Source organism: Rhinoderma darwinii, chromosome 3 (genome assembly GCF_050947455.1).
Source record: "Rhinoderma darwinii isolate aRhiDar2 chromosome 3, aRhiDar2.hap1, whole genome shotgun sequence".
NCBI lineage: Eukaryota > Metazoa > Chordata > Amphibia > Anura > Rhinodermatidae > Rhinoderma > Rhinoderma darwinii.
The window spans coordinates 363,548,805-363,837,162 of NC_134689.1; the positions used below are offsets into that span (position 1 = coordinate 363,548,805).

A 288,358-nucleotide genomic window follows, 5' to 3' on the forward strand; every position below is an offset into this window, starting at 1 on the left:
TTTGATTTTGTAATATAAAGATAAACAGACAATCAGGCAAAAATCTTCAGAACCCACACCAACGTGGTATTGACATCGGCCTCAGGCCCGTTACATACATTGCATAAATTCAGTAAGAACAAAAACAAGTGCAACATCTCTCAGAGTGGTTTTGGCCGACCTGCAGCTATGCACCCTGAACCCGCAGTGATGAATAAGACTCTATTGTAAAAGAGAGATATAGTGAAAAAAGTCAGAATATAAGAAGAACAGAGGGAAAAGAAGGGAAGGATAGACATAGGTCTGATATACTTGAACCTAGGGAGGGGAACCCAGAGCCATGATGACCTTGTACTCCTCGGAGGATTGAAACTTGATCCATTCCCGCCACGTTTTGAGGAAGGAAGAATGGGAGCCTTTCATCGATGCTGTGAGGTCCTCCATTCTCATGATCTCCTGGATCTTGTGACACCACATACCAACCGACGGGGGACAGGTCTGTCTCCACAATGCTGGTATACATGCTCTTGCCGCGTTCACCAAGTGGCGAACGACTGAGCGCTTATACATGGACAAAGGCATCTCACACAAATGGAGCAGAAAAAGGTCCGGTGATCTTGGAAGGGAGAAATCAGTAAATTTAGAGGAAATGCGCCACACCTCAGACCAAAAATCAGCCAAGAGTGGACAGTCCCAAAAAATGTGTAAGATCGTACCCATCTGGTCCCCACATCTCCAGCACAGAGGTGAAACCGCTGGAATCATAGCATGCAATCTGGAAGGCACCCTATACCAGCGAGATAGGATTTTAAACCCTGCCTCTTGATATCTACTGGCCATGGAAGACTTGTGTGTCATGGTAAACAGTCGATCCCGCTGTTCAGGAGTGAATGTGAGCCCCAGGTCGCGTTCCCAGCTAAGCAGGTAGGAAGGGATGTGTTGATTAGAGGGCGAGACCAAAAGCCCGTATAGTTTAGACAGGGAATGTCGCACCGTGCCTGCGCCTGTGCATAAAAGTTCAAATGGGGAGCTATTCCGCGCATACGCTGCCGGATTAGGTAAGCTCACCAGGAAATGTCGCAGCTGGATGACCTGCCAAGTAGAAAAGGAAACAGGGTCTGTCAAGGACTGTAGCTGTGCGCCCGACATCTAACTCTCCTCCTGCAAGAAGTGTGTCGCACGTCCCTGACCCGCCCTCAGCCATGACAGGAAGGGACCACCTCCCTGCCCCGGCGGAAAGGCAGGATTACCCAAGATCGGGTACAGGGGAGAGGGGGACGGAGAGATCTCTGCCCTAGAAAATATCCGCGCCGCAACTGCCAAGGTGGGTCTTATTGTCGGGTGTGTCCGTGCGGCCAGGGGAGTATGGTTACCCAGCCATGGTAAGGTCTGCAGGGGGACCGTTAGAAAAGCCTGTTCCATAGACACCCATTCCTTAATCTCAGTATGTCTGAACCAGTCTAGGATTCGTGCCAAGTGGGAGGCGTGGTGATAGGAAATAAAATCTGGAAGACCCACACCCCCTTCCCACTTTGTACGAAAAAGCATGGAACGGGCAATCCGCGCTGCTTTCCCCGCCCAGATAAATTTGTGTAGGAGAGACAACAGAGATTGGAAGAACGGACGTGGGACATGTATCGGGAGAGCCTGGAAGAGGTACAGAATCCGCGGCAGAATATTCATTTTGAAAATTGCGCACCTCCCAAACCAGGTGAAGGTACCAGAAGTCCACGCGCCCAGATCCCTTTTCACCCGTTGAAGCAACGGCGGGAAGTTCACCGCGTAAAGGCGAGACAAGTCTCCAGGAAGCTGCACCCCTAGATATTTAAGGGAGTCTCTTGCCCATTTGAATGGAAAGGCCTCTGACAAGTCGTCGACCAGATTTTGCGGTAGCGAAATGTTGAGAGCTTCGGACTTCTGGTAGTTGACCTTAAAGTTAGACAGTTGCGAATATCTATTTAACTCCGCCATTAGGTTGGGCAAGGAAATCCAGGGTGACGTGAGGAAGAAGAGCAAGTCGTCCGCATAGGCCGCGACCTTATGGACCCGTTCGCCCAGGGTTATGCCCGAAATGTCCGGATTGGATCGAATATGGCACAAAAAGGGTTCCAAACATAAAATGAAAATTAATGGGGACAAAGGGCAGCCCTGTCTTGTGCCATTGGGGATTGCAAATGAGGGGGAGTAATATCCATTGACCTTAACCTGCGCCGACGGGGAAGAGTAGAGACCTGAAATCCAATCTATCATGTGTGTTCCTAAGCCCACGTGTCGCATGGTAGCCTGCATAAAGTCCCAGTTGACTCTGTCGAATGCCTTTTCCGCATCCGTTGACAGAAAGCAAGTGGGCGGGGTAGCAATAGCTGCCTGGTACATTAAATTAATCGCTCGAGTGGTGTTATCCCGTGCCTCACGCGATGGCGTAAAGCCCACTTGGTCTCTATGAATCACGTTATGGAAGAGCGGAGTCAGTCTCTGTGCCAGAATCTTGGCAAATAGTTTCAAGTCCACATTAAGTAGCGAAATGGGACGATAATTCTGGCAAAGGGAGGAGTCCTTCCCTTCCTTCGGTATGACCGTAATGTGGGCCCTCAAGGTGTCTCGGGGAATGCCCCCCCCCCCTCAGTAATAGAATTGTGCTGGTATAGCAGGAAAAGGAGTCACCACGGGCGCTGCTGCACTTCAATGGAACCAAAATGCTTGGAAGGTTCAGATCGTTGGTATTAATGTACGGAGGATTGTAAGAATAAATGGAATTTATTAATAATAGGACTACGCGTTTCAATGCCGTACTGGCATCTTCATCAGGTCATTTGATGCCAGTACGGCATTGAAACGCGTAGTCCTATTATTAATAAATTCCATTTATTCTTACAATCCTCCGTACATTATTACCAACGATCTGAACCTTCCAAGCATTTTGGTTCCATTGAAGTGCAGCAGCGCCCGTGGTGACTCCTTTTCCTGCTATACCAGCATAAACTTCGCGGTCGTTCATTTGAATCACCGGTCCCGAGTCCTGGCAGCAGCTGTACCTTTATCCTTTATTGCCTTCTACCATCCGTTACCAGGTGAGTACCACTCTTCTTGTACACCACTCCATACCTGGGTAACCTGCACTATGTGGCGCCGTGTTTTTTGCTTTTTCTCATCAGTAATAGAATTAAATGCCTGGAGGAAATGGGGCGAGAGTAAGTCCGGATAGGCCCTATAATATTGAAGGGGCAGACCATCTGGGCCCGGTGCCTTCCCAGTGGGTGAGTCCTTCAGTGCCCATGCCAGCTCCTCCGGGGAAATGGGTGCCTCCAGAGCCGCAATCGCCTCAGGGGGGATACATTTCATCCCTGATGACCGCAAGTATTGGTCAATCTTCTCCAGGTGACCACCACCTTCTGAGGAAGAAGGTGCTCTGGGGAGGTTATAAAGAGCGTGATAGTAGGCACGGAAGGCTTCTGAGATGTCCTGTGGAAGCTGGAGGCGGCGATTTTGTGGACCCAGAACATAAGGGACATATGTACGGGCGCGCGTCTTTCTAAGCGCTCTAGCCAAAGTCCTTCCGGGTTTGTTACTATATTCATAAAAGTGACGTCTACATTTAACTATGGAGGCCCTTGCCTTGGCCAGACATAATGAACGCACCTGATCTCTTAGCTGTCCCAGTTCCGCCCCCACCTCCCTATCCTGAGTTGCCTTATGTGACTGCTCTATATCCGGGTCAATAAATCCCTCAAGAATGCCGATCGTTCCTTTTTAAGTTTTGTTCCCACCCGGATGAAAGCCCCGCGCACCACGCATTTGTGTGCTTCCCAGATGCAAAAGGGATCTACTCCTGATGTGGCGTTTAATGCGAAGTACTCCTCTAAGTCCCTACGAATCTCCGAGACCACCGTCTGATCCTGGAGAAGCGACTCATTTAGTCGCCACTGCCTAGAGCGAGAGTGGGCGGCAGGGCGGGATAGAGTGAGGGTAATGAGGGCATGGTCAGAGAGTGTAATGCTGTCAATGGATGCCGAAGCAAGGCTAGGGAGGTGTGTGTGGCGCAGAAAGAAGTAGTCGAGTCTGGAGTAGGAGTTATGGGGCGCCGAGTAAAACGTGTAATCCCTAGCCGATGGATGTAGGGCCCGCCACGTGTCTACCAACTGATGTTCATGCAGTAGCCGACGCAGCCGACGGTGTGCCGCCCAGGATAGGGAGGAATGGCCTCTTGAGGAGTCTAACAAGGGGTCAAGTGTGATATTCAAGTCCCCCCCCCAGTATGAGTGTGCCTTCCAGAAAGCCGTCCAACGCCCCTAGCACCTTTTCTAAGAAGGCTACTTGACCAGTGTTGGGGAGGTAGTAGGCGGCCAGAGTGTACAGTGTGTTGTCCAGCTTACTCTTCACGAAGAGGTACTGGCCTGCTCCATCTGTGCAAGTCTCAACATGCTCCCAATGTAGAGAGCGGGAAATCAAGATAGAGACCCCTTTGGTCTTGGAGTCAGGAGACGTGCTGTGGTACACGTCCGGGTAATTTGAGTCTGTGAGCCTCTGTATACCGTCAGCCCGGAAGTGAGTCTCTTGCAGAAACGCCACGTGTGCTTTCCTTTTCCACAGGAGACGGAGAATGGAGGACCTCTTCTCAGGAATATTCAGCCCCTGTGCGTTCAGAGATAACAGTTATGTCAGACATAGTGACAGACGGTTGTGTGGACAGAAGGGGGAGGAGAGAAGGAAGGAAAAGAAAGGAAAAGAGAAAAGCGAAAAACACAAACACTCTAAGGTTGGAGTGCTAAAACCTCCAGTACTCTACGAGAGCTACGCCTTCCCAGAGGAAGCCTCCCGCCACAGCGCAGCTCTCGGAACCCTAATAGGGAATGCGGAAGGACAGGAGTGCAGAAAACAGCGTCTCACAAACACAGCGATCGACAGTAAAAATTCCCCAATAAATTGTATCGAAGCCCCGAACCCATTAGATCATCTATAAAATGGACCCACCCTCCCTTCAAAACTAAACAGCAGTATTCGCCCCTCCCTTCAAGATAAACCTGCACCCCTGAGCCTCCGTTAGAGCTCTGCCTCTGTATCAACCCCTTTTACGCCAACAGACACCGCTCGATGAGAACCCTGCAGGGGAAAAAGGAGGGACAAAAGGGTTTGCATTTACCTGTCCATATTTAGAGACACAGGGGGGCAATCAGTCCCTTCGTGAAGAGCGGCGTCTTGGGGGCCGGGAATCCATGGGCCCGGATCTGCGGTCTCTGTGCGGGGAATGTCTCTCTGGAGGTCGGGTCACGGGTTGCTCCGCTCCATGACGAGGCGGGAAGCGGGGCACAAACTCTGGGAACGGACCCCTTCTGAGTGCAAACGATGCCGGAGGCTCGGTCCAGTTGGGTAACCGTACCTGTGAGATTTCCAAAACCGGAACGCTTCCTCTAGGTCATCTGGTGACCGGACCGCAAAGGATTGTCCCAACCTGCGGAGAATAATGTGAAAAGGATGTCCCCATCTGTAGGTTGCGCCAGCAGCCTTTGTCGCCTCCAGCAAGGGTCGGACTAATCTGCGCATGGAAAGCGTCAGCCTCGAAACATCTGGCAGGATTGTGATGTCAGCGCCTTCAAAGGGAACAGACCCCTTCTCCCAGGCTCTCCTGGCAATTTCTTCTTTTTGCTTATAAAAGTGTACTCTACAGATCACGTCCCTGGGTTGATTGCCGTCTCTGTTCCGAGGGCCCGCTAATCTGTGGACTCTGTTCATTTCGATGGACATATCCCGCGGTCGGTCAAGGAGGTTGTTAAAAATTTGTGACACAGTGTCATAAAGTCCATCTGGGGGGACAGACTCTGGTATGTCTCGTAATTTCAGATTGTTCCGTCTCCCCCTGTTTTCCACATCATCCAGGTGTAAAGAGAAGTCCCGTATTTGCGTAGCTTGGGTGGCCTGGGACTGTGATAAGACCGAGATGTCTAGTGAGGATATGGAATGCTGTCGCTCCAAAGTTTCAACCCTTGCGGTCAGTGCACGTACCTCCTGTGTGACCGCGCCAATAGCCCGATCGTGTTTCTCTTCCAACCGGGCAAGACGGTGATCAAGGTCGGTTTTGGTGGGGAGTACTTTGACCATCTCCCATAATTCTGCTAGGGTTCGCTCCATGGATAACGGGGGACCCTGGGAAGAGACTGCCTGGGGTTCCCTTGAGCATGTCGGTGTGGCCAGCGACCCCCTAAAGATGGCCGGTATGTCTTGGCTCAGTGGCGGTGGGTGTTGCTGCTGTGCGGCCGCGTGTAATGGCGCCCCTGAAGTCCCCTGACTGGAGGCTGCCTGAGGCAGTATAGGGAGAAGGGCCGAGGGCTGGAGTGGGGAAGCCGATCCGCTGCCACCTGCTGAGCACTGACCTCCTGCTGGGGACGACATCTCTCCTCCAGGAAGGTGCGAGCAGCCGCCGGGCGGATCCCGAACTGTGAGTGGAGGAGGCGGAGAAGCCCCACGCGACGACGGTGGCTGAGTGCGGCCTACAGGCGGTGAAAATGAAGAGCGCGGCGGAGTGCCGTCCAGCGAAGACCGGAGGTATCGGCCTATGGAGGGAGTTCCCGAGGTGTCCGGCGGGTTCCTACGGCTTCTCCCCTTCGTCATACTGCGAAGGGGAACGGTGAGTATGCCCTTAACCGGCGATTTCTGTGGCGTGGGTCTGGAGCTCCGAGGAGACACATCTCTACACCGCCATGTCCAAGCCACGCCCCCCATGATGACATTTATTAAAACTTGTAAGGTATCATTATAAGCCCCTATTTACACCTTCATTTGGCAAGGATTTCTGTGCGGATTCCGACATTTGCCGTAGGCAAGTCCTAAATATCAAAACTGCAAGTAAGGCCTTATTCACACGGACGTATCCGTTTTGCGCGCACAAAAAAAGCTGGGTTTTGCGCGCGCAAAAGGTCCGTGTAGCATCAGCATATGGTGTGTGGCTGTGTGATTTTCGCGCAGCTGGCATCATTATGACACTGTTTTTATGTTTACAAACAGAAAGGCACATGGTGCTTTTCTGTTTGCATTGATTCTTTTTACTACTGTTGCGCGAATCACGCGCTGCACCCGGAAGTGCTTCCATGTGCCGAGCGCGATTTGCACGCACCCATTGACTTCAATGGGTGCGTGCTGCGCGAAACACGGGCATGTATAGGACATGTCGTGAGTTTTACGCAGCGCACATATGCTGCGTGAAATTCACTTACAGTCTGAACGGCCCCATTCAACTTACATAGGTCCGTGCGATGCGCGTGAAAATCACGCGCGTAGCACGGACGTATAACACGTTCGTGTGAATAAGGCCTAATTCTGCAGGTAAAGTGCAGAACTTGCAGAATTACCCGCGGTTTTGATGCAGATTTTCCACATCAAACTCTGCTACGTGTGCATGTAGCCTAGTTGAATCTATTTTCCTGCTTATTGGTGAATCAGCTAAGAGCAATTCTCATATTTTTACAGGGTCAGATTTAAAATGTTCTATTTTCTATTTATCTGTTTTACGTTTAAAATAAAACTTTTATTGCCATATCGCTGTATATACTCTCAAAATCGTAAACATTCATTGAATTTCTTATTGAACTAGTTTTATTGTTAACAAATCCTAATAAAGTTTATAGAAAAAAAATAGGGGGGAAAAAAACAGTGTAACACGACCCGGAAGCGGAAGTTCCGGGCCGGAAGTGTCGTCTACAGCGCGTTGTTTGCTCCGTGTGTGAATTGTAGACCGGGCAGCCTACGTCGCAATGGCGGATGTAACAGCCCGTAGCCTTCAGTACGAGTATAAGGCGGTAAGTACGTCCGATATAGCCGAGGAGCGACAAACTGATTACCATAGTCCTGGGTAGGGAGAGAGGTTGTGTGTTACGGAGGAAAGTAACAGAGACTCAGTCTGAGTGCGGGGACAATAGTTCTCTAGGCAGGCAGCAACGCAACGTCATCCCTCCTCCCGTTTTTGCAGAACTAGCTTATTTTTTACATCTTTGCTGTGACTTGTGGTTCTACAGCTTCCCTCATCCCCCAGGTATTCGCTTCTCCATTCCCTATACTGACCAGTTGTCAAGTAGATCTATGATAAAGTTTTACTGCTGTGCCCATAGATATAGATCTTGCAGACATTACATCCTAATATGTGATCGTCCAGGCACTTCGGTGGTTAATAAATCTAAAAAAAAATCCAATAAATGCAACTATTTGTTGGTTTCTCAGTTATTATTATTACTACATTTAGTGTATATGGTGGAAAAACAACCTATAAAATTCAGTGTGCCAATTATATGCCAAAACCGTGTCCGTCTGGCTGGTAAACATCGGTATATTTTTGTGTTTACGCTGCTTTTCAATGGATTTGGCAAAAATACAAATAAAGCGTTAACGCCTGTTTTTGGAGGAAATTGGACAGGTTAAAAATTGCATCTAAAGTTACACTAGATTTGTGACATTTGTCTTTTTACTCCAAGATAGAAAACTTGTCAAGCTGTAAATGTATATTCTCTAAAGTTTAATAATAAAAAATAAAAGTGCGAATTAGGTCCAGTTTACATCTATGTTGGAGGCTCAGTTAGGGGCCACAGTACGTCCAGTCGAAAATACCGGAAACAATAACGCAGCATGCTGTACTACTGTTTCTGGTAAAACCAGACTTAGTCAACTTAGTCAATGGGATCTGTTTGCCGATGGTGGTATACGTTGTGCAACGGAACCGGCGCTTCCGTTATTCCTGTTCTGCTACTCTGATGGAGCAGAACAAGGGAAAGCCGAACGCAGGTGTGAACCCAGCCTTAGTGGTGCAAATGTGCAGCTACTCATAGCAGGTGTAAAAAGTCATTCAAAGAGTCTGGGTGAGAACACACGGAACCACATGATTTTTCCGGTAGTAAGACCGTTTTACCTGCAAAAGACATTCCCCACCGCATGTGCTTGCGATTTTGTCTGCGCGCGGTTGCCTCTCCGTTTGTTCTCACCCTCAGATAATTTCAAATGCAGCAGATTTATCAGGAGACGTGCACTTTTTTATGAATTAGACGTGTTTCTAACAAAGTAACCAAATGCACTATTATTATAGGGGTTATGCGGGACTATAAAATATTTATTGGGGCAGGCAGAGGATGGTGTAGAATAATAACCCAGCAGATCAATCACCGCCTTAAATGCCAAATTTAAATTTATCAAGAGATGTGCGCCTCTTAATACAATTGTTGCTGCTTACTCCTGCAGGCTTCAGACGAAAAATTTCCAGTCCTAGTAAATCTGCTGCCTGTGTGAATGAGGCCTTTTCTAATTGATTGCTTTTTTTTACCCTAGAACTCTAACCTCGTACTTCAAGCAGATCGTTCCTTGATCGATAGGACCCGCCGAGATGAGCCCACCGGGGAGGTGCTGTCACTGGTGGGGAAGCTGGAAGGGACCCGCATGGGAGACAAGGCTCAAAAAACCAAGCCACAAATGCAGGAAGAGAGAAGAGCAAAGTGAGTGCTGCAGCCAAAGACTCTTCATTTTAGAAATGTCTTACTCCTGCTGAAAGTTTTCAGAGTTAAAAAGGCTAAATGGTGGGACATCTAAGGGTATGTCCACACGCTTGATAGAAAACTTATGTTTTTTAAGCAAGCTCGCGTTTTTCACTGCGTTTTTTCCGGCCGTTTTTAGAGCTGTTTTTCTATAGTCAATGAAAAACTGCTCCATAAAGGTCTCAAGAAGTAACATGCACTTTTTCGCGGCCTTTTTTTAAAAACGACCCGTCGGAACAGAACGTCGTTTCCAATTTTTCGAAAAACTGCCGAAAATAACCCGTGTGAACATACCCTAACTAAAGGATATATCAATGAGTAGGAAATGCCATGAAAAGGTGCTTGTAATTCTTCTTGATGAATATACGTTTATGTAATTAGGAATTGCATAATTGGTGGAGTTCGTCACTCTACATAAGCAGCAGTTCTGATATAAGGCCAGATTTCCCAGACCGAACACACTGCAGGGACCCTGGCTCCTAGCATGATAGTTATCTATGACGCTAGGTGTCACTGCCTCGCTGCAGGACAACTGTCCCGTATTGTAATCATGTTTTCAGTACGGGACAGTTGTCCCGCAGCGAGGCAGTGACACCTAGCGTCATAGATAACTATGATGCTTGGAGCCCGGCTCCCTGCACTGTGTCTGGTCCGGGAAATGCGGTCGACATACGGACCATATATCACGGACTGAAACCGCTCGTATATGGGGCTCCTAACTGCACAGGCAGACAGCGCTGTATTTCAAATTTTTTTCGCATTATTATAGTAATTTAACCAAAAAACTCATGCAAGCTAATATCGTATTCTACATCCGTCCATCACCCAGTCAAAATGCTGTTTTTCTGGAATCTGTAAAATATCCTCCTGATAAGGTCATTAAGGGTGTGGCGGGATCCATTGTGATATATTTTATACCTGTGTCTTTTAAAAATGTATTAAAAAATCATCTGCATTTATTTAGACTAGGAAGTCAGTGCAAATTAATTATTCGCGCTACTATTGCAAATATTGCGACTTGAATTTATTTGTGATAGTGGCAGTGACTGGCCAAATGGAAAAATGGGAGTTGCAACCAGATTCATACCTCTGTGTAGCATTAGCCTTACCTTGTACTGGTCCGGGAGTTACAACATGTTAATATCCCCTTTCTAATCCTCCGCTACATACATTTTACATCTTGTAGATAGAACATTGCATGTAGAAATATTGTTTTCAGACAAAATCGATGTTCTCTCTTGTCACTTTGATGCCCCTCCAAATTTTCTTTTAATAAATATTGTTTCTCTTGTAGGAGGAGAAAGAGAGATGAAGACAGACATGACATAAACAAGATGAAAGGTTTCACCCTCTTGTCAGAAGGGATTGACGAAATGGTGGGGATTATATATAAACCCAAAACCAAAGAAACCCGTGAGACTTATGAAGTCCTGCTCAGCTTTATACAGGCGGCACTGGGAGACCAGGTAGATTTCTCTTGTCGTTTTTTCCTACATTTAGGTTTACATGGTTTACTTGCTCTCAACTCTGTAAGAAAATGTTTACATTAGGAAGCAGTTTCTCAACAACAATGAGAGTTGTGGGAGACGGGTCTCCTAATGCAGTTGTTTGTTTTGTATTCTGTTATGTCAGCCAAGAGACATCCTGTGCGGTGCAGCCGATGAGGTCCTAGCGGTGCTGAAAAATGACAAGTTACGAGACAAGGACAGAAGAAGAGAAGTAGATCAACTCCTGGGACAGACTGATGACACACGCTACCATGTGCTGGTAAACTTGGGAAAGAAGATATCAGATTATGGAGGTGACAAGGAAATTCAGAATATGGGTGAGTATCTGGGTTAATTATTGTACTTCAGGGCTTACTGCGCTGTTTTAAACATGCCATTTATTGGCTTGAGAAAAATACATACAAGCTATTAGGCTGGCAGTGTTTTATTGTCTTAGAAGGTTAGGGCTAGGACACAGAGTTGTCGGCAATTCATGATAAAATCACAGCCTGAGGCCTCATGCACGCAAACGTATTTTTTTTTCCTCCCGTAAATACCGGCGTAAATACGGGTCCTTTGTCACACGTATTCGTGCCCGTAAATACAGTTTTCTCTGCACTAATTGGCAGCCCCTTCTCTCTATTAGTGGTGGAAAGAGAGAAGGGGCAGCCCGTTCGGGCAGAGTTTCCGCAGCGATTGAAAGTAAAAGTTCATACGTACCGTTGTCTTGGTGACGCGTCCCTCTTTTGATATCCAGTCCGACCTCCCTGGATGACGCGGCAGTCCATGTGACCGCTGCAGCCTGTGATTGGCTGCAGCGGTCGCATGGGATAAAACGTCATCCGGGGAGGCCGGACTGGAGGAAGAAGCAGGTAAGTTAACTTTTAATACTATTAACTCCAGCGGTAGTCACTGTCCCGGGTGCTGAAAGAGTTACTGCCGATCAGTTAACTCTTTCAGCACCCTGGACAGTGACTATCCCCTGACATCGCCTAGCAACGCTCCCGTAATTAGGGGTGCACACACGTAGCCACCCATAATTACGGGAGCCCCATAGACTTCTATGGGCCTGCCCGTGCCGTTATTACGTCCTGAAATAGGACATGTTCTGTATTTTTCAACGGCACCGGCACCTTCCTGTAAGCAATCTTGAAGGTACCCATGGCCAATAGAAGTCTATGGGGCTGTAATTACGGGCTGTTTGTCCTTCGTTTGCATGAGGCCTTAATGCTACTTGTGAGAGACTTAATGAAATAATGAGGTTCTGTAAGGGTCGCAATTTTTTGCAACCATTGCACATCCAAGAACCGTTGAGTCTTATAGGGGACTTCCCATACTCATTATTTATTTCCTTCCCACAGGATAGGTGATAAATATTTGATCGGTGGGGCCCTCTCCAATCACGAGAATAAGCTTACATTGCTGTTCCTGGGAGCCCCATAGTAACGGAGCACTAGTGCGTATGCTTGACTACTGCTCCTTTCGTTTTCTTGGGACTGCTGAGCGATTTCTTTGGCAGACCCGTAGAAATGAATAGAGCAGTGGCTGTGCACTACCGTTTCATTCCTATGGGGCTCCCAGGAAGGCGCGCAGAACAAGCGTAATCTCGTTGTAATCTGTAATTTACAGTGTAATCTCGCGAGAGCTTGCTGTAAATGACAGGTTACAACGAGATCACGCTTCCTCTGCTGTAACTACCACAGAAACTGTAACGAAGTGCAGAGATTGTGAATAGACATCTTGTGGAATGTCTATTCACTGTCTAAACACTTCAGTATTGTTAATGTGTTAGTATAAGACAGCACATATTGATCTAGCAGGATCCCTATGCGCTGAAATGAATGGAGAGAAGTGTATGAAGCTGATTGGTCACTGATTGGTCAGCGTCATACACTCCTCTGTACGACGCCCACTTGGTCAATAGTAAATCACGCCCAGTTGTCCATTGAGCAACTCATTAGCATAAATCTAAAATCGCTAATAAAGAGGTGAAAATAGATTGTTTATTTAAATTAAAAGCACCGCTGTCATCTACATTATAGCGCCCATCTCCTTATGTAGGAGATAGGGCACTTATAATGTGGTGACAGAGTCTCTTTAAGTATATTTAAAGTTAATGCAATAATTTTTTATTTTTTTTTATACATCTCCAGATGATAATATAGATGAGACCTATGGGGTCAATGTGCAGTTTGAATCTGATGAAGAGGTGAGTGACTTATGCAGCATGTGTTCTAGACTGTATCTTTCTAGCCTATTGTTAGACGTTATTTATGTATGAATGTTTCCTGTTCTGTAGGTGGGGGATGAAGATGTTTATGGGGAGGTGAGAGATGAAGCCTCCGATGACGATATGGACGGAGATGAAGCCATTGTTCGTGGGACGCTATCTGCAAATGTAAGAATCCAAGGAACTCTCACCATTATTACTTTGCTTCCCTGAAGCTTGAAGATTTCCATGTATCTTCCATACCTGCACGCTAGAGCTTGTTTTATAGAAAGCCTGTGGCTGTGTCAGTCACACTTTGACTGAGTTGAATGTTAACATAAAACTACAAGGAGGGGCATACAGTTTCCAAGCACATAGTGATTTGCTTGGTATCAAACTGGAGACCACTGAACCATTGCAGGATTATTGAAAGAACGTATTCCTTTCTGCCCTCAGCTTGTGACATCTGGAGAGCTCATGAGTTCCAAGAAGAAGGATCTTCACCCTCGAGATATTGATGCTTTCTGGCTGCAGAGGCAGCTGAGCAGATTTTATGATGATGCCATTGTCTCCCAAAAGAAAGCAGATGAGGTTCTGGAAATATTAAAGGTATGTAAATGTCTTGCTCATTCATAATTGATAGAATTTATGTTTTAATGTTCCTATAGATTTGTGGGGCAAACATGCCAAAAGTGTGTCATGAGAGCTCTTAAGTCCTTATAGGCTTTTGTCTTTCCTATTCTTAGCAAATATGGACAAACTCCTAAAACGTGGTGTGCCCTATGTACCCCACTATATCAGCGGTGCCATCTTTGGAAACTGCTATCTTCTTGAGCTGTTTCTGATTACATAACAATTTCACCCAAATTATAAAAGTAAAGCTAAAGTTACCTCAATAAGGTTCTGTTCACATTTATGTTGTGGCTTCTGTTTATAACACATCATTCACACAACATACTCCATCGGCCCGTCGGGTTCCATTGAGGTGTCCGACGTTTTAACGGGACAAATAGCTCTGCATGTGCTTCTTACATCACGTGATTCCTGTATCTATAGCAATTCTTTCTTACGCATACATTTGGAAGCGGCAGCTTCTACCTGTATACGCGTGCACAGGATGCTATGGATAAGGATTCATGATCTATTAATTGACTATCGCTTCCATTACTGCATTAAACCGCATGGCATTAGTAAGTGTCGTATTATTTTATGGCATATGAAAGCCTTTTGTTAAAAACTGGTGAATCCATAAACTTTTTTTGGGACCCTGGGTATTTGCAGTCATTTAGCTTGTATGTTTGAAATGAGTATTCAAGGTCACCCTCTGTCTTCAGACTGCAGGAGATGATCGTGAATGTGAAAACCAGCTGGTCCTGCTGCTAGGATTCAACACATTCGATTTCATTAAAATACTGCGACAGCATCGCATGATGAGTGAGTATTTCATTGCAGTTTTATTCCAGCTATTAAATAATTTGTCATTTAATGGAATTTCTCACTTTTCTACTGTAAAGGAAGATATAAAAAAAATTCACTGAAAATGCATATTTTTCGTTAATTTTATTGTGTACACAGGAAACCATGGGTATAGCCTGCTGTCACTAGGAGGCATGGCACCAAGAAAAAAAGTTGCCTGCTACGCAGACTATACCCCACCTACAAGCACTGATCTAATCCGTTTTAGAAATGGGCTTTTTTTTTTGCCTCTTTCCATTGTAGACTCCTTTAGGCATCGATCCCCTCCAAGTTGGGACCACCTGGTCGGCTGGTGCAGCAAGCGATCGTGTAGGGGGAGGTTGGATTCTCGCTTGGACAGGACTCCTTGTCCCGGGGAGACTATCGGGATGCCATCTGTCTCAGTTCGGAACAGCTAGACAACCAGAGAGTGTACTTTCCACCCCAACATCTTCGCCTAGCTCTGATTATTGGGGAACCCCCGAATGTCCACCTCATAACCTTTCGGCTACACCACTGGTAGCCGGTGCGTCTAGGGTCTGCGACCCTCTAGTAGTCATGATGGACACACTGTTAACCCCATGGGTTCCATCTTAGCTCCCTGCTCCTCGGCTCCTTCCTTAGATGCTCAAGAGAATCTATGCGGGAGGCATTCTTTCTAGTGCCCTTCTTCTGTCCGTAACGTTCCTGGCATACGGATGTTGTCTACTTCATCAGACGCCTCTGCTCTCTCAATTCTGAATTTTTAAGTCCTTAAGAGTTCAGCGTTTTTTTTGACTGAGGTCAGCCAGGCCATTAACTAGGCAAGCTAGCAGGTATCATCCAGTATTTATTGCCGTAACCGGGAGGCCCGCATAAGCATTCTGGTGACAGACAGATTCCCCCCATGGTCTCTTCTCTCTTCCGACCCTCCTAAGTCTGGACTTCACTTGGGGCTAGCTATTAGTCTCCTGAAGGGTCAGTTCTTTGCCCTACCTATTCCTTTTCAGTGATTTTTCTTCCTCTAAATGGTTTCCATGCGGTTCCTCCTTACAGAATGTCATCTCTCCTGCAAGACCTGTACCTGTTTTTGAAGGCTCTCTAGCTTTACCATTTTTTTTCCAACTTTCTCCGCTTACCTCCGTTCTGTGAGTCTCCGACTTGATGACCCTCTCTTATTGGCAGGGTCTCTCTGGTCTTTTATTCATACTCCCTGCATTCTACTAGGTGCACACTTCTGTTTCACTAGAAACTGCGGGCCTTATAGTAAACTGTCCCCTGTGTCGTCCCCCGTCCCCCCCCAGTGGTGATTTAGCCATCCTCCTACACGTTCTTTCTTATCCCACCCTAGGGACTTGTTTGGGACAACCCATTAATTTCTGTGTTGGGGACACAGTACCCACTCATTGTTTTAACCCCTTAATGACCAGCCTATTTTGGACCTTAAAGAGGCTCTGTCACCAGATTTTGCAACCCCTATCTGCTATTGCAGCAGATAGGCGCTGCAATGTAGATTACAGTAACGTTTTTATTTTTAAAAAACGAGCATTTTTGGCCAAGTTATGACCATTTTCGTATTTATGCAAATGAAGCTTGCAAAAATCCAAGTGGGCGTGTTGAAAAGTAAAAGTCCAAGTGGGCGTGTATTATGTGCGTACATCGGGGCGTGTTTACTACTTTTACTATCTGGGTGTTCTGATGCGAAGTATCATCCACTTCTCTTCAGAACGCCCAGCTTCTGGCAGTGCAGACACAGCGTGTTCTCGAGAGATCACGCTGTGTCGTCACTCACAGGTCCTGCATCGTGTCAGACGAGCGAGGACACATCGGCACCAGAGGCTACAGATGATTCTGCAGCAGCATCGGCGTTTGCAGGTAAATCGATGTAGCTACTTACCTGCAAACGCTGATGCTGCTGCAGAATCAACTGTAGCCTCTGGTGCCGATGTGTCCTCGCTCGTCTGACACGATGCAGGACCTGTGAGTGACATCACAGATCTGCACTGCCAGAAGCTGGGCGTTCTGAAGAGAAGTGGATGATACTTCTCATCAGAACGCCCAACTAGTAAAAGTAGTAAACACGCCCCGATGTACGCACATAATACACGCCCAGTTGTACTTTTACTTTTCAACACGCCCAGTTGTACTTTTGCAAGCCTCATTTGCATAAATACAAAAATGGCCATAACTTGGCCAAAAATGCTTGTTTTTTAAAAATAAAAACGTTACTGTAATCTACATTGCAGCGCCGATCTGCTTCAATAGGAGATAGGGGTTGCAAAATCTGGTGACAGAGCCTCTTTAATGACCAAGCTATTTTTTATGTTTTTCAATCGTCGCATTCCAAGAGCTATAACGTTTTTATTTTTGCGTCGACATAGCTGTATAAGGTCTTGTTTTTTGCGGGACGAGTTGTATTTTTTAATAGCACCATTTTGAGGTACATATTATTTATTGATTAACTTTTATTAACTTTTTTTGGGGGGGGGGAATAGAAAAAAACCTGAAATTTCGCCACTCTTTTTTGCGTCCTAAATCTATGCCGTTTACCATGTGGTATAAATAACACAATAACTTTATTCAGCGGTTTGTTACGATTGCAACGATACCAAATTTGTATAGATTTTGTATGTTTTACTACTTTTACACAGTAAAAACCCTTTTTTTTCTAAATTATTTGTTTTTGTGTCTCCATATTTGAAGAGCCGTAACGTTTTTATTTTTTCGCAGATGCGGTCGTATGAGGGCTTTTTTTTTGCGGGACGACTTGTAGTTTTTATTGGTGCCATTTTGGAGTAGATGCGACTTTTTGATCACTTTTTATCACATTTTTTTTAAGTCAGGATTCACAGAAAACAGCAATTTTTCCATAGTTTTTTATGAATTTTTTTACGGCGTTCACCGTGCGGGTTAAATAATGTAATAGATTTATAGTCGGGATCGTTACGGACGCGGCGATACCAAATATGTGTAACTTTTTAACTTTATTTTGTTTTTTTAATAGTAAAGCAGTTTGTAAGGGGAAAAGCTGGGTTTTTCATTTTTTTTCACATTTTTTTTTTTTTTTAATTAACTTTATTAAACTTTTTTTTCACTTTTTTACTAGTCCCATTAGGGGACTATAATATGCGATTCTGCGATCGCATTTATAATACACTGCAATACTTTTGTATTGCAGTGTATTACTGCCTGTCCGTTTAACACGGACAGGCATCTGCTAGGTCATGCCTGCGGCATGATCTAGCAGGCATTCACTCCAGGCAGACCTGGGGGCCTTTATTAGACACCCGGCTGCCATTAGAGACACAGACACTCGGCGATCGTATCGCCAGGTGTCGGTGGGAGAGAGAGGGAGCTCCCTCCCTCTCTCCAAAACCACTCAGATGCGGTGCTCGCTATTGAGCACCGCATCTGAGGGGTTAAACGTGTGAGATCGATACTACTATCGATCTCACACGGCAGAGCAGGGACGCTCCCAGCTCTCAGCTACCTCTAGCAGCTGAGAGCAGGGAGATCTGACAGCTCCCTTATTCCGATCCCGCGACGTAAAAAGTCTATGGCATCGGAAAAAGGCCCGTTAGTGACCGACGTAGAAACACGATGGGCCGGTCACTAACGGGTTAAAGGTAATGTTGCCTCTTGCGGTGTTTCTTCTGTTTTTTTAGTTCTTACGCCTGTTCCTTTGTGCTTCTCCTACTGCTGGGGTACACACTGATTAGCTTAGTGCCTGTAGGCTGGGAATAGCCTGTGTAGGAAAAACTATTTTTCTTAGTGTTGCGCCTCCTAGTGGCCGCAGCCCTTTACCCTTGGCTTCCCAATGTATACTACGAGAAAGATTTTACTGTGACCTCAAAAATAGTCTTTTCTTTGAAAAGCTAATTCACATTTGTTTTTCCTGCTTCAATTCCACCTGTTTTTTTTAGAGGTGTTTTGTATCCTGTTTACAATTTGATTACATCAGATACTTGTAACTTTTATTGGGCTGTATTAACATTATTTCTTTTCGCAGTTCTGTACTGTACACTCTTGGCCAGTGCTCAGAGTGAAGCCGAAAAAGAGAGAATTATGGGTAAAATGGAGTCTGACTCAGAATTATCCAAATATTTGTACCAGCTAGAGGAAACCGAAAAGGAGGATCTGATTCGGGTGAGTGCTTCTGGAATAAGTGGCAGCGAGCATAATGCCATTGTGCAGATGAATAGACCGGCTAAGCCAAATAAGCTCTAACACAAATTGGTCAAAGGAACTCATAAGATGTTTTGGAAGGTTCAATCCTAACAATCCTGTTTGTCCCTTAGCAAGTACCACTGGCTTATTGGCAGGGAATTTTCTTATCCAGGACCTCATCAATGAAAGTCTAGAGGCAAGAGAACTGCAGACTGGATGGAGGGCTGTAACTTGCTTTTAAAGGGGTTGACAGAAATGTATGCCATATCTACAATATAATCCATAAATGTCTAATAGATGCTGGTCTCGCCTCTGGGACCCAGACCTATCTCCTAAACGGGCTCCCCTGGTGAGGGGTAAGGTGGCTGCCGCATCCAAGCAGAAAATCCGTGCAGAGGTGGATGGGAACCTGGAAACAGCTGAGAGTTTCTGTAACTTATGGAAACAGCGTAGCTCAGCGGTTTCCAGAATCCTTTGTTTGGGAACCCCATTCTGGACGGGGTTGATGGACACCCTCACCAGAGTTGGGACCTGTGTCTATCAGACATTTATGGCATAGTCCAACAAAATACTGCCACTGCACCAGTAGATCAAATCACTCTTTTATTCCATTACAATTTGCAAGTAAAGTCAAGGTGACGTTTCTGCCATACAGTGATATTTCTCAAGCCCATATGGGTTTGATCTACTGGTACAGGGGCAATATTTTATTGGACTTTGACTTTTGGGAGGTAGTGAAGTCTGGAGCCATTACATGCATGGTTAAGTCCACGAGTGGTGCCGAGGACTTTCCTTCCTTTTTCCCAGACGTTTGTCATGTCCTGTGGATATGCGAAAAATGTCTGTCATGAGACAACTCCTTTAAGTTAGAGGTTTTCCAGGAGAAAAATATTGATCGCCCATATCCAGGGATAGGACATCCCTGTCTAATTTGTGGAGGTCCAATCATCAGAACTACATTGTTTATCTAAGATCAGTAGCTTATTCATACTTGCTGCTGTGCAGGGCCTTGACTTGAACACCAGGCCCCGTAATTCTGGTGATCACCTCTGTCCTGGAGATTGCAACTCCATTGATCGAACCATTTAAACAGACCTTCCTTTCTGTCCTAGCCGTGTCATTGAAGTAACGCAGTAAAACTGGTTGAGGTTTGACTGCTTTTGGTGGATAAGATCCTGGTTAGACAGCACAGGGGCCTCTTCTTGTTGGTCCACTTAGCTTGAGGGTCATTGTCTCCTTAGTCTCCATCCAGCAAGGCAGCTGTAGCTTATATTCTGTTACCTTCTGTTACGCTATGCTTTCTTTTTTGTTTAGGAGGAGCGCACCCGTAGAGAAAGGGTGAGACAATCCCGTGTGGACACGGACTTGGAAAGCATGGAGATAGAGCAAGGTGGAGAGGTGAGTTCATTTCATTCATGAATTAAACTGGGATGAAAAAGGGTGATGGTGTTTGGTAAATTGAAGCTTTACAGATGCATTATTTTGCTCTGAAATGTTAAATTTGCTTTCTCAGTCTTTCACGCCACGTCAAGTCTTGGACCTTGAGGACTTGGTGTTTGCACAAGGTAGTCACTTCATGGCCAACAAGCGTTGCCAGCTGCCCGATGGCTCTTTCAGGCGGCAAAGAAAAGGTTATGAGGAGGTTCATGTACCTGCACTGAAACCAAAACCATTTGCAGCTGATGAGGTAATTGAAAGCCTATTTAATATGTTTATTTAATTGGGAGAATGCAAGCAGTCATTTACTTTATTTTTATATATATATATATTTTTTTTTTTTCCCCCTAGCAACTTGTGCCCATTGAAAAACTTCCAAAATATGCCCAGGCTGGGTTTGATGGGTTTAAAACTTTAAACAGGATACAGAGTAAACTCTTCAAAGCTGCGCTAGAAACAGATGAGAATCTACTGCTATGTGCCCCCACCGTGAGTATTCCATGTAAAATACATTTGGGATAGTCGTGTTAGTGGAAGATTCTTGACTTCACTCTAATCTTTGTATCCATTAGGGTGCTGGTAAGACAAACGTAGCTCTCATGTGCATGTTGAGGGAGATTGGGAAGCACATCAACGTGGATGGCACTATCAATGTTGACAACTTCAAAATTATTTACATTGCTCCCATGCGGTCTTTGGTACAAGAAATGGTGGGAAATTTCAGCAAGGTAAGAAATAAGTCTGTATAGTTTTTTTTCGTCCCCCATCCTTCATGGATCTTTTTGCAATGGGTTAGCATTTGCGTCCCTCACACTTAGTCTTGTCTGTTCAGAGATTATCCACATATGGCATCACTGTGGCAGAGCTGACAGGTGATCATCAACTGTGCAAAGAGGAGATCAACGCTACCCAGATTATTGTCTGCACACCAGAGAAATGGGATATCATCACCCGTAAAGGAGGCGAGAGAACTTACACTCAGCTTGTCCGTCTGATCATCCTGGTGAGTTTCTAAACATTTAGCAACTCGCTGCGCCTGCACCATTTCCACATCACTTGTAATGTAAAAAATTCGGGTAAACAGCATTCAAGTCCTTCGAAGGGTTGTGAAAGCCAGACGCCTGAAATTGCACTTTTATTTTAATTTAAGGATGAAGTCCACCTTCTTCACGATGACAGAGGTCCTGTGTTGGAGTCTTTAGTTGCCCGAGCAATCCGTAACATAGAGATGACTCAAGAAGATGTGAGGTTGGTGGGCCTTAGTGCTACACTACCCAACTATGAAGATGTGGCTACTTTCCTTCGGGTTGATCCAGCCAAAGGACTCTTCTTTTTTGACAACAGGTACTTCTTGTGTGCTGCGTAATTGAGTTTCATGGTATTTGATCATTTACTGCTTTTATGCCATTGAAATCGAGAAAGTATGTTTATAATCTTTCCTGTGTTTATAGCTTCCGCCCAGTACCTCTGGAGCAAACCTATGTTGGGATCACAGAAAAGAAGGCTATCAAACGTTTCCAGATTATGAATGAGATAGTTTATGAGAAGATTATGGAGCATGCTGGGAAAAACCAGGTGTGTATGCCGACTAGAGTAGAAACAATCTCTTTTGAGATTCGTTCTTTTCACCCAGCTGCATAGTGTTCCTATTATTTATCTATATGTACTATTTATTAAAAATAATGTTTGTGTTTCTGGTTAAATTGCTCATGAAAAATGCCTTAGTGTCGCTAATTTAATAAACGTCTCACATCACTAGTTTTATATATATATAATGTGTGTGTAAAAACTAGTGACGTGCAACGTTTATTAAATGATTTCATTTAATAGAGGCTTTTTTTAAATATCTATTCTCTCTTCCTCCTAGGTACTGGTTTTTGTCCATTCCAGGAAAGAAACTGGTAAAACGTCTCGTGCCATCAGAGATATGTGCTTAGAGAAGGATACATTAGGTCTGTTCCTCCGTGAGGGTTCTGCATCAACTGAGGTGCTGCGTACAGAGGCTGAACAATGCAAGGTGAATTGTCCTTCCTTTTTGTTTTTTGTTTTTTTTTGTCTTTGTCATTTCATATCTTAACAAATTTTGTTTTCTGTAGAACCTGGAATTAAAGGATCTGCTGCCCTATGGATTTGCTATTCATCATGCGGGTATGAGTCGTGTGGACAGGACTCTAGTAGAAGATCTTTTTGCTGATAAGCACATACAGGTGAGCATGTTTCTTATGGCAAGAGCGTATTAAACCACTTCATCGGCAGCAAATATTTTACAATCTGCTTCAGGGTTTGTCCAGTAATAAATTTAATGCTTTTTTAAATCATTCCTAATGCCACATGAATGTTATAATTCACAGTTGAAATAGTCCCGGTATAACTGGTATTGTTGTTTGCAGGTTTTGGTCTCTACAGCCACACTGGCCTGGGGTGTGAATCTTCCAGCTCACACAGTCATCATCAAAGGGACTCAGGTTTACAGTCCAGAAAAAGGCAGATGGACTGAGCTGGGAGCCCTGGATATCTTGCAAGTCAGTATTTTTGGCTGATGACACTTTGACAATTTGCTTTGAATAACTTTTTATGACATAAAATCACAGAATGTGTTTAACTTTAATCTAAGAAAGAACTGCTTTTTCTCCCATTAGATGCTGGGTAGAGCCGGGCGTCCTCAGTATGATACAAAAGGAGAAGGTATCCTCATTACGTCACACGGGGAGCTGCAGTATTATCTCTCACTACTGAATCAGCAACTACCTATTGAGAGTCAGATGGTGGCCAAACTCCCAGACATGCTGAATGCAGAGGTGGTCCTAGGAAATGTCCAAAATGCAAAGGTAAATTTGCTCGCTTTTGTCCTGACAACTCATGGCATCCTTAGACCGTAGTAGACGAGGAAAAGAATGAATGAAAACCGATACAGGATAGAGTATAAGCTCAATAGAAATTAATACTTTATTTCATTTCTCTAAAAATGTATCAACGGCTGTAAAAATGAATCCACACTGATGAACAGATAAGATCACCATACCAGGAAATATCCTATATCAACACTATACTGGGCTATCTATTGTCAGTACATATGATAATTAGTCAGATGTATGTATAGTGGTATAAATAAAAGGAGAAAGACTAGTATATCGTTGGCTAGCCTGTGGGCATACAGATGATAACCGTATAATTCAAGTAACATGGAACTTTACTCGCCACAGTCCCTCCATAGAAGCATAAACACTACTAACCAGTCATGTCTGATTCCCTGGAATGGCGTCCTACTGCGACGCACGTTTCGGCAAGCCTTCGTCTGGGAAGGCACTTGCCGAAACGCGAGTCGGGGTAAGGTGCCATTCCAGGTACTCAGACATGACTGGTTAGTAGTGTTTGTTACTATGGGGGGACTGTGGCGAGTTCGCCATCAGCCTCTGCACTTTGTATGTGGCAACACATTGCCCATTTCTAAATGGGAGTTGAGTAAAGTTCCATGTTACTTGAATTATACGGTTATCATCTGTATGCCCACAGGCTAGCCACCGATATACTAGTCTTTCTCCTTTTATTTATACCACTATACATACATCTGAGTAATTCTCATATGTACTGACAATAGATAGCCCAGTATAGTGTTGATATAGGATATTTCCTGGTATGGTGATCTTATCTGTTCATCAGTGTGGATTCATTTTTACATACTTTATTTCATATCTTTATAAGTTTAACAATGTATTTGTTTTTATTGAGCTTATAGACTCTATCCTGTATCGGTTTTCATATATCCTGTATGAGTACAGTACTGTGATATATTGGGTCACTTATGTCCAAATAATGGAATCACATGCAGTGATTAGAAGTTGGAGGAAAATAATGAGTACGGTGGTTACGTTTCTGAGTTCTTGACAAGATGAGACTATTGCCCTGTATACCAAAGTATATTGAAGGTTAAATAAATCATTTTGGTAATGACGCTATTTTCCATAATTTTTTTAGGATGCTGTAAACTGGCTGGGATACACCTACCTATATATACGTATGCTTCGCTCATCCAATCTTTATGGAATCTCCCATGATGATGTAAAATCTGATTCTTTACTGGAACAAAGACGCTTGGACTTGATTCACACAGCAGCTGTTATGTTGGACAAGAACAATTTGATGAAATATGACAAAAAGACTGGTACATTCCAGGTAAAAATAAGATGCGTGGAGGTCATATTTGTAATAGAATCGGTAGTTGGTAATCGGCTTGTCTTTTATCACTTGTCTTTTATTAACCGTTTTCTTTTTTAGGTCACTGAATTAGGTCGTATTGCTAGCCACTACTACATCACCAATGATTCCATGCAAACTTACAACCAGCTCCTGAAGCCAACCCTGAGTGAAATTGAACTGTTTCGTGTGTTCTCCTTATCTTCAGAGTTCAAGAACATCACTGTCAGAGAGGTGAGTGAATAGGGCACCCATGGGGGTATATCGAATAGAAGTGGGGGTTGGGAGAGTGCCTATAAAATTAATACACTTTATCCAGTGTGTACTGAAAGTTTTTGCATGCCAAATAAGGCAGGTGAGCGGTTGTGTATGGGTATATTTTCAGATTTTGCCATTTGTTTTGTTTTGCAGGAAGAGAAACTAGAATTACAGAAGCTCTTGGAAAGAGTACCAATTCCTGTGAAAGAGAGTATTGAGGAGCCAAGTGCGAAAGTGAGGCTCCTACCACCATTCCCTGTTTGATATGATCGCAAGGCTTCATCTCTAAGCGAACGACTAACTGTTGTATTTTCCATGTTGTATAGATCAATGTCTTACTTCAAGCCTACATCTCGCAGCTGAAACTGGAAGGGTTTGCTCTGATGGCTGACATGGTTTATGTCACACAGGTATGACCATTCGTTTGCAACTTAAAGAGGCTCTGTCACCAGATTTTGCAGCCCCTATCTGCTATTGCAGCAGATAGGCGCTGCAATGTAGATTACAGTAACGTTTTTATTTTTAAAAAACGAGCTTCTGGCAGTGCAGATCTGTGACGTCACTCACAGGTCCTGCATCGTGTCGGCACCAGAGGCTACAGTTGATTCTGCAGCAGCATCAGCGTTTGCAGGTAAGTAGCTACATCGACTTACCTGCAAACGCCGATGCTGCTGCAGAATCATCTGTAGCCTCTGGTGCCGATGTGTCCTCGCTCGTCCGACACGATGCAGGACCTGTGAGTGACGTCACAGATCTGCACTGCCAGAAGCTGGGCGTTGTGAAGAGAAGTGGATGATACTTCTCGTCAGAAAGCCCAGCTAGTAAAAGTAGTAAACACGCCCCGATGTACGCACATAATACACGCCCAGTTGTACTTTTACTTTTCAACACGCCCAGTTGTACTTTTGCAAGCCTCATTTGCATAAATACGAAAATGGTCATAACTTGGCCAAAAATGCTTGTTTTTTAAAAATAAAAACGTTACTGTAATCTACATTGCAGCGCCGATCTGCTGCAATAGCAGATAGGGGTTGCAAAATCTGGTGACAGAGCCTCTTTAAGTTTTAATGTTTATGATCCAAAAATGCAATAACAAAATCTGAACTACATTCACTGATTTTACAGCTTCTTACGATGCTATTCCACCTACCCTAATCCTCCATGCTGATTGTTTTTTTTTTTTTATTTCCTCCTACTAGTCTGCAGGGCGTCTCATGCGGGCAATATTTGAAATCGTTTTGAACAGAGGATGGGCACAGCTCACCGACAAGACTCTTAATCTCTGCAAAATGATAGATAAGAGGATGTAAGTGACCCCTTATGTTTATTTACCGGTTTCTTTTTTTTTTTTTTTTTTTTTAGTTACAGCGCTAAGCTTTTGATCTCTATTTTCAGGTGGCAGTCCATGTGTCCCCTTCGTCAATTTAGGAAGCTCCCAGAGGAAGTTGTTAAGAAGATTGAAAAGAAAAACTTTCCATTTGAACGTCTGTATGACTTGAATCACAATGAGATAGGTGAGGAAATCTTCCCTTTTACAGCTGTGATGTCAACTGGGCGACCCCCTTCTAGAATGCAGCCGACAGGGGTCTCAATGGGGACAGATGCGGGCAGCCACGCATTTGTGTACACTATTTAGTATTACATGGCACCCATTAAGATAAAACGATGACCATGCAATAATACGTGGTCGTGTTGAGGGCGGCTTTGAACTCCACTATTTTCATTTGGATCCGTGTTTTTATAGTTTCTTATTGTAGATATTAAAGGGGTTTTCAGAGTTAGCACTTTTATGTTGCAATGCTTTTAACCTCTGACTCTGATTAAATTTGTAACGCGCTTACTGTGTCTAAACTGGCCGTTTCCTGATGCTGCCACCGGGAATGTGACCGGTGACGTCACGCTCTTTGCCTCCTAATGAGCCGTATATCTATCACGTTGGTCAACCTGGTAAAATGATCTGCCTGGTATCTGGCTCGTCACTAGTGACCTGCTGTGTACGGGCTTTTCTGTTGCACAGCTGGGAACTTGCATGCGCAGTCCCTGCTGGTCTCTCCTGCTTCTACGCATGTACCGTAGCCCTGCACTGCTGTATATCAAAGACCGCAAAGCGCACTGGGATACGATGTCGGGAGAAGAACGAGAGCGGCAGGGAACGGAGCAGCAGATACCGTGTTTGTCTTAGAAGTTATTTGGACAGCAGAGGAAAAGGCAGGGTGAAGAGCTACACCACGATCTTCAGTCTGCAAGGATCATGAGAAATGTTGTAAGAGTGTGTTATGAAATGCTTAACCGCATTCTAAGGCTGTAAACCAACGGCGCACGACGGGATAAGTGAAATCGGTAACAATGTTTTTTGTTGTTTTTTTACATGTAATGGTCACATTTTGAACAGAGCAGTAAGGGAATCACTTTGCCTGTGTGTTTTATTTTTGTTTGTTTTTTAATAACTTGGAAAAAAACCTTTTATTGTAGCTTAATTTTAGATATTGTTAATTTAGCATATTTTAATTTACCAATTCAAATATTTCTGTTTTCATAGGTGAGCTGATTCGTATGCCCAAGATGGGGAAAACCATCCATAAATACGTGCACTTATTTCCAAAGCTGGACCTGTCCGTGCACTTACAGCCAATTACACGTTCCACTTTGAAAGTGGAGCTTACCATTACCCCTGACTTCCAGTGGGATGAGAAGGTAAGGTCTGATTCCCTGCAGCATTAGGTGTCTAGCCTAAAAAATCACTTCTATAAAGTGTGTGCAGCAAAGAATGAATTGTGTCCAAGTAGACTGTTCAACACATAGTTTGCACGGGCAGGAATCTTGCCATCTTGTTTTACACCTACATTAGATATCTCTTATTTTAACTTCCCAGTGAACATTTAGTTCGTTTTTTTTCTAATCTTGATTATATAAATGTTTTTATTATTGTCAGGTCCATGGATCTTCTGAAGCTTTTTGGATATTAGTAGAAGATGTGGACAGTGAAGTGATTTTGCACCATGAATATTTCCTTCTCAAAGCCAAATACGCCCAGGATGAGCATCTTGTCACTTTCTTTGTGCCAGTGTTCGAGCCACTGCCTCCACAATACTTCATTAGGGTTGTGTCAGACCGCTGGCTTTGTAAGTATCTGCACCAATCCTAAAGGGAAAGTGTCGCTAGAAATGTTTGTGTATTTTTTTATTTTTCCGTTAAACCATTATTATTTAAGTGATTACACATTGTTTTAATGTTTTTTTATTTTTTTTCACAAGTCAGGAAATATTATAAATGAGATTCTAATTTATAACATTTCCATGTGCTGGTCACTAGAGGGAGCAATTCCCAAAATTGCCGCATGGTCAATGTGGTAAAGCAACCTCATTGATTTATGCTGCAAATTTGGGGTGGACACACTCTCCTCTAGTGTCCTCACACAATCCCCCTGCCCTTGTTCTGGCTAGTGACATGAGAAGGAAGGGTTTGAATCTTCAAATCTTCTACACTGTGTGCTGCCATTTTCTGAGCGACTGCACAGTGTAGGAGGATTAGATACAGGGCTCAGCAGACAGTATAACAACATACACACATCACATACACAAACATAAATTACCTGCCGTCTACGCTCCTGTTCTTTGCGCCTGAACATATGGCCGGAAGTCGTCATCTGACTGTCCAGCAGCGGCTTCCGGTCCACATGAAAATGGCGCCGGATTTCGCTCTGCGAACGAGCTTAGTTTTGGTCTGTGTGGGAGCGGCGCATGCGCCGTTCCCACACAGACGGCGTACACTTCTGAGAATGGAACGGCTCTCGTGCCGTATTCCATCTCTGTATGTGTCATTAATCGACACACATGAAAAAAAAATGGCAGCCCCCATAGAGAAGTAAGAACACAGTAAAAAGTAGAACATGAGACACAAATAAAATTTATGTTAATATCCTATTAAAAGCAATATGATAAAAAATAAATAAAAATTCATGACATCTTCCCTTTAAATGTCTGTTCATTCCTGTCTTATGTTTCTTTTTTTTAGCAATATAATACATTGTAATACGTTATTAGTAATTTTACATGATCACACATTTTATCTTCATACCATATGCAATTCTACATTTTAATAGTGAGCCTCCCTTGGGCAAGATATCGGACCATTCAGCTATAAGGGGATTATTTCAGATGTCCGTAAAGAGAACCTTTTACCTCCCCAAACATGTGCAGCATGTTATAGGGAGGGCTTCAAAAACCCTGTCTCATGGGAAAAAAAATCCTAACTATCTCCGTTATTTACATACCGGTGCCGTTATATTTGGCACCCGATATGTAAATAAGCCTCTGAACAGTCAATAGCGCGTTTCTAACTAACAGGCAAGGGGGCGTGATGTCTTCTCTCTGACACTGTCCAATCCGCAGCGGACAGTGTCAGGGCGCCTTGCGGTGAGTTCCCTAACGCAAGAACACACAGACTGTATTCGTGCTGTAGAGAGTGTGCGCCCACACGCATGTGCGCACATCGACGTCACCACTCCCGCCGTCACGGAACGAGGAGAAGCAGAGACAGTGAGAAGCAGCAGAAGAGACGAGTAGAAGATCTACTGCGGCGGGAGTGGTGACGTCAAGTGCGCGCAAACGGCCGTGCGCGCATGCGTGTGGGCTCGCGCACGCTGTCTGCAGCACGAACACAGTGTGTGTGTTCTTGCGGGAGGGAACTCACCGCAAGCCGCCCTGACACTGTCCGCAGCTGATTGGACAGTGTCAGAGCGGAGGCATCATGCCCCCTTGCCTTTTAGTTAAAAACGCCCTATTGACTGTTCAGGGGCTTATTTACATATCGGGCGCCAAAAATAACGGCACCCATATGTAAATAACAGAGAGAGTTAGAATTTTTTTTTCGGGAGACAGGGTTTTTGAAGCCCTCGCTATAACATACTGCACATGTTTGGGAAGGTGAAGGGTTCTCTTTAAACGGGTTGTTCTAAGATTAACGTTTTTCACCTATCCACAAAAAAGGCAATAAATGTATGATCACTTTGGGGATCCACCGATAAAATGTTTACCGATCACTAGAACTGGGGTATCGAGCCCTCCGTTCCCCTCACAGCGGTCAGGCAGTAAGGAGGAACTTTGAAAGTACAGCGCTTGGCTATTGCCGTCAGCTCTATAGACATGGAGTGCGACCGAATGCATGCTTGACTGGCGCTTCATTCAAGTTGCTCCTCAATGCCCTGCTGCAGTGAGGAGAAACGAGGGGCTCAGGAACCCAGTGATCGGTGGGGCCCCAGCGATCGGTATGACCTGTCCTGTCGATGGGTGATAAATGTTTATATTGGGACGACCACTTTAAGATTTTTCAGTGTAAAGTCAAACGTTCAATATGGCCTTTTTAGCTGCTAGACATACCAGGTGTATAATTCCCCACTATCCGTCTGAAAATCTGCCAACCAGAAGACCAAAATGGAACAAAAGTAACTATGATCCCATATTCCTTTGCAGCTATACTGTGTAATACTGGTGATACTATTGAACTTATTTAGTATTATTTAGGAACAATACATTTTTGTGTTTACAGCCTGTGAAACCCAACTTCCTGTCTCTTTCCGTCACTTGATACTGCCCGAGAAATACCCACCACCCACAGAACTGCTGGATTTGCAGCCACTGCCTGTTTCTGCTTTGAGAAACAGTGCTTTCGAGTGCCTTTACCAGGACAAGTTTCCGTTCTTTAACCCTATTCAGACCCAAGGTTAGTGTCCTGTGATCGATCAGTCCCAACGTACTTGCTACTTTGTTGTTTGATCAGTTTGTCAAGAATTTTCTGAGTGTTCTTCCTGCAGCTTTAATGTGCACCCTGTGAATATTTGTTGTCTGGATTGTTTACTAATGCCTGCATACTTCTCCCGTAATGGGCATATTTAGCTGTACCCGTGGGTGGTGTTTATCAGCAGATTAGTTTTTGAATTAATGATGTAGGCAAAATTTGTGACTGTTTATTACAGAATAAATGTTCTAAATGTCTTCAATTTAACTGTTGCATTTAATTGTCGCTCTGAATGTTTGTAACAAGCAGCCTCTGGCTCCTGGATTGTTTGTGACTTCATTTATTGAAGGCAGAGTGTTCAACTTCGTGAAGTGCAGCCTTTATAGGGAATCGGTCACCATCTTTATGCTGGACTTTCTGAGGACAGCATAAACTTGTGCCAGAGACTCTGATTCCAATGCTGTATGGGTATGTTCACACAGGGTGGGTACGCTGCGTAAAAGCACACAGCGTATCCACCCTGGTCCCTGCAGGGAATTCCGGACGAAAAAACGGCACCAAATTGTGGTGCAATTTTTCGGGTGGATTGACCGCTTCCGGAAAAAATAAATAAAAGGTTTACACTTGCCCGTAGTCATGGTGACGCGTTGCTCTGACATCCTGCAGACCGGACTCCTGGGATGACGTTTCATCCCATGTAATTGGCTGCAGCAGTCGCATGGGATGAAGCGTCCTTCCTGGTTGACGGGCCGGACACAGAAGCAGAGTGTAAGTATAATCTGTTTTTTTTTTATTTTATTTTTTCTGTAAGTTGCAATTTTTAAGGTGGACTCGCAGCTCTTCCGCTGCAAAAATTGCAACATCTGCTATTTGTTGCAGGTTTTACAGCCCCATTGACTTCAATAAGGAAAACCCACAACAGAAAAACAACGATTCCGCAGCATAAATTGACATGCTGCCGATTAAAAAAACGCACTGCAGGTCAACTTATGAACGTTTTTTCTGCGTTGTTTTTTTTTACGCAGCGTGTGGATGACATTCGTTCAAATCTCATCAGCTTTGCTGCTACTGTAATACGCTGCATATTTTCCACAATGAAATCCATTATGTGAGAACCCGGCCTATTTACTTTTCAACGATCAGTCGTTTTTATAAAGCACATTCTCATGCAGCCAGTATTCATGAGATGCAGCTCGCCCTGCCCACCCGCTGCTGACTGTCTGCTTTCTCCCTTTGATAGTTTTCTCTCCATACTGTGTAATCTGTGGGCTGGGTAAAGCCACAGCTCATTAATACGACTGCATGAGAAAGTGATTTTTATAAAAACTACCAATCATTGACAAGTAATAAAGCTTTGGAGTCAGGGTCTCTGGCACTACTTTATGCTGCCCTTAGATTGTGCAGCATAATCCCGGTGAGAGATTCCCTCTAAATAAATATGAAGTCTACTGCAATTCCAGAGGTTTTTTTAGGAAGTGTTTACCAAAATATTTGATTGTCTGTTGAGCATAAGTCGGTGCAATATTTCTGGGTTGTGTAACATGGGAATGGGATAAGTAGAGTAGTAGAGAAACTTATATTACATGTGTTCCCCTCCTTTTTTTTTTTCCTAGTGTTCAACACTGTGTATAACAGCGATGACAATGTTTTCGTGGGAGCACCCACAGGTAGCGGGAAGACTATCTGTGCAGAGTTTGCCATTCTTCGTATGCTTTTGCAGAACTCAGAAGGTCGTTGTGTTTATATCACTCCCATGGAGGCCCTGGCTGAACAGGTACTCTCTCCAAGCTACGGTGTGATTTCAATTAAAGGGGTTGTCCCAGATTTGACAATCCACAGGATAGGTGATAATCGCTGGGACCCCTGCTCGGCTCTTTCTGTCAGTCCCATAGACTTAGAATGGAGCGACAGGAGTCGAGGAGGGAATAGGGGGTTCAGGAACCCCGTTCTCTCAATTTGTGTGGGGCTCCCAGTGATAGCTGAAAATTTTAGATTCTGCGACAACCCCTTTAAAATTTTACTGCTTTAAAGTGATTGTTATTGGGAAGGTTTCATTTTAAACATGAATTCTTAGACTCTAAAGAGTATAAGGAATGCACTCCGTGCCTGCTAGCTTAGCATTTGGCGTCTCTTAGATGGACGTTTGTCACCAGGGGACCCTGTTGTGTATGTGCCCCAGATGATGGGTGCCTGGCAGAGCACCAATAAGTCACTCTGCCTTTGCCTGGCTCTTTAGATACATGTCTAGGTCAGCAAACTGAAGCTTTGCCCCATATGAAGGGAGCCGAGCCATAACATGGCTTTAACCCCTTCCCGACATTTGCCCTATGGGTACGTCATGGAAAGCCAGTGCTTCTCGCATTTTGCCGTATCCATACGCCGAATGCTTGACACCGGCTCAGAAGCTGAGCTGGTGCCATCATCGCCGGATCTCAGCGGTATCTTACAGCTAACATCCGGCTGTAATGGCGGGGACCGAAATTAGCGTAGATCCCCGCCATTAACCCCTTAAATACAGCGCTCAAGAACGATCGCTGTATTTAAGGTGTTTGCAGCTCATCGGAGCCCCAGCAATGAAATTGCCGTGGTTCCGGTGGCTGCAATGGCAACCAGAGGCCTAATACTGGCCTCTCGGTCTGCCTAGCACGGAAGCCGGTCAAGACCCGCCCGGCGGCGGAGCCTGATCGGCTTCCGTAGCCGCCGGCAAGATGGCTCAGGAGCTGATCCGGCGTCATCAGCGGTGGAAGTCAGCTGTATGTTACAGCTGACATCCACCTGTAACGGCAGGAACCGGAGCTAGCTCCGATCCCTGCCATCAACCCCTTCGATGCAGCAATCGAAAGTGATCGCTGTATCTTAGCGGTTGCTAGCAGATCGCCAGCCCTGACAGTCAATCAGGACTGGGTACTACTGCTATGGCAACAGGAGACACAATGGCCTCCTGCTCTGCCATTACGGAAGCTGATTCGGCCCCGCCGGGAGGCGAAGCCTAATCGGCTTGCTGTCAGTGAATAACTGACAGATCTAATACATTGCACTACGTAGGTAGTGCAATGTATTAGAAAAACAAAAAAATCTGAGAGTTGCACCTTCAAGTCCCCTAGTGGGACTTGGAAAAAGTGAAAAAAAATTAAATTTGAAAACTTAATAAAAGTTTCAAGTAATAAAATACAACACAATCGCCCTGTTCCCTTATCAAGTCCTTTATTATTGAAAAAAATAATAAACTATACGTATTTGGTATCGCAGTGACCGTAACGACCTAAGGTATAAAAATATTACATTATTTATTGCACGCGGTGAACAGCGTAAAAAAACTATACCAGAATTTCTGTTTTTTGGTCACTTTGCCCTAGAAATATTGGAATAAAAAGTGATCAAAAAGTCGCACGTATTCCAAAAATGGTACCTATAAAATTTATAGCTCATCTCGCAAAAAACAAGCCCTCGTACAGCTCCGTCGACAAAAAAATTAAGTTATGGTTCTCACAACTTGGCGACAGAAAAAATACATTCTTTTTACAAAAGTAATTTTATTGTGCAAAATGTTGTAAAACATAAAAAAGTGCCATAAATTAGGTATCGCCGGAATCGGACTGACCCGCAGAATAAAGGTAACATGTAATTTATAACTCGTGGTGAACGCTGTATAAAAAAAACGATGCCAGAATTGCGTTTTTGGTGATCAAAAAGTCGCATGTACCCCAAGATGGTACCAAAAATAACTACAGCTCGTCCCGCAAAAAAAAGCCCTCATACCGCTACGTCTATGACCAAATAAAATTAGTTACGGCTCCAAGTCAGGAAATAAAAAATATGCAGTTGTGGAGCCCGAGGGGAACATTTCTTATGTTCCAAGAGGCGATTTATCAAGGTCCTAAAATTAGGGAACCAGGAAGGGGAGGGCCCAAACATATCTGCTGGAAGCGACGGTGCCCGTATTATACCAGGACAACACTTCCCTGCAAAATTCCCCAAACTGCAAAGGTGCGGAGTGTGGACCTAAAGGGGGATAAGGAAGGACATTTATCAGCGCGACACCGGCCTGTGCAGAAAGGATTGCTTCACAGCGTAACACACATCTATGGATCATTTTATTGTTCTTTTACCCCATTATTATACCCCCTGACTATGCCCCTGATGTACTCTGCCTAGCTTACATGTACCTCCACATTATAAATGGAAACACCAGCAATACTCAAACAAATCTACTACCAAGCAAAATCCGCCCGCCAAATGGCGATCCCTCCCCTCTGAACCGTACAGCGTGCCCAAATAGCAGTTTCCTTCCACATATATGGCATCGCCATACCCGGGAGAACCATTTTAAGAATTTTTGGGGTGTGTGTCTCCAGTGGCATAAGCTGGGCATGACATATTTGCCACTGAAATGGCATATCTAGGGAAAAACAGACATTTTTAATTTGCACCATCGGCAGTGCATTCATTTATGGAAAAGACCTGTGGGGTGAAAATGCTCACTACACCCCTTAATAAATGCCTTGAGGGGTGCAGTTTCCAAATGGGGTCACTTCTCAGCAGTTTCTTTTTATTATTTCACATCTGAGCCTCTGCAGTTGTGAACCAATACTTTGTAAATCGCCAAATTAGGCCTCAATTTCGCATGGTCCTCTTTCACTCCTGAGCCTGGTCGAATGTCCAGGCAAAAGATTAGGGCCACATGTAGGGTGATTCTAAAACCGGGAAACACCGCATAATAATTAGAGAGCTGTCTTGTTATGGTGGCACAAGCCGGGCACCACATATTGGCATATCTATGGAAAAAATCCCATTTTCACTCTGCAACATCGCGTGCACACCAATTTCTGCAAAACACCGGCACGGTTAACATGCTTACTACACCCCTAGGTGAATGCATTGAGGGGCGTAGTTTCCAAAATGGGTTCACTTCTGGTGAGTTTCCACTGTTTTGGTCCCACAGGCGCCCAGAAACCAATCCAGCAAAATCTGCAATCCAAATGGCGCTCCTTCCCTTCCGAGCCCTGCCGTGTGCCCAAGCAGCAGTTTATGACCACATATGGGGTATTGCCGTACTCAAGAGAAATTGCTTTACAAATGTTGGGTTCTTTTTTTCCTTGTTGAGAAAATGAAAAATTTTACGCTAAAGCTACATCTTATTGAAGAAAAAGGGTTGTTTTTATTTTCACTGCCCAATTCTAATAAATTCTATGAAACATCTGTGGGGTCAAAATGCTCACTACACCCCTAGATGAATTCCTCAAGGGGTGTAGTTTCCTAAATGGAGTCACTTTTTAGGCGTTTTCATTGTTTTGTCCCCTCAGGTGCTTTGCAAATGCGACATGGCCTCCGCAAACCATTCCTGCTAAATGTGATCTCCAAAAGCCAAATAGCGCTCTTTCCCTTCTAAGCCCTGCCGTGTGTCCAAACAGCCGTTTATTATCACATGTGAGGTATTGTTTTACTCGGGAGAAATTGCTTTAAAAATTTTGCAGTGCTTTTTCGTGGAAATGAGAAAAAAAAATCGCTAAACCTACATTTTCTTTGAAAAAATTTAGATTTTAATTTTCACGGCCTACTTCCAATAATTTCTGTAAAAAACCTGTGCTGTCAAAATGCTCACTATACCCCTAGATAATTTCCTTGAGGGGTGTAGTTTCCAAAATGGGGTCACTTTTGGGGGATTTCCACTGTTTTGGCACTGCAACAGCCCATCAAACCTGACATGGTGCCTGAAATATATTCTAATAAAAATAAGGCCACAAAATCCACTAGGTGCTCCTTTGCTTCGGAGGCCGATGCTTCAGACCAGTAGCGCACTAGGGCCACATGTGGGATATTTCCTAAAACTGCAGACTCTGGGCAAGAAGTATTGAGTTGCATTTCTCTGGTAAATCTTTCTGTGTTATAAAAAAAAAATTGGATTAAATTTCTGCAATAAAATATGACATTTGTAAATTTCACCTCTACTTTGCTTTAATTCCTGTGAAACATCTAAAGGGTTAATACATTTTCTAAATGCTGATTTGAATACTTTTGAGGGGTGAAGTTTTTAAAATGGGGTGACTTTTTTTGGGGTTTCTAATATATAAGGCCCTCAAAGCCACTTCACAACTGAACTGGCCCCTGTAAAAATAGCCTTTTGAAATTTTCTTAAAGAGGCTCTGTCACCAGATTTTCAAACCCCTATCTCCTATTGCAGCAGATCGGTGCTGCAATGTAGATTACAGTAACGTTTTTTTTTTTTTCAAAAACGAGCATTTTTGGCCAAGTTATGACCATTTTTATAGTTGTGCAAATGAGCCTTTCTTAAGTACAACTGGGCGTGTATTGTGTGTGTACATCTGGGCGTTTTTACTTGTTTTACTAGCTGGGCGTTGTGAATGGAAGTGTATGATGCTGACGAATCAGCATCATCCACTTCTCTTCGTTACCACCCAGCTTCTGGCAGTGCACAGACACACAGCGTGCCCTCGCTCATCCGACGCGATGAAGTTCCTGTGGGAGGAAGTGAGTGACGTCACAGTGTGATCTCGCGAGGACACGCTGTGTGTCTGTGCACTGCCAGAAGCTGGGCGTTGTGAAGAGAAGTGGATGATGCTGATTCGTCAGCATCATACACTTCCATTCACAACGCCCAGCTAGTAAAACAAGTAAAAACGCCCAGATGTAACTAACACAATACACGCCCACTTGGACATAACTTTAAACACGCCCAGTTGTACTTAAGAAAGGCTCATTTGCATAAATATAAAAATGGTCATAACTTGGCCAAAAATGCTTGTTTTTGAAAAAAACCAAAACGTTACTCTTATCTACATTGCAGCGCCGATCTGCTGCAATAGGAGATAGGGGTTGCAAAATCTGGTGACAGCCTCCTTTAAATGTGAGAAATTGCTGCTAAAGTTCTAAGCCTTGTAACGTCCTAGAAAAATAAAAGGATGTTCAAATAACGATGCCAATCTAAAGTAGACATATGGGGGATGTTAGTTAGCAACAATTTTGTGTGATATAACTGCCTGTCTTACAAGCAGATACATATAAATTGAGAAAAATGCTCATGTTTGCAATTTTTCGCTAAATATTCGTGTTTTTCACAATTAAATACTGAAGATATCGAGCAAATTTTGCCAGTAACATAAAGTCCAATGTGTCACGAGAAAACCATCTCAGAATTGCCTGCATAGGTAAAAGCATTCCGAAGTTATTACCACATAAAGTGAAACATATCAGATTTGAAAAATGAGGTCAGGAAGGTCAAAAGTGGCCAAAGAGGGAAGGGGTCATCTCTCCGGATGTGTCTGGTTAAGTAAATATTTGCACGGTCTGACACTGTCCAATCGCACCCTATTGACAAAGGGATTGTTAAAGCCCAGTTGTCATTTCATACCGTTCCAGGAGGAATAACAGAGGAATGGCACTGACTCAATGCTTTCATGATTATTATACTTCCCTTTATAAGACTACATTGGCGGTAACTGATATGGATATATCGGCTTGTCTTTCAGATTTATCTTTCCCGCAGCTCACAGACACTACACGTGCATTTTTGGGTGCAGATATAACAATAGATTAAATCACCCTGGCCATCAGATCTATGGCTAAGGGTAAAGCCCCCGGTCCAGATGGCCTCCCTATAGAGATTTATAGTAAATACAGTGACCATTTAATACCTCAGTAATAGAAGGTCTTTGAGTCGGTCATTGCTTCTGGGGCATTGCCATCTACATTTTATGATGCCACCATAGTGGTTTTGCTTAAACCCGGAAAGGACCCCTTGGACTGTGGTTCTTACCGCCGCATATCGCTGGTAAATGTTGATTATAAGATCCTAACTAAAATCCTTGCTCATAGACTGAATAAGGTCATCCTGGATTTGATGCACCTGGATCAGACCGGCTTCATGCCGGGTAAAAGCACATCCACAAGTATTAGGAGAGTTCAGACGATCGTTCAATGTAGTACATTGCAAGACAACACTTGGGCTTTGGCGTCTTTGGACGCAACAAAGGCTTTTGATTCCATTGAATCGCCTTTTTTATTTGCTTGCCTGGAAAAATTTGGTTTCGGTCCTGTTTTTAGTAAATGGATTAGAATAATATATGCTTCACCCCGGGCTACTGTCCTGGTGAATAATGTACTATCCCCGTCAACCCGTCATTTGCTCTTCTTCAAAGGGGTACACGTCAGGGATGCCCCCTATCGCCCGCTCTATTTAGTTTGGCAATTGAGGCTTTAGCATTGCAGATACGTTCCTCTCCACTTAATTCAGGTATAACCATAGCAGATCGTACGGACACCATTGGTCTCTATGCAGATGATATGGTGCTTTTTATGGATAGAGTGCAGGATACCCTTCCCTCGGTTATTAATATTATTGAACGTTTTGGACAACATTCCGGTCTTTCTATTAATTGGGGTAAATGATCTCTTATATGTCCCTGTCCAGAGTACAGCCCCCTGGCCTATCTGAGCTGTCGCCGTTGCCTCTAGTAGACCATGTAAAATATCTTGGCATATTTATATCTAAACTTCCAGATGTTGACCTTTCCTTAAACATGTTACCGCTATTGGGCTTCCCCCGGTCTAAATTTAACGCATGGGGTAAACTGCCTTTATCGGTATCTGGCCGTATAAACCTGGTTAAAATTATTTTGTTGCCTAAATTTCTATATGCCCTTCAGCACAGTCCGGTTGTCGTACCCAAATCTTTTTTTTTTAAACAGCTTAACTCATTGCTATCACCGTTTATATGGGGGAATTCTAGACATAAACTTAGGTTGTCCACGCTCCAGAGGCATAAGGCACTGGCAGGTACGGCTCTGCCTGATTTCTTTTTATATTATTTAGCGGGCCAGCTGAAAACCTTAAGTTCCTGGATGCCTGAAAAGGACCTTCCCAACTCAGAGCACCATTTGGCTCATGTACTTGGGAGTCCATGTTTGCTCGGCTCCCTTGAAGTAAATTCTCTCCCTGCCCATATTAAACCCTTGCCCTTACACAAGCTGGCCCGTGTGGTTTGGAGACAAGTGAAAAAGCAGTTGGGTTACAATGATATTGTGTCTGAAATGCCTCTATGGAACAATGCTTCTTACTTTCCTTTAAGGCCACCACGGTTATCTCCAGCTATTGGAACTATAGGGGACTTATATGAGGATAATGTCCTACTTTCATTCACTCAGTTGCAGACTAAGTATGACATACCACGCACCCATTTCCATAGGTATCTACAGACCCGACATATTTTACAAACCCAATTCCATCACTTGAGAAATAACTTAACAACAATCTCTTCCTTCCCACTGATAGGGATTCTTAAAGGAACAGTGTCATCACAAATTATTTTTTTATATGTTAAAGATGTTAGTGCTTTATTAAAAACGTTTATATTCATTTGTGTTTGTGTTTTACTTTTTCTTATTTTTACACTTTTTCTTCCCTATGGGGGCTGCCATTTTTTGTTCCATTTCTGTCTGTGTCGATTAACGACACATACAGACATGGAATACGGCAGCCACAGTCCCATAGGGACTGCGAACGGCTCCCGTCCCATTGACTTCAGTGTACGGCGTCTGTGTGGGAACTGCGCATGCGCCGCTCCCACACAGTCCAATTCGAAATTGGCGCCGTCCGGCGCCATTTTCCTGTGGACCGGAAGTCGCGGCCGGACAGTAATATTACTACTTCCGGTCGCGGCTTCCGGATTTGTGCACTTGGACCAGCGGCAGCAAACGGAGCGGACGGGCCGGAGGGAGCCGCGGCGGCAGGAGCAGGTAAGAGATTTCAATGTATGTTCGTGTTTGTGTGTGTTTACTACTGTATGTAAACCTACTACACTGTGTGTTAGCTCAAAAAATGGCGACACACAGCGTAGGAGGTTACACCGTTCAAACCCCTCGTTTATCCCGGCATTAGCCAGGATAAAGGAGGGGGGGATGCTGAGAGCTCACTAGAGCGAGGGCTTTTAACCCATTGTTGCAATGCTGCAATTTTGGGAATAGCTCCATCTAGTGACCAAAAATGGGTAGTATTATAAATTAGAATTAATTTATAATATTTCCTGACTATTTCCTGACTCGTGAAAAAAATAAAAAAAATTTGAACAATGTTTAATCACCCACACACTAAATGTTTATTTTTTTTTAAAAAAACATGTTTTTCTGGCAACACATTCCCTTTAACTCCCAGGGACCACGAGGCCTGATATCCGCTCTATATACCCATTTGTTATCCGTCACGGTGAATTCCACACCACTAGCTATAGAGAGTAGATGGAAACGGTGGATTCCTACAATTCAGACAGATGATTGGAATGATATTTTGGGGTCCCATCTTTGTTTCCCCATCCACAAATAATAAAATGATCCAGTTATATATAATACACCAGGCATATTTAACCCTGGTTAGGATATTCAAAATGGGACGTTTGCCTTCTTCAGACTGTCTGAGATGCCATGTTCCGGAGGCAAATTTTTGGCATATGATGTGGTCATGTACCATCATTAGGGACTCTTGGAATGACATACTATCCCTGTTATCGTCCTTATTACATGTAGGCATCCCTTTATGTCCTAAGATATGTTTGTTTGGTGTACTGGATGGGGAGACATGGAATCACCACACTAGAATTTTTTTGAGAAACTGTTTCTAGCAAGTGAAACTATAGCACAACATTGGATGAATGATCGACTTCCATCCATTGGTCATTGGAAGGGATTGGTAAATTCTGTAATTCCTTTTGAGAAGGTTGTATGTCTGGTTCGTGGTTGTAGTACTAAGTTTTCTAAAGTTTGGGATATTTGGAACAACTCCCCTTTGACAGTCAGCCCCTCTGCTGTTTCACCAGATACTGTGATGTGACATAGGTGACCCGCATTTTTATTGTGTATCTCCTTGAACTTGCTGTGCCTGATTTTATTAGACGCTCATGGGTGACACAAGTCCTAGGCTGTTTGTTTTCTTTTATTTCTGTTCTTGTTTTTTTATTGTAATGGTCATACATACTAATGTAAACCAATATACGGGCCATTGTTTATGGCATCTTGTATTCGGGGAATATACTTTGTGTTCTCATTACTTGACTTTCTGTATGTACTTCCTTGTTCCAATGTGAAGTATTTTACAATCAGAGATGTGTGACTGATTTTATACTTGTTACTGCAACAGTTCTTAATAAAACGAGTTTAAAATAAAACCAGAGGAATGGCGCAGTTCAAAAGATGCTCCAGCGTTGTTGTTTCATAGGGAATAGAAGTACCTACTAAAACAGACCTGTCGAGAGCGGACAGGTGCTCTTTAAAGCATCAGCTTTTCTCCATTCGGGTATGTTCACACGCAGCAGATTTCCGAATGCGGTTTCCAGATTCAGATATATGACACGGAAGTCCATCCAAGAACTTTCTGCAATAAATCTGCCGCATGCGAATTTCTGGAGCTAGTTTTTCTGCTGGAAATTTGTCCCATTTCTACCTATAGATCTTTTTCTAGTGAGTAGCGGAGGAGTTCTGAGCTCTCGTTTATGAACTTTATACGAATACTTTTTTGTTCTAAAAAGATTTTGATTCTCTTAAACTATTTGCCTCTTCCCCTGTATTCCTGCACAGAAGCACCATGGTCATTGGAGTTGTGTTCTGACTTGTGTTTGAGCGGTTTCTCTGAGTACTTTTAGTAATTGTCTGCATGTTCGATCAGGAACTTTTCCATCCACCCACTTCAGTTTCCAGCATAGATTTGCCTCCCAGTAAAGCGCCTCTTACCGTGAGCGTGTTCACACCTGGAGGTTTTAATCTACCTTTAATCCTCTCCTCCCTACAAGAAAATGTCTGCTGTTCCCAAGAGCTCTAAGGATTTTACTTTTGTTTCTACCAGTAATTAGAGTCTTTGTGTCTGTTTGGTGTTCCAGTTCTCCGGTGAAAGCCGTACACATTTAATGTCCTGCGCCCACACACTTTAACGACGCATTATCCCATTACTGCTTTTTGTGCATTCATTAGCTGGATCTGTCTGCTGTTAGATTTCCATAAATGAATCATATCTATGCTAATAACTCATCTCTTCACTTTCACACAGCTACTTTCCGCTCATGCATATGTCCGTATACATTAGACTGATGAATATGTCAACTAGGAATCTAGAGATCTGAGTTTCAATATGGGCATAAACATAAGTCGTCCGGAATGGCTGACTTGGACTATTTTTGGCCGACCAATGGTTAAAAAACATTATAGGCAAACAAGCAGGTTACTGTCCAGTGATGATGGATATTTACCCAAGTCCTGAAGATTGATGTTTTGTTGGAGCTTTATATGTTGACATTGATGGAGCTTTCTTTAGGACATATTAACACATTGTGCTTTTGTTAAATGCACATTTAATTGTTTGAAATTGATCTGAGCGGCATAATGAAAGCTTTAAGTTACTCTTTGGGATGTTCACAGCCGGGCACACCCCTCTGATGTCGATAAGGGCATATGGAAAGGCGCTGGCAAGATGAGACAACCCCTTTAAGCTGTTCGCATTTAGAAATCTGGCAAATGACGTATTCTAATTCACTGGCATAGTGTATGCACATAGTTATTGGGTGTGATTATTTTGGTTGTGAACATATATAGTGCCTTCTCCCTATTAAAATGTAAACGCAAGTAGCCCTTTCTAACTTTTTTTTTTTTTTTTTTTCCTGTCCTGGCCTAGGTGTTTATGGATTGGTTTGAGAAGTTCCAAGACCGGCTGTATAAGAAGGTTGTCTTGCTGACGGGTGAAACCAGCACCGATCTGAAGCTACTTGGAAAAGGAAATATCATCATCAGCACACCAGAGAAGTGGGACATCTTATCTAGACGCTGGAAGCAACGTAAAAATGTGCAGAACGTCAGTCTCTTCATTGTGGATGAGACTCATCTCATTGGTGGATCCAACGGGGTAAATTGATCTCATTGTTAATCTGATAATTCCTGTGGGACTTTACGTTGTCAAGATTACGCTTCTTCCTGTGAATTGACAATGTTTACTATGTTGTATGTCGTATCTTATCAAGAGCTTTGAGCACATTTTACTTTGTGTGATTTGCATTCCGTTTTATTTGGTGAAATGAACACTGTACCTCTGTATTTGCTCACAGCCTGTGTTGGAGGTTATCTGCTCCCGTATGCGCTACATCTCCTCCCAGATTGAAAGGCCAATCCGCATAGTGGCCCTCAGCTCCTCTCTATCCAATGCCAAAGATGTGGCTCACTGGCTTGGATGCAGTGCTACATCAACTTTTAACTTCCATCCTAATGTGAGACCCGTCCCACTGGAGCTACACATACAGGTAAGAGTTTCTATAAGTGGATATAAAATTGTCTATATCTTAATATCATTGGGGGTACACAGCACTATGGCCCTTGCCACTAAAACTGGCACTAGGTAGGAGAAGTCCTGGTTCTGCTCAGGGCTGTGTGTTTCTTTAAGGAGATGTACAGAATTAGGGAAACACGGCTCTTTTCTTCCAAAAACAGCACCACAGCTGTCCACAGTTTTTGAGCTCCTTTCACCTGTTCGCGCACCACGACGTACTATTGCATGGTGGTGCAGGGGTGTTATGAGCGGGCTCATCCGCTGAGCCCGCTCCTTACGCAATGGGTGTCAGGTTTTTTTTTTTTTTTTACAGATGACACACTGGACTAATGGTCAGTAACAGCAAACGCGTGGTTCCTGGCTGTTTAACTTCTTAAATGCTGCGATCAAGCGTTAGAAAGAGGGGGGTGCCCCCCCCACAATGCAATCAGGGGGGTGCCGATGGTTGTCATGGCAGCCCAGGCGTCTAATGAAGGCCCCCAGGGCTGCCTTTCTTCGTCTCCAGTTAAAGCTCTAGCTTTTACAGAAACCTGTAAAAATGACAATATACTGCAATTTGATCTCTGGTATACGTGCCCTAGGGGGACTAATGAAATGTGTAAAAAATAAAAGGTTGAATAAAGCTTTTAGTAGTATTAAAAAAAAAAAAAAACGTTCAAAAAACCCTCCTTTTCTCATTTTTCCTCTGAAGTAATGTAGAAAACAAACACATTATTTAACGAGCACGGTGAACGCCGGAAAAAGAAAACCTATAAACCGCCAGTTGTTTTTTGGTCACTTCATATCTCACAAAAAATTTAATAAAAAGTGATCAAAAAGTCTCATGTAGCCCAGTACCAATAGAAACTACAGCTCGTCCCGCAAAACATAAGCCCTCGCACCGCTCAATCGACGGTAAAATAAAGTTATGGCTCTCAGAATATGGCGACAAGACACATTTTATTTTTAACAATTAGTTTCTTCCTTGTAAAAGTAGTAAAACAAAAAAAACATAAATTTGGTATCGCCGGAATCATATTGAACGGTAGAATAACGTTAACATGTCATTTTTACTGTACGGTGAAAGCCGTAAAAACTAAACCCCTCAAAAGATTAAGGAATTGTTTTTTTCCTATTCCATCCCACAAATAATTTACCCCAGTTTATATGACACAATAAATGGTGCTGTAAAACTACAACTCGTCCCGCGAAAAACAAGCCATCGTATGGCTTTATCGACGGAAAAATAATAAAAATTATGGATTTTGGAAGGTGGGAAGGAAAAATTTTAAACTAAAATCCCAAAAATGGCGGCGTCCTGAAAGATTTAATGGAGCTGAACTGCAAAAGCAGTCACAACCCGTGGACAGATGTGGTGCTCTGTTTGGTAAAAAGCAGCTATGTTTTTCTAATCCCTTAGACACCTCACTGCAAGTTCACTTTGATTCTGCCCGTCTAACACCTTAAATGCTGCGGTCAATCGCGACCGCGGCATTTAAAGTGTTTGAATCAGGGGGGCGCCCCCTCAAACACGCCATCGCCCCCCCCCCCCCACGGCGTTATTGGCCGGTAACAACGGTTGCCATGGCAGCCTGGGGCCTAACAAAGTCCCCCAGGTCTGCCATCTTTGTACTCCTCTGAAGCTCTGCCTCCAGCAGGGCTTCAAAGTAGACTGTCAGAATCACGATATACTGCAATACATTAGTCTTGCAGTATATCATGCAAGCGATCCAACGATCGCTACTTCAAGTCTCCTAAGGGGCCTAATAAAAAAAATAGTAAAAAAACTTTATTTTTTTTGTTATCTTCCAAATTTAAATAAAGTAATAAGTTAAAAAAAAAACCTTTTCACATTTTTTTCCCCCTAAATCAATGTTAAAAATAAAATAAAAGTTAACATAACTGGTATCGGCGCGTATTTAAAAGTCTGAACTATCACAATATAGCGTTTAACCCGCACAGTGAACGCTGTAAAAAAATATATATATATTAAACATGCAAATTGCTGGTTTTTGGTCACCTTAGCGCTCCAAGAAAGCAAAATAAAAAGTTATGAAAGTCGCATATACCCCAAAATGGTATCCGGGAAAACTACAGTTCGCCCCGCAAAATGTAAGCCCTCACATCACTAAATTGATGGAAAAATGAACAAGTTATGGCTCTCAGAATACGGCGACACAAAATAGTTTTTTCATTTAGCAAATCATTTTATTTTTTTAAAAGTGGTAAAACATAAAACAAAACATAAATTTGCTATCGCTGTAATCGTATCAACCTGTAGAATAAGGTGAATGTCGTTTTTACCGCCTGATGGATGCCGTAAAAACAAAACCCCCGAAAAATTGCGTAATCGCTTTTTTTTGCTCATTTCACCCCACAAATTATTTTTTTTACAGCTTCCCAGTACATTATGCGGTAGAATAAATGGTGCCATGAAAAACTACAACTTGTCCCGCAAAAAATAAGCCCATGTATTGCTGTATAGACGGAAAAATAAAAAATGTAGAGCTTTTGGAAGGTGGGGAGGAAAAAACTAAAGTGAAAATCCAAAAAGAGGAGGGAAGGGGTTAAAGGAATATAGAAAATACTCAAAATATCGGGGGGGAAAAAACACCTTGTGAAATCCCTCCCCTGCTTTGATCCCACTATGTCTCCTATTGCAGTCAAAACTGTGAGAAATAAGGCATTCTTCTGTGTCCCAGGAATTTTACCCTCCCCCCCATTCCACCCTCACAAACCTATGTCTGACTGTAAGGCAACTGGCTGTAGAAGGAGCCCTCCTCCACTGCTCTGGCTGCTATAGGAGGCTAGGAGTGCTAAGCCGACCCTTAGGCCACTTTCACACGGCAGTACTTCGGTCAGTATTTTGCATCCGTATATGGAAGCCAAAATCAGGAGTGTGGCCCCATGCACATGACCGTAGATTATGATCCATTCATTTCTGTGGCCGACTGACACCTTCCCGTATATTTACGGGAAGGTGTCCGTGCCGTAGAAACCAATCCTTAAAAAAACAGGACATGTCGTATGTTTTTATTTTACGGACTGTGCTCCCATGGGAGAATGGCCTGCAAATACGGACGGCTGTCCGCGGCCGTGACCCGTAATAACTGACGCGACCGTGTGCATGGGGCCTTAAACATGACCCGAGAAAAGTATAATGGACAAATAATCAGATCTAGATCTATAGTCTATCATATAACAGTAGTGGTAACAGTTTGCATACGTAATACATGGAAATGTGTGCACCTATAGCCTGGGAACCAGCAGTAGTATTTTAGCTGCCTTCCCTAAATGTGGACTAAATATGAAATGAAAGTTGTGGTTCAAGAATAAATTACATTTCAAGCTATAATAAAAGTACGTGATTCCAGACCTGGCGTGCCATTGGAGTTGGTCGTGTTTTTAATAATGATCCCACTTTCTGCCTCCTAGGGTTTTAACATCAGTCACACACAAACCAGATTGCTTTCCATGGCCAAGCCAGTTTACCACGCCATTGTGAAGCACTCGCCCAAAAAGCCCATCATTGTCTTTGTTCCATCTCGGAAGCAGACGCGGCTCACCGCCATTGACATTCTCACCACATGCGCCTCTGATGTCCAGCGACAAAGGTACGGTTATTGTAAAGTGTCTTTGCTTGGAAGATACTTCAAATAAAAGCCACGTCACTAATGTTGCCCCTTATTTTCTGTAGGTTCCTTCATTGTACAGAAAAGGATCTGGCCCCGTACCTGGAGAAACTCGGTGACAGCACATTGAAAGAGACTTTGCTGAATGGTGTGGGCTATCTGCATGAGGGGCTCTCCTCTTTAGAGAGGCGCATTGTGGAACAGCTCTTTAATTCCGGTAATATATCTGTTTCTCTTTAATAACGGTTTTGCTAATATTCCTTTTCTTTCTTTCTTTCCGCTTCTCCATTTATAGTTTCTACGTCCTAAAGTGGATATAACTGCAAATAACATTTATTCATTGCATAATGAAAAGTTATACAATTTTCCAATATACTTCCTATATCTATTGCGCACAGTTTTCAAGATCACTGCTTGCTGTCATTTTAATAAGAGCCTTCATTGTTTACTTCCAGTGTATAAATATCTGTCCTGGTCATGTGATGGACATACAGGTGCACAGCTCGTTACAGTACAGTTACCAGAGCCGTGACCAGGACAGATATTCATCCTCTGGAAGTAAACAATGCATGTTCATAATGAGCTACAGCAAAGCAGAGATCTTGAAAGAAATGTGAGGAATTTAATGCAGAAAGTATATTGGAAAATAAATTGTGTAACTTTTCTTTAACCTCTTTGCGCACCCAGACGGGCTATTATGTCCGGGTGTGGGGTGTGATGTTTGGAACGCACTTCATATGCTGCGGGTGTCGGCTGTATTTTACAGCGGACACCTGGGACTAATGGTCAGGAGCAGCATCGTGCTGTTCCTGGCTGTTTAACCCCTCAAGTGCTGCGGTCAATTGCGACCAGAGCATCGGAGGCGTTAAAAAGAGGGAGGGCGACCCCCTTCGACAGCTCCCCCCCCTCCCCCTGCAGTGAGATTGGGAGGTGAGGACGGTTGTTATGGCAGCCGTGGGGCCTAATCAAGGCCCCCAGGGCTGCCTTCACTCTGCCTCTGTTAAGCCCTGCGGCCTGCAAAAATTACGATATACTGCAATACATTAGTATATTGAACTAACAATCGCTGGTTCAAGTCCCCTAGGAAAGCTAATAAAGTGTGTATAAAAAAAATAAGACGTTTTTAGCAGTGGAGAAAAAAAAAAAAATATTAAAAGTAAATAAAATTTATAATTTTTTTTTTTTTTTTAAATCCTTTTCCCATTTTCCCCCTAAGGTAATGTAAAAAATAAAAAGAAAGTTAACAAAATTGGTATCGCTGCATTCGTAAAAGTCTGAACTATTACAATATATCATTATTTAATGCACCTCGTGAAAAATTTAACCTGCCAAATTCGCTGTTTTAGTCAAGTTAGCCCTCAAAAAAAGTAAACAAGTTCTACGTACCAAAAAAACTACAGCTCGTCTCGCAAAAAATAAGCCCTCACACCGCTCAATCTGTGAAAAAATAAAGTTATGGCTCAATGTGGCGACACAAAACATTTTTATTTTTTTAACATAGTTTATTATCAATAAAAGTAGTAAAATCTACAACAACCTATATAAATTTGGTATCACCGTAATCGTATTGAGCCACAGAATAAAGATAAGTTGTCGTTTTTACGGCACGGTGAAAGCCATAAAGCAAACCCCAAAAAACAATTGAGTAATCGCAGTTTTTTCCAACTTCAGCCCGCAAAGAATTTTTTTTCAGTTTCCCAGTACATTATATGGAACTATAAATGATACCAAAGGAAAGTATAACTCCTCCCGCAAAAAATAAGCCCTCACACCGCTCTATTGACGGAAAAATAAAAAAGTTATGGCTCTTGGAATACGGGGAGTGAAAAACGAAAATGAAAAAAAATGGCTTCGTCAGAAAAGGGTTAAGCAATATTGTTTGTTTAAACCATAATATCCCTTTTAAAGCAATCGGTGTTACTGGCTGCTTTTTCTTCATGATTTTGCATTCATTTCCCCTGTGCCAGATGCAGTTGATGTTTTCTGTGTCTCTTGGATAACTCCTCTTCTTGTCCACACAGGGGCAGTGCAGGTGATTGTAGCTTCTCGCAGCCTGTGCTGGGGTCTGAACATTTCTGCTCATCTGGTTATCATCATGGATAGTCAATATTACAATGGAAAGATTCATTCGTACGTATGGTTTATCCTGTAAATGACCAGGTTTATTCCTTTTATTATTTGTTGCCCTCTAATATTTCTCCATTTATCAGGTATGTGGACTATCCGATCTATGATGTGCTTCAAATGGTGGGATATGCAAACCGACCTCTGCAAGATGATGAAGGACGATGTGTTATTATGTGTCAGGGATCAAAAAAGGTGAGAAAACGGACATTTCCACGTCATGAAAAATGTCACTTCTATATTGTGTTTTAGCGCCTTATCCTTTTCAAGACCTCTGCTTGTCAGTGAATTCGGAACATTCTTGTTTATATCCAAAGGCTGAAAACCTGTCCTGACCGTATCCAACTGGCACAGGGGCAGGGCTCATTTGAAGAGGGAACTCTGATGCATTGTTACGAGCCCACCACCTGTGTGGGCAGATTTATGCCTGGACAGTTGTCAGCACGTGGGTGTAAACCAAATGTTTCCATTCACGGACGGTAGTGTAAATCTTTTTAAAAATGATGAGGAATTGAAAATCAAAGCATATTACAAAGTTGCAGAACGTAAACGGGGGGTATTCCCATCTCAGACTTTTATGGCATATCCACACCTAGCTCGAGATTGGGGGTGCCACATCCAGGCTTACAGAAATGGCATTGCTCCCTGTGCTACTCCTTTTTTTTCGTAACTCCCGTAGAAGTGAATGGGTAGTTACATAAACATCATAACGTTACTAGAAACCGTGTAGCTCGCTGTGCTACGCAATATCTGTAACTCCTATTCACTTCTATGGGAGTTTCAGAAAAAGCGTAGCACAGCGAGCAATACCGTTTCAGTAAGCCTGGTCACCTCTCCTCACAGCGTTTGCCTGGATGCAAGGGGGCCGAGGGACCCCTGATCTCGAGATAGGTGCCATCCCAGATTTGTGGAGCTGTGGATATGCCATAAATGTCTGAGATGGGAAATACCCCTTTAAAGCTCAAACATTAGACCATTTCATATCCGACAACACATGCAAAACCGTATTCATTAATGCGTTTTAAAGACCCTCTGATTGATAATTCTAATGAAAAACTCCAACTTTTGCCAAAGTTTCTTATCCGTATATATTATCTTTTATGGATAATGGTATACTCACCCCTTTTTTTTCTTTTTAACTTCTCCCAGGACTTTTTCAAAAAATTCCTCTATGAGCCTCTGCCAGTTGAATCTCACTTGGATCACTGCTTACATGACCATTTCAATGCCGAGATTGTAACCAAGACCATAGAAAACAAGCAAGACGCAGTGGACTACCTCACCTGGACGTTCCTGTACAGGCGAATGACACAGAATCCTAATTACTACAACCTGCAGGGTGAGGACAGGAGATACATTGCTGCCGGTTCTTTCATATCGGTCATCTCTATCCTTTTGTTTCATCCTGATGTGACGTGCCTCGGTTCGTGAATAACTTTTGTCCTTTGTGGGTACGTTTCAGGTGTGTCTCACAGACATCTATCGGATCATTTGTCAGAACTTGTTGAACAGACGCTCAGCGACCTGGAACAGTCCAAATGTATCAGTGTTGAAGATGAAATGGATGTTGCGCCACTTAATCTGGGCATGATAGCAGCTTATTATTACATCAACTACACCACCATAGGTGGGTAAAACAGCCTGGCGCTCCTTTATCTTGTTAGTGAATTTGCGGTCAGTCTGAAACTCATTATTTTTTCACTTTTCTTTCATAGAACTGTTTAGCATGTCCTTGAATGCCAAGACCAAGGTGAGGGGATTGATTGAAATCATCTCGAATGCAGCAGAGTACGAAAGCATACCTATCCGCCATCGTGAAGATAACCTTCTGCGCCAGGTGAGCAAGGGGCTTATTCATGTTATAGTTGTGCAGGATAAACAAATGTAACTCATTGGTAAAAGTTTGAAGCATACGACCTGTTAATATATTCGGTTTCAAGGAGTTTTCTGCTTTGGACAAACATACTTGTTAAAAGAGTCCCTTGACAATAAGCTGATAACAATGTGTCCCCCTGCTGGGAATTCCTAGCAATCCGCTGTTCGCTGTGGGGAGACCGGTCAGTAAGGGTCCTCTTACACTGCCTGGCGTGGGCCGTGTAAACTAGCGCTGATCGACTAGACGGCTCATTTGCTCCTTTCACAAGGAACTATGTATGGGAAGGAGCACTCGTTACTACGATCACTCGTCCCCATAAATTTCTATCATGTCGGCAGCTTACAGTTTACACAGGGAGATATTAGGCCAACAGCGATAAGATTTCGGCTGCATAAACGATAAAAAAATGTTTGGTCGTTCATCAGCTGATAGTTACCGTGTTTACTCCGGGCAATGATCCAGAGCGAGTGTTCTGTGGACACTCATTTGCCCGATAATTGGCCCAGGTAAAAGGGTCTTAAGTGCTAAATTTCTCTACAGCACCACCTCGGGGTAATAAACATTACACAGAACCTTATCATATCATTGAATTGTCAGTGTAATACAGGACTGGTCCTCCAGAGCGAGAGATGCTCTCTGTAACCGCTCTTAACTCTGGCCAAGAGAAAAAGATCCTAAATAGGAGACCTGTATAAATGAACACTAACTTTTGAAACCACTTTTGGTAATCTAATAGTATACCTGATTTAAATCCACTTTCTAATTTAGGCCTCATGCACACGACCGTAGCCGTGTGCACGGCCGTGATTTTCGGGTCGGCCGGCTGCGGACTGTCAGCCGCCCGCACATGCACATGGCCGCGGCCATTGTTTTCAATGAGCCCGGACCGCAGAACCGGGCCGTAATAAGACATGCCCGTTCTTTCTGCGGTCCGGGCTCCCGGGCCGTGCACGGACCGCAAAAACTACGGTCGTGTGCACGGCCCCATAGAAAAGAATGGGGCCGCAATTCTCCCGTGGATTTTCGGGGGAATTGCGGCCGCAAAAACACGGTCGTGTGCATGAGGCCTTAGGCCCCATGCACACGACCGTGTTTTTGCGTCCGCAATTCCCCCGCAAATCCACGGGAGAATTGCGGGCCCATACACACTATCCGTGTTTTCACGGGTCTCCGCATGTCCGCAAATCCGTGCCGCAGAAACTCAGGACATGTCTTATTACGGCCCGCAAATTCGATGCGGACATGCCAATAGAAGTCAATGGGCCCGTGGAAATTGCGGATACACCTCCGTGTGTCATCCGCAGATTTGCGGAAGTGTTGCTAGGCGACGACCGGGAATGAGTTCTGTCGTCATCCTGTTTTACCTAGGCTTTTTTTTTTTCATCCGCATTTTGCGGATTACATACGGATGAACTGCGGAGGACATACGGATGAACTGCGGATGACATTTCACGGAACACGGTCCTGGAATTTGCGGACCAGAAAAACACTACGGTCGTGTGCATGAGGCCTTAGTTTTAAAATGTAGTTGTTTTTTATCGGTTCAAATTCTGTATGAAGTTACTGCCACTAGGTGTCTCCCCTTCTGTAATCTGCTATGCACCCCATGTTGTCAAGCAAAATGCGTAAAAATCTGTCTTTAGTTACAGAGCAGAGGAGAGGGACTGCAGGAAGTGGGGATACGTCTCTTCACTGCCTACCATACAAGTTTATGATGAGGGGAGGGGGAAACAGGAGGAGAGAGACATGGACACAGATTCTGCCCAGAGAAGGCTATGGAGAGGGAAGGAGGGCGCAGGAGAAAAGACAGACATGCTGCCCATAGAAGTCTATGGAGGGAGGAGAGGGGCGCAGGAACATAGTAAGAGTTGCATGTCGACCTAATGCTGGATTCACAGCTACACTTCTCCATTACTGCTGTATATTCTCCTCCGTGCTGTTGCAGCTTCTATATATGCGTGATAGGAGAGCAGGAGTCTCCTCTCCTATGTGTGCAGTGTATAAAAGACCTGATAGCAGTTAGGCTTCGCCCACTAGCTCAGAGAAGTAGAGCGAGATCCTGCAGAGGCGAAAACAGCTAAATAATGCAGAATAAAGCTATAGTGTTATTCTGAAAAGTCACCTGAAAACTTCTGTACACTTTAAGCAATAGTTAGAAAATAATTTGTTGACTGAAATTTATTTTTGATCCGGTAATGATCTGCAGTGATGAAATTATTCTTTTACCTTCTCTACATCCAGCTGGCACAGAAAGTCCCTCATAAACTTACTAATCCTAAGTTTAATGACCCACATGTGAAGACCAACCTGCTACTCCAGGCCCACCTCTCCAGAATGCAGCTGAGTGCAGAACTCCAGTCCGACACAGAAGAAATCCTTAGCAAGGTGAGAGATGAAGAACAATGACATGTCTAGTAAGTCATCCCAGAATGACACCATTTGAATGTTTTCCCTGTCTCTTCTCCAGGCAATCCGGCTCATCCAGGCATGTGTGGATGTGCTCTCCAGTAATGGTTGGCTCAGCCCAGCTCTCGCTGCTATGGAATTGGCACAAATGGTCACACAAGCAATGTGGTCCAAGGACTCCTATCTGAAACAGCTGCCGTACTTCACTTCTGAGCATATCAAGAGATGTACGGATAAGGTAAGATGGCGCTTGTAGCACGGTTAGGCTTCTAGTACAACGTCCTCGTATTATGACCGTGCACAACTTTCTAGAAAAAATACTGACTGCTTATTTCTCTTGCTATGCAGGGAGTGGAGAGTGTGTTTGATATCATGGAGATGGAGGATGAGGATCGTACAGAGCTTCTGGATCTCTCTGATGGCCAGATGGCCGATGTGGCCAGGTTCTGTAACCGGTATCCCAATATTGAACTCTCGTATGAGGTGGCAGAGAAGGAATTGATTAGGAGGTGAGTGCTGGTAATGCAGCAGTTCTATGGAAATGCAGTCCTAGGATGTTCGCTATGACATTGGCTTCCAGTATGGTAATTGGAAAGGTAAAATCTTGTAATGCTGCCCATAAACATGAGGTTTCTCTTACAATCCCATGTCTTTGGGGACAGCCCAATTGTCCCTTGAAATATCCTGTCTGGGGAAACTGTGATCAGACTGGTTGGATTTCACTTTAGTGATCCTGTTGTTTTCACCAAGACACTAATCCCATTGAACAGGATTTTATTTCTTCTATGTAATTGTGGTTTTCTTTCCTTTCAGTGGGGGCGCTGTTGTGGTACTTGTGCAGCTGGAAAGAGAAGAGGAAGTTACAGGACCGGTCATCGCCCCGCTCTTCCCTCAGGTATTTCACACAGTCAGAAATCAGCCCGCATATCATAATTAATCTTTATATAGATCTAACAAATTCCACATTTGTCAAGTTCAATGACAAATGAACAAATTATGAGACAAAAGGAGAGAGATCTTTGCTTATCATGTATATTGTTGAACAGCCATTGATAGGCTTTTGGCAAAAATCGTAGCGAATTTAATATCTGTTATACAGTTGTATCTATTCACTACATAAAAATGGTGGTTTTCTTTGGCTTCTGTTTCCAGCACATTCTAGCATTCTCCATACTTTTTTTTTCTTTTGCTATATGATGTAGATTTAATTATGTTCGTGGTGTTTGATGAATCTCTTTACAGAAACGTGAAGAGGGCTGGTGGGTTGTCATCGGAGATGCTAAATCAAACAGCCTGATTTCCATCAAGAGACTGACACTCCAACAGAAAGCCAAGGTGAGTAAAGGAGGGGATCCACATATTGTAAAAGAAACCCAAATGGCTGTTGTACAACTACTCCCACCAGGTTTATTGGATAAGCGTATGCATTATCCATATATCTAGTTTTGTTTTATTAAACAGAGTATGGGTTATAATTTCTGCATCGGCACATTTATTTTTTTTAAACTACATACAGGAATACAGAGCACTGCCAAAGCCTACACATAGTAGGCTTCAATAAGCGGTTATCAAACACGTGGCACACGGGCCGCATGCAGCCCTTGAGGCTGTTATCTGCAGCCCGCGGGAAACCGTTGCTCCCTAGGGAGAGGACAGAGCAGACCCAAGGAACGCTAGTATAGGATCTGCTCCGATGTGAGGGGATTCCACGGAGTCCCGGAGCAGAGCCTATAATAGTATACCGTGTAAGATTCCGGTCTGCTGGGGTCCTGTATCGAAGCCTACATTGTGTTAGGCTTAGATACTTAGATACAGGGTCTAACAGTGTCACACATGGACCCTGTATCTAAGCCTAACACAATGTCATTACAGCCTGCAATGCATGCAGGGAAAAGAACGGTTATCAGAAGGAAACCTCAACAAACCGGACTATATTATAAAAAATATATATATTTCTTTATGTATGTTGTCTGTATAAGGGGAAATGTATGAAACCCTTTTTGAAAATATGATGGTATCTCGGACAACCTCTTTAAGGCATCGCTATAGGGCCCCCCCCCCCCCACCTATCAGGCATATCCTGTGGATGTGACAAAGGCTTGAGATGAGGATTCTCCCTTTTTTTTTTTTTTTTTTTGGTTTCCATTTATAAGCACAGGTGTAAACAAAAATATAAAGTTCACTGGTAAACCCAAATTGTAATAACTTAAATGGGAGGTACAATGCAAATACAGATAGGGAAAATTTAGACCTTCATTTTACTAATCTTTTTTTCTTTTTATGTCCTTAGGTGAAGTTGGACTTTGTAGCTCCAGCCACAGGGACACACAATTACACCCTTTACTTCATGAGCGACGCTTACATGGGCTGTGACCAGGAGTACAAGTTCAGTGTGGACGTAAAGGAGGCCGAAAGTGACAGCGACTCCGATTAGGACTTTTACCATGTCAGGAGGGTTGATATCCGTCTTCTCATTTACTCAGCAATTGAAGTGAAACGACTTCTTGTAGACGATGTTTTTGTAAATAGGAGCTTTTAAATGTGATACACGGGAACAGTGTGACACGAGTGATATGTTATGAGTAGCACAGCAAGGAAGCCGTTCATGACGGAGGAGAAGCTGGTCACGTTCTTGTTCTGTTTCTTTACTAGTTCATAAAATAAACTTTGGTTTTGTAAGTTGTGTTCATGTTTTGTAAAGTATTTCTCGAAGATCTGATTTCACTAAGGGAACGTCCTATGCCAAGAAGGAGGCAGAGAAAAATGGAATCTGTATTTCACCCGGAGGTAGATGTAATTCGGAGAAACATTTACTAAACTGTAATTACGGGCTAAAGCAAGTGGCATGCTGGGAATTTTGAGTTTTACTAAATTTGGCAAGCCACGGGTTCCAGACCACTGGTCAACACTATAGGAAATCTACAGTAAAAGAACGTTTCTAAATGTAAACTAATGCACTTGTGGAGGGAATTTCTTCACTAAATATAGTCTTAGGGGTAGCGTTTCAGCCAGAGCTACTAAAGATAGAGACTTGGGGTGATTATTTCAGAGATGCACAATGTTCTAAGGCTGCGGAAAGGCTATTATTGATATTAATTCACTGTACATTTTTTAACTTTCCCCGTGGTTCAAGTCTAGGCGGCTCTGCCAGGCTCTAGGTAGAGCGGATTTAGGATGTTGTGTTCAGTTCTGGGGACCTCGCATAAAAAAAGTTTTTGATAAAATAGAGCGGACTCCTAGGTGAGTAATTCAAACTAAATATGTTAAGGGATTTGAATAATATTGAGTTGGGCACTTTACAAACTTAAACTTCTGCTCACAGCTCTGACATGAGGAAGATCGCTGCTGGTACCATGAGGGGGAGAAAAAGTTGCAAGTGGGTGCTGCCATTTTGAAAATATAAAAACTAAAGAGGCTCTGCAGAAAAAGGATTTGGCTTGCTGAGTTTCTACTCTGGTGCGCTCCCTGTTTCCCGGACTCCCAGCCTCATTTCAAGGCCTATCATTTTTAGATCGGTTCTGCTGATCGGGTCTTCTGTGTATCTTACGAAATGACAACGTTTCCTAAAATACATGGATACAAATCAAAGATTTGCTTTTAAGCTCTTTTTAAGAATGTGGCCTATTCTGGACCAAGTTTTTTTGGCGGCTGGGATGATCGAAAAACAGCAATTTTGGCATTGTTTTTTATTTACAGCGTTCACCGTGTGGGATAAATATTGTTTGTTTTATCATACAGGTCTTTATGAATGCAACAATACCAAATGTGTGTTTTTTTTTTTTACTTTTATGGTGTTAACAGCGAACCATAACTTACCATTGCTGCACAGAGTAGGAAGGGGTTAAAGCGGATGTGCCAAAAGGAGTCTGATTGCTGAGACACCCACTGACCACTAGAACGCAAGACAACAGTGAGGAGAACTTTGAATGGAGCGGTGGTTGAACGTGCACGGTACCGCTCTATTTAAAGTCTATAGGACTTACTGAGACAGCCGTGTACAGCGCTCGGCTGTTTTCAGTCAGCCCTGTAGACATTGAATGGAGTGGGAGGGTGCATGATCATCTTTTGCTCCATTCCAGCTCCTCTGCAGTGTAAGGGGAGCGGGGGGCTCGGGACCCTCATTCTAGTGATTAGTGGTGGGACCCCGAGCGATCAGACCTTTTTATCCCATATCTTGGGACAACCCCTTTTAATTCATTGTTCACATTTGGCAAGTCAGTGCGACTATATACAGACCAAGGCATGCTGGAATTATGAACATTGGCAGAAGGACCAAACCAGCAGACCATATATATGAAATGAAGCATAGCAGCTTAAAAGAACACTAAAAATAGAACATTTAGGATACTGTCCCATGTAGCAGCGGTTGAATTCCTGACTTGCAGTGGTCAATGGCTGCACAATTGTGCCGGGTATTACCGACACAATCGTGTCGCCATTAGTGACCGCATGCGAGAGTCGATATGTCAGACTTTACAAAGGGAGGTGAACACTGAAAAAATGATTTGGTGTAATCTGCAGGACCCCCCCCCCCCCCCCCATTTAAAATGGAGGAGGTGGAAGGTCCGCTATATAAACAGATGGAGTGGGCTGCACAGGGGGGTACTTTAGTGATGTGAGATTTTAATTACAGGGATATTAATTGGTGTCATGGATCGGCTTCAAATGCCAAGGGGGGAGGGGGAGACATTTCCTCAACCTGTTGCAGGAAAATTTTATGGGCCAGTTTGTGGAAGACCCGACTAGAGGTGAAGCTCTTTTGGATCTGGTCATTTCTAATAATGCAGAGCTTGTTGGGAATGTCAATGTTTGTGAAAACCTCGGTAAGGGTGTGTTCACACGTCTTAACAAAATACGTCTGAAATTACGGAGCTGTTTTCAGGCGAAAGCAGCTCCTGAATTTCAGACGTTTTTGCAAGTGCATGCGTTTTTCGCGGCGTACATTATGGACATAATTGGAGCTGTTTTTCAATGGAGTCAATGAAAAACTGCTCCAATTAAGTCCCAAGAAGTGACATGCACTTCTTTGAGGCGGCCGTCTTTTGACAGCGACGTGTAAAATTACACCTGGTCTGAACAGAACATCGTGAGACCCTTTGCAAGCAATGGCCAGATGTTTGCAGACTTATTGGAGCCGTCTTTTCAGGCGTAATTCAAGGCGTGAAACGCCCGAATTACGTCTGAAAGTAGGCCGTGTGAACATACCCTAACAGTGATCACAATATAGTTATATTTCACCTATACTGTAAAAAACAATCACAGGCTGGGAGGGCAAAAACACTTAATTTTAAGAAGGCCAATTTCCCCAGGATGCAATTCAGGATATAGACTGGGAACAACTAATTTCAAATAATGGTATAAGTGGGAGATCTAAAAATTGACTTGGTATAATTATAGTGCAAAATTTATTCCTATAGGTAATAAATGCGCCAAGGATAGCAAGACAAATCCCAAAAAATAAATAAATGCAAAAAAGCCAAGGTCTGTCTATGTAGGGCCCCTAAAAAGTGGTAATGGAGAGTTGGTCACAGGGGATCAAGAGAAGGCAGAGTTACAAAATGGGTTCTTTCGCTCTGTATATACAACAGAAGAAAGAGCAGCTGATATAGCTGTTGCCAGTGCTGTTAATATATCAGTTGATCTACTGAATTGGATGAATGTAGATATGATCCAAGCGAAGTTAAATAAAATAAATGTACAGTACATAAGGCCCTGGGACCAGATGGGTTACACCCAAGAGTTCTCAAAGAACTTAGTTCAGTTATTTCTGTCCCCCTTTTCATAATATTCAGAATCGGGTATATTCTCTAGTGACTGGTATAGTGCCAAGGGACTGGCTTGGGGCAAATGTGGTGCCTATTTTCAAAAAGGGCTCTAGGTCTTTCCCGGGTAATTATAGACCAGTAAGCTTAACATCCATTGTGGGGAAAATGTTTGAGGGGATATTGAGAGACTATATACAGGAGTATGTGACAAAAAATTATATATGTGACAGCCAGCACAGTTTTACTAAGGAGAGAAGTTGTCAAACCAACCGGATTACTTTTTATGAAGAGGTGAGCAGAAGCCTAGACAGAGGGGCCGCTGTGGATATAGTGTTTTTGGACTTTGCAAAGGCATTTGACGCTGTCCCTCATAGACGTCTAATGGGTAAATTAAGGACTATAGGTTTTGATGGTATAGCTTGTAATTGGATACGGTCCTTGATCCAACTTTCAATCCAGAGTTGTGGTCAATGATTCCTACTCTGAATGGTCACTGGTTATACAGGTCCTCCTTAAAGGACCAGTGTCACGAAAAAAAAAATGTTACATCAATTTTCTTTTAGTGTTTTATATTAAAAAAATGTATTTGTTTGTGTTTTACTTTTTTTTATTTTTTCACTTTTTCTTGTCCATGGGGGCTGCCATTTGTTTTTTCCATCTCCTGTGTGTGTCGATTAACGACACATACAGACATGGAATACGGCACATACAGTCCCATAGTGAATGCGAACGGGGCCCGTTCCATCCACTATGCTGTACGCCGTCTGTGGGAACTGCGCATGCGCCGCTCCCACACAGTCCAAATTGAACTGTGCGTCGTCCGGCGCCATTTTCTTGTGGACCTGAAGTCGCGGCCGGACAGTAAGATTACTACTTCCGGTCGCGGCTTCCGGACTTGTGCACTTGGAGCGGAGGTAGCAGACGGAGCGGACGGACCGGAGGGAGCGGCGGCAGGAGCAGGTAAGTTAGGTCTGTGTATGTACGTGTTTTACTGTGTTTACTACTGTATGTAAACCTACTACACTGTGTGTTCGCTCAAAAAATGGCGACACACAGTGTAGGAGGTTTGACCGTTCAATCCCCTCGTTTCTCCCGGCACTAGCCAGGATAAAGGAGGGGGGATTCTGAGAGCTCACTAGAGCGAGTGAGTTTTCTCAAATTTTGCAGCATAAAGCAATGTGGTTGCTTTACCACATTGCCAATGCTGCAATTTTGGGAATTGCTCCATCTAGTGACCAGCGCTGGGAAATGTTATAAATTAGAAACTAATTTATAATATTTCCTGACTCGTGAAAAAATTAGAACAATGTTTAATCACCTATACACTAACTGTTTAACTAAAAAAAAATAAAAAAAAGTTTTAAAGTTTTTTTTACAAAAATGTGAAAAAAAAATGAAAAACACACTTTTTCCCCTTACAAACTGCTTTACTATTAAAAAAACAAAATAAAGTAAAAGTTACACATATTTGGTATCGCTGCGTCCGTAACGACCCTGACTATAAAGCTATTATATTTAACCCGCACAGTGAACGCCATAAAAAATAATGGAAAAATTGCTGTTTTCTGTGAATCCTGACTTAAAAATAATGTCATAAAAAGTGATCAAAAAGTCGCATCTACTCCAAAATGGTACCAATAAAAACTACAAGTCGTCCCGCAAAAAAAAAAAGCCCTCATACAACTGCATTGGCGGAACAATAAAAAAGTTACGGCTCTTCAAAAATGGAGACACAAAAACAAATAATTTTGAAAAAAAAGTGTTTTTACTGTGTAAAAAGTAAAACATACAAAATCTATACAAATTTGGTATCGTTGCAATCGTAACAACCCGCTGAATAAAGTTATTGTGTTATTTATACCACACAGTAAATGGCGTAGATTTAGGATGCAAAAAAGAGTGATGAAATTTCAGGATTTTTTCTATTCCCCCCCCAAAGAAAAAGTTAATCAATAAATATGTACCTCTAAATGGTGCTATTAAAAAATAAAATTTGTCCCGCATAAGAAAAGACCTTATACAGCTATGTCGATGCAAAAATAAAAAAAAGTTCTAGCTCTTGGAATGCGATGATGGAAAAACTTAAAAAATACCTTGGTCATTAAGGTTTAAAATAGGCTGGTCATTAAGGGGTTAAAAGAGGCATGAACTTACGGGACAGGGATGTAATATTACCACTTTACAAAGCATTAGTGAGGCCTCATCTAGAATATGCAGTTCAGTTCTGGGCTCCAGTTCATAGAAAGGATGCCCTGGAATTGGAAAAAAATACAAAGAAGAGCAACAAAGCTAATAAGGGGCATGGAGAATCTAAGTTATGAGGAAAGATTAAAAGAATTAAACCTATTCAGCCTTGAAAAAAGACGACTAAGGGGGGACATGATAAATTTATATAAATACATTAATGGCCCATACAAAAAATATAGTGAAATCCTGTTCCATGTAAAACTCCCTCAAATGACAAGGCGGCACTCCCTCCGTCTGGAGAAAAAAGGTTCAATCTGCAGAGGCGACAAGCCTTCTTAAAGAGGCTCTGTCACCAGATTTTCAAACCCCTATTTCGTATTGCAGCAGATCGGCGCTGCAATGTAGATTACAGTAACGTCTCGAGAGATCACGCTGTGACGTCACTTCCTGCCCCAGGTCCTGCATCGTGTCGGACGAGCGAGGACACATCGGCACCAGGCGACAGAGGCTACATCGACTTACCTGCAAACGCCGATGCTGCTGCAGAATCAACTGTAGCCTCTGTCGCCTGGTGCCGATGTGTCCTCGCTCGTCCGACACGATGCAGGACCTGGGGCAGGAAGTGAGTGAGACACAGCGTGATCTCTCGAGAACACGCTGTGTCTGTGCACTGCCAGAAGCTGGGTGTTGACGAAGAGAATTGGATGATGCTGATTCGTCAGCATCATACACTTCCATTCACAACGCCCAGCTAGTAAAAGAAGTAAAAACGCCCAGATGTACACACACAATACACGCCCAGTTGTACTTAACTTTAAATACGCCCAGTTGTACTTAAGGAAGGCTCATTTGCATAAATATAAAAATGCTCATAACTTGGCCAAAAATGCTCGTTTTTGAAAAAAAACAAAAGTTACTGTTATCTACATTGCAGCGCCGATCTGCTGCAATACGAGATAGGGGTTTGAAAATCTTTAAGGGGAATCTGTCACATTGAATGTTGTCTTATCCGCAGCAATATTCTAGCAGTTAAATTTGTTTCTTCCTAGCTCAGATGCATCCATTAATTTGAATTCATTTCATTGTGTCATCCGGTCAGTCTGACCACCAGTCCAGAGCTTGTTTTTCTTTGACTAGAAGTCACTCTCCCGTGTTGAGAAGTTCTTCCTGTGAATTAGAGGACTACATCAGCATCCATCAAAACCATTCTGGGAGCTCGGACACCTCCCCTCTCCTCCAAACTCTGCCGTCATTCCTCAGTATGTCCCCCTACGCATACTGAAAAGATCATTTTTACCTTATCTAAGGGACCAAGAGTGCAGTGACGTAGTAGTTTGTCGCTAGATTGGTTAGCTACAGAGTTCTAAAACTCCCCCGCCTCACTATACTATCCTGCCTATACTCCCCTGTCACTGCTATATGCAGTCCAGTGTATTCTATGAGATGCTGCTTCACACTGCTCTGCCTTCTGCTTGTAAGAGCTGACAGAGAAACCTTTCAATCACAAGCAGGAGAGCAACATGAAGCTGCATCTCATAGGATACACTGGAGACTGCAGTGTGTTAGTGGACTTTTATTCCTGACAAACAATATTTCCGTCACAGAGCTCTCATACTCAGATAGTACAGGGTAGAGCAAGTGTAGTGTAATGAAACACAGCCGCCTCTCTAAAGCCAGAAGCATTATAGGAAATGTAGGCTGCAGGACTGCACATGAGACTGTTAGGGTCAGTTCACACATTGTGTAAATTCTGAGGATTTTTTGCAGCATAATACAGTACAGCAATGAGAGAACAAATCTCATTCACACGCTGCGTAAATACGGAGTGGAAATACCGCCCAGAAATTGACATGCAGGTGAATTATATTTGTGTAAACGCTGCTTATTTTTTGCAGGTTTTCCCCATTGAATTCAATGAGGAGGTAAAAGCCGCGACAAATAGCAGCTGTTGCGTTTTTTTGCGGGGGAATCATAGCGATTCCGCTGCAAAAAAAAAAGCAACTAAAAAAAAAAAAAAAATCGTACTTATCCAGAAGTCTGGGTTTCTTCCCTCAGGCCGGCCTCCTGTCATGACATTTCATCCCATGTGACTGCGGCAACCAATCACAGGCTGAAGCACTCTCCTGGGATGAAACGTCATCCCAGGAGGCCAGACTGCTAGCAGGCCGGCTAAGTGCTGCAGTTATCAACAGCGGACATTCCAGGCAAAAAACTGCACCACGGTTTGGTGTGTTTTTTTGCCTGGAATTCCCTGCGTATTCGCAGCGTAACTTTACGCAGCAGATCCGCCCCATATGAACTCAGCCTTAGGTTGGATTCACGCATCACGTACTTGTTGCAAAATTTCAGTTGCGGAAGCTGCACTGAAACTTCACAACAAAGTACAGTACAATATTAGTCAATAGTTTTAAAAAACCTCATTTACTCACAGCGTAAGAAATCCGCCACACGCCCTATCTGTTGTGGAAATGCACGTGGACTTTTGGTACAGATTTTTAGCTTAGTTCCACAGCGCGAACACTGCCTGAGGTACAGTACATTAGAGGGGAAGGAGTCAAGATGGCGGACGGCCCATACATGGCACATCAACTAGAACAGGTACACGCAAGAGCCTCTACATTATTCTTTAATAATAACCTATGCTGCACTAAATAAGCAAAAAATAAACAGATGAAGTGTTTCCTAATAAAAGCTTTTGCAGTCTTGGCTGCGCTTTCAAAAACGTGGGGCATTTTAATTAATTTGAATGTTTCTAATCTACAACCACCTGCACACAACCGTAGATTTCATCCGCAATTATGGACCCATTAATTTCTATGGCTGACTGACACCTGTCCATGTATTTACGGGAAGGTGTGTGCGCCGTAAAAAGGCTCCGCAAAAGATGGGACACGTCCTATATTTTGCTTTTTACGGACTGTGCTCCCGTACTCTATATGAGAGCACGGTCTGCAAATGCGGATGGCTGTCAGCTGCCGGCCGTGCCAGTAATCACAGACATGTGTATGGGGCCTTATAAGGTAAATTAAAGGGGTTGTCTCAGGAAGACAATCTCTGCCCAGAGCCCTATTCGGGCATATGGCTGCCATGGAGGGGTGGTACCCCCATCTATGAACCAGAACAGAGACTCATGAATGTAAGTACTACAAATGTGATAATACAGTTCCCCTGCAGGGGAAATGCCTCGCTGTCCATGAGTCCCCCCAGCAAAAACGACTGTGCTGGGAGCCGAACCCGCAATGATGGGCTGATCGCCGCAGTCGTTTGTTTCTGATGTGGGCTCTCGGATTTTCCTTTTTTTTTTGTTTAACTATTTGGAAATGTTCATTCATTCATTGCGACAACCAGTGCAGGGAAATGTAACTTCTGACTGACTAATCTGTTCCATTAGTCAGACATATTTTGAACATTCTTATCGGTCACTGTGAATTTAGCGTGTAACGGGTATTAGTAGAGAAGCATTCATAGGGGTTTATACTAGATCGTGCACAGACTGGGATAAAGATACTGTAAAACACATTTGTATATGTGGTGCGAGTGCTTAATGTGACTCCACGATCCAAAGTTCAATAGCGATTGCAGCAGCTGAGTGGTCAGAGAAGTAGGCTCCCGCTGTCACCCCATCGGTGCCCCCGCTGTCACCCCATCGGTGCCCCCGCGACATAATTGCCGAGTGCCGATGAGTTGCCATGGTGGCTGGGAGCCTAAAGAAGGTCCTGCTGGAAGAGAATTGCAGTGTATTAAATATTACATACCATAGTAGGACAAAAATAAAAATAATTAAAAATCTTTAGGGAAAAGAAAAAAAAATATTATTTTTTTTTTTTTTTTAAAGTACACATAATTGGTTTGGCGCAACTGTAATGAACAGTGCTATAAAATAAACACGTTATTTATCCCGCATGGTAAACGCCATAAAAAATTAATTGTGAATTATGTTTTTTTGTTAATCTACATCCCAAAAAAAGGCTTAATAGTTAATCAATAAATTACATGTACCCCAAAATGGTACCAATGAAAATTACAACTTGTCCTATAAAAAAAAACATTCATAAATTCACCTAAATCAATACAAAAATTCAAAAGTTATGGCTCTTGTCATGCAGCGTTGAAAAAACAAAACAAATTGCTGTCCAAGGCGTTAAATTATACCAAAATCTCTCTAACCCTACTCATTTATTAGAAGAATTTGTTTAACCTCGTGCCGCGCTGCGCCGCAATAGTACGTCCTGCAGAGGGGTTAGTTCCCGCATCCAGACGTACTATTGCGGAGTAGTTCCCGGAGCCCACTGTCCTAACGGACAGTGTCCGGGAACCGGGAAGTCAGCTGTCCCTGACAGCTGACACTCCAGCTTTGCCGGTCAGCGGACCATCGCCGCTGATTTCGGCAATTAACCCCATAAATGCGGCGACGGATTGGCGTCGCCGCATTTAAGTGGTTTGAAGCACATCGGCAGCCCCCACGAAGTGATCGTGGGGGCTACCGATGCTTGTCGTGGCAATCGGAGGTCAGACAATGACCTCCGGGTTGCCATGTATGGAAGCCTCGGAGGAGCAGCCTCCGGCCGGTCCTCCGAGGCTTCCTGTCAGTGTAACTGTTACGTCACAATGACAGTTGGAGTGCATTACACTACGTGTGTAGTGTAATGTACTCTAGCAGCGATCAGAGCTGCAAGTCTAAGTGTCCCCTAGTGGGACAAGTGAAAAAAGTAAAAAAAAGATAATAAAAATGTTTTAAAAAAGTGTAAAAATAAAAGTTAAGTTATATAAACAAAAACTTCATTTTTTTCCTATAAGTCTTTCATTATAGGAAAAAAATGAACACGTTAAAAAAAGTACACATATTTGGTATCACCGCGTTCGTAACGACCCCAACTATAAAACTATAATGTTGTTTTTCCCCGCACAATGAACGCCCCAAAAAAAAAATCAATAAAAGACGCCACCAGAATCGCTATTTTTTGGTCACCACCCCTCCCAAAATAGAGAATAAAAAGTGATCAAAAAGTCGCATGTACCCGAAAAAACAGATAAAAACTAAAACCCGTCCCGCAAAAAACAAGCCCTTACACCGCTTTTTTGACTGAAAAATAAAAAAGTTACGGCTCTCAGAATATGGTGACACAAAAAATAAATTATTTGATAAAAAAGAGATTTTATTGCGCAAACGCTGCAAAACATAAAAAAAAACATATACATATGGTATCGCCGTAACCGTACCGACCCGCAGAATAAAATATAATGGTCATTTATAGCCCACGGTGAACACCGCAAAAAATAAACTAAAAAAACGTTGTCAGAATTGCTTGTTTTTGGTCACCCGGCTTGCAAAAAACTTTAATAAAAAGTGATCAAAAAAAATCGCATGTACCCCAAACTGGTACCAATGAAAAGTACAGATTGTGCCGCAACAAATAAGCCCTCACACGGCTCCGGTGGTGAAAAAATAAAGAAGTTCTGGCTCTCAGAATATGGCAATGCAAAATGTGCAGTGTTTTCTAAAAGCGGGTAACATCCGACACCATTTATCAGTGCGACACCGGCCACACATCTATGCATTATTATTTATATACCGCATTATTGTACCCTCTTATTATACCCTGATGTTCTCCGCACAGATTACATACGCCCCCACATTATAAACTGAAATACCAGCAAAACCCAAAACAGAAAAACTACCAAGCAAAATCTGCGCTCCAAAAGCCAAATGGCGCTCCCTCCCTTCTGAGCCTTGCAGCGTCCCCAAACAGCAGTTTGCGCCCACATATATGGCATCCCCATACCCGGGAGAACCCGCGTAACGCTTTATGAGGTATTTGTCTTCAGTGGCACAAACTGGGCACAACATATTATGCACTAAAATGGCACATCAGTAGAAAATTGCAATATTCACACCATCCTCTGTGCATTAACCCCTTTGAGCACTATGACTTAATAGCACGTCATGGTGCGGGGGTGATGTATGGAGCGGGCTCACGTGCTGAGCCCGCTCCATACGCTGCGGGTGTCGGCTGTGTATTACAGCTGACACCCAGGACTAACAAACAGGAACAGCGATCGTGCGGTTACAGAAGCCTGTAAAAATAACAATATACGGCAATACATTAGTATTGCAGCATATTGTACCAGCGGATCCAATGATCGCTGGTACAAGTCCCCTAAGGGGACTAATAAAATGTGTAGAAGAATTAAAGTTATTAGTAGTGAGAAAGAAAAAAAAGTTAAAAAAAAAACCTTTTCCCATTTTTCTTCAAAAGTAATGTAAAAAAATAAACAGAATTGGTATCGCTACGTCCGTAAAAGGCCGAACTGTTACAATATACAATTATTTAACTCGCACGGTGAACACCGTAAAAAACTTAAATAATTTAAACTGCCAAAATCGCTATCGTTTTTACCGCACGGCGAAAGCTGTAAAAACGAAAACCCCAAAAATGGAATAAGATTTTTTTCCTATATTCCGATATTTTCCTATTTTTTTTCAGCTTCCCAGTACTTTTTATGGCACTTTAAATGGTATCAATAGAAACTACAATTCCTCCCGCAAGAAATAAGCCGTCACACCGCTCTACTGACGGAAAAATAAAAAAGTTATGGCTCTTGGAAAGCGGATAGTGAAAAACGAAAAGAAAGCAAAAAATGGATCAGTCCTGAAAGGGTTAATTCATTTCTAATGAAAAAAATGTATGACCACATGTGGGGTATTTCCGTACCCGGGAGAAATTGCTTTATAAAAATTGGTTGTTTATTTCTCCTTTATCCCTTGGGAAAATGAGAAAATTCAACATTTTAGTTGAAAAAAATTGTGATATTAATTTTCTCCGCCTAATTCTAATAAATTCTGCAAAAGACCCGTGGAGTCTAAATGCTCACTATACCCCTAGAAAAATTCCTTGAGGGGGGTTTCCAAAATGGGGTAACTTGGGGGGCTTCCACTGTTTTGGTCTCTCCAGGGCGTTGCAAAGGCGGCACCGAAAAACAATCCATCAAAATCCGTGCTCCAAAATCCAAATGGCACTCCTTCCCTTCTGAGCGCTGCCATGGGTCCAATCAGCAGTTTATTACCACATATGGGGTATTGCCGTAATCAGGAGAAAATGCTTTACAAATGTTGTGGTTCTTTTTTTCCTTTATTCCTTGTAAAAATGTAACATTTCTATGCTTTTTCAGAAAAAAAGTTGATTTTCATTTTCACTGCCTAATTCCACTAAATTCTGCAAAAAACCTGTGTGGTCAAAATGCTAACTATACCCCTAGATTAATTCCTTGAGAGGTGTCGTTTCCAAAATGGGGTCACTTTTGGAGCGTTTCCCCTGTTTTGGTCCCTTCAGGGCGTTGCAAACGTGACATGGGACCGAAAACAAATCCAGCAAAATCCATGCTCCAAAATCAAAATGGCGCTCCTTCCCTTCTGAGCCTTGCTGTGGGTCCAATCAGCAGTTTATTACCACATATGGGATATTACCGTAATCGGGAGACATTGCTTTAAATATGTTGGGGTGCATTTTCTTTTTTATTTCTTGTAAATATAAAAAATTTCTATGTTTTTTCAGAAAAAAGTAGATTTTCATTTTTACAGACTAATTCTAATAAATTTAGCGAAAAACCTGTGCGGTCAAAATGCTAACTATACACCTAGATAAATTCCTTGAGGGGTGGTTTCCAAAATGGGGTAACTTTTGGGGTGTTTCCACTGTTTTGGCACCACAAGACCTCTTCAAACCTGACAAGGTGCCTAAAATATATTCTAAAAAAAAGGAGGCCCAAAATCCACTAGGTGCTCCTTTGCTTCTGAGGCCGGTGCTTCAGTCCCTTATCACACTAGGGCCACATGTGGGATATTTCTAAAAACTGCAGAATCTGGGCAATAAATATTGAGTTGCATTTCTCTGGTAAAACCTTCTGTGTTACAAAAAAAATTTTATTATAAATTAATTTCGGCAAAAAAAAACAACATTTGTACATTTCACCTCTACTTTGCTTTAATTCCTGTGAAACGCCTAAAGGGTTAAAACACTTTGTGAATGCTGATTCGAATACCTTGAGGGGTGCAGTTTTCAAAATGGGGTGACTTCTGGGGATTTTCTAATATATAAGGCCCTCAAAGCCACCTCAGACTGAACTGGTCCCTGAAAAAATAGCCTTTTGAAATTTTCTTTAAAATAAGAGAAATTCCAGCTAAAGTTCTAAGCCTTGTAACGTCCTAGAAAAATAAAAGGACGTTCAAAAAACGATGCAAACATAAAGTAGACATATGGGGGATGGTAACTAGTAACTATTTTGTGTGGTATTACTATCTGTTTTACAAGCAGATACGTTTAAATTTAGAAAAATGCTAATTTTTGCTAATTTTTTCTAAATTGTGGTGTTTTTCAGAAATAAATACCAAAATTATCGACAAAATTTTGTCACTAACATAAAGTACAACATGTCACGAGAAAACAATCTCAGAATCGCTTGGATAGGTAAAAGCATTCCAACGTTATTATCACATAAAGTAACACGTCAGATTTGAAAAAAATCGGCTGGGTCCTGAAGGCCAAAACAGGCTGGGTCCTGAAGGGGTTAAAGAATGGACATAGCGCATACATCCTTGACAGGGAAAGGATGAATCCCCAGCCATAACTTTCTAAGATGTACCTGGACTCCATATCTTTCAGCAATCCTTTATTTTAGAATCGCACATTGATAAAATAAACTATTCGACATGAATATTAGTAAGGACACAATGGCGAGCAGACATCTCAGTAATACAGAGCAGTAAGTGGTGACCACGTTCAGCAATCACTTCATTACAATTTACATCTGATACTGCAGAGTATTTCAAGTCATCAACTTGATAAGTAAATAAAGGGTGAGCAGAGCGTTGATACGAGGGAGACATGAAGTGACCTGCAGTCTATGGTTCTTCAGATTAGGAGTAATTCAAAAGTCAGAAAATGGATTTTTAAAGCAATCCGAAATCTGTTTCCAAGTTATTCTGGGCGTTGGTAACGCCAAAAAGCCATTTCTCCATCATCACCGCAAGAAGCCAGAAGACCTGATTCTTTAGGGTGCCATGTCACGCAGTTGACATCCTGGGAATGGGCTCGGGGCATGTGGGCGGTCAGCGAAAACGTTGGCTGTATAGCATCCGACCCAGTGTCTTCTTCAAAAATCCTGATGGCATCGTCTCCACAGGCTGTCGCAATGGCACCTGTCAGATGGCTCCTATGGATAAAAGGTAAATGATATCCAGAAAGTATGTTAGAGCCACAATCCTATCAAAATCAATGAAGTACTTATATCCCTCACAAAGCCTACTATTATGTAAGGGAGAGAGCGTCTCAATAACGCCACCCTGTTTACCTCCCCCATCTAGTTTGTTTTTTTATTCACTCGACCACCCACATGTTTAAAAGATAAAACAATTTCTTTTTTTATTGCTCCAATGCATCCACAATATAAAACTAAGCAACTAACTAATCTGGATTAAAGATCAATGACTCAAAACGGCAAATTATGGTATCACCAGGAACATTCTCATATGCTTACCAGTTAACGTCATAGATAGTCCTGGCGTGGTATCCTGTCAGAGTACATACACACTTCCAAGTGGGATCTTTTTTACCTAAATAAATATAAAATGATGAATAACAGGAAATTGGAGAAGGACAGAGGAGAGGATCCCTTAATAAACGCTCATGTAGCTCTACAAAATTCATTGTTGGGGGGCGGGTTTGCCTATGAAAGTGTTAGTGTTTAGCCTACTAACCCCAACAAAAACCCCATCCATCTATAGCCTTGGCAACACCATAAGGTTAAAAACATCCTAGTAACCCAGAGCATAAGAACAGAATTTGACCAGAAAAAAAAAAAAAAAAAAGGAGTTCATTAGATTAATTAACCCTTTTTTGCTGCCGCAACAATTTTCACCCTTGACATATACATACAGGGTGGGCCATTTATATGGATACACCTAAATAAAATGGGAATGGTTGGTGATATTAACTTCCTGTTTGTGGCACATTAGTATATGGGAGGGGGGAAACTTTTCAAGCTGGGTGTTGACCATGGCGGCCATTTTGAAGTCGGCCATTTTGTATCCAACTTTAGTTTTTTCAATGGGAAGAGGGTCATGTGACATCAAACTTATCGAGAATTTCACAAGAAAAACAATGGTGTGCTTGGTTTTAACGTTACTTTATTCTTTCATGAGTTATTTACAAGCTTCTCTGTTTACAGCCATTGACATGTCGCAGAGGTTAACACGTGAGGAGCGGATAGAAATTGTGTTGATGTCTGGTGAACGCAGTACCCGGGTCATTGCAACAGATTTCAATGCAAGACACCCTACGAGATCACCCATCTCCCATGCTACAGTTTACAAACTGCTTGCCAAGTTTCGTGAAACTGGTTCAGTGTTGGATTTGCCCAAATGTGGACGCATGAAAACTGTCACTAATGAAGAAACATCAGTGGCTGTCCTAGCTTCCTTCAGCAAGAGCCCACAGCGTAGCACTCGCCGCATGTCACTGGAGAGTGGCATCAGTCGAACATCCCTTCGGCGGATATTAGCTACTCACAAATGGCACCCTTACAAACTCCAGCTGCTGCAGCATCTCAACGAGGGTGACCCAGATCGGCGCACTGAATTTGCAGAATGGGCAAAACAAAAATTGGAACAAGACCCTCAGTTTACACAGAACATTTTGTTCAGTGATGAGGCAAACTTTTATGTGAATGGTGAAGTTAACAAACAAAACCACCGCTATTGGTCTGACACTAACCCACATTGGATAGATCCCTCCAAGACTGTTGGAACACAAAAATTGATGGTATGGTGTGGTATATGGGGTACAAAGATAGTGGGGCCATTCTTCATCAATGGAAACCTCAAGGCCACGGGATATGTGAAATTGCTACATGATGATGTGTTTCCCTCTTTATGCACTGAAGCTGGCACGTTCCCTGAGTTTTTCCAGCAAGATGGTGCACCACCACATTATGGGTGTCAGGTCCGAGCATTCCTAGATGAACAGTTTCCTGCAAAGTGGAATGGTCGTCGTGGGCCAGTTGAATGGCCCCCTAGGTCTCCCGATCTGACCCCCTTAGACTTTTATCTTTGGGGTCATCTGAAGGCAATTGTCTATGCTGTGAAGATACGAGATGTGCAGCAACTGAAACTACGGATACTGGAAGCCTGTGCTAGCATTTCTTCTGCGGTGTTGCTATCAGTGTGTGAAGAGTGGGAGAAGAGGGTTGCATTGACAATCCAACACAGTGGGCAGCACTTTGAACACATTTTATAAGTGGTCAGAAACTTGTAAATAACTCATGAAAGAATAAAGTAACGTTAAAACCAAGCACAACATTGTTTTTCTTGTGAAATTCTCGATAAGTTTGATGTGTCACATGACCCTCTTCCCATTGAAAAAAAACTAAAGTTGGATACAAAATGGCCGACTTCAAAATGGCCGCCATGGTCAACACCCAGCTTGAAAAGCTTCCCCCCTCCCATATACTAATGTGCCACAAAAAGGAAGTTAATATCACCAACCATTCCCATTTTATTTAGGTGTATCCATATAAATGGCCCACCCTGTATAAAAAACGTACTATAAAATTAAAATAAAATCATTATACCCCCCATACCCATATATTTTCTGGAAGTAGACACTTGGTACATTGTGAAAATGCCACCCAGCACTTTACAATCAGTGGTACCTTCATGCAATTTTGCATAAAAACAGAGCCTAAGACACACACGACACCGGCTAAAAATAGAGTTCATACATGCCACTTAAAGAAGATCTGTCACTAGTTTAGTAATGCCCTCTCTCCTAGCTAATCTAATAGGCGCTGTCACAGTGATAAAGCTAGTGAAAATTGTGTCCCAAAACGTTTATTATTTTAAAAGTTATGAGCTTTTTTCTAAATATGTAAGTGAGCCTATACTAGCCAAGTGGGTGTCAACACAGCGATTCTCCTGAGGTGGAGCCTTCTCACAGCCTCTGACGCTGACCTATCAGCATGAAGCGGCTTCACACAGTGTGAGAGACTGAGGCTGAAGGGAAGGGGGATCACTTAAAATACCTATATCTCCAGCTGTGGACCACCTAGAACAGTGGTACTGGTGGCATATGAAAGATGAGATTCTAATCGCAGTTCTAGCTGTGAAACAACCGAAGATATCGCCAGTTGAAAACAGAGTCTGGAATGGAAGCTGTATACTATATGATCATGCTGTGTTGCTGGGCAGGGAAGAGGAGAACTGTATGACGCTGATTGGACAGAGTCATACAGAAAACATTACACCACCCAGAGTGAAAAGAAAGTTACCTCCTATTTGGCAAGTATTGCCAAATAAGCATATTTAGAAAAATGCACATAACTTTGCAAAGAAAAATAATTTTTGAAAAAAAAAATCACATTGTAGTTATCAGCATCATAGCGCCCATTAGATTAGTTAGGAGATAGGGCATTAATAAACTAGTGACAGATCCTTTTTTAAGCCTATATCTACATGCACAGATCTTCACATAGACACTAGAACTGAATAGAACAAAAAACTCGGATATCCAGATACCTGTAAACATCCGAGTCACAGAGTTGACAAAAATATCCTGACTAGGTGCAGAGGGCGATTAGAAGTACAACTGTTTACTTGCTCGTTTAGTAGGAAAAAAAACAACTAAATATGACACATCCTCCTTTATTGGTAAAGGGTGTTGCTAACATAATAGAAATGTTTCTGTATCAGACCCCTCTGTATCCATAAGCAAGGGGGGAAACTGCAAGCAACAGCAGGAAGACAGGTCACAGCTTGATAGGGTGGATTCACACACTGCAGATTTTGTTGCAGAAATTTGAAGAAAATCACTTCCATTCATCTTGTACAATTGTGGCGACACCATATATCAATTATTATTGTTATTTACAATTTTCTAAAATGTTAAATATTATTTGGGGGGGGGATTTATTTTGTTAAAGAGGCTCTGTCACCAGATTTTGCAACCCCTATCTGCTATTGCAGCAGATCGGCGCTGCAATGTAGATTACAGTAACGTTTTTATTTTTAAAAAACGAGCATTTTTGGCCAAGTTATGACCATTTTCGTATTTATGCAAATGAGGCTTGCAAAAGTACAACTGGGCGTGTTGAAAAGTAAAAGTACAACTGGGCGTGTATTATGTGCGTACATCGGGGCGTGTTTACTACTTTTACTAGCTGGGCTTTCTGATGAGAAGTATCATCCACTTCTCTTCAGAACGCCCAGCTTCTGGCAGTGCAGATCTGTGACGTCACTCACAGGTCCTGCATCGTGTCGGCACCAGAGGCTACAGTTGATTCTGCATCAGCATCAGCATTTGCAGGTAAGTCGATGTAGCTACTTACCTGCAAACGCCGATGCTGCTGCAGAATCATCTGTAGCCTCTGGTGCCGACACGATGCAGGACCTGTGAGTGACGTCACAGATCTGCACTGCCAGAAGCTGGGCGTTCTGAAGAGAAGTGGATGATACTTCTATACACAACGCCCAGCTAGTAAAAGTAGTAAACACGCCCCGATGTAACACACATAATACACGCCCAGTTGTACTTTTACTTTTCAACACGTCCAGTTGTACTTTTGCAAGCCTCATTTGCATAAATACGAAAATGGTCATAACTTGGCCAAAAATGCTCGTTTTTTAAAAATAAAAACGTTACTGTAATCTACATTGCAGCGCCTATCTGCTGCAATAGCAGATAGGGGCTGCAAAATCTGGTGACAGAGCCTCTTTAATTATTATTGAAATTAATGCAACTTTTTTTTTGTCTAGAGAAACCGATCCATTGATCGCTTAAATAATGCTTTGGATTGCTTAGTATACTAAAGCATTATTGCCTGTGTGTGTCAAACTGACAGGCAAAGTATTATGCCATGCCTCTGGCTGCCATTGAAAGTCATCGGCATCCAGACACCCACGTTGCAGGGTGCCTATTGACTGAAAAAAGGGAGTCCCCTCCCGCTGTCATAATCCCGCGTTTTCTGTTGACTATCTAAGGGATAAACTGAAGCACTTGAGAGAGAGAGGAATCCCCTTAACCGATTTACGTGGGGGCACCAGTGGACGTTAATTCACATCCTATCGGAAAAGGCAGCGCCTTGACAGAATGCAGTTAAGGAAGGATTATCAGACAGGTTTCCTCTAACTCCTTAGTCCACTGACTCTCTGGTTTGGGTCATTGGTTCTGATGTGGATGGATTTTTCTTTCCTTTTTCACCAACAAAATTTGTCAAAGCGGATAAAGAGAAGTTATGGAAATAAGTCATAAAGAAGGCTCTTAAGTCAACAAAGAAAGTCTGTTTTAACCCCCCCCCCCACCAAAAAAAAAAAAGCTAAAATACTCCCTAGCCATAAGGCTCTTAAAGAAATTCTAATTCTTCAGAAGGAATGAAAATATCCAGAATAAAGATTAGATTTATCCAAAAGAAACTAGAGACTTGGAAGTGGTACCAAAAGTAGATCTGTCTATGGTTAAGCTGCCAGAAACAGTTTTCAACTGAGGACTCCTCTCCGCTGTGCGATTCTCTAGATAGGGAACTTGATCTTACGCTAAAAAACATGACCATCACGGTCATGTTTAAAACATCTTTTGATTCAGTGCCTGTTGCCAGGGCTTTTATGTATCTGGGTAAGACAAGTAATCCGGGGCGGTAGTCAGAAAGAAGATATTCCTTATTTCCTCCAAGACCAAGGCTTTATCCAACACTGCCAAGTGAGCCACCTGGCTTAAGCCAAGGGCTGGTAATACCTCATCTAAACAAAATTTCTGCTCCTTGTCCTTTGAGTCGGGCATTTAAAGAAGACCTCCAGTGCACAGACACACAGCATGTCCTCGCTCATCCGACGCGATGAAGTTCCTGTGGGAGGAAGTGAGTGACGTCACAGCGTGATCTCGCGAGGACACGCTGTGTGTCTGAACTGCCAGAAGCTGGGTGGTAACGAAGAGAAGTGGATGATGCTGATTCGTCAGCATCATACACTTCCATTCACAACGCCCAGCTAGTAAAACAAGTAAAAACGCCCAGATGTACACACACAATACACGCCCACTTGGACATAACTTTAAACACGCCCAGTTGTACTTAAGAAAGGCTCATTTGCATAAATATAAAAATGGTCATAACTTGGCCAAAAATGCTCGTTTTTAAAAAAAAAAAAAACATGTTACTGTAATCTACATTGCAGCGCCGATCTGCTGCAAGAGGAGATAGGGGTTTGAAAATCTAGTGACAGAGCCTCTTTAAGTCAAGAGGGTTTGTCAAGTTTGTAATGTTCCCTCTCATGATCCTAAAAACAGACCCAACAGCCAGTGAGTGGATGGGGAGAAACAGCTTGGAGAACATCTTTGGTACAAGCTAAATGGACCTCGACTCACAGGTTACAGCCCTCCAACTTTAAAGAAATAAAAGCAGTTTCCTTAGCCCTGTGTTATTTTCTTCCATAAGTCAGAGGTTACAACATCAAGATACAGTCGGACAATCTCACCACTTTTTTTCCATGTAAACAAGCACAGGAGCACTCGATCTCAGTTCGTAGCCACTCTTTGCAAGAAGGATTTTGCGGAGGACCATCTGCTGGACGTAAATCTGCCGTTCACATAAGTGGGCCGCTAAATATTCAAGTGGACATACTCCCCATCAAATTCTCACCCGGCAGAATGGGATCTACACGTCGAAGTAATCACATAAATTGTTTGCAAATGGATCTCCCCAAAAAAGATCTCATGTCTACCCAGCAGAACAAAAAACTCCAGATCTTCTGATCATTAAAATATGCAGACCATCTTTAAAGTCTAGAACTAGGGTCATCAACTAGGCTATGCTTTTCCTTTGCTATTTTTGATCCACAGAAAATAGGAGCAGACAAGGTGATAGTCATCGCAGTCATTCCCTTCTGATACAGAACGAACGGCATGGTTTCCAGACTTATTGGAGTATTCGAAGGGCCAATACTGGAAACCGCCCCTCAGACCTGATCTCCTAATTCAGAAAGGGTACTTTCTTTAAGAACTGGGAAAATTAAATTTGACAGCTTGGAAATGGACAGGATGATTCTTGGGGATAAAGACATTGCAGAGAAGGTGGCGTCTACACTATTGGCTTGCAGAAGACCTTCCACGATACGCGTATTTAAGATTCTGGAAGATATTCTCTTCGTGGTGTATGGAAAACTATATGGTGCCCAGTTATGTTAATATTCCTGTTTTCTCTCGTTCCTTCAGAACGGTTTTGCTCAGATTAGATGTCCATAGTGGTAAGGACACATCCTTTGGTACTAGAGTACTGTCCCAAGTGGTGGGTGCTTCTTCCCCACCCTTTTTGTCGACTTAGATCCCTATGGTGCTGCCAATGACGCAGAGAATGTGTAAAATGTGGATTTCCTCATGTCCAAAGGCAGCACCCTCTCTAAACAAAAATTATTTGGGCAGTATTTTGGCTTATTACCCAGTGGTTGTGGTATATTATTTGGTACTTGGTGGTGTGCTTGTGTTTCTGTAGTTGGACTTGAGGAAATACAAAATTCCGGTAAGCATATTTTACACTTTATGTCCCATCAGACTGTGAATTGTATGTTTGCATGCAATGGAAAGAAAATATTGTAGCAATCATTTTGCCTCCACCGCAATGAAATGGTTCATCTCAGCTGGCAATTTTCACTGGTCACTGATGGTATTGATACGGGTGAACTGTCATGATGAGCACTTGGGCCAACATTTAGCAAAACTAGCTTCATTTTAGCCAATGTCGAAGTTAAAGCTTGGCTACTTTATGGACATATAATATATTTTGCCACAAATTTATGACTGCACTATTTATTACATGTGTCCCAACTATCATCACTGCCATTAACTGTCACGCTAGCTGAAACGTCTCCATTTTTTTCTACGCCACGGTCCGTGTGGAGTACACATGCCACTTTTTTCCCTTACTTGCAGCTTTTTTTTAAAAACAAGTTGCGTTTCATAAATTTGTCTAAATCCTGGCCCAGCAGTAAGTCACTCACGCTTTTCACTCCACTTTTAGTAAACTGATGTGCATGGCGCAAATGGTTAATAAATATGTCGCACAGCAGATGAGCCACTGTTTTGGATTATAATGCACAAAACATACGTGCAAATACAGTGATAAAAGTGGTCCATGGTCCTGATTTCTGCCAACTATGAATCTGCCCTGAGATACAAGTCTCTAAATATGCTTCTGTGAACAAGCTTTTAAAGTGGGCTTACAGGTTCAGCAAACAAAAAATATTTATCCATTTTTCTAATATACTTTCTGTATCAACTCTTCATGGATTTCAATATTTCTGCTTGCAGTCATTGAATGAGAACGAACATCAGGGTCCATAGTTTTTCCATAATGTACCGAAATCAGCACCTGAATCATGCCTTCATCCCTGTTTGAAGACACTGATATCATCAGTCTTACATCTTGCCAGCATTATGATCACTGCTCTGGGGTTTTTCAACCTGTTGGAATAACTCCTTGTGTGATATCGAGCACTTCGTAGCAATGGAAATATTTACATTGGGTGATAAGTTACTGTATATATTCAGCATAATGTCTGTCCTGTCACACAAAACCCTATGGTAACAATCGATGAGTTGGATAATTTTCTCATAGTTGCTGAAAGGTGCTTCCCCAGTGATGACTACATCACAACAAGACTAAAGTTATTTTTTTCTGTATCCCTTTACCTACCGCTTAATACGCGGTACTTGCTCTTTAAAAATATTCCTTATGCAATGTGCCCTAATGTATTCCATTACCTTGTTCTTCTCCAGTTCTTATGTGTCTCCAGATCCGCAGGGTTTTATCATCACTGCAGGTAGCCAGCTGTTCCCCGCTCTGATCAAAACATAGACTCCACACAGTGGATGTGTGACCCTCCAGAGTGGCACAACACACCCAGTCATCCTCTTCTTCATGGTACAACTTCACTGTGTCATCGTAGCTGGCTGATGCCAATAACTATACAAGAGGCAAATTCTCACAATTACAGCAAATCAATATATAGTGATATAGACTGAGAGCACCATGTCAGTAAAGTGCTCACTTGTATGCATTGCTCTTCTGTGAGATTGCTTTACAGTGTACCTCCAGGATCCATAAAACACTGCAGAGCACCGTGATACCACAGGTCCATTCAGATGAGGTGAAAACAAGCCATAGACTTCCATTATATTCTATAGCATAGTCTTTCATTGCTCCCAAATAAAGCCATATTAAAGAGATAATAAATAAATATATACAGCACACAAGAGAATGGCGACAGCACTCTGCAAACACCAATGTAACCGAAACCACTAAATAGAAATAAATATGCATTACATGCTAAATCTACTTATAATAGGGAGGTTCTTGGCGCACATTTTGGTCAAAATGTGTGGGCTAAACTGCCATGACAAGGCGTCCCCTATAGGTGGGAACCTACGCTGCACATACACCCACAACTGGGACAAAGCCTACATATATATATAAAAAAATTGGATAGCACTCCTGGTAGAGATGTTGAGGTGCTGTGAGGGTTCGGGTTTGGCAAACCCACAATAGTCATTCAGCAAATAACCCAAGCACTCAAACGTATGAATGAATAAGATTCGTTTAATTCTTGTATTATTTAATTTTCAGTTTATTCATCACTGAAATAAATCTTCACAAAATGTCAGTAATTGCTGACAAGCGATTGTAATCCTCAGTAATTGCTGACAAGCGATTGTAATCTTCAGTAATTGCTGACAAGCGATTGTAATCTTCAGTAATTGCTGACAAGCGATTGTAATCTTCAGTAAGTGCTGACAAGCGATTGTAATCTTCAGTAATTGCTGACAAGCGATTGTAAATTTTCAGTAATTGCTGACAAGCGATTGTAATCTTCAGTAATTGCTGACAAGCGATTGTAATCTTCAGTAAGTGCTGACAAGCGATTGTAATCTTCAGTAATTGCTGACAAGCGATTGTAAATTTTCAGTAATTGCTGACAAGCGATTGTAATCTTCAGTAATTGCTGACAAGCGATTGTAAATTTGACGTTTCGGCCGACTCTGGCCTTTTTCAAAATCGCTTAAACTGAATGGAGCTGTGGAACGAGGCGTCTACCAGACGCTCTGCATGTGCGTCTGCTCGTGTCTCAGCCTACATATATATCTGGGGATTGTAGAAACCAGTACTAAACAAAATTAAATCACTCCTTGATCTTGCACTCCTCCCATTCTGCCCTGGGGGATTTTAATTAGTTTAGTACTGGTTCCTACCATCCCCAGGTATATATGTAGGCTTAGTCCCAGTTGTGGGTGTATGTGCAGAGCAGGTTCCCACCTATAGGGGACGCCTTGTCGTGGCAGGTGGGCAAACACATTTTGACCAAAATGTGCGACAAGAACCTCCCTATTGTAAGTAGATTTAGCATGTAATGCATATTTATTTATATTTAGCGGCTTAGGTAACATTGGTGTTCGCAGTGTGCGGTCACCATTTTCTTGTGTGCTGTATTCATTTGCAGTCAGAGGCGTTCTTGCACCTGCGTACAAGTCTTGTTTCATTTCATACACACTCCGGAATGAATTAGTATAATGTGAAACTCCATTTCTCCAGAGTTTCCCTTCAATGGGCAGTGCAATCCTCATTGCTCACCTCCTGGTTAGGATGCCACACTACATGCTTCACGTCCTGTGTGTGTGAGTTAAGTACACTGACGCACTCATATTCCTCCTCTTCATCAACTGCAGGAAACACAGAGAAGATACAAGTAGACAGATGACAACAGTAGCATTGCCCATGTGCTTCCCAGAGTAAGGCTGGATTCACACGGGCTTTTCGCATCTCGATCGTGAAAAACTGGCTTTTTTCGCGTCCGAGGTGCATCCGTGCTCTGCGCTGCGGGACGCGATATCACGCATCCCCCATAGACTAGAGTCTATGGAGGGATGCGTGAAGCGTGAAAAGATAGGACATGTCCTATTTTCACACGGACTCTTCACACGGTCCGTTGAAACAACGGTTGTGTGAACGGCCACATTGAATTATATAGGTCCGTGTGAATAAGGCCTAAGGGTATGTTCACACGGGTCAGATTTGCTGCAGAAAACTCTGCAGCGAATACAACCCAGATCCCACAGGGAATACCCGACGAAAGTCTACACCAAATCCTGGTTGATTTGGTGCAGACATTCGGACACATTTGCCGCTGCGGACACCAGATGAGGGGATATAAAAATAAAAATAAAGTCCATAGCCACTTCCCCCTGGTCTCCCATAGGGACGATCACTCCTCCCAGGGCTGGTGTCTGTGCTGCCGGCCACCTGAGATGACCTTTTGATTAGCTGCAGCGGTCACATGGGATGAAATGTGAGAGGGGGAAGGAGTGCCGTGTCGCTATGGGAACGCCAGCGGAGGAGAGAATAGACTTTTTATTTTAAAGTGGAAATAGTTTTTTTTTTCTCTACTTGTGATTTTGGCTGCAAATGTGCAGCTTTTCCACGGCAAATATCGCAACATTTCCTATTTGTTTGCGGAATTTAACTCTATACAAAACACATATACAACCATTCCGCAGCATAAATTGACGTGCTGCGGATTAAAAAAATCTGTTCTGCTGGTCAATTTATGCACGGACATTTTCTGCAGCGTGTGGATGAGATTTTTAAAATCTCACACACTTTGCTGCTACTGTAATACCCTGCGTATTTTATACAATCCTGACAAGAAAGCTGCAGCAATTATGCAACATGTGAACATACCCTAAGGGCTGACATAATTGGCCATGTGATACAATGTAACTAAAGAAAAGATTAATCTATTAGGGTCAGTTCACACGACGGCTTTTGCATGGCGGCTCCCCCCACGGAATTATTCCTACGATCCCTCTCATTGACTTCAATGGGAGGTTCGGGCGGAAGATTGAGCAGGACGCTTTTTCCCACAATCTGAAAGAATCAGCTGGCGAGAAAAAGAAGCATCCGACTCCCATTGAAATGATGGCGCCGCTGCTAAAATTCTGCCGTGTGAACAGGACCTAATATAGGAAATGTACTTTAAGAAATTTCCTACAGCTCCACTTTAAAGGGTCTGTAATTGGCACATCCAACATTAAAACTGCATCGAGCCCATTGATTACCTCCTGGAAGGCACAATTAAGCCGTGAAAGCTTTGGTTTTAGGGCAATGACATGCCCTACCATTTTGCAGATCTTTGTATCATGGTTACAGACTACAAATAAACCCGGTGTCGTCTGATCCTGAAGTCACCTGTGCCCTACTTCTTGCTCACGTATCAAACGTGTGTTAGTAAGCAGTAGGGCAGGGGTCAGCAACCTTTGGCAATCCAGCCGTAGTAAAACTACAACTACCAGAATGCATTGACAGCCAAAGGCTTTTTTATTCCAGCCAAAGTCTGTCAGGGTATGCTGGGAATTGTAGTTTTACAACAGTTGGGAGTTCTGAAGATTGCTGACCCCTGGGGATAGATGGAAGGGAGTATAACTACAGGATCAGACAACTCCTTTAGTTGTTAAAATAAACTCACCTTCCCAAACCCACACACTCTTGTCACGGCTACACGTTGCCAGGAGACTCCCAGAAGGTGCCCAGGCCACAGACTTCACCTCATTCTCATGTCCCTCGAGGGTGGTAACGCACTGAAAGCAGAAGTGTGCATTTACAAGTAAGAAAACGAGCACTAGTACTTTTAATGTATCCTAATATTATGTTATCTTTATGCTCAATGTATATGTACCTCAAAGTCATTGCTCTTCTTCATCCAGATGCAAGTGGTGGCATCAAAACTGGCAGAGGCTAAGTAATTACCACATGGGGACCAGGCTACTTTCCGAACTGTGCGCTGGTGACCTTCTCCAAGAACTGACTTGCATACCCAGTTATCCCCTGCAGAGGAAAGAAACAGTGAGAATGTGCGATCAGTCAGACACCCATCTACCGACTGTATATCAATGGAGAGTGGTTATTTGTGTGTACAATGATATCTCAATAATTAACCCTTTATTCAAGGGTGTACATTCATATAGAGATGACATTGTGCTAACTCCCTGACAAGGAGAGAAAATCTCCAGTGACCACATTGTTCCCACCATGTCACAGACAGTTTGAGGACCCCACCATACAGATCCTCATACCTCAGCTTCCCGAAAACGATAATAAATCCGACGTGGAGTTAGGTTTTAATCAAATCTGTGCTGCATTTCAACCACATTGTTTTAAAGGGGTTGTACGGGATTAGAATGTGGTGCTGTTTTAGGAAGAAAGCAGCCATGTTTTTCTAATCCTGGACAACAAAGCTTTAAAGGAACAATGTCACGAAAAAAAAATGTTTTACATCAGTTTGATTTTAGTGTTTTATTAAAAACTTTTATATTTATTTGTGTGTTTGTGTTTTACTTTTTTATTTTTGAACTTTTTCTTCCCTATGGGGGCTGCCATTTTTTTTCCAATTTCTGTATGTGTCGATTAACGACACATACAGACATGGAATACGGCACATACAGTCCCATAGTGAATGCGAACGGGGCCCGTTCCATCCACTATGCTGTACGCCGTCTGTGTGGGAACTGTGCGACGTCCGGCGCCATTTTCCTGTGGACCGGAAGTCGCGGCCGGACAGTAAGATTACTACTTCCGGTCGCGGCTTCCGGACTTGTGCACTTGGAGCTGGAGGTAGCAGACGGAGCGGACGGACCGGAGGGAGCGGCGGCGGCAGGAGCAGGTAAGTTAGGTCTGTGTATGTACGTGTTTTACTGTGTGTTTACTACTGTATGTTAACCTACTACACTGTGTGTTAGCTCAAAAAATGGCGACACACAGTGTAGGAGGTTTGACAGTTCAATCCCCTCGTTTCTCCCGGAACTAGCCAGGATAAAGGAGGGGGGATTCTGAGAGCTCACTAGAGCGAGTGAGTTTTCTCAAATTTTGCAGCATAAAGCAATGTGGTTGCTTTACCACATGCAATGCTGAAATTTTGGGAATTGCTCCATCTAGTGACCAGCACTGGCAAATATTATAAATTAGAATCTAATTTATAATATTTCCTAAAAAAATTAGAACAATGTTTAATCACTAATTAAAAAAATAAATTTTTTTCTAGCGTCACATTCCCTTTAAGGGCTTGTAGAAGATTAGAAGGGTATGCTATTTTTTCCCAGAAACAGCGCCACTCTTGTCCATAGTCTGTGTCTGGTATTGCAGCTAATCGATATTCACTTGTTTAAAGCGGAGCTGCAATACCAGACACAACCCATGGACAAGGACCACGCGGTTTCTAGGGGAAAAAAAAAAGTAGACCCTTTTGGACTATCCATCTTATCTATTTTGACTATGATTTATTCTATATTCAGATACTTCCAAATAGAAGGCAAATATGGACAACAATGTGAACGAGGTCTGACTGATTTATGGCATGTATTTTTGTATATGTGGCATAGCATGCAGTCTCAAGTAAAACAACACAGACGTACGCACCCTCCTTGCCCCAGATGCGGATGGTTTTATCTCCTCCGCAAGATGCTAAGAGAGTGCCGGTAGGGTTCCATGCCACGAACCAGCAGCGAGAGTCCGGGTGAGCGCTTACTCTATTCAGCAGGGTCAGCGAATCCTTCATACTGGATTTATTCTGTAAAGTAAAGTGTATTCTGAAGGTGTTGATGTTGAGATTTTAAGTTAAACCCACTATTCACCGCCTGTACTAATAGAAAGGAAAAGGAGCACCTATGGGGACCACACAAGATCTCTACCATCAGAGCGACCACTTACAGGACCTACTACAATATTTTATGGCAACAAATGAGGATTAATGAGGTGTCGAAATGCCAACATTTAATGGTGATCGCTTACTATCAGATTCATTTCTATTAGTAAATCATTTAGATCAATGTTTCTAAGCCATGTGCCCACTAACTCAAATAAATGGCATCAAAGTACCACCAAGGCTATGATCAAACCCTATATGCTGGCCCTAATAAAATAATAATAATCTTTACATAGCACTTTACAATTCAGAGGGAAGTACACACATATGACCGCTTATTCTAAAAAGTCATCTAAAAAACAATTATAGAAAAATAAAATACATTTGAATTAGATTTTATTTTTTTTAAATATTAAAAGTTAAAACAAACAAAACCTCTTTTTCCCATTTTTCCACAAAAGCTATGTAGGGAAAAAAAACCTATTAACAGAACTGGTATCGCCACATCCATAAAAGCTTGAACTATTACAATATAACATGATGGTGAACGCAGTAATAAAGAACAATTAAAATGACAGAAACACTATTTGTTGGTCACCTTATCTCCCACAAAAAATGGAATAGAAAGTGATCGAAGCGCCCCAAATTGCACCCCAAATTGATACCAATAAAAACTACAGTTCGCCCCGCAATAAATAAAGCTCTCAAACCGCGCATTCGATGGAAAAATGAAAAAGTTATGGCTCTCAGAATATGGCGACGCAAATTTTATTTTTGACACTTCGTTTTTCCTTGTAAAAGCAGTAAAACAAACACTAAATAAATTTGGTATCGCCGTAATGGTATTTACCCGCAGAATAAAGGTAACATATCGTTTTTACCGCACAGTGAATGCCGTAAAAACGAAACCCAAAAAATAATGGAGGAATCACTTTTTTTTCCCCCATTCTAATCCACACATCATTTTTTTCCAACTTCCCAAAACATTATATGGTACAATAAATGCTGTCGTAAAAACTACAACTCGTTCCGCAAAAATCAAGCCCTCATATGGCTTTATCGACAGAAAAATAAAAGTTATAGCTTTTGGAACGTGGGAAGGAAAGAGTGAAAATAAAAAACCTAAAAATGGCTGCAGAGGGAAGGAGTGAGTGACTTGATGGCTACTAATCTGCATGACTCCCAGCCAGGGTTGCCAACTGTCCTTAAATTTACGGACAGTCCTTAAAAAAGGGTGTTTTTTTTCTGCCGTCTGTAGCGTCCGGCAGAAAAAAGCACCATCCGGGATTTTTTTCTCATTTTCCCGGAACGTTGCACTGCGCATACGCCAAAATGTACATGTGCTGTACAAATACCAGAGTAGGCCACAGGAATATTTTCAGATTCCGCTTGGCTTCTGCGAAATCTAAAAAAATATGCAGACCGCCGCCAAGTGAATGAGGTCAGTGCCGGGAGTGGACCGGTCCAGTCACCTGCCCTGTCACTTGACATCACGTCAGTGACGTAAGGTCACGTGACTAGACTGGTCCACTCCCGGGCTGGCACCGACCTCACTCAGACGACCACCACCACCGCCACTGCATGACCTGCCCCTAATGGTGAGTCACGTCAGGCAGAGCGTAGAGTGGTAGCAGTAGGCTACCGCTCTGTGTGCTGTGTGGCACTATCTACAAGAGGGGGTCTGTGTGGCACTATCTACAAGAGGGGATCTGTGTGGCACTATCTACAAGAGGGGATCTGTGTGGCACGATCCACAAGAGGGGATCTGTGTGGCACGATCCACAAGAGGGGGGCGTGTGGCACGATCCACAAGAGGGGGGCGTGTGGCACGATCCACAAGAGGGGGGCGTGTGGCACGATCCACAAGAGGGGGGCGTGTGGCACGATCCACAAGAGGGGGGCGTGTGGCACGATCCACAAGAGGGGGGCGTGTGGCACGATCCACAAGAGGGGGGCGTGTGGCACGATCCACAAGAGGGGGGCGTGTGGCACGATCCACAAGAGGGGGGCGTGTGGCACGATCCACAAGAGGGGGGCGTGTGGCACGATCCACAAGAGGGGGGCGTGTGGCACGATCCACAAGAGGGGGGCGTGTGGCACGATCCACAAGAGGGGGGCGTGTGGCACGATCCACAAGAGGGGGGCGTGTGGCACTATCCACAAGAGGGGGGCGTGTGGCACTATCCACAAGAGGGGGGCGTGTGGCACTATCCACAAGAGGGGGGCGTGTGGCACTATCCACAAGAGGGGGGCGTGTGGCACTATCCACAAGAGGGGGCGTGTGGCACTATCCACAAGAGGGGGCGTGTGGCACTATCCACAAGAGGGGGGCGTGTGGCACTATCCACAAGAGGGGGCGTGTGGCAATATCCACAAGAGGGAGGCGTGTGGCACTATCCACAAGAGGGGGGCGTGTGGCACGATCCACAAGAGGGGGCGTGTGGCACGATCCACAAGAGGGGGGCGTGTGGCACGATCCACAAGAGGGGGGCGTGTGGCACGATCCACAAGAGGGGGGCGTGTGGCACGATCCACAAGAGGGGGGCGTGTGGCACGATCCACAAGAGGGGGGCGTGTGGCACGATCCACAAGAGGGGGGCGTGTGGCACGATCCACAAGAGGGGGCGTGTGGCACCATCCACAAGAGGGGGGCGTGTGGCACCATCCACAAGAGGGGGGCGTGTGGCACCATCCACAAGAGGGGGGCGTGTGGCACCATCCACAAGAGGGGGGCGTGTGGCACTATCCACAAGAGGGGGGCGTGTGGCACTATCCACAAGAGGGGGGCGTGTGGCACTATCCACAAGAGGGGGCGTGTGGCACTATCCACAAGAGGGGGCGTGTGGCACTATCCACAAGAGGGGGGCGTGTGGCACTATCCACAAGAGGGGGCGTGTGGCAATATCCACAAGAGGGAGGCGTGTGGCACTATCCACAAGAGGGGGGCGTGTGGCACGATCCACAAGAGGGGGGCGTGTGGCACGATCCACAAGAGGGGGGCGTGTGGCACGATCCACAAGAGGGGGGGCGTGTGGCACGATCCACAAGAGGGGGGCGTGTGGCACGATCCACAAGAGGGGGGCGTGTGGCACGATCCACAAGAGGGGGGCGTGTGGCACGATCCACAAGAGGGGGGCGTGTGGCACGATCCACAAGAGGGGGGCGTGTGGCACGATCCACAAGAGGGGGGCGTGTGACACGATCCACAAGAGGGGGGCGTGTGGCACGATCCACAAGAGGGGGGCGTGTGGCACTATCCACAAAAGGGGGGCGTGTGGCATATGACCATAAGCCATGACTAAGGACCTAGAGAAGGTCTGAAACGCGTAGGCTACCGCCTATCTTTCTTTTTCCCTCTGTATTTGGACGATACCCTCTTGTCACTTCAACTGCTATGCGTAGCCCACATGCTACGATTTTAATCAAGATAAAATAAAACTTGGGAACAGATTCCCGTTTTAACAGACATCGCATCACAGCGCTGGATCCAACCCCCTTGTTCCTGAAGTATTTCTAGCGTGTGCCGACACGAGGATCCGTGTGCTGACTTTCTTGTGACAAGGTGAGCTGAAGGATTTTTTTCTGCATTTTTTCTATTATTCAGTAACATTATGGGGGTATTATCCAGTCAGTATGTGGTTATGGTGTGGCTGTATTATTCAGTAACAGTATGGGGGTATTATTCAGTCACTATGTGGTTATGGTGTGGAGCTATTATTTAGTAACTGTATGGGGGTGTTATTCAGTCATTGTGTTTATGTGGCGGTATTATTCAGTCATTGTGTTTATGTGGCGGTATTAGTCAGTCACTATGTGGTTATGGTGTGCGATATTATTCAGTAACAGTATGGGGTTATTATTCAGTCACTATGTGGTTATGGTGTGGAGGTATTATTCAGTAACGGTATGGGGGTATTATTCAGTCACTATGTGGTTATGGTGTGGCAGTATTATTCAGTAACAGTATGGGGGTATTATTCAGTCACTATGTGGTTATGGTGTGGAGGTATTATTCAGTAACAGTATGGGGGTATTATTCAGTCACTATGTGGTTATGGTGTGGTGGTATTATTCAGTAACAGTATGGGGGTATTATTCAGTCACTATGTGGTTATGGTGTGGAGGTATTATTCAGTAACAGTATGGTGGTATTATTCAGTCACTATGTGGTTATGGTGTGGAGGTATTATTCAGTAACAGTATGGTGGTATTATTCAGTCACTATGTGGTTATGGTGTGGTGGTATTATTCAGTAACAGTATGGTGGTATTATTCAGTCACTATGTGGTTATGGTGTGGTGGTATTATTCAGTAACAGTATGGGGGTATTATTCAGTCACTATGTGGTTATGGTGTGGAGGTATTATTCAGTAACAGTATGGTGGTATTATTCAGTCACTGTGGTTATGGTGTGCGATATTATTCAGTAACAGTATGGGGGTATTATTCAGTCACTATGTGGTTATGGTGTGGAGGTATTATTCAGTAACAGTATGGTGGTATTATTCAGTCACTGTGGTTATGGTGTGCGATATTATTCAGTAACAGTATGGGGGTATTATCCAGTCAGTATGTGGTTATGGTGTGGTGGTATTATTCAGTAACTATGTGGTTATGGTGTGGCTGTATTACTTGGACCTTAGATTGTGTTATTATTGGTAATATTGGTCTTCTAATGAGTTGTGTTCAGTAACAGTATGAAGGTAATATTTCATCTGGTATAGTGGTATGACTTAATAACTATATGTAGATAGTTGTTTTTTGTGCGAGAGGGGGGGGGGGCATATGCTTTGGGGCTTACAACAATCCTGGACGCGCTAGAAATTAGCGATGCTGTTCTCTGCACACCACCTTCTGAATTGACTGCAAAAGGCCTCGTGCACACTTCCTTCACCGTTTTAGCGACCGTTTTTGACGGATCCGTGTGCCCGTTTTGTTGTCCGTGTGGTTTCCGTGTGCACTCCGTGTTTCCGAGCGCCGAGCATGGTATTGTCCAGGATGCTGAAAGAGCATGGTTGTTCAGCGCTTGTCACTGTACAGGGTGCTGAAAGAGTTAATGGACTGCACTGATCGGCGGTAACTCTTTCAGCACCTTGGACAGTACCATGCTCGGCGCTCGGAAACACGGAGTGCACACGGAATGACCATGCTCGGCGCTCGCAAAATACAATTTTAATGAAATAAAAAAAATCAGTTCATACTTACCCAGAACTGCTTTTTCCTCCTGTCCGGCCTCCTGGGATGACGTTTCATCCCATGTCACCGCTGCAGCCAATCACAGGCTGTAGTGGCAGTCACGCCGGACTGGATGACGTCACAAGGCCGGCCTCCTGGGACGACGCTTCATCCCACGTAACCGCCTCTGCAGTCAATCACAGGCTGCAGCGGCCACATGGACTGCCGCGTCATACAGGAAGGTCGGACTGGAGGAAGAAGAGGGGCTCGTCACCAAGACAACGACCGGGGTACGTATGAACTGCTTTTTATTTTATTTTTATCAGCAGCCTCTTCTCTTTATCAGTGCTGGTAGAGAGAAGTGGCTGCTGATTAGTGTAATATCTCTAATGTACTTCTGCCCGGCCATTGCTAGGCAACGGCTCCGTCGAACACGGATGCCTTCCGTGTGCCTTCAGTTTTTTTGACGGCCCCATTGACTTGCATGGACCTCACGGTCATGGAATCTCGGACCAAAGTAGGACATGCTCTACTTTTGGAACGGAGCAACGGGACTGTCAAAAAAAATGAAGTGTGCATGGCCCCAGAATGGGTCAGGGTGCTAGCCGTCAGAAAAACGGCTAGCACTCTGAAGAAAAAAACTGAAGTGGGCATGAAGCCTTATTGATACAGTAATTCAGCATTTAGGGCCCCACTTTTAACTTTGCCCAGGGCCCACTTTGTCTAAAACAGGCCGTGGCGGTAGCGGGGGAGGAGTGAGTGGTGAGTGAGTCGGACTCACCAATCACAGCCCCGCTTGCAGCTTTCCCACTACGTTACGTTAGTGTGGGAAAGCTACAAGCAGGGCTGTGATTGGTGAGTCACTCCTAAAAATCACGGACAGACCAAAATTTTTACGGACACATTACAAAATCATTGCCTGTGCAGTGTGCACAGGCAATGATTTTGTAATGTGTCCATAAAAATTTTGGTCTGTCCATGATATTTAGCTGTTATCCAGAAATGACTGAAGTGGAGGTTGGCAACCCTGCACAAGAAAGACAATGCAATTTGAAAGTGATTTCTATTTATTTCAATTGATGGAAAGAGCTGCTGCCACAGCTGCCCCCTCCCTTTTCTACTACATTGCAGACCCGTCAGGCCAAAATAAACGGCTTTTTACACCTGCCAATATTCGGCCGGTGACATCGTTGATCGGCGCTCGTTTGATGTCGTCACACGGAGCTATGGATGGGGACAAGCGGTGGTTACTCCGGTCTCTCGTCCCCATACGTTATCATGTCGGCAGCGCGTCTCCCTATTTACACAGGGAGCCGTGCTGCCGACAACAATATTTCACTTTTTGAAAACTATACGATCAGCAGATGATCGAGCGTTTGCTCGTTCATCTGCTGATCGCTGCTCTGTTTACACAGGGAAATTATCGGGAACGAGCGTTCTATGAACGCCTGTCTGCCCGATAATCGCCCAGTGTAAAAGGGCCTTAAAGAGGCTCTGTCACCCGACTATAAGTGCCCTATCTCCTACATAATCTGATCGGCGCTGTAATGTAGATACGTTTTTTTATTTTGAAAAATGATCAATTTTGAGCAAGTTATGCACTATTTTAGATTTATGCTAATTCGTTTCTTAATAGACAACAGGGCGTGTTTTTACTTTGTTACCAACTGGGCATTGTAAAGAGAAGTGTATGACGCTGACCAATCAGCGTCATACACTTCTCTCCATTCATTTTTAGCAGTACTTTCAACACAGCGTGATCTCGCGAGATCACGCTGTACTGTCACATACTTCCACATTAACTTTACGAAGTGTCTTGAGAGTGAATAGACATAGCCTCCAGCCGGGATGCGATGTCTATTCACACTCCCGACGCTTCGGTAAAGTTTCTGTGAATGACAGCACGCGAGATCACGCCGTGTTGTGTGAGTAAGTCCCCAAGAAACTTTACCAAAGTGTCGGAAGTGTGAATCGACATCGCATCCCGGCTGGAGGCTATGTCTATTCACTCTCAAGACACTTCGTAAAGTTAATGTGGAAGTATGTGACAGTACAGCGTGATCTCGCGAGATCACGCTGTGTTGAAAGTACTGCTAAAAATGAATGGAGAGAACTGTTTGACGCTGATTGGTCCGCGTCATACACTCCTCTGTACAACGCCCAGTTGGTAAAAAAGTAAAAACACGCCCAGTTGTCTATTAAGAAAGTAATTAGCATAAATCTAAAATTGTGCATAACTTGCACAAAAATTATTGTTTTTCAAAATAAAAAATACTGTTATCTACATTACAGCGCCAATGACATTATGTAGGAGATAAAGAACTTATAATCTGGTGACAGAGCCTCTTTAAGTGTTTTGTGGTGTATTGTCTATTTTCCCAGCTTCAGCATTTTTAATTTTTGCCTACACAAAGGTTGTGTATAACTTATATCTATGTATCATGCGCTGTGCTCCTTATCACTGACAGTGCAGCAGTCTCACCCCTCACCCGTCTGCAGTCTCAAAGCACCAAAATAACAAAGTACAGTGAAGCATCTCCATAAATGTAGCACTAGGCCTAGGCAATTAATTACCAAATTTCAACGCAATTAATTGACGTAATCTGGTGCATTTTGGTTTTGTAATCCCCCCCCCCCCCCCCCCGGTTTCAATCTGCATCCTCGGGACGCTGATACAGTTGAATCTTATGGTAAAGCAGGGAGCCGTAAGGTCAGGGGGTATATTATATACAGTGATATACAGCAGGCTCAGGGGATAAATAACAATTCAAGGATTTAGGTCATAATCACCCAGCCCTATGTAGCAGCCACTGCAGCATTCACGGAGGCCACACATACCATGGTGGTGGGTCAGTGGTCAGCCAGGCAACACCTGCACAGCGTTTGTATGTTCACCTCGTGTTTACAAGGGTTTCCGCCCACTTTTAAAAAACATACGGAATGGCGTCACAGGTTCCGTTAGAAGCCTCCATCGCAGATCCGGTCAAAATGCCGGACACCATGATGGAAACCCGACAGAACATATTAAAGTCAATGGGTTCCGTCGGACGCGGTTAGCGTGCATCACACGACGGATCAGGCGCTTCTGGTACTTTCGCTGTTCTGCTCTTTAGACGGAGCAGAAAGACAGAACGGAGATGTGAACTAGGCCTAATATTACATTTGCTGGCAGATGCATATCACATCAAAATCAGCTGCTTGCCGCCAGACCCACAGCGTTCAGCTGATCGCCACGCCAGCTGCCATATGAAGGAGGTTGTCTGTGAGTAGACAACCCCTTTAATAATTTCACTATAGATCTTTATAGGGGTTGAAGCTGCATTTCTGGTCCAGACCTCCGTTATTCTCTTCACACAGTCAAAGACTTACATGATAAAATTCTGGCTGTCTACAGCTGTCACAGGGGGGTGCTCCGTACACACAAATATTAAAGTTTTCATTGAAGCCAGTAGCAGCAATATAAATACCTGTACAAGCTTCCCCTAGTGGCGGCTGCGGTGGACGACTACTCTGCCAGGAGAGATGTCCCCCATTCCTGGAGAGTGGGCGAGTATGAATTATTCCCAGTGTCACTCTATATACCGCCATATATACTGTGCTTCACTCTTCGACCCAGGGGCATCGCTAGCACTGGGCCTTCGGGGCCCAAGCCCCGTATCCTTGGCCTGGTGCCCCGGCGACTGGCACATTCGTGTTGCAGCAGTTGCAACCGGGCCGCGCCCGCCCGCACCTGTAAAAGTTACTATAGTAACTGGGGCCTATGTAATCAAATACATGGGCCCGTTACTATAGTAACGACACATACTTACCCATCGTCCTTCCCAAATGCAGCAGAAGTCCTGACGTCTTCTGTGTGCTGCGGATGACGTCACGACGCTAGATGGTGTTTGGTAGGCTTAGATACAGGGTCTAACAGACGGTATCACACATGGACCTTGTATCTAAGCCTTCCATGTTAGGCTTAGATACGGGGCCCAGCAGACAGTAATCTTATACGGTATGGCTAAGCCTGCCTTGTGGTGAGCTTAGATACAGGGTCTAACAGACCGTGTCACACATGGACTCGGTATCTAAGCCTAGCATATGGTATTCTTAGATACATGGCCCATGTCTGATGGGCCATGTATCTAAGCTTACCACACGGGTTACGGGTTGTTGTTTTTTTACAGGTTCGGTCGTTGGACTACGTCGGATTCGAGGACTACTTCGATGACGGCTTTTTTATTTTCAATAAAATGGTTAATGAGGGTTGTGTGGGGGGGTTTATTTCAATATAATTTTTTTTATGTTTTTTGCATTTTCTTTTAAACTTTATTACTACCGCTTTAGGAATAGCTGCTGGCTGATTGACAGCGTCCATTACTAAGGCGGGGCTTAGTGTTAGCCGATGCAGAGGCTAGCACTAACCACCCATTATTACCCCGGTATCCACCGCCACCAGGGGTAATGGGAAGCCGCAGGCTGGTATTATTAGGCTGGGAAAGGCCAAAACCAGTGACCCTGGTAATGCTAGGCTGCTGCTATGTTGTATCTGGCTAGCTATGAAAATTGGGGGGGGGACCCCACATCATTTTTTAAATAATTGGAAAAAAAATAATTTTTCATAACCAGCCAGCTACAGCACAGCAGCAGGCTAGCATTACAAGGGTGGGGAGGGCCACTGTTCCTGGCCTTTCCCAGTCTAATAATACTAGAATGCGGCCACCCCAGTACCCAACCATCTCTACAGATGGTCGGGTACCCGGCTCTTCCCAGTACCCCTGCTGGCGGTGGGTACCAGGGTAGTAATGGGGATTAGCGTTAGCCTCTGCAGCGGCTAACACTGAGCCCCGCCTTAGTAATGAAACACTGTTAATCAGCCAGCGGCTATTAATAAGGTGATAGTAATAAAGTTGACAAAAAATACAAAGGACATAAAAACATTTTTTTTATTGAAATAAAAAAAAAAACACACACAACCCTCATTAGCCATTTTATTGAGAATAAAAAAATCTGACATCGAAGTAGTCCTCAAATCCGACATAGTCCAACGACTGAGCCTGTAAAAAAAAAACACACCAAAATTTTTTTGTAAAACATCAAAAAGCAAAACAATTATTATTCTTACCTTTCTTCGGTCCAGCGCTGGAGGCGAAATGTCAGCTGGGCCTTATATCGAATCCCATCATGTGTGGTACTGTCTGCTGGGCCATGTATCTAAGCCTATCATGTATGATACTGTCTGCTGAGACAAGGTGGGTATGTTGGACTACCTACAGGGTACTGCATGGCACAGTCCCTAAGGGGGATGTATGGCAGGGGGACTGTGTGTGGAACCATACAGGGGGTTGTTACACTATATAAAGGGGGCATTGTGGGGAACGCTCTACAGGTGTCTTTGATTAGAGTCCCGGTAACTTTGTTTGGGGTCCCAGAAATGCCAAATTTGCACGTGAGGGTTAATACAAGGATACTTACTGCTGGGGTCCTATATCTAAGGCTACATTCACACGAGTGAGCATGACAGATTTATGCGCGTAAAGAATGCGTGTAAACCTGTCGGTGTGCGTTTTGCATCCGTATGCTTCGCGTGTGGCGTGTTTTTTACACACTTGCAAGACCTTTATTTTTTTCCAGTGTAATTGATGCGTGAGACACGGACAGCACACGGATGTTGCTCATGTGCTGTCCGTGGTTTTCACGCACCCATTGACTTCAGTGGGCGACTAGATGCGTGAACACACACCAATATAGGACATGTAGTGAGTTTCACGCAACGCACACTCGCTGCATGAAAACTCACGCATGTGTAAATAGCCCCCATTGAAATCAATGGGTCCGTGTGCTGTGCGTTATTTCAACACAACGCACAACACATGGACGAGATTCACACTCGTCTGAATGAGCCCTAAGCCTATCAGGCGTGATACTGTCTCCTGGGTCCCTGTATCTAAGCCTATCATGTGTGATACTGTCTTCTGGGTCCATGTATCTAAGCCGATCATGTGTGATACGTTCTGCTGGGGCCCTGTTCCCGTTCTCCTGCAAAGTTATCCTATCAGCCTGATTTATCCCCCCTCCATCTGAATATAACCTCCCTGTCACACTCACCCTCTCGGTCCTCCCCGTTTTCCCACGTTACTTCTTCACGTACTTCCTCACTCAGCCGCAGTGCATGCCGGTATACACACTGCTCCCTCTCCCGGTCACTCCCAGAACTACACTTTCAAAATTACACAGCTTTCTATTCACTAGAGGCAACATAGAAAATGTTATTACTGTCTCTCCTAGGACGCCATTTTGGATGAGATATTTTGGTATTCATGTATACGCCAAAAGCTCCGGCAATATGGCTTACGACCGTGATTACTGCAGACGAGGTTTTGTTAAAATTTTCTACTGTTGTTTCCTGCAGGGTACGGGGCCGATGACGCAGGGAGGAGGCGGAAGTCAGCTGTGGTTATTACCGAGCTACGGGAGAAGAGGACCGGTTGCTGCGGTTAGTTACATCGGGGTGATTGGGGGGAGGGGCTGGTGGATAGAGGCGGAGGAATGGTTATAAGTGTGCTAGGGTTAGGTGTGAATATATTGTGGGGGCTGGGTTTGGCATTTCGATGGATTGGGGGGGGACCCAGGAAGACCCTATAAGCAACAATGATGTGTTATTCACATAATTGATCAGTTAATCATTCACTGATAATAGGATTATTATATGTAGGATTAGTTCATTATATGATATATATAAACTTCCTACTCCCAGAAAGACTCGAACACATATGTATGCAGCGTTCAACCGCGTCTCTTGTTATAAGTGGATATAGTCATGTGACAATTCAGCCGATATTACGATAATCAGCGCCGATAATAGGTGTATCTGTGGTGACATAACGATAGATTCCGACAACAGAAAATTCATCGTATCGCCTTCATTGCTGCTGTCGTGACTATAAACCTGGGGTTTCTCATGTACGGCGTGGCAGACATACGCATGCATGCTGATTATTGGTACAAATTTCCGTTGTAATATATTATCTATCATGGAAAAATATCCGAACGTTCGTCTGAGGTCTTTAGTGGTTGTCTACCGTCAAGTTACCACAAATTCTATTCGGCCATTTCTTTGTTAGATCTGGAAAAGATGGGTGACCACCAACAAGACCACCGTTACACTGATGTTCATCCAGCTTTCCGTGAGTCCTGATTAGCAAATCGGCATGACAACCCCTGTACGGACGCAGGCTCAGTTCACACATCACGTAAAAATTACGTTGTGGAATTTGACTAAAAATCTGCACCGTAATCCACCATGAAATAGTATTTGAAGTATTTTGTTGTTGATTTTGGTGTGGAGTTTAGCCGAACATTTTTATTCCTTGCATTGCAGTAAATGAAATCCACCGTACAACAAATACGTGATGTGTGAACATAGTCTAAGGGTACAGGGCTTTCCTAGAAACCGATAAAACGACTAAACAACTTAATAGAATTTGTGTAAAATTGACAGAAGATGACGAATCTACTAATATTTACTGTGGATTTATTGTATTTTATAGGGAAAGGCTCTTCAAGTTGGTTTCATATGGGCGTAATATGGGCGTATAAGAGCCACAACTCCCAGCCTGGCCGCAGGCCTAATAACCGCCACTAACACCATCGTAGATCTCTATGATGCTGGTAATTCGGATTATTGGACCCGCCGCTAGTATTGTCGGTTGTAATATAGGCACCCGTATTATGCTCATATGAAACTGGAACAGAATTTTTCTGGCATTGTAACCTGTGTCATAACACGCTTCTAAAAACGCTAGCGCTATTGAAATGTAACATGCGTTTTTCATGATTCTTTTTCTCTGCCTGAACGCCTGAATAGAACGCTATACCCTGAGCATGCTGTGTTTGGTAAAAAACGTCACTGGCCACAATATTGCCTCAAAAACGCCACAAACCAGAAACGCAGTTGTGTGTAGTGCATTTTATATTATACTATAGACTTTAATGTAACGCCTGGTCACGCTTAAAAACGCAGCAAAAAACACCATTAAAACCCCACGAAAAACGCTGTGTATAAATACACTAAGTCCGGGTTCCCACGTAGCGTAAACGCTGCAGAATTTCTGCAATGGAATTCTGTAGCAGCAAAGTAGATGAGATTTAGAAAATCTCATGCCCATGCTGCGGAAAAAAACCTCAGCGTAAACGTTAATAAATTGACCTGCGGTGCGGAATTCAAATCTGCAGTTATGTTAATTTATGCTGCATTTTCTTGATTTGCTGTTTCGGGTTTTCCCGATTGAATTCAATGGGGATACAAAACCCGTAATAGAAAGCCATGTATTGCGACTTTTGCTCTGCAGACTGCACTTTTGCTTGCATGAAAAAAAAACGGAAACCTAGCAAACGGCGACAAACGGAAAGCAACTGAAACAAAAGAATTACCATTGAAATCAATGGTAATTCTAACGGAACCGTTGCTTTCCGTTTAATCTTTCGATCCTCTCTTCCTCTGAAGGAAGAGAAGTAAACGTATACTAACACTAGTGTGAATGAAGCCTAAGTATGAACGGCTTCTCTTTTTTTTCACTGGAAATTCTGTTTGAAAAATCCCACCACAATGTGATGCGGTTTTTCAGACGGAAGGTGCTGCGGTTTCCAGGTCGGATACACTGCACAGATTTTACGCAGTGTATCCGACGTGTGGGAACCCGGCCTAAGGCTTAGTTTACATCTTCGTTGGGGGCATCCGTCACAGATCCAGTCAAAAATCCAGAACAGAATAGCGCAGCGTTCTCCAATAAAACGACGGACACCTTGAAGGAATGGGTTCCGGCAGACGCCGATGGTGTCCATCATGCAATGGATCCTGCGCTCCCAATATTGTCGTTGTTCTGCTCCTATGACAGCGCAATGGGAATCCAGAACGAAGCCTAGGACTGTTTCGCTCTTCTGAATATACTGTCAGAGGTTCCTGGTTGTTTGGCCCCTGCTCATTCCTGACATTGTTGTCGTCTTTACTTTGGTCTCAAGTCTCCTCCCCGTGGTTGAAAGCGAAGCTCATGTAAATAAGAATCACAATGGGGCTGTTTAACCCCTTCCCCCTGCTGGCATTCTGGGCCCTAATGTCCAAGCCATTTTTTAGATTTTTCCATTGTCACATTCGAAGAGCTGTAACTTTTTTATTTTTGCGTCGGCATAGCTGTATAAGGTCTTGTTTTCTGCGGGACGACTTGCAGTTTTTATTGGTACCATTTGAGAGTAGATGCGACTTTTTGATCACTTTCTATCACATTTTTTTTAAGTCAGGATTAACAGAAAACAGCAATTTTTCCATTGTTTTTTATTTTATTTTTTACGGCGTTCACAGTGCGGGTTAAATAATGTAACAGCTTTATAGTCGGGGTCGTTACGGACGCGGCGATACCAAATATGTGTAACTTTTTTGCTTTATTGTAGTTTTTTTTAATAGTAAAGCATTTTGTAAGGGGAAAAGCTGGGTTTTTCATTTTTTTTTTTTCACTTTTTTTTTTAATTAACTTTATTAAACTTTTTTTACTTTTTTACTAGTCTCACTAGGGGACTTCACTATCATCCGATCGCTATTATAATACACTGCAATACTTTTGTATTGCAGTGTATTACTGCCTGTCCGTTTAAAACGGACAGGCATCTGCTAGGTCATGCCTGCGGCATGATCTAGCAGGCATTCGCTGCAGGCAGACCTGGGGGTCTTTATTAGACCCCCGGCTGCCATAGAAGACACAGACACTCGGCGATTTTATCGCCGGGTGTCAGTGAGATGAGAGGGAGCTCCCTCCCTCTCTGCAAAACCATTCAGATGCGGTGCTCGCTATTGTGCACCGCATCTGAAGGGTTAAACAGGTGAGATCGATACTAATATCGATCTCACCCGGCAGAGCAGGGACGCTCCCAGCCCTCAGCTGCTTCTGGCAGCTGAGAGCAGGGAGATTTCACGGCTCCCTGCTCTGTTTACTTTATTCTAATGCAGCGACGTAGTTTGGCGGCGCTCTAGAATAAAGCCCACTAATGACCGCCGTAAAAAGACGTATCGGCGGTCATTAAGGGGTTAATGGGGGTTAAAGGAGCATGTGGTGCAGTGCAGGACAGCGGCAGGCTATGTATGTGATGGTCGCCATATGCGTGCCATAGATGTAACGGTTAATTTACGTTACAATAGCAGTAGCAGACAAAGATGTTGCGACCATAAGCTCCCATACATGACTCCATGAGATGGCTCATTGATGGGCGCTTGTTTGCTTCTATCACACTGAGCAATGATTGCTTATGTATAGGGACCAGCGCTTACACAGGGGGATGTGCTCCCGACAACGATGATTTTTAATGCTGCCTAAAAGAGCAGATCAGCCAATGAACAAGTGTTTGCTCGTTCATCGTCTGATCGTTGCCCTGATTGCATCGGGCAATGATCGGGAAGGAGCTTTCATATCAATGCTTGTTTGCCCAATCATTGGCCACGGTAATATGGTCTTTTTGCTATCTTGCCGAACTCCATTATAAACCTGCTCATGTTATTTTTATGTTGAGAGGGAGATATGCGGCTGCCAGGCTTCTCTGACTGGGGGGGGGGGGGGGACAATAGAATCGCATGGATTGAAATCTCAGATATTTCAACAATGGCAGACCCAAGGCCAGCAGTGCCAGTCACCGTAAATATGAAGCTCTGCTAACAATAATAACCAGTAAAAATGTTTTCACATCCATTGATTGTTTTGAAATGGTTCAAAGTACAGTGAAGTCCAGAGTCAGCGCAGCGTCTAGCAGGATATTCTCCAGCACTTCATGCTTCCCTCTGCTGATGAGCTTTATGGAGATGCTGATTTCATTTTCCAGCAGGACTTGGCACCTGCCCACACTGGCAAAATTACCAATACCTGGTGTAATAACCATATTATCAATGCGCTTGATTGGCCAGCAAACTCGCCTGACCTTAACCCCATAGAGAATCTATGGGATATTGTCAAGAGGAAGATGAGAGACCCCAGACCCAACAATGCAGACGAGCTGAAGGTCACTATCAAAGCAACCTGGGCTTCCATAACACCTCAGCAGTGCCACATGCTGATCGCCTCCATGCCACGCTGCATCGATAACACCTCAGCAGTGCCACAGGCTGATCACCCCCATGCCACGCCGCATTGATAACACCTCAGCAGTGCCACAGGCTGATCGCCTCCATGCCACGCCGCATTCATAACACCTCAGCAGTGCCACAGGCTGATCGCCTCCATGCCATGCCGCATTGATAACACCTCAGCAGTCCCACAGGCTGATCTCCCCCAATGCCACGCCGCATTGATAACACCTCAGCAGTGCCACAGGTTGATCGCCTCCATGCCACGCCGCATTGATAACACCTCAGCAGTGCCACAGGTTGATCGCCTCCATGCCACGCCGCATAGATAACACCTCAGCAGTGCCACAGGCTGATCGCCTCCATGCCATGCCGCATTGATAACACCTCAGCAGTGCCACAGGTTGATCGCCTCCATGCCACGCCGCATTGATAACACCTCAGCAGTGCCACAGGTTGATCGCCTCCATGCCACGCCGCATAGATAACACCTCAGCAGTGCCACAGGCTGATCGCCTCCATGCCATGCCGCATTGATAACACCTCAGCAGTCCCACAGGCTGATCTCCCCCAATGCCACGCCGCATTGATAACACCTCAGCAGTGCCACAGGTTGATCGCCTCCATGCCACGCCGCATTGATAACACCTCAGCAGTGCCACAGGCTGATCGCCTCCATGCCACGCCGCATTCATAACACCTCAGCAGTGCCACAGGCTGATCGCCTCCATGCCATGCCGCATTGATAACACCTCAGCAGTCCCACAGGCTGATCTCCCCCAATGCCACGCCGCATTGATAACACCTCAGCAGTGCCACAGGTTGATCGCCTCCATGCCACGCCGCATAGATAACACCTCAGCAGTGCCACAGGCTGATCGCCTCCATGCCATGCCGCATTGATAACACCTCAGCAGTGCCACAGGTTGATCGCCTCCATGCCACGCCGCATTGATAACACCTCAGCAGTGCCACAGGTTGATCGCCTCCATGCCACGCCGCATTGATAACACCTCAGCAGTGCCACAGGTTGATCGCCTCCATGCCACGCCGCATAGATAACACCTCAGCAGTGCCACAGGCTGATCGCCTCCATGCCACGCCACATTCATAACACCTCAGCAGTGCCACAGGCTGATCGCCTCCATGCCATGCCGCATTGATAACACCTCAGCAGTCCCACAGGCTGATCTCCCCCAATGCCACGCCGCATTGATAACACCTCAGCAGTGCCACAGGTTGATCGCCTCCATGCCACGCCGCATTGATAACACTTCAGCAGTGCCACAGGTTGATCGCTTCCATGCCACGCCGCATAGATAACACCTCAGCAGTGCCACAGGCTGATCGCCTCCATGCCATGCCGCATTGATAACACCTCAGCAGTGCCATAGGTTGATCGCCTCCATGCCACACCGCATAGATAACACCTCAGCAGTGCCACAGGCTGATTGTCTCCATGCCACGGCGCATTGATGCAGTAATTCATGCAAAAAGAGCCCTGACCAAGTATTGAGGGCATATACTGGACGTACTTTTCAGTAGGCCAACATTTCGGTATTAAAAATATTTTTTTAAATTGGGCTTATATAATATTCTCATTTTCTGAGACACTAAATTTTGGGTTTTCTTTAACTCTTACCATAATCATCAACATTCCAAGAAAAAATTGCTGGAAATAGATCACCCTGTGTGTAATGAATCTATATAATATATGAGCTTCACTTTTTGAATTGAATTAGTGAAATAAATAAACTTTTTGATGATATTCTAATTTATTGAGAAGGACTAGTATTTGGTGCCGGCCTATTTTGTTTGTTGCGTATCTCTGCCACGTGACCATGTCAGCAATCCCTGGCCACAGCAGTGATGTCACTTTAAAACAACACGTCACCATTCTGTCACGCAGTGGAAAAAAAGTAATACGTCATATTACAATTTCTACTTTTTTTTTTTCGAAAATTACAACCAGCATAGCTTTCGACACAGCCATGACTAAGAGCACAGCCTAGTGCTTGAAACGCGTAGGCTATTCTATTGCCGCATCACCACCTTGTTTTTTCCTCCTGGTGTTCTATTTCAAGCTCTGATAGCTTGTATTCAATAAAGTGGAAACTTAGTTTTTCCTATTTTTGACATCACTATCGCTGGATCCTCTCTGGTTTTTTCTGCTGTTGCTGCCGTGTGCCGTCGCGGCTGACCCGGGCGATTACCAACACAGGAGTATCGGATCGGTGAGCTGGAGGTTTCCTCCCATTTCCCTCTTCCTTCTATACTATTACTCTATAAGAACTACTATAGGCATCAATAGAAAATTCTTAAAAACAGGATTTGCTCAGTTTTGGGTGAACAGACACTTGAAAGAAAGCTGTGCTTGTGTGTCAATGGGCTTCTACATGTGCCCTATACAAAGCTCTGGACCTTTCTACCCTCCCTCTATTTTGATTTGTCAGCTGACAGATGTTGAATCTCTTCCTGTATTTGCTCTTTTTTGTCCTGACTTTAGACTGAAACCAGCACCTGAGATGTTTGCTCCCGGCGGGTCCGGTGGTTCTTCTATGCCGAGGAGACGAGGTCACGGGGCTCATGCCCTTCCTAAGCAGCCGGAAAGAAGCCTGGCATCAGCCCTGCCTGGTGCATTGTCCATCACAGCCCTGTGTACTGCTCTGGCGGAACCAGCCTGGCTACATATCCATGGAGGAACTTGCAAGCGTCAGGAGTTGGGGGTGGCAGATGTACTTGGTACTGAGGATCCTGAGCTACTGACAAGTGAGTTTATGCTTGAAGGAACAATACGTTAGTGGTTTTAAAGTGGGATTCTATTTTAAAATAAACCCAGATCCCTGGTGAAATTAGGTTTAATATTTGCAAAATCCCAGGGGTCTTTATAAAGCATAAGATAAACAATTCTGAAATTATCGGAGCAGTTTTCTAGTTAGTTACTATTGGCAATTGCAAATGTGGTGCTTAAAGAGGACCAATCTCCTCGTCTGACATGTTTATTTTAGCAAATAATTGTATTCCCCATGAAATAGCAATTCTGGAGCATCTTTTCTTAGAACTCTATGTTGTACCGTCCCTCTGTTATTCCTCCTAGAAAGTTATGAATAAATTGACAACTGGTTGTTACCAGTTGGGGGTGTGTCCCTACACAGACTGTCAATGTCCAATCAGTGCTGCCCGGGTCAGATTGTATAAGGACACATCCCTTTAACAAGAGGAATAATAACTCCTAGTTTTCAGTTTATTCATACATTTTTAGGAGGAATAGCAGAGGAACGGTACAATACAGAGTTCTAAGAAAAGGCGCTCCAGAATTGTTATTTTATGGGGAATAAAACGATTTACTAAAATAGACATGTCAGGAGAGGTGAAAGCTCCTCTTTAAATTCAATCCTGGGAAAGTGACAGGAGCCCTTTCAATATTCGATCCAGTCAGAGGATTCCACTCCCTTTAAAGGGCCACAAATACAAGAGGTTACAAGTAGAACGGTTACTCGCCTAGCCTCCGCTTCGTGCAGCGTCCGCAACATCCCCTTTAACTTGTGAATTGCCTAAATAACTGGAGCTCATTTATACATAACAATGCATGTTGTATGTATTTTCAGAGTTCTGTATGAACCATCAGACTATACTTCTCCTCCGTGTCATCGCTGGCTTCTGCTTCCTGGGTATCGCCTGCAGTATGACCGCCTTCTTGCTTGATGTCTTCGGCCCCAAACATCCTGCTCTCAAAATTACAAGGCGCTACGCTTTTGCCCACATCCTCACAGGTATTGATCATAAATGTCTAGCTTCTTGAGAGCATGTTTGTTTGTTGTCTGTTACCATGGAGAAACATAGGTTTGCATAGGAGCTGTAGAAACCAAACAATATATATATATATATCAACCTGCAATAACATTAGCTAGAAGAGGCCAGAAAGGGAATCTCTCATGGAGACAGTTCTCTTTAAATTAAGGGCATGTATCCAATACATCCACTAAACGCCCCCCGAATATGAGATCGAAAGAAACAAGCTCTGTATATAAAATAGTACGTCCCTCTAGGACGATTGGCTGACATTGATCAGCTGACTATCTCCAGTCATGGTGCCGGTTTGGTGATCACTCTTGTTCAATCCACCCAGAGGAATGTGCTGTTTTAAATACTGAAAAGGCTTCCCTATGGCTGAACATCCGCCATGTCAATCTTCTGATCAGGAGGTTGCAACGAAGCGAGCGCTACACCTTAAACAGTGCACCCCCTGCGGAATAAGTGAAATGGATCACCTGACCAGCTCCATGGTAGTGGTCAGGTGATATATCTCAGCCAATCAGCCTATTGCAACCAGCCTTATTAGGACATCTACTTAAAGACGTCTTCCTCCATGACATATTCTCTTTATTTATAAAAAAGAGTCATTTCTGAATATTAAATCAAATTCACACTTTTTTTTTGTCGCACCAATTGAGTATTATGTTTAACCTGTTCCTTTCTTTGCTCCTGTGGGCTCTATTGGCTCCCTAGTAATATTCCACCCTCTACCCTCCTTGATTTCCGTGTTTTACAGTTTTGCAATGTGCAACAGTCATTGGTTTCTGTTACTGGGCCTCGGAGCTCATACTGGCACTCCAGCAGCAACACAAACAATACCACGGCTCCCAAGTCTACGTCACCTTTGCTGTTAGTTTCTACTTGGTGGCTGGGGCAGGGGGAGCATCAATCCTCGCCACCGCTGCCAACCTCCTGCGGCATTACCCATCAGAAGAAGAAGAACAGGCTCTGGAGTTGCTGTCAGAAATGGAAGCCGACTCTTACCCTGCCGAGTATGACGTCATGAATCCTTTCCAACCACCCCCTGCTTACACGCCATAACCGGGCTCCTAGGGAGAGGGCCACAATCAACCATAAGACTGTCTCCCTACAACAGATAGAGAACCTGCTGCTTGCATCACGCAAAGGACTTTTTGGCCAAACTGGCATATGTGTATGGAAACGGGCTGTTCCGTACCTTCCTGCAGCTAGGTCATTCACACAGATTTCACATCCGCTTCATTTGCCGTTTGTTATATTTTTGTGATTGTTCACAACCTCCAGAATGCTTTCCCTGTCTATAACAGCTTCACCCCTGCCTTGATACAAGTTTTAATTTAGCACTCTCACAGGTTGACTTTCTTAGAATTGGCTGCTGCCCTGTGTCACTGGCACAAATGTGGGCATTCTATAATGCTTACAATTGTAAGCTATATATTTCCTATCAATTTTTGAGGATAATGAAAGGCTAACGCCACTCAAAACCTAAAAATTCAGGCTACAGGTAATCCAAGTATTCCCCTGATGTCACACTCAAAGGGGTCTAGGAACCTCGGATATGTGGAGTTGTTTGAAGGGTAATTACACCAAAGAGCTGCTTGAGACAGGTCATCAATGTATGATCAGGGGGTCCAACCCCACCAATGAGAAGAGTGAAGGAGTCGCAGCACTCCAGTGCTCTTCCACTGTTTATCCAGGCACACCTAAACTGATCGTACATTGATAGCCTAGCCTAAGTCTTAGAGAGTCCCTTTAAGAAGTAATGCCCTGTGAGGACCTCATCAAACATCTCCACATATCTCAGCTTCCTGGACATTTGTGGTTGTGATATGTGTACAGGAGGGATATGGGAGTTTACTACAGTCATACTGAACTTTTAGGTTTTGGATGGACTTCGCCTTTAACATGCGTACCAAAGTGAAGCTTGCGATGGGATTTGATAGCACCTCGGGAAACGGTGGTCTCGATAGGTTCTGATATTCCGTTATAGTTCTGTTGTATGATGAGGACAAATGGTTCTAAGAGACCAGACTGTTCGTCCTATGAACGCAATTGTGACAATGGAGTGTGTTTTAAAAGAACTTTGTGTTTTATTATTTTGGTTTTCTCCACCATGACTTTAAGGGTGCCTGTCCCTAAAGCACACAAGCAGGCCGCCATTTTGTGGTCCCAATTGTTACCCGTTTTACTGATTCACTACTTCAGAGGCATTGATTGACTCCACACATAAAATGGCGGCCTCCTATGTGAATGGCCGGCACACGCGGTTTAATGCATGGGTGATATTTATATACCTTTGGTGTATATAGTCTTTTTAATTGAGTCTAAAAATATATATTTTCTTCTGGATTCCAGGGGCACAATAAGCATTTACCAGGCAGGCACTTGGCAAAAAAATAATAATGACCAGAGCGTTATATAATATTATTTAATCATTTACCCCAGACGTTATAGAGAATTTACATATTTAAACAGTACAAAATGGATATATTTTCCATTGCTTCCCCATGTCGGCAGATACATTTTTAGGAAAAAATGGGCATTGCTTTTAATTGTTTATATTATTGCCTATACATCTCATTTTACACATATTTGGTATATTAGGAGTTAAAGTACATTTTCACCTAAAATGAAAAAAAATCACCAATGAATAGAAGTCCTGGAGTTTTAGCTTTTTTTTGGGTCCCAAATGGCAAATTTGCTTAGTCATGGAATGATATGTTTTGAGCATAGCTAGACAGATTTGCCATTGTAGAGTCAGGAAAATCTGGGTGACACCCATGTGGTCCATTAAAGTGAATCTCCAGCTTGTCAGTTTTAGGTCTAACATTGTGCTCTGATTAATTTTTGAATATATATTGATAGGGGTTGGAGCTCCGTTTTTCTGACTCCAAATCCTGTGCAGAGACAGAGTTAGATGATAAAATTCTGGCTGCCTCTAGCAGCCACTAGGGGGCGCTTAGGACCTTACTGCATACTTTATTATTATTGAGTGCAATAGAGTCAGGATTAGGGCTTTTCCACACATTACGAAATTGCTGCAGAAAAAACGCACCATTTCCTGCAGTTATAACTGCAGAAAATGGTGCGGAATTTGCTGCGTTTTTCACAATGCTTGGAGATGGTGACATCTCTGAAAAACGCAATTCAGTCCACTTTCCACTGCAGGAATTGACATGCTGCGGGATGAAAAATACGCACCGCAGCTCAATTTCTGGTAGGAAATTTTACGGAGCGTGTGGATGGGATTTGTTAAATCTCATACACTTTTTCCGCTACGTGTGGACAAGCCCTTAAAGTGTATGCACAGAACTCCTAAGCTCCCCCTAGTGGTTCCTGCAGGCAGGCAGAATTTACCACTATTTCTATACAGGGGATTTGGAGCTCTGTATCAGAAAAGTGGACCTCTGACCGCTAATATGATATATTACAAAATTAATCAGCACAGAATTGTGGAAATTTGTATAATGGTGTTCAGGGGTTAACATTCACTTTAAGCAATATTAGCTAAGAAAAAAATAGAATTACGGAGTGGATATTTAGAGATCGACTCAAGGACTTATATTTACTGGGAACTTTTTACAATTTTAGAGGGGGAGGTTCTATTTTAATCTGGCATAAAATCAAAATTCTAGCGGTAACTATAGAAAAGATGAGCAATAATGATTTTAAATCTGTTCCCCGATATCCCATGGAATGAATAAATAAACCTGGCACCTGGAGAATTGAAAGATAATCTGTCACCAGAGGGCCTAATAACGGTAAGGTGTGGGATGTGGTATTACACCCAGTGAAGTGCCCCCCAAACAGGATCAAGGGGATTTTTCTAAACGTGCTTCCCTCCAGGCTGATTGGCTTAGAGGGATCATGTGACCACTAGTGACAGGTTATCTTTCTTACTGCTTGACTGTAACCTTGGTTTATGTTTTTACTTTTACAAGTAATTTATAAGTTCTTCTATTGACTGTTGGTGTTTGTAATTGTGATATCAGTCCACACTGGTATATAGATGAGGCTTTGACGTTACTGGTTTAATATCATAGCTGTCCCTGATACGTAAGGCAGGGTTATGCCTTGTATAGCTTTGCACATTAATATGGATAATCTTCAGCTCGTTTCTAATAATGACCTATGGCCTTTCAGTATACATGAATATTCCCCTTCTTAATTTATTCTGCTACAGTATCGCCTATCTGCTAAGGAGCATTCCCCCTGTAATTATATGTACATACATATGTGTGTGTATTCACTAGTAACTATAAGTTCCCAAGTCGGCCTCTGCTGTCAAGTTTCTTAGTTATATCTGTTTTTGGGTAACCACCATCTTAGCGGCCACCCAGCTTTTCCAGACTGCTGAACAATACGTTTTGCAGCAGTAAGTGGATGCATAACTAAGACTGTTCACATCACGTTTTGCCATACGATTAGCGTGTATATTGGGAAAGCTCCCGACGTACAACCTAAACGTTTCCATAGGCTCCATTAGCCCGACGGAGCCAAAAAGTGTACATCAGTATACAAGGGAGCCTATGGTATAGTATACGTCATGTGCTTAGCAATTGTTTTTCATGACTTATATGTACGTTAAATGGATCCCATTATAGTCCCTGGGCAAATAATGTGTTAAACTAATGCTTAATAGTGGCATAGACTATAATAGTATCAGTCTAACGAATACGTCATGAACTCTTATGACCACAGCTCATGGCGTATCCGTTTAACGGTTACCATTAAAGTCTACGGTGACGGTTTGCACCGTTAGGCATACGTCACACCCTATATGTTAGCTTTTTCCGGGCATATATGTCAAACATAGGCAAAAACACGTGATGTGAATAAAAACCGGTTAAAGCGAAGTGACCGCCTCTGTGGAAGCTGTAATGGCAGTCATGTTTATTGTCACTCAAAGAAACATTTAGTTATGCAGTCAGTCTGGGAAAGTTGGGTGACGGTCCCTGGGGAAGCTATAATGGAGTTTGGGAAAGCTGGGGGAAAATCCCTGTGGAAGAGATACTAGTTGCCATATTGGCATATAGAGACCCATTGGAGGTGCAAGGATTCAGGGCTGGGTTATATCTGGAGAAGAGACAAAGCGGGACGTACTATGTTGGCTGGCACCCAGCTTTCCGCCAAATAGTTAGAACACTTGAATCGATTTTTTTTATGAACTTGACGGAGGTACTTATGTCTACTGGTGTGGTTTTTTTGTTTTCTGGGGGGGGGGGGGTGCTCTTTTACTCAGAACTTTTAATTGGTTACCCAGTTTACATCCGTCAAGTAGAGCATTTCATTGTACTGCACCTTATACATACTTGAATAGGGGGTACACCATGAATTACAGGGTGCATACAGAATAAAAGTCTCCCACTTTGAATTACCATGTGTTTTTGGTATGAACATATTTGTATGTGTTACAGAATGTCTTTAATGTAGAATTGGCTTCTATTTTAGATTTAGCTTCTATTTGTGATGTTTATAATGCAGAACCAACACCACAAAATCAGCAATGAATATTATGTGGATGTTTTTCATTTTAGTCTCCAGTTTGAGGACATTTCCCATACAGATCTGTTGAATGATACAAATGCTATTGATTTTTTTATATTCATTTCGTTCAGACTGCTCTGTGTGTTTTTTATTTTATAGGAAAATAAAAAAAAAATCCGATACTAACTTGTCATTTGGATATTTGGATTTCTGTATAAAAAGAAATGGAGGGCAAGAATAAATATATATCTCTACACTGAATGAATAGTACCAGGGAGACAGCAGTGCATTAAATTATATAGCACAGACTGAAAATATATTTGGAACGACCACCTAAATATTTACTCCTCTGCACAGTATTTTACTTCTTAGATCAGCAGTTTGTGCTCCAGAGCTGCATTTCCTCCTCTTCGTATGGACAGGAAATGCATTTGTAGTCAGAAATTTTGGCTTATGGTGCTGAGTCTGGTCACCCAGTAAAATATCTATATCCTTCCTGGTCCTCCCCCCTCTCTTTTTCTGTAAAATTTGTGTATGTTACTCAGTCACCAATCTATGTCGATAGATTATAAGGCATTATGGTGAAAACCCCTCTAATATTGGACACGCCACAGCAATTAGCTGATCGCCATGGATCTGGCTCTTAAAGAGGCTCTGTCACCAGATTTTGCAGCCCCTATCTGCTATTGCAGCAGATAGGCGCTGCAATGTAGATTACAGTAACGTTTTTATTTTTAAAAAAACTAGCATTTTTGGCCAAGTTATGACCATTTTTGTATTTATGCAAATGAGGCTTGCAAAAGTCCAAGTGGGCGTGTTTAAAAGTAAAAGTCCAACTGGGCGTGTATTATGTGCGTACATCGGGGCGTTTTTACTACTTTTACTAGCTGGGCGTTCTGACGAGAAGTATCATCCACTTCTCTTCACAACGCCCAGCTTCTGGCAGTGCAGACACAGCGTGTTCTCAAGAGATCACGCTGTGACGTCACTTCCCCAGGTCCTGCATCGTGTCAGACGAGCGGGGACACATCGGCACCAGAGGCTACAGATGATTCTGCAGCAGCATCGGCATTTGCAGGTAAATCGATGTAGCTACTTACCTGCAAACGCTGATGCTGCTGCAGAATCAACTGTAGCCTCTGGTGCCGATGTGGCCGACACGATGCAGGACCTGTGAGTGACGTCACAGATCTGCACTGCCAGAAGCTGGGCGTTCTGAAGAGAAGTGGATGATACTTCTCGTCAGAACGCCCAGCTAGTAAAAGTAGTAAACACGCCCCGATGTACGCACCTAATACACGCCCAGTTGGACTTTTACTTTTCAACACGCCCAGTTGTACTTTTGCAAGCCTCATTTGCATAACTACAAAAATGGTCATAACTTGGCCAAAAATGCTCGTTTTTAAAAAATAAAAACGTTACTGTAATCTACATTGCAGCGCCGATCTGCTGCAATAGCAGATAGGGGTTGCAAGATCTGGTGACAGAGCCTCTTTAAGACCCTCGGCAAACAACTGATCTTGCCAGGGTTAGCTGTGGCCTCTGCAGGGGAAATGTAGTATTACATAGTGACCATTCAGATGCCTGCCAGAGAAAAAGTGATTGCTTGGCTCAGAGAGATTGTCGTAAGTGTGGGACCACCTCTATAATGTACATATATCCTATTACGGCATGTGGACAGGGGCTTAGGTAATTTCTGAAGCCATGAGCAGGCTAGAACTACATCACAACCTGTCATAGCCAAATCAATCAGAAAACCAGCTGTAACATGATGGAACATTGGAGCCCTACTTCAATGCCCCATTTTATCAAGGGCCATTTAAAAACGGTCCTTTTCCCAAGGTGATAGCTGTTCTGGAACTTTGGACCATGTTTGCTAATGACAATTTTCAGTGTTTTTGTGTAAAGGCCTGCACCCCCCCCCCCCCCCCATAGATATGGCCCTCAGTTGTGTTGGCTCCCTCTATGCTAATTTGCTGTAGTTAGCCAACGGGGTGGAGCTAGCTTCCCTGCCTCTGATGTGAACCAATGAGCACGAGGCAGCTTGAGGGTAGTTCAAGCCCTATTGGCAAACTACAGTAAATTAGCATATGGGGAGCCGACATAACAGTGAGCCATATCTCTGGAGTGGGGGGTTACAGGAAAAAAAAACAACGCTGGAATCGGAGACAGCACTATTCAGGTCAGTCAACCAGTAATATGGTTGTCCGGTTGATTTATGCAACTTAGGAACAAATGCCCCCCTATTAGGGGAGTCTCCTGCTAGGAGATCCAGACCGCAAACACTCTCCATGTTATTTTACAGTCCGGATTTGCGGAGTCACCAATACTGGTGAATTGTTGTGGATCTGTAAGTCCTGATGACACGCGGATGCACAAGAAGGGTTTTTTTTGCGGTACAAGGAGCTGCTCTTCCTCTGAAGGACCCCACATGGAAGTCGGGACCTGTGAAGAGGAGGGTGATTGTCAACGCTGATCTAAGATGTGGGAAGTTTGTTCTGAACTGAATTTGGTATTGGAGGTGGGAGAAGGAGCTCACGAGTCATGAGGTAAAACACCTTCACATTAATGTATGTATCATAAAAACTTTCAAAGTTCATTAAATAAAAATAAAATAATTTCTTTGTCATTTCACGCCTCTGCATTGACAATATTGTACTTTGTGGGTGCATTTGGAAATGATTCATGCTGCATCTTCGTACATCGTGATTGTTTATCTTTCAAAGTTTACATCGTAAGCAAGTAAATAAAATCCAGCCCTCCAGTCACGATCGTGCTTCATAACAGTTTATAGGGCATGTTCACCCCCTCTCCCTAAGGAAACACCCTATATACTAAATTGACAGGATCCAATCATTTAAGAAAATACATTTTTTAGTGTGTCGGTATTCCTTATTTTTTTGCGGTATGGAATAGAATTGCACGCTATGGCATACAAAAGTATACAGTAAAAAAAATCTATACTGCGCTCCCATTTTTTATTTACAATGGGAGCTTACTAGTGATGTATTCCACTGTATGTCTAAACAAAATTACAGCCCTGTTTCTAAGCCATTTGTCAAAATTTTGTGTCGTCAAAAAATACGCAAATTATTGCACACTAGAATTTGCACACTTCCTCTCTTAAATTAGGTGGATCAGGAGGGGCTGAATTTCTTACTAATCTTTATTGTCATGTCACAAATACAGTTGCAAGAAAATGTAAGTGAACCATTTGGTATTACCTGTATTTCTGCATTGATTGCTAATAAAATGTGTTCTGATTGTTATCTAAGTCACCAATATAGACAAACACAAAACTAAATAACACAACCTAAACTAAGAACACCAACTGAGCACAAGGGACTGGACCGCTGAACTTATGGGCACCAGAAACCGGGACACTAAACCACTGGGCTCTAGGGACAAAACAACAACCAAATTAATGATAACCCAGGGATGGGACACTAAACCACCAGGAGCTGGGCCGCAAAATTAATGGGCATCAGGGACTGGGACGCGAAGCCACTAAGTGCTTATACACTAGGCCACCAAGCCACTGCAGCCCTTGGACTGGGACACTAAATCCATGACTTCAGATATTGTAGCAGTAAATGGGACACCAGATCACTGGGAAACAGGGACTAGGGTGGTAAGTGCCATGAAACACTGCACAAGAGGACTGGGGGCACTAACCCAATCAACATAAAGTGTATGGGACGTGTTCACTTGTAGAGGAATAAAGTATTTTCACTGCAGAAATGTCCTAAGTTTGCATGCGTTAGATATGAAATTCCCGGCAAACGTGGGAAAAATCTGTGACGGATATTACAGGCTGGAGAACTGAAAATTCTCACCATGTGCCGCATGATCTGCCACTTATGGGGGAACTTTGGCTGACACTTATGGGGACCCTACTGTTTACGTTTGTAGGGGCACTTTAGGGGAACTATGGTCAGTACTTACGAGGATAGTCAATGACACTTATCAGGGCTCAAGCTGCTTCTTATGGGAACTCTTCAGATGGGGCACCTTGACTGGCACAGTGGGGCACTGGCTGTTTAAGGGGTGCACTGTGGCTGGCTCGCTTATGAGGGTACTGTGGGGGGTAATAAAAAGGGGAGAACGTGTGTATGTAGTGGGGGCTGTAATGCTTTGTAGTTCAGGATGTTGGAGGACATTGGCACCTTGTGCGTTTTGCCAGCTATTCTTGGGCACTACACTGACTTTTCCCGTTGACCCGCAGCAGGTTATTAATAGCAGCTATGATTATAATGGCGCTGTTACACCCGTCCAGGTTACATGTGGAGCTGTCTTAAAAGTCCTTGGTCACATGGCCGGGTCACGTTATCCGCTCATCTCCGTTGCCCTTGAACAGGGTTGTGCTTGATGCCGGGGGGAAAGTCACCCTACGATTGACGTTAGTCCTGTCCAATCAGCGAACCAGTCTGGGAACCGACTACCAATCGCCGTACAGGCAGGTCTGGCCCGGGCCTCCGTGTGTCTGGTGTGCTGCAGGCTGGCGCTGAGCGCTCGGGATGTGGCAGCAGGTAGTTCGCGGTGTCTCGGCGGGTATCGTGGGATGGCTCCGCTCCCGCCTGCCTCCACTGTGCCACTATGGGAGGTCTCAGCAGCGCTATGGAGAACGGAAAGCTAGGGCTCTTATCCGGGGCCTCCGCTACAAGAACAGGCCGGGGAGGACGGGCAGGCTGCTGGCTGCGCTCACAGGGGCCTTTCTATGGGAAGAGGAACGTGTGAGGGAGGAAGAGATTCTCAGGTGAGACCAGGCAGAGGAGCATAGCCATTAATTGTGAACTGCTCTGACAGTCATTACTGTACATTGTGGCGGAACTACAAGTCCCAGCATGCTCTGACAGCTACAGTATAAGAGGGTATGCTGGTAGTTGTAGTTCACTTTACTGTTCTCAAGGTCATGCAATGAAGGGGTGATAATCGTGAGGTTCAATTTAGGGAAGATTGTTAAAAATCGCATCAGCCATGTGGGCTTTTATACTGCAGGCTCCAGAGCTGATATCTCCCAGCATTCCCTGCTAGTTCAATGTCTGCACAGAGCTTGCTGTGGTGATTTGTATTCTGGAAAGTATGGCCATAAAGGTAATGCCTGTCATCACGTATATAACCCCTAAACCACCGCCATAGTGGTAATCGGTTTCTAAAGCTGTCACTCTCTGAAATGTCATGGGGGTGGTCCCGGTCTCCTCAGGAGTCATGCAGTCCCACAGGCTAGGATATGTCACTACAACTCGGCTCTTGTGGCACCCGACTTATGCCAAGTTGAATCCGAGGCCAGTACACCTTGCATTTCTGCACCGGATGCCGCCAGAGAGGAGTTGTAGTGACCCATCCTGGCCTGTGGAACGTGAAGAAAGTCAGAACTAAATGACTCCTGAGGAAACTGGGACCGCCCCCGTGACTCTTCACCGGTAGCAAGCTCAACTTAAAGAGGCTCTGTCACCAGATTTTGCAACCCCTATCTGCTATTGCAGCAGATCGGCGCTGTAATGTAGATTACAGTAACGTTTTTATTTTTAAAAAACGAGCATTTTTGGCCAAGTTATGACCATTTTTGTATTTATGCAAATGAGGCTTGCAAAAGTCCAAGTGGGCGTGTTTAAAAGTAAAAGTACAACTGGGCGTGTATTATGTGCGTACATCGGGGCGTGTTTACTACTTTTACTAGCTGGGCGTTCTGACGAGAAGTATCATCCACTTCTCTTCAGAACGCCCAGCTTCTGGCAGTGCAGACACAGCCGTGTTCTCGAGAGATCACGCTGTGACGTCACTCACTTCCTGCCCCAGGTCCTGCATCGTGTCGTCCACATCGGCACCAGAGGCTACAGTTGATTCTGCAGCAGCATCAGCGTTTGCAGGTAAGTAGCTACATCGACTTACCTGCAAACGCTGATGCTGCTGCAGAATCAACTGTAGCCTCTGGTGCCGGTGTCCTCGCTCGTCTGACACGATGCAGGACCTGGGGAAGTGACGACACAGCGTGATCTCTCGAGAACACGGCTGTGTCTGCACTGCCAGAAGCTGGGCGTTCTGAAGAGAAGTGGATGATACTTCTCATCAGAGCGCCCAGCTAGTAAAAGTAGTAAAAACGCCCTGATGTACGCACATAATACACGCCCACTTGGACTTTTACTTTTAAACACGCCCACTTGGACTTCTGCAAGCCTCATTTGCATAAATACAAAAATGGTCATAACTTGGCCAAAAATGCTCGTTTTTTAAAAATAAAAACGTTACTGTAATCTACATTGCAGCGCCGATCTGCTGCAATAGCAGATAGGGGTTGCAAAATCTGGTGACAGTATAGTAAGTAACCTGATCTAGGAAAAACTGGCACAGCGCATTAATGGAGCTTGGCCAAACTTGTGGAGGTGTGGCTGTTAGCAGGCTTGTTGACAATTTTCAATGATAATTGACAGAATAGTGACTGCAGCTCTGGACGACTGCTTGATTAGATGTATTTACTGTATTCAAGGTACGTAAATTATGTGGGACCCTCATTTATCTCCAGAACTGAGGTCACTCAACCTCCTTTCCCCTGGGTGCTGTGGCTGGTGACCCCCATTCTGGAGATAGGTGGAAGCTGCATCTGTCAGATCTTTATAGCTTGTCCTTAGAAGTGAATAGGACTGAGCTGCCATACCTGGCACTGTCACTCGTACAATGAGCTGCTGAGTCAATGTAAACAATGAGCGACCCCTATATTGAGCTGATCGCCAGGGGTCACGGGACCAATTATATGTTGGTGGCCTATCCTAAATAAAGACATCAAGATTTAAGTCCTGGAAAATCTCTTTAGGGTTATTGCACTCCTCGGAGAAAAACGCTATATAGACACCCACATTGTGCATATGTTTGACTGTAATTTAATGTCCCAATTCAATATCCAGACTAGACGTAGAGCGTGAGTCCGATCTCTCGACCTCCTCATTGATATTGATTCTCTTCTCTGCAGGCCGGCTGAGGAGATGAAACGCATGCAGGTCGCAAGTCGCGTAACTCAGGGGCAGACTCCAGGATCAGATGACAGTAATGATGGCTGGGAGCTGGTTATGAATAAAAAGGATTTCCGTCTGTGGAGGCGACCGATCGAGGGGATGCACTTGTACCAGTACAGAGGTGAGGGGCATTTGTCCGCTTATCACTGCAGGTTTGCAGTCCTCACATGACCCTGGAAAGCCGTAATGTATCTGCCTACTTGTCCTTGCCAGTGATGTTTACTGAGCTGGGAAACTAATGTAAGGTGAACTTGTATACTGCCGGTGTCCGAACATCCATATGTGATGTCCATTATGAGACTAAGGTACTGTAAGCAAGGGCACCTACATTGTGTGAGACCTTTATGGGCACCTACATTGTGTGAGACCTTTATGGGCACCTACATTGTGTGAGACCTTTATGGGCACCTACATTGTGTGAGACCTTTATGGGCATCTACATTGTGTGAGACCTTTATGGGCATCTACATTGTGTGAGACCTTCATGGGCATCTACATTGTGTGAGACCTTTATGGGCACCTACATTGTGTGAGACCTTTATGGGCATCTACGTTGTGTGAGACCTTTACGGGCATCTACGTTGTGTGAGACCTTTACGGGCATCTACGTTGTGTGAGACCTTTACGGGCATCTACGTTGTGTGAGACCTTTACGGGCATCTACGTTGTGTGAGACCTTTACGGGCATCTACAAGATTTTACCAGATACCTATGTATTTACAAAGAAGTCTATGTGCTCAGCACATTTTGATCCTACTGGTCTTGGCGACTGCATGCAGAAGAATCCCAGTGTCCAGCCATGATTAACCACTGAGTTACTGCAGACGCCCTGGTGGATGAAGATTGATGGGATCGTTGGCTGACTGCTCTTCTGTACATGTCCTGTGGTGCCCATAACACTGAGCTGTGCAGTTCATGCTGGTACATTAAGGCTATATTCACACATCGCAATTTGGTGCAGATTTTTTACCGCCAAATCCTAAAGTGCTTTCAAAAGGAATGGGAAATATTAAGCAAGAATTTATACTATTCCTTCCTGCTGGATCCACTTTTGTTTTTGGCTCAAAAATCTGCACCAAAATAGGAAACAAATCGCGATGTGTGAGTCTAGCCTCAGAGTGCATCACTAGTGCTGATCTACATTTAGTCCACTTCAGGCTACTTGTCAACTGGACATTCAGCGTTGCCAATGGACTGCACTATGCTGTAATGTTGCATTGCTGATCCCTCACAACCCACTGTGCATTAGCAATAATCCTAGGGCCTCATACACACCGCAGTATTCAGTTCAGTATTTTGCATCTATATATGGAAGCCAAAACCAGGATTGGAACATAATCCGATAAAATGTTACATAGTTACATAGTTAGTACGGCTGAAAAAAAGACACATGTCCATCAAGTTCAACCAAGGGAAGGGAAAAGGGAAGGAAAAATTTCTACACATAGGAGCTAATACTTTTTTGTTCTAGGAAATTATCTAACCCTTTTTTATAGCCATCTACTGTCCCTGCTGTGACCAGCTCCTGCGGTAGGCTATTCCATAAATTCACAGTTCTCACAGTAAAGAAGGCTTGTCGCCTCTGCAGGTTGAACCTTTTTTTGTCCAGACGGAGGGAGTGCCCCCTTGTTTTTTGAGGGGGTTTTACATGGAACAGGATTTCCCCATATTTTTTGTATGTGCCATTAATATATTTATATAAATTAATCATGTCCCCCCTTAGTCGTCTTTTTTCAAGGCTAAATAGGTTTAATTCTTTCAATCTTTCCCCATAACTTAGATTCTCCATGCCCCTAATTAGCTTCGTTGCTCTTCTTTGTATTTTTTCCAACTCCAGGGCATCCTTTCTATGAACTGGAGCCCAGAACTGAACTGCATATTCTAGATGAGGCCTTACTAATGCTTTGTAAAGTGATATTACATCCCTGTCTCGCGAGTCCATGCCTCTTTTAATACACGACAATATCCTGCTGGCCTTTGAAGCAGCTGATTGACACTGCATGCTGTTATTGAGTTTATGATTTACAAGTACACCCAGATCCTTCTCAACAAGTGAATCCGCCAGTGTAGCGCCCCCTAGGACATATGATGCATGCAGGTTGTTGGTACCCAGATGCATAACTTTACATTTATCTACATTAAACTTCATCTGCCAAGTGGACGCCCAAACACTCAGTTTGTTTAAATCCGCCTGCAATTCATGAACATCTTCCATAGACTGAACTATATTACATAGCTTGGTGTCATCTGCAAAAATAGAAATACTGCTATTAATCCCATCCTCTATATCATTAATAAATAAGTTGAATAATAGGGGTCCCAGCACTGAACCCTGGGGTACACCACTTATAACTGGGGACCATTCAGAGTAGGAATCATTGACCACAACTCTCTGGATACAGTCCTTGAGCCAATTCTCAATCCAATTACAAACTATATTTTCTAAACCTATAGTCCTTAATTTACCCATTAGGCGTCTATGGGGGACAGTGTCAAATGCCTTTGCAAAGTCCAAAAACACTAAATCCACAGCGGCCCCTCTGTCTAGGCTTCTGCTTACCTCTTCATAAAAACAGATTAGGTTAGTTTGACAACTTCTGTCCTTAGTAAAACCGTGCTGGCTGTCACTTATAATACCATTTTTTGTCACATAATCCTGTATATAGTCCCTCAATAGCCCCTCAAACATTTTCCCCACGATGGATGTATAATGGAAAGATATGTAGCTTTTCCATATTATGGATCCCCTCCTAGTTTTTGGCTTCCAAATGCTGATGCAAAGTACTGAGAAAAATACTGCAGTGTGAATGAGGCCTAATACTAATTATTCCTCTACTTAAAGGAGTATTCCGGTTAGAACAAGTTGCCCCCTTTCTGTAGGATAGGTGGTAACTTGCTGACCAGTGGGTGTCCGACAGCCGGGACCCCCACACCCTACATGCCCCGTTTGAACAGAGCGGCAGGTCGCTCATGTGTCCTGCCGCTGCATTCATTCTCTATGGGAGATTGCAGGGTACATCGTTTGGCTATTTCTGGCGCTCTCATAGGGAATGAATGGAGCGGCAGTGTTATTGTTTCTCTGATCGGTCCACTGGTTCTGGTCCTGTTAAGATTATCTCTGTCTGTGTCTATCACACAGAAAATGCAATTCTAAATTTTCCTTACCATGACCTACAAAGCTCTATCCAATTTCTGCTCCGGGCCTATATTTCTTCTCTTGTTCCTAGATACCACCTCACGTGAACCTCCGCCCTGCCAATGCCCACCTTCTCTCTACCACTCTAGTCACCTCCTCACACTCTTGTATACAAGACTTCTCCTGTGCTTCCCCTCTCTTCTGGATCTTCATCTCTCGTTCCATCCAACACATTTTTTTTCAACCTTCCAAAGCAAACTGAAAACTCACCCCTTCTGACAAATGTGTAACGTGGCCTAAAAAGATCCCTCAACATCAACACCGCCTCCACCTGGCTTGTCTAGAGCTGCTTTCTACTTTCCCTGGCCTCCAGTATCTATTCCCTTTTTCTTATAGGGTCTTGAGCTTATCTGGGCTCCTATCTTTAAGTATATTGTTTCATTTATTACCCCAATATTATGCAATGTGAAGTGCTACAGACGTCGATGACATTATATAAATTAATGATTGCTTATAAAGAAGTGGGAGCTATATATATTATTTTAATAGCATTGATTCCCAGCCGATAAGGAAGATCTCGCTCTGTGGTTACTAAATGTTTCTTAGGCTTCGGTCACATCTGCGTCGGGGCTGCGTTCACGGGTTCCGTCTGTGCTTTCCATCAGGGGAACCCTTGAACGGCATCCAAACAGAAACCAGAGGTTTCTGTTTGCATCACCATTGATTTCAATGGTGACGGATCCGGTGCAAATGGTTTCGGTTTGTCTCCGTTGTGTAAGGGTTCCGTCGTTTTGACGTAATCAATACTGTAGTCTACTGCTCTAGTCATTCCGTCAAAACGACTGAACCCTTGCACAACGGTGGCAAACGGAAACCATTTGGACCGGATCCGTCACCATTGAAATCAATGGTTTCTGTTTGCTTCAGTTTGAATTCCATTCGTGAGTTTCCCTGATGGAAAGCACCGACGGAACCCATGAACAGAGTCCCGGCGCAGATGTGAACGAAGCCTAATTTGTGGTTTGTGACCTTATTTTATTGCGATCTCTGATTTCTGCCCACAGTATTTGGCTCATACAAGGATGTGACGCCTCGTCAGTTCTTCAATGTCCAGGTACGTTTTTTTCTCTCTTCATATATGTTGTGTATGATCTCTGTCTGTGTCCTTTAGCTCAGTGTTCTGTATTTTGCCTGCAGTTGGACACAGAGTATCGTAAGAAATGGGACGCACTGGTCATTAAACTGGAAGTAGTTGAGAGAGATGTGGTCTCTGGAACCGAAGTTATTCACTGGGTCACTCATTTCCCTGTAAGTCTTATTAGTCTTTTATTTAAAAAAAAATAAAATAAATATCACTTCTTTAAAGGTTGAGTAAAATGTAATTTTTTTTTTTACATATCATAGTGACCAGAAGTTTTGATCGGGGGAGGTTTGAGCACGGAGACCCTCACCAATGGCTAAAACAAAGCGGCAGAAGCGCCTGGGTGATCGCTGTGCCGCTTAGTTTCTGATCGAAATTTCTTTACTTTCCTCGGAGTGGTGTACGGGCTCAATAGAGATTCTATACGCTCGTACAATTGTTGCTCAGCTTTTCGTGGAAAGCCAATGAGAAATGAAGCGGCACTGCGCTCACCAGAGCGTTTCTGCTGCTTTGTTTTAGCGATGGCTGGGTGTCTCGGTGCTTGGACCCCCACTGACCAAAAGTTTTGACATGTCTCTCTGACATATCAAAAGTTTTTTGAAAGTTTAGTTACCCTTTAATCCCCTCTGGCGGCCACCTGCTGGTCTTTGCTTACAAGCTGCCAGCTATGACGTGCATTTCTGGCATATGACCACTGCAGCCAATCCGTGGCCTCTGCGGTCCCGAGCCATACTTACTTAAATCACATTAAATTGGATTAAGATTCCCATAATCCTGTTAGCAGTTGTTGAAATGTCTTCACTATGTAATGAAAGCTTCTCTTGCCATCTGGCTCCAACGCCTAACAGCTGAAGACCTTCAGATCACTATATATAGAGAGACATGGAAGGGCTTCAGCAGTTGAGCCAATGGAAGCCACGAGATTTCACCACGCCACGCACCGTGGTTATGTATGTGAACATGTTCTTCTGGTTTATTTCCCTCTGCCACTACTGAGCAGTTTCTATTAACCTCTTTATTTTCGCCCTCTTCACAGTATCCAATGTATTCCCGGGATTATGTCTACGTCAGGAAGTATCATGTTGACCAGGAGAACAACCTCATGGTTTTAGTGTCTCGGTAATGATATTGTTACTATTGCATGTGCAAAAATTTATCAGAATTCGCCGCCGCAGCCAGAACTTTTGTTTATTTTTCCTTCGACATGTTCAGAAGCCGTATGGCTTGTTTTTTGCGAGACAAGTTGACGTTTTTAATTTCACCATTTAATGTATAATGTACTGGGAAATTTAAAAAGAAAATCTTTGTGGGGTGGAATGGAAAAAAGAAAACCGCAATTCCTTTGTTTTCTGTTTTTTATACAGCATTCACCGTATAGTAAAAATGACACGTACCTGTACACTGCGGGTGAATACGGATACAGCTATACCAAATTTATACTTGTTTTTTTCCTTTTTGATTTTACTTACTTTTTCAAAATAAAAACAATTTTTAAAGAAAATGAATTTGTCACCGTATTCTAAAACCCATAACTTTTTAAAAATTTTCCGATGGAGTTGTGTGAGGGCTTGATTTTTGCGTGTCCAGCAGTAGTTTTTATCGGTATAATTTTGGGGTGTTTTTGTTTAATGAGGCGATTTTTGTATTTTTTTTTTTTATTTTTTACAGCATTCGCCGTGCAGAATAAGTGATATATTGTAATAGTTTGGACTTTTATGCACACAGTAATACCAATTCTGTTTTATTTTTCACATTATTTTATAGAAAAGGGTATTTTTTTTTTTATTTTTTTTTACTTTTAATATTTTTTTTCCCTGTTTAACTCCTATTTGAATTATTATTTTTTTTGCCCTGAACTTGAGCAGGCAATTATTTGATCCCTTGTACGATACACTGCAAAACTTACAGTATGTATTGCAGTTTATAGTACTTTTACCACTCTCCTGCTAATAGTAGGGCAATGACGGCAGACCTGGGCCCCATCATTAGGCCCCAGGCTGTCCTGGCAATCTCGTCAGGGGGGCCAGGTACGATGAGATGATGAAGGCACCTTCACTCTTTCTAACTATTGACCTCTGCCACTAAGTGGTAAAAGTCTGGAATCGGAGTTCTCTCTGATCCCGGTCATTACAGTGAAGTGCCGGCTGTAATATACAGATGTGGCCAAGTTTATCTTTACTCTGATAATGTACTGCAGCGTGATATGACACAATAAAAGCCATTGAAAAAGACAAGAAAGTTTCTTGGCACTGTGTATGTAATGCGTTAAGTCAAGATAAAGACGGCTACATCTGTAAAGCTGACACCTGCTGAGTATGGAGCAGGCTCAGCCTGTGAGCCCACATCATACTCTATTCCCAACCATGACGTACAGTAATGTCAAATGTCGGGAAGGGGTTAAAGGATTAAATGGTGGTTAAAAACATCTCGCTACAAAATAACGTTTGCCATGTACTTTCCTATGCATTTCCATATCCATTCCCTGTTTACACGGGAGCATGGTGTTTTGTCTATACTTACCTTATGGCAGCATATGGGTGTCCTATTCTGATATGTATATACGGTGGCTTATGTCGAAGGCTTTCGTTTGAAGTATAGGCCAGGAAATCCTCTGGAAGTACCGTATACCTCCAACCTACGCTGCAAAGTGTGAATAGACCCTCAATTGTGTTACATGTCCTTTCATTTATTTCTACCTTTTGGGCACATATTACACGATAACACTTTAGTCATATTCGCTTACATTGTTACGCTAGTATTGTGTCCTTTACTGGTCTGATGGGGTGTGTATTGGATACACAGGGTTATTTATTAGACAATTAAACAATAGTTTGCAGCAGTTGGCTGGTCACATTGACTGGTTATGAACCTTGCTACCTTGGCAAGCGGGTACTGCTATGTTATCTGATGCTTGAGATGGGACGCCTGCAGCAAACTTTTGCAGTGTTAAAGCCGCCCACCCCCCCCCCCCCCCCCAGCCCATTTTACACCTACAGAAGAAATCTCACTGGGCTTTCCTTTCCCCTCCTTTCTCTATTAATTTAGTTTTGGTTTTTATTATCTATGCAACCCTTTACTTTTTATGCAGTGCATAGAAAAAGAGAAGCTTCTTAAATGGCTGCACATTCCAATGTTAGTGATACAATTGGGGGTGGGGGGTATAGCTTGGCCTCTCCACCATATTTGTAGTATTCACTCTCCAAATTATTTTTTGTTCTTGCAAAAATAAATTTTAGTTTTTCCAGTTGACTCTTCAGGATAATAACATGGTTGTGGATTTATTTTTTCACTGTCTGCATGATTGTATATATATATATATATATATGAGAGAGAGAGAAAAAGCAGCACCGTTCCTTCTGTGTGGGGTGCAAAAAATTCCCGTTCGGACACTCGACCAGTGTCCCAAATACCAATACGCTCCAAAATACGAGACAGCACTCCAGAATTTGTGAAAAAATAGGATCACCTTTATATGTGTGTATATATATATATATATATATATATATATGTGTGTGTGTTTATATTATTTTTTGCCTAATTGGGACAATTGGACCATTATCAAAATTGGCAGAATTGCTCCTACCGCTTTTTTTGTATAGGGAAGTGAAGGATCAGAACATAGCGGTGTGATACTTTTAACGCAAGATCACATCCTCCAACTAGTAATAAGCAGCTTTTGCCATGAACAACAGGTTAAATTAGGTAACCTGAGGCTTTACTGGCTTCCTTTTGGATTTGCTATAAAAAGCTGCTATTACTCCAGGACAGATTTTCCTTTAGAGGAGAGTCCTGCATGTTACAGATCTGGGGGACACGAATAATCGCAGCTGATCTGACCACCTAGTGTGTGTTTGTAGGAATAATATAACATTATATTGGGGAGGTTTTTTTTATGTGTATATTAAAGAAGGTATATGAGGTCTAGTTGGGTTTTATTGCTCAGAAATAGCGCCACTCTTGTCCACGGGCTGTGTCTGGTATTGCAGCTGAGCCCCATCGAGTAGTTCTATTTCTTGGGGGCTAAAAAGCAGCCTTTTATTCTCATACATCTCCTTTTTAAGATCAAGTTTCTATTGAATCCCATAGAGCGGTGGAACATCCCGAGGTGCCAGAATCTCCTAACTTTGTACGAGTCCGTAACTACCAGTCCCAGATGGTGATCCGGCCACACACGTCATTTGATGAGGTAACTGTAATGCATTCACTCTATAGGTGAACTACATTCCTGTGAATTACTTTGGTTTTAAACATTACAATTGGCCAACTTTATCTCAAGCCTTAAAAATGTATTCCCATCTCAGAAATATTTGACATATCCACAGGATATGCTCTAAATTTCTGATAGATACGGGTCTTCTCTGGGACCCGCACCTATATCGAGAATGGGGATCACCTGACGCCAGTCCCGCGCGGGGAGGAGGCCGAGGGCTGCTAATTCCAGTCGGAAACTCTGTGGAGATGTGGCCACGAGTGCACGAAGCTCTCTCCTTTATGTTCTATGGAAGTTACGGAAACAGCTGAGCAAGCTCTGCTGGGCTGTTTCCTGTAACTTAAATGTGTGTGTATCTATACAGGTGTGAGTCCCTTAGCTGGGACGAGTATCTATAATGGCATATTCTGTGGATACGCCATAAATGTCCGAGATGAGAATACCCCTTTAATAATTTCCTCAGTATTCATGTAAATGCTACATGCTTTAAACTACATTATAAAATAATTCTTGACTGAAAGTTGTCAGCTAGCAGTTAAAACGATTGACCTTGGTCAATTTTCATGGAAAGTTTGGGAAACAGATGGTTATGGGGGTAATGTAAGATAAGTCGCTAATAACACATTTCTCGTCATTTTGCCACCTCATGGCTGGTGTGCGTGTATAGCAATAATTTGCACCGCATAGCGCCATGATTAATAAATGTGGTGCAAATGTAAATATAGTGGCTACCTGCAGCTAGTATAATTTTTTTTTTGTGGAGCTTAAACTTGCAGCTTCCTGATCATTAGAAAAGTCTTACTCAATATCGGCTAAATGAACACCCCCCCTAAATAGTAGAGGTGAGCCTTGGCATTATTGATGTCGACTTGGTGCTAACTGTTCTCCCCTCCTTAGAATGGCTTTGATTACATGCTGATCTACAGTGACAACCCGCAGACCGTGTTTCCTCGCTACTGTGTAAATTGGATGGTGTCCAGCGGTAAGTGCATTTGCATGGCATGATCTATGTTAAAAATAACGTCCTTTTGAGATGGGAATTCACGTGGAAAACTTGTACAATTTTATATTCCTGCCATTTCATTACACTTATGTAGTTAAAGGGGCATAGTATTTTCTAAAATAGCAGATGATCACAAGTTGTCCTGAACTTTACTGAAAATGGATAGTGGGATATGGTTATTCAGGACATAGGAGGGGGATCATAGCTCTCAAAATCTAGATGTTGAATGGAAATAAGCTGCAATACCAGACACAGCCCGTGCACAAGGGCGGCGTTGTTTCTTAGGGGGAAACCTTTTTTCCTAATTCTAGGCAACCCTTTTAAATATGTAGGCATTGAATAATTTATGCAGGATGTTTGATGAAAATAATTAATTCTCCCTCACCTTCCACAGGGATGCCAGATTTCTTAGAGAAGCTACACCTAGCAACACTCCACGCCAGAAACCTGGAGATCAAAGTGAGGGATTACATATCCTCCCGACCTCAGGACTGCAGCAGTGAAACTAGAGCCAGTCCTGAACGACAACCTGCCGCAGCTCACAACACACCGCAGATGGACTATGCGTAATAGGGGTAATAATGCCCTGCCTTACCTCCACAAGCCACAATTTAGAGACCACCGCTGTCGGACAATATGAGGCTTCTAAGCAGCAGCATCTCAAATGAAACCAGGTACTGCCAAGCAAAAATGTAACTATACAAAATCCTTGCCAGGCCATTTGTGCCTTGTTCAACATCTCCGGATGCTCTGCTTGTGCCAGGTGCTGCCGCCACAGCGGCAGAATAATGCGTTGTGGATACCTGCAAGGAATCATGAATGTGGGCATCACCAAAAGGAATGCAAACTCCGTTTTATGTCTTCTATTGTCTGTTCTGTGAGGTGTCTTGTCCATCAACTGTTACCGATACTTCCTTCTAAGAACGTTGGTGAATTTCTGCATTATTAGTTAGGAAACCGTTGCATGGCAGAGGGAAGCATCTTGGCCTTCAACATTTATTGATTTTCTCTGTTTTTTTTTATTTGAACAAGAACGGGTTACTGGATCACAAGAATCTCGTCGATGGATTTTGATGTCTATTTGCAGTGATATGGAGAAGTCCCATTTTCTATGAGCAGGTAGACATCTGACTTGGCTTTGTGCCTTAAGGGACTGTCTGTTTGCCCATCTCTCGTTCACATGAAGGAATCTTCCTGAGTGCTTGTCGATCTGCAATCTATTGTCTTGCTTCAACTTGCATGTTCGGTATAATAATGCAGAGATGGGATTCCGGACTTTGACCACATAATGTGTAAAGTGCTGTAGACCAGTTTTTCTCAACTCCAGTCCTCAAGTTCCTCTACCAGGTCAAGATTTGAGGATGACCCATTGAGAGAACACCCGTGACCATTCCTTATGAGCTGGCCATAGTTCTATTACCTGTTCCATACGAAGATGATCCTAAAAACATGTATTGTTGGGGGAACTTGAGGAATTGAGTTAAGAATCATTTCTGTAGATTACCCAAACAGCAAAGTTTCTTATCAGTGCGCAGTTACACAACAACTCCCAAGTATTTTTTTTTAAAATGTTTTCTTAAAACAGATTTATGTGTACTAGAGATTATTTTCTTTCGATACTCTGCTCTGCGTAGAGCTACCCTTAGGTCTGCACATGTGCAATGATGACCTATTGGTGCCTAAAGAAGTTTGGGCAGAACAAAATCTAGAATGTAAAATCGTATTTGTGTTATTTTAAGGGACGTTAAATCCAAGGTTATCTTGTCTACATTTCCAATGCCAGTTTAGTGCTGTCTATGGTTATCAGCCAATGCATTAGGGAGTCGGGCTACCTGAAATGTTTTCTAATAAAATTACTGATGGGGAGTCCAGAAAAGCTTTTATGTTCCATGTCTCAAGTTCCAAGGACCTCCGTAACTATTACATTACGTGTGTGTCAATGATGGTCGCAGCTCTGTTCCTAAGCTGCAGGCTTTAGGTTTAGTGGTCCTTTAGCATGAATCGGTGCATCCGTTGATTACAGTAGAAACAATGCAAGACGCATGGCTCACGGTCCTTTAGCATTGAGAATAGGTGGCGTGGACCGATTTTCTGCCGAAGATCTGTTGCTTTCCAGATGTATCTGGGCAGTTCAGGTTCCCAGACCCAGTGCTTTAATCACATGGGCTGCCAAGGAGCTTATGGGTTAAGGCTATATACATCCGTATGGTAGCAGCTGCTGCCTCATCAGGGGAATGTTAATATCCTTAAGGAATTGACCTTTGGAGCATAGCCAGCTCCGTCAAGGTCAAGAGTCTATTCTATCCAGTGAGAAGATAGGCTGGTTTTATTTGGTCATAATATGTCCATATTCTGTAAGGAACACACGGTAGATCCGTGTGGTTACGGTAAAATGCGCTTAAATTACAGCCGAAAGAAACTGACTTTACTCTTGAAATCTGAACCATAGTGCCCACCAGATCGCTGCTCTGCATAGATGTAAACGATGGCCGTGATCAAGGGTCATCTTCCTCTGGAAGGATATAGAAAGCGCAGAGGTGGAAGCGGTTACTACTGTAATCTTTGTCATCAGGTATCACAACGTGATTTATTGATAGATGAGGCTGCCATACAAAAGGGCTTTTTTTTCTAACCTCGTAAACTTGTGGGTGGAGGCACTTAGATTTCATACATATAACTAATCCTGCAAAAGGGGGGGATGTTTACCCCTTCAAGCTCTGAACAGCACTTTGCAAACTTTTATAATAGCATCGTTCGTTGCAGAGGAGGTGGCGCTCCCTACGGAAAAACCTGCCTAGCTGTAAAATCACTCCAAGACTGAAGAATCTCTAATGAAGCGCTCCTGAAACTTGGCACATTTAACAAGCAAATTTGCAGGAAGTAGGAGGACATCACTTTCATGCAATGAATAAAACAATTTTTGCTTTTTTCCTCCCCCCCAAAAAAAGCATTTTGCAAGAACATAATAACAAACAACCGTGGGAAAGCGCAGCACTTAAAACCAGGCTTTTAGCTGTAACTCTTCTAGTTCAGCATTGTTAAATAATCATTATCAAGACAGGTAAACAATTACTTTCTGCGCAGCCAGTAATAAATTCTAATGGACCAACCTACTGGAAAATACAAATGTGTGAGCGGTGGAAAAATTAAAGTTTTCTCCGTCACGGGCTACTTCTGCTGCCTCTCTCCAGCTGGGACTTTTTTTTTAGTTCCACAGGCTTACATACCTTGAGGGTTAATACACGTGTTGTTGAGTCTCCTAAAGCGTTATTTTATCTCCAGTTCCGACCATTAAGGGAACCGCATATGAAGAATAATCCCCTTTACGTGTAAGCGTTTGCACTGCTCCGCCAAGCTGGGAGCTCCGACTGATGTGATGTTACATTTTTATTTTTATTTTTTTTTATTACTAAATGTGTGTAATTAAAAGTACAAGTTGGTACTAATTATTTTCTGTGACATTTTTGTGTTTGTCAGCCACATGCAAGTGAAAAAATAAAAACCATGTGCTGTTTGATCCTCATTTACAGTACCTTTTTTGTGAATATATAAAAAGCTTAGTTATTTGTACCGCAGATCTTTAACCCCTACCCGCTCGAGTCAGTAACTATACGTCATCACGGGAGGTTACTTCCTGCACAAGGATGTATAATTACTGAGTCGTTCCCGGTGCACGCTGTCGGCGACGGTGTGCGCCGGGAACCGGGTGGTCAACTATCTCCGACAGCTGACACTCCACTCTTGCCGGCCAGCCGTCCTTTGCCGCTGATTTAATCAATTAACCCCTTAAATGTGGCGATCGGTTGTGCATGTCACTTCTTGAGCTGTTTTTCATTGACTCTATATAAAAACAGCTGCAAAAAGATGCAGCGAAAAACGCGAATTGCTAAAAAAACGGCTGAAAATCAGGAGTTGTTTTCCCTTGAAAACCGCTCCGTATTTTCAGATGTTTTTTTAGTAAACATGTACGCATACCCTAAGAATCCACTTTCTAAAGCTAGAAACAAAAGTGGCAGCTGCAACCTTCCAGGGGCACATTCTGTAAGCTGGTTCATAGGTTCCTGAAGATTAGACCCATCATCTGTAAGTACCACCATACATCGGGACAGCTTGGCTTAAAGCCATATCAACTTTCGGAGGAGGTCCCCAGTCTTTTGAACTTGTTCCTTGTCAATAGGGAACAAATAATTAAATCTCTTAGGAAGGATAGGCCCCTTCTCTGGCAGCCTCAGTCAACCCACCATAACCTTTAAGGCTTCATACACTTTTAAATGCCCTAGGCCACGCTAGAAGTGGATTCTGGAGCTTTCCCCTCGGTCAACATCCTGGTCCTCTCGCTAGAAGGACTACAATAACTTCCGTGGGGCTGTTATATGCAAAAATATGTTTTCCCTATGTCATCCTTCTTTAAAAATGCTATAAGCTTCTTTCACCACTGGACCTCTTCATCCAACCGATGAATCAATCGGCGGTGTTGCTGGACGCAATTATTATATTTATCTGACAAAAAGAGATCGAATCCTTTTCTTTTTTTTTGTTCTCAAAGGCTCCTGGACGTAGTCCTTGTCACCCAGCAGGGTGATAATTCTGACATCGGAAGCGTTCACGGTTGTCTGGAAGTGGAATGTAGCCGTCCCTCTAGCAGATTTTCTATCTCCAGATCCTCTCTTGCTGGATACTGCAGAAAACATGCTGGATACTGCAGAGAACATCTAAAAAAAATATATATTTTTGCAGCTACAAGACGAGGAAAAAAAAAAAAAACAGCCACAAGAAAGGCTACGCTCAACCAGGCAGTGGTGGGAGACTGACCTATTTAAAAGGACCCGGAGAGGATGCGGCTCCACCCACAACTCACCTCAAATTAGAAACGTCCTTAATCCCCCAAAATTCACAATTTCTAATTAAATCACCTCTTTGAGAATACCACCCTTTTATGCAGACCAGGTTTCCAGTGACAGATTTTAAGTTCCATCATGTACTATACATACTAGCCATTCTTGAGAAAACCGCCCCTCTAGTAAACCATTTTTCAATGCAATTTTGGTTGTGTTGTCTCAAGAAGGTTTTACCGTATATCTTCAATAAGGAGTCAGTCTGAAAAGGGAAATAGTAAAATGGAACCAGTTCCAGCACAGGAAACCACAGAAGATCAGGACAGAAGTGGCACACTTCTACCAAACCTAAGAGGCGGTAATGTGGGGGAGGGTGGAAGTTCTACCACCCACCGAAGCCAGGAAAAGAGCTCCAACAAATTCACCCTTACTACCCCCCTTCCCGCAGCACGTGGTATAGAAGGCCCTAATCAGGCAGGACATAAGGGGGATAGTAAGACCACGGTGCAGAGGATATATCTTATTATTGTGGCGCTGGTAAAACGTGAGGAAAGGTACATACACACGTGTCGGCGCAACACAAAGCTGCACCACTACCACACAAGAGAAGCCATAGCAAAAACAGCATATACAGTACACTGCATACCTAAATATACTTATTACGCAGCACTTAGTGATTCAGAGGGAAAATGTACAGACAATATCAGACCTTACATAGTGACAAACTAAATAACAATTCAAATGAGGACCCTGCTCGCAAGAGGAAATACGAGTGACACAAAATGTTAAAAGTGCTTTATCTGCCTCTAATTTAGTGCCACTGGTGCCACTCTACAGCAGGTACATATAATGTTGTGTACCAAAAATCCCACTGATGGCACGGCATTACAGAAAGTTGCTACCTAGGTCTAATTGCTGGGGCGCCAGGGGGCATCACTGGTTAGCACTGTTGTCTTGCAGCACTGAGGGTCTTGAATTTCAAACCAACCTGGGGCAACATCGGCATGGACTTTATATATGCAGTGCAGTGAAAAAGTATTTTTCTTGATTCTTACTATTTCTACATATTTGGCACACAGATCTTTAACTGTATGTCCGATTTGCAAACGCATTGCCTAAAATGTACATAAAGCTATGTGGTGGCAAGAAACGGTTAGACTAATCTATATGCGGGGCAATTCTTTTACATATCCCAGCATCATGTTATGAAAAAGGGCAAAATTGAATCCCCAAAAATGGAATACAGTTTTGCAAATTTTGAGTTCTATTGCTAAAAATGGGCCTAATAAAAAAGCCCAAAATCAAGAACTACTGCTCCATTGAAGTTCTATACAATGACTCCCTGTATGCCATCAGGGTCTGATCACCCACACGTGCCCTAAAGACACCCATAGTGACCAGTGACCCTACATCCTGTTGATCATTTTACCTGATTTCGATTTTATTTTTAGCCTGTCATGTACATAGTAATTTGGCCAAGAGATTTTATTCTGTGCAGGAGGCATGCACCATGATATTCTGCGATACGGAGTCTGATAGTGAAGATGAATTACAATTTTTCATTTCATCTTCATCTAGTGAGTATGACAAACTCCCCCGCACAGCGCAGAAGAGTTACTGGTCCTGCACTGTCTGACTCCAATGAGCAAATGTGGAAACCCGCTGTCCCCTATACCCCCCTGATTCTGCATTTCACTGCCTCTCCAAGAATCAAGGAAGAGACAGCTGAATTCAGTGGAATAGATTTTTTTTATCTATTTTTTCACTGATTAACTTATTAATATTATGGTCCAGCAGACCAATCTATATGTGGGGCAAATCGTCAGGCACAATCTCGCATCATATTATGCAAATGGCCAAATTTGGATCCCCACAAATGCAACAGAGCGCTGCAAATTTTGGGGCCTATTGCTAAATATAGGCCTAATAAAAAAGACAAAAATCAGAGATTACTGGTCCACTGAAAGTTTTATACAATAACCCCCTTTATGCCACCATCATAAGCAGGACACGTTTTTGGCCCTCCTGAAATGTAGATACAATAGGGATAATTTCCTCTCTCCACCCCCCAAGACCCCCAACTATGACGGGCTGTAGGAAATCAGGCCTGTCACCGACCACTATATTTCTAAATTCTCTAAAATGTACACCTTGAAAAAATATAGCGGTCAGTGAATCCGTTCTAAACTTTAAAGATAAGCTCAACTTCTGGCAGTACCGCCAAAACAAAAGGGCCCGGGGGGCGTGGCTAGCAACGGACCAGGACAGACGCATCTGGGGTGAGCTCCTGAGTCTCACAACACATTCAGGAGCATCCAACCCTTCACACAGCAGATTCCCCAGTGTTGCAGACATTTCTGCACTGTCATCAGAGGCCGTTCGCCACAGCTGGAGACACTTTGGAGCAGCCTTGGACCGCTTTGATGCAGGTTACAGCCTGCGGCCTACTAACACCACCGGAGCCGCGGCCTCAATTTTAAAGGGCCGACCGGAGTGCACTGGACATCGAAACGCAGGTGAGGGACAAGCCACACATATAGCTTGCTGAACATACCTTCTCCCTGCTTTCCACCCTCAGGCCATTCAGAGCAACCCAGCAGAGGTATTGATTGTATGGCTGTGACATCATGGTGTGTGCATCAGGCTGTCCCCGTAAGGGAGAAGTAAAGTGAAGGGCCCAGGGTTGCTAAAGAAATCTCTGGCAGAGATTAAAACCCTATATAACAGAAAAGGCACTATATAAAGTAAACCAGCTTAATCACATTTACAAGATTACAGCATTGTGATTAATTTTCATATAAAGCATTTCAGACCCATTTTAAGCAGAAGCAGTTCATACAATATAACTTCTTAAAGGAGAACACGCACCGTTTTTATGCATAACACCAAGCTACCCGGTTAAAGGGCACAGCCCATGTTATTTAAGACTGCCAATCGTTTACTATGAATATTTCTTTCAATACTAAGACAGAGTACTGCTCCAATTTCTTAATGTCGTGGTAACTTCCTTCTCCCTGTTATTTCACACCGAATAGCCACCTCTGTAAATTGGAGACTGAGGGCATGCGTGGAAGAGATATACCAGGCAGACAAGTTGGTAGACATCCTCCCTCAGTGAAGCAGGAAGTACAATTGAGCTTTATTGAACAAAGAATTTACAAATCTCCTCCCTAGAGATGTGGGACGTGCTTAAGCCCTATTGGCTCTATTCAGCTGTAAGTTCATCTGTACACTCCTCTTGAATTCCAGGGGCGGTGTCTCCATAGGTGTGTTCCTGATGCAGGCTCCATCTTGTAACATACATTCAAGTTCTATGTGTAATATACTAATATATATATATATATATATAAATATGTATGTAAGGATATTTTTGCAAACAATATACAGGCTAATGATCCCTGACAGTCCCCCCTAAAAATATTATCACTCTATCTCTGAGTCTTGCCCAGCAAACTACTACTGACCACTCGAACCAGGCGGGTAGGGGTTCTGGATTTCTTCACCAGTTTGAGACGAGCTACTCCTTGAGTAACCCCCCTTTGTACCTGGACTTCCAAGGTTTCAGAATGGTCCTAACTTTCCCTGTTCTCAGGATACAGGATGGTTGTCTTTAAAGGGACTGTCGGTGTCACCTCGTCTATTTGCGTAAACATAGTGGGCACAGTTGAGGTGGGCCTTAATTGGTCGGCTAACCCTTGTAAAGCATCTCGGGTATAATTTACAAACCGCTGCTGGTTGCAATATATATAATTATTCCAGTCTACATTTTTATTAACGGTAATAATTGTCGCACTGTCACTTACTGTCCTAATGGGACTTTTACCCCTGCAGATATAACAGGTCATGGGCAGCATATTCCCCAAACCTAAAGACACCCGGGTAACATAACCTCCGGGCTGTCATTGCTGCCATGTACTTCTTACATATGAGTGACAACAACCAGTGACCTTCACCTCACACCTCCACATAAAACTCCTCAGATTGTAATTTGCAGTACCGTGGCATATTTACATACATTATAATTATAAACCTCAGACAATATAAACAATAGGGCTTCAACTAATAATATAATGCTATCACCAATATCATGCTATCACCCTCAGGTTTTGGGTCCCATCAGTTCATTGCAAGTCCTGTACATCATCGTCGTCTTCTTCTTCTGTCTGCTGCTCTTCACTGACTGCCGCCCTCAGGGTAACCCACACAATTGTGGAGTCAGACTGCACAGTGGTGTCCAATGAGGGATTTACTATTACCCCCCCCCCCCCCCCCCTGGTCACTTACTTGTTAAAACACTTGATACTGCTGACGGATTTACTCAGGTCTTTGGTCTTTACTTCACTTTGCTGATGTCATCAGGACTTGGTTTGGTCCTTTTCATCTTTCATACACCGTCTTTTTTGGTATACGTCACCGGGCTGTACATAGCACCTCATGCTGTGAGCCTGGGGTGAGATCCCACGTAGACGGAGTAGTGGAGTTTTATTGTGACTACCACAAACCCTCCGCATCTGTCCTCTTCCTCTGGCAAGTTACTTGTCTGCACGGCTGCTTAGAATTGTGACACTGCCGTCAGTTCATGATAAACGTGTTGTATTGCCTCAGGCTGCGCCTGCCGCATCTCAGTGATGGAGTTCATCATATTAAAAGTCTTCTAGTTCATATTTACTGGCACTTGCCGGGGACCCAACCCTTGTTAATTGTTAAAATAAATTCTAATCTGGTGATAATATCATCCGCATACACTATAAACATTGTTCTAAGTGCATACAATAATAATGACAGGCCCTTAAACTACATCAAACACCTTTATGTAAGAAAAACTAATCTGTTCCCCTGGACAGGGCACCTAGAAGATGTGTAATTACTGGGTACATTGTATTTGCACTTGGTGTTACACTTTTCAGCAGGATTTGTACCTTGATCTCAGCTGATTACCTGGAACATCTCCTATTCACAGAAATATACACAGATTCCACATGTTTATCTCCAACCAATTTTTCTCCCCTACTCTGGTTCGTTTTACCTGGGAAGGCCTCTCAAGGTCTGTTCTCTTCGTGGGAGGCGGGTATGATAAAGTTGGAACCGGTCTGCCAGGACTGTTCTGTAGGCAAATCAAACAGCTCTAACAGAATTTAGCAGCATCAGCTGTAAAACCTGGGACATACCAATTAGATCTTACCAAATCGATCCTTGCAGTCTTGGGGCATATGTGAGGTCACGCCATCAATGCAAGGGCCATCAAGAGTGCCTTGGGTGCTACCGGTTTACCTTCCTTTATCGGTCCACATTCTGTCAGAATCTGGTTCCCACGCCTTCCCCTCCCAGTTGGACTCTTAATTTGAAGAAAAACATTAACAAATAATATCTTTACATTAAACGTTCACATTGAGCAATAAATAAAAGTGATACATGCAAACTCATTTTTCTTCTTTATTTTTATATATATATATATATATATATATATACTGCACAGAATTCTCTGCTCTAAAAATTTCCTTTCACAACAAAAGTATTTTCAAATGGGAATCTACTTGCACCAAGGAGTTATCATCCACACAAACATAATACTGACGCATGCCTCCAATAGTCCAATGCTGAGGCTGGTCCAGAACTTTACATAAAACTTAACCTCAGTATTTAATATTCCCACAACACTTTTTGAATATCGTTATTAAACAAACTAACTTTGGAATAACATCTGGAGAACTGCTGACATCTTATCATTGTACAAGCACCAGTTCAATACTGGGGATAAGCACTGTCCCCCTGTCACTACACAACTTCTGCAGTGGGGAAGATACTGGCCGGGCTTCAGGCCACCCTGAGAACAGGTCTACACACACGAGCACATTGTCATACACTTCTACCTCAGGTAGTTGCATGTTCTGCAGTCGCTGGGACGGGTAATCTGGCCGGGCTGCACTTTTCATAGGTACCTTTGCTGTTTTACCTATGTCATTCAGTGCGCACATCATACAGGCTGCTACAAACCTAGTGGTGGTGTTATTTTATCCAGGGACAAGCCAATTTACTGATACCTGGCTGCACATACCCTAGTTGCCAGGTCTGTCTTCTCTTACGCTCTCAATTGGCTTACCCGATGATCCAATAAAGTTCTTACTACCAATGGGCCCATACTTGTGGGTGATGCCAAAAGCGTACCTAGAGTCAGTGTAAATGTCGGCCGGCTTACCTTCTGCCAGGTTACAAGCCTCAGCGAGCACCTCCAGCTCTGCTCTTTGAGATGAATGAGAAGGTGAGAGTGGTTTCTGGATAATTTACCTTGTGTCTCGTATCCTGTCTTGTACATACTGTATGAAGTATTTCTACATTACAAATTTACATTAAAAACCCATGTCACATATAGATAGAACATTTCAAAGGGGTGGCATCTGCATTCTCTAAAATAAAAACAAATGTTATACACTTCTCCACACTCCTCTGATAATCCAGAACACTTTGAGAATCTCACTTTTATCAGGGTCTGTAAATACTTGATTAATACAAAAACAAATAAAAATTACAAACATCTTTACAGAAAATTAACAATGTTCAGATAATTTTCACCTCCTTCCCTACTAAATCTGTAAAGACTCATCTGTGATTGACCTCGGCCTCTTGTGTAAATTTGCTGGAGGGGGATGGTCTCTTACACAATACCTCATATTGGGTGGAGACTACAGCACAGCATACCCAGTGCCATATTTACTGTTCTGGAAGGATCTACACAGAAAAATCTCAAGATTTAGGTTACTCTCATACACATTTAATGTGGATTACTCATTGGGGTCTCTTTTTGGACACAGCGAAAGTAATGTAGCAGGGTTCAAAACTACATCTCAACATAATAAGGTTGGGCACTCTATCTGGGGGGGCACTAGTTTAACCCCCTGTAATACACAACAGCCTGGAACAAAAATGACTTTCTCCTGACAAAAATTCCTATATATACTTATATACACTAGAAGAGAAACAGGAGCATGGGAGCCATAAGTAAAAATAAATAGCTTTATTGAACACATAAATACATACACAAAAAGTATTAAAAAGGTACAACGCAGGACAGGAGGACTGTATATAGTTCCAGTATATACACGACTGAAAGACTCCCTATGGCGTGTAAGGGAAAGTATAGGACAATCAAGGAGATAGGTATAGGGTATGAGTGGAGGACATAGTAATGAGCACTAAGGACCATACCGTGACAATGTACAAACAGTACGTATGAATATACAAGTATAGGGTCAAGTGCTAATAACAAACAGGTAATAAGTCTGAGACCTAAGTAAACCACCCTTCCCCTCTACTCCTGAAGAAACTTACCCATGTCTTAAAGTATGTAGGAGAGTCTGACTGGCGTGACATTAGCCCCAACGCGCGATTCGCGGTATGCTTCCTCAAGGGGTGTATAGTGTCTAAAGAAGTGATAGCTTTAAATAGGAAGAACCACAGGTAAGTTGAGTGTTTATTGGTGCAAAGAGATCACGGCGCACGTCTCATGCCGAGACCGGAAGTGAGGCATGCCCCACTTCCAGCCCCCAGCGCCGGAGCGCACATCGAGGATCCCCGACGCGTACAAGGATCCTGGACATGCGCAGTGCGCTGAAGGGGGCGGGAACGGGGCCGGCCACACACCGGCGTCATACAGAAAAGGTACGCACCTCATTGGACAAGAAACACAGGGGAAGGAAAAAGGTATGTGTTAGTATCCCAATAGTACTGTAGATTGTAGACCACAGTAGATGCCAATGGCCAGAATTAACCCCGTAATTCAAGAAAGAATATAAAGAACAAAGTTGTAAACATACAGTGATTAGTAGTGAATCATATTGTATATAGCAAAATTATGTAAATACAAAGGTATAAATAAACAAACAGTGACTTATTATAAGTAGTAGTATAAACTACAGTGTGTTTAAAACTGATAACACAGTAATATCCCAACCGGGATTAAGTACGAGGGAGAAAGAATTCTCCCATAAGAAGTTAAAAGTAAATAGTGTGTACAAACGAAAAGTGCACTCATATTAAAACCATATAGTGGAAATATAGGTTAGAATGAAATATATATAAGAAGTAATATATGATACCCATGAAACAGGGACAGAAAACAGCCCACATATAGCAGCAAAAAATGCTAACAAAGATAATAGTAAAGATAAAAAGGAGGGGACATTAATGAAGGCTAGTGATCCATGGGGATGCATAATACAGGTAAATCCACAGATAGCGTATGCGTCTTCTCCATCTGTATTTCAAAAAAAGGTCCAACTCAAAGTATGAGGTTATTATCAAGAGAAGCTGTCAGGGAGGGTAATACATCAGGTACCTGTATAACATGATAAAAGACACAGAATTAAAATACAAGTTAAAAGCATATGGTGATAGGGAATTTAAAGAAACGGGGCGAAATTTAGTTGTTCATTGAGGCCACCAGGCGTCATGGATCCCTATTTGACAATCCACATACATTCTTTTTGGGCCAGAACCTTCCTTAGATTACCCCCTCTGATGCCAAAGTGTATGCGGTCAATTCCGCGAATCATGAGAGAGTTTGGATTGCAGTTGTGATGTTGTTTAAAATGTCTTGGCAGTGTTTTGAGTTGTCTATAATCACTTATTGTCTTTGCTCCGGAAATATCACATACATGTTCTCTAGTACGTATCCTCAACTGTCTAGATGTCAAACCTACATAGATCTTGGGACACCCGCAGAGTGCATAATACACTACATGTGTGGTGCTGCAGGAAATGTAATCTCTGATTTTAAAAGTTCTTGTTCCATCTGCTGTTGTAAAATCATTTGCTCTGCTGATATTAGAGCATGCGATGCACTCGCCACATGGATATCATCCAACTTTGGGTTCTCGTGAACTAAAAGGATTAACATATTTTGGCACATAGTGGCTTTTGGTTAAAAGATCCTTCAGGTTTTTACTCCTCTTAGCCGTCATCATAGGTTTTAAAGACAAGCATTGTGCTAAGGCTGGTTCTGATCTTAGGATCGACCAGTGTTGCCCAAGAATTGACCTCATTTTGTCCCATTGGTTATTGTATGTTGTGATAAACCGAACATTGTTATCTGCAGATCGATGTGTTTTGGTTTGCAAAAGGTCACAGCGTGGTGTTCTCCTGGCCCTATTGTAGCCTGATTTTATGAGGCGTGTGCTGTACCCTCTGTCCACGAATCTGGATTTGAGTTCATCTGACTGTTGTTCAAACAGTCTTTCAGTGGAGCAGATCCACTTCATCCTAAGGAACTGCCCAACCGGGATGGCTTTGACAGTTGGACGCGTATGGAAAGATGTTGCATGCAACAGTGAATTTACTGATGTGGATTTACGAAAGACATCAGTCTGAAGAAATCCATCACAATCAGCAAAAATTTGTATATCCAAAAAGTCTATTTTTTGTCTATGTGATTTGTACGTTAACTTGATGTTACAGGAGTTCGAATTCAACTGCTGCATGAACTCTGCCAATTCACTTTCAGACCCCTGCCAAATAAATAGAACATCATCAATGTACCGAAACCAGCACTGCACATGTTCAGCGGCCCGAGCGCCATCCCCAAGGAAAACCTGCCTCTCCCAGAGACCGAGAAACAGGTTTGCATAGGATGGCGCGCATGGCAGTGCCCCTGGTCTGCAGGTAAAAATGGTCTCTAAACACAAAGAAGTTGTGGGTCAGAATATATTGGAGCAATTCCAAAATAAAATCACACATTTCACCATCCCGGTTGCTGGTCCCCAGGAAGAAGCGGACCGCCTCCATTCCATCACAGTGTCGTATACAGGTGTACAGTGACTCTACGTCTGCTGTAACCAATAGCATATCTGGCTCAATTTGAATACCATCTAACCAACCAAGGACTTCCGTCGTGTCTTTAACGTATGAAGGTAGCTCAGTGACCAAAGGTTTTAAATAATAATCAACAAATTTACAGATTGGGTCACAAAGACCACCCATACCTGACACGATCGGACGTCCTGGGGTGTCCACAAGACTCTTATGCACCTTAGATAGAAAGTAGAGCGTGGGGATCTTAGGCTCCTCAATTAGAAGTCCCTCATGTATTTTCTTTGGAATAAGTCCCTTATCCAGGGCTCTGTTGAGAATCTTAACTAATTCTGAGGAGAAAGTAGACAAAGGGATGTGTGTTAATTTGACGTAGGTCTGTTTGTCACATAGTTGTCTTAGAGCTTCTTTTTCATATTTAGCTGCTGGCCAGACCACGATGTTCCCCCCCTTGTCTGCTGGTTTAATTACAACATCATCCAACAGTTGCAATTCACTCAACGCTTTCCTCTGACTGGTAGTCAGATAGTCACCTCCTCTCGTGATGGATAGTTGTTTAACCCCTTCCCGCTCCTTGACGTACTATTACGTCATGGCAGCTGTATCGTTCGCGCTCCATGCCGTAATAGTACGTCTCGGGAGTAACGGCCGTTTCGGCCGTCCTCCCGACACATACAGGAGCTGTGACGCTGCTGTCTTGTTCAGCAGCTGTCACAGCTCCTACAGCGGGGACCGATCGCTGTGTCCCCGCTGATTAACCCCTTAAAAGCCGCGTTCTATAGAGATCGCGGCTTTTTAGGGGTTAAGCTGCCATCGCCGGCCTGCTACGCGACAGCGGCCGGCGATGGTGACTATGGCAACCGGACACCAAACAATGGCGTCCGGCTATGCCATAGACGGAAGCCTAGTGGGTCCTGACAACGTCAGGACCCACTATGCTTGCTGTCAGTGAGTAGCTGACAGTTCTAATACACTGCACTACGCATGTAGTGCAGTGTATTAGAATAGCGATCAGAGCCTCCTGCCCTCATGTCCCCTAGTGGGACAAAGTAATAAAGTGAAAAAAAAGTTAAAAAAAGATATGTAAAAATAAGTAAATAAAAGATTTAAAAGTAATAAAAGTAAAAATCCCCCCTTTTCCCTTATCAGTCCTTTATTATTAATAAAAATATATAAACAAACAAATAAACTATACATAATTGGTATCGCCGCGTCCGTAACGGCCTGAACTACAAAACGATGTCGTTATTTATCCCGCACGGTGAACGCCGTAAAATAAAATAATAATAAACCGAACCACAATCACAATTCTTTGGTCACTTCACCTCCCAAAAAATGGAATAAAAAGAGATCAAAAAGTCACATGTACCTAAAAATGGTATTGATCAAAACTACAGTTCGTTACGCAAAAAATAAGTCCTCGCACGGCTTTATTGATTGAAAAATAAAAAAGTTCTTGCTCTTAGAATAAGGTAACACAAAAAGTGAATGATTGTTTACAAAACGTATTTTATTGTGCAAACGCCATAAGACATAAAAAACTATAAACATCTGGTATCGCCGTAATCGTATCGCCCCGCAGAATAAAGTGAATATGTCATTTATAGCGCACGGTGAACGCTGTAAAAAAAAACGACAAAAAAAACAATAGTAGAATTGCTGTTTTTTAGTCACCACGCCACCTAAAAATAGAATAAAAACTGATCAAAAAGCCGCATGCACCCCAAGAAAACTACAATGGATTCCTCAAGGGGTCTAGTTTCCAAATTGGGGTCACTTTTGGGGGGATCCCAATGTTTTGGCACCACAAGACCTCTTCAAACCGGACATGGTGCCTAATAAAAAAGAGGCCTCAAAATCCACTAGGTGCTCCTTTGCTTCTGAGGCCGGTGCTTCAGTCCATTACGGCCCGAGGGCCACATGTGGGATATTTCTCTAAACTGCAGAATCTGGGCAATACGTATTAAGTTGCGTTTCTCTGATAAATCCTTTTGTGTTATAAAAAAAATGGTATAAAGAGGATTTTCTGACAAAAAATAAATGTAAATTTCACCTCTACTTTGCTCTAAATTTTTGTGAAATACCTAAAGGGTTCATAAACTTTCTATATGCTGTTGTGAATACTTTGAGGGGTCTAGTTTCTAAAATGGGGTATTTGATAGGGGTTTCTAATATATGGGCCCCTCAAAGCAACTTCAGAACTGAACTGGAACCTAAAAAAATAAATAAATGAGGCAATACTTCGCTTCTTACATTATAATGATAATGAGCCGTGCCCACCCCGAGATGGCCCCAGTTTTGACCGTTTGTATAAACGGAGACCCCTATTAGACCGTTTCAGTGCCCGGTTTTCCCAAGCATACACCCCGAGAAGTGTATTTCTATTGATGAGTCCCTGGTACATTTTAAAGGGAGGGTTCAATTCCGCGAGTACCTGCCGGGTAAGAGGGCAAGGTATGGCGTGAAGATGTATAAGCTGTGAGAGTGCATCAGGGTATACCTACAGGTTTAGGCTATATGAAGGAAAGGCCACCCCCAAACCAGACTGCATCCTGGACTACAATAGGTACATGGGAGGGATGGACTTGTAAGATCAAGCCCTGAAGCCCTACAGCGCCATGCGGTGTGGTATAAGAAGCTGGCCATGCACATCATACAGATGGCTTTGTACAATGTGTACGTGCTACGTCAATGTGCAGGCCAGACGGGAACTTTCCTGGAATTTCAAGAGGTGATTATCAAGAACCTAATCTTTAGGGACCAAGAAGGGGGGGCACCCAGTACTTCTGGAAGCGAGCCCACACGCATCGTACCAGGGCAACACTTTCCAGGGGAAGTTCCCCAAACTGGCAAGAAGGGAAAAAGTCAAAAGAGGTGCAAAGTCTGCTATAAGAGGGGGATAAGGGAGGACACAATATATCAATGTGACACGTGTCCCGAATAACCAGAGCTCTGTATAAAAGTGTTTTAAAATTTATCATACATCCCTTGGTTTATAATTTACCCCAATTTTACTTACCCTGATGCACTCCGCACAGCTTATCCCCCCTCGTCTTTCCCCTCTGGGCCCTGCTGTGTGTCCAGGCAGCTGATAACAGCCACATGTAGGGTATTGCCATACCCGGGAGAACCCACATTACAGTTTATGGGGTGTAGGTCTCCGGTCAAAATGGTCACTACACCTCTAGATGAAGGCCTTAAGGGTGTAGTTTTTAAAACAGGGTCACTTCTTGCGGGTTTCAACTGTACTGGTACCTCAGGGGCTTCTGCATACATGACTTCGCACTAGAAAATCCTGAGTAGGCCAAATGGTGGTCCTTTCCTTCTGAGCCCTCCCATGGGCCCAAACGGCAGTTTATCACAACAAATGGGGTATTGCGGCACTCAGAACAAATTGCGCAACAGAATGGGGTATTTTGTTTCTTGTGAAAATAAGAAATTTTCAGCCAAAACTACATATTATTTGACAAAAATAATTTTGTTTTCATTCCCAGCCCAATTCAAATAAGTTCTGTGAAGAAACTATGGGGTCTAAATTGTCACATTACCCATAAATGAATTCCTTGAGGGGTGTAGTTTCCAAAATGGGGTCACTTCTGGTGGGTTTCCATTGCTTTGATACCTCTGGGGCTCTGCAAATGTGACATGGCACCCGAAAACCAATCCAACAAAATCTGTACTCCAAAGAACACACAGCGCTCCTTCCCTTCTGAGGCCTCCCATGGGCCCAAACGGCAGTTTATCACCACAAATGGGGTATTGCCGCACTCAGGACAAATTGGGCAACAAAATTGAGTATTTTATTTCTTGTTAAAATAAGAATTTTTGAGCAAAAATGACATATTATTTGAAAAAATATATTTTTTTTAAATTCCCAGCCCAATTCAAATAAGTTCTGTGAAGAAACTATGGGGTCTAAATGGTCACATTACCCATAAATGAATTCCTTGAGGGGTGTAGTTTCCAAAATGGGGTCACTTCTGGTGGGTTTCCATTGCTTTGATACCTCTGGGGCTCTGCAAATGTGACATGGCACACGAAAACCAAACCAGCAAAATCTGTACTCCAAAGAACACACAGCGCTCCTTCCCTTCTGAGGCCTCCCATGGGCCCAAACGGCAGTTTATTGCCACAAATGGGGTATTGATGCACTCAGGAGAAATTGGGCAACAAAATTGAATATTTTGTTCCCTGTGAAAATAGGAAATTTTGGTAAAAAATTACATCTTATTGGAAAAAATGTCATTTTTTTAATGTCACAGCCCAATTGAAATAGGTGCTGTGAAAAAACTGTGCGGTCAAAATGCTAACAACAACCATAAATGAATTCCTTGAGGGGTGTAGTTTCCAAAATGGGGTCACTTTTGGTGGGTTTCCATTGCTTTGATACCTCTGAGGCTCTGCAAATGCGACATGGCACCCGAAAACCAATCCAACAAAATCTGGACTCCTACAAACATATAGCGCTCCTTTCCTTCTGAGCCCTCCCATGGGCCCAAACGGCAGTTTATTGCCACAAATGGGGTACTGCCACACTAAGGACAAATTGGGCAACAAAATGGGGTATTTTGTTCCCTGTGAAAATAAGAAATTTTGATCACAAATTACATTTTATTGGAAAAAATGACATTTTTTTCATTTCAGAGCCCAATTCAAATACGTGCTGTGAAAAAAATGTGCGGTCAAAATGGTAACAACAACCCTAAATGAATTCCTTGAGGGGTGTAGTTTCCAAAATGGGGTCACTATTGGGGGATTCCTACTGTTTTGACACCTCAACACCTCTTCAAACCTGGCATGCTGCCTAAAATATATTCTAATAAAAAAGAGGACTCAAAATGCACTAGGTGCTTCTTTGCTTCTAGGGCTTGTCTTTTAGTCCACGAGCGCAGTAGGGCCACATGTGGGACATTTCTAAAAACTGCAGAATCTGGACAATACATATTTAGTAGTGTTTCTCTGGTAAAACCTTCTGTGTTACAGAAAAAAAAATGAATAAAATTGAAATTCAGCAAGAAAAATGAAATTTGCAAATTTCACCTCCACTTTGCTTTAATTCCTGTGAAATGCCTGAAGGGTTAAAAAACTTTATAACTGCTGTTTTGAATACTTTGAGGGGTCTAGTTTTTAAAATGGGGTGTTTTATCAGGGTTTCTAATACATAGGCCCCACAAAGCGACTTCAGAACTCAAGAGGTACCTTAAAAAAAAGGCTTTTGAAATTTTCTTAAAAATATGAGAAATTGCTGTTTATGTTCTAAGCCTTGTAACGTCCAAGAAAAATAAAAGAATGTTCAAAAAACGATGCCAATCTAAAGTAGACATATGGGAAATGTGAACTAGTAACTATTTTGGGTGGTATAACCGTCTGTTTTACAAGCAGATGCATTTAAATTCTGAAAAATGCAATTTTTTCAAAATTTTCTCTAAATTTTGCAATTTTTCACCAATAAACACTGAATATATCGACCAAATTTTACCACGAACATGAAGCCCAATGTGTCACGAGAAAACAATCTCAGAATCGCTTGGGTAGGTTTAAGCATTCCGACGTTATTACCACATAAAGTGAAATATGTCAGATTTGAAAAATGGGCTCTGAGCCTTAAGGCCAAAACTAGGCTGCGTCCTTAAGGGGTTAAACTCATCCATGACTAATCTGGTGAATATTTCTACTTGGGGGCACAGAGACAAGGGGGGAAACCTCGTGGATCTAGGCAAAACAGATGTGGGAAAAGAACCTGTTACCTCAGCAGTCTGTTCGCGCAACAGTTCCTCAAGAGCCTGTAGGGCCTCTCTTTCCATCTCGCTGGTAATCGCTAAAGTATCAGTGCTCCTACTATAAAGTTTTTTTAAAACCAATTTGCGCGAAAATAAATGGAGATCCTTTAACGCTGTGAAAAAAATCAAGAGTTAGTAGGTGAAAAAGTCAGCCCCTTACTCAGGACCTCACATTGGGCATCAGAGAGGGCATGTGAGGATAGTTTTATTACCTCTAGCTTATTGGCTGGGTTCTTATCCTGCTGAGAGTTTCGTATGTTCTTGTGCTTTGCATTTCTATCATAATGCCGTCTTGAGCCAGAAGGTCCCTGATTAGTCCCAGTGGTACTATTGGTGTTAATATCCCTAACTCTATTAATTTCATCACCCGAGGTTCGAGATGAGACTGATGAAGATCTCGACTGGGAAAAAGATCTTGATCTAGAGCGGCCACGCCTCATGCGCCACCTATACACTTTATTGGATAGGTAGTCTTGTAAATCCCTTTGAAATTTCACTGACTTGGTCGCACAAATGTCTTTCTCCCACTTCAAGTATTCTTTATCTAGATCATCTTGTATCTTACTAAGGATCTCATTGGAAAAATCTTTTTTAAGAGCGGCCTGTATGTCTTCTATCTCTTTTTCTAATTCAATTAGTGTATTAGAATTTGATTGAACCAAAAGGTCCATAAAGCCCTTAGAGCATGTATCAGCCAAGCTCTCCCACTTCTGTTTAAATTCGTCATTTTCTATGTCAAAAGAATGGAACACTTGAACCCTCAATCCTCTGGGGATAAGGCCTCTAGAGATATATTTAGCAAGAAAAGCTTTATTCCACCAGATTCTAGTTCTTTTGTTTAAAAGGAGCTTCAGTTTGTTGCTGAGCTCCCTACTGTCCCTACCACCACTGACAAACTAAAACAGGGTCCTCATTGAATATTTGGTCCAGTTGTACGAGCCATGATTCGTCACGGGCTCTAAAGTTCATGTTTTGCTGGGAGCCGGTCGCTGTGAGAAACACAGAATACAAGATTATGAATACACAAAAAGACTCCTATAGCAGGTACGGGGCTAGATGCTTTTAAGGTGAAGCATACTACCTAGGTAACAGGAAAAGGCAACTCCTATATATACTTATATACACTAGAAGAGAAACAGGAGCATGGGAGCCATAAGTAAAAATAAATAGTTTTATTGAACACATAAAAAGTATTAAAAAGGTACAACGCAGGACAGGAGGACTCTATATAGTTCCAGTATATACACGACTGAAAGACTCCCTATGGCGTGTAAGGGAAAGTATAGGACAATCAAGGAGATAGGTATAGGGTATGAGTGGAGGACATAGTAATGAGCACTAAGGACCATACCGTGACAATGTACAAACAGTACGTATGATTATACAAGTATAGGGTCAAGTGCTAATAACAAACAGGTAATAAGTCTGAGACCTAAGTAAACCACCCTTCCCCTCTACTCCTGAAGAAACTTACTCATGTGTTAAAGTAGGTAGGAGAGTCTGACTGGCGTGACACGAACCCCAACGCGCGTTTCGCGGTATGCTTCCTCAAGGGGTGTATAGTGTCTAAAGAAGTGACAGCTTTAAATAGGAAGAACCACAGGTAAGTTGAGTGTTTATTGGTGCAAAGAGATCACGGCGCACGTCTCATGCCGAGACCGGAAGTGAGGCATGCCCCACTTCCAGCCCCCAGCGCCGGAGCGCACATCGAGGATCCCCGACGCGTACAAGGATCCCGGACATGCGCAGTGCGCTGAAGGGGGCGGGAACGGGGCCGGCCACACACCGGCGTCATACAGAAAAGGTGCGCAACTCATTGGACAAGAAACACAGGGGAAGGAAAAAGGTATGTGTTAGTATCCCAATAGTAGATTGTAGACCACAGTAGATGCCAATGGCCAGAATTAACCCCGTAATTCAAGAAAGAATATAAAGAACAAAGTTGTAAACATACAGTGATTAGTAGTGAATCATATTGTATATAGCAAAATTATGTAAATACAAAGGTATAAATAAACAAACAGTGACTTATTATAAGTAGTAGTATAAACTACAGTGTGTTTAAAACTGATAACACAGTAATATCCCAACCGGGATTAAGTACGAGGGAGAAAGAATTCTCCCATAAGAAGTTAAAAGTAAATAGTGTGTACAAACGAAAAGTGCACTCATATTAAAACCATATAGTGGAAATATAGGTTATAATGAAATATATATAAGAAGTAATATATGATACCCATGATACAGGGACAGAAAACAGCCCACGTATAGCAGCAAAAAATGATAACAAAGATAATGGTAAAGATAAAAAGGAGGGGACATTAATGGAGGCTAGTTACATCAAATTCTACAGGAGGGGGGGTCACACACTCCTCACAGCTTCTGTTCTCACAATCTTAACAATTTCAATGCCGGCAAAAATTCTCCCATATAATGAACCTCCAAGAGTCACACATCTGTACAACAAGTCAAGATACCGTACGTATACTACCGTTCGAAAGTTTAGGGTCACTTAGAAATTTCCTGATTTTTGAAAGAAAAGCACAGTTTTTTTCAATGAAGATAACATTAAATTAATCAGAAACACACTCAATACATTGTTAATGTGCTAAATGAATATTCTAGCTGCAAACGTCTGGTTTTTAATGCAATATCTACATAGGTGTATAGAGGCCCCTTTCCAGCAACCATCACTACAGTGTTCTAATGGTACATTGTGTTTGCTAACTGTGTTAGAAGGCTAATGGATGATTAGAAAACACTTGAAAACCCTTGTACAATTATGTTCGCACCGCTGTAAACAGTTTTGCTGTTTAGAGGAGCTATAAAACTGACCTTCCTTTGAGCTAGTTGAGAATCTGAAGCATTACATTTGTGGGTTCGATTAAACTCTCAAAATGGCTAGAAAAAGAGAGCTTTCATGTGAAACTCGACAGTCTATTCTTGTTCTTAGAAATGAAGGCTATTCCATGCGAGAAATTGCCAAGAAACTGAAGATTTCCTACAACGGTGTGTACTACTCCCTTCAGAGGACAGCACACACAGGCTCTAACCAGAGTAGAAAGAGAAGTGGGGGGCCCCGCTGCACAACTGAGCAACAATTCAAGTACATTAGAGTCTCTAGTTTTAGAAATAGACGCCTCACAGATCCTCAACTGGCAGCTTCATTAAATAGTACCCGCAAAACGCCAGTGTCAACGTCTACAGTGGAGAGGCGACTCCGGGATGCTGGCTTTCAGGGCAGAGTGGCAAAGAAAAAGCCATATCTGAGACTGGCTAATAAAAGGAAAAGATTAATATGGGCAAAAGCACACAGACATTGGACAGAGGAAGATTGGAAAAAAGTGTTATGGACAGACGAATCTAAGTTTGAGGTGTTTGGATCACACAGAACAACATTTCTGAGACGCAGGACAACTGAAAAGATGCTGGAAGAGTGCCTGACGCCATCTGTCAAGCATGGTGGATGTAATGTGATGGTCTGGGGTTGCTTTGGTGCTGGTAAAGTGGGAGATTTGTACAAGATAAAAGGGATTTTGAATAAGGAAGGCTATCACTCCATTTTGCAATGCCATGCCATACCCTGTGGACAGCGCTTGATTGGAGCCAATTTCATCCTACAACACGAGAATGACCCAAAGCACACCTCCAGATTATGGAAGAAGCAGGCAGCTGGTATTCTATCTGTAATGGAGTGGCCAGCGCAGTCACCAGATCTCAACCCCATTGTAAAGGATTTGCCAGACACAGCTTCTGTGTCGACGCCCGTGGACAAACAGTCTGCACCTGCTCCTATGTATGTGAGACTGACTCCATCTTCCACCGCTCAGGATGGCAGGCTTAGGAGTGGGAGAGCCTATCACAGGCTGGCCAGACGGTGCTAGCTCCCGCCCACTGTCTATTTATACCTGCCTTTCCTGTTCCTCCTTTGCCTGTGATTCTTCTATGCTTGTTTGCTGGCTTGCTGCTGCTGCTTGTACTACTCATCCTCTGCTTGTTATTGACCTTGGCTTTCTGACCACTCTCCTGCTCAGCGTTTTGTACTTCGTTCTCTCCTGGTTTCACTCGGCTCATTCACTACTCTTGTTGCTCACGGTGTCTCCGTGGGCAGCTGCCCCGTTTCCCTAGCTTCTGTGTACCCTTGTCTGTTTGTCTGTCTTGCACTTACTGAGCGTAGGGACCGTCGCCCAGTTATACCCCGTCGCTTAGGGCGGGTTCACACATGGCGGAATTGCACTTAAATTCCGCTGCGGACACTCCGCAGCGTTAATCCGCAGCGGAGCCGTTTCTACATTGACTTTCACTTTAATTTAGCAGTGTTCGTTTACACGATGCGTACAATTCCGCTGCGGAGCATAGGCTGCGGAGCGGAATTTGGTGTCCGCAGCATGCTCTGTCTGTTGCGGAGCAGTGGCGGACTCATGGCGGAATTTCTCCATTGACTTCAATGGAGATTCAAAGTTCCGCAATGAAGTCCGCAGCTGTCATGCACATGTCATGTGTGCTGCGGATGCGTCTTGCTTTTTTTACTTGACATTTCTTCATTCTGGCTGGACCTATGTATTTCTAGGTCTACAGCCAGACTGAGGAAGTCAATGGGGCTCCCGTAATGACGGGAGCGTTGCTAGGAGACGTCAGTAAATAGTCACTGTCCAGGGTGCTGAAAGAGTTAAGCGATCGGCAGTAACTGTTTCTGCACCCGGGACAGTGACTACCGATCCCAATATACATGTATCTGTAAAAAAAAATGAAGTTCGTACTTACCGAGAACTCCCTGTTTCTGTCTCCAGTCCGGCCTCCCAGGATGACGTTTCAGTGTAAGTGACGGCTGCAGCCAATCACAGGCCAAGCACAGGCTGCAGCGGTCACATGGACTGGCGCGTCATCCAGGGAGGTCGGGCTGGATGCCGAAGGAGGGACGCGTCATAAAGACAACGGGCGGTAAGTATGAATTTCTTTTACTTTCACTAGGGAAAGTGCTGTCCCTTCTCTCTATCCTGCACTGATAGGGAGAAGGGAAGCACTTTTCCCGCAGTCCGCAGCAGCTAGTCCGCATCAATTTTCTGCACATTTTGTGCAGATCCGCAGCCGTAATCCGCAACCCGGATTAGGTGCGGCATTGATGCGGACAGTTGCGGAGGAATTCCGCCATGTGTGGTCATGCCCTTAGGACGGGTCGTTGCAAGTAGGCAGGGACTGAGTGGCGGGTAGATTAGGGCTCACCTGTCTGTCTCCCTACCCTGTCATTACACCCATAGAACTGATGTGGGAGCAGCTTGACCGTATGGTACGCAAGAAGTGCCCATCAAGCAAATCCAACTTGTGGGAGGGGCTTCTGGAAGCATGGGGTGAAATTTCTCCCGATTACCTCAGCAAATTAACAGCTAGAATTCCAAAGGTCTGCAATGCTTTAATTGCTGCAAATGTAGCATTCTTTGACGAAAGCAAAGTTTGAAAAAGAAAATTATTATTTCAAATAAAAATCATATCATTTCTAACCTTGTCAATGTCTTGACTATATTTTCTAGTCATTTTGCAACTCATTTGATAAATATAAGTGTGAGTTTTCATGGAAAACACAAAATTGTCTGGGTGACCCCAAACTTTTGAACGGTAGTGTATCTGCAATCATTCATCACACTATTGTATAGGAATTATCTACGTTCAAAACATCAAACACATAATCTGTAACAGTGTCCAATCTGTCGGCCACTATCTCTATATGATGACGACGTGTCTTTTCACCAGTACACAGCGTCCCGCACCCCTGGGACGAAATCTAGAATAGAAGAAAACACTGCAGCATGTGTTACTGGCAACTCTTTACTGAGGGAAATGACAAAATTAACAAGGCTATCATTTCATACTGATTTGGTTGGGCCGGGCGTGACCTCATCAGGGGGTGGGGGGCAGCCTCTCCCACAGGAAACACATTGCTCAGCTGTGAGGGGGTTTTGCTGCCCACAATGAGGACACACCCAACATGAGGGACTGCCACCATTATAGGGCGGTGGCTGGTCCTGTGGTTTCTAATACATATAACATAATACAATGCCTTTCTTATTTCCAACTTCCCTTTGTTCTCTCGAATACCTTTTGCCCAGTCTCCGGCTTGTAGCCGCCCTCCCCTATGCATCCCGCACACTTCCATCAATTTCTTCGTTTTACTCACAACTTATCCCACAACTTATCAGTGTTTATACACCCCACGTGCAACTGTCCCACGACTTATCACACGACTTATCACACATCGTATCGTGCCCGCGGTTATAATGCTACCCATGACTTATCACACATTTATTGTGCCCGCGTGCTCCTGTATAAGACAGGTTATAATACTACCCACGACTTATCACACATTTATTTTGCCCGCGTGCACCTGTTTAAGACAGGTTATATTTTCTATCTAGTCCCTAATTACCCAGAGGATGGTTAGTCGGGCGCGACTAATTTCGTATGGGTTCGTGACCACACAGCGGGGATGTCGCTCCTGTCGCCTGAGTTAATCCAGCCAACCGACAAGGGTTATACAGATTCCCACAAGACCGTCCACTAACACAAATAAGTCGAAGATTTATAAAATCAACTGACTTACCGTGTTATTGTGGAGGTGATCAGGCTCCTTCAGTGGGCAGTCCCGGGTCATCTGTTTCACCCTGTGATTGTCGGTTGTCCGGATTCCGAGATCCCCTCGAGTGTAGCCCCACATTGGGCGCCAATTGTCAGGGTAACTTCCTTCTCCCTGTTATTTCACACCGAATAGCCACCTCTGTAAATTGGAAACTGAGGGCATGCGTGGAAGAGATATACCAGGCAGACAAGTTGGTAGACATCCTCCCTCAGTGAAGCAGGAAGTACAATTGAGCTTTATTGAACAAAGAATTTACAAATCTCCTCCCTAGAGATGAGGGACGTGCTTAAGCCCTATTGGCTCTATTCAGCTGTAAGTTCATCTGTACACTCCTCTTGCATTCCAGGGGTGGTGTCTCCATAGGCGTGTTCCTGATGCAGGCTCCATCTTGTTACATACATTCAAGTTCTATGTGTAATATACTGATATATATATAAATATGTATGTAAGGATAATATTTTTGCAAACAATATACGGGCTAATGATCCCTGACATTAAGACCACCAGCAGTCCACTATAAACACTGCTTCCATTACTAATATAAAAGAAACTGCTTCCTTCACGATCTACGCAGAATGCATTTATTTCATTAGCTCCTAGCCAGTGCCGCACCTGCCATGAGGCGAGGTGAGCCGACAGTATCAGGCGGCGCCACCTAGCCAAAAATGGGGGGCGGCATTTTGAACCAGGGACGGACTGGACCGGGGGTAAGGGGTATGCCTTATTTTATTTACCTGACGTGCCGCATGATGTGCACGTCTGTAAGAACACTCCTCCTCCTCTCTGACGCTGTACCCAGCACGCAGCACGTGCCGCCAGAGAGGAGCAAGTCTGCAGAAGGAGCGGTCGAGAAGACGAGATGCACGAGGTGAGTGGTGTATTAAAAACTGAGCGCCACTTACAGCGCTCATGCCTTCACTAATTCAAAAGGTGTCGGTCGGCCGTAGCTGGGCGACCAGGACCCGGGAGTATACTGCAAGGGAGGTCTGGGCATTTTACTGGCAGCCAAGGGCTCTATGGGGGGGGGAATAATCCACCCCATAGAGCCCTCACGTTACTATAATGGAAGGATAGGGGGATGCAGGGGTGGGGGGTCTGACTTACTGCAGAGGGCTCTATAGGGGGGGCTTAGACCCCCTAACCTTTCAGTATAGTAACTAATGAGAGCTCTATGGGGGGATTATTCCGCCATATAGAGCCCTCTGCTGTTAGTAAAACGGCCAGACCCCCCCCCCCTTGCAGTATACTCCTGGCCCCCCAGTATCGGCCGACCCCTTTTAAATTAGTAGGGGCAGGATCGAGCTGTTACATAACTTAGATGTGATCGATAATAGGTGACCTAATGGATTCATGTCTCCGCACTAGATACAGCTGCTCTGTATACAGGATACAAAGCCGCTGCATTTCAAAAAGTTAAAATAATTTTCAATAAAAGGTAATTAAAACTTGCACCAATCACATTGATAGATATCTTCATATATATTTATATTTATATATACACACATATATATATATATAGTAGGTAGAAAAAAGCAGCACTTCAGAGAATTCAAGTATCACGGTGCTATGCGTCCTTAACCGTCATCCACACGGTCCTGAATTGGATACACCAACGAGGGAACAGACGCAGCACTCCAAAAGTAGTTGCAAAGATAGTGGTTTATTCACCCATGTACAGAAATAGCTACGTTTCAGTCCTCTCAGCAGGGCTTTTGTCAAGCAATGGTGATATGTGTCAATCAGGGTTTTATACCCTCCACTTGTGAATACATCATTAGTGATCATTACATCAGAATTGTAAAAGGCATACAAAAAAATGCATTTAAAGTACATTCAAATTGTGCATATGTTACATACATATATTGTACAGATATCAAATAAAGTGCACAGTGAAAATACATCATATCAAACTTAAAAAGTCGTCAATTGTCAGAAAAGCTCATGAATATTCATAAGGAGGAGGAAACAGGAGCCACTCACCAATCACGTAATCCTGGACACATATTGGGAATAATATCCCTAATCACAGACTAATTGAAAGGCATCTATCAGAGGCAGCAGCGCTAACCAATGGAATCAAAGCATCAACTGTTGTCATGGCATCCATGTTACTCAGCCAATGCTCGCTTAGCATGAGCCGGTGCCTAGGCAACGCTGTCAAAACACTATGTGTTATATACGCAAAGTGCGCAAACCTCCAATAGAGACAAGAACCACAATTTATTTGTTTTTTTCATTTATTCAAGTCCAGCGATAATTAAGACCGGGTCATTGCCATCTTGTCCACGTATATCGTGGTACATCAAGCAAACTCCATGAGAGCTACAGGTATATATTCTCCACCTCCGTGCAGAAGCCACCTTGAGCAAACATAACGGTCTATTATACATCATATAAAGGACATTTTTTCATATATTTATAACCAAGTGGGATGTCAGTATGGGAGTCACAACTATTCGACACTATCGTTCTATTCAGGAACAACGCTGCTGTTGTCAACGGTAGATACCCGACAATTTCATTATAAAAAACAAATGTTATTATATATATATATATATATATATATATATATATATAAATATAAACTGGATTGTCCAATTATCTTGAATGGTGGATGGCTCATCCTGTATTTATTCATATTTCAATTCTGTATGCAGAAATGACAAAATGACGAAATATTAAAATTGATTATCAATCATATCACATCCTATACGAGAAAAAGAAATGGCACAATTAAGGGGGAATACAAGGCAAGCTAACCTCATTACAATGTATAAATCCTGAAATATATCATTAAAGTATATGTCTGGATATGTGGAAATCTACATTGAGTCCCTTAGGTCTCAATGTGTCCAAATTAAAAATCCATTGCAATTCACGTTTTTTTAGCATCATGAATCTATCACCACCTCGTTTTGGCAATGGAACATGGTCCAGGATCATAAATCGTAGATCACGTTCATTATGACCTTTTTCCACAAAATGTTTTGAAAAAGGCAGATCCAGTTTTCCCTTTCGAATTGTATACCTGTGATTATTCAGGCGTTTCTTCATATCACATATTGTTTCACCAACATATAATACATTGCATGGACACCAAAGGACATAAACTACCCAATCGGTATTACAAGTTAATTAATATCGAATTTTATATTTAGATTTAGTATGGGGATGTATAAATTCCTCTCCTTTCTTCATTAGAGAGCAATTGATACATCCCAAACATGGAAAACTACCCATCTTTGGAGGCTTTAAAAATGTCTGTCGAGTTTTACAGTGGTAGATTTAATGTCAGTTTTTACTAATCTATCTTTAAGATTAGTTGGATGTCTGTATGACAAGAGGACTTACATCAAATTCTCCAATACCTCTATGTCCATCTCTGACTATAGACCAATATTTCCTAATAATGTTCCCTATCTGAGTGCTTAAATCATTGTATGTCGACACAAATGGAATTCTTTCAAGATTCTTTTTTGTACGATTACCAAATAGGGCATCATGCCTTGTGTATTTTTGAATCCTGGACATTTGTTTATTAACCATACTCTGTGGATAAACACAAAAAATGGTTATAAACCATACCTAATAGAAATCCCAAAATATGCAATCCATATATAGCACGGTGCCGTTTCGGAGAGCAATAATTCAAAAAGAAAAAAACAAAAAATATTTTCCAAAACATACCAGGCACTCTTTGGGATATTACCTTGTAATAAGATCTACATAGGAATGACTTCAAGGGATTTAAAAATACGGATAATGGAACACATCAGGGACATTAAGGGCATTCAATATAGACAGGTTGGATTTGATGAGGCCGTTTTTGGTGACAGGAGTAAGCCTCTTGCAAGGCACTTTAAGGAGTTCCATGATAGTAACTGGAGATTATTGAAAGTTAAGGGCATTGACCGGATTTATGCTGGGAACCGCGGGGGGGATATTGGGAAGGACTTAATGAGAAAGGAATTGAAATGGATTGTTACCTTGGATACCATGTCCCCTAGGGGTTTGAACGAATCACAGAGTTTTGCATCCTTTTTGTAAAATACTATGCGTAAGACTAATGCTATTTTTAATTTTGCTGTTAGTGTCGATATTTTGGAATGCTGTCGAGAGTGATATCGAGAAAAGAAATTGATGAGTACTGATGAACATATCGGGAAGATGCGAAGATTTTAAAATATTAATACTATTATTAATACTACTTATATAATACATGGCTGTATCTGTGGGAATTGTAGGTGTACGGCTTTATACATGTATGAGTGGTTATATGGACTATATATTTATATGTGTGTATGATATGTATGCATATTGTTCTATTATTATTAATTTTGGTCACTGCTTTTGTATATTTACACTGATTATTTATTGATATTTATTATATATAAATTTATGGATATATTGATATTATGAATTTTGAGTTGATTTTGATACATACATGGATATGATTGATTGTATTTATGTATAAATAGGTTTGTACTATACCACTTATTTAATTTTATACAATATTTAGTTTGATTTATTTTTATATCATTTTTTGTATATATTATATAGTTATTAATTTATGTGTTTGTAATGTAGTGTTATCTTATTTCACCTTATTTTTGGATCCGTGCTGCTCATCCTGATCGGTATCCGTGATTTATTGTTATGGGTTTCGTCTGGGATCAGCATCTATGAATCCAATTACCTACTACTGTGCACTTTATATTATTATATAAATTTGGGTCTGGTCCTTTTTCTGGTCCTCTTATTTTATTAGATATTATTTGTAATGGGATTTACATACACATAACTGGTTAGGTTGGATTTATACGCTGTGTTTAATTATATTTTATTATTATATGTATGGGGTATTTGTGGTCAGTCATTTGTACTTATATTTATATAAATATATGGCTATTTGTTTAGTAATTTAAACTTAACTAATGTTATGTTTATTATGATACCTTCGCTATTTTTTTTCCGATATGTATATATATATTACTGATAGCTTCTGACAGTTGTTAAGACTAGATATAGGACACCTTCCTCTTATGAGTGCGCCTCCTGCTTCACCTGTTGGGTACTTGATGGGTGCGCATACGGGTCGTGTGATCTCTCAGGCGTCAGACCGGAAGTTGTCTCCAGGTCTGAGAACGAGTCCTGGTTTCCAGGTACGGTCTTCCGGCCTTGACGCGGATGGTCTGACGCGTGGAGATGGGCGTGACCTTTCATGCGCCGCTTTACATCACCTCATTTGGAGGTGTACTTAAGAGGGGAATCATCAGGCATACCTCACCTCCTGACGAAGGAAGCGAAACGCGCGTCGAGGTGGTCCTTGGATCGGAGTGTGTTTCCTATCATGTCCACTTTGGGTAAATGACTATCTACTTAGATACCTAGATTGTTTGTAGAACTTGATACATTGCATTATTTTGAGTCATATTTTGCCATTATTTTAGACATTGGATCCTGTGGCTACTTACTCATATGTCTCATGCTATTATCCTGCTACATTATATGGTCATTTCCATAGGACGTGATACACATTCCTTTCTGGGGTGTTTTTAGTTTTTTGTATTTTAGATGTATGTTTTTTGTGGGTAACTTCTCCCGTATGGGGTAATAAAGATTTACATATTTTATTTTTGCCTACGTGGTGTTATTTGTTACATCAGGTATATTTTTGGTTTTCTGATATACTATGTCATACCTGATGGTTTGACTTATGCTTCAAGTACAATTTCTGTTGATAGACTCTTTGGGATAAGAATAATTTTGTATACATTTTTATTAAATTCCATATAAAAATATATTTTAAAGATTTTTCATATATAAATATATCTCTTTCCTCTTTTATCCATAATACAAAGATTTTTTTATAGGAAAAGAAAAGGGTTTGAGAAAACACATTTGTTTCAAACTAGATGTACATAATTTAAAAAAATGTCTCCTGGCCAGGATACCAACACAGACTTTTATAACATTACTTCCATTAATTTATCCCCCTCTAAACACAATGACATGTCATGATGAGATATCTATGTAATAGGTGTTCTATACATAAGCCATAATCAGACCCATATAAGAGATTAGCTATAAGAACCGGTTCTGAAGATTTTTTATCCAGACACCATTGGTCTCCGTTCACACTTGCGCTTTTTTCTTTTTACTCCTTTTCTAATTTTGATCCGAAACCAACAGAGACAGTTCCTCTTGTATGATAGCAATGCAATTGTATATAAGGGGTTAAATATTCATCTTTAAATCTTCCTATACTCGGGGGCAGCCGAGATGTCACCCAAAGGTGAGCAAATTTAAGCAATCAGGATACCAACTCAGACTTTTATAACATTACTTCCATTAATGTATCCCCCTCTAAACACAATGACATGTCATGATGAGAAATCTAGGGAATATGTGTTCTATACACAAGCCATAATCAGACCCATACAAGAAATTAGCTATAAGAACCGGTTCTAAAGATTTTTTTATCCAGACACCATTGGTCTCCGTTCACACTTGCGTTTTTTTATTTTTTTTCTTCTTTCTTTTTCCTCCTTCTCTTCTAATTTTGATCCCAAACCAACAGAAACAGTTCCTCTTGTATGATAACAATGCAATTATATATAGGGAGTTAAATATTCATCTTTAAATCTTCCTATACTCGGGGGCAGCCGAGATTTCACCCAAAGGTGAGCAAATTTTTGCAATGGAGCACGCTCCTACATTTAAGAGTCGGAATCCTGCTATGCTGGTATCCACGTTAAGTTTTTATTCACACACCATTGGTCTCAGTTCACACTTGCATTTTTTGCTTTTTCCTCCTTTTAGAATTTTGGTCCGAAACCAACAGGAGCAATTCCTCTTATATAATAGCCATGCAAATATAGATAAAGAGTTGAATACTCATCTTTATGTTGATCTCGCAACTCAAGGTGGACTGAAAGTTCACTCTTTTTCACTATGTTCCTCCTCCTGGAGCAATTGTAGGGTTAAGGCAGATTTTAGAAATATATCAATCGGGTTTTTCACCCCTTCAATCTCATCATTGGCAGATCACAATTCCCACATGGAAGGTTCTCCTTATATCCACTCCATCCACGGTCAATCCTTATGTTGAATAGCTTGGATCTTCCTATACTCGGGGGTAGCCGAGGTTTCACCCAAGGTGAGCAAATTATAGCAATGAAACACACTCCTCATTGGAGAGTCGGTATCGTAATATGCTGGTATCCACGTTGGTTTTTTCTGGCAACACTGGAGACTGCAAGACGAGGCAAGGTTGACGTCACTACCTGCCAGGTGTAGACTAATTGATCAGCTGACATGTTTTATCAGAGCCATTTCGTGAGTTCAGTAAAGTCTGGCATCTTTATAGTGCCAAATTTAAAGGGAACTGGACCCATATGTAAAAATATTACATTAAGTACTCATAGAATCCAATGATTCAAATCCAAAACGTCCAATTATACACATGTTTTATCCATATTTATAGATTCCCCTCAGTATTTCATCATACATTTCTATCCGGGAATATATATATATATATATATATATATATATATATAAAATACCAAACCATATACACACAGTACATTACAAGTAAATTCCCATTTTTTTGAATTAAGAAAAATTCATTTATCCATAACAAACCCATTAGTGATCAGCAGTGTCTATAATAAATAAAATATAACAGAAAATTATATTAAAAAAAATAAAAAAAAACAATTTAAATAAAAAATCCAAAATATTAAATAAATGAAATAATTATGAGAGATCCATGTTGCATTTCAGATGGTATAACACTAATTTGACGCTGCACCTGTCAACGGACTGTCCATAAAGCATTAAGCCCATAAAGTACCTATTTATTACAGTAATATGATAGTGTCCCGTTAATTTTTATCTGCCGAAAATCAGGCAAGGCATCCTCTGTACCCGGGTGACAGGGAGTGGGTCCAACCCCGAGAATATTTCCGGAGGGACCGAGTCCCCATCACCCAGGGACAGAGAACATCCATAGGACCTATCAATTTATCCCGAGAAAAAAAGTATTTATAAAACAAAAATTAGCATTGTGAGAAACTAGACATGGACCGCACAATCCACAGTATATACGTTGATCTGAGCCGCTAGGCATAATTTAGAAACATGAACATGAGGTTCTTTGTAAACATTTTGATCAAACTGTATAAGCCCACTTGCCACTTCACGGCGACCTCTTTAAAGTGGGTCCCTACTCTAGCGGTTGCAGCACCGCATGGCGGCTACCACCACCGCAGCACCGCTCCTGCAGAGGGAGCAACCCAGCGGCCCAAAAGCACCCATGCCTTCAGACCGTGCCAAGCCTCCTTGGCTCTGGGCCACGTCCCCCCACAAGTGCAGCACTACAGCAACAGACACCACCATACAGCACCACAACATGTGAACAGATGGAATGAGCTCACCTTGCCATGCGCCCCCAGTGGCCAACTGAGAGCACAAGCAAGAGCAGGAACACTTATGAGGTCATTCTGGAATTAAAATCAGCTGGGTATTTTTTCAAATGCGTGGAGTGCTGGTACCAAGTAAAACAAAGGAAATGAGGAGGATAGACTATACAATATCAGCATTGTGAGAAACTAGACATGGACCGCACAATCCACAGTATATACGTTGATCTGAGCCGCTAGGCATAATTTAGAAACATGAACATGAGGTTCTTTGTAAACATTTTGATCAAACTGTATAAGCCCACTTGCCACTTCACGGCGACCTCTTTAAAGTGGGTCCCTACTCTAGCGGTTGCAGCACCGCATGGTGGCTACCACCACCGCAGCACCGCTCCTGCAGAGGGAGCAACCCAGCGGCCCAAAAGCACCCATGCCTTCAGACCGTGCCAAGCCTCCTTGGCTCTGGGCCACGTCCCCCCACAAGTGCAGCACTACAGCAACAGACACCACCATACAGCACCACAACATGTGAACAGATGGAATGAGCTCACCTTGCCATGCGCCCCCAGTGGCCAACTGAGAGCACAAGCAAGAGCAGGAACACTTATGAGGTCATTCTGGAATTAAAATCAGCTGGGTATTTTTTCAAATGCGTGGAGTGCTGGTACCAAGTAAAACAAAGGAAATGAGGAGGATAGACTATACAATATCATGTTTCTAAATTATGCCTAGCGGCTCAGATCAACGTATATACTGTGGATTGTGCGGTCCATGTCTAGTTTCTCACAATGCTGATAAAAGGAAAATTAGTTCGCTGGTTGGTGCGTGGAAAAATCACGGGACGCTGTTACCCAGCAGGCCCATAAGGATCCACGCAACTCCCACCCAAATGCCAAACCGACAAGATCACTTCCAAAACATAAAGGGATATAAAACAGGCTTTCCCAAATTAGGGCAAAAACGTTTCCGGAATCCAAGGATTTTAATGTCTGTCTCCGAAGGGCAGGGAGCCGGTCCACAACAGATAAAAATCTGTAGGGACCCAGTCCCCACCACTCGGAGGCAGAAAATCATAACAGTTAGTTCTTTATTCATCCCATAAGTCTATTCCCTCCTATTTTCAAGGAGTGAAAAAATATATTTACTTAGATTGGGTCGAATCAAACCATTTGAGAATAGGTCACAAGGTAATCAATCCATTAGAGGTATCCAAAAGACGGGCAATCATATTACACCACAAAGACGCAACCACCAATAAATAGAAGGGGATTATTAATTCAGCATGTCATAAAAACATATTACATTTTATTTCATTGTTAAGGCCTCTAGGGTTGAGGGTTCCCAATGTATAAATCCACATCGTTTCTTTCTGTAAAAGAATACGGTTACGATCCCCACCCCTTCTATCCTCAAAAAGTTGGTAGATTCCCATAAATTTTAAGCCCTTGGTTGATTGTCCATGATGTAATTTAAAATGTGCTGCCAATGGGCTTTTCATTTCGCCCTTTGTGATGTCTGAAAGATGTTCCCTAATTCTTATCTGTAACTCCTGTTTCGTTTTTCCAATATACTGCTTACCACATGGACAAATAATTGAATACACCACCATAGTTGAACGACAGTTGATAAAATTATAAACCTTAAATTCTCTTTTATGTTCGCTGTCAAAAAAGGTATCGGATTTCAAAACATATTTGCAACAATTGCAAGAGCCACACATATACATCCCCTTTGGCCGTTTATTCAACCATGTTTCGTTATCTATGGTCTTTCTTTTAAATTCAGAACTGACTAGAATATCTTTTAAAGTAGGGGCTTTTCTTGGGACCATACTTGGTATCTCACCTACTATTGAACCAATCCTTTTATCCAAAGTTAGGTGAGGCCAATTTTTAGTCATTAAATTACGTAGTAAATTCCAATGGGAACCATACCTTGAGATGAACCGTACTCTATTATCATGTTTTTCTTTTTTAACCCTTTCAAGAATTTCCCTCCTATCTTGTCTTATGGCTCTGTTATACCCTTTTTTTAATAATTTTTTTAGGATATCCCCTATTTAAAAAGCGCGATGTTAAGTCTTGAGCCTCTCCTTTGAAGTCTTCAAATCTAGAGCAGTTACGTCTGATTCGAAGAAATTCACTTATTGGGATTCCCTTAATTTGGGAAGGTAGGTGATGGCTACTTGCTGCCAAAAGGCTATTTCCTGACGTTGGTTTACTGAAAGTCGTAGTCATAAGCTGATTTCCTTCCCTGTGAATATTTAAATCTAGAAAACTGATATTAGTCTCACTTGAAGTAAATGTCAAGAAAAGATTCAAACTATTCGTATTGAGATCTTTAATAAACTCTTCCAGGGTTTCCACCGATCCCTTCCAACATAGGAGCACATCATCCATGTATCTGAGCCAGGTAGCCGCGCATCTCCTAAAGAGAGGGTGGGGATATACAATAAATTCTTCCCACCATCCCAGATGTAAATATGCATATGAAGGTGCACAAGAGGACCTCATGGCAGCCCCTGTACTTGGCGATAATATTTGCCATCAAATGAGAAGCAATTGTGGTTCAGGACAAATTCCAACATCTCTATAATGAATTCATTTTGATGGGCCCATTCCCCACCTCGTCTCTCCAGGAAATGCGCAGCGGCCCTTAATCCAGCCTCATGGGGGATGGAGGTATACAACGATTCTACATCCAATCCCACAAGCAGAAAATCACCCTCAATCGTAAGTTTTTCAAATTTACTTAGGAGATCTCCTGTGTCTAAGACAAAAGAGGGGAGCGCACCCACAAATGGTTTAAGTTTTTCATCTATGTATTTCCCAAGGTGATCAGTTGGGCCATCACACCCTGAGATAATTTGCCTGCCAGGTGGGGTATCTCTATTTTTGTGTACCTTGGGAAGCACATACATGGTAGGTATACGTGGCTCCTTTATCTCCAAGTAATGGAGTTCTTGTTTACTTATCAAACCCTCATCCACAGCAAACATCAGTTTTCTATTTAGTGTGTGTGTCAAATCTGGAATCGGGTTACCAGTTAGGGTAACATAAGAATTAGTATTTAATTGCCTCTTGATCTCACCGACATAGTATTCCTCCCTGAGGAGGACCACATTCCCACCTTTATCACTTGGTTTGATTATAACATCTTTTACATTTTTCAACTCTTTTAATGCTTTCCGTTCTTTTTTGGTCAAATTGTCCTCACTCAGGAAGGAAGACCAGTCAATGAGGTCAATGTCCCTGTGCATGGCCTCCAAAAGGGCCTGAGTACATCTATTAGAGCAGACACTGGGCATTACGCTACTCTTTTTTCGCAATCCCGTAAGCTCCGGGATAAGATCCTCCGTAAACATCTCTCCATCTCCCATGTCTCCAGACACGTGACTCTCCTTCCATAACTCATCTAGATCTATTAGTGCATTCATATCTGTCAATCCAAGATTGGACAGTAAGTTGCATCCCATTCTCTCATCCGTGGGGGATATCTCTATATGGCTATCTGGGTTCTTCTCTATTTTTTCTCTTTTATAGCGTATGTAAAAAACGGATCAAGAAAGGTCGGGGTAAGCAGGTAGGGTTGTGTAAAGGATCTGCCAGGCACAACTTCTGTGTATGGCCCATAGGTAATCAGTCTGCACCTGAGTCTATGTCTCTGAGACTGACTCCATCTTCCACCACTCAGGATGGCAGGCTTAGGAGCGGGAGAGCCTATCGCAGCCTGGCCAGACGGAGCTAGCTCCCGCCCTCTGTCTATTTATACCTGCCTTTCCTGTTCCTCCTTTGCTTGTGATTCTTCTCGTGTGGTTTCCTGGCCCAGCTACAGCTTCTAACTATTTGATCCTGCTCCATACTGACCCTGGCTTACTGACTACTCTCCTGCTCTGGTGGTAGTGGTAGTTTGCCTGGTGCGTTGTATGCGCGACTTTAGGATCGGGCAGCTTATCGGACTTGCCATTGATACGTCATGTGGACGGGTCTTTTTTTTTTCTAGATTCCAGTTTTGTGCCAGGCAGGAGAGGAAACTACCACCTCTGGAAGAGCAAACACCTGTAATGATGGGGGTAGGGAAACGGACAAATGAGCCCTAATCTACCCGCCACTCTGTCCCTGCCTACTTGCAACGACCCGCCCTAGGCGACGGGGTACAACTGGGCAGCGGTCCCTACACTCAGTAAGTGCACGAGACAAACAGACAAGGGTACACAAAGCTAAGGAAAATGGGGCAGTTGCCCACGGCAACACCGTGAGCAACAAGAGTGGTGAACGAGCCGAGTCAAACCAGGAGTGAACGAGGTACCAAACGCAGAGCAGGAGAGTAGTCAGTAAGCCAGGGTCAGTATGGAGCAGGATCAAATAGTTAGAAGCTGTAGCTGGGCCAGGAAACCACACGAGAAGAATCACAAGCAAAGGAGGAACAGGAAAGGCAGGTATAAATAGATATAGGGCGGGAGCTAGCTCCGTCTGGTCAGGCTGCGATAGGCTCTCCCGCTCCTAAGCCTGCCATCCTGAGTGGTGGAAGATGGAGTCAGTCTCAGAGACATAGACTCAGGTGCAGACTGATTACCTATGGGCGTATACACAGAAGTTGTGCCTGGCAGATACTTTACACAACCCTACCTGCTTACCCCGACCTTTCTTGATCCGTTTTTTACATACGCTATAAAAGTTCCAGTCTATCCTCATATAATTCCACATCGTCCTGTCTAAGACCACCTGCGCGAGATGTACTTGGAGAGACCAGCTCACCCAGCCTGAGAGCTCCGAAAAACGCCAGAGAAAAAGCGAGACAGAACAACTTGACCTTTAAAAAGCGAACAGCACACTGCGTCTACCACCGTCCCGTGCGAGGAAAGGAGGGTAAATGAAACGGGCCGTCTACAATCAAACTCCACCATGCCTCATCGCAAACCGTTTAATGCCTGCCTCACCAGAAATTCCTTGGTAACATCTGTTAAATCCCACAATTTAAAACCAAAAGCTAACGCCGAGACAAAACTATTAACTGTAGTCGCAGAATAACCCGCGTCATAAGCATCCCCCAACCAATATAAAAGAGAGACCAACCTGTCACAATCTGTACTGACACTGCCCAAACATCTTACCCAATCTTCCCACTGGCGCCAACTGGTGGAATAAGCGCTCCATGTCGACCTTGCCAAAGACCTCTCAATAAATCTGCCTGCTGAACGGAAACCAGCTCCCAAAGATAATCCGGGCAGGCCATGCCGATTGGTTCCGCACACAGTACCAGCTGTAGATGTAGATGTAAACGAGAAAGGGTGTCAGAAAATAAAATTTTCCACACCAGGTACATGAGCTGCCACCACCCAAGCATTCAATGACAAACAAACCAGTACTAAATGCCTGAGCAATTGCAAAATAGGTGGAGAGTTTGCAGTGATGTTATTAATCGCCAACAGTACCCACGAGATTGTCGCAGTGGAAGCGAACCTTCTTGTCCCTGAGCTTATCCCTCCAAATGGTCGCGGCAACCACGATGGGGAACAACTTGAGCAGGGCCAGGTTCTTCATAAGCCCGCTTACCACCCAGCTCCCACCAACAGTAAGAACCAAACCCCCCTGCCGCATCCGTAAAAAGGTCCAAATCACACATCGAGCACCAGCGACATCCAAAGGGACCGGCCATTATATTGCCGGAGAAAATCGTCCCACACCCGCAAGTCGACCCGATGTTTGGCTCCCAATCGCACAAAATGATGTGGTCCCCGCATGCCCGACATGCAAAATGTAACTTCTCCAACAGCGACTACAGACTATGCAAGGTAATTTTTCGTAAGAGACACGCCCACTGCACCTCGTCACCGAGGGCCCGCAACTTATCCTCAGTAAGTCTACATTCCATTGCAACGGAATCTCAATTCCTAAAAAACAGATGGCTGTGACAGGGCCTTCAGTCTTTTCAGGTGCCAAGGGAATGCTAAAGTCCCTCGTGACCTTTTGTAAAACATACAAAAGGTCATCGCAAACAATGGAGCCCCCGGAGCCAACGCACAAAAAGTCATCAAGATAGTGAATCAATGACCCCGGATACCACCCTAGTGACCCAGTCGATGAAGGAACTAAACGCCTCAAAATACACGCACGACAGGGAGCAACCCATGGGAAGACACTGATCAACATAAAACCGCCCATCCCAAAAACATCCTAACAGCCATTGGCTGTCAGGGTGCACCTTCAAAAGCCGATACGCCGCTTCAATATCATTTTTCGCCGGCAGAGCCCCGCAACCAGCCTACCTAACCAAAGCAACAGCCTTATTAAATTAGGTATACGCTACGGAACACAGCTCAGCATCAATGCCGTCGTTCACCGACGACCCTTTCGGGATAGAGAGATGTTGGATCAAGAAAAATGTGTTGGGCTCCTGATTAGGCACGACGCCCAAAGCGGAAACTACTAGATCCAGCGTATGAGGAAATAAGCACTAGTTCATACAGTAATGTCAAAAAGTAGAAAATTGTGTTTTATATTTTTTCAATGTCAATTGACAGAAAACAAATGCAATAAAGTTGCCAAATGTGAATCAAATATATCACCCAACTGGAACGTCCGGCAGGTATGCTTGAGAAAGGGGGCGGTCCCCCGAAACTTCGCACTGTGTTGTTAGATGCCAAGCCTCCCTGCGTGTTGTCCCTGCTATCGGCTAAGGGCCTGGATCTAACTAAGAAGACTATGAAGGAACTCTAACCAGGACATTACCAGGACTCTAACCTTCAGATGGGTGATATATTTGATTCACATTTGACAATTTTATTGCATTTGCTTTCTGTCAATTGAAATTGAAAAAGTATAAAACACAATTTTCTACTGTTTGACATTACTGTCTGAACCAGTGCTTATTTCCTCATACGCTATATATCTCTTGTTGCACTACATCACCCACAGGTTAGTTCACTATTAAGGTCAGAAACTTCATACCCGAAACTACTAGAGCCCCCACTGGGGGGGGGGGGGGGGGCAAGGAAGGGGCCCGCCTTACGACCCAACAATACCTTTTTTGTAAGTTTAGAAGAAACCACGTCGGAAAGCTGGTAAGCAGACCGAAGGTACCGCCTTGTAACTGAGACTACTTGCGGAGGAAACGAAACCCAAACAAAACCCCTCATAAATCAGCTTAGCCGCGGCCCTATCGGGATAATCATTTAGATAGGGGACCATCCTTGCCAACCTCAATGGCATCGCTCCCTTGACTAGCAGAGCCGGGTTGGTTGCCCGATCGTTTTACATTACGCAAACACTTTGAAGCGCCATGAGAGGGGTCGTTGCAGTGTGGTCAAACGTGCTTAAATTTGCAAGTGGAACCGAACCTGCACTGGCTGTCATTAAATTGCCAGCAAAAAACAAGTTTGGAACCTGAACCGTTGACTGGACGAACCGCTGCTCCCAGGAAAGGACTGACCCTGCTTCACCGGAGCAGTCACCCGTAACCACAAGACTATATCTTTATACTGTAACATATACACACACATACTGTATGAGAACCAAAATAATACCCACTGAGGGATTTAATTCATTAGTAATGGTACAATATCTCACATTCAAGTTATTAGTGTAATGTATCCATATGGATTAATGATACTAATGAAAAACAATCCGTAGTAATGACCAAGTAACCTTGGTGCGTTGATCAAATACGACTATAGAAACACTCGAGAGAGGAAAAATGATCAACTTCAGCACAACGATTGAAATATAAAAATATAAACTTTATTACATTTAGACATAACAGAATAAAAAAGATGAGTCACACAATGAAAAAGGCGTCAGCCAATGCTAGACCACAGTGATGAATAAATATCGTAGGCATATATATATAAAAATGTAGAAATATGTAAGCAAATACATATACACACACACACACACACACACACACACACACACACACACACACACACACACACACACACACACACACACACATATACTGTAACATACACACACACACATATACTCTAACATATATTGTAACATATACACACACATATACTGTAACATATACACAAACATATATTGTAACATATAGACACACAGACATATACTGTAACATATACACACACATATACTGTAACATATACACACATATACTGTAATTTATACACACACATATACTGTAACATATACACACATATACTGTAACATACACACACATACACAGTAACATAGACACACATATACTGTAACATATACACACACACACACACACACACACACACACACACACACACATATACTGTAACATATACACACATATACTGTAACATATACACACACATATACTGTAACATATACACACACACATATACTGTAACATATACACACACACATATACTGTAACATATACACACATATACTGTACATATACACACACATATACTGTAACATACACACACATACACTGTAACATAGACACACATATACTGTAACATACACACACACACACACATATACTGTAACATATACACACACACACACATATACTGTAACATATACACACACACACACACACACACACACACACACACACACACACACACACACACACACATATACTGTAACATACACACACATATACTGTAACATATACACACATATACTGTACATACACACACACATATACTGTAACGTATACACACCCACATATACTGTAACATATACACACATATACTGTAACATATACACACAGACATATTTTGTAACATATACACACATATACTGTAACATACACACACATATACTGTAACATATACACACATATACTGTACATACACACACACATATACTGTAACGTATACACACCCACATATACTGTAACATATACACACATATACTGTAACATATACACACAAACATATTTTGTAACATATACAAACATATACTGTACATATACACACACACATATACTGCAACATATACACACACATATACTGTAACATACACACACATATACTGTAACATATACACACATATACTGTACATATACACACACATATACTGTAACATATACACACACATATACTCTAACATATACACACACATATACTGTAACATATACACACACATACTGTAACATATACACACACACATATACTGTAACATACACACACACATAATGTAACATATACACAGACATACTGTAACAAATACACACACACACACATATACCGTAACATATAAACAGATATAGTGTAACATATACACACATATACTGTAACATACACACACACACACACACACACACACACACACACGCACACACATGCACGCGCGCGCACACACACACACACAGAGATATACTGTAACATATACACACATATACTGTACATATGCACACACATATACTGTAACATGTACACACATATACTGTAACATACACACACATATAATGTAACATATACACACACACATACTGTAACATATACACACACATATACTGTAACATATACACACACATATACTGTAACATATAAACACATATACTGTAACATATACACACATATACAGTAACATACACATACACACACACACACACACACACACACACACACACACACATACTGTAACATACACACCCACACACATATACTGTAACATATACACACACATATACTGTAACATCACACACAACGCTCCCAATGTACCCCCTCCTCACATACTGCTCCACTTTACCCCCTTCTCACACACTTCTCCCCATGTACCCCTCCTCACACACTGCTCCCATGTCTTCTCCTTCTCACACACTGCTCCCCATGTACCCCCTCCTCACACACTGCTCCCCATGTACCCCCTCCTCACACAATGCTCCCATGTACTCCCCTTCTCACACACTGCTCCCCATGTACCCCCCTTCTTGCACACTGCTCCCCTTTACCCCCTTCTCACGCACTTCTCCCCATGTACCCCCTCCTCACGCACTGCTCCCCTGTACCCCCTCCTCACACCTTCTACCTCTCACTGCAACATCCTTGTATCTTTTCTCCATAGAGATGCATTAGAAGTAAGACCCTCCCTTTCCTGTGGTCAGCTGACTTCCACTTTATCTTCTATTAATTTTCTCCTCAGCGGTTTAGGACCTTTGTGATGTGACTATGATGTCATCAAAGGTCCTGCTCCTCTCTTAGTTGCTGTTTTGGCACAATTTGCACAAAATCAGGGCAAAAGCTCAGCATTTTTTCTGGCAATTGCGTAGAACCGATTTAGAAACAGTGCGGTAATGCACAAATCATGCTAAATTTGCAGCAGTTGTGAAGTAAAGATGCAAAGATATGCAAGGGGCCCCCCCTAAGCCAATCAGAGAGTGGGGCCTGGAGTAGGAGCTTCAGGAGCATCAATGAGAATACGACCCTGCTAGGGCCATACATCTGTATTATGGCTCTGTATAACCTCTGAGCTGTAATATGGCACCCATAGACATACATGAGGCCCTACTGTACTTCTATACGCCTTTTTCTGTTTGAACTGTATCAATTTGATAGATATTTATCGGTTGATCAGCGCTCGTATAAAGACCCTTTACACAGGTCAATGTAAACTGTAAGGAGACGAAGGATTGCTAATATGATTGATCAGTTCCCATATAGTTTACATACGTACTGTCAGCTGTTTACACGGGGAGATGTGCTGCCGACAACGATGATTTTCAGGGCAGCATAAAAGATTAAACAGCCAAGGAACAAGTGTTTGTTGGTTTGTCGTCTGATCGCTGCCCTGTTCACACACGGCAATGATTGGGAATGAGCGATTGTATGAACCAATATTTGCCTCGTGTAAATGGACCTTTTGACTTGATATGAAAATCCGTCTGACCTCCACAAATGGTACAAATGTTACCTGATCAGTGCAGTCACTTGGTTAACTGTGTAGAGAAGTTGCTGCTGACACTTATTGAGGTCTGGAGGAGGGTATAGGAAACAAATCCCAGGTTACTATTTGTTAACCATTACCCTTCATGCTGTGGTAGTAAAATAAACAGGCCAGGCTGTACTGACCTGGCGATGACCATAGTATACAGTTTGGAGAACAATTATTATGCCTCCAAATATTTTCCTACATTTTGTAGGATACTAAGGAAAGGGAAGATAGTAGATAGTGAAGAGTAAGAACAAAACAAGAACCTATTTCTGAATTAATTACAATTTATAGGCGTGTATAACACCCTAATAACTGAGAAGGGAAAGACTGGCTATACAAAAACTAAAATAAAAATTGATAATCTGCAAGCAAGAAAAAAACAAACAGTGCCATGAAGTGGTTAAATTGCAAATTTGATAAATAGCAAAAAATATTTGGGATATCAAAGAATTCATAGTAGATACTAATGTCTGAATAACATTTAGAATAAAATAACAAAGAATTATTACAGTATTAATAAAAATGCCACATTATAACCTTTAAGAGGATTAAACATACATTTACATTAGTAAATAACACATTAGTTAGGTATCTTGTATAAATGAAGAAACATAAAATAAAATGCACTGTATTCAATAAGAGGATCATGTCCCTTTAAAAATACTGCTGCTTCTGTCGCCATGGTAACTGAACTAATCAACAGCCAATAGGATTGCTGGATTTGAATTTGAAACAAAAAAAAAATTGAGTTGTCTTCAGTCTGTTATATCTCAGGTGAGAGTGAAGACGGACGACTGCGACTACTGCGATTTCTCAGGTAAGATCCCGGAATATAATATAAATGACGGCTGATTTATCTCATTACACATATTCATACATGTTATTAACATTTCATAATAACAGATTCTCCAAAATATTTATTATTTACCTAAAACTTGACATGATAAGATAAATGTTTGTGGGTGAAGCTGCGGCTGTTACTCAATGACTTCTCCACTTGTCACATCTTGTATTTGGATGGATGTTGTGTTAGAAGTTTTGTGTAGTTGCAGTAGTGCTGCCATTCTCCACCTCACCCCCATCACTGGTGAGAATCAGGGGTGTAGCTATGGTGGGTGTGGAGGGGGCAGTCACACCCGGGGCGTCCAATGTTCCCTCTGAGGGCCTCGTATGGAGACACCAGTATTATTAATGGCACTTGGCAGGTGAGGGGCTGTTAGAGATTTGGCACTGGGGCCCAGGCGCTGATTCATTGAGACACTTTGGAGCTCATGAGATGCACAAAAAGGTCCTGGCATTTTAGCACGGGCAGGGACTGCCATTGTTTGGGAGAAAAGTGGGAATGAGGAGTGAGTCCCCAGCAGTTGTTATAATAGGGGACAAGGAAATCCTAATAATTCGCTGAGTGTACAATTCCCCTTTACACCAGTGGACTCATTGGTAAAGAGCTATGATAGCAATATAGAAGAATAACTCTATGGATGGCGGCTTGGGTCGCACATTGTATTCAGTAAAGTGTGCAGCATACAGGTTACCTTTTCACTTCATGGTTTCTCTATATGTTGACTGTTTTATAGGATTTGGACGACATTTAGTTGGAGCGACGACTGCACCGGAGACCATGTGGACCGGCCATTCAGCCAGCATTGGATCAGGTATAATTCTTTACACTGGGATGACTGACCATTCTCCGTAATGTCTGTTGTCAGATTGGCCTCTACTGCTTTGCTGGTAACAGGTGACCCCCAGCTCAGATCCATATTAGGGGCGATTATGGATTCAGGAAATAAAGGTCATTCATGTATAATGAAAAGTTATACAAATTTCCAATAAACTTTCTTTAAAGGGAATGTGTTGCCAGAAAAACATGTTGTTTTTTTTTAATTAAACATTTAGTGTGTGGGTGATTAAACATTGTTCAAATTTTTTTAATTTTTTTCACGAGTCAGGAAATATTATAAATTAATTCTAATTTATAATACTACCCATTTTTGGTCACTAGATGGAGCTATTCCCAAAATTGCAGCTTTGCAAAATTGGGTAAAAAGCCCTCGCTCTAGTGAGCTCTCAGCATCCCCCCCTCCTTTATCCTGGCTAGTGCCGGGATAAACGAGGGGTTTGAACGGTGTAACCTCCTACACTGTGTGTCGCCATTTTTTGAGCTAACACACAGTGTAGTAGGTTTACATACAGTAGTAAACACACACAAACACGAACATACATTGAAATCTCTTACCTGCTCCTGCCGCCGCGGCTCCCTCCGGCCCGTCCGCTCCGTTTGCTGCCGCTGGTCCAAGTGCACAAATCCGGAAGCCGTGACTGGAAGTAGTAATATTACTGTCCGGCCGCGACTTCCGGTCCACAGGAAAATGGCGCCGGACGGCGCCAATTTCGAATTGGACTGTGTGGGAGCGGCGCATGCGCAGTTCCCACACAGACGCCGTACACTGAAGCCAATGGGACGGGAGCCGTTCGCAGTCCCTACGGGACTGTGGCTGCCGTATTCCATGTCTGTATGTGTCGTTAATCGACACACACAGAAATGGAACAAAAAATGGCAGCCCCCATAGGGAAGAAAAAGTGTAAAAATAAGAAAAAGTAAAACACAAACACACAAATGAATATAAACGTTTTTAATAAAGCACTAACATCTTTAACATATTAAAAAATAATTTGTGATGACACTGTTCCTTTAACAATTCCTGTGAGGATATGGGCACAACTTCAGGGGCTGCTGTGATTATAATAAAAAGAAATAATGTTAAGGTTGTATTCTTTTCAGCTTATATGAACATCACCCCAGAGGAACATCTAAGAAGACTGGGCTATTGTATCAAGCTTCTGCCTTCACCCCTCTACAAGATGGAAGTTAGTGAGAATATTGGCGATTTTGCTGCCTTTATGAAAGATTCGTTGAAGTTACATCCGTATAGAAGGGTTTCTGAGAATGTCTGAATACACAAGTAACTTAATCTATTGTTTTATTAGCGCCTCATGCCGACCAACCCAGAAGCCCAGAAATTTTTTTTAATACAAGAGGAAGAACAGCCAAGACCATCGATGGAGAAAACAGAGCGGCAAGAAAGATCTATGATGATGAGAGAACTGTGCAAATACCTGGAAGAAGAAGAAAAGGAAAGCACTGAAGAAAACAGCAAGATAAGAAGAAAGAAGATACAGAGAGTGAAGACCATCAAAATCAAGAACTCCACAAGAAGAAGCCGGATAAGGCAGAACACCATCCGTCAGTACGTGGACCAGCACATGAGAGGAAAGAGGAACATCTTGTGGACGATCCTGCTGAATCCTCTCTGCCGCTGAAATAATATTAATATTAAAACTCTAAAAGTATGAAATAGTATAATATGAATAATTAGGTGTAATAGTATATATGATATAGTGTAATAGTAATAAAATTATAATATTAATCAGATACTAGCAGTAATTAGATAAATATGATCATATTAATAATAATGCATTAGATAGATGTTAATAAAAGTAGGGTGTTTGATCCAGGGTTCTAGGACTGATCGCCTTTTCTCGGGGTCAAGAAGGAATTTTCCCCCTGTGACACAAATTGACTGAAAGTGTCCAGGGTTTTTTGCCTTCTTCTGGATCAACAGTATAGGCATAGGGACAACATAATATAGTATAATAGTAATAGTAGTGATATAATAGTAATAGTATTAATAATAGTGATATTAATAATAGTTGCAATGGTAGAATAGTTATAGTCTAATAATATTAGTAACCAAACGATAAAAAAAATAAAAAATAGCAATTCAATTATTAAGAATTGAAGTAGTAATTAAATTAGTACTGTAATATTAGTTAGATAACTGTTAGGTTTGATCCAGGGTTTGACTGATCGCCTTTTCCAGGGGTCAAGAAGGAATTTTCCCCTGCGTCACAAATTGGCTGAAAGTGACCAGGGGTTTTGCCTTCTTCTGGATCAACAACTTTAGGTTTAGGGATCTAATAGCAATAATAACAGTAGCAGTATTAATAATAATAATAATAATAATAATAATAATAATAATAAGGATAAGGATACTAGTAATAATAACAGTAGTAGTAATAATAATAAGGATAATAATAATAATAATAATAATAATAATAATAATAATAATAAGGATAATAGTAATAATAGCATTAGTAGTAGTAATAATAAAAATAATAATAATAATAATAGTATTAAAAGCATTAGTACTAGTAATAATAATAAGGATAATAGTAATAATAGCATTAGTAGTAGTAATAATAATAATAATAAAAATAATAAGTATAATAATAATAACATTAGTAGTAATAATAATAATAATAATAAGGATAATAGTAATAAAAACATTAGTGGTAATAATAATAATAATAGTAATAATAATAAGGATAATAGTAATAAAACATTATTAGTAGTAATAATAATAAGGATAATAGTAATAATAACATTAGTAGTAATAATAATAAGGACAATAGTAATAATAGCATTAGTAGTAATAATAATAAGGATAATAGTAATAATAGTAGGGTTTGATCCAGGGTTTGACTGATCGCCTTTTCCCAGGGTCAAGAAGGAATTTCCCCCTGTGACATGGATTGGCTGAAAGTGTCCAGGGGTTTTGCCTTCTTCTGGATCAACAACTTTAGGTTTAGGGATCTAATAGCAATAATAACAGTAGCAGTATTAATAATAATAATAATAATAATAATAATAATAATAATAAGGATAAGGATACTAGTAATAATAACAGTAGTAGTAATAATAATAATAAGGATAATAATAATAATAATAATAATAAGGATAATAGTAATAATAGCATTAGTAGTAGTAATAATAAAAATAATAATAATAATAATAATAGTATTAAAAGCATTAGTACTAGTAATAATAATAAGGATAATAGTAATAATAGCATTAGTAGTAGTAATAATAATAATAATAAAAATAATAAGGATAATAATAATAACATTAGTAGTAATAATAATAATAATAATAAGGATAATAGTAATAAAAACATTAGTGGTAATAATAATAATAATAGTAATAATAATAAGGATAATAGTAATAAAAACATTAGTGGTAATAATAATAATAATAGTAATAATAATAAGGATAATAGTAATAAAACATTATTAGTAGTAATAATAATAAGGATAATAGTAATAATAACATTAGTAATAATAATAAGGATAATAGTAATAAAACATTATTAGTAGTAATAATAATGGGGATAATAGTAATAATAGCATTAGTATTAGGGTTTGATCCAGGGTTTGACTGATCGCCTTTTCCCGGGGTCAAGAAGGAATTTCCCCCTGTGACATTGATTGGCTGAAAGTGTCCAGGGGTTTCGCCTTCTTCTGGATCAACATCTTTAGGGATAGGGACCTCATAAATAGTAATAGTTTAATATTAATATCATAAATAGGGCTGTAGGGTAAAACTAGTGATAATTGTAGGTATTAGAAATAAATGATAAATTATAATTAGAACTTTTGTGTCGTCTCTTTTATTAGAAGAAAAACATTTACATTTGCAAATAATTATATTCGTCTTCCCAATCGTTTCATGACTGCAGAACTTATCCTCTCCCAACAAGGAAAAGATTGTTTGAGATGTTTGTTGGATTGTGAGGAATAGTGCAGACTGGACATTATTCTGTACCTTAACAGAACATATACGTTGCAATACCATATATATATATTTATTTTTCAGGAAAGGCAATAGGAAGACGTCATTATCTGTATGTCACTTACATTTTTTTGCCATACAGCTGACATATGTCTGGTAATAAAAAAATGTCCACAATAGTTTTCTGACATAGAAAAGTAGCAATTTGTGGGAACAACTATGAATTTCATGCCAATTGCACCTCTTGCCACTTTTAGAAAAGTGGGTGAAGTTTAGCCGAAGGGGGCGTGGCCATCAATGGTTTGCCGTATTTCCTATAATTTATGGCAGAAACATCGGGACATGCGTCCTCTTTATAACTTTGTCGCATCTCACTCCAGCTTGTTTCTAATCAAAAATGGTGTATGAAAAGCCAGTCTTACTAATTCTCCCCCAACATGAATAGAGCCTAATACTGGTCTATAGAAGACATATTAAAGGGAAAATATCCAAAGTTTTACACCAGTTTTCTGCCGTAAAAAAAATTCCAGACTTTTTACTTTTGTCGGAAAAGGGCGTGGAGTTTAGCAAAAAGAGTCAAGACCTACGTCAAATTTATTATAATTTACGCCAGAAAACTGGCGTAAATTATAGCAGAAATCTACGCTAGCTCCATACTGGCATAGGTTTGAGTCTGTGTGGCTCAACCTTGCCCTCCCCCAATCTGACTACCCCCCTCCCTCTTTCGATACATAAAATAAAAAATATTTTTACTCCCCTAACCTTACCCTACAGTTCCGCTTCTCTTGTCCCCAACAGGTCCCCTGCGGCTCTCTTCAAGCCGTGGCTCATTTAAGGAACTGAGGCCGGGCATTTGTCGGTCAGTATCTGTGTGACGCAGCACTCAGGTACTATCCAGTGTCAGTATCTTGAATGAGCCACGGCATGAAGAGAGAGCTACAGTGGACCTAGTTGGGAGAAGAGAAAAGGACCGGTGAGGTGAGTATGTATTTTATTAACTTATGTGATGGGAGGGGAATGGTTGAGGCACGGTCGTTACGCCACAATTGTGGCACACGGCCTGTGGAAAGATGCGACACATTTTTTAAAAAGGCGTTCTCCTCAATAAATGTTTTGTATCTTACGCCAGCGAGTTGGTTATTAAGACTAGCGTACGACACCAGTCGTAATAAATCTTCCCCATTGTATACTTGATGCAGTAAATGCAATGTCATGCCATTTTGTTGTAGTATGTAGTACTGTCTCTTTCATGGTAAGTGTGAACAGACCTTTAAATAGTCGCTTTTGTTTTCGTCTTACTCTAAAATCCACAAAAGAGGATGTTACACGTTTGGAAACAAGAGAAGAACGGCTGTCTAATTACAGAGGAATCCCGGGCTGATGATGTTACCACGATCTGCAAACAGGGGTGAACCTAGCCCCTCTGCTGCCTGGGGCGAACAATAAAAAGACACCCCCCCCCAATCTATCCGAGTTATTGTCATTACTAGCTTTACACAACAAACACGCAATATATAAAAAAAAATTTAATAGGAAAACATTTCTTGTTTATTTGCTAAGGTGCTGTTTAATGTATAGAGAAGATTTAAAGAATTCTTCTTACTGTATTATTTAGTATCATAGATCAGCAACGCAGCATTATCACTGAAAATGGTTTAACGCATCTTCTATGCCCCCTTTTTATTACCTAATTGACTTATGATTTTTAACTGAGATCAGTGGCCCGGCATGGCTTGCATAATGCAGTGACATCATCGTGCCGGGCAGTTGACATCATCAGCGTGCTCCCGATCTCTTGTAGATTTCAGGTCTAAACCAGGCTGTGGCCTACAAGAGCGAACGGCGGAGCAGGGAGACAATGGCCACGGGTTGGCTGGCAAATTTTAGTCTGGGGGCAAGCACACAGCACTGGCCCAAGAGTAGCGGCCCATTCTGGGGGCACTGGGCAATTGGCGAGTTTGCCCCCCTAACACCGCTACAGAAGAACTATGCTACCTGTCAACAGAAAAATCAACCGCCAGGAGGAAAAATGCTTCTTGTTAGCGGAGTACAAGAAAGCCTCACCTGGGAATTAGACTTTCATGTACATTTTTCCCTCTAAGGATGACTTTTCAGTTGATAGGTAGCAGAGTTACATGAAGGGGAATTATTGTGGCAAATTGAAGTTTTTTTTATTTTTATACTGCTAACTTTTTTTTGGTAGGTTCTGCTGGACCGTTTGGACTATGTCGTATATTCATTGGAATACGTAGTAGATTCATTGGACTACGTCGTAGATTCATTGGACTACTCCGATGATCTACTTTTTTAAAAAAAAATTGTGAAAGAGGGTTGCATGGGGGAGTTTTGATTTTAATAAAAATAAAATTCTTATGTCTGTTTTTTTTATATTTTATTATGGCCTTAGGCCTGCTGTCTGATTGACAGCATTCATTTACTAAGGCTGGGGCTTAGTATTAGCCAGTAAAAAGGCTATCACTAACCCCTATTATTACCCCGGTTCCAACTGCCGCCAGGGATACTGGGAAGAGTCGAGTACGATTCAGTACCTGGCCATCTGAAATGCCGGTTAGGCAGCGGAACAGCTGCAGGCTGGTATTATCAGGCTGGGAAGGGCCAAAAACCATGGCCCTTCCCACCCTGGTGATGCTAGGCTGCAGCTGCTTTATTGTATCTGGCTAGTTATGAAAAATAGGGCGAACCCCTCGTCATTTTTTTAAAATAAATTGAATAAAATTAAGTGAGATCCCCTCCATTTTTCATAACCAGCCAGATACAATAAAGCAGCAGCAGCCTAGCATCACCAGGGTGGGAAGGGCCATTGTTTTTGGCCCTTCCTAGCCTGATAGTACCAGCCTGCTGCCACCCCAGTACCCTTCACTTCAGATGGTCGGGTACTGGATCGTACCCAGCTCTTCCCAGTACTCCTTGTGGTGGTGGGTACCGGGGTAATAATAGGGGGTTAGTGCTAGCCTTTTTACTGGCTAACACTATGCCCCTTCTTAGTAATGGACGCTTTCAATCAGACAACTGCCATTACTCTTTCTGAGCTTGGTGGTTTAAGTGGCTTGTGAACTAAGTGGAGTTCTAAAACCGGATTGTGTTGCTGTACTTCTGTATTGTGTTGCTGTATTTCTGTGTTTGTGAATCTGTTTTGATTGCTAGCAAATAGAAGATAGCAAAAACTCACACAATTTTAAAAAAAAATGTCAATATTTTTTTTTTTTTCCCTTGCAGATTCGTTCCAGCTGAGCAGCTGACGAGGGGGAAGGGGTTAACTGGACACAGGTGGTATAAATTAGTCAGCAGACCTCATTTTGAGCTTGCTCTTTCTGAGCTTGGTGGTTTAAGTGGCTTGTGAACTAAGTGGAGTTCTAAAACCGGAGTTGAAAAGAGGAGTTGAAGCCCCAGTAAGTACTCTTCTTTTCTTTTTCTTTGACAATTGTTCGCTGTTTTGGTGTAACTTGGATAATGGATAGCAAGATTGGAGGTTTTCTTCAGTGCACAGTTTGTCATATGTATACACGACTGGAGCCGGAGTTCCAGGGTGAATATCTCTGTGGCAGATGTGAGCATGTTGTTCACCTGGAAGCTCGCATTAGAGATCTGGAGGAGCAAAATGCAACACTGAGGAAGATAGACAATTTTGAGCGGAGCTTGCTGCTCACAGAGCATGCAGTTAGTGGGTTAGAACTGGAGGGTGAAGACATGGGTGAGCAGGATCAGGTAAGTAGCTGGGTTAATGTAGTTAGGGGCAGTAGAAAGGGGTCAAAGACAAGGAAGGCCGATCCGGTTTCTGGCATTCCAAGCAAAATTGCCAGGTTGGGTGATGATACGAGGGTGTCAGTCTCAGAAATGGCAGCCCTAGTGGATACTGATCTCCCTAACAGCCGGGAGAACAGCCCAGCTAGTAGTCGGCGGGATGGTAATGCAGGTAAGCCAAGACAATTGATAGTTGTAGGGGATTCTATAATCAGGAAGACGGATAGAATAATTTGTCGCCATGACCGCCTCAACCGAATGGTTTGCTGTCTCCCTGGTGCCAGGGTTCGGCATGTGGTGGAACGGGTGGACAAATTGCTGGGAGGGGCTGGTGATGATCCAGCTGTTGTGGTCCATGTCGGTACCAATGACAGAATAAATGGTAGGTGGAGGAGCCTTAAGAATAATTTTAAAGAACTAGGCTACAAGCTGAAGGGAAGGACCTCCAAAGTAGTATTCTCAGGAATACTGCCTGTGCCATGCGCATCACAGGAAAGACAGCGGGAGCTCAGGGAGTTAAATGCATGGCTTAAGTCTTGGTGTAGAGGAGAAGGATTTGGGTTCCTAGAGCACTGGGCTGACTTTTCATTGGGGTACAAACTGTATTCTGCAGATGATTTGCACCTAAATGGAAGGGGGTCCGCTGTGCTGGGGGAGAGAATTCTAGCTGGGGTGGCAGAGTATTTAAACTAGGGCTGAGGAGGGAGGCCAATGTAGGAAATAAAGGGGTAGATAGGTTAGAGAGGGGTCAGACTATATTGGTGGGGGGAGAAACAGACGGTGGGGAGAGGACTAGGCAACAAGATAAGGAGATCCTTTCGTTACAAAACAGCAGTGAAAATAAAAAGGCCCAAATGTCAAATAATCACATTTCTGATAGTGAAATTGAAACATTTAAAGGCAAGTTAAAGTGTATGTTCACAAATGCCAGAAGTCTAGCAAGCAAAATGGGGGAGCTGGAGGCCTTAATACTGGAAGAAGATATAGATATAATTGGTGTTGCTGAAATATGTCTGGAGTCTTCACATGACTGGGCTGTAAATCTACAGGGTTTTACACTGTTTCGGAAAGACAGGGCAAATAGGAAAGGTGGTGGTGTATGTCTGTATGTGAGAAGCGATATGAAGGTGTGTGTAAATGAGACATTAGAGGGTGAAGACTGTGAGGAGGTTGAAACCTTGTGGGTGGAATTACAAAGGGAAGTAAACACTGAAAAAATTACTTTTGGTGTAATCTATAGACCCCCCAATATAACTGAAGAGATAGAAGGTCAAATATATAAACAGATGGAGCGGGCTGCACAGGCGGGTACTGTAGTGATAATGGGAGATTTTAATCTCCGGGATATTAATTGGTGTCATGGTTCGGTTTCAACTGCAAAGGGGAGACATTTCCTCAACCTGTTGCAGGAAAATTTTATGGGCCAGTTTGTGGAAGACCCGACTAGAGGTGAAGCTCTGTTGGATCTGGTCATTTCTAATAATGCAGAGCTTGTTGGGAATGTCAATGTTCGTGAAAACCTCGGTAACAGTGATCATAATATAGTTATATTTTACCTATACTGTAAAAAACAAACGCAGGCTGGGAGGGCAAAAACATTTAATTTTAAGAAAGCCAATTTCCCCAGGATGAGGGCTGCAATTCAGGATATAGACTGGGAAGAACTAATGTCAAATAATGGGACAAATGATAAATGGGAGATTTTCAAATCTACCTTGGGTAATTATAGTGCAAAATGTATTCCTACAGGTAACAAGTATAAACGACTAAAATTAAACCCCACATGGCTTACACCTTCTTTGAAAGGGGCAATACATGACAAAAAAAGGGCATTTAAAAAATACAAATCTGAGGGTACATCTGCAGCCTTTGTAAAATATAAAGAGCTTAATAAAATCTGTAAAAATGTAATAAAATCAGCAAAAATACAAAATGAAAGGCAGGTGGCCAAGGATAGTAAAACAAATCCTAAAAAATTCTTCAAGCATATAAATGCAAAAAAGCCAAGGTCTGAACATGTAGGACCCCTAGATAATGGTAATGGGGAGTTGGTCACAGGGGATCAAGAGAAGGCAGAGTTACTAAATGGGTTCTTCCGCTCTGTATATACAACTGAAGAAGAAGCAGCTGATGTAGCCGCTGCCAGTGCTGTTAATATATCAGTTGATATACTGAATTGGATGAATGTAGATATGGTCCAAGCTAAATTAAATAAAATAAATGTACACAAGGCCCCGGGACCAGATGGGTTACACCCTAGAGTTCTTAAAGAGCTTAGTTCAGTTATTTCTGTCCCCCTCTTCATAATATTTAGAGAGTCTCTCATGAGTGGTATAGTGCCAAGGGACTGGCGCAGGGCAAATGTGGTGCCTATTTTCAAAAAGGGCTCTAGGTCTTCGCCGGGTAATTATAGACCAGTAAGCTTAACATCAATTGGTGGGAAAATGTTTGAGGGGCTATTGAGGGACTATATACAGAATTATGTGACAATAAATAGTATTATAAGTGACAGCCAGCACGGTTTTACAAAGGACAGAAGCTGTCAAACCAACCTGATTTGTTTTTATGAAGAGGTAAGCAGAAGCCTAGACAGAGGGGCCGCTGTGGATATAGTGTTTTTGGACTTTGCAAAGGCATTTGACACTGTCCCTCATAGAAATCTAATGGGTAAATTAAGGACTATAGGTTTAGAAAGTATAGTTTGTAATTGGATTGAGAATTGGCTCAAGGACCGTATCCAGAGAGTTGTGGTCAATGATTCCTACTCTGAATGGTCCCCAGTTATAAGTGGTGTACCCCAGGGTTCAGTGCTGGGACCACTATTATTCAAGTTATTTATTAATGATATAGAGGATGGGATTAATAGCACTATTTCTATTTTTGCAGATGACACCAAGCTATGCAATATAGTTCAGACTATGGAAGATGTTTGTGAATTGCAGGCAGATTTAAACAAACTAAGTGTTTGGGCGTCCACTTGGCAAATGAAGTTTAATGTAGATAAATGTAAAGTTATGCATCTGGGTACGAAAAACCAGCAAGCATCATATGTCCTATGTCAATCAGCTGCTTCAAAGGCCAGCAAAATATTGTTGTGTATCAAAAGAGGCATGGACTCGCGGGACAGGGAGGTAATATTACCACTTTACAAAGCATTAGTGAGGCCTCATCTAGAATATGCAGTCCAGTTCTGGGCTCCAGTTCATAGAAAGGATGCCCTGGAGTTGGAAAAAATACAAAGAAGAGCAACGAAGCTAATAAGGGGCATGGAGAATCTAAGTTATGAGGAAAGATTAAAAGAACTAAACCTATTTAGCCTTGAGAAAAGACGACTAAGGGGGGACATGATTAACTTATATAAATATATGAATGGCGCATACAAAAAATATGGTGAAATCCTGTTCCATGTAAAACCCACTCAAAAAACAAGGGGGCACTCCCTCCGTCTGGAGAAAAAAAGGTTCAACCTGCAGAGGCGACAAGCCTTCTTTACTGTGAGAACTGTGAATCTATGGAATAGCCTACCGCAGGAGCCGGTCGCAGCAGGGACAGTAGATGGCTTTAAAAAAGGCTTAGATAATTTCCTAGAACAAAAAAATATTAACTGCTATGTGTAGAAAGTTTTTACTTCCCCTTTCCTATCCCACTTCCCCTTTCCCATCCCTTGGTTGAACTTGATGGACATGTGTCTTTTTTCAACCGTACAAACTATGTAACTATGTAACTATGTAACTATGTAACTAAGGCGGTAATGAAGTATTTAAAAACAGAGACATAAAAAATAAAGTTTTATTGATATAACTCTTCCACACAATCCACCTTTACCATTTTATTGAAAAAAAGCTTAAAGTGTAGCTAAATGTTCGACAAACTTCTGACATGTCATAGTGACATGTCAGAAGTTTGGATTGGTGGGGGTCCGAGCACTAAGACCCTCACCAATCGCTAGAACGAAGCAGCTGAAGCACTCGTGTGAGCGCTCAGCTGCTTCATGTCTGTTCGGCTTTTTCCGGAAAGCCGATATATCAGTGTACGGGCTCATAGACTTTCTATTGAGTCCGTACACCCAGTGGCGTAACTACCGCCGTAGCGGCTGCTGCGGGGCCCGCGGCATGAGGGGGCCCGCGTCGCACGTCGGCACGGGCCCCCACCATGGCCGGAGCCTCCGCTAGCGGCTGCTATGGCTGCTACAGCGCGACGCCACTTAACACTACGGCAGAGCAGGGAGGTATCTCCCCGCTCTGCCATTAAACAAAAGACATGTATCCCCTATCCATAGGATGTGTGATCGCTAGCAGCGATAAGAAGAACAGGGGACTGAAAGTCCCCCAATGTTCTCCATCACAAAGCTCGGACTTCCGGGGTCTGTGTCGGCAGCTCCGTAGAAATGAATGGAGCGCCGGTCGCGCTTGTGCGCATGCGTGACCAGCACTCCTTTCATTTTTATTGAGCTGCGCAGACGCCGGAAGTCAGAGGTTAGTCATGGAGAACTTCAGGGGACTATTAGTCCCCCGTTCTCCCCATTGCTGCCAGCGATCACACATGTATCCCCTATCCTGTGGATAGGGGATACATGTCTTTTGTAGGACACACTGTAGGTCACATTTTTTTGGGAGGGGGGGACGCTGTATGGTGTTCCCTACAGGGGGGGGACTGTATGGCGTTCCCTACAGGGGGGGGGCTGTATGGCATTCCCTACAGGGGGGGCTGTATGGAGTTCTCTACAGGGGGGGCTGAATGGCTTTCTCTACAGCGGGGGGCTGTATGGTGTTCTCTACATGGGGGGCCGTATGGCGTTCTCTACAGGGGGGGCTGTATGGCGTTAGCGCCATACAGCCCCCTCTGTAGAGAACGCCATACAGCCCCCCCTGTAGAGAACGCCATACAGCCCCCTGTAGATAACGCCATACAGCCCCCTGTAGAGAACGCCATACAGCCCCCTGTAGAGAACGCCATACAGCCCCCTCTGTAGATAACGCCATACAGCCCCCTGTAGAGAACGCCATACAGTCCCCCCTGTAGATAATGCCATAGAGCCAACCCCTCTGTAGGGAATGCCGTACAGCCCCCTCTGTAGATAGCGCCATACAGCCCTCCCTGTAGGGAATGCCATACAGCCCCCCCTGTAGAAAACGCCATACAGCCCCCTGTAGATAACGCCATACAGCCCCCACTGTAGAGAACGCCATACAGAGTCCCCCCTGTAGATAACGCCATACTGCCCCCTCTGTAGATAACGCCATACAGCCCCCTCTATAGATAACGCCATACAGCCCCCTCTGTAGATAACGCCATACAGCCCCCTCTGTAGATAACGCCATACAGCCCCCTCTGTAGATAACGCCATACAGCCCCCTCTGTATATAACGCCATACAGCCCCCTGTAGATAACGCCATACAGCCCCCTCTGTAGATAACGCCATACAGCCCCCTCTGTAGATAACGCCATACAGCCCCCTCTGTAGATAGCACCATACATCCCCCTGTAGAGAACACCATACAACCCCCCTGTAGATAATGCCATACAGCCCCCACTGTAGAGAACGCCATACAGAGTCCCCCCTGTAGATAACGCCATACAGCCCCCTCTGTAGATAACGCCATACAGCCCCCTCTGTAGATAACGCCATACAGCCCCCTCTGTAGATAACGCCATACAGCCCCCTCTGTAGATAACGCCATACAGCCCCCACTGTAGAGAACGCCATACAGAGTCCCCCCTGTAGATAACGCCATACTGCCCCCTCTGTAAATAACGCCATACAGCCCCCTCTGTAGATAACGCCATACAGCCCCCTCTGTAGATAACGCCATACAGCCCCCTCTGTAGATAACGCCATACAGCCCCCTCTGTAGATAACGCCATACAGCCCCCTCTGTAGATAACGCCATACAGCCCCCTCTGTAGATAACGCCATACAGCCCCCTCTGTAGATAACGCCATACAGCCCCCTCTGTAGATAACGCCATACAGCCTCCCTGTAGATAACGCCATACAGCCCCCACTCTAGAGAACGCCATACTGCCCCCCTGTAGATAACGCCATACAGCCCCCACTGTAGATAACGCCATACAACCCCCTCTGTAGATAACGTCATACAGCCCCCTCTGTAGATAACGCCATACAGCCCCCTCTGTAGATAGCGCCATACATCCCCCTGTGAGGAACGCCATACAACCCCCTGTAGATAATGCCATACAGCCCCCACTGTAGAGAATGGCATACAGAGTCCCCCCTGTAGATAATGCCATACAGCCCCCTTTGTAGATAACGCCATACAGCCCCCTCTGTAGATATATACAAAGGGGGCTGTATGGCATTATCTACAGGGGGGGCTGTATGGCGTTCTCTACAGAGGGGGCTGTATGGCGTTATCTACAGGGGGCTGTATGGCGCTATCTACAGAGGGGGCTGTATGGTGTTATCTACAGAGGGGGCTGTATGGTGTTATCTACAGGGGGGCTGTATGGCGTTATCTACAGGGGGGGCTGTAAAAAAGGCACTATCTACAAGGGGGGGGGGGGTTGTGTGACACCCAGGGGAGGGGGGCCCCAGTCAAAAGTTTGTTATGGGGCCCAGTCTTTCCTAGTTACGCCCCTGCGTACACCGATACATTTATTTCCGGAAATAGCTGAACAGACACGACGCAGCAGAGCGCTCAAACGAGCACTTCAGCTGCTTCGTTCTAGCGATTGGTGGGGGTCTCAGTGCTCGGACCCCCACCAATCCAAACTTCTGACATGTCACTATGACACGTCAGAAGTTTGTCGAACGTGTAGCTACACTTTAAATCAGCGAAGTAGTCCAACGAATCTACGACATAGTTCAAATGGTCCAGCGGAACCTGCAAAACAAAACTTAGCAGTATGAAAAATAAAAATAAAGATGGCTGCCCCCACAGAAGTGCAAACATATGAATAAATAGTTACTTTAGAGAACATATTAAAATAATTAGAAAAAATAGGCATATAAAGTAAAACTTCAATAAACTATCAAATTAAAAAAAATGAAATAATTATAACACCTTTCCTTTAAAGAGAACCTTTCACCTGCCCATACATGTGCAGCTGAGTGCAGCATGTAATGGGCAGGGCTGCACAAACCCTGGGGCACTTTACATTTTTTTCCTGCCCTCGTTTGTTATTTAGAGATTGGTGCCGTAATATTTGGCGCCCGATATTTAAATAACCCCCTGAACTGTCAATGAGGCGGTAATTGGCAAGGGGGCGTGTAATATCGCTCTGACTGTCCAATCAGCTACGGACAGTAACACGGAAAAGGCTGGAGAGAGGAGAGCATGTGTGCAACTCCGCCGCCACTTCGGAACAGAAGAGGAGAAGAATGTGAATTCTTCTTCTATTTCATGGTATCGAAGCTGTGCACGCACGCACGCTCTCACTCTTTAGCTCTCGGCAGACAAGGACGACAAGACTGAACTCTCGCGAGAGATCATACAGTCTTGTACTTACATGCCGAGGGCTGAAGAGTGAGAGCGTGCGCATGCAGACGCTCTCTAGCTCCTGCTGTTGACACTGTCCGTAGCTAATTGGACAGTGTCACAGCGATGTTACACGCCCCTTGCCAATTACCGCCCCATTGACAGTTCAGGCGGTTATTTACATATGGGACACCAAATATTATGGCACCGATATCTAAATAACGAAGGAGGCTATGGAAAAAATATAAAGTGCCCCAGAGTTTGTGCAGCCCTGGCTACTACATGCTGCACTCAGTTGCATATCTATGGGCAGGTGAAAGATTCTATTTAAAGTGTAACAATTTTTTTTTTAAACTTTAGACATGTCAGAAGTTTTGATCAGTGGGGTCCGAGCACTGAGACCCCCACTAGTCGCTAAAACGAAGCAGCAGAAGTGCTCAGGTGAGTGGTGTGCTGCTTCGATTCTGCTTGGGTTTCCTTGGAGCAGTGTATGGGCTCAATAGAAAGTCTAGGAGTCCGTACACCGCTCACTCGGCCGCAAGTCGATCATAAATGAAGCGGCACAACGCTCACCTGAGCACTTTTGCTGCTTCGTTTTAGCGATCGGTGGGGGTCTCAGTGCTCAGTCCCCCACCGATGAAAACTTCTGACATGTCAGCATGACATGATAAAAGTTTAGTTACAGTTTAAAGGCTATGTACACATTTAAAAACTTGTATATGTATATATATATATATATATATATATATATATATATATATATATATATATATATATATAGATATCCATCAATGTGATTGGTGCAAGTCTTAATTACTTTTTATTGAAAATTATTTTTACTTTTTGAGATACAGCGGCTTTGTAATCTGTATACAGAGCAGCTGTACCTAGTGCTGAGACCTGAATCCACTAGGTCACCTATTATCGATCACATCTAAGTTATGAACTTAGATCTGATTGGTAGCAGTTCGATCCTGCCCCAACTAATTTAAAAGGGGTCGGCCGATGCTGGGGGGCCGGGAGTATACTGCAAGGGGGGGGGGGTCTGGGCGTTTTACTGACAGCAGAGGGCTCTATAGTAGGGAATAATCCCCCCCCATAGAGCCCTCACTAGTTACTACACTGAAAGGTTAGGGGGGGTCTGAGCCCCCCCTATAGAGCCGTCTGCAGTAAGTCCGACGCTCAGACCGCCCCCCGCCCCCCCTACATCCGCCTATCCTTCCATTATAGTAACGGGAGGGCTCTATGGGGTGGATTATTCCCCCCCCCCCCCATAGAGCCCTTGGCTGCCAGTAAAATGCCCAGACCTCCCTTGCAGTATACTCCCGGGTCCCGGTCCCCCAGCTACGGCCGACCGACACCTTTTGAATTAGTGAAGGCAGGAGCGTGAGCGCTGTAAGTGGCGCTCAGTTTTTAATACAGGCCACCGCTCACCTCATGCATCTCGTCACTTCTCTTCTCGACCGCTCCTTCTGCAGACTTGCTCCTCTCTTTCAGCGCATGCTGCGTAGGGCGTCAGAGAGGAGGAGGAGTGTTCTTACAGACGTGCCCATCATGCGGCACATCAGGTAAGTAAAATAAGGCATGCCCCCTCCCCCCAGTCCAGTCCAGTCATGGTGCGGCACTGTCTGCAGACTAAATGCTGTGGTCACTAATGAATGTAGCATTTAGAAGGTTAAATAACGGAGATTACAACATTTTCCTCATAACAGGGGGATCCATCCATTTACAAGAGCTTAGAGCTGCTAAAAGAGAACGGCTATCATTTTGGTAGACTCGGCCTGGCCCCCTATTACATGGTCGACTATTCATTTGTGGCTAAAATTTCCTTTTAGTGAAACGAAGGGGCCTACACCAATCCCTGAATAACAATCCCATAGCATTATCCCTCCTCCACAAAACTTTACAGTCGGCACAATGCAGTCAGGCAGGTAACGTTCTCCTGGCATTCACTAAACCCAGACTCATCCATCAGACCGCCAGATTCATCACTCCACAGAACACATTTCCACTGCTCCAGAGTCCAGTGGTGACGTGGTTTACAGAACTCCATCCGACACTCTGCATTGTGCTTGGTGATGTAATGTTTGCATGCAGGACTTTGGCCATGGAAACTCATGCGATGACCGTTTTTGTACGGATTTTAATGCCCAATTTGGTTTGGAACTCTGCAGTTATTGAGTCAGCAGAGCGTTGACAACTTCTATGCGCCTCAGAACGCAGCAACCCAGATCTATAACTTTCATGGCTGGGTTTCTAAATTCTTCCACTTTGCAATAATACCACTCACAGTTGATCGTGGAATATCTAGGAGGGAAGGAACTTCACAAAATGACTTGTTATAACGATGGAATCCTATTACAAGACCATACTGGAATTTAGTGAGCTCATTAGGACGACCCATTCTTCCACAAATGTTTGTAAAGGCGACTGCAAGGCTGGGTGCTGGATTTTATACACCTGCGGCAATGGGATTGAATGAAACACCTGAATTAAACAATTAAGAGGTCTGTCCCAATACTTTTGTCCATATAGCGAACATCTCTGTTATATGGCGCCATATGGAGGTACCATATGGCGGCACTCACTGTCTATGGCTCTGTGGTATGGAGTAACAGGACCTTCGGGAGCTCCCGTGCCGTTTTCTCCACACGGCTCTGCTGTGTGTATGACACCTATAACTGATCGCTGGCTTCCAGTGCGGCTGTAGGGGCTCATGCCAGCAGATACATAGGACCTCTATTTTGGATCTAAATTTACATTAAATGGTTGCTAAGTAAGGTATTCAAGCAAGTCAGAAGAAAGAGCCTTATTTTAATAAAACAGTTCATCAATTAAAAAACAAGAGTTTTTTTTTTAGTTATTTGTTACAAATATATATTCTGTATTCTGACGTATATTCTAATGGGTTTGTTTGGTTATTTTACCATGGAAAAATTGCCTGTAGCTGGAATGTAGGTGGAAACCCTTTCTAAGGCCGCTTTCACTCGGCAGTAAAATGATCACATTTTATCCTCCGTATTGCTGTCTCCTGTGTGGAACTGTTCCGCTGCCTGTACACATAAGATAACAGATGGCCAAACTTGATGATTTTAGTGGGATTGGCCTACAATCTTATGTGTATGGGAGGCTCTCAACTCTTCTCCAATGGCAGATGTCAGGAATTTTGTTTCAATAGGTCTGACCCAACTTCCAATCCGTCTGTATTTGTACCAAAAAATGGTACCTACATAAAGTACAACTCGTCCCACAACACAACGACAATGTAGATGTCTCATACAGCTACAACGTACAAAAAATAAAAAAGTTATGAGCGTCGGGATGCAAAGAGGGAAATATAAAAAATTGTTCTGTCCTCAAGGCCAAAATTGGCCGTGTGCTTGAGGGGTTAAACTCTCTCATATCTATAATAATATATCCTGACCACTATGATGAACTCTCATAGACGCTTCATAAAATATGCAAAATTTACATTCTTTCCATTTCTGGTCATGATCACCTAAATTCTAGATTCCTCTAAAGAGTAATTTATAATGTCCCGCTAAAAAATAAGAATATTACACAAGTCATTATACAAACAGATGTATATAAAAATCACGATTCAGACCATTTGGACACATAATAATTTATCCAAAACACCTCCCGATCTTTAAGTCGCTCATGGCGATCACCCCCTCTGCGTTCTTGTATTATTTCCTCTAGAACCTGAAATCTTATCTGAGTAGGTGAGTGACCACTTCAGCAAAGTGTCGAGGTGCTGGAAGTTCACATGGTGTCGTGCGGACTGTGGGTTTATGGTGGGAGATACCGTCTCTGCTACATAATACAGTGCGCAAGGACATTTCAACATAAACACCACATACATAGTATTACAGTCACATCGTGACCTAATTGGTATCTTATTGCCTGAATGTGGATCTAAAATATTCGCACCACGTGGATATGCTACAATATATATATTTATATGTATATATTGGATTTTCTTTCAGTGCAAGGTGTATGACAGGGTGGGTAAGAGAGTGGAAAGTGGCATGGGCGGGAGTGGGGCCAGGTGGACATGCCCCCTGACAGGGGCTCTGTGGAGGGCCAAGAGGGAGACAGGTGGGCAGGGGCGATACATAAATAAAATCATTGCACTGAAGCTGCTGCTTTTATACAGCAGATTCACTGACCAAGTTGCGGTGCTGGCTGCTGCCTCTGGTTCCTGCAAGGTCTACGATCTGCCACCAACGCAGTGAGAAAGAGATTGAAGGTCAAGCATTCGCCCGTTGCTTCATTCAATGTCTATGGGACTGACTGAAACAGCCAAGACATTGAATGGAGCGGCAGCGCGCATGGTTGACGACCCCTCCATTCAATGTCCTCCTCTGTAATCTGCAAAATGATCTTCATATGATAAGCATGTACGCATTTAAGAGAATATGGACCTTTAGCTATTGAGTGCTTACCAGAAACAATACTTTCCCCCTGTACAAGAAAAAAGATGACATCAGCACTCAGGGTATTAATACATAAAGACCATGTACACCTTTGCAACCAATTTTGTTTATTGCTCCAATGGATCTAAAATAAAAAATGAAGCAATTTTGCAAATAGTCTCGATTACGGACATCCCACTGTTTTCTGTCTACATTTCCTATGCATTCCTCTGTGTTTCCATGGTTACAGACTACAAACCCACCCTGTGTAGTCTGATACTGTAGTCATGTTTTACTATTTTCCATCTGTGCCCTAATTCTTGAAACCTAGCCAAAATGACATGATCAAGAAGTAGGGTACGGATAGAAGAGAGTAGCATGTGACTACAGGATCAGACTTTACAGGGTGTGTTTGCAATCTGTAAACATGGAAACATATAGGTCTGCATAGGAGCTGTACACACCGGTAGGATATTTGTAATCATGACTATTTTCAAAGTTGTTTAACTTTTTATTTTAGATGCATTGGAGCAAAATATACATGTAGTACATACACCGCGTTCCAAATTATTATGCAAATGTTATTTTTCGCTGATTTTCCTAAATAGTCGATGCAAATGACAGTCAGTACAATCTTCAAGCCATCAACCATTGAAGTATAATGCGAATTTTATTGAACAAATCTCCTAATGATAACAGATTATTTTTTAGAAGTAAAAAACTCAAAATGCACTGTTTCAAATTTTTATGCACAACAGAGATCAAAACATTTTAAAGGTTGTAAAGAGAACTAAAATGGTAATTTGTTGAATTTGCAGCATCAGGATGTCAAATTTACAGAAATCAAAAGCTCTTTCAATAAAAAAAAACTTAACAGGCCAAGTTACATGTTAACATAGGACACCTTCTTTGATATCACCTTCACAATTCTTGCATCCATTGAATTTGTGAGTATTTGGACAGTTTCTGCTTGAATATCTTTGCAGGATGTCAGAATAACCTCCCAGAGCTTCTGTTTTGATGTGAACTGCCTCCCACCCTCATAGATATTTTACTTGAGGATGTTCCAAACGTTCTCAATAGGGTTGAGGTCAGGGGAACATGGGGGCCACACCATGAGTTTCTCTCCTTTTATGCCCATAGCAGCCAATGACACAGAGGTATTCTTTGCAGAATGATATGGTGCATTGTCATGCATGAAGATAATTTTGCAACGGAAGGCACGGTTCTTCTTTTTTTACCACGGAAGAAAGTGGTCAGTCATAAACTCTACGTACTTTGCAGAGGTCATTTTCACGCCGTCAGGGACACTAAAGGGGCCTACCAGCTCTCTGCCCATGATACCAGTCCAAAACATGACTCCGCCACCTCCTTGCTGATGTCACAGCCTTGTTGGGACATGGTGGCCATTCACCAACCATCCACTAATTCATCCATCTGGTCCATCCAGGGTTGCATGGCACTCATCAGTAAACAACACAGTTTGAAAATTAGTCTTCATGTATTTCTGAGCCCACTGCAACCATTTCTGCTTGTGTGCATTGTTTAGGGGTGGCCGAATAATAGCTTTATGCATACTTGCAAACCTGGAGGATCCTACACCTTGAGGTTCGCGGGACTCCAGAGGCACCAGCGGCTTCAAATACCTGTTTGCTGCTTTGCAATGGCATTTTAGCAGCTGCTCTCCTAATCCTATTAAATTGTCTGCAGAAACCTTCCTCATTATGCCTTTATCTGAACGAACCCGTCTGTGCTCTGAATCAGCCACAAATCTTTTCACAGTACGATGATCACGCCTAAGCTTTCTTGAAATATCCATTGTTTTCATACCTTGTCCAAGGTATTGCACTATTTCACGCTTTTCGGCAGCAGAGAGATCCTTTTTCTTTCCCATATTGCTTGAAACCTGTGGCCTGCTTAATAATTTGGAACATCCTTTGATTGGACACACCTGGAAAACTAATTATCACAGGTGTCTGAGATTGATTACAATGATCCAAAGAGCCCTAAGACACAATACCATCCATGAGTTTAATTGAAAAATGAATAATTAAATGTTTATGACAATTAAATCCAACGTGCATAATAATTTGGAACACAGTGTATGCCTTTAAATCAGACAGAATCAGTTTTTTCTTTCATATTAAGAAAAGCGTGATCCCTAATGTGGACGTAAATAATATTGTGGAATAATAGGTTGTCAATGTATGAGCGTGAGGGTCCAACCCCATCTATCCTAAGGGTTCGTGGTCCCTTTATTGTTTATACAGGTTTGGCTGTGCTTGGTACTGCAGCTCTAATAAAGGCCCCCAGGTCTGCCTGTAGTGAATGCCTGCTAGGTCATGCCAGAGGCATGGCCTAGCAGATGCATGTCCGTTTTACACGGACAGGCATAATACACTGCAATACAAAAGTATTGCAGTGTATTATAAATGTGATCGGAAGATCGCATAGTGAAGTCCACTAGTGGGACTAGTAAAAAAGTAAAAAAAAAAAAGTTTCATAAAAAGCAAAGAAAAAAAAAGCAATAAAAGATGAAAAACTCACTTTTTCCCCTTACAAATTGCTTTAGTATTAAAAAACAAAATAAAGTTAAAAACGGAAACATGTTTGGTATTGCCGCGTCCGTAACGACCCCAACTATAAAGTTATTACATCATTTAACCCGCACTGTGAACATCGTAAAAAATAAAATGAAAAACAATGCAAAAATTGCTGTTTTCTTTGAATCCTGCCTTAAAAAAAATGTCATAAAAAGTGATCAAAAAGTCGCATTTACTCCAAAATGGTACAGATAAAAACTACAAGTCATCCCACAAACAAAGCCCTCATACAACTGCATCGGCAAAAAAATAAATACATTTATGGCTCTTCAAATATGGTGACACAAAAAGAAATAATTTTGAAAAAAGTGTTTTCACTGTGTAAAAGTAGTAATACATACAAAATCGATATAAATTTGTATCTTTGCAATGGCAACAACCCGCTGAATAAAGTTATTATGTTATTTATACCACACGGTAAATTTAGGACGCAAAAAAGTGTGGCGAAATTGCAGTTTTTTTTCTATTCCCCCCCAAAAACAGTTCATAAAAGTTAATTCATTAAATTCTATGTACCCCAAAATGGTGCTATTAAAAATTACAACTTGTCCCGCAAAAAACAAGACCTTATGTCGATGCAAAAATCAAAAACGTATAGCTCTTTGAATGAGACGATGGAAAAACGCAAAAAATGGCTTGGTCATTAAGGTCTAAAATAGGCTGGTCATTAAGGGGTTAAAGACGTTTTTCCATAATCAATATTTATCACATTTCCATGGGATAGGTGATAAATATCTGATCGGTTTGGGTACAACTGCTGGGATCCCCACCGATCACGAGGCTTATCTTGCCGTTCCTGGGAGCCACATAGGAATGAAGCAGTAATGCACATGCTTGGCTACCGTTACATTAATTTTTATGGCAGCCGATAGAAATGAATGGAGCGGTAGTCAAGCATGTGCAGTACCGCTCCATTCCCATGGGGCTCCCAGAAACAGCAAGGTAAGCTCGAGATCGGTGTGGATTCCAGCAGTTGGCCCCCCACCGACCAGATATTCATTACCTATCCTGTGGAAAACAGGCTGTTTCTGTTCACAGTTTTAACAGATAGGGGCTGGAACTGACTGTTAGATAATTTTTCAGTGCTCAATCAGTATTGATTCCGGCGAGGAACAACTGTAGATTATTTGGTTACAGTAGCTTCTAGGATGACATCCAGATGAAGGCAGAGTATGATCATAAGGAAACCACAAAGGGTGGCACTAACATTGAGTCAACTCCTCTTGATAGTGTTTGGGATGGTCTAGTAAGACCATCAGGAGGAGACAATGGTTGATTAGTTGTAGGAGGACCTGGAAGAAGAGCACAGCTGTGAGGAAAAAGAATTTGGAAAAGTTTTTAGACAGCAAATCTTTTTCCTTTAAGCCTAATATTGTATAATAATATCTCTTCAGCTTGCGGAGCTGTGAGGAGTCCCTCGTGGACTGTATGATGGACCCGTCTGTGAAGTTTCTGAGACTCCAAAAGCCGTAACACCTGGCTCTTCTGCCAAGACATCACCTGCCAAACAACCAGCGCAGCCCATAAGGAACCTACACCAGTCTGGATTCAGCTTGTCAGGTGAGTTCTTCATTTCAGACTGCCCATTCTACCATTGCTTGACTATGACATGGAAAACTTGTGTCAGCAAAGACGTAGCGATCCATTCATCAAAACAGCAATTTGAATTAAACCTTTTGGTGCCGGACAATTTTCACACTTTTGACGTACAAAAATGAAACCTGAATACTGCAGGCACACAGCACTACACCCAAAGGCACCTTCATGCAACATTGAATTCATGCGTAACGTTTTGTAATAAAAGGCATAAAAGTAAATGTGTATGGATAAAAGTCTAACTGGAGTAGATCCTGACAGACAACACCTCCTAAAAATAAAAGTTCAGGATATACAGAGTCTAGACATCTCACTTTCACAAAGTCATTGTAATGACGGGGGTAGGGAAACGGACAATTGAGCCCTAATCTACCCGCCACTCTGTCCCTGCCTACTTGCAACGACCCGCCCTAGGCGACAGGGTACAACTTGGCGGCGGTCCCTACGCTCAGTAAGTGCACGAGACAAACAGACAATGGAACACAAAGTAAAGGGAAAGGGGCAACAAGAATGGTGAACGAGCCGAGTCAAAACCAGGAGTGCACGAGGTACCAAACGCAGAGCAGGAGAGTAGTCAGTAAGCTAGGGTCAGTATGGAGCAGGATCAAATAGTCAGAAGCTGTAGCTGGGCCAGGAAACCACACGAGAAGAATCACAAGCAAAGGAGGAACAGGAAAGGCAGGTATAAATAGACAGAGGGCGGGAGCTAGCTCCATCTGGCCAGGCTGCAATAGGCTCTCCCACTCCTAAGCCTGCCATCCTGAGTGGTGGAAGATGGAGTTAGTCTCAGAGACACAGACTCAGGTGCAGACTGATTACCAATGGGAGTATACACAGAAGTTGTGCCTGGCAGATCCTTTACAGTACCCCCCCTTTTATGAGGGGCAGCCGGACCCTTTCTAAGTGGACCTGGTTTATTGGGGAAAAGAAGGTGGAACTTCCAGGCATGAAACACGTCGTGTATTCGAAAAGATGGGGGCAACTCCAGTCGGAAGGAGACAGGATTGAGGACTTCAATGACCTTATACGGCCCAATAAACCGGGGAGCAAACTTCTTGGATGGGACCTTAAGGCGCAAGTTCCTAGACGATAACCACACCAGATCCCTGACCATAAACAAGGGGTTAGCAGAACGTCTTCTATCAGCCTGAGTTTTTTGTACGCTCTGGGACGCCTCTAGGTTCTTCTGAACCTGGGCTCAGACTGTGCACAGTTCCCGATGAACGACCTCTACCTCGGGATTGTTGGAACTACCAGGTGAAACGGAGGAGAACCGTGGATTAAACCCAAAATTACAGAAAAAGGGGGAGACCCCTGACGAGTTACTGACCCGGTTATTAAGGGAAAATTCGGCGAAGGGAATGAATGAGACCCAATCATATTGACAGTCAGAGATGAAACACCTTAAATATTGTTCTAGAGATTGATTAGTCCTCTCAGTTTGGCCATTAGTTTCAGGATGGAAGGCAGAGGAGAAGGACAGATCAATCTCCAACTTTTTACAGAAGGCTCTCCAAAACAAGGAAACAAATTGTACACCTCTGTCCGAAATAATATTGACAGGGACCCCATGGAGACGCAGGATGTGTTTGACAAACAAGGTAGCTAACGTCTTGGCGTTGGGTAGTTTCTTGAGGGGCACAAAGTGGCACATCTTACTGAAGCGGTCTACTACCACCCACACCACTGACTTGCCTTGAAATGGAGGCAAATCGGTGATAAAATCCATGGAGATATGGGTCCAAGGTCTCTGGGGAATGGGCAAAGAACGTAGTAAGCCCGCTGGTCGGGACCTGGGAGTCTTGGACCTAGCACAAACCTCACAAGCGGCGACGTAGGCCTTAACGTCTTTAGGCAACCCAGGCCACCAATAGTTTCTGGCAATGAGGTGTTTGGTACCCAGGATGCCTGGATGACCAGATAGTGCGGAGTCATGATTTTCCCTAAGTACCCTTAGCCGGTATTGCAGGGGAACAAACAGCTTGTCCTCATGAAGGTTCCCGGGAGCAGAACCTTGATCAGCTGCAATTTCAGAGACTAAATCAGAATCAATGGAAGAATTTATTATACCAGGAGGCAAAATACAAGCAGGATCTTCCTCCGAAGGAGGGCTGGCCATGAAGCTACGCGACAGTGCATCGGCCTTAATATTTTTAGACCCAGCCCTATAGGTAACCAAAAAGTTGAATCTGGTAAAAAATAGCGCCCATCGGGCTTGTCTCGGGTTGAGCCTCCGGGCAGATTCTAGGAAAACCAGATTCTTGTGGTCAGTAAGGACCGTTACCTGGTGCCTAGCCCCCTCCAGGAAGTGGCGCCACTCTTCAAATGCCCATTTAATGGCTTAGAGTTCGCGGTTGCCAATATCATAGTTACTCTCAGTGGGCGAAAACTTCCTGGAGAAGTAGGCACAGGGGCGGAGATGGGTGAGGGAACTGGTACCCTGGGACCAGACAGCCCCCACTCCCACCTCGGATGCATCAACTTCCACGATAAATGGCTCCATTTGGTTGGGCTGAACCAGCACAGGGGCCGAGATAAAGCACTTCTTAAGGACCTCAAAAGCCTGGACAGCCTCAGGAGGCCAGTGGAGGAGATCAGCACCTTTGCGAGTGAGGTCCGTAAGAGGCTTAGCGATGACCGAGAAGTTAGCAATAAATCTCCTGTAATAATTAGCGAACCCCAAAAAACACTGTAATGCCTTCAGGGAGGCAGGTTGGACCCATTCCGCCACAGCCTGGACCTTGGCGGGGTCCATGCGGAATTCATGAGGAGTGAGGATTTGACCCAAAAATGGTATCTCCTGTACCCCAAACACACATTTTTCGGTTTTCGCAATCAGTTTGTTTTCCCGAAGGACCTGGAGCACCTTCCTGACATGCTCAATGTGGGAGGACCAGTCCTTGGAAAACACCAGTATGTCATCAAGGTACACTACAAGAAATACCCCCAGGTAATCTCTCAAAATCTCATTTATGAAATTCTGGAAGACCGCAGGAGCATTACACAACCCAAAGGGCATGACGAGGTATTCGAAATGACCTTCGGGCGTGTTAAACGCAGTCTTCCACTCATCCCCCTCTTTGATGCGGATAAGGTTATACGCCCCCAGTAGATCAAACTTAGAGAACCATTGGGCCCCCTGAACCTGATTAAAGAGATCAGGAATCAAAGGAAGGGGATACTGGTTCCTTACAGTGACCTTATTCAAGTTACGGTAGTCAATGCATGGCCTAAGACCACCATCCTTCTTCCCTACGAAGAAGAAGCCAGCACCTACCGGAGAAGTAGAGGGGCGAATGTAACCCTTGGCCAGGCATTCCTGGATATACTCTCTCATGGCTTCACGTTCGGGACAAGAAAGATTAAATATCCTACCCTTAGGGAGCTTAGCTCCTGGTACCAATTCAATTGCGCAATCGTATTCTCTATGAGGAGGTAACACTTCGGAGGCCTCCTTAGAGAAAACATCAGCAAAGTCCTGAACAAACTCAGGTAGCGTGTTCACCTCCTCAGGGGGAGAAATAGAATTAACAGAAAAACATGACGTCAAGGATTCATTACCCCATTTGGTGAGCTCCCCAGTATTCCAGTCATACGTGGGATTATGCAACTGCAACCAGGGAAGGCCTAAAACCAAATCGGAAGATAATCCCTGCATCAACAGTACAGAGCACTGCTCCAAATGCATGGAGCCAACAAGGAGTTCGAAAACAGGGGTATGCTGTGTAAAATAACCATTAGCAAGTGGAGTGGAGTCGATACCCACTACCGAGACAGGTTTAGGCAAATCAATCAAAGGCATAGCTAGAGACATAGCAAATTCCACAGACATGATATTAGCAGAAGACCCTGAATCCACGAAGGCACTGCCGGTAGCAGACCTACCACCAAAAGAGACCTGAAAGGGAAGCAAAATTTTATTATGTTTCATATTTACGGGAAATACCTGTGCGCCCAAGTGACCTCCCCGATGATCACTTAGGCGTGGAAGTTTTCCGGCTGCTTATTCTTACGCCTAGGACAGGTGTTCACTTGTTGCTTGTCATCCCCACAATAGAAGCAGAGACCATTCTTCCTGCGGAACTCTCTACGTTGTCGGGGGGACACGGAGGCCCCGAGTTGTATAGGTACCTCCGAGTCTTCCGTGGAAGAGCGAAGCAACGGGACCTCGGGAGGCATCATGGGGGAGTCAGAGGGGAAAACACAAAAACGTTCAAGCTGTCGTTCCCTGAGACGTCGGTCAAGTCGTACCGCTAAAGCCATAACCTGGTCTAGGGAGTTAGAAGAGGGATAGCTAACAAGCAGGTCTTTCAGGGCGTTCGACAGACCCAACCTAAACGGACACCTTAAGTCAGGGTCATTCCACCGAGAAGCTACGCACCACTTCCTAAAGTCAGAACAATACTCCTCAACAGGTCTCTTACCCTGACGTAAGGTCACCAGCTGACTCTCGGCAAAGGCAGTCCTGTCAGTCTCGTCATAAATGAGTCCGAGAGCAGAAAAGAAACGATCAACGGAGGAAAGTTCAGGGGAGTCAGGAGCCAAGGAGAAGGCCCACTCTTGGGGCCCTTCCTGGAGCCAGGGAAATAATTATACCCACCCGCTGGCTCTCAGAACCTGAGGAATGAGGCTTTAAGCGGAAGTAGAGCCTACAACTCTCCCGAAAGGAGAGAAAAGTCCTCCGGTCCCCTGAGAACCGGTCAGGCAACTTGAGGTGGGGTTCAAGAGGTGAGGTGAGGGGCACTACCATGGTAGCGTCAGGCTGTTTGACCCTCTGAGCCAGGGCCTGGACCTGTAGGGAGAGACCCTGCATTTGCTGGGTCAGGGTCTCAAGGGGGTCCATAGTAGTGTCAGGGAGCAGGGTAGACAAGGTATATGGGCTTGTGATTATGTAATGACGGGGGTAGGGAAACGGACAAGTGAGCCCTAATCTACCCGCCACTCTGTCCCTGCCTACTTGCAACGACCCGCCCTAGGCGACGGTGTACAACTTGGCGGCGGTCCCTACGCTCAGTAAGTGCACGAGACAAACAGACAAGGGAACACAAAGCAAAGGGAAAGGGGCAGTTGCCCACGGCAACACCGTGAGCAACAAGAATGGTGAACGAGCCGAGTCAAAACCAGGAGTGTACGAGGTACCAAACGCAGAGCAGGAGAGGAGTCAGTAAGCCAGGGTCAGTATGGAGCAGGATCAAATAGTCAGAAGCTGTAGCTGGGCCAGGAAACCATACGAGAAGAACCACAAGCAAAGGAAGAACAGGAAAGGCAGGTATAAATAGACAGAGGGCGGGAGCTAGCTCCGTCTGGCCAGGCTGCGATAGGCTCTCCCACTCCCAAGCCTGCCATCCTGAGTGGTGGAAGATGGAGTCAGTCTCAGAGACACAGACTCAGGTGCAGACTGATTACCAATGGGAGTATACACAGAAGTTGTGCCTGGCAGATCCTTTACAGTCATGAAAGCTGAAGAGACCGAAAATCTCTGCGATCCAGATGCCAGTAGACATTCGGGTTACGAGTCGAAAAATGGCGCATAGGCAAATGGGGTGTTTAGATGTGTTTCTGCTCATATTCTTACTCTAGTGGTAGGAAACAAAATGGCGATAACTCTGATCCTGGCCATTTTCCCCCTCCGATAGATGCCGTTGTCAATAGTGACCGTGGCAGAGGGAGTAGGCTACCTCTGTCCCCCAATCACCCCCCACAACGGTTGCAATGACAGCCAGAGACCTATTGAAGGCATCCAGGTCTCTCATCAGTGCCCTACAATTAAGCCTTGCCAAATGACAAAAAAAAAAAGTAGCTAAACTTTTAAAAAACATTTGACATGTCATAGTGACATGTCAGAAGTTTTGATAGGTGGGGGTCCGAGCACTGATGGCTAAAACAAGGTGGCAGTAGTGCTTGGGTGTTTCTGATCGGCTTTCCTCGGAGCGGTGTACATGCTCAATTATGAGTCCATACACCGCTTTCTCGACTTTCAGAGGAATGCCGATCAGACACAAAACAGTAAAAACGCTCACCCGAGTGCTACTGCCGCTTTATTTTAGCTATCGGTGGAGGTCTCAGTGTTCAGAAACCCACAGATCAAAACTTCTGACATGTCACCATGACATGTGAAAAGTTTTTTTTTAAAGTTTCGTACCCTTTAATAACATTTTAAAAAATATATAAAGTAAAAAAATCCCCCATTTCCCATTTTACACAAAAAATTATTTAAACGATAAAAAAATTAAACGTAATACATCCGTAAAAGTCTGAACTAGTAAAAAATAAACAGCATTGCTTTGTTATTATTTCACTCCCCCCCCAAAAAAATATAATAAAAAGTGATAAAAATGATGTATGTAACCCAAAGTTGTAACAATAAAAACTACACTAATGTTCAAAGCAATAAAAAGATCGGCACTGCTTTGGCTCGTGGAGCGCTATGTCTCAATAATCAGACGACCGTATAGGTCTAAACGGATTCAATTGGATCCACAACAGGTGGTGCTCGGTGGTGTGATGAGACAAGCACATGTGCAGTAATAAAAGTAGAAGAGATCCACGGCAATGTTGTGGCAAACAAAGGCAGTATGGATGTGGAGCACAAGCCTACCGACGTTTCACGTATACTCATGCTTTGTCAATGCCAATAAAAACTACATCTCACCCCGGCAAAAAAAAGGCTCTCACACCGCTCTGTCAACAGAAAAATAAAAAAGTTATGACATTCAGAATATCAAGACACAAAAATTACATTTTTTAACAAATAATTTTTTCTTTGTAAATAGTAAATCATAATGAAAACAAAATAAACTTGGTATCGCCGTAATCTGGGCCTGCAGAAAAATGTTAACATGTTGCTTTTACCGCACGGTGAACGCCATCCCACAAAGAATTTTTCAGTTTCCCAGTATATTATATAGTACATTAAATGGTGCCATTAAAAAGTACAACTTAACCAGATAAAAAACAAGCCCCAATATGGCTATAACGATGGAAAAATAAAAAGTTATGGCTCTTGGAATACAACAAGGAAAAAACAAAAAGAAGAGAAAGAAAATTGGTTGTGTCTACAAGGCGTTACACGTGCGTTTATAAACAGGAAACATCTCTGATTTTCCATTTTGCTGTTTCCTCTTCTGCAAAAATTCTAGACAATTTGTGTCTTACCTTTTATTGACTTGTTCTTGCAGGGGCACAGGTTGATGACAATATTTCCCGTCGCACTACTCAGCGCATTGTGGCGCCTCCCGGTAGCCGTGCCAACATCACCAGCCTAGGCTAGACCCAAACTAATTCTCCTGCCCCTGGTTTGCGTTCCTCCTCCAAGATGAATTATTTCCGAAAGATTTACCGATTCCTGGCTTTTTTTTTTTTTTTTTAGAATCTCGGGGGCAGTGACTTTTTCTAGGAGAAGATACCAACAGTTTAGGAAACGCAGAGGGTTACATCGCTCATACACACCTGTATGTATGTATGTATGTATGTATGTATGTATGTATGTATGTATGTATGTATGCATGTATTTGTACTTTGGTACATATACTCATATGTAAATCATTCATAGGTGCCAGTTGGTATGTTTGCATGTGTTTGGGCATACTCAGGTTGAATTAGAATGCTCCACAAGACCTGCTCTTTCTAGCGACCATTCACGCCACTCGTTAACTCAACACCCAGGTCGTTTTTTTGTACTTCAGTGAAAGGTCACCTTATAGAAACATCTCGGTCTTGCTACATTCAGGGTCATGGATTTAGGATTATACATCTCTGTGAGAAAATAAATCAGTGCTTAGAAGAAGACATTTCTTTTTCATCATGACGACCATCTACTAAACAATGACGTCAATACAATTCACCAATAGTTAAATCTTTTAATTTTATTTATTGATTTTATCGCAAGTGTAGTCAAGGTTCTTACATTACTTCATCGGTACTTATCAACTATCCAAGACTAATACGTTGCTCAGAAAGACCTTTAATGCAAGACTAAAGCTATAACATCGAAAACCTCCTGCCGAGAACGCCAAATGTTGCAATCGATGTGGGTGTAGGGCGTTCAGAGGGGACCCTGGTGCTGACATTGCAGGGTAGCTGTTCCATTCAACCAGTTTTTAACCCATTCTGGGATTTGTGGCTGTGTTCCTGATTGCAGGAGATGTTGTGCTTATGCAAATTAATGTGTCTAGAATAAAAATGTGCTCTCTCTGATATCTTAAATAGCAGAGATAAGTCTTGTGTCTTTTTCCTGTAAACACTGTGTTCTTATTTCTTATCACAGGATCCACTAATAAAATGTTGTGCTTTCAGCAATGCTTCTAGCATGTTACTCTTAACTTTTGTCTTAAATTCATACATTATTTGACACCATTGCTTTAAGGGGTTGTACGCTTTTGGATTACATTTACACACATGTTCTCATGAGAAATCCAGGTGAATACCCTAAACGCATATGTTAATAAAGCATACTTACTAAAAAACCAGAGCCCTTCTGCCTATCTCTTGGCTCCTGTATAAAGATGCCTGGAAACAATGTGGCTAAGTCCATATATATGGCACCCTGTACATGTGAAGAAGGGTCAAAAGATCCTTTCTAAATCCACCAGTGAGTGCTCAGAACTTTTCTTAATCTACCAATGTGTGTTACATCTTCTGAAATTCAATTATACTCCTGACTAATTGTGCTTCAAAGAGATGAGCCCAGGACATGAATGAGCTCGGGCAAAAGGATGACTTCCACCAGCCAGGAGAGAACGTGATATGTGGGTGACTACTTCTTGTTAAAAATTATAATTTTGACTGCATGCAGCCACCATTAGGGGGGGCTCACTGCATATTGATTTATATAGCTAGTATTGAACTCAATGGAGCTATATGATTTCTTTATGCAGCAAGCTCCATCTAGTGGCAGGCAAACGCTAGAACTCAGCAAGAAGTAAAAGCACTTCAGTGCGACGCCCTCTCTCACCACAGGCCCTATAGCGGTTGCATGGCCTGCCTCTATGGATAAATCAGGTCCCATAGGAAAGTGGCCCATCTACAAACAGCTTTTTCGGAAAAAATCACTTTGGCAGCACTCATGAACAATGATCGGTATAAAATTATTTATTACTTGCAATGATCCTCTATACTCGATGGATGCACTTGCATACGTTGAGGTTCAAGTCTGGATTGCACTTACAGTTGCAAGACAAAGTAATGCTTCGTTCACATCTGCGTCAGTACTCCGTTTCAACGTTGTGTCTGAGCTTTACGTCGGAATGGAGCCCTAACTGACACAAACGAAAACCATAGATTTCCTTTTCAATCACGATTGATTTCAATGGTAACGGATTCAGTGCCAATGATTTCCGTTCGTCTTTGTTGTACAAGAGTTCCGTTGTTTTGACGGATTAAATAGTGTAGTCGACTACGCTATTGATTCCGTTCAACGACGGAAATCTTGCACAACGGAACCAAACGGAAACCATTTGCACCGGATCCGTCACCATTGAAATCGAGACAGGGTCTCGTTCTGACGGAAAACTCAGACTGAACGTCGGAACGGGACCCTGGAGCAGATGTGAACGAAGCCTTAGTGAGCCTTAGAGCTGACGGCTCTCTGCTTCACCATTGGATTCAACTTTATCTGCCTCTTAGGATGCAGATATAGTTGAAACCAGTACAAACCACCAGCCGCCTGGGACGGTTAGGAGGTTTGCCAATATATATCGCATGAGACATGGAGAGTAGTCCCAATCATATCATATTTACTGTATGCAGTGTATGCAGGGATACAATGTGTGTATTACTTTCTTAGCACCCCACCATGACCATTACTTGTCCTACAGCTGAAAGGGGAGGGGAAATAGCCCTTTAAAAGTGTGCTGTATTTAAGTTCAGTGATGTGAACAAATATTTTCCCCCTTTCTAATGTTTCCTATTGTTGTTACACTGAATGGTTTCTGACATTAAAAATAAGTAATATAAGCAAAGGAAACCTGAGTATTTATTGTACTGTATTTATTTAAAGGAGACCAACTAGAAGAAATTAAGACTAACTAGAAGAAAGGCTAATGAAGGGGCCACAGTTCTCCGGCCCCTTCATTGTTTATCCAGTCACGGCAGGTCCCCATTCACTTGATCATCGTTCTGATGATCGGTTTAGAGGTCATCACTGGAAAATCCTGGAAAAACCCTGCCCTCACTAAAAAATATATATATATATATATATATATATATATATATGTAGCGTCCATGGCCGCGGGCCGTCGGGTTTACTCACCTCCCGACGCCCGCAGCCATGGATCTGTGAGCGCTGGTCTCCGTCTCCCTCCTAGGAGACGCCAGCGCTCACTTCCGCTCCGTTCGGCTGTGTCCCGTAGGGTGCGCGCGAGCGCTCGCGCCCGGTCTTAAAGGGCCAGCGAGCGCAAATAGGAAATCGTCATCATCATCAACTGCCACGATTTCCTGGTCTATAAGAAGGCCCCTGGCCTTCTAATCCTTGCCTGAGCGTTGTTAGATTTCCCAGTCTGTCTTGCAAATGGTCACTTAGTGTTTCCCGTTCCTGTTGTTACCCGTGCCTTGTTCCCCGTTCCTATTTCCCGTGCTTTGCCTTAGTATCAAGTCGTGCCACGTCCTGTGTCATCTGCCACGTCCAGAGGAATCTGCCACGTCCTGTGTCATCTGCCACGTCCAGAGGAATCTGCCACGTCCTGTGTCATCTGCCACGTCCAGAGGAATCTGCCACGTCCTGTGTCATCTGCCACGTCCAGAGGAATCTGCCACGTCCTGTGTCATCTGCCACGTCCAGAGGAACCTGCCACATCCTGTGTCATCTGCCACGTCCTGTGTCATCTGCCACGTCCTGTGTCATCTGCCACGTCCGGTGGAATCCGCCACGTCCTGTGTCATCTGCCACGTCCGGAGGAATCCGCCACGTCTGGCGCAACTTGCAGCTCCTGTTCATCCTCCACGTTTGGCGCCATCTGCTGCACCCATCTCATCTGTGCCAGAGCTTCGGTCACCGTCTGGACTATCCAGGTACCCATGTGTGGGACATTGTATTTCTGGGGTTTCCTGTGGTTTGGCCAGCTGGCTTCCCGCTACGGCGGTACAGCCTAGTGGGTCCACTAACCCGCTCCGTGACAATATATATATATATATATATATATATATATATATATATATATATATATATATATATATATATATATATATATATTTATATGTATATAGATATATAAAAAGGATCTATCACGTTAAATGTCAGAATGGGCTAATATCAGACCCTAGACCCAATCCCTATATTAATATCAAACTACTATATTAGTTTCAGACATACATAATTATATTTATTTATTAATATAGAACAGAACTCTGTATTAATTCACAAACCAGACTGGGCCTCTAAATTAACATCTGACTCCTGACATGACATAAATACACATTCAGACCCCAAACTATATACTTACCCACCTTTCTTCCGTATTTTGTTCAGCTCCGAGCGGTACAGAATGTGTCCTGACGCTAACCAGCATAGGGACCCAGTGCAGCTGTGCCCGGAGCTGAAGAAGAGCGAGGAGGTAAGTTTACATGATGCTATCTATAGGATTAGACCAATAGAAAACGGACGATTTTTATCATTTCTTTTTAAATCTGGAGGGGGCCCATGTTGCGCACACCCCACATTCTGCTTCTTGGGCAAGTGCCCCGGTAGCCCCCTCCGAGCAAGCCTTTCTATATGTGAAGTCGCTTTTCACTCACAGAAGGAATATTATTAATACAACGCTCCACAGACACAGATGAGTGGTAGAAGTTTATTGATAGTAATGAATATCTGTGCAGTTGTTATCGCACTTTCCTCACAGCAAGAATGAAAAATCTCGTAGCTGCTTCTACCAGAGAATCTGTGATGAATTAATAGTGCGCCATTGTCAGTCTATGATATCACTACACTGACATAATGGTGGAAACACGCACATTCACTATCACACCGGCAATCACCAGGACTCCCGAATACTGTCCTCATAGTTATGATAATGATGGACAGGGGCGTAGCTATAGGGGGTGCACCCGGGCCCTGGAGTCTGAGGGGCCCAAAAGCCCCTTGGCCGCATAAGAAGACACCAGTATTATAAATGATATATAGTAGGTCGGGGCCCTGTTGTAGATTTTACATTGGGACACAGGAGCTTCAAGTTACGCCTCTGATGATGGATCACCACTGAAGAGATGGAGGAGTCTTCTCAACTAAACCCTTCACAGCCGCCATTATGTTCAATCCAGATGTTGACCTACTTTACCAACCAAGATGTCATGTGCCAGAGCCAGAACAAGCGATATTCTACAAGCAGCAGCGCTCATCAGACACTTTCTCTTTCCAGCAATTTCTGAATGTTGTGCAGCTTCACTAGTAGCAGCACTAACAGGGCAGCGACCAGCAGGAGTGGAACGCCGACAGCACCGCTGATGATCAGGATTTTTCTCAGGCTGTCGTCTGTAATGCTGGCAGTGGCTGCAAGATCTTGTTGTGTGGCTGGAGACGCTGTTATTGCGGCTGCTGTATGCGCTGTTGTTGTACGGATGGTTGGCGCTCTTATTGCGGCTGCTATATTTCGTTTTTGCAGCCATTTTTCTTGCTGCTGCTAGACGCACTTTTAGTTTCTGGATTGCTGCTGGGGCTGGTGGTGTTTTTATGGTTGTTTGATAAGAGGCTGTTGGAAAACAAGAAAATGATTAGAAAATCAATAATTGATTATCAGAACTGTATTACAGAGATGAGAGATCTGGGAGAGTAGAGAAGCTTACGTTCAGTTGTTGTTTCTTCCATCCAGGGATAGGACTCCTCGTCATAATCTGGTGGCGCTGGTGATAATTCTGGAAATAAGACGTGTCACACAGTTCATCATTAGTAAATGTTTTCTTCTGGTCACTACTTATTTCTGGTGTGAATGTTATGTATAAATGTCAGTATATGGCGTGTGCACGGAGCCTGTACAGAGGAGAACACAATTCCTGCAGCTCCGTACTATGGAGCTATAGGTGCTCTATGTCATATTAATATGGAATCAGACCGAAAACCCTCCACATGTCTATGGGCGCCATATTACGACTCTGTATAACTCGGAGGTGGTATAGAGGCATAACATGATGCTGTACATGAGCCCCATATCTGTGTATATAACATTTATATCAATGACAAGAATGATCTTAAAGACTGAAGTAAACGTTACCTGCACGGTAGATGGTTTCTGCCTTCTCAGGAGATGTTTTTCCTGCATTGATTTTACGAGCTTAAAATTAAAAATGAAATCATTTAAAATTCAATGAAGCTAAAATAAAATAAGTAATACAAATCCTGATATTGTGATATTATAGTTATAACTGTGTGATGCTTCTAATATAGGGATAGATAGAAGAACTTGTCATCATAAGATAAGAGACATAACAGTCTGTGCCCAGGTCCAGACCAAATATGACTGACAGTGACTGGTATATAGTATATCTACTCTCATAACGACTGATACATCCACTGGTAACAGGCTGTGACATTAGTAGGCATTACCATGACACTGGACCTGCCCGTCCTGACAAAAACACTAATTCTATTATATCATTCCAGTGTATGTGACTTATATTCTCTTACTCAACGATATCTTATAATCATTAAATGGATATTATATTAATCAGAAAACTGTTCCCTAACCAGAGTCTCAGAGTTACATGTGTTACTGTGTGATCTGCTGTGTCTTTGTATATAGAGGTGGATCTACAGCCATAGCCTCCCTTGTTTATATGAGATACGATGTTATATTATAAGGCCCCATGCACACGACAGTAAAAAACCTCAGTTTTTGCGGACCGCAATTGCGGTTAGCAAAAACGGACCCATTCACTTTCATTGAACGCGGACACCTTTCCGTAGCACTACGCCCGAGAATGCGGCTGTCAGTCGGCGGCCGGCCGTGCCCGCAATCGCGGGCCGTGATTGCGGGCACGGTCGTGTGCATGTGGCCTAAGTGTTATTATCTCAGTGTTTATAAAGAATTACCTCACATAGAACTTACCGCGCTTCTTTTTAGTCCCAGCCATCATCTTCTTTAATATTTTTAGCTCTTTCTGTATATCGGTTTCACCTACATGATAAAATTCCAGCCATTAACCTTTATTATTCTAGAGGTAGGTTGTCCAGATCTGGTACAATATCTACCGCATTATTTACACTTTATTAAGAACGATTGTCTACAATTTTCTTAGAAATCTTTCATTGATTTGCAGCATCTACAGTTCTGCTTGGTTTGTATTGTATTATTTTGAGAAGTTAGATTTCTACTATAAAGTGTCGGCTTTCTCCTGAAACTAAAAAGCCGCCATCATGGATGTAACAAATATCCTGCTGCTGAGGTGCAAATATTTTACTGCAACTTATTTACTATTCAAGACCTAACTACACCCAAAACCTAAAAATTCCCTGGTGACTGCAATAGACCCCAATATCCCTCTTCTACCCATGTCACAATCACAGGGTCTTATAGTTAACCGTGTACCTGCCAGTGACATGGAGGGGACATTGTGGTCACTGGGGATTTCATTTCTCTGACTAATAATATAGTCACCCTGCAGGGTCAAGTGTGAGAAATACATGATTTTAACCCCTGTAGAGCTACTAACTTGTTAGTCCATTAATAAATGTATTCCTATGTACAGTGTTATTTATTACATCTGTGAGGGTCATTCTTTACAAGTTTATATATATAATATGAATGATGTAATAGAGAGAAGACGTTACCTGCATGGTCGGATGTTTCTATGTCGTCATTGATTTTACGACCTGAAAATCAGGAACAAAATAATAAAGGCCATGAGTTTAAAGCAAAGCAAGTATGAATCCTGATATTGTGATATTATAGATATTATATCTACTCTCCTAATGACTGATACATCTACTGGTAACAGGCTGTGGCATTAGTGGGCATTAGTACACTCAACATGTATTTCCTTACATCTTCTTCACTCCATTGCAGATGTTTCCTCCTAATGTATAACTCTGCAGTGTATTAGTGTTTATATATGGCCACTGTGTAGGTTCTGTGCTTTCTACTCAACCAGATTAGTGAACCCATTTATCACAGGAAAGCTATGGGGTATAGTGGACTGGAGGAGAACCTGGTGTATATTGTCAGTCAATGTAGAATATGAGTGTGAGCTCCATCAGGAGATATTTCCTTCATTGATAGTGGAATAAAGCGTCATGTAGAGCAAAGGGCCAAACCCTTTCATGTTATTCTAATGGGTCATATATAAATAATACTGGTGAGTGGCGTGCCAGTCTGGAAAAGGGTGCAGTATGTCTTTGTACATAGCGGTGGATCTACCACCATATTGTCCTTCTTTGTATAAGATACTTTATTATATTGTAGGTATAAGGCCAGAGCTACATGCACTATAAATGTATGTATGTATATGTATATATATATATATATATATATATATATATATATATATATATATATAGCAGACAAAAAAATGGCGACAGCACCCTGCGACACTAATGCCACCTAAACCACTAAATATAAATAAATATGCACTAAAGCTAAATCTACTTACAAATATATATATAGTAACAGCTCCAATTACAACTGCCTCATGACAATTACTGTCTGTAGAAATACATTGGGTTATGGTTACATGTAATTTTCAGGAGATTAATTGTCTCAATGGTTATAAAGATATTCCTCAGACAGAATTTACCAAGCTTTCTCCTAAATACAACCCGGATTTTCTTTGGTTGAATTGTTGTGGTAAAACCGATTTCTCCTGTATGATAAAAATTCACATTCACTTTTATTATTGAAGATTTCATTTCTACCAAATAGACTACAGGGATGTAACTGAGTATTCAGACTCTCTTAGGAATTATTATTTCCAGATAAGAGTGTCATATATATTTCCTGTAATATTTCCATGATTTCCAGTCCCCTCTACATCTCCGCTTCTTCTACACTGGGACATTTGGAGATGTTACATTTTTATTAATTATAGATTCCACATGAAGAACAAGATATGAAGCTGAGAACAACAAGAAGATCAAGATAAACTTACCATGGAGGATTCCACGTGGAACAATGATGTATTTTAGTTGTTTTTTGGTGGAAATTCCATTGGAGTGTCCTATGTGAGAAAAGTACTTGAATTACCCTCCATAACTATATATTCATAGCTTGTCCAGTCTATTCTATTACATAGAAGTCATTAAACTGCATTATTAATCATCTACTTTATATATAGATACTTAGTACAATATATCAGCCTCGTACTAGAACAGACAATATATGTATCTAGAGAACTCACCGATCCCCTGTAGATCAGAAGCAGTCGGCGATGTAAACCCCTGTGTTGTGCTTGTTATTACTGCACTTGTTGGACCTGGAAGAAAATACAGAGAAATTGTTGATCTAATCCCAATAATCCTAATCCATTAACACTGTAATACATGACTATATGTGGTGAAGTAATGGGGTTCTAGTCTACTGGAATGTCTCCAGGATTCCTCCTCCTGACTGGACGTCCTTCTATACATTGCTGACCACAAGTGTCTTCAGGTTCCTCCTCCTGGATGTTGAGTGTGGACTCAGAAGACAATGTGCGGGATGGAGACTTGTATCTTCTGTCCCTGACTGCTCCATGTATAAACTGAGCCGTTATGTCCTCTATGGATAGATATGAGTCTGTTCTATAATGTATTATTATATTACCTGCAGGGGATGTGGTCGTGGTGGTCGGCAACGGTTGTTCAGTTGCAGCAGACGTCTTTACTATAATAAACAAGAACATATTATAATTATTCACAAAGAAATAACAATAAGTGACCCCAATATATGGAGAATCTTATTCCAGTATCAGCCTCGTACTAGAACAGACAATATATGTATCTAGAGAACTCACCGATCCCCTGTAGATCAGAAGCAGTCGGGGATGTAAACCCCTGTGTTGTGCTTGTTGTTAATGCACTTGTTGGACCTGGAAGAAAATACAGAGAAATTGGTGATCTAATCCTAATCCATTCTGATGTCCTGCACAGAGCATAGAGTCATTCACATACAACATTGTTATGGAGACAATATAATGGCGGAGCCCACCTTCTCCACATGTAGTAGACGCCTTATTGTTCTCTACTCTCCCTATATATCAGCATTGGGGGATCATTAGGGAACATGTTCTAGTGTAACACATGACTCTATATGGTGAAGTAATGGGGTTCTAGTCTACTGAAATGTCTCCAGGATTCCTCCTCCTGACTGGACGTCCTTCTATACATTGCTGACCACAAGTGTCTTCAGGTTCCTCCTCCTGGATGTTGAGTGTGGACTCAGAAGACAATGTGCGGGATGGAGACTTGTATTTTCTGTCCCTGACTGCTGCATGTATAAGTGGAGCCATTATGTCCTCTATGGATAGAGATGAGTCTGTTCTATAATGTGTTATTATATTACCTGCAGGGGATGTTGGCACGGCGATGGACGATGGTTTTATTATCTCGCCAGACGTCTTTTCTGTAAATAATAAAACAATATATTATAGAAAAATCAAATAAACAATGTAAATGATGAATATAATGAGTTTTCTGCCATTGAAGACACAGAAGACGTCCAGAAGACACTTACCATCGATGGTCGGAGGAAGAGTCACCACAATTTTCCTCAGACGTGTTTTAGGTTTTTCAGTTTGTACATCAGATGTTCCTATGTGAAGGACATTCCATTTATTGGTTATTTATGTTTCCTGTATTATCTATCCTGAGTATAATATACATCATATGTTTATAGTACCAATCTGTTATTATTATATATGGGATTATGTATCTCCTACTGTAACTGAGAAGAATATTAGAGGTCACCAGGGAGCTGTATGACATATAACAGGCTGCCGGCTGAGGACATTTCTACATGACTTCTAATATTCCTTATAATTTACAGTATGGGGACAGGACCCCCTTGTTCTTAGATTAGTTGGGGGTCCGGTCACTGTGATCACTATGTGATTGACATAACAGAGATTTTATCCCCTTTAAGATGGGAGGACAATTGTAGAATAAAATGGTGGCAATAAATAAACTTACCTTGTACGGACTGAAATTCATCCATGATTTGTTTGAGTTGTCTCAAACCCCTGAGAAAATCACGTTGTGTTTCTCCTATAAGAAAAGAATGAAACACACGACCTTTTATTATCATTGGTGACATCTGGGGCCAAACATCGTAGTGATATGTAATAGCAGATTGTGGATTACTGGAGGGTCCTACATTGTACATCTGTAGTCACTGGTAAAGGGTTCACCTCCTTTATCATTACATTTCCATCAATATCAGAGATAAGTATATACTATGTGCACATAACATGTATATTACAGTAAGGTAACGGCCTCCCATGTACTGAGACAAATGAGCCGTAATAACGGGGGGCCCTGGAGATCTGCTTTTAAGAGGTCACCCACTTTACATCCCCCCTATGTATAAAACACTTGTAATAAAAGGGAGTCCTTCACACTAGAGAATCCACAACTGCGGCATTTCTATCTACAAGCTTCCATATTACATATAATAAAGGACATTGTTCTTACCTTCAGCATAAGCTGGGATGGGAGAAGACCTGGATGGTCGGTCATTCTCAGATGCTGCTGTTTCAGCAACAAATAAAGCAAAGATAAGCCAGAAAATAAGCATTCTGCTCAGTACACTCGCCATAATCAGAGAGGTCAAATCAAGGAGAAAGTAATAAGTTAACCTATGACTGCTTTATGATGTCATCACACTATGACACCATGGAAGAACATACCATGATTGGTCAAGAAGGTGGATGACATATCTGCTTTATGAAGTCATCACATTATGGCACCATGGTGTACAAAGAAGATACCATAGTATAAGAGGGGGGATATATAAATACAGGGTGACTAGAAAAGTAATAACAAAGAAAAGCTAATGTGTTCAAATGAGAAATAGTATTGTATCACCCATATGTGCGATGTTTTAGACCAACTCAATTGAGGAGGAAGCGTTGCACATTTAGGTGAATAATGCTTCTTATTTTTCACCGTCCATTTGAGCGCTGCCTCAATTTTTTCAGGCATGGAAAATTATAATTCACGTTGACAATTATTTATATAATCAGAAGAGCAGACGTCACACAGGGTCATAGTGCAGGGTTGCACACGTAACCTGTCATATCAACAATCAAAATACGATCAATAAATCGTATGTATCTTTAAATATTACCGTTAATTGGTTATTAAAATAATCTTTAACCCCTTCCCAACATTTGACGTATCCATACACCAAAGTTGGGTAAGGGAAGTATGGAACGGGCTCATGGAGTGATAAATGGGGAGGGGGGGGGGGCGACTATTCTGAGGATCTAATATTTAGGTGTCTTTTTGTTGTCTCTGAATTTATTTAAGGGACAGAATTCATTTTTTAAGGAGTAGCTGTCACCAAGTCCTAACATCCCGTTTACATATATTACCTTTACCCCGCTCCCTCCCCGTTTCCAGAGCGAGGCAGTTTAGAACAAATGCGTTTGGTTAGAAAACTTCTCCCTGCGTGGTGATTGGACAAGGCTTGTCATAAGATACTTCACGCTGATTGGACAGCATCAGAGGCTGTGAAGTTGGCTCCACCCAGGGGGATTCACTGTAGTTCACGCCTTGTTGGCTAACTACAGAGAATTACAATATTGGTCGCCTAAATCATTATTCAGGAACAGCCCAACGTAATGTAGGCGCAGCCGTAATGGAGAGAGCGCATGAAAGGGTGGTTTGGGGTTTTAGGCTATTACGCTTGAGGCTATGTGTATAGGGAATAAAAGAGTTAAGTGCAGGGGGGCTGGTGTGCAAATGTATCTATATGTTTATGGGAGGAGTATAGTGTATATAAGTCCATGCTGGATAGAGGCAGCCCTCTTTCCCGCTGGACAACAGGAGAAAAGATTTGTGTGTGATACTGATTTAAAAAAACAAAAAACAAAACAGTTATTCACTTACCTTATCATGGAGGCTTCACTTGAGACCATGATGGCCAGGATCAGAGACGCAGCGCTGCAGCACGGTCCTGGATGGCTGGAGCAGCTGTTCTCTAGGGCTCTTCCTCCGGACCCAGCGGCGGGAGTGAAGAGCGTGGAGGGACGCAGCAGCAGTCGTTCCAGGCCTCCGGAGAGGCCTTCACCCGAGGTAACGCCTCAGTCCCGTTGGCGCTGTGGAAGCCCCTCCAGGGACCCTCCTCCTCCAGGTCCTGAGCTATCGCCAGGCGCAGGGCCGCGGAGGTTCGGGAGGAATCCCGGCAGGCGGGCGGGATTGGAGGTGACAGGAGGGGGGGCCGCGGCCATCTTCCCTCCTCCTGTCTTCAACAACAAGGCCGGAAGTGAGGGCGGGACCGGAAGTGACGGCTCTCTCTAGCGCGGATTTTCCGGGCGTCGCAGGAGCTCATCAGAAGGACGAGCGGACGCCAGGCCCGGCCCGCAGGAAGAGGCGGGCGGGCTCGAATTGGAGGATGAGATCGCCTCCTGCTGGAGCAGGGAGGCGTGCAGCGGGGACCGGAAGTACCCGGTCCAGGTCCGTCAGTGACGTCATGCCCCTTCCGGCAGGGGGGGACAGCGGCCATCTTGCCCCACAGAGAGAGGAGAGGAGGATTCGTATGACAGCCCTGCTGAAGGACTTGGAAGCCAGGGCTGTCTGTCTATCTATGCCACGCCAGAAGCGGGTGGCAGGGCTTTGGATGGGCCGGTGTCGGCGGGGCCTAGGGCATCATTGGCCAGGATGTCGGGTAGCTAAGGGGAGCAAGGGGTGCAGGAGCGCCAATCCCCTGGAACGACGAGATCGCCAGCCGGAACGACTGGATCAGTGGATACGGCCGCTGGGAGGTCACCTCAGGGACGGCCGGTGAGTCTACCACTGATGTGGTGCCAGGGATGTGTGGGGGCTGTTTTCTGTGTCTCAGATGCAACTGTTTTTTAAGGGTATGCAGGAATATTTTACTAAAGGTTTGGGGGGTGTAGAGCAGTCGCCAGCGAGGGTGTGGGCCGCTGTTAGTGAGGCAAGTGGAAGTGCGGCTGCGGCGGGGGTTGCGGTGGCTAGTGAGGTGGCGCCGGCTGCGGGCGCCGTGGTGGAATTAGATAAGTCGGTTGATGCGGGGGCTGGTACATCTAAAAAAGTTGTGGAGGACGTGCGCTTGGCTGACGCGGCGAAGGGCGAAGTGTACCTGTTTTTTGAGGGCCCGCTTGGGGCGCATTTGAAGGCTGAGATTAGGGACAAGATCTGGAAAGACGAATATGTGGAGATTTTTGCGTTATTGCCGTTAGAAAAGTTTAACCTGGACCGGTGGAAACTAGATGAAAGTAAGAAGGAGGAGGAGGAGCGTCGTCGTTATCGCTTCATTCCTAGGACGTTTGTGAATTGGTTGCAGGCCTTCGCTATTTTGGTTAGCGTGGTGGGTGAAAAGGCGCCGGAGAATTGTTCGGCGCTGTTTTGTTATATGGATTCAGTGGGGGAGGCGTATCGGGTATACGGCGGTAACGCATGATTGAGGTATGACGAGCAGTTTCGTAAGCGGAAGTCGGTGCGCCCTTCCTTGATCACAAGGATATTAGTTTGTGGATGCGATTAATGTCGGCTCCAAAACAGGGGCATCAGCCCTTTCGGGATGCGGCCGGCGGGCAGGGGTTAGCAACGGGTCGGTCAGCTTCTTCGGGTATGTGATATGTGGGTGACTACTTCTTGTTAAAAATGATAATTTTGACTGCATGCAGCCACCATTAGGGGGGGCTCACTGCATATGGATTTATATAGCTAGTATTGAACTCAATGGAGCTATATGATTTCTTTATACAGCAAGCTCCATCTAGTGGCAGGCAAACGCTATAACTCAGCAAGAAGTAAAAGCACTTCAGTGCGACGCCCTCTCTCACCACAGGCCCTATAGCAGTTGCATGGCCTGCCTCTATGGATAAATCAGGTCCCATAGGAAAGTGGCCCATCTACAAACAGCTTTTTCGGAAAAAATCACTTTGGCAGCACTCATGACCCATGATCGGTATACAATTATTTATTACTTGCAATGATCCTCTATATACTCGATGGATGCACTTGCATACGTTGAGGTTCAAGTCTGGATTGCACTTACAGTTGCAAGACAAAGTAATGCTTCGTTCACATCTGCGTCAGTACTCCGTTTCAACGTTGTGTCTGAGCTTTACGTCGGAATGGAGCCCTAACTGACACAAACGAAAACCATAGATTTCCTTTTCAATCACGATTGATTTCAATGGTAACGGATTCAGTGCCAATGATTTCCGTTCGTCTTTGTTGTACAAGAGTTCCGTTGTTTTGACGGATTAACCCCTTAGTGACCAGCCCATTTTAGGCCCTAATGACCAAGCTATTTTATTCGTTTTTCTATAGTCCCATTCAAAGAGCTATAACTTTTTTATTTTTTCATCTACATAGCTGTATGAGGACTTGTTTTTTGCGGGATTAGTTGTGCTTTTTAATAGCACCATTTTTGGGTACATATAATTTTTATATTAACTTTTATAAACCTTTTTGGGGGGGATTATAAAAAAAAACTGACATTCCGCCATTGTTCTATGCGTTTTTAAATTGACGCCGTTCACTATGCAACGTAAATAACATGTTACCTTTATTCTATGGGTCGGTACGATTACGGCGATACCACATATGTAGAGGTTTTTTTATGTTTTACGACTTTTGCACAATAAAAACACTTTTGAACTAAAATTATTTGTTTTTGCATCGTCGCTTTCCAAGAGCTGTAATTTTTTTATTTTTCCATCAATGTAGTGATTTTTTGGGCTTGTTTTCTGCGGGACAAGACGTAGTTTTGAATGGTACTGTTTTGGGGTGCATGGGACTTATTGATTCATTTTTATTATGACTTTTTTGGGGGGCAATGGAAAAAAATTGCAATTTCGCCATGGTTTTTTGCGTTTTTTTTTTTTACGGTGTTCACTTTGCGGTTTAAATTACATATTAACTTTATTAATGGAGTCATTACGGTCGCGGCGATACCACATATGTGTACTTTTTTTTTTTTTACACTTTTACTAAATAAAACCACTTTTTATGGAAAAAAATAGTTTTATTTATTTTTTTACTGTACTTTTTATTAATAATCTTTATTTCACTTTGATGACTTATTTTATTAGTCCCACTAGGGGACTTTACTGTGTGATCTTCTGATCGCTACTATAATGCTCTGGTATACTTTGTATACCAGAGCATTATTGCCTGTCAGTGTAAATCTGACAGGCAATCTGTTAGGACGTGCCTCCGGCGCGTCCTAACAGGCATATGTCCAGGGCAGACCTGGGGGCTTTTATCAGGCCCCCGGCTGCCATGACACCCCATCGGAGACCCGCGATTGCATTCGCGGGCCGCCGATGGGTGACAGAGGGAGCTCACTCCCTCTGTAAACAAAGTTAAATGCCGCGGTCGCTATTGACGGCGGCATTTAAACTTCGATCGCGGGCGTTGGAGCAGGAGCTCAGCTGTCATCAGACAGCAGAGCCCCGGCTCCTGCCTGCACGGGAGACCCGTGCAGGACTTAGACTAGGCTGACGTGAAAAGGCGTCAGCCTAGCCTAAAGCCCATTAGTGACCGACGTAAAAAGGCGTATTGGTGGTCACTAAGGGGTTAAATAGCGTAGTCGACTACGCTATTGATTCAGTCAACGACGGAAATCTTGCACAACGGAACCAAACGGAAACCATTGGCACCGGATCCGTCACCATTGAAATCGAGACAGGGTCTCGTTCTGACGGAAAACTCAGACTGAACGTCGGAACGGGACCCTGGAGCAGATGTGAACGAAGCCTTAGTGAACCCTTTGGAAGTACCTGGATTTCTGCATTGATTACTAATAGAATGTCACAATTTTAGACAAACACAATCTAAACTGAAAACAAACCAAGAGGTTCTACTTTTCATGTCGTTTATTAAGCACATTGAGTAAATATTCACAGTACAAGAAGAAAAAGTAAGTGAACCTCTGTGTTAATGACTTCTCCAAGAGCTAATTGGCAAAAGGTGTTTCAATTAAGGAGGTGAGGTCGGAAGTGTGGGTTTCACAGGTGCTTTGCTTATTAAATAAAGGCACACAAAGCCTGGTTATTGACAACATCTTAGACGGCCTCGTGTAATATAGATGACTTAAGCTGGAAAAGGCTACTACAGCATTGTGAAAGACCTGGGTGTATCTCAATCCACGTGTAGGTAAACTGTCTACAAATGGAGAATATTCAGGACTATTACTACTCTTCGTAGGAGTGTGCATCCTCTTAAGATCACTCCAAGAGCAAAACAGGCAATGTGGAAAGAGGTGAGAAAGAATCCAAGGGTAACAGCAAAAGACCCACTGAAGACCCTACAAACTGCAAAAACCTATAAGAAAAAAAAACATTTAACTAGAATTTCACATGGAAAGATACCACTGCCGCTGCTATCCAAAAAAAACTGCGGACTGTCTCAAGTTTGCCGGAGACCACCTGGATGTTCTACATTGCTTCTGGGAAAATGTTCTATGGACAGATGAGTAAAAAAGTGGATTTTTTTTTATCACAAATGGCAGCAGTCCGTGATCCAAAGCTGAAGAAGCGTTGGGTCATGCAACAAGGCAATCACCTAAAGCACACAAACCAACTAAAGAATGGTTGAAAACGAAGAGTTGTGTTTTAGAATGGCCGGTACAGAGTCCTGACCTCAACCCTATTGAGATGCTGTCAGACATGATCTGAAGAGGACTATAAAATAAATACCTATCCTCGTTCACACGATGAGTGGAGGAGATCCCTTGGCATGTCTCCTCTGGTCTGTGAATTGTGTACGACTCGGCGCAGGCAGGCTTGATGACGTCACAGCATCATGCCTGTCTCTGCCAAGCCGCTCATGGCTGGCATTATATAGTAAATGTTGAAGCAGGGAGCTGACGGCTCTCTGCTTCACCATTGGATTCAACTTTATCTGCCTCTTAAGGATGCAGATATAGATGAAACCAGTACAAACCACCAGCCGCCTGGGACGGTTAGGAGGTTTGCCAATATATATCGCATGAGACATGGAGAGTAGTCCCAATCATATCATATTTACTGTATGCAGTGTATGCAGGGATACAATGTGTGTATTACTTTCTTAGCACCCCACCATGACCATTACTTGTCCTACAGCTGAAAGGGGAGGGGAAATAGTCCTTTAAAAGTGTGCTGTATTTAAGTTCAGTGATGTGAACAAATATTTTCCCCCTTTCTAATGTTTCCTATTGTTGTTACACTGAATGGTTTCTGACATTAAAAATAAGTAATATAAGCAAAGGAAACCTGAGTATTTATTGTACTGTATTTATTTAAAGGAGACCAACTAGAAGAAATTAAGACTAACTAGAAGAAAGGCTAATGAAGGGGCCACAGTTCTCCGGCCCCTTCATTGTTTATCCAGTCACGGCAGGTCCCCATTCACTTGATCATCGTTCTGATGATCGGTTTACAGGTCATCACTGGAAAATCCTGGAAAAACACTGCCCTCACTAAAATATATATATATATATATATATACAGTGAAGGAAATAAGTATTTGATCCCTTGCTGATTTTGTAAGTTTGCCCACTGTCAAAGTCATGAACAGTCTAGAATTTTTAGGCTAGGTTAATTTTACCAGTGAGAGATAGATTATATATAAAAAAAAAAAAGAAAATCACATAGTCAAAATGATATATATTTATTTGCATTGTGCACAGAGAAATAAGTATTTGATCCCCTACCAACCATTAAGAGTTCAGCCTCCTCCAGACCAGTTACACGCTCCAAATCAACTTGGTGCCTGCATTAAAGACAGCTGTCTTACATGGTCACCTGTATAAAAGACTCCTGTCCACAGACTCAATTAATCAGTCTGAATCTAACCTCTACAACATGGGCAAGACCAAAGAGCTTTCTAAGGATGTCAGGGACAATATCATAGACCTGCACGAGGCTGGAATGGGCTACAAAACCATAAGTAAGACGCTGGGTGAGAAGGAGACAACTGTTGGTGCAATAGTAAGAAAATGGAAGACATACAAAATGAATGTCAATCGACATCGATCTGCGGCTACATGCAAAATCTCACCTCGTGGGGTATCCTTGATCCTGAGGAAGGTGAGAGCTCAGCCGAAAACTACACGGGGGGAACTTGTTAATGATCTCAAGGCAGCTGGGACCACAGTCACCAAGAAAACCATTGGTAACACATTACGCTGTAATGGATTAAAATCCTGCAGTGCCCGCAAGGTCCCCCTGCTCAAGAAGGCACGTGTGCAGGCCCGTCTGAAGTTTGCAAATGAACATCTGGATGATTCTGAGAGTGATTGGGAGAAGGCGCTGTGGTCAGATGAGACTAAAATTGAGCTCTTTGGCATTAATTCAACTCGACGTGTTTGGAGGAAGAGAAATGCTGCCTATGACCCAAAGAACACCATCCCCACTGTCAAGCATGGAGGTGGAAACATTATGTTTTGGGGGTGTTTCTCTGCTAAGTGCACAGGACTACTTCACCGCATCAATGGGAGAATGGATGGAGCCATGTACCGTCAAATCCTGAGTGACAACCTCCTTCCCTCCACCAGGACATTAAAAATGGCTCGTGGCTGGGTCTTCCAGCACAACAATGACCCGAAACATACAGCCAAGGCAACAAAGAAGTGGCTCAAAAAGAAGCACATTAAGGTCATGGAGTGGCCTAGCCAGTCTCCAGACCTTAATCCCATCGAAAACTTATGGAGGGAGCTGAAGATCCGAGTTGCCAAGCAACAGCCTCGAAATCTTAATGATTTACAGATGATCTGCGAAGAGGAGTGGGCCAAAATTCCATCTACCATGTGTGCAAACGTCATCATCAACTACAAAAAACGTCTGACTGCTGTGCTTGCCAACAAGGGTTTTGCCACCAAGTATTAAGTCTTGTTTGCCAAAGGGATCAAATACTTATTTCTCTGTGCACAATGCAAATAAATATATATAATTTTGACAATGTGATTTTCTGTTTTTTTTTTTTTATATAATCCATCTCTCACTGGTAAAATTAACCTAGCCTAAAAATTCTAGACTGTTCATGTCTTTGACAGTGGGCAAACTTACAAAATCAGCAAGGGATCAAATACTTATTCCCTTCACTGTATATATATATATATATATATATATATATATATATATATATATATATATATATGTAGCGTCCATGGGCGCGGGCCGTCGGGTTTACTCACCTCCCGACGCCCGCAGCCATGGATCTGTGAGCGCTGGTCTCCGTCTCCCTCCTAGGAGACGCCAGCGCTCACTTCCGCTCCGTTCGGCTGTGTCCCGTAGGGTGCGCGCGAGCGCTCGCGCCCGGCCTTAAAGGGCCAGCGCGCACAAATAGGAAATCGTCATCATCATCAACTGCCACGATTTCCTAGTCTATAAGAAGGCCCCTGGCCTTCTAATCCTTGCCTGAGCGTTGTTAGATTTCCCAGTCTGTCTTGCAAATGGTCCCTTAGTGTTTCCCGTTCCTGTTGTTACCCGTGCCTTGTTCCCCGTCACTATTTCCCGTGCTTTGCCTTAGTATCAAGTATCAAGTCCTGTGTCATCTGCCACGTCCAGAGGAATCTGCCACGTCCTGTGTCATCTGCCACGTCCAGAGGAATCTGCTACGTCCAGTGTCATCTGCCACGTCCAGAGGAATCTGCCACGTCCTGTGTCATCTGCCACGTCCAGAGGAATCTGCCACGTCCTGTGTCATCTGCCATGTCCTGTGTCATCTACCACGTCCAGAGGAACCTGCCACGTCCTGTGTCATCTACCACGTCCTGTGTCATCTGCCACGTCCGGTGGAATCCGCCACGTCCTGTGTCATCTGCCACGTCCGGAGGAATCCGCCACGTCTGGCGCAACTTGCAGCTCCTGTGTCATCCTCCACGTTTGGCGCCATCTGCTGCACCCATCTCATCTGTGCCAGAGCTTCGGTCACCGTCTGGACTATCCAGGTACCCTTGTGCGGGACATTGTATTTCTGGGGTTTCCTGTGGTTTGGCCAGGTGGCTTCCCGCTACGGCGGTACGGCCTAGTGGGTCCACTAACCCGCTCCGTGACAATATATATATATATATATATATATATATATATATATATATATATATAGATATATAAAAAGGATTTATCACGTTAAATGTCAGAATGGGCTAATATCAGACCCTAGACCCAATCCCTATATTAATATCAAACTACTATATTAGTTTCAGATATACATAAATATATTTATTTATTAATATAGAACAGAACTCTGTATTAATTCACAAACCAGACTGGGCCTCTATATTAACATCTGACTCCTGACATGACATAAATACACATTCAGACCCCAAACTATATACTTACCCACCTTTCTTCCGTATTTTGTTCAGCTCCGAGCGGTACAGAATGTGTCCTGACGCTAACCAGCATAGGGACCCAGTGCAGCTGTGCCCGGAGCTGAAGAAGAGCGAGGAGGTAAGTTTACATGATGCTATCTATAGGATTAGACCAATAGAAAACGGACGATTTTTATAATTTCTTTTTAAATCTGGAGGGGGCCCATGTTGCGCACACCCCACATTCTGCTTCTGGGGCAAGTGCCCCGGTAGCCCCCTCCGAGCAAGCCTTTCTATATGTGAAGTCGCTTTTCACTCAGAGAAGGAATATTATTAATACAACGCTCCACAGACACAGATGAGTGGTAGAAGTTTATTGATAGTAATGAATATCTGTGCAGTTGTTATCGCTCTTTCCTCACAGCAAGAATGAAAAGTCTCGTAGCTGCTTCTACCAGAGAATCTGTGATGAATTAATAGTGCGCCATTGTCAGTCTATGATATCACTACACTGACATAATGGTGGAAACACGCACATTCACTATCACACCGGCAATCACCAGGACTCCCGAATACTGTCCTCATAGTTACGATAATGATGGACAGGGGCGTAGCTATAGGGGGTGCACCCGGGCCCTGGAGTCTGAGGGGCCCAAAAGCCCCTTGGCCGCATAAGAAGACACCAGTATTATAAATGATATATGGTAGGTCGGGGCCCTGTTGTAGATTTTACATTGGGACACAGGAGCTTCAAGTTACGCCTCTGATGATGGATCACCACTGAAGAGATGGAGGAGTCTTCTCAACGAAACCCTTCACAGCCGCCATTATGTTCAATCCAGATGTTGACCTACTTTACCAGCCACGATGTCATGTGCCAGAGCCAGAACAAGTGATATTCTACAAGCAGCAGCGCTCATCAGACACTTTCTCTTTCCAGCAATTTCTGAATGTTGTGCAGCTTCACTAGTAGCAGAACTAACAGGGCAGCGACCAGCAGGAGTGGAACGCCGACAGCACCGCTGATGATCAGGATTTTTCTCAGGCTGTCGTCTGTAATGCTGGCAGTGGCTGCAAGATCTTGTTGTGTGGCTGGAGACGCTGTTATTGCGGCTGCTGTATGCGCTGTTGTTGTACGGATGGTTGGCGCTCTTATTGCGGCTGCTATATGCGCCGTCGTTTTTGCAGCCATTTTTCTTGCTGCTGCTAGACGCACTTTTAGTTTCTGGATTGCTGCTGGGGCTGGTGGTGTTTTTATGGTTGTTTGATAAGAGGCTGTTGGAAAACAAGAAAATGATTAGAAAATCAATAATTGATTATCAGAACTGTATTACAGAGATGAGAGATCTGGGAGAGTAGAGAAGCTTACGTTCAGTTGTTGTTTCTTCCATCCAGGGATAGGACTCCTCGTCATAATCTGGTGGCGCTGGTGATAATTCTGGAAATAAGACGTGTCACACAGTTCATCATTAGTAAATGTTTTCTTCTGGTCACTACTTATTTCTGGTGTGAATGTTATGTATAAATGTCAGTATATGGCGTGTGCACGGAGCCTGTACAGAGGAGAACACAATTCCTGCAGCTCCGTACTATGGAGCTATAGGTGCTCTATGTCATATTAATATGGAATCAGACCGAAAACCCTCCACATGTCTATGGGCGCCATATTACGACTCTGTATAACTCGGAGGTGGTATAGAGGCATAACATGATGCTGTACATGAGCCCCATATCTGTGTATATAACATTTATATCAATGACAAGAATGATCTTAAAGACTGAAGTAAACGTTACCTGCACGGTAGATGGTTTCTGCCTTCTCAGGAGATGTTTTTCCTGCATTGATTTTACGAGCTTAAAATTAAAAATGAAATCATTTAAAATTCCATGAAGCTAAAATAAAATAAGTAATACAAATCCTGATATTGTGATATTATAGCTATAACTGTGTGATGCTTCTAATATTGGGATAGATAGAAGAACTTGTCATCATAAGATAAGAGACATAACAGTCTGTGCCCAGGTCCAGACCAAATATGGCTGACAGTGACTGGTATATAGTATATCTACTCTCATAACGACTGATACATCCACTGGTAACAGGCTGTGACATTAGTGGGCATTACCATGACACTGGACCTGCCCGTCCTGACAAAAACACTAATTCTATTATATCATTCCAGTGTATGTGACTTATATTCTCTTACTCAACGACATCTTATTATCCTTTACTTGTTAGAAATGTAATTAAATGGATATTATGTTAATCAGAAAACTGTTCCCTAACCAGAGTCTCAGAGTTACATGTGTTACTGTGTGATCTGCTGTGTCTTTGTATATAGAGGTGGATCTACAGCCATAGCCTCCCTGTTTATATGAGATACGATGTTATATTATAAGGCCCCATGCACACGACAGTAAAAAACCTCAGTTTTTGCGGACCGCAATTGCGGTTCGCAAAAACGGACCCATTCACTTTCATTGAACGCGGACACCTTTCCGTAGCACTACGGAAGGGTGTCCGTGCCGCGAAAATGTTCCGGGAATTATGGAACATGTCCGTTCTTTTGCATTTTGCGGGCCGTGCTCCCATGCTTTGTATGGGAGCACGGCCCGAGAATGCGGCTGTCAGTCGGCGGCCGGCCGTGCCCGCAATCGCGGGCCGTGATTGCGGGCACGGTCGTGTGCATGGGGCCTAAGTGTTATTATCTCAGTGTCTATAAAGAATTACCTCACATAGAACTTACCGCGCTTCTTTTTAGTCCCAGCCATCATCTTCTTTAATATTTTTAGCTCTTTCTGTATATCGGTTTCACCTACATGATAAAATTCCAGCCATTAACCTTTATTATTTTAGAGGTAGGTTGTCCAGATCTGGTACAATATCTACCTCATTATTTACACTTTATTAAGAACGATTGTCTACAATTTTCTTAGAATTCTTTCATTGATTTGCATCTACAGTTCTGCTTGGTTTGTATTGTATTATTTGGAGAAGTTAGATTTCTACAATAAAGTGTCGGCTTTCTCCTGAAACTAAAAAGCCGCCATCATGGATGTAACAGATATCCTGCTGCTGAGGTGCAAATATTTTACTGCAACTTATTTACTATTCAAGACCTAACTACACCCAAAACCTAAAAATTCCCTGGTGACTGCAATAGACCCCAATATCCCTCTTCTACCCATGTCACAATCACAGGGTCTTATAGTTAACCGTGTACCTGCCAGTGACATGGAGGGGACATTGTGGTCACTGGGGATTTCATTTCCCTGACTAATAATATAGTCACCCTGCAGGGTCAAGTGTGAGAAATACATGATTTTAACCCCTGTAGAGCTACTAACTTGTTAGTCCATTAATAAATGTATTCCTATGTACAGTGTTATTTATTACATCTGTGAGGGTCATTCTTTACAAGTTTATATATATAATATGAATGATGTAATAGAGAGAAGACGTTACCTGCATGGTCGGATGTTTCTATGTCCTCATTGATTTTACGACCTGAAAATCAGAAACAAAATAATAAAGGCCATGAGTTTAAAGCAAAGCAAGTATGAATCCTGATATTGTGATATTATAGATATTATATCTACTCTCCTAATGACTGATACATCTACTGGTAACAGGCTGTGGCATTAGTGGGCATTAGTACACTCAACATGTATTTCCTTACATCTTCTTCACTCCATTGCAGATGTTTCCTCCTAATGTATAACTCTGCAGTGTATTAGTGTTTATATATGGCCACTGTGTAGGTTCTGTGCTTTCTACTCAACCAGATTAGTGAACCCATTTATCACAGGAAAGCTATGGGGTATAGTGGACTGGCGGAGAACCTGGTGTATATTGTCAGTCAATGTAGAATATGAGTGTGAGCTCCATCAGGAGATATTTCCTTCATTGATAGTGGAATAAAGCGTCATGTAGAGCAAAGGGCCAAATCCTTTCATGTTATTCTAATGGGTCATATATAAATAATACTGGTGAGTGGCGTGCCAGTCTGGAAAAGGGTGCAGTATGTCTTTGTACATAGCGGTGGATCTACCACCATATTGTCCTTCTTTGTATGAGATACTTTATTATATTGTAGGTATAAGGCCAGAGCTACATGCACTATAAATGTATGTATGTATATATATATATATATATATATATATATATATATATAGTAACAGCTCCAATTACAACTGCCTCATGACAATTACTGTCTATAGAAATACATTGGGTCATGGTTACATGTAATTTTAAGGAGATTAATTGTCTCAATGGTTATAAAGATATTCCTCAGACAGAACTTACCAAGCTTTCTCCTAAATACAACCCGGATTTTCTTTGGTTGAATTGTTGTGGTTAAACCGATTTCTCCTGTATGATAAAAATTCACATTCACTTTTATTATTGAAGATTTCATTTCTACCAAATAGACTACAGGGATGTAACTGAGTATTCAGACTCTCTTAGGAATTATTATTTCCACATAAGAGCATCATATATATTTCCTGTAATATTTCCATGGTTTCCAGTCCCCTCTACATCTCCGCTTCTTCTACACTGGGACATTTGGAGATGTTACATTTTTGTTAATTATAGATTCCACATGAAGAACAAGATATGAAGCTGAGAACAACAAGAAGATCAAGATAAACTTACCATGGAGGATTCCACGTGGAACAATGATGGATTTTAGTTGTTTTTTGGTGGAAATTCCATTGGAGTGTCCTATGTGAAAAAAGTACTTGAATTACCCTCCATAACTATATATTCATAGCTTGTCCAGTCTATTCTATTACATAGAAGTCATTAAACTGCATTATTAATCATCTACTTTATATATAGATACTTAGTACAATATATCAGCCTTGTACTAGAACAGACAATATATGTATCTAGAGAACTCACCGATCCCCTGTAGATCAGACGCAGTCGGGGATGTAAACCCCTGTGTTGTGCTTGTTATTACTGCACTTTTTGGACCTGGAAGAAAATACAGAGAAATTGTTGATCTAATCCCAATAATCCTAATCCATTAACACTGTAATACATGACTATATGTGGTGAAGTAATGGGGTTCTAGTCTACTGGAATGTCTCCAGGATTCCTCCTCCTGACTGGACGTCCTTCTATACATTGCTGACCACAAGTGTCTTCAGGTTCCTCCTCCTGGATGTTGAGTGTGGACACAGAAGACAATGTGCGGGATTGAGACTTGTATCTTCTGTCCCTGACTGCCGCATGTATAAGCGGAGCCGTTATGTCCTCTATGGATAGATATGAGTCTGTTCTATAATGTGTTATTATATTACCTGCAGGGGATGTGGCCGTGGTGGTCGGCAACGGTTGTTCAGTTGCAGCAGACGTCTTTACTATAATAAACAAGAACATATTATAATTATTCACAAAGAAATAACAATAAGTGACCCCAATATATGGAGAATGTTATTCCAGTATCAGCCTCGTACTAGAACAGACAATATATGTATCTAGAGAACTCACCGATCTCCTGTAGATCAGAAGCAGTCTGGGATGTAAACCCCTGTGTTGTGCTTGTTGTTAATGCACTTGTTGGACCTGGAAGAAAATACAGAGAAATTGTTGATCTAATCCTAATAATCCTAATCCATTCTGATGTGCTGCACAGAGCAGAGAGTCATTCACATATAACATTGTTATGGAGACAATATAATGGAGGAGCCCACCTTCTCCACATGTAGTAGACGCCTTATTGTTCCTTACTCTCCCTATATATCAGCATTGGGGGATCATTAGGGAACATGTTCTAGTGTAACACATGACTCTATATGGTGAAGTAATGGGGTTCTAGTCTACTGGAATGTCTCCAGGATTTCTCCTCCTGACTGGACGTCCTTCTATACATTGCTGACCACAGGTGTCTTCAGGTTCCTCCTCCTGGATGTTGAGTGTGGACTCAGAAGACAATGTGCGGGATGGTGACTTGTATTTTCTGTCCCTGACTGCTGCATGTATAAGCGGAGCCGTTATGTCCTCTATGGATAGAGATGAGTCTGTTCTATAATGTGTTATTATATTACCTGCAGGGGATGTTGGCACGGCGATGGACGATGGTTTTATTATCTCGCCAGACGTCTTTTCTGTAAATAATAAAACAATATATTATAGAAAAATCAAATAAACAATGTAAATGATGAATATAATGAGTTTTCTGCCATTGAAGACACAGAAGACGTCCAGAAGACACTTACCATCGATGGTCGGAGGAAGAGTCACCACAATTTTCCTCAGACGTGTTTTAGGTTTTTCAGTTTGTACATCAGATGTTCCTATGTGAAGGACATTGCATTTATTGGTTATTTATGTTTCCTGTATTATCTATCCTGAGTATAATATACATCATATGTTTATAGTACCAATCTGTTATTATTATATATGGGATTATGTATCTTCTACTGTTACTGAGAAGAATATTAGAGGTCACTAGGGAGCTGTATGACATATAACAGGCTGCCGGCTGAGGACATTTCTACATGACTTCTAATATTCCTTATAATTTACAGTATGGGACTATGTCCTCTATGGATAGAGATGAGTCTGTTCTATAATGTGTTATTATATTACCTGCAGGGGATGTTGGCACGGCGATGGACGATGGTTTTATTATCTCGCCAGACGTCTTTTCTGTAAATAATAAAACAATATATTATAGAAAAATCAAATAAACAATGTAAATGATGAATATAATGAGTTTTCTGCCATTGAAGACACAGAAGACGTCCAGAAGACACTTACCATCGATGGTCGGAGGAAGAGTCACCACAATTTTCCTCAGACGTGTTTTAGGTTTTTCAGTTTGTACATCAGATGTTCCTATGTGAAGGACATTCCATTTATTGGTTATTTATGTTTCCTGTATTATCTATCCTGAGTATAATATACATCATATGTTTATAGTATCAATCTGTTATTATTATATATGGGATTATGTATCTCCTACTGTAACTGAGAAGAACATTAGATGTCACCAGGGAGCTGTATGACATATAACAGGCTGCCGGCTGAGGACATTTCTACATGACTTCTAATATTCCTTATAATTTACAGTATGGGGATAAGACCCCCTTGTTCTTAGATTAGTTGGGGGTCCGGTCACTGTGATCACTATGTGATTGACATAACAGAGATTTTATCCCCTTTAAGATGGGAGGACAATTGTAGAATAAAATGGTGGCAATAAATAAACTTACCTTGTACGGACTGAAATTCATCCATGATTTGTTTGAGTTGTCTCAAACCCCTGAGAAAATCACGTTGTGTTTCTCCTATAAGAAAAGAATGAAACACACGACCTTTTATTATCATTGGTGACATCTGGGGCCAAACATCGTAGTGATATGTAATAGCAGATTGTGGATTACTGGAGGGTCCTACATTGTACATCTGTAGTCACTGGTAAAGGGTTCACCTCCTTTATCATTACATTTCCATCAATACCAGAGATAAGTATATACTATGTGCACATAACATGTGTATTACAGTAAGGTAACGGCCTCCCATGTACTGAGACAAATGATCCGTAATAACGGGGGGTCCTGGAGATCTGCTTTTAAGAGGTCACCCACTTTACATCCCCCCTATGTATAAAACACCTGTAATAAAAGGGAGTTCTTCACACTAGAGAATCCACAACTGCGGCATTTCTATCTACAAGCTTCCATATTACATATAATAAAGGACATTGTTCTTACCTTCAGCATAAGCTGGGATGGGAGAAGACCTGGATGGTCGGTCATTCTCAGATGCTGCTGTTTCAGCAACAAATAAAGCAAAGATAAGCCAGAAAATAAGCATTCTGCTCAGTACACTCGCCATAATCAGAGAGGTCAAATCAAGGAGAAAGTGATAAGTTAACCCATGACTACTTTATGATGTCATCACACTATGACACCATGGAAGAACATACCATGATTGGTCAAGAAGGTGGATGACATATCTGCTTTATGAAGTCATCACATTATGGCACCATGGTGTACAAAGAAGATACCATAGTATAAGAGGGGGGATATATAAATACAGGGTGACTAGAAAAGTAATAAAAAAGAAAAGCTAATGTGTTCAAATGAGAAATAGTATTGTATCACCCATATGTGCGATGTTTTAGACCAACTCAATTGAGGAGGAAGCGTTGCACATTTAGGTGAATAATGCTTCTTATTTTTCACCGTCCATTTGAGCGCTGCCTCAAACTTTTTACATTGTGATGGGACACTAAGCCGGGAGTCCTTGGAGGATTTGCACTTCTTTCGCATCTTATATATATATATATATATATAGAGAGGAGAAGGCAGCAGCACTCACAAGGAAATCGTCGGTCGGGTGCCAAGCAAAAACGTCCCGATCCTTGGACGGAATGTCAGATATAGCAAAAGAAACTTCGCAGCACTCCAAGTTGAAAGAAATGGTGGTTTATTCAATTCAAATATAACAGAAACGTTTCAATCCTACAATAGGATCTTTCTCAAGCTTGAGAAAGATCCTATTGTAGGATTGAAACGTTGCTTTTATATTTGGATTGAATAAACCACCATTTCTTTCAACTTGGAGTGCTGCGAAGTCCCTTTTGCTATATATATATATATATATATATATATATATATATATATATATATATATATATATATATAAAGCAGTACAAAGCGATTCCTTCCCAGTACTTGAAGTAATGAAGTTTGTTTAATGTGTCATATAGGCAGATTAATACAATTAGTCATAGGCCAATGCAAACTTTCGGACCGCTCCAGGTCCTTCTTCAGGCATGGAAAATTATAATTCACGTTGACAATTATTTATATAATCAGAAGAGCAGACGTCACACAGGGTCATAGTGCAGGGTTGCACACGTAACCTGTCATATCAACAATCCAAATACGATCAATAAATCGTACGTATCTCTAAATATTACTGTTAATTGGTTATTAAAATAATCTTTAACCCCTTCCCGACATTTGACGTATCCATACACCAAAGTTGGGTAAGGGAAGTATGGAACGGGCTCACGGAGTGAACCCACTCCATGCCGCGGTCAATAGCGACCACAGCATTTAAATCGTTAGAAAGAGGGGGGCGACACACTCTAACAGTTCATCACGCCACCCGCAATGCAATCGCAGGGGAGCGATGGTTGCTATGTGTGCCTGGGGGCCTAATGAAGGCCCCCAGGTCCGCCATCTTTGTGCTCCTATTAAGCCCTGCCTCCGGCCAGAATCACGATATACTGCAATACCTTAGTATCGCTGGTTGAAGTCCCCTACGGGGACTAATAAAAAAAAGTAAAAATGAGTAAAATAAAGGTTTTTTTTAATGTAAAAAAAAAATAATATAAATTAAAAGTTCAAAAAGACCCCCTTTTCCCATTTTCCCGCTAGAGCATAGTAAAATAATAAATAAATATAATTGGCATCGACGCGTCCGTAAAAGTCTGAACTATTACATTATATCATTATTTAACACGGAAAAATAAAAAAGTTATGGCTCTCGGAATTTGGCGACACAAAATACATTTTATTTTTTACACTTAGGTTTTTACTTGTAAAAGTAGTAAAATACAGAAAAAAAAACATACATATTTGGTATCGCCGTAATCGTATTGACCCACAGAATAAAGTTAATGTTGTTTCAATTGCACAGTGAATTTCGTAAAAACGACGCACAAAAAAAACAATGGAGGAATCCCTGTTTCTTTCCTTTTCTACCCCACAAATAATTTTTTCTCAGTTTCCTAGTACAATATCCGGCACAGTAAATGGTGCAAAGAAAAATTACAACTCGTCCCGCAAAAATCAAGCCCTCATAGCACTATATCGACGAAAAAATAAAGACGTTATGGCTTTTGGAAGGTGGGGAGGAAAAAACGAAAATGAAAACCTGAAAAAGGGCTGTGGCCAGGGCCGGATTATCATTGGTGTTCCTGGAGCACCTGCTCCAGGCCCCAGTCTCTGATTAACTCAGGCGGGGCCCAGGCATATTTTTTTTTATATTTTTACTTCAAAACTGCTGCAAATTGAACATGATTTGTGCATAACTGCATTGTCTCTAAATGTCTCTACGCATTTACAAAAAAACGCTGCATTTTTGCCTCGATTTTGCGCATATGACCCCAAAACATCAACTAGGAAAGGAGTAGGACCTTTGGTGACATCATAGTCACATGACAAAGGCTCTTAACCACTGAGGAGGATAGTAAAGTGATAGAAGGTAGAGTGGAGGTCAGGTGACCTCAGAAAGGGGAGGGTCTTACTCCTAATGCATCTCTATGCAGGGAGAAAAGATACCAGGAGGCTGCAGAGAGGTGAGAGGTAATGAGTGGTCTGAAAAAGAGATAGAGCAGTGTGAGGAGGGGGGTACATGGGGAGCAGTGTGGGTGAGGGGGGGGGTAAATGGAGAGCAGTGTGTGAGGAGGGGGGTACATGGGGAGCAGGGTGTGTGAGGAGGGGGGCACATGGAGAGCAGTGTGTGAGGAGGGGGTACATGGAGAGCAGTGTGTGTGTGTGTGAGGAGGGGGATACATGGGGAGCTGTGTGTGAGGAGGGAGTGTACATTGGGAGCAGTGTGTGAGGAGGTTGTGTACATGGGGAGCGGTGTGTTTGAGGAGGGGGTGTACATGGGGAGCAGTGTGTGAGGTGGGGGGCACATGGGGAGCAGAGTGTGAGGAGGGCGGCACATGGGGAGCGGTGTGTGAGGAGGGGGGTACATGGGGAGCAGTGTGTGAGGAGGGGGTACATGGGGAGCAGTGTGTGAGGAGGGGGTGTACATGGGGAGCAGTGTGTGAGGAGGGGGTGTACATGGGGAGTAGTTTGGGAGGAGGTGTGAGGAGGGAGTGTACATTGGGAGCAGTGTGTGAGGAGGTTGTGTACATGGGGAGCGGTGTGTTTGAGGAGGGGGTGTACATGGGGAGCAGTGTGTGAGGTGGGGGGGGCACATGGGGAGCAGTGTGTGAGGAGGGGGTGTACATGGGGAGCAGTGTGTGAGGAAGGGGTGCACATGGGGAGCAGTGTGTGAGGAGGTTGTGTACAAGGGGAGCGGTGTGTGTGAGGAGGGGGTGTACATGGGGAGCAGTGTGTGAGGTGGGGGGCACATGGGGAGCAGTGTGTAAGGAGGGGGTCACATGGGGAGCAGTGTGTGAGGAAGGGGGTACATGGGGAGCAGTGTGTGAGGAGAGGGTGTACATGGGGAGCAGTGTGTGAGGAGGGGGGTACTTGGGGAGCGGTGTTTGAGAAGGGGGGGTAAATGGGGAGCAGTATATAAGGAGGGGTATACATGGGACGCTGTGGGATACTTGTTTAGAGTTGTGTTGTGAGTAGTGTGTGTGTGCATCTAGTGCTTATGCGGTGAAGTGTTTGTACTGTCTGTGTGTGAGACGTGTGAGTGGTAAATGGGGGGGGGGGGGGGCGTCTATTCTGTGGATATAACATTTAGGTGTCTTTTTGTTGTCTCTGAATTTATTTAAGGGACAGAATTCATTTTTTAAGGAGTAGCTGTCACCAAATCCTAACATCCCGTTTACATATATTACCTTTACCCGCTCCCTCCCCGTTTCCAGAGCGAGGCAGTTTAGAACAAATGCGTTTGATTAGAAGACTTCTCCCTGCGTGGTGATTGGACAAGGCTTGTCATAAGATACTTCACGCTGATTAGACAGCATCAGAGGCTGTGAAGTTGGCTCCACCCATGGAGATTCACTGTATTTCACGCCTTGTTGGCTAACTACAGAGAATTACCATATTGGTCGCCTAAAGTCAGAGCATCATTATTCAGGAACAGGGGGGAGCAGAACAAAAAGAAAAACAGCTAGTATAACCGTACTTGTCCCCTGTGCCCATTCCCACCATGTCATGCTGCCACAGCTAGTATAACCGTACTTGTCCCCTGTGCCCATTCCCGCCATGTTATGCTGCTACAGCTAGTATAACCGTACTTGTCCCCTGTGCCCATTCCCGCCATGTCATGCTGCTACAGCTAGTATAACCGTACTTGTCCCCTGTGCCCATTCCCGCCATGTCACGCTGCTACAGCTAGTATAACCGTACTTGTCCCCTGTGCCCATTCCCACCATGTCATGCTGCTACATCTAGTATAACCGTACTTGTCCCCTGTGCCCATTCCCACCATGTCAAGCTGCTACAGCTAGTATAACCGTACTTGTCCCCTGTGCCCATTCCCACCATGTCATGCTGCTACAGCTAGTATAACCGTAGTTGTCCCCTGTGCCCATTCCCACCATGTCATGCTGCTACAGCTAGTATAATCGTACTTGTCCCCTGTGCCCATTCCCACTATGTCATGCTGCTACAGCTAGTATAACCGTACTTGTCCCCTGTGCCCATTCCTGCCATGTCATGCTGCTACAGCTAGTATAACAGTACTTGTCCCCGGTGCCCATTCCCACCATGTCATGCTGCTACAGCTAGTATAACCCTACTTGTCCCCCTGTGCCCATTCCCACCATGTCATGCTGCTACAGCTAGTATAATCGTACTTGTCCCCTGTGCCCATTCCCACCATGTCATGCTGCTACAGCTAGTATAACCGTACTTGTCCCCTGTGCCTATTCCCACCATGTCATGCTGCTACAGCTATTATAACCGCACTTGTCCCCTGTGCCCATTCCCACCATGTCATGCTGCTACAGCTATTATAACCGCACTTGTCCCCTGTGCCCATTCCCACCATGTCATGCTGCTACAGCTAGTATAACCGTACTTGTCCCCTGTGCCCATTCCCACCATGTCATGCTGCTACAGCTAGTATAACAGTACTTGTCCCCGGTGCCCATTCCCACCATGTCATGCTGCTACAGCTAGTATAACTGTACTTGTCCCCTGTGCCCATTCCCACCATGTCATGCTGCTACAGCTAGTATAACCGTACGTGTCCCCTGTGCCCATTCCCACCATGTCATGCTGCTACAGCTAGTATAACCCTACTTGTCCCCCTGTGCCCATTCCCACCATGTCATGCTGCTACAGCTAGTATAATCGTACTTGTCCCCTGTTCCCATTCCCACCATGTCATGCTGCTACAGCTAGTATAACCGTACTTGTCCCCTGTGCCTATTCCCACCATGTCATGCTGCTACAGCTATTATAACCGCACTTGTCCCCTGTGCCCATTCCCACCATGTCATGCTGCTACAGCTATTATAACCGCACTTGTCCCCTGTGCCCATTCCCACCATGTCATGCTGCTACAGCTAGTATAACCGTACTTGTCCCCTGTGCCCATTCCCACCATGTCATGCTGCTACAGCTAGTATAACAGTACTTGTCCCCGGTGCCCATTCCCACCATGTCATGCTGCTACAGCTAGTATAACTGTACTTGTCCCCTGTGCCCATTCCCACCATGTCATGCTGCTACAGCTAGTATAACCGTACTTGTCCCCTGTGCCTATTCCCACCATGTCATGCTGCTACAGCTATTATAACCGCACTTGTCCCCTGTGCCCATTCCCACCATGTCATGCTGCTACAGCTATTATAACCGCACTTGTCCCCTGTGCCCATTCCCACCATGTCATGCTGCTACAGCTAGTATAACCGTACTTGTCCCCTGTGCACATTCCCACCATGTCATGCTGCTACAGCTATTATAACCGCACTTGTCCCCTGTGCCCATTCCCACCATGTCATGCTGCTACAGCTATTATAACCGCACTTGTCCCCTGTGCCCATTCCCACCATGTCATGCTGCTACAGCTAGTATAACCGTACTTGTCCCCTGTGCCCATTCCCACCATGTCATGCTGCTACAGCTAGTTTAACCGTACTTGTCCCCGTTGCCCATTCCCACCATGTCATGCTGCTACAGCTAGTGTAACCATACTTGTCCCCTGTGCCCATTCCCACCATGTCATGCTGCTACAGCTAGTATAACCGTACTTGTCCCCGGTGCCCATGGCCACCATGTCATGCTGCTACAGCTAGTATAACTGTACTTGTCCCCTGTGCCCATTCCCACCATGTCATGCTGCTACAGCTAGTATAACCGTACGTGTCCCCTGTGCCCATTCCCACCATGTCATGCTGCTACAGCTAGTATAACTGTACTTGTCCCCTGTGCCCATTCCCACCATGTCATGCTGCTACAGCTAGTATAACCATACTTGTCCCCGGTGCCCATTCCCACCATGTCATGCTGATACAGCTATTATAACCGTACTTGTCCCATGTGCCCATTCCCACCATGTCATGCTGCTACAGCTAGTATAACCGTACTTGTCCCCCTCTGCCCATTCCCACCATGTCATGCTGCTACAGCTAGTATAACCGTACTTGTCCCCTGTGCCCATTCCCACCATGTCATGCTGCTACAGCTATTATAACCGCACTTGTCCCCTGTGCCCATTCCCACCATGTCATGCTGCTACAGCTATTATAACCGCACTTGTCCCCTGTGCCCATTCCCACCATGTCATGCTGCTACAGCTAGTATAACCGTACTTGTCCCCTGTGCCCATTCCCACCATGTCATGCTGCTACAGCTATTATAACCGCACTTGTCCCCTGTGCCCATTCCCACCATGTCATGCTGCTACAGCTATTATAACCGCACTTGTCCCCTGTGCCCATTCCCACCATGTCATGCTGCTACAGCTAGTTTAACCGTACTTGTCACCTGTGCCCATTCCCACCATGTCATGCTGCTACAGCTAGTATTACTGTACTTGTCCCCTGTGCCCATTCCCACCATGTCATGCTGCTACAGCTAGTATTACTGTACTTGTCCCCTGTGCCCATTCCCACCATGTCATGCTGCTACAGCTAGTATAACCGTACTTGTCACCTGTGCCCATTCCCACCATGTCATGCTGCTACAGCTAGTATTACTGTACTTGTCCCCTGTGCCCATTCCCACCATGTCATGCTGCTACAGCTAGTATTACTGTACTTGTCCCCTGTGCCCATTCCCACCATGTCATGCTGCTACAGCTAGTATAACCGTACTTGTCCCCTGTGCCCATTCCCACCATGTCATGCTGCTACAGCTAGTATACCCGTACTTGTCCCATGTGCCCATTCCCACCATGTCATGCTGCTACAGCTAGTATAATTGTACTTGTCCCCGGTGCCCATCCCCACCATACCCCATACTGAGAATAAAAGGAGACCCCAAAATAGGTGTCGTGTGTGTTTAAAGATAGAGATAACAAAAATGTTAGGGTGCATTTACTTCGTTTCTTGTACTGTAGATGAAACGTTTGTCCTATACAAAACTCATCTGTGAAAAAAAACCATAAAAATGTAATTTTTCATACCTATATTGTATTAATTCCTGCAAAAAAATAACAGATGAGCTCAAACTACACGTTAAAAAAAATGTCAAAATCACACGCACTCTACAGTCAATTCAATAGGCACCAATCAACCTATGAGTTTTGTTAGAAGAATTTTCCATACTTATCAATAATGATTCAAGTTTTCATCCCAATAAGAGTTTTATTCTCATCGATGAGGAGACAAGTCAAAATCAGCAGTTGTCTGTCTTCATTACATAAGCACAGGTTTATATACACATATCAATGCATATTGCAGTACTGACCAACTGAAAAACCGTTTGTGGCTTTCCAGTCACATGAAATGTTAGGGTATGTTCACACGGCCTATTTACGGACGTAAATCGGGCGTTTTTGCCCCGAATTACGCCCGAAAATAGCGCCTCAATAGCGCTGACAAACATCTGCCCATTGAAAGCAATGGGCAGACGTTTGTCTGTTCACACGAGGCGTATATTTACGCGCCGCTGTCAAATGACGGCGCGTAAATAGACGCCCGCGTAGAAGAAGTGACCTGTCACTTCTTTGGCCGTAATTGGAGCCGCTATTCATTGTCTCCAATGAATAGCAGCGCTAATTACGGCCGTAATTGACGCGGCGTTCAAGTGCCTGCACATGCAGGTACGGCTGAAATTACGGGGATGTTTTCAGGCTGAAACATCCCCGTAATTTCAGCCGTTACGGACGCCCTCGTGTGAACATACCCTTACACTTCAGAATGAGATTAGGCCACGATGGACTTCCTCTGGAGATTGCAATCTTTATTAAGAAGTCCAACCGCCTCACACACTTAAGAACATAACATATTTAACCCTTTGTCAACTAAAGCATTTTATGAGAACCCTGCATGCACATTTAATATCTATTACATGAAGTAACAATAAATATAAAATAAAACTTTTCTAACAAGTTTATATTTAGGAGACATGCAGTAACTGGCACAAGCAGGCAGAACAAGCTTCTCATGGTGCATGTGGATGTGGGATGTGGTACTAGTGGATGTGGGAAGGGAGATTGTTCATGGGCATTGTACATTGTACATTGCCATTACAAACGTGGCAGTGTCCACTTCTCGGTTTTGTCTTTTTGTCCTAGAGGTTGACTGGCCTCTATCCTTTTCCAAGCCAGTAGCAGCACTCCCATTTCATACACTCTTACACATCATCAATGGTGTGCTTTTGCAGGTGAGAGGAGAACGGATCATCATTCCATCATATGGTAGGCTTGGCAGCACCTAGCAGAACGGAAACAGGAACAATGTATAAGGATATGAATTGTGTGTGCAGTATATGGCAGCAATATTTGTGTATACAGCATAACGGTAGATTGTTTGTTTGTATAGTATAGAAATGCAAGCACCTCCGCTGAAAATAGTTGTCCTACAGAAAGCCAGAAGTAAAATGGAACATTGAATAGAACTGAAGTGAAATGCAGTTGCGGTGCTTCTTTTGCCACCTGCTCATTAGAATATATCAAAAATCTAGCTCTATGATTGGCTGAAGCTATAGCTTAGTGGTTAGAGCATCGCCGTTCAGTGCTGGGGTTTAAAGTTCAAATCCCACCTTGACAACGTCTCTTCAATTTATGAGGCTTTCCTGCTTGTGCTCTTTTTTTACCCTCTTCTAAATGAAAAAAATCAAGTAAAGCCTCATTCACTCAGTTATGTTTTGGTTAGTATTAGGCGGGATTCACACGACCGGGTCCCGCCCGAGCCCGAGTGCCGGCCGGTCAAATCGGCCATTCTGCCCGGCCGGTCTGCATAAAGTTTTGCATCCGTGCCGGTCCAGGCAGATCTGGACAGTGACATCAGCGGCAACTCCTGAAGGGGAATCCCCATGTGTTCGGGGATTCCGCTTCAGGAGTTTCCCCTGATGTCACTGCCCAGATATGGACAGAGACATCAAGCGCTCTGTCCAGGAGCGGAATCCCCGAAAACACGGGGATTCCGCTCCTTCAAGGAGCTAAAGTGCGGCTAGCACATATCAGAGCGGGGAGATACCTCCCTGCTCTGCTATAGTGGCGTCGCTGCAGTAGTAGCAGCCGCAGCAGCAGCTACTAGCGGCGCCATCGAAGGTGTCGCCGGGCCAGGGCGCTTTTAAAACAAGCAGGGGAAGGGAGCCAGCGCAGCGCTCCCTTCCACCTGCTGTACACCCCGGCCCTGCCACACAGTGTACAGCGCACAGCCATTCGTCAGAATGGCATCAACTCCTCCTCCTCACATGAACTCTGCGCTGTGAGGAGAAGGAGATAGAGCGCAAGCGCCGGAAAACCCGGCCATCACTCGGGACACATCCCGGTGATGGCCGTGTATTACCCGGCCCCTAAGACTTCTATGGGAGCCGAGCGGCCGGGTACCCGGCCGAAGATAGAGCATGTCCTATTTTTTGACAGACGGTTTTCCAGGCCGTCAAAAAATCGGTCGTGTGAATAGCCCCATTAGGGGTCTATTATTCCTAATGCAGCCGGGTGCCGGACGATTTATGAATGGCCGGCACCCGGCCGGGAAACCCTGTCGTGGGAATGAAGCCTTATACTTCAGTGTTTGCAAGCCAAACTTCAGGAGTGGATCCAAAACAAGGAAGACGTGCAAATCCTTCCACTATGATAGATTTACGCTGACACTGATGTCATCGCTGTGTTTTTGGATCGATCACCCCAATCACCAAGCCTGGCTGCATAGTGGACTACAACTGCTTCATGGGTGGGGTGGACTTATCCCATCAAGTCATTAAGCCCTACGGTGCCATGCGTAAGACCGAAACATGGTACAAGACGCTAAGTCCGCCTCACCCAAACTGCATGGTATGATGCGTTTGTGATGGCCAGGTATACAGGAAAATGTGACCGATTCATCCGATTCTGGAAGAAGGTTCTCAAGGCCCTTATCTTTGGGAATCCAGAAGGGGAGGGCACTGCATAGGGCGGTAACATCTGCCGCATAATTGCTGAACAACATTTTCCCTCTGAAATACCCCATACTGAGAAAAAAAGGAGACCCCATAATAGGTGTCGTGTGTGTTTAAAGATAGAGATAACAAAAATGTCAGGGTGCATTTACTTTGTTTCTTGTACTGTAGATGAAACGTTTGTCCTATACAAAACTCATTTGTGAAAAAAACCATAACAATTTAATTTTTCATACCTACATTGTATTAATTCCTGCAAAAAAATAAGAGATGAGCTCAAACTACACGTTAAAAAAAATGTCAAAATCACACGCACTCTACAGTCAATTCAATATGCACCAATCAACCTATGAGTTTATATTTAGGAGACATGCAGTAACTGGCACAAGCAAGCAGAACAAGTTTCTCATGGTGCAGATGTTGACAAAGCAGGATTTCAACCCACAGCACTTCAAGGTGATTCTCTAACAAGTAAACAACCACACCAACCAATCAGAGGCCTTGCTCATCGATATATGCTAATGAGCTGGTGTCTGTCAAAAGGGGCACAAGCAACTTCTTTCCAATAAAATACTCCTAAATATTCTATTCTAGTTTGGAGTTTCTATAGGGGTAGGGTTTTCAGCGAGGGTGGGTCATTTAGTAGCCAGGTCCCTTTCCATTGTCTTGCCATGCCTCCCACTCTCCCTAAGGTCAAAGTTTCTCTTACTACGGACACATAAATAGACCTGAGGTTTACTAGTTAATGTGGGAAGGGAGATTGTTCATGGGCATTGTACATTGTGCATAGCTACCACAAACATGGCAGTTTCCACTTCTCGGTTTTGTCTTTTTGTCCTACAGGTTGACTGGCCTCTATCCTTTTTCAAGCCAGTAGCAGCACTCCCATTTCATACACTCTTACACATCATCAATCAAAGTGTGCTTTTGCAGGGGAGAGGAGAACGGATCATCATTCCATCATATGGTAGGCTTGGCAGCACCTAGCACAACGGAAACAGGAACAATGTATAGGGATATGAATTGTGTGTGCAGTATATGGCAGCAATATTTGTGTATACAGCATAAGGGTAGATTGTTTGTTTGTATAGTATAGAAATGCAAGCACCTCCGCTGAAAAGAGTTGTCCTACAGAAAGCCAGAAGTAAAATGGAACATTGAATAAAATTGAAGTGAAATGCAGTTGCGGTGCTTTTTTCGCCACCTGCTCATTAGAATATATCAAAAAGCTAGCTCTATGATTGGCTGAAGCTATAGCTTAGTGGTTAGAGCATCGCCTTTCAGTGCAGGGGTTTAAAGTTCAAATCCCACCTTGACAACGTCTCTTCAATTTATGAGGCTTTCCTGCTTGTGCTCTTTTTTTACCCTCTTCTAAATGAAAAAAATCAAGTAAAGCCTCATTCACTCAGTTGTGGTTTGGTCAGTATTATACTTCAGTGTTTGCAAGCCAAACTTCAGGAGTGGATCCAAAACAAGGAAGACGTGCAAATCCTTCCACTATGATAGATTTACGCTGACACTGATGTCATCGCTGTGTTTTTGGATCGATCACCCCAATCACCAAGCCTGGCTGCATAGTGGACTACAACTGCTTCATGGGTGGGGTGGACTTATCCCATCAAGTCATTAAGCCCTACGGTGCCATGCGTAAGACCGAAACATGGTACAAGACGCTAAGTCCGCCTCACCCAAACTGCATGGTATGATGCGTTTGTGATGGCCAGGTATACAGGAAAATGTGACCGATTCATCCGATTCTGGAAGAAGGTTCTCAAGGCCCTTATCTTTGGGAATCCAGAAGGGGAGGGCACTGCATAGGGCGGTAACATCTGCCGCATAATTGCTGAACAACATTTTCCCTCTGAAATACCCCATACTGAGAAAAAAAGGAGACCCCATAATAGGTGTCGTGTGTGTTTAAAGATAGAGATAACAAAAATGTCAGGGTGCATTTACTTTGTTTCTTGTACTGTAGATGAAACGTTTGTCCTATACAAAACTCATTTGTGAAAAAAACCATAAAAATTTAATTTTTCATACCTACATTGTATTAATTCCTGCAAAAAAATAAGAGATGAGCTCAAACTACACGTTAAAAAAATGTCAAAATCACACGCACTCTACAGTCAATTCAATATGCACCAATCAACCTATGAGTTTATATTTAGGAGACATGCAGTAACTGGCACAAGCAAGCAGAACAAGTTTCTCATGGTGCAGATGTTGACAAAGCAGGATTTCAACCCACAGCACTTCAAGGTGATTCTCTAACAAGTAAACAACCACACCAACCAATCAGAGGCCTTGCTCATCGATATATGCTAATGAGCTGGTGTCTGTCAAAAGGGGCACAAGCAACTTCTTTCCAATAAAATACTCCTAAATATTCTATTCTAGTTTGGAGTTTCTATAGGGGTAGGGTTTTCAGCGAGGGTGGGTCATTTAGTAGCCAGGTCCCTTTCCATTGTCTTGCCATAGGCCTCCCACTCTCCCTAAGGTCAAAGTTTCTCTTACTACGGACACATAAATAGACCTGAGGTTTACTAGTTAATGTGGGAAGGGAGTTTGTTCATGGGCATTGTACATTGTGCATAGCTACCACAAACATGGCAGTTTCCACTTCTCGGTTTTGTCTTTTTGTCCTACAGGTTGACTGGCCTCTATCCTTTTTCAAGCCAGTAGCAGCACTCCCATTTCATACACTCTTACACATCATCAATCAAAGTGTGCTTTTGCAGGGGAGAGGAGAACGGATCATCATTCCATCATATGGTAGGCTTGGCAGCACCTAGCACAACGGAAACAGGAACAATGTATAGGGATATGAATTGTGTGTGCAGTATATGGCAGCAATATTTGTGTATACAGCATAAGGGTAGATTGTTTGTTTGTATAGTATAGAAATGCAAGCACCTCCGCTGAAAAGAGTTGTCCTACAGAAAGCCAGAAGTAAAATGGAACATTGAATAAAATTGAAGTGAAATGCAGTTGCGGTGCTTTTTTCGCCACCTGCTCATTAGAATATATCAAAAAGCTAGCTCTATGATTGGCTGAAGCTATAGCTTAGTGGTTAGAGCATCGCCTTTCAGTGCAGGGGTTTAAAGTTCAAATCCCACCTTGACAACGTCTCTTCAATTTATGAGGCTTTCCTGCTTGTGCTCTTTTTTTACCCTCTTCTAAATGAAAAAAATCAAGTAAAGCCTCATTCACTCAGTTGTGGTTTGGTCAGTATTATACTTCAGTGTTTGCAAGCCAAACTTCAGGAGTGGATCCAAAACAAGGAAGACGTGCAAATCCTTCCACTATGATAGATTTACGCTGACACTGATGTCATCGCTGTGTTTTTGGATCGATCACCCCAATCACCAAGCCTGGCTGCATAGTGGACTACAACTGCTTCATGGGTGGGGTGGACTTATCCCATCAAGTCATTAAGCCCTACGGTGCCATGCGTAAGACCGAAACATGGTACAAGACGCTAAGTCCGCCTCACCCAAACTGCATGGTATGATGCGTTTGTGATGGCCAGGTATACAGGAAAATGTGACCGATTCATCCGATTCTGGAAGAAGGTTCTCAAGGCCCTTATCTTTGGGAATCCAGAAGGGGAGGGCACTGCATAGGGCGGTAACATCTGCCGCATAATTGCTGAACAACATTTTCCCTCTGAAATACCCCATACTGAGAAAAAAAGGAGACCCCATAATAGGTGTCGTGTGTGTTTAACCCCTTCCCGACATGCGCCGTACATGTACGGCGCTGTCGGGAGGTGCTTCCCGCAAAGCGCCGTACATGTACGGCGCAGTGATTGTGCGGGCTCAGAAGCAGAGCCGGCACCGTCACCGCGGGGTGACAGCTGTATTATACAGCTGGCACCCTCCTGTAACTGCCAGGACCGGAGCTACTCTCCGATCCGGCAGATTAACCCCTCAGATGCTGCGCTCAATAGAGCGCAGCATCTAATAGGTTTTCACCCGATCGGCAACCCAGTGATGCAATCGCTGGGTTGCTGTGGCAATCGGACGCCAGAAAATGGCGTCCGAGTCTGCCTTGTACGGGAGCCGATGAGGACCCGCCTTCGGCGTGTCCTCATAGGCTTGCTGTCAGTGAATAACTGACAGCGCTAATACACTGCACTACGTATGTAGTGCAGTGTATTAGAGTAGCGATCGGGGCATCAGGCCCTCATGTCCCCTAGTGGGACAAGTCAGAAAAGTAAAAAAAAGTTAATAAAAATGTGGTAAAACAATAAAAACACACACATTTCAAATAAAAATAAAGCTAAACTGACTTTTTTCCCATAGTAAGTCTTTTATTATGGGAAAAACCGTAAAAATTAAATAAACTATACATAATTGGTATCGCCGCGTCCGTAACGACCCAAACTACAAAACTATTATGTAATTTATCCCGCACGGTGAACGCCGTAAAAAAAAAACATGAAAAACAACGCCAGAATCTTTGTTTTTAGGTCACATCTCCTTCCAAAAAATGCTATAAAAAGTGATCAAAAAGTCACATTTACTCCAAAATAGTACCAATAAAAACGGCAATCCGTCCCGCAAAAAATAATCCCACACACCGCTTTGTGCACTCAAAAATAATAACGTTATGGGTCTTAGAATATGGCAACACAGAAAACAAATGATTTTATAAAAAAAGTGATTTTGTTGTGCAAAAGCCGCAATACATAAAAAAACTATATAAATTTGGTATCGCCGTAATCGTATCGACCCGCAGAATAAAGCTAACATGTAATCTAGGGCGCACTGTGGATGCCGATAAAAAAAACAATAAAAAACGATTCCAGAATTGCTTGTTTTTGGTAATTTCCTTTACCAAAAAATGAAATAAAAAGTGATCAAAAAGTCGTATGTGTTCCAAAATGGTACCAATGAAATCTACAGCCCGTCTCGCAAAAAACAAGCCCGCACACCGCCCAATCAACTGAAAAACAAAAAAGTTACGGCACTAGTAATGCGGTGATGAAAAAACATCTCAATGCGCAGGCCGGAGGGGAACATTCCTGCAGTTTCAGGGCCCTAGTATTTAGGAACTAGGAAAGGGAAGGGACATCGCACATCCGCTGGAAGCGAGGGTGCCCGTATTATACCAGCGCAAAACTTTCCCAGCAATATTTCCCAAACTAGGAAGGAGAAAAAGTCCCCAAAAGGTGCAGAGCGTTACAGAAGGGGAGTGAGAAAGAAAACCGTTTATCAGTGTGACACCGGCCTGCGCATAACGGATCGCTTCACAGCGTAACACACATCTATGGATAATTGTATTATTTACCCCATGATTATACCCTCCTATTATGCCCTGATCTACTCCGCACAGATTACATATACCACCACATTATAAGCTGAAATACCAGCAAAACCCCAAACAGAACTATTACCAAGCAAAATCCATGCTCAAAATGGCGGTCTTTCCCTTCTTAGCCCTACAGCGTGCCCAAACAGCAATTTATGGCCACAAGTAAGGCATTACCATACCCGGGAGAACCCGCTTAACAATTTATGGGGTAACATTCTCTAGGGGCACAACATCTTGTGCGGTGAATGGGCAGATCAGTGGAAAAATTGCAATTTTCACTTTGCACCATCCACTGCGTATTCATTTCTGAAAAACACCTGTGGAGTCTAAATTCTCACTACACCCCTTCATAAATGCCTTTAGGGGTGTAGTTTCTAAAACGGGGTCACTTTTGTTTGGTACATCAGGGGTTTTGCAAATGCAACATGGCGTCCGCAAACCATTCCAGCAAAATCTACGCTCCAAAAGATAAATACCGCTCCTTTTCTTCTGAATGCTCCCATATATGTCAACAGCCGATTATAACCACATATGGGGTGTTACCGTACTCGGGAGAAATTACTTTACAAATGTTGGGGTGCTTTTTCTTCTCTATTCCTTGTAAAAATTAAAAATGTTGATCTAAAACGACATCTTGTTGGAAAAAAAAATTATTTTTCATTTTCATGGCTTAATTCTAATTAATTCAGCAAAAAACCTTTTGGGATCAAAATTTTCACTATACCCCTAGATGATTCCTCAGGAGGTGCAGTTTCCCAAATGGAGTCAATTTTGGGGTGTTTCCACTGTACTAGTACTACAGGGGCTCAGCAAATGTGACATGGCGCCCAGACACTATCCAAAATCCAAATGGTGCTAGTTCCATTCTGAGCCCTACCGTGTGTCCAAACAGCCGTTTATGACCACATGTGGGGTATTGTTTTACTCGGGAGAAGTTGCTTTACTAATTTTATGGTGCTTTTTCTCCTTCAGTCCTTGTGGAAATGAAAAAAAAAACCTAAACCTACATTTTATTTAAAAAAATGTAGATTTTCATTTTTACGGCCTACTTCCAATAAGTTCTGTAAAACACCTGTGGGGTCAAACTGCTCACTGTACTCCTAGATAATTTCCTCATGGGGTGTAGTTTCCAAAATGGGGTCACTTGTTGGGGTTTTCCACTGTTTTATCCCCTCAGGGGCTTTGTAAATGTGACATGGCCTCCGCAAACCATTCCTGCTAAATTTGAGTTCCAAAAGCCAAATGGCGCTCTTTCCCTTCTTAGCCTCGCCGTGTGTCCAAACAGCCTTTTATTACTACATGTGGGGTATTGTTTTACTCGGGAGAAATTTCTTTACAAATTTTATGGTGCTTTTTCTCCTTTAGTCCTTGTGGAAATGAAAAAAAATTTGCTAAACCTACATTTTATTTGAAAAAATTTAGATTTTCATTTTCACAGCCTACTTCCAAAAATTTCTGCAAAAAACCTGTGGGGTCAAAATGCTCACTATACCCCTAGATAATTTCCTCAAGGGGTATAGTTTCCAAAATGGGGTCACTTGTTGGGGGTTTCCACTGTTTTGTCCCCTAGGGGGCTTTGCAAATGCGACATGGCCTCCGCAAACCATTCCTGCTAAATTTGAGCTCCAAGAGCCAAATGGCGCTCTTTCCCTTCTAAGCCCTGCCGTGTGTCCAAACAACCGTTTATTACGACATGTGGGGTATTGTTTTACTCGGAAGAAATTGCTCTACAAATGTTGTGGTGCTTTTTCTACTTTAGTTCTTTTGTAAATGAAAAAAAATTAGCTAAACCTACATTTTATTTGAAAAAATTTAGATTTTCATTTTCATGGCCTAGTTCCAAACATTTTTGCAAAAAAACTGGCCGGTCAAAATGCTTGCTACACCCCTATATAAATTCCTCGAGGGGTGTAGTTTCTCAAATGGGGTCACTTTTGGGGGGTTTCCACTGTTTTAGTTCCACAAGACCTGTTCAAAGCTGACATGGTGCCTAAAATATATTCTAATAAAAAGGAGACCCAAAATCCACCAGGTGCTCCTTTGCTTCTGAGGCCGGTGCTTCAGTCCAGTAGCACGCTAGAGCCACATGTGGGATATTTCCTAAAACTGCAGAACCTGGGCAATAAATATTGAGTTGCATTTCTCTGGTAAAACATTCTGTGGTACAAAAAAAATGGATTCAAAATGAATTTCTGGAAAAAAATAATGAACTTTGTAAATTTCACCTCTACTTTGCCTTAATTCCTGCGCAATGTCTAAAGGGTTAAGAAACTTTCTAAATGCTGTTTTGAATACTTTGAGGGGTGCATTTTTTAAAATGGGGTGACTTATTGGGCGTTTCTAATATCTAAGGACCTCAAACCCACTTCACAACTGAACTGGCCCCTGTAAAAATAGCATTTTGAAATTTTCTTGAAAATGTGAGAAATTGCTGCTAAAGTTCTAAGCCTTGTAACGTCCTAGAAAAATAAAATGATGTTCAAAAAATGATGCCAATCTAAAGTAGACATATGGGGGATGTTATTTAGCAACATTTTTGTGTGGTATAACTGCCTGTCTTACAAGCAGATACATTTAAATTGAGAAAAATGCAAATTTTTGCAATTTTTCGCAAAATTTTGGTGTTTTTCACAATTAAATACTGAATGTATCGGGCAAATTTTGCCAGTAACATAAAGTCCAATGTGTCACGAGAAAACAGTCTCAGAATCACTAGGATAGGTAAAAGCATTCCGGAGTTATTACCATATAAAGTGAAACATGTCAGATTTGAAAAATGAGGCTCTGTCAGGAAGGTCAAAAGCGGCCAAAGAGGGAAGGGGTTAAAGATAGAGATAACAAAAATGTCAGGGTGCATTTACTTTGTTTCTTGTACTGTAGATGAAACGTTTGTCCTATACAAAACTCATTTGTGAAAAAAACCATAAAAATTTAATTTTTCATACCTACATTGTATTAATTCCTGCAAAAAAATAAGAGATGAGCTCAAACTACACGTTAAAAAAATGTCAAAATCACACGCACTCTACAGTCAATTCAATATGCACCAATCAACCTATGAGTTTATATTTAGGAGACATGCAGTAACTGGCACAAGCAAGCAGAACAAGTTTCTCATGGTGCAGATGTTGACAAAGCAGGATTTCAACCCACAGCACTTCAAGGTGATTCTCTAACAAGTAAACAACCACACCAACCAATCAGAGGCCTTGCTCATCGATATATGCTAATGAGCTGGTGTCTGTCAAAAGGGGCACAAGCAACTTCTTTCCAATAAAATACTCCTAAATATTCTATTCTAGTTTGGAGTTTCTATAGGGGTAGGGTTTTCAGCGAGGGTGGGTCATTTAGTAGCCAGGTCCCTTTCCATTGTCTTGCCATAGGCCTCCCACTCTCCCTAAGGTCAAAGTTTCTCTTACTACGGACACATAAATAGACCTGAGGTTTACTAGTTAATGTGGGAAGGGAGATTGTTCATGGGCATTGTACATTGTGCATAGCTACCACAAACATGGCAGTTTCCACTTCTCGGTTTTGTCTTTTTGTCCTACAGGTTGACTGGCCTCTATCCTTTTTCAAGCCAGTAGCAGCACTCCCATTTCATACACTCTTACACATCATCAATCAAAGTGTGCTTTTGCAGGGGAGAGGAGAACGGATCATCATTCCATCATATGGTAGGCTTGGCAGCACCTAGCACAACGGAAACAGGAACAATGTATAGGGATATGAATTGTGTGTGCAGTATATGGCAGCAATATTTGTGTATACAGCATAAGGGTAGATTGTTTGTTTGTATAGTATAGAAATGCAAGCACCTCCGCTGAAAAGAGTTGTCCTACAGAAAGCCAGAAGTAAAATGGAACATTGAATAAAATTGAAGTGAAATGCAGTTGCGGTGCTTTTTTCGCCACCTGCTCATTAGAATATATCAAAAAGCTAGCTCTATGATTGGCTGAAGCTATAGCTTAGTGGTTAGAGCATCGCCTTTCAGTGCAGGGGTTTAAAGTTCAAATCCCACCTTGACAACGTCTCTTCAATTTATGAGGCTTTCCTGCTTGTGCTCTTTTTTTACCCTCTTCTAAATGAAAAAAATCAAGTAAAGCCTCATTCACTCAGTTGTGGTTTGGTCAGTATTATACTTCAGTGTTTGCAAGCCAAACTTCAGGAGTGGATCCAAAACAAGGAAGACGTGCAAATCCTTCCACTATGATAGATTTACACTGACACTGATGTCATCGCTGTGTTTTTGGATCGATCACCCCAATCACCAAGCCTGGCTGCATAGTGGACTACAACTGCTTCATGGGTGGGGTGGACTTATCCCATCAAGTCATTAAGCCCTACGGTGCCATGCGTAAGACCGAAACATGGTACAAGACGCTAAGTCCGCCTCACCCAAACTGCATGGTATGATGCGTTTGTGATGGCCAGGTATACAGGAAAATGTGACCGATTCATCCGATTCTGGAAGAAGGTTCTCAAGGCCCTTATCTTTGGGAATCCAGAAGGGGAGGGCACTGCATAGGGCGGTAACATCTGCCGCATAATTGCTGAACAACATTTTCCCTCTGAAATACCCCATACTGAGAAAAAAAGGAGACCCCATAATAGGTGTCGTGTGTGTTTAAAGATAGAGATAACAAAAATGTCAGGGTGCATTTACTTTGTTTCTTGTACTGTAGATGAAACGTTTGTCCTATACAAAACTCATTTGTGAAAAAAACCATAACAATTTAATTTTTCATACCTACATTGTATTAATTCCTGCAAAAAAATAAGAGATGAGCTCAAACTACACGTTAAAAAAATGTCAAAATCACACGCACTCTACAGTCAATTCAATATGCACCAATCAACCTATGAGTTTATATTTAGGAGACATGCAGTAACTGGCACAAGCAAGCAGAACAAGTTTCTCATGGTGCAGATGTTGACAAAGCAGGATTTCAACCCACAGCACTTCAAGGTGATTCTCTAACAAGTAAACAACCACACCAACCAATCAGAGGCCTTGCTCATCGATATATGCTAATGAGCTGGTGTCTGTCAAAAGGGGCACAAGCAACTTCTTTCCAATAAAATACTCCTAAATATTCTATTCTAGTTTGGAGTTTCTATAGGGGTAGGGTTTTCAGCGAGGGTGGGTCATTTAGTAGCCAGGTCCCTTTCCATTGTCTTGCCATAGGCCTCCCACTCTCCCTAAGGTCAAAGTTTCTCTTACTACGGACACATAAATAGACCTGAGGTTTACTAGTTAATGTGGGAAGGGAGTTTGTTCATGGGCATTGTACATTGTGCATAGCTACCACAAACATGGCAGTTTCCACTTCTCGGTTTTGTCTTTTTGTCCTACAGGTTGACTGGCCTCTATCCTTTTTCAAGCCAGTAGCAGCACTCCCATTTCATACACTCTTACACATCATCAATCAAAGTGTGCTTTTGCAGGGGAGAGGAGAACGGATCATCATTCCATCATATGGTAGGCCTGGCAGCACCTAGCACAACGGAAACAGGAACAATGTATAGGGATATGAATTGTGTGTGCAGTATATGGCAGCAATATTTGTGTATACAGCATAAGGGTAGATTGTTTGTTTGTATAGTATAGAAATGCAAGCACCTCCGCTGAAAAGAGTTGTCCTACAGAAAGCCAGAAGTAAAATGGAACATTGAATAAAATTGAAGTGAAATGCAGTTGCGGTGCTTTTTTCGCCACCTGCTCATTAGAATATATCAAAAAGCTAGCTCTATGATTGGCTGAAGCTATAGCTTAGTGGTTAGAGCATCGCCTTTCAGTGCAGGGGTTTAAAGTTCAAATCCCACCTTGACAACGTCTCTTCAATTTATGAGGCTTTCCTGCTTGTGCTCTTTTTTTACCCTCTTCTAAATGAAAAAAATCAAGTAAAGCCTCATTCACTCAGTTGTGGTTTGGTCAGTATTATACTTCAGTGTTTGCAAGCCAAACTTCAGGAGTGGATCCAAAACAAGGAAGACGTGCAAATCCTTCCACTATGATAGATTTACGCTGACACTGATGTCATCGCTGTGTTTTTGGATCGATCACCCCAATTACCAAGCCTGGCTGCATAGTGGACTACAACTGCTTCATGGGTGGGGTGGACTTATCCCATCAAGTCATTAAGCCCTACGGTGCCATGCGTAAGACCGAAACATGGTACAAGACGCTAAGTCCGCCTCACCCAAACTGCATGGTATGATGCGTTTGTGATGGCCAGGTATACAGGAAAATGTGACCGATTCATCCGATTCTGGAAGAAGGTTCTCAAGGCCCTTATCTTTGGGAATCCAGAAGGGGAGGGCACTGCATAGGGCGGTAACATCTGCCGCATAATTGCTGAACAACATTTTCCCTCTGAAATACCCCATACTGAGAAAAAAAGGAGACCCCATAATAGGTGTCGTGTGTGTTTAAAGATAGAGATAACAAAAATGTCAGGGTGCATTTACTTTGTTTCTTGTACTGTAGATGAAACGTTTGTCCTATACAAAACTCATTTGTGAAAAAAACCATAAAAATTTAATTTTTCATACCTACATTGTATTAATTCCTGCAAAAAAATAAGAGATGAGCTCAAACTACACGTTAAAAAAATGTCAAAATCACACGCACTCTACAGTCAATTCAATATGCACCAATCAACCTATGAGTTTATATTTAGGAGACATGCAGTAACTGGCACAAGCAAGCAGAACAAGTTTCTCATGGTGCAGATGTTGACAAAGCAGGATTTCAACCCACAGCACTTCAAGGTGATTCTCTAACAAGTAAACAACCACACCAACCAATCAGAGGCCTTGCTCATCGATATATGCTAATGAGCTGGTGTCTGTCAAAAGGGGCACAAGCAACTTCTTTCCAATAAAATACTCCTAAATATTCTATTCTAGTTTGGAGTTTCTATAGGGGTAGGGTTTTCAGCGAGGGTGGGTCATTTAGTAGCCAGGTCCCTTTCCATTGTCTTGCCATAGGCCTCCCACTCTCCCTAAGGTCAAAGTTTCTCTTACTACGGACACATAAATAGACCTGAGGTTTACTAGTTAATGTGGGAAGGGAGTTTGTTCAAGGGCATTGTACATTGTGCATAGCTACCACAAACATGGCAGTTTCCACTTCTCGGTTTTGTCTTTTTGTCCTACAGGTTGACTGGCCTCTATCCTTTTTCAAGCCAGTAGCAGCACTCCCATTTCATACACTCTTACACATCATCAATCAAAGTGTGCTTTTGCAGGGGAGAGGAGAACGGATCATCATTCCATCATATGGTAGGCTTGGCAGCACCTAGCACAACGGAAACAGGAACAATGTATAGGGATATGAATTGTGTGTGCAGTATATGGCAGCAATATTTGTGTATACAGCATAAGGGTAGATTGTTTGTTTGTATAGTATAGAAATGCAAGCACCTCCGCTGAAAAGAGTTGTCCTACAGAAAGCCAGAAGTAAAATGGAACATTGAATAAAATTGAAGTGAAATGCAGTTGCGGTGCTTTTTTCGCCACCTGCTCATTAGAATATATCAAAAAGCTAGCTTTATGATTGGCTGAAGCTATAGCTTAGTGGTTAGAGCATCGCCTTTCAGTGCAGGGGTTTAAAGTTCAAATCCCACCTTGACAACGTCTCTTCAATTTATGAGGCTTTCCTGCTTGTGCTCTTTTTTTACCCTCTTCTAAATGAAAAAAATCAAGTAAAGCCTCATTCACTCAGTTGTGGTTTGGTCAGTATTATACTTCAGTGTTTGCAAGCCAAACTTCAGGAGTGGATCCAAAACAAGGAAGACGTGCAAATCCTTCCACTATGATAGATTTACGCTGACACTGATGTCATCGCTGTGTTTTTGGATCGATCACCCCAATCACCAAGCCTGGCTGCATAGTGGACTACAACTGCTTCATGGGTGGGGTGGACTTATCCCATCAAGTCATTAAGCCCTACGGTGCCATGCGTAAGACCGAAACATGGTACAAGACGCTAAGTCCGCCTCACCCAAACTGCATGGTATGATGCGTTTGTGATGGCCAGGTATACAGGAAAATGTGACCGATTCATCCGATTCTGGAAGAAGGTTCTCAAGGCCCTTATCTTTGGGAATCCAGAAGGGGAGGGCACTGCATAGGGCGGTAACATCTGCCGCATAATTGCTGAACAACATTTTCCCTCTGAAATACCCCATACTGAGAAAAAAAGGAGACCCCATAATAGGTGTCGTGTGTGTTTAAAGATAGAGATAACAAAAATGTCAGGGTGCATTTACTTTGTTTCTTGTACTGTAGATGAAACGTTTGTCCTATACAAAACTCATTTGTGAAAAAAACCATAAAAATTTAATTTTTCATACCTACATTGTATTAATTCCTGCAAAAAAATAAGAGATGAGCTCAAACTACACGTTAAAAAAATGTCAAAATCACACGCACTCTACAGTCAATTCAATATGCACCAATCAACCTATGAGTTTATATTTAGGAGACATGCAGTAACTGGCACAAGCAAGCAGAACAAGTTTCTCATGGTGCAGATGTTGACAAAGCAGGATTTCAACCCACAGCACTTCAAGGTGATTCTCTAACAAGTAAACAACCACACCAACCAATCAGAGGCCTTGCTCATCGATATATGCTAATGAGCTGGTGTCTGTCAAAAGGGGCACAAGCAACTTCTTTCCAATAAAATACTCCTAAATATTCTATTCTAGTTTGGAGTTTCTATAGGGGTAGGGTTTTCAGCGAGGGTGGGTCATTTAGTAGCCAGGTCCCTTTCCATAGGCCTCCCACTCTCCCTAAGGTCAAAGTTTCTCTTACTACGGACACATAAATAGACCTGAGGTTTACTAGTTAATGTGGGAAGGGAGTTTGTTCATGGGCATTGTACATTGTGCATAGCTACCACAAACATGGCAGTTTCCACTTCTCGGTTTTGTCTTTTTGTCCTACAGGTTGACTGGCCTCTATCCTTTTTCAAGCCAGTAGCAGCACTCCCATTTCATACACTCTTACACATCATCAATCAAAGTGTGCTTTTGCAGGGGAGAGGAGAACGGATCATCATTCCATCATATGGTAGGCTTGGCAGCACCTAGCACAACGGAAACAGGAACAATGTATAGGGATATGAATTGTGTGTGCAGTATATGGCAGCAATATTTGTGTATACAGCATAAGGGTAGATTGTTTGTTTGTATAGTATAGAAATGCAAGCACCTCCGCTGAAAAGAGTTGTCCTACAGAAAGCCAGAAGTAAAATGGAACATTGAATAAAATTGAAGTGAAATGCAGTTGCGGTGCTTTTTTCGCCACCTGCTCATTAGAATATATCAAAAAGCTAGCTTTATGATTGGCTGAAGCTATAGCTTAGTGGTTAGAGCATCGCCTTTCAGTGCAGGGGTTTAAAGTTCAAATCCCACCTTGACAACGTCTCTTCAATTTATGAGGCTTTCCTGCTTGTGCTCTTTTTTTACCCTCTTCTAAATGAAAAAAATCAAGTAAAGCCTCATTCACTCAGTTGTGGTTTGGTCAGTATTATACTTCAGTGTTTGCAAGCCAAACTTCAGGAGTGGATCCAAAACAAGGAAGACGTGCAAATCCTTCCACTATGATAGATTTACGCTGACACTGATGTCATCGCTGTGTTTTTGGATCGATCACCCCAATCACCAAGCCTGGCTGCATAGTGGACTACAACTGCTTCATGGGTGGGGTGGACTTATCCCATCAAGTCATTAAGCCCTACGGTGCCATGCGTAAGACCGAAACATGGTACAAGACGCTAAGTCCGCCTCACCCAAACTGCATGGTATGATGCGTTTGTGATGGCCAGGTATACAGGAAAATGTGACCGATTCATCCGATTCTGGAAGAAGGTTCTCAAGGCCCTTATCTTTGGGAATCCAGAAGGGGAGGGCACTGCATAGGGCGGTAACATCTGCCGCATAATTGCTGAACAACATTTTCCCTCTGAAATACCCCATACTGAGAAAAAAAGGAGACCCCATAATAGGTGTCGTGTGTGTTTAAAGATAGAGATAACAAAAATGTCAGGGTGCATTTACTTTGTTTCTTGTACTGTAGATGAAACGTTTGTCCTATACAAAACTCATTTGTGAAAAAAACCATAAAAATTTAATTTTTCATACCTACATTGTATTAATTCCTGCAAAAAAATAAGAGATGAGCTCAAACTACACGTTAAAAAAATGTCAAAATCACACGCACTCTACAGTCAATTCAATATGCACCAATCAACCTATGAGTTTATATTTAGGAGACATGCAGTAACTGGCACAAGCAAGCAGAACAAGTTTCTCATGGTGCAGATGTTGACAAAGCAGGATTTCAACCCACAGCACTTCAAGGTGATTCTCTAACAAGTAAACAACCACACCAACCAATCAGAGGCCTTGCTCATCGATATATGCTAATGAGCTGGTGTCTGTCAAAAGGGGCACAAGCAACTTCTTTCCAATAAAATACTCCTAAATATTCTATTCTAGTTTGGAGTTTCTATAGGGGTAGGGTTTTCAGCGAGGGTGGGTCATTTAGTAGCCAGGTCCCTTTCCATTGTCTTGCCATAGGCCTCCCACTCTCCCTAAGGTCAAAGTTTCTCTTACTACGGACACATAAATAGACCTGAGGTTTACTAGTTAATGTGGGAAGGGAGATTGTTCATGGGCATTGTACATTGTGCATAGCTACCACAAACATGGCAGTTTCCACTTCTCGGTTTTGTCTTTTTGTCCTACAGGTTGACTGGCCTCTATCCTTTTTCAAGCCAGTAGCAGCACTCCCATTTCATACACTCTTACACATCATCAATCAAAGTGTGCTTTTGCAGGGGAGAGGAGAACGGATCATCATTCCATCATATGGTAGGCTTGGCAGCACCTAGCACAACGGAAACAGGAACAATGTATAGGGATATGAATTGTGTGTGCAGTATATGGCAGCAATATTTGTGTATACAGCATAAGGGTAGATTGTTTGTTTGTATAGTATAGAAATGCAAGCACCTCCGCTGAAAAGAGTTGTCCTACAGAAAGCCAGAAGTAAAATGGAACATTGAATAAAATTGAAGTGAAATGCAGTTGCGGTGCTTTTTTCGCCACCTGCTCATTAGAATATATCAAAAAGCTAGCTTTATGATTGGCTGAAGCTATAGCTTAGTGGTTAGAGCATCGCCTTTCAGTGCAGGGGTTTAAAGTTCAAATCCCACCTTGACAACGTCTCTTCAATTTATGAGGCTTTCCTGCTTGTGCTCTTTTTTTACCCTCTTCTAAATGAAAAAAATCAAGTAAAGCCTCATTCACTCAGTTGTGGTTTGGTCAGTATTATACTTCAGTGTTTGCAAGCCAAACTTCAGGAGTGGATCCAAAACAAGGAAGACGTGCAAATCCTTCCACTATGATAGATTTACGCTGACACTGATGTCATCGCTGTGTTTTTGGATCGATCACCCCAATCACCAAGCCTGGCTGCATAGTGGACTACAACTGCTTCATGGGTGGGGTGGACTTATCCCATCAAGTCATTAAGCCCTACGGTGCCATGCGTAAGACCGAAACATGGTACAAGACGCTAAGTCCGCCTCACCCAAACTGCATGGTATGATGCGTTTGTGATGGCCAGGTATACAGGAAAATGTGACCGATTCATCCGATTCTGGAAGAAGGTTCTCAAGGCCCTTATCTTTGGGAATCCAGAAGGGGAGGGCACTGCATAGGGCGGTAACATCTGCCGCATAATTGCTGAACAACATTTTCCCTCTGAAATACCCCATACTGAGAAAAAAAGGAGACCCCAAAATAGGTGTCGTGTGTGTTTAAAGATAGAGATAACAAAAATGTCAGGGTGCATTTACTTTGTTTCTTGTACTGTAGATGAAACGTTTGTCCTATACAAAACTCATTCGTGAAAAAAACCATAAAAATTTAATTTTTCATACCTACATTGTATTAATTCCTGCAAAAAAATAAGAGATGAGCTCAAACTACACGTTAAAAAAATGTCAAAATCACACGCACTCTACAGTCAATTCAATATGCACCAATCAACCTATGAGTTTATATTTAGGAGACATGCAGTAACTGGCACAAGCAAGCAGAACAAGTTTCTCATGGTGCAGATGTTGACAAAGCAGGATTTCAACCCACAGCACTTCAAGGTGATTCTCTAACAAGTAAACAACCACACCAACCAATCAGAGGCCTTGCTCATCGATATATGCTAATGAGCTGGTGTCTGTCAAAAGGGGCACAAGCAACTTCTTTCCAATAAAATATTCCTAAATATTCTATTCTAGTTTGGAGTTTCTATAGGGGTAGGGTTTTCAGCGAGGGTGGGTCATTTAGTAGCCAGGTCCCTTTCCATTGTCTTGCCATAGGCCTCCCACTCTCCCTAAGGTCAAAGTTTCTCTTACTACGGACACATAAATAGACCTGAGGTTTACTAGTTAATGTGGGAAGGGAGATTGTTCATGGGCATTGTACATTGTGCATAGCTACCACAAACATGGCAGTTTCCACTTCTCGGTTTTGTCTTTTTGTCCTACAGGTTGACTGGCCTCTATCCTTTTTCAAGCCAGTAGCAGCACTCCCATTTCATACACTCTTACACATCATCAATCAAAGTGTGCTTTTGCAGGGGAGAGGAGAACGGATCATCATTCCATCATATGGTAGGCTTGGCAGCACCTAGCACAACGGAAACAGGAACAATGTATAGGGATATGAATTGTGTGTGCAGTATATGGCAGCAATATTTGTGTATACAGCATAAGGGTAGATTGTTTGTTTGTATAGTATAGAAATGCAAGCACCTCCGCTGAAAAGAGTTGTCCTACAGAAAGCCAGAAGTAAAATGGAACATTGAATAAAATTGAAGTGAAATGCAGTTGCGGTGCTTTTTTCGCCACCTGCTCATTAGAATATATCAAAAAGCTAGCTTTATGATTGGCTGAAGCTATAGCTTAGTGGTTAGAGCATCGCCTTTCAGTGCAGGGGTTTAAAGTTCAAATCCCACCTTGACAACGTCTCTTCAATTTATGAGGCTTTCCTGCTTGTGCTCTTTTTTTACCCTCTTCTAAATGAAAAAAATCAAGTAAAGCCTCATTCACTCAGTTGTGGTTTGGTCAGTATTATACTTCAGTGTTTGCAAGCCAAACTTCAGGAGTGGATCCAAAACAAGGAAGACGTGCAAATCCTTCCACTATGATAGATTTACGCTGACACTGATGTCATCGCTGTGTTTTTGGATCGATCACCCCAATCACCAAGCCTGGCTGCATAGTGGACTACAACTGCTTCATGGGTGGGGTGGACTTATCCCATCAAGTCATTAAGCCCTACGGTGCCATGCGTAAGACCGAAACATGGTACAAGACGCTAAGTCCGCCTCACCCAAACTGCATGGTATGATGCGTTTGTGATGGCCAGGTATACAGGAAAATGTGACCGATTCATCCGATTCTGGAAGAAGGTTCTCAAGGCCCTTATCTTTGGGAATCCAGAAGGGGAGGGCACTGCATAGGGCGGTAACATCTGCCGCATAATTGCTGAACAACATTTTCCCTCTGAAATACCCCATACTGAGAAAAAAAGGAGACCCCATAATAGGTGTCGTGTGTGTTTAAAGATAGAGATAACAAAAATGTCAGGGTGCATTTACTTTGTTTCTTGTACTGTAGATGAAACGTTTGTCCTATACAAAACTCATTTGTGAAAAAAACCATAAAAATTTAATTTTTCATACCTACATTGTATTAATTCCTGCAAAAAAATAAGAGATGAGCTCAAACTACACGTTAAAAAAATGTCAAAATCACACGCACTCTACAGTCAATTCAATATGCACCAATCAACCTATGAGTTTATATTTAGGAGACATGCAGTAACTGGCACAAGCAAGCAGAACAAGTTTCTCATGGTGCAGATGTTGACAAAGCAGGATTTCAACCCACAGCACTTCAAGGTGATTCTCTAACAAGTAAACAACCACACCAACCAATCAGAGGCCTTGCTCATCGATATATGCTAATGAGCTGGTGTCTGTCAAAAGGGGCACAAGCAACTTCTTTCCAATAAAATACTCCTAAATATTCTATTCTAGTTTGGAGTTTCTATAGGGGTAGGGTTTTCAGCGAGGGTGGGTCATTTAGTAGCCAGGTCCCTTTCCATTGTCTTGCCATAGGCCTCCCACTCTCCCTAAGGTCAAAGTTTCTCTTACTACGGACACATAAATAGACCTGAGGTTTACTAGTTAATGTGGGAAGGGAGTTTGTTCAAGGGCATTGTACATTGTGCATAGCTACCACAAACATGGCAGTTTCCACTTCTCGGTTTTGTCTTTTTGTCCTACAGGTTGACTGGCCTCTATCCTTTTTCAAGCCAGTAGCAGCACTCCCATTTCATACACTCTTACACATCATCAATCAAAGTGTGCTTTTGCAGGGGAGAGGAGAACGGATCATCATTCCATCATATGGTAGGCTTGGCAGCACCTAGCACAACGGAAACAGGAACAATGTATAGGGATATGAATTGTGTGTGCAGTATATGGCAGCAATATTTGTGTATACAGCATAAGGGTAGATTGTTTGTTTGTATAGTATAGAAATGCAAGCACCTCCGCTGAAAAGAGTTGTCCTACAGAAAGCCAGAAGTAAAATGGAACATTGAATAAAATTGAAGTGAAATGCAGTTGCGGTGCTTTTTTCGCCACCTGCTCATTAGAATATATCAAAAAGCTAGCTTTATGATTGGCTGAAGCTATAGCTTAGTGGTTAGAGCATCGCCTTTCAGTGCAGGGGTTTAAAGTTCAAATCCCACCTTGACAACGTCTCTTCAATTTATGAGGCTTTCCTGCTTGTGCTCTTTTTTTACCCTCTTCTAAATGAAAAAAATCAAGTAAAGCCTCATTCACTCAGTTGTGGTTTGGTCAGTATTATACTTCAGTGTTTGCAAGCCAAACTTCAGGAGTGGATCCAAAACAAGGAAGACGTGCAAATCCTTCCACTATGATAGATTTACGCTGACACTGATGTCATCGCTGTGTTTTTGGATCGATCACCCCAATCACCAAGCCTGGCTGCATAGTGGACTACAACTGCTTCATGGGTGGGGTGGACTTATCCCATCAAGTCATTAAGCCCTACGGTGCCATGCGTAAGACCGAAACATGGTACAAGACGCTAAGTCCGCCTCACCCAAACTGCATGGTATGATGCGTTTGTGATGGCCAGGTATACAGGAAAATGTGACCGATTCATCCGATTCTGGAAGAAGGTTCTCAAGGCCCTTATCTTTGGGAATCCAGAAGGGGAGGGCACTGCATAGGGCGGTAACATCTGCCGCATAATTGCTGAACAACATTTTCCCTCTGAAATACCCCATACTGAGAAAAAAAGGAGACCCCATAATAGGTGTCGTGTGTGTTTAAAGATAGAGATAACAAAAATGTCAGGGTGCATTTACTTTGTTTCTTGTACTGTAGATGAAACGTTTGTCCTATACAAAACTCATTTGTGAAAAAAACCATAAAAATTTAATTTTTCATACCTACATTGTATTAATTCCTGCAAAAAAATAAGAGATGAGCTCAAACTACACGTTAAAAAAATGTCAAAATCACACGCACTCTACAGTCAATTCAATATGCACCAATCAACCTATGAGTTTATATTTAGGAGACATGCAGTAACTGGCACAAGCAAGCAGAACAAGTTTCTCATGGTGCAGATGTTGACAAAGCAGGATTTCAACCCACAGCACTTCAAGGTGATTCTCTAACAAGTAAACAACCACACCAACCAATCAGAGGCCTTGCTCATCGATATATGCTAATGAGCTGGTGTCTGTCAAAAGGGGCACAAGCAACTTCTTTCCAATAAAATACTCCTAAATATTCTATTCTAGTTTGGAGTTTCTATAGGGGTAGGGTTTTCAGCGAGGGTGGGTCATTTAGTAGCCAGGTCCCTTTCCATTGTCTTGCCATAGGCCTCCCACTCTCCCTAAGGTCAAAGTTTCTCTTACTACGGACACATAAATAGACCTGAGGTTTACTAGTTAATGTGGGAAGGGAGTTTGTTCATGGGCATTGTACATTGTGCATAGCTACCACAAACATGGCAGTTTCCACTTCTCGGTTTTGTCTTTTTGTCCTACAGGTTGACTGGCCTCTATCCTTTTTCAAGCCAGTAGCAGCACTCCCATTTCATACACTCTTACACATCATCAATCAAAGTGTGCTTTTGCAGGGGAGAGGAGAACGGATCATCATTCCATCATATGGTAGGCTTGGCAGCACCTAGCACAACGGAAACAGGAACAATGTATAGGGATATGAATTGTGTGTGCAGTATATGGCAGCAATATTTGTGTATACAGCATAAGGGTAGATTGTTTGTTTGTATAGTATAGAAATGCAAGCACCTCCGCTGAAAAGAGTTGTCCTACAGAAAGCCAGAAGTAAAATGGAACATTGAATAAAATTGAAGTGAAATGCAGTTGCGGTGCTTTTTTCGCCACCTGCTCATTAGAATATATCAAAAAGCTAGCTTTATGATTGGCTGAAGCTATAGCTTAGTGGTTAGAGCATCGCCTTTCAGTGCAGGGGTTTAAAGTTCAAATCCCACCTTGACAACGTCTCTTCAATTTATGAGGCTTTCCTGCTTGTGCTCTTTTTTTACCCTCTTCTAAATGAAAAAAATCAAGTAAAGCCTCATTCACTCAGTTGTGGTTTGGTCAGTATTATACTTCAGTGTTTGCAAGCCAAACTTCAGGAGTGGATCCAAAACAAGGAAGACGTGCAAATCCTTCCACTATGATAGATTTACGCTGACACTGATGTCATCGCTGTGTTTTTGGATCGATCACCCCAATCACCAAGCCTGGCTGCATAGTGGACTACAACTGCTTCATGGGTGGGGTGGACTTATCCCATCAAGTCATTAAGCCCTACGGTGCCATGCGTAAGACCGAAACATGGTACAAGACGCTAAGTCCGCCTCACCCAAACTGCATGGTATGATGCGTTTGTGATGGCCAGGTATACAGGAAAATGTGACCGATTCATCCGATTCTGGAAGAAGGTTCTCAAGGCCCTTATCTTTGGGAATCCAGAAGGGGAGGGCACTGCATAGGGCGGTAACATCTGCCGCATAATTGCTGAACAACATTTTCCCTCTGAAATACCCCATACTGAGAAAAAAAGGAGACCCCATAATAGGTGTCGTGTGTGTTTAAAGATAGAGATAACAAAAATGTCAGGGTGCATTTACTTTGTTTCTTGTACTGTAGATGAAACGTTTGTCCTATACAAAACTCATTTGTGAAAAAAACCATAAAAATTTAATTTTTCATACCTACATTGTATTAATTCCTGCAAAAAAATAAGAGATGAGCTCAAACTACACGTTAAAAAAATGTCAAAATCACACGCACTCTACAGTCAATTCAATATGCACCAATCAACCTATGAGTTTATATTTAGGAGACATGCAGTAACTGGCACAAGCAAGCAGAACAAGTTTCTCATGGTGCAGATGTTGACAAAGCAGGATTTCAACCCACAGCACTTCAAGGTGATTCTCTAACAAGTAAACAACCACACCAACCAATCAGAGGCCTTGCTCATCGATATATGCTAATGAGCTGGTGTCTGTCAAAAGGGGCACAAGCAACTTCTTTCCAATAAAATACTCCTAAATATTCTATTCTAGTTTGGAGTTTCTATAGGGGTAGGGTTTTCAGCGAGGGTGGGTCATTTAGTAGCCAGGTCCCTTTCCATTGTCTTGCCATAGGCCTCCCACTCTCCCTAAGGTCAAAGTTTCTCTTACTACGGACACATAAATAGACCTGAGGTTTACTAATTAATGTGGGAAGGGAGATTGTTCATGGGCATTGTACATTGTGCATAGCTACCACAAACATGGCAGTTTCCACTTCTCGGTTTTGTCTTTTTGTCCTACAGGTTGACTGGCCTCTATCCTTTTTCAAGCCAGTAGCAGCACTCCCATTTCATACACTCTTACACATCATCAATCAAAGTGTGCTTTTGCAGGGGAGAGGAGAACGGATCATCATTCCATCATATGGTAGGCTTGGCAGCACCTAGCACAACGGAAACAGGAACAATGTATAGGGATATGAATTGTGTGTGCAGTATATGGCAGCAATATTTGTGTATACAGCATAAGGGTAGATTGTTTGTTTGTATAGTATAGAAATGCAAGCACCTCCGCTGAAAAGAGTTGTCCTACAGAAAGCCAGAAGTAAAATGGAACATTGAATAAAATTGAAGTGAAATGCAGTTGCGGTGCTTTTTTCGCCACCTGCTCATTAGAATATATCAAAAAGCTAGCTTTATGATTGGCTGAAGCTATAGCTTAGTGGTTAGAGCATCGCCTTTCAGTGCAGGGGTTTAAAGTTCAAATCCCACCTTGACAACGTCTCTTCAATTTATGAGGCTTTCCTGCTTGTGCTCTTTTTTTACCCTCTTCTAAATGAAAAAAAATCAAGTAAAGCCTCATTCACTCAGTTGTGGTTTGGTCAGTATTATACTTCAGTGTTTGCAAGCCAAACTTCAGGAGTGGATCCAAAACAAGGAAGACGTGCAAATCCTTCCACTATGATAGATTTACGCTGACACTGATGTCATCGCTGTGTTTTTGGATCGATCACCCCAATCACCAAGCCTGGCTGCATAGTGGACTACAACTGCTTCATGGGTGGGGTGGACTTATCCCATCAAGTCATTAAGCCCTACGGTGCCATGCGTAAGACCGAAACATGGTACAAGACGCTAAGTCCGCCTCACCCAAACTGCATGGTATGATGCGTTTGTGATGGCCAGGTATACAGGAAAATGTGACCAATTCATCCGATTCTGGAAGAAGGTTCTCAAGGCCCTTATCTTTGGGAATCCAGAAGGGGAGGGCACTGCATAGGGCGGTAACATCTGCCGCATAATTGCTGAACAACATTTTCCCTCTGAAATACCCCATACTGAGAAAAAAAGGAGACCCCAAAATAGGTGTCGTGTGTGTTTAAAGATAGAGATAACAAAAATGTCAGGGTGCATTTACTTTGTTTCTTGTACTGTAGATGAAACGTTTGTCCTATACAAAACTCATTCGTGAAAAAAACCATAAAAATTTAATTTTTCATACCTACATTGTATTAATTCCTGCAAAAAAATAAGAGATGAGCTCAAACTACACGTTAAAAAAATGTCAAAATCACACGCACTCTACAGTCAATTCAATATGCACCAATCAACCTATGAGTTTATATTTAGGAGACATGCAGTAACTGGCACAAGCAAGCAGAACAAGTTTCTCATGGTGCAGATGTTGACAAAGCAGGATTTCAACCCACAGCACTTCAAGGTGATTCTCTAACAAGTAAACAACCACACCAACCAATCAGAGGCCTTGCTCATCGATATATGCTAATGAGCTGGTGTCTGTCAAAAGGGGCACAAGCAACTTCTTTCCAATAAAATACTCTTAAATATTCTATTCTAGTTTGGAGTTTCTATAGGGGTAGGGTTTTCAGCGAGGGTGGGTCATTTAGTAGCCAGGTCCCTTTCCATTGTCTTGCCATAGGCCTCCCACTCTCCCTAAGGTCAAAGTTTCTCTTACTACGGACACATAAATAGACCTGAGGTTTACTAGTTAATGTGGGAAGGGAGATTGTTCATGGGCATTGTACATTGTGCATACCTACCACAAACATGGCAGTTTCCACTTCTCGGTTTTGTCTTTTTGTCCTACAGGTTGACTGGCCTCTATCCTTTTTCAAGCCAGTAGCAGCACTCCCATTTCATACACTCTTACACATCATCAATCAAAGTGTGCTTTTGCAGGGGAGAGGAGAACGGATCATCATTCCATCATATGGTAGGCTTGGCAGCACCTAGCACAACGGAAACAGGAACAATGTATAGGGATATGAATTGTGTGTGCAGTATATGGCAGCAATATTTGTGTATACAGCATAAGGGTAGATTGTTTGTTTGTATAGTATAGAAATGCAAGCACCTCCGCTGAAAAGAGTTGTCCTACAGAAAGCCAGAAGTAAAATGGAACATTGAATAAAATTGAAGTGAAATGCAGTTGCGGTGCTTTTTTCGCCACCTGCTCATTAGAATATATCAAAAAGCTGGCTCTATGATTGGCTGAAGCTATAGCTTAGTGGTTAGAGCATCGCCTTTCAGTGCAGGGGTTTAAAGTTCAAATCCCACCTTGACAACGTCTCTTCAATTTATGAGGCTTTCCTGCTTGTGCTCTTTTTTTACCCTCTTCTAAATGAAAAAAAATCAAGTAAAGCCTCATTCACTCAGTTGTGGTTTGGTCAGTATTATACTTCAGTGTTTGCAAGCCAAACTTCAGGAGTGGATCCAAAACAAGGAAGACGTGCAAATCCTTCCACTATGATAGATTTACGCTGACACTGATGTCATCGCTGTGTTTTTGGATCGATCACCCCAATCACCAAGCCTGGCTGCATAGTGGACTACAACTGCTTCATGGGTGGGGTGGACTTATCCCATCAAGTCATTAAGCCCTACGGTGCCATGCGTAAGACCGAAACATGGTACAAGACGCTAAGTCCGCCTCACCCAAACTGCATGGTATGATGCGTTTGTGATGGCCAGGTATACAGGAAAATGTGACCGATTCATCCGATTCTGGAAGAAGGTTCTCAAGGCCCTTATCTTTGGGAATCCAGAAGGGGAGGGCACTGCATAGGGCGGTAACATCTGCCGCATAATTGCTGAACAACATTTTCCCTCTGAAATACCCCATACTGAGAAAAAAAGGAGACCCCAAAATAGGTGTCGTGTGTGTTTAAAGATAGAGATAACAAAAATGTCAGGGTGCATTTACTTTGTTTCTTGTACTGTAGATGAAACGTTTGTCCTATACAAAACTCATTTGTGAAAAAAACCATAAAAATTTAATTTTTCATACCTACATTGTATTAATTCCTGCAAAAAAATAAGAGATGAGCTCAAACTACACGTTAAAAAAATGTCAAAATCACACGCACTCTACAGTCAATTCAATATGCACCAATCAACCTATGAGTTTATATTTAGGAGACATGCAGTAACTGGCACAAGCAAGCAGAACAAGTTTCTCATGGTGCAGATGTTGACAAAGCAGGATTTCAACCCACAGCACTTCAAGGTGATTCTCTAACAAGTAAACAACCACACCAACCAATCAGAGGCCTTGCTCATCGATATATGCTAATGAGCTGGTGTCTGTCAAAAGGGGCACAAGCAACTTCTTTCCAATAAAATACTCCTAAATATTCTATTCTAGTTTGGAGTTTCTATAGGGGTAGGGTTTTCAGCGAGGGTGGGTCATTTAGTAGCCAGGTCCCTTTCCATTGTCTTGCCATAGGCCTCCCACTCTCCCTAAGGTCAAAGTTTCTCTTACTACGGACACATAAATAGACCTGAGGTTTACTAGTTAATGTGGGAAGGGAGATTGTTCATGGGCATTGTACATTGTGCATAGCTACCACAAACATGGCAGTTTCCACTTCTCGGTTTTGTCTTTTTGTCCTACAGGTTGACTGGCCTCTATCCTTTTTCAAGCCAGTAGCAGCACTCCCATTTCATACACTCTTACACATCATCAATCAAAGTGTGCTTTTGCAGGGGAGAGGAGAACGGATCATCATTCCATCATATGGTAGGCTTGGCAGCACCTAGCACAACGGAAACAGGAACAATGTATAGGGATATGAATTGTGTGTGCAGTATATGGCAGCAATATTTGTGTATACAGCATAAGGGTAGATTGTTTGTTTGTATAGTATAGAAATGCAAGCACCTCCGCTGAAAAGAGTTGTCCTACAGAAAGCCAGAAGTAAAATGGAACATTGAATAAAATTGAAGTGAAATGCAGTTGCGGTGCTTTTTTCGCCACCTGCTCATTAGAATATATCAAAAAGCTAGCTCTATGATTGGCTGAAGCTATAGCTTAGTGGTTAGAGCATCGCCTTTCAGTGCAGGGGTTTAAAGTTCAAATCCCACCTTGACAACGTCTCTTCAATTTATGAGGCTTTCCTGCTTGTGCTCTTTTTTTACCCTCTTCTAAATGAAAAAAATCAAGTAAAGCCTCATTCACTCAGTTGTGGTTTGGTCAGTATTATACTTCAGTGTTTGCAAGCCAAACTTCAGGAGTGGATCCAAAACAAGGAAGACGTGCAAATCCTTCCACTATGATAGATTTACGCTGACACTGATGTCATCGCTGTGTTTTTGGATCGATCACCCCAATCACCAAGCCTGGCTGCATAGTGGACTACAACTGCTTCATGGGTGGGGTGGACTTATCCCATCAAGTCATTAAGCCCTACGGTGCCATGCGTAAGACCGAAACATGGTACAAGACGCTAAGTCCGCCTCACCCAAACTGCATGGTATGATGCGTTTGTGATGGCCAGGTATACAGGAAAATGTGACCGATTCATCCGATTCTGGAAGAAGGTTCTCAAGGCCCTTATCTTTGGGAATCCAGAAGGGGAGGGCACTGCATAGGGCGGTAACATCTGCCGCATAATTGCTGAACAACATTTTCCCTCTGAAATACCCCATACTGAGAAAAAAAGGAGACCCCAAAATAGGTGTCGTGTGTGTTTAAAGATAGAGATAACAAAAATGTCAGGGTGCATTTACTTTGTTTCTTGTACTGTAGATGAAACGTTTGTCCTATACAAAACTCATTTGTGAAAAAAACCATAAAAATTTTATTTTTCATACCTACATTGTATTAATTCCTGCAAAAAAATAAGAGATGAGCTCAAACTACACGTTAAAAAAATGTCAAAATCACACGCACTCTACAGTCAATTCAATATGCACCAATCAACCTATGAGTTTATATTTAGGAGACATGCAGTAACTGGCACAAGCAAGCAGAACAAGTTTCTCATGGTGCAGATGTTGACAAAGCAGGATTTCAACCCACAGCACTTCAAGGTGATTCTCTAACAAGTAAACAACCACACCAACCAATCAGAGGCCTTGCTCATCGATATATGCTAATGAGCTGGTGTCTGTCAAAAGGGGCACAAGCAACTTCTTTCCAATAAAATACTCCTAAATATTCTATTCTAGTTTGGAGTTTCTATAGGGGTAGGGTTTTCAGCGAGGGTGGGTCATTTAGTAGCCAGGTCCCTTTCCATTGTCTTGCCATAGGCCTCCCACTCTCCCTAAGGTCAAAGTTTCTCTTACTACGGACACATAAATAGACCTGAGGTTTACTAGTTAATGTGGGAAGGGAGATTGTTCATGGGCATTGTACATTGTGCATAGCTACCACAAACATGGCAGTTTCCACTTCTCGGTTTTGTCTTTTTGTCCTACAGGTTGACTGGCCTCTATCCTTTTTCAAGCCAGTAGCAGCACTCCCATTTCATACACTCTTACACATCATCAATCAAAGTGTGCTTTTGCAGGGGAGAGGAGAACGGATCATCATTCCATCATATGGTAGGCTTGGCAGCACCTAGCACAACGGAAACAGGAACAATGTATAGGGATATGAATTGTGTGTGCAGTATATGGCAGCAATATTTGTGTATACAGCATAAGGGTAGATTGTTTGTTTGTATAGTATAGAAATGCAAGCACCTCCGCTGAAAAGAGTTGTCCTACAGAAAGCCAGAAGTAAAATGGAACATTGAATAAAATTGAAGTGAAATGCAGTTGCGGTGCTTTTTTCGCCACCTGCTCATTAGAATATATCAAAAAGCTAGCTCTATGATTGGCTGAAGCTATAGCTTAGTGGTTAGAGCATCGCCTTTCAGTGCAGGGGTTTAAAGTTCAAATCCCACCTTGACAACGTCTCTTCAATTTATGAGGCTTTCCTGCTTGTGCTCTTTTTTTACCCTCTTCTAAATGAAAAAAATCAAGTAAAGCCTCATTCACTCAGTTGTGGTTTGGTCAGTATTATACTTCAGTGTTTGCAAGCCAAACTTCAGGAGTGGATCCAAAACAAGGAAGACGTGCAAATCCTTCCACTATGATAGATTTACGCTGACACTGATGTCATCGCTGTGTTTTTGGATCGATCACCCCAATCACCAAGCCTGGCTGCATAGTGGACTACAACTGCTTCATGGGTGGGGTGGACTTATCCCATCAAGTCATTAAGCCCTACGGTGCCATGCGTAAGACCGAAACATGGTACAAGACGCTAAGTCCGCCTCACCCAAACTGCATGGTATGATGCGTTTGTGATGGCCAGGTATACAGGAAAATGTGACCGATTCATCCGATTCTGGAAGAAGGTTCTCAAGGCCCTTATCTTTGGGAATCCAGAAGGGGAGGGCACTGCATAGGGCGGTAACATCTGCCGCATAATTGCTGAACAACATTTTCCCTCTGAAATACCCCATACTGAGAAAAAAAGGAGACCCCAAAATAGGTGTCGTGTGTGTTTAAAGATAGAGATAACAAAAATGTCAGGGTGCATTTACTTTGTTTCTTGTACTGTAGATGAAACGTTTGTCCTATACAAAACTCATTTGTGAAAAAAACCATAAAAATTTAATTTTTCATACCTACATTGTATTAATTCCTGCAAAAAAATAAGAGATGAGCTCAAACTACACGTTAAAAAAATGTCAAAATCACACGCACTCTACAGTCAATTCAATATGCACCAATCAACCTATGAGTTTATATTTAGGAGACATGCAGTAACTGGCACAAGCAAGCAGAACAAGTTTCTCATGGTGCAGATGTTGACAAAGCAGGATTTCAACCCACAGCACTTCAAGGTGATTCTCTAACAAGTAAACAACCACACCAACCAATCAGAGGCCTTGCTCATCGATATATGCTAATGAGCTGGTGTCTGTCAAAAGGGGCACAAGCAACTTCTTTCCAATAAAATACTCCTAAATATTCTATTCTAGTTTGGAGTTTCTATAGGGGTAGGGTTTTCAGCGAGGGTGGGTCATTTAGTAGCCAGGTCCCTTTCCATTGTCTTGCCATAGGCCTCCCACTCTCCCTAAGGTCAAAGTTTCTCTTACTACGGACACATAAATAGACCTGAGGTTTACTAGTTAATGTGGGAAGGGAGATTGTTCATGGGCATTGTACATTGTGCATAGCTACCACAAACATGGCAGTTTCCACTTCTCGGTTTTGTCTTTTTGTCCTACAGGTTGACTGGCCTCTATCCTTTTTCAAGCCAGTAGCAGCACTCCCATTTCATACACTCTTACACATCATCAATCAAAGTGTGCTTTTGCAGGGGAGAGGAGAACGGATCATCATTCCATCATATGGTAGGCTTGGCAGCACCTAGCACAACGGAAACAGGAACAATGTATAGGGATATGAATTGTGTGTGCAGTATATGGCAGCAATATTTGTGTATACAGCATAAGGGTAGATTGTTTGTTTGTATAGTATAGAAATGCAAGCACCTCCGCTGAAAAGAGTTGTCCTACAGAAAGCCAGAAGTAAAATGGAACATTGAATAAAATTGAAGTGAAATGCAGTTGCGGTGCTTTTTTCGCCACCTGCTCATTAGAATATATCAAAAAGCTAGCTCTATGATTGGCTGAAGCTATAGCTTAGTGGTTAGAGCATCGCCTTTCAGTGCAGGGGTTTAAAGTTCAAATCCCACCTTGACAACGTCTCTTCAATTTATGAGGCTTTCCTGCTTGTGCTCTTTTTTTACCCTCTTCTAAATGAAAAAAATCAAGTAAAGCCTCATTCACTCAGTTGTGGTTTGGTCAGTATTATACTTCAGTGTTTGCAAGCCAAACTTCAGGAGTGGATCCAAAACAAGGAAGACGTGCAAATCCTTCCACTATGATAGATTTACGCTGACACTGATGTCATCGCTGTGTTTTTGGATCGATCACCCCAATCACCAAGCCTGGCTGCATAGTGGACTACAACTGCTTCATGGGTGGGGTGGACTTATCCCATCAAGTCATTAAGCCCTACGGTGCCATGCGTAAGACCGAAACATGGTACAAGACGCTAAGTCCGCCTCACCCAAACTGCATGGTATGATGCGTTTGTGATGGCCAGGTATACAGGAAAATGTGACCGATTCATCCGATTCTGGAAGAAGGTTCTCAAGGCCCTTATCTTTGGGAATCCAGAAGGGGAGGGCACTGCATAGGGCGGTAACATCTGCCGCATAATTGCTGAACAACATTTTCCCTCTGAAATACCCCATACTGAGAAAAAAAGGAGACCCCAAAATAGGTGTCGTGTGTGTTTAAAGATAGAGATAACAAAAATGTCAGGGTGCATTTACTTCGTTTCTTGTACTGTAGATGAAACGTTTGTCCTATACAAAACTCATTTGTGAAAAAAACCATAAAAATTTAATTTTTCATACCTACATTGTATTAATTCCTGCAAAAAAATAAGAGATGAGCTCAAACTACACGTTAAAAAAATGTCAAAATCACACGCACTCTACAGTCAATTCAATATGCACCAATCAACCTATGAGTTTATATTTAGGAGACATGCAGTAACTGGCACAAGCAAGCAGAACAAGTTTCTCATGGTGCAGATGTTGACAAAGCAGGATTTCAACCCACAGCACTTCAAGGTGATTCTCTAACAAGTAAACAACCACACCAACCAATCAGAGGCCTTGCTCATCGATATATGCTAATGAGCTGGTGTCTGTCAAAAGGGGCACAAGCAACTTCTTTCCAATAAAATACTCCTAAATATTCTATTCTAGTTTGGAGTTTCTATAGGGGTAGGGTTTTCAGCGAGGGTGGGTCATTTAGTAGCCAGGTCCCTTTCCATTGTCTTGCCATAGGCCTCCCACTCTCCCTAAGGTCAAAGTTTCTCTTACTACGGACACATAAATAGACCTGAGGTTTACTAGTTAATGTGGGAAGGGAGATTGTTCATGGGCATTGTACATTGTGCATAGCTACCACAAACATGGCAGTTTCCACTTCTCGGTTTTGTCTTTTTGTCCTACAGGTTGACTGGCCTCTATCCTTTTTCAAGCCAGTAGCAGCACTCCCATTTCATACACTCTTACACATCATCAATCAAAGTGTGCTTTTGCAGGGGAGAGGAGAACGGATCATCATTCCATCATATGGTAGGCTTGGCAGCACCTAGCACAACGGAAACAGGAACAATGTATAGGGATATGAATTGTGTGTGCAGTATATGGCAGCAATATTTGTGTATACAGCATAAGGGTAGATTGTTTGTTTGTATAGTATAGAAATGCAAGCACCTCCGCTGAAAAGAGTTGTCCTACAGAAAGCCAGAAGTAAAATGGAACATTGAATAAAATTGAAGTGAAATGCAGTTGCGGTGCTTTTTTCGCCACCTGCTCATTAGAATATATCAAAAAGCTAGCTTTATGATTGGCTGAAGCTATAGCTTAGTGGTTAGAGCATCGCCTTTCAGTGCAGGGGTTTAAAGTTCAAATCCCACCTTGACAACGTCTCTTCAATTTATGAGGCTTTCCTGCTTGTGCTCTTTTTTTACCCTCTTCTAAATGAAAAAAATCAAGTAAAGCCTCATTCACTCAGTTGTGGTTTGGTCAGTATTATACTTCAGTGTTTGCAAGCCAAACTTCAGGAGTGGATCCAAAACAAGGAAGACGTGCAAATCCTTCCACTATGATAGATTTACGCTGACACTGATGTCATCGCTGTGTTTTTGGATCGATCACCCCAATCACCAAGCCTGGCTGCATAGTGGACTACAACTGCTTCATGGGTGGGGTGGACTTATCCCATCAAGTCATTAAGCCCTACGGTGCCATGCGTAAGACCGAAACATGGTACAAGACGCTAAGTCCGCCTCACCCAAACTGCATGGTATGATGCGTTTGTGATGGCCAGGTATACAGGAAAATGTGACCGATTCATCCGATTCTGGAAGAAGGTTCTCAAGGCCCTTATCTTTGGGAATCCAGAAGGGGAGGGCACTGCATAGGGCGGTAACATCTGCCGCATAATTGCTGAACAACATTTTCCCTCTGAAATACCCCATACTGAGAAAAAAAGGAGACCCCAAAATAGGTGTCGTGTGTGTTTAAAGATAGAGATAACAAAAATGTCAGGGTGCATTTACTTTGTTTCTTGTACTGTAGATGAAACGTTTGTCCTATACAAAACTCATTTGTGAAAAAAACCATAAAAATTTAATTTTTCATACCTACATTGTATTAATTCCTGCAAAAAAATAAGAGATGAGCTCAAACTACACGTTAAAAAAATGTCAAAATCACACGCACTCTACAGTCAATTCAATATGCACCAATCAACCTATGAGTTTATATTTAGGAGACATGCAGTAACTGGCACAAGCAAGCAGAACAAGTTTCTCATGGTGCAGATGTTGACAAAGCAGGATTTCAACCCACAGCACTTCAAGGTGATTCTCTAACAAGTAAACAACCACACCAACCAATCAGAGGCCTTGCTCATCGATATATGCTAATGAGCTGGTGTCTGTCAAAAGGGGCACAAGCAACTTCTTTCCAATAAAATACTCCTAAATATTCTATTCTAGTTTGGAGTTTCTATAGGGGTAGGGTTTTCAGCGAGGGTGGGTCATTTAGTAGCCAGGTCCCTTTCCATTGTCTTGCCATAGGCCTCCCACTCTCCCTAAGGTCAAAGTTTCTCTTACTACGGACACATAAATAGACCTGAGGTTTACTAGTTAATGTGGGAAGGGAGATTGTTCATGGGCATTGTACATTGTGCATAGCTACCACAAACATGGCAGTTTCCACTTCTCGGTTTTGTCTTTTTGTCCTACAGGTTGACTGGCCTCTATCCTTTTTCAAGCCAGTAGCAGCACTCCCATTTCATACACTCTTACACATCATCAATCAAAGTGTGCTTTTGCAGGGGAGAGGAGAACGGATCATCATTCCATCATATGGTAGGCTTGGCAGCACCTAGCACAACGGAAACAGGAACAATGTATAGGGATATGAATTGTGTGTGCAGTATATGGCAGCAATATTTGTGTATACAGCATAAGGGTAGATTGTTTGTTTGTATAGTATAGAAATGCAAGCACCTCCGCTGAAAAGAGTTGTCCTACAGAAAGCCAGAAGTAAAATGGAACATTGAATAAAATTGAAGTGAAATGCAGTTGCGGTGCTTTTTTCGCCACCTGCTCATTAGAATATATCAAAAAGCTAGCTCTATGATTGGCTGAAGCTATAGCTTAGTGGTTAGAGCATCGCCTTTCAGTGCAGGGGTTTAAAGTTCAAATCCCACCTTGACAACGTCTCTTCAATTTATGAGGCTTTCCTGCTTGTGCTCTTTTTTTACCCTCTTCTAAATGAAAAAAATCAAGTAAAGCCTCATTCACTCAGTTGTGGTTTGGTCAGTATTATACTTCAGTGTTTGCAAGCCAAACTTCAGGAGTGGATCCAAAACAAGGAAGACGTGCAAATCCTTCCACTATGATAGATTTACGCTGACACTGATGTCATCGCTGTGTTTTTGGATCGATCACCCCAATCACCAAGCCTGGCTGCATAGTGGACTACAACTGCTTCATGGGTGGGGTGGACTTATCCCATCAAGTCATTAAGCCCTACGGTGCCATGCGTAAGACCGAAACATGGTACAAGACGCTAAGTCCGCCTCACCCAAACTGCATGGTATGATGCGTTTGTGATGGCCAGGTATACAGGAAAATGTGACCGATTCATCCGATTCTGGAAGAAGGTTCTCAAGGCCCTTATCTTTGGGAATCCAGAAGGGGAGGGCACTGCATAGGGCGGTAACATCTGCCGCATAATTGCTGAACAACATTTTCCCTCTGAAATACCCCATACTGAGAAAAAAAGGAGACCCCAAAATAGGTGTCGTGTGTGTTTAAAGATAGAGATAACAAAAATGTCAGGGTGCATTTACTTTGTTTCTTGTACTGTAGATGAAACGTTTGTCCTATACAAAACTCATTTGTGAAAAAAACCATAAAAATTTAATTTTTCATACCTACATTGTATTAATTCCTGCAAAAAAATAAGAGATGAGCTCAAACTACACGTTAAAAAAATGTCAAAATCACACGCACTCTACAGTCAATTCAATATGCACCAATCAACCTATGAGTTTATATTTAGGAGACATGCAGTAACTGGCACAAGCAAGCAGAACAAGTTTCTCATGGTGCAGATGTTGACAAAGCAGGATTTCAACCCACAGCACTTCAAGGTGATTCTCTAACAAGTAAACAACCACACCAACCAATCAGAGGCCTTGCTCATCGATATATGCTAATGAGCTGGTGTCTGTCAAAAGGGGCACAAGCAACTTCTTTCCAATAAAATACTCCTAAATATTCTATTCTAGTTTGGAGTTTCTATAGGGGTAGGGTTTTCAGCGAGGGTGGGTCATTTAGTAGCCAGGTCCCTTTCCATTGTCTTGCCATAGGCCTCCCACTCTCCCTAAGGTCAAAGTTTCTCTTACTACGGACACATAAATAGACCTGAGGTTTACTAGTTAATGTGGGAAGGGAGATTGTTCATGGGCATTGTACATTGTGCATAGCTACCACAAACATAGCAGTTTCCACTTCTCGGTTTTGTCTTTTTGTCCTACAGGTTGACTGGCCTCTATCCTTTTTCAAGCCAGTAGCAGCACTCCCATTTCATACACTCTTACACATCATCAATCAAAGTGTGCTTTTGCAGGGGAGAGGAGAACGGATCATCATTCCATCATATGGTAGGCTTGGCAGCACCTAGCACAACGGAAACAGGAACAATGTATAGGGATATGAATTGTGTGTGCAGTATATGGCAGCAATATTTGTGTATACAGCATAAGGGTAGATTGTTTGTTTGTATAGTATAGAAATGCAAGCACCTCCGCTGAAAAGAGTTGTCCTACAGAAAGCCAGAAGTAAAATGGAACATTGAATAAAATTGAAGTGAAATGCAGTTGCGGTGCTTTTTTCGCCACCTGCTCATTAGAATATATCAAAAAGCTAGCTTTATGATTGGCTGAAGCTATAGCTTAGTGGTTAGAGCATCGCCTTTCAGTGCAGGGGTTTAAAGTTCAAATCCCACCTTGACAACGTCTCTTCAATTTATGAGGCTTTCCTGCTTGTGCTCTTTTTTTACCCTCTTCTAAATGAAAAAAATCAAGTAAAGCCTCATTCACTCAGTTGTGGTTTGGTCAGTATTATACTTCAGTGTTTGCAAGCCAAACTTCAGGAGTGGATCCAAAACAAGGAAGACGTGCAAATCCTTCCACTATGATAGATTTACGCTGACACTGATGTCATCGCTGTGTTTTTGGATCGATCACCCCAATCACCAAGCCTGGCTGCATAGTGGACTACAACTGCTTCATGGGTGGGGTGGACTTATCCCATCAAGTCATTAAGCCCTACGGTGCCATGCGTAAGACCGAAACATGGTACAAGACGCTAAGTCCGCCTCACCCAAACTGCATGGTATGATGCGTTTGTGATGGCCAGGTATACAGGAAAATGTGACCGATTCATCCGATTCTGGAAGAAGGTTCTCAAGGCCCTTATCTTTGGGAATCCAGAAGGGGAGGGCACTGCATAGGGCGGTAACATCTGCCGCATAATTGCTGAACAACATTTTCCCTCTGAAATACCCCATACTGAGAAAAAAAGGAGACCCCAAAATAGGTGTCGTGTGTGTTTAAAGATAGAGATAACAAAAATGTCAGGGTGCATTTACTTTGTTTCTTGTACTGTAGATGAAACGTTTGTCCTATACAAAACTCATTTGTGAAAAAAACCATAAAAATTTAATTTTTCATACCTACATTGTATTAATTCCTGCAAAAAAATAAGAGATGAGCTCAAACTACACGTTAAAAAAATGTCAAAATCACACGCACTCTACAGTCAATTCAATATGCACCAATCAACCTATGAGTTTATATTTAGGAGACATGCAGTAACTGGCACAAGCAAGCAGAACAAGTTTCTCATGGTGCAGATGTTGACAAAGCAGGATTTCAACCCACAGCACTTCAAGGTGATTCTCTAACAAGTAAACAACCACACCAACCAATCAGAGGCCTTGCTCATCGATATATGCTAATGAGCTGGTGTCTGTCAAAAGGGGCACAAGCAACTTCTTTCCAATAAAATACTCCTAAATATTCTATTCTAGTTTGGAGTTTCTATAGGGGTAGGGTTTTCAGCGAGGGTGGGTCATTTAGTAGCCAGGTCCCTTTCCATTGTCTTGCCATAGGCCTCCCACTCTCCCTAAGGTCAAAGTTTCTCTTACTACGGACACATAAATAGACCTGAGGTTTACTAGTTAATGTGGGAAGGGAGATTGTTCATGGGCATTGTACATTGTGCATAGCTACCACAAACATGGCAGTTTCCACTTCTCGGTTTTGTCTTTTTGTCCTACAGGTTGACTGGCCTCTATCCTTTTTCAAGCCAGTAGCAGCACTCCCATTTCATACACTCTTACACATCATCAATCAAAGTGTGCTTTTGCAGGGGAGAGGAGAACGGATCATCATTCCATCATATGGTAGGCTTGGCAGCACCTAGCACAACGGAAACAGGAACAATGTATAGGGATATGAATTGTGTGTGCAGTATATGGCAGCAATATTTGTGTATACAGCATAAGGGTAGATTGTTTGTTTGTATAGTATAGAAATGCAAGCACCTCCGCTGAAAAGAGTTGTCCTACAGAAAGCCAGAAGTAAAATGGAACATTGAATAAAATTGAAGTGAAATGCAGTTGCGGTGCTTTTTTCGCCACCTGCTCATTAGAATATATCAAAAAGCTAGCTCTATGATTGGCTGAAGCTATAGCTTAGTGGTTAGAGCATCGCCTTTCAGTGCAGGGGTTTAAAGTTCAAATCCCACCTTGACAACGTCTCTTCAATTTATGAGGCTTTCCTGCTTGTGCTCTTTTTTTACCCTCTTCTAAATGAAAAAAAATCAAGTAAAGCCTCATTCACTCAGTTGTGGTTTGGTCAGTATTATACTTCAGTGTTTGCAAGCCAAACTTCAGGAGTGGATCCAAAACAAGGAAGACGTGCAAATCCTTCCACTATGATAGATTTACGCTGACACTGATGTCATCGCTGTGTTTTTGGATCGATCACCCCAATCACCAAGCCTGGCTGCATAGTGGACTACAACTGCTTCATGGGTGGGGTGGACTTATCCCATCAAGTCATTAAGCCCTACGGTGCCATGCGTAAGACCGAAACATGGTACAAGACGCTAAGTCCGCCTCACCCAAACTGCATGGTATGATGCGTTTGTGATGGCCAGGTATACAGGAAAATGTGACCGATTCATCCGATTCTGGAAGAAGGTTCTCAAGGCCCTTATCTTTGGGAATCCAGAAGGGGAGGGCACTGCATAGGGCGGTAACATCTGCCGCATAATTGCTGAACAACATTTTCCCTCTGAAATACCCCATACTGAGAAAAAAAGGAGACCCCAAAATAGGTGTCGTGTGTGTTTAAAGATAGAGATAACAAAAATGTCAGGGTGCATTTACTTTGTTTCTTGTACTGTAGATGAAACGTTTGTCCTATACAAAACTCATTTGTGAAAAAAACCATAAAAATTTAATTTTTCATACCTACATTGTATTAATTCCTGCAAAAAAATAAGAGATGAGCACAAACTACACGTTAAAAAAATGTCAAAATCACACGCACTCTACAGTCAATTCAATATGCACCAATCAACCTATGAGTTTATATTTAGGAGACATGCAGTAACTGGCACAAGCAAGCAGAACAAGTTTCTCATGGTGCAGATGTTGACAAAGCAGGATTTCAACCCACAGCACTTCAAGGTGATTCTCTAACAAGTAAACAACCACACCAACCAATCAGAGGCCTTGCTCATCGATATATGCTAATGAGCTGGTGTCTGTCAAAAGGGGCACAAGCAACTTCTTTCCAATAAAATACTCCTAAATATTCTATTCTAGTTTGGAGTTTCTATAGGGGTAGGGTTTTCAGCGAGGGTGGGTCATTTAGTAGCCAGGTCCCTTTCCATTGTCTTGCCATAGGCCTCCCACTCTCCCTAAGGTCAAAGTTTCTCTTACTACGGACACATAAATAGACCTGAGGTTTACTAGTTAATGTGGGAAGGGAGATTGTTCATGGGCATTGTACATTGTGCATAGCTACCACAAACATGGCAGTTTCCACTTCTCGGTTTTGTCTTTTTGTCCTACAGGTTGACTGGCCTCTATCCTTTTTCAAGCCAGTAGCAGCACTCCCATTTCATACACTCTTACACATCATCAATCAAAGTGTGCTTTTGCAGGGGAGAGGAGAACGGATCATCATTCCATCATATGGTAGGCTTGGCAGCACCTAGCACAACGGAAACAGGAACAATGTATAGGGATATGAATTGTGTGTGCAGTATATGGCAGCAATATTTGTGTATACAGCATAAGGGTAGATTGTTTGTTTGTATAGTATAGAAATGCAAGCACCTCCGCTGAAAAGAGTTGTCCTACAGAAAGCCAGAAGTAAAATGGAACATTGAATAAAATTGAAGTGAAATGCAGTTGCGGTGCTTTTTTCGCCACCTGCTCATTAGAATATATCAAAAAGCTAACTCTATGATTGGCTGAAGCTATAGCTTAGTGGTTAGAGCATCGCCTTTCAGTGCAGGGGTTTAAAGTTCAAATCCCACCTTGACAACATCTCTTCAATTTATGAGGCTTTCCTGCTTGTGCTCTTTTTTTACCCTCTTCTAAATGAAAAAAATCAAGTAAAGCCTCATTCACTCAGTTGTGGTTTGGTCAGTATTATACTTCAGTGTTTGCAAGCCAAACTTCAGGAGTGGATCCAAAACAAGGAAGACGTGCAAATCCTTCCACTATGATAGATTTACGCTGACACTGATGTCATCGCTGTGTTTTTGGATCGATCACCCCAATCACCAAGCCTGGCTGCATAGTGGACTACAACTGCTTCATGGGTGGGGTGGACTTATCCCATCAAGTCATTAAGCCCTACGGTGCCATGCGTAAGACCGAAACATGGTACAAGACGCTAAGTCCGCCTCACCCAAACTGCATGGTATGATGCGTTTGTGATGGCCAGGTATACAGGAAAATGTGACCGATTCATCCGATTCTGGAAGAAGGTTCTCAAGGCCCTTATCTTTGGGAATCCAGAAGGGGAGGGCACTGCATAGGGCGGTAACATCTGCCGCATAATTGCTGAACAACATTTTCCCTCTGAAATACCCCATACTGAGAAAAAAAGGAGACCCCATAATAGGTGTCGTGTGTGTTTAAAGATAGAGATAACAAAAATGTCAGGGTGCATTTACTTTGTTTCTTGTACTGTAGATGAAACGTTTGTCCTATACAAAACTCATTTGTGAAAAAAAACATAAAAATTTAATTTTTCATACCTACATTGTATTAATTCCTGCAAAAAAAATAAGAGATGAGCTCAAACTACACGTTAAAAAAATGTCAAAATCACACGCACTCTACAGTCAATTCAATATGCACCAATCAACCTATGAGTTTATATTTAGGAGACATGCAGTAACTGGCACAAGCAAGCAGAACAAGTTTCTCATGGTGCAGATGTTGACAAAGCAGGATTTCAACCCACAGCACTTCAAGGTGATTCTCTAACAAGTAAACAACCACACCAACCAATCAGAGGCCTTGCTCATCGATATATGCTAATGAGCTGGTGTCTGTCAAAAGGGGCACAAGCAACTTCTTTCCAATAAAATACTCCTAAATATTCTATTCTAGTTTGGAGTTTCTATAGGGGTAGGGTTTTCAGCGAGGGTGGGTCATTTAGTAGCCAGGTCCCTTTCCATTGTCTTGCCATAGGCCTCCCACTCTCCCTAAGGTCAAAGTTTCTCTTACTACGGACACATAAATAGACCTGAGGTTTACTAGTTAATGTGGGAAGGGAGATTGTTCATGGGCATTGTACATTGTGCATAGCTACCACAAACATGGCAGTTTCCACTTCTCGGTTTTGTCTTTTTGTCCTACAGGTTGACTGGCCTCTATCCTTTTTCAAGCCAGTAGCAGCACTCCCATTTCATACACTCTTACACATCATCAATCAAAGTGTGCTTTTGCAGGGGAGAGGAGAACGGATCATCATTCCATCATATGGTAGGCTTGGCAGCACCTAGCACAACGGAAACAGGAACAATGTATAGGGATATGAATTGTGTGTGCAGTATATGGCAGCAATATTTGTGTATACAGCATAAGGGTAGATTGTTTGTTTGTATAGTATAGAAATGCAAGCACCTCCGCTGAAAAGAGTTGTCCTACAGAAAGCCAGAAGTAAAATGGAACATTGAATAAAATTGAAGTGAAATGCAGTTGCGGTGCTTTTTTCGCCACCTGCTCATTAGAATATATCAAAAAAGCTAGCTCTATGATTGGCTGAAGCTATAGCTTAGTGGTTAGAGCATCGCCTTTCAGTGCAGGGGTTTAAAGTTCAAATCCCACCTTGACAACATCTCTTCAATTTATGAGGCTTTCCTGCTTGTGCTCTTTTTTTACCCTCTTCTAAATGAAAAAAATCAAGTAAAGCCTCATTCACTCAGTTGTGGTTTGGTCAGTATTATACTTCAGTGTTTGCAAGCCAAACTTCAGGAGTGGATCCAAAACAAGGAAGACGTGCAAATCCTTCCACTATGATAGATTTACGCTGACACTGATGTCATCGCTGTGTTTTTGGATCGATCACCCCAATCACCAAGCCTGGCTGCATAGTGGACTACAACTGCTTCATGGGTGGGGTGGACTTATCCCATCAAGTCATTAAGCCCTACGGTGCCATGCGTAAGACCGAAACATGGTACAAGACGCTAAGTCCGCCTCACCCAAACTGCATGGTATGATGCGTTTGTGATGGCCAGGTATACAGGAAAATGTGACCGATTCATCCGATTCTGGAAGAAGGTTCTCAAGGCCCTTATCTTTGGGAATCCAGAAGGGGAGGGCACTGCATAGGGCGGTAACATCTGCCGCATAATTGCTGAACAACATTTTCCCTCTGAAATACCCCATACTGAGAAAAAAAGGAGACCCCAAAATAGGTGTCGTGTGTGTTTAAAGATAGAGATAACAAAAATGTCAGGGTGCATTTACTTTGTTTCTTGTACTGTAGATGAAACGTTTGTC

At 42.9% G+C, this 288,358-nt stretch overlaps 5 protein-coding genes across 5 annotated transcripts; 4 read left to right on the top strand and 1 right to left on the bottom strand.

The window, feature by feature from the left end:
* The first annotated feature begins 7,646 nt into the window (after positions 1-7,646).
* SNRNP200 (small nuclear ribonucleoprotein U5 subunit 200) lies at positions 7,647-56,417 on the top strand. Its single transcript, XM_075858598.1, has 45 exons — positions 7,647-7,769; positions 9,283-9,446; positions 10,780-10,951; positions 11,118-11,310; positions 13,126-13,181; positions 13,272-13,370; positions 13,638-13,790; positions 14,516-14,615; positions 18,625-18,761; positions 20,097-20,180; positions 20,296-20,469; positions 20,571-20,708; positions 20,792-20,947; positions 21,052-21,222; positions 21,370-21,563; positions 21,671-21,794; positions 22,087-22,236; positions 22,316-22,426; positions 22,610-22,741; positions 22,859-23,047; positions 24,195-24,392; positions 24,495-24,647; positions 24,825-24,905; positions 24,998-25,081; positions 25,871-25,977; positions 26,067-26,185; positions 27,211-27,365; positions 27,604-27,793; positions 30,219-30,392; positions 32,021-32,181; positions 43,077-43,304; positions 43,504-43,695; positions 47,136-47,314; positions 47,398-47,549; positions 49,354-49,462; positions 49,543-49,651; positions 50,606-50,795; positions 50,919-51,083; positions 51,172-51,293; positions 53,574-53,717; positions 53,800-53,976; positions 54,087-54,247; positions 54,552-54,633; positions 54,981-55,073; positions 56,029-56,417. Exons 1-45 carry the CDS (start codon positions 7,725-7,727, stop codon positions 56,170-56,172), a joined length of 6,411 nt encoding a protein of 2,136 aa, XP_075714713.1. The 5' UTR covers positions 7,647-7,724; the 3' UTR covers positions 56,173-56,417.
* Positions 56,418-69,590: 13,173 nt separating this feature from the next.
* Positions 69,591-96,773, bottom strand: CIAO1 (cytosolic iron-sulfur assembly component 1). Its single transcript, XM_075855357.1, has 8 exons — positions 96,681-96,773; positions 85,190-85,340; positions 83,454-83,602; positions 83,244-83,355; positions 81,353-81,441; positions 79,489-79,690; positions 71,225-71,300; positions 69,591-70,900 (listed from the first exon to the last, which is right to left on the bottom strand). Exons 2-8 carry the CDS (start codon positions 85,326-85,328, stop codon positions 70,666-70,668), a joined length of 1,002 nt encoding a protein of 333 aa, XP_075711472.1. The 5' UTR covers positions 85,329-85,340; positions 96,681-96,773; the 3' UTR covers positions 69,591-70,665.
* Positions 96,774-96,980: 207 nt separating this feature from the next.
* Positions 96,981-110,708, top strand: TMEM127 (transmembrane protein 127). Its single transcript, XM_075858599.1, has 4 exons — positions 96,981-97,068; positions 104,183-104,445; positions 105,285-105,449; positions 106,229-110,708. The coding sequence occupies exons 2-4, from the start codon at positions 104,202-104,204 to the stop codon at positions 106,531-106,533; spliced, it is 714 nt and encodes a 237-aa protein (XP_075714714.1). The 5' UTR covers positions 96,981-97,068; positions 104,183-104,201; the 3' UTR covers positions 106,534-110,708.
* A 4,649-nt stretch (positions 110,709-115,357) lies between these two features.
* On the top strand, positions 115,358-130,981 carry STARD7 (StAR related lipid transfer domain containing 7). The gene is made up of 8 exons (XM_075858600.1): positions 115,358-115,714; positions 117,926-118,089; positions 122,169-122,218; positions 122,302-122,412; positions 123,282-123,364; positions 126,332-126,431; positions 127,353-127,437; positions 127,853-130,981. Exons 1-8 carry the CDS (start codon positions 115,476-115,478, stop codon positions 128,026-128,028), a joined length of 1,008 nt encoding a protein of 335 aa, XP_075714715.1. The 5' UTR covers positions 115,358-115,475; the 3' UTR covers positions 128,029-130,981.
* A 37,358-nt stretch (positions 130,982-168,339) lies between these two features.
* On the top strand, positions 168,340-177,870 carry LOC142750504 (uncharacterized). The gene is made up of 5 exons (XM_075859506.1): positions 168,340-168,502; positions 174,512-174,625; positions 175,386-175,463; positions 176,591-176,676; positions 176,797-177,870. The coding sequence occupies exons 1-5, from the start codon at positions 168,340-168,342 to the stop codon at positions 177,127-177,129; spliced, it is 774 nt and encodes a 257-aa protein (XP_075715621.1). The 3' UTR covers positions 177,130-177,870.
* The last annotated feature ends 110,488 nt before the right edge of the window (positions 177,871-288,358 follow it).

Bases quoted from the DNA above. Each gene is read 5' to 3' on its own strand.
- TMEM127 (XM_075858599.1), top strand. From the start codon at position 104,202: ATGTTTGCTCCCGGCGGGTCCGGTGGTTCTTCTATGCCGAGGAGACGA. The intron at 104,446-105,284 runs GTGAGTTTATGC...ATGTATTTTCAG, and splicing joins GGATCCTGAGCTACTGACAA to AGTTCTGTATGAACCATCAG. The intron at 105,450-106,228 runs GTATTGATCATA...CGTGTTTTACAG, and splicing joins TTTTGCCCACATCCTCACAG to TTTTGCAATGTGCAACAGTC.
- SNRNP200 (XM_075858598.1), top strand. From the start codon at position 7,725: ATGGCGGATGTAACAGCCCGTAGCCTTCAGTACGAGTATAAGGCG. The intron at 13,791-14,515 runs GTATGTAAATGT...CTCTGTCTTCAG, and splicing joins AGGTTCTGGAAATATTAAAG to ACTGCAGGAGATGATCGTGA. The intron at 22,427-22,609 runs GTGAGCATGTTT...TGTTGTTTGCAG, and splicing joins TTGCTGATAAGCACATACAG to GTTTTGGTCTCTACAGCCAC.
- LOC142750504 (XM_075859506.1), top strand. From the start codon at position 168,340: ATGTTATTAATCGCCAACAGTACCCACGAGATTGTCGCAGTGGAAGCG. The intron at 168,503-174,511 runs GTAAGAACCAAA...ACTAATCAACAG, and splicing joins CCACCCAGCTCCCACCAACA to CCAATAGGATTGCTGGATTT. The intron at 174,626-175,385 runs GTAAGATCCCGG...ACTGTTTTATAG, and splicing joins CGACTACTGCGATTTCTCAG to GATTTGGACGACATTTAGTT.
- CIAO1 (XM_075855357.1), bottom strand. From the start codon at position 85,328: ATGAAGGATTCGCTGACCCTGCTGAATAGAGTAAGCGCTCACCCGGAC. The intron at 79,691-81,352 runs GTGAGCAATGAG...CCTCTTGTATAG, and splicing joins TGTGGCATCCTAACCAGGAG to TTATTGGCATCAGCCAGCTA. The intron at 71,301-79,488 runs GTAATGGAATAC...ATATTTATTTAG, and splicing joins AAGAACTGGAGAAGAACAAG to GTAAAAAAGATCCCACTTGG.
- STARD7 (XM_075858600.1), top strand. From the start codon at position 115,476: ATGTGGCAGCAGGTAGTTCGCGGTGTCTCGGCGGGTATCGTGGGATGG. The intron at 122,219-122,301 runs GTACGTTTTTTT...TTTTGCCTGCAG, and splicing joins GTCAGTTCTTCAATGTCCAG to TTGGACACAGAGTATCGTAA. The intron at 127,438-127,852 runs GTAAGTGCATTT...CACCTTCCACAG, and splicing joins AAATTGGATGGTGTCCAGCG to GGATGCCAGATTTCTTAGAG.